Here is a 237,109-nt window from a genome sequence, read left to right as displayed (position 1 = left end):
TGTCTTGGTTCCATAACTGATGTAGTCTAATAGCATATGCAGCTTGGTTCAGCAGATTCAATTTTAAGCGCAGTGAAATCAGATGCTGCCGAGGTAGCCCATGACGGTGAAAGCGCAGTTAGTGATAGATGCAATTGCCATCGAGTTACTCACCGACAGTCCAATCTACATTTGCAAATGCTTGACACAGCGGTATTGACAAAACGAGTCGTGATGACCATGAAGATGGCGCATTTTACTGTATATCGCAGTTTTCTGAATTGTTCTTGCACCCCAAGACCAGTTTGGACCGGCGGACAATATCACGACTGCTAATTATCATCTAACGACTCAACTCTACCGCCGGGAGTGGGACCCGATATCCGATTTGGTAGCTGAGCCATAGGCTAATGACTACCTGGGAAATAAATAAATAAACCGTTAAAAAAACTATTCCCGTTCCTATCGAGATGCTGCTGCAATAATAGCGTTCAGAGATTAGATTACCGTGTGTGTTGGGTAGGTGGACATAGAGACTGCATCAGTGTGTGACTAGGAGACGGCGAGCAGAGCAGACCCGGGAGATAAAGAAATCGCGGGTTAAGACATTTGTGGTCCTTTTTATGTTATAGATGTCTATGGAGTTTATCCCGTTCGTATCGAAGGAGTCTGGGATATTTTTATAGATTTCATTTAGCTACATTATCCCACGATATCGACAGAATGAGGCTTGGTCTCCTAGTGGGAAAATAACAAAAAAAAATCCAAAATGTGGATACCAACAGAAGATGAAAAAATCGGAGTTGGTGAGTCCATACTGTATTTATATAGACATTTTTCATTTTTGATTGCTTGTTTTCAATTTCATTGACTTTTATAATTCAAAGCTGCTTATTTTCTAATGAAGAAGCGTTGTGATGATATCATGTTTGGTCATACAGGTCATTATAGGCTAGGCTACTGTAGGATATTCTCAGCTAACGATCACAATGTCTTTCAATTAATGTTTCATATATCTTTAAATCACGCGAGCCTAATTATAGTTTACAAACCATATAGTTTATCAGCTGTGCTTAATGGCTGAAGATAACTGGTCAAAAATAAGATAATGCAAAGCCTAGGTTATTGCGTGGGATGATAGCCTATACCCTCTTAGGGGCTAGATGGGCCAACTCTATTAGACTGTATCACCAGTGTCTATAACCATACAACCTATAAGGCTACAGCATCTTTATCTTTCATTCATAGACTGTATTTAATTGTTTTACTTCTGAAAATGCGTCAATCATAGTGTTCTATCCATGTGTTGAAGAGCGGCAGAACCTACATCGCTGAAAAGGCTATTCGACTGGAAACCACGAGGGGGCAATGAGATAGCGTTCTGCCAGCAGGTGTAGCTTACGTTTTAGAGTCTGACTATGCGTAGGCCATATACTTGTCGGTATTTATAACATAGCACCACGACTACCTCGCTACTACAATAGTTTCTACTTAGCATACTAAAACCAACGCATCCCTCGTCTTCATGCTCGGTCCATGTAGGCCGAATTATTTGGAAAGTGCTAGTAGTGGTGTAAAGTACTTAAGTAATACTACTTGAAAGTACTACTTCAGTGGGTTTTTTGGTAGTAACTGCACTTTACTATTTATATTTTTGACAACTTTTACTTCACTACATTCCTAAATAAAATAATTTCGTTTTTACTCCATACATTTTCCCTGACTCCCAAAAGTACTCGCTACATTTTAAATGCTTAGGACAGGAAAATGGTCCAAATCACACATTTATCAAGAGAACAACCCTGGTCATCCCTACTGTCTCTGATCTGGCGGACTCACTGAACACATGCTGCGTTTTTTAATTATGTCGTTGGAGTGTACCCCTGGCTATCTTTAAATAAAAAGAAAAAAAAAGAAAATGGGGCGGTCTGGTTTGCTTAATATAAGCAATTTGAAATTACTTGTACTGATACTTAGGTATATTTTAGCAATGACATTTACTTTTGAGACTTAAGTATGTTTAAAACCAAATACTTTTAGACTTTTACACAAGTAGAATTTTAATTGGTGACTTTTACTTGAGTAATTTTCTATCAAGATATCTGTACTTTTACTCAAGTATGATAATTGTGTACTTTTTCCACCACTGGTAACCCTAGAGGTAGGGGTTAATTGCATCAGTAGTATTGGAGAAGTCTGTTCCTGGCAATTTGAATGAGTCATGTTGAATCAGTTCGCTCAAAACGCACACACACACACACACACACACACACACACACACACACACACACACACACACACACACACACACACACACACACACACACACACACACACACACACACACACACACACACACACACACACACACACACACACACACACACACGGCTTTGCATGTTTGTATTACACTGTAGATTCGAAAAATACCCAGACTCCAGAACTATTGATTGGTGTTCAACAAAGAGGAAACAAAGGCTGAAAACTATTGATTTGACATTGGAGGAGGAGAAAAGCAACAGTTTGATGAGAGCACGCAGCGTACTGTATGTAGCCTACCCTTGATGCTTCAAGTTCAACCAGATGCTTTCGATGTCGATGTTCACGGAGCTGAAAATGACACCTAAACCAACTTCTGGCCGAGCCGCGTTTAGCGTTTCGCTGTCCGTGGTGCTGAAAGTGCTGAAATCTGGAAGGCAGAGCATTTAAACCAGAGCCCGTTTCACAAAAGCATTTTACAGGCTAAATTCGTTAGGATCCTATGGTTCTAACGAAGCTTTTGGGAAACCGCGTCCAGGTCATTTCCATATAAAATGACCCATGATCACCAACATGTGAAGTTCATAGAATAATTTCAAATTGGGTGTCAAATGAAAACAAGAGTCTATATTTTTGGGAAATGAAGGCATATATATATATTTTTCAACCATTTTCCATCTTAAAAAAAGTAGGCATATGTAATGGCTTTGATTCCTGGTCAAACAGATGGAAAAGGGATCTACCAGAACATTTAAAAAAAAAAGTTATTACAAACACAATAATGTTGAAGTAAAATACCCCTGCCAACTAATATCAACACATATAATTCATTTTGGATAAATTATTTGCCTTCTGTAAGTTAAAGAAACATTGCCTTGTGCCTTGTTATTCTGTTACCAAAGCATCACATATCTTTATAATATTTTCAGAATTCTCTCCCTCATAAGGAGGATAATGAAAGTTCACAGAAGCAAGTCGAAGTAAAGGGAGACTCACCATTTATTTAAAGTGTTACTTATATCAATTTTGTTTATGAATTATTAAGTGATTCAAATGTGAAATACTGTTACCAAATCGGTAACGGATTTACTGCAATTGAATTGACTACAATGGGAAATCATAGTAGTCACAAACCACAGTTGGGTCACCTGCTACTACCCTTTTTTCAAAGTCAAAGTGTCATGTCATAGCAGACATCACATTCTTTCTGCAGAAATATTTTCATCTTAATTCGGAACAGATATTTAACAAGAGTTTTTGGAAAACGTGGTCGCATAAACGGAGGAAAATTTTACCGTAATTCTGTTAACAAACTTTGCATCTGCATAGTTATTTTAATAAATGTGTTTTTGTGAAATGTTCTGTGTAAATTGTTAAACGTATTCCTTGTGCATAGACTTGCATGTTTTGTTAAACTTTTAAATCATTGTTTGTTGTTTGTCATATATTTTAGAGTGAAATATCTGAGTCTGAGTGTAATTCTGTTACCGTGGAATTGCCCAGCAGCATTTCTCAATTCCGGTTGCACAACTTTGCTATCACAGCATGGCAGTGCACAGACCTGATTCAGCTAATCAACTGATAGTTACGTGTTAATGGTGTGGTGGGTTTGAACAAAATGTGCAACTCTGTAGGTAGGCCCACTTGACTTCAATTGATAAGCACTGGTGCAGACGATTATGTAGGCTACAGCCCGGAGGCATACACACTGTTAAAAGACCAACTGTGTCCATTTTGTTTTACTGCTCTGAATTTTGCCAGAGTACTCAAAAGCCACATCATATTCTTCAGATTGTTGGGCTGATGCTTAGGGTTGATGTTTGAAGCTGTCCTTGTTAAAACAATGTCCCATGTTGAAAGCTACAAACTGAAATTGAGATATCAGATTTGATTGGAAGCATATCTAAAGAATCTACGGGCTATTTTAACAAACCTAATGCAATGGTAAATATTTACGCTGGCAGTAAGCTGTAGGTCTGGGGGTGTGTCAGATATATTTTTGCTATTTTCACTGCAGGAATTATGAGTGCAAGAGGTGGCAGTGGCGCGAAAGGGCTGGGTTTTGATGAATAAATTAGTTGTAGGTGTGTCGAGACATGCCTCCTCACTGGCCAATCAGAACATGCTCCATGGCTAAATATGTGGTTGCTTCAAGATGTTTATTTCCGTGTTGTTATGTATTGCATTGACAACAACTCCAGGAATGTTATTCCTTATAACTTAGTATTTTAAATAGCCTACAGAAAGAAAATTTCAAAATGTAACCCTGTCCCATCTTTGCTAAATATGTTTAACATGTTAGCAGTTCACATTGTTCTAAGTAATTGCATGGCTTCAATATGGAATTACAGTTGAAGTCGGAGGTTTACATACACTTAGGTTGGAATCATTAAAACTCGTTTTTCAACCACTCCACAAATTTCTTGTTAACAAACTATAGTTTTGTCAAGTCGGTTAGGACATCTACTTTGTGCATGACACAAGTCATTTTTCCAACAATTGTTTACAGACAGATTTTTTCAATTATAATTTACTGAATCACACTTCCAGTGGGTCAGAAGGTTTACATACACTAAGTTGACGGTGCCTTTTAACAACTTGGAAAATTCCAGAAAATGATATCATGGCTTTAGATGCTTCTGATTAGGCTAATTGACATACTTTGAGTCAATTGGACTTGTACCTGTTGATGTATTTCAAGACCTACCTTCAAACTCAGTGCCTCTTTGCTTGACATCATGGGAAAATCAAAAGAAATCAGCCAAGACCTCAGAAAAAAAATGTAAACCTCCACAAGTCTTGTTCATCCTTGGGAGCAATTTCCAAACGCCTGAAGGTACCGCGCTCCTCAGTACAAACAATAGTACGCAAGTATAAACACCATGGGACCACGCAGCCATCATACCACTCTGGAAGGAGACGCGTTCTGTCTCCTAGAGATGAACGTTCTTTGGTGCGAAAAGTGCAAATCAATCCCAGAACAACAGCAAAGGACCATGTAAAGATGCTAGAGGAAACAGGTACAAAGTATCAATACCCACAGTATAACCTGAAAGGCCGCTCAGCAAGGAAGAAGAGACTGCTCCAAAACCGCCATAAAAATGCCAGACTACGGTTTGGGGACAAAGATCGTACTTTTTGGAGAAATGTCCTCTGGTCTGATGAAACAAAAATAGAACTTGTTTGGCCATAATGACCATCGTTATGTTTGGAGGAAAAAGAGGGAAGCTTGCAAGCCGAAGAACACCATCCCAACCCTGAAGAACAGGGGCGGCAGCATCATGTTATGGGGGTGCTTTGCTGTAGGAGGGACAGGTGCACTTCACAAAATAGATGGCATCATGAGGTAGCGAAAGTATGTGGATATATTGAAGCAACATCTCAAGACATCAGTCAGGAAGTTAAAGCTTGGTCGCGAATGGTTCTTCCAAATGGACAATGACCCCAAGCATACTTCCAAATTGGTGGCAAAATGGCTTAAGGACAACAAAGTCAAGGTAATTGGAGTGGCCATCACAAAGCCCTGACCTCAATCCCATAAAATATTTGTGGGCAGAACTGAAAAAGCATGTGCGAGCAAGGAGGCCTACAAACCTGACTCAGTTACACCAGCTCTGTCAGGAGGAATGGGCTAAAATTCACCCAATTTAGTGTGGGAAGCTTGTAGAAGGCTACCCAAAACATTTGACGCAAGTTAAACAATTTAAAGGCAATGCTACCAATTGAGATTATGTCAACTTCTGACCCACTGGGAATGTGATGAAAGAAATAAAAGCTGAAATAAATCATTCTCTCTACTATTATTCTGACATTTCACATTCTTAAAATAAATTGTTGATCCTAACTGACCTAAAACAGGGAATTTTTACTAGGATTAAATGTCAGGAATAGTGAAAAACTGTAATGTTTAAATGTATTTGGCTAAGGTTTATGTAAACTTCTGACTGTATATACATAACATTTACACTGATGTAAATGGTTTTACACACATCCAATGCCTTGACAGAAGCTGGACAAAAATCTAGAAGATGTAAAAATAAATAAATCAGGAAATATATATATTTATTTTTTACACACACGTATTTACCCCTTCTTTTTTGGGGAGACACAAAATGATCTTCATACTTTCATTTGTTTTATTAAACGCAGGTACTGGTTACTACCAGAGAAGTCCTATGACAATTGTGTGGGTCATAAAGCAAAAAGGAGAACACCATTGTGTTTGGGAGAATCTACCCTTTCCACCGTGGTGTCCCATTAGTAGCCCAAATGGTTCAGCCGCTACAAAACAGAAGTTGGCACATCAAAGAGTCTCCTGACAATTGTAGAGATCGTAGAAACAGAGAACACCATTTCCATAGTGTAGTCATAATAGTTCCTAGGTCAAACTGTTCGGACGCTACAGGCATTTAGTGAGAAGTCTCATGGTCTGACAAACACCTCTCTAGCTCTGTCACCTTTCGACGCAGATGCAGAAGTGCGACACTGGCCGTTGGCAGTGGTGATTTTAGTGGTGCAAACTCCCCAAACATTTTTTTTAGATGCATGCCAGCAAAGCCACTACACAACACACAACACTAAATTCATGGCACTATAACAGCAACAAGCGGTGCGCACAAACGTTTAGGGCCCACATAAAGCTGTCCCAACAGCAGAGCTTTCTTTCCAGGACTAAGATTGAATTCTACTACACCGGTTCTGACACTTGTCAGATGTGGCAGGGCTTGCAAACTATTACGGACTACAAAGGAAAGCCCAGCCACGAGCTGCCCAGTGACACAAGCCTACCAGATGAGCTAAATGACTTATATGTGCACTTCGAGGCAAGCAACACTGAAGCATGCATGAGAGCACCAGCTGTTCTGGATGACTCTGTGATCACGCTCGCCACAGCTGATGTGAGGAAGACCTTTAAACAGGTCAACATTCACAAGGTCACAGGGCCAAACGGATTACCAGGACGTGTACTTTGAGCATACGCTGACCAACTGGCAAGTGTCTTCACTGATATTGGCACTCAACACTGCCCATTCCCACCTGGACAAAAGGAACACCAACATGAGAATGCTATTCATTAACTATAGCTCAGCGTTCAACACCATGGTGCCCTCAAAGCTCATCACTAAGCTAAGGACCCTGGGACTAAACACCTTCGTCTGCAACTGGATTCTGGACTTCCAGAACTACCCCCAGGTGGTAAGGGTAGGCAACAACACATCTGCCACGCTGATCCTCAACATGTGGGCCCCTCAGGGGTGCATGCTTAGTCCCCTCCTGTACACCCTGTTCACCCATGACTGTGTGGCCAAGCACGACTCCAACACCATCATTAAGTTTGCAGACAACACAACAGTGGTAGGCCTGATCACCAACAATGATGAGACTATATGGAGGAGATCAGAGACCTGGAAGTGTAGTCCCAGGACAACAACCTCTCCCTCAATGTGATCAAGACAAAGGAGATTATCATGGACTATAGGAAAAGGAGGACTGAGCACGGCCCCATTCTCATCGATGGGGCTGTAGTAGAGCAGGTTGAGAGCTTCAAATTCCTTGGTGTACATATCACCAACAAACTATCACGGTCTAAAAACACCAAAACAGTAGTGAAGAGGGCACAACAGCACAACAACAGGTCAACAATCCAGAGGTGGGGCAAAGGTGCAGGCAGGGTCAGGGTCAGGAGCAGGCAATGTGATCAGGCAGGCTGGCTCAGAGTCAGGACAGGCAAGGGTCAAAACCAGGAGGGCGAGAAAAAGAGAGACTGGAAAAAGCAGGAGCTGATAACAAAAATGCTGATTGACTTGACAAACAAGACAAACAGGTGACAGACAGAGAACCCCCTAAATACATAGGGGATAATGGGGAAGATGGGTGACACCTGGAGGAGGGTGGAGACAATCACAAGGACAGTTGAAACAGATCAGGGCGTGACAGTACCCCCCTCTAGGGTCGCCACCTGGGGTCCCACCTGGGCGCATACCTGGTTGACCGGGGTGTCGGTGTTGAAAATCCGCGATGAGGCTTGGGTCCAGGATCTCCCTAGGAGGGACCCAGCACCTCTTCTCCGGGCCATAACCCTCCCAGTCAACCAGGTACTAGAACCCCCTGCCCCGAGGTCAAACCTTCAAGAGACGCCTCACCATATAAGCCAGTTGGCTGTTGATGAGATGGGGGAGACGGGTGGGCTATAGCCATAAGTCTGCTGAACAGATAACCAAATGGCTACCGGACTATTTGCATTGACCCCCCTTTTTTCACGCTCCTTCTACTCACTGTTCATTATCTAATATCTATGCATTGTCACTTTACCCCTACAATGTACATATTAACTCAATTACCTCGACTAACCTGTACCCCCACACATTGACTTGGTATCGGTACCCCCTGTATATAGCTTTGTTATAGTTATTTTATTGTTGCTATTTTATTTTTTACTTTAGTTTATTCAGTAAATATTTTTCTTAACTCTTATTTTTCTTAAAACTGCATTGTTGGTAATGTTGGTAAGGTCATTCTACGCATGTGACAAATATAATTTGTTTAGATATGGTAGGGGTAAAGATAGCTGTTGATATGGTGGGGTGAAGATAGCTGTTGATATGGTAGGGGTAAATATAGTGGTTGATATGGTAGGGGTAAAGATAGCTGTTGATATGGTAGGGGTAAAGATAGCTGTTGATATGGTAGGGGTAAAGATAGCTGTTGATATGGTAGGGGTAAAGATAGCTGTTGATATGGTAGGGGTAAAGATAGCTGTTGATATGGTAGGGCTAAAGATAGCTGTTGCTATGGTAGGGCTAAAGATAGCTGTTGATATGGTAGGGGTAAAGATAGCTGTTGATATGGTAGGGGTAAAGATAGCTGTTGATATGGTAGGGGTAAAGATAGCTGTTGATATGTTAGGGGTAAAGATAGCTGTTGATATGTTAGGGGTAAAGATAGTGGTTGATATGGTAGGGGTAAAGATAGCTGAAGATATGTTAGGGGTAAAGGTAGCTGTTGATATGGTAGGGGTAAATGTAGCTGTTGATATGGTAGGGGTAAAGATAGTGGTTGATATGGTAGGGGTAAAGATAGCTGTTTATATGGTAGGGGAAAAGATAGTGGTTGATATGGTAGGGTTAAATATAGTGGTTGATATGGTAGGGTTAAATATAGTGGTTGATATGGTAGGGGTAAATATAGTGGTTGATATGGTAGGGGTAAATATAGTGGTTGATATGGTAGGGTTAAATATAGTGGTTGATATGGTAGGGGTAAAGATATCTGTTGATATGGTAGGGTTAAATATAGTGGTTGATATGGTAGGGTTAAATATAGTGGTTGATATGGTAGGGGTAAAGATAGCTGTTGATATGGTAGGGGTAAATGTAGCTGTTGATATGGTAGGGGTAAAGATAGTGGTTGATATGGTAGGGGTAAAGATAGCTGTTTATATGGTAGGGGAAAAGATAGTGGTTGATATGGTAGGGTTAAATATAGTGGTTGATATGGTAGGGTTAAATATAGTGGTTGATATGGTAGGGGTAAATATAGTGGTTGATATGGTAGGGTTAAATATAGTGGTTGATATGGTAGGGGTAAAGATATCTGTTGATATGGTAGGGTTAAATATAGTGGTTGATATGGTAGGGTTAAATATAGTGGTTGAAATGGTAGGGGTAAATATAGCTGTTGATATGGTAGGGGTAAAGATAGCTGTTGATATGTTAGGGGTAAAGATAGCTGTTGATATGTTAGGGGTAAAGATAGCTGTTGATATGGTAGGGGTAAAGATAGCTGTTGATATGGTAGGGGTAAAGATAGCTGTTGATATTGTAGGGGTAAAGATAGCTGTTGATATGTTAGGGGTAAATATAGTGGTTGATATGGTAGGGGTAAATATAGTGGTTGATATGGTAGGGTTAAATATAGTGGTTGATATGGTAGGGGTAAAGATATCTGTTGATATGGTAGGGTTAAATATAGTGGTTGATATGGTAGGGTTAAATATAGTGGTTGATATGGTAGGGGTAAAGATAGCTGTTGATATGGTAGGGGTAAAGATAGCTGTTGATATGTTAGGGGTAAAGATAGCTGTTGATATGTTAGGGGTAAAGATAGCTGTTGATATGGTAGGGGTAAAGATAGCTGTTGATATGGTAGGGGTAAAGATAGCTGTTGATATTGTAGGGGTAAAGATAGCTGTTGATATGTTAGGGGTAAAGATAGCTGTTGATATGGTAGGGGTAAAGATAGCTGTTGATATGTTAATGGTAAAGATAGCTGTTGATATGGTAGGGGTAAAGATAGCTGTTGATATGGTAGGGTTAAATATAGTGGTTGATATGGTAGGGTTAAATATAGTGGTTGATATGGTAGGGGTAAATGTAGCTGTTGATATGGTAGGGGTAAATATAGTGGTTGATATGGTAGGGGTAAATATAGTGGTTGATATGGTAGGGGTAAAGATAGCTGAAGATATGTTAGGGGTAAAGGTAGCTGTTGATATGGTAGGGGTAAATGTAGCTGTTGATATGGTAGGGGTAAAGATAGTGGTTGATATGGTAGGGGTAAAGATAGCTGTTTATATGGTAGGGGTAAAGATAGCTGTTGATATGGTAGGGTTAAATATAATGGTTGATATGGTAGGGTTAAACATAGTGGTTGATATGGTAGTTGGTAAATATAGTGGTTGATATGGTAGGGGTAAATATAGTGGTTGATATGTTAGGGGTAAAGATAGCTGTTGATATGTTAGGGGTAAAGATAGCTGTTCATATGGTAGGGGTAAAGATAGCTGTTGATATGGTAGGGGTAAAGATAGCTGTTGATATGTTAATGGTAAAGATAGCTGTTGATATGGTAGAGGTAAAGATAGCTGTTGATATGTTAGGGGTAAAGATAGCTGTTGATATGGTAGGGGTAAAGATAGCTGTTGATATGGTAGGGGTAAAGATAGCTGTTGATATGGTAGGGGTAAATATAGTGGTTGATATGGTAGGGGTAAAGATAGCTGTTGATATGGTAGGGGTAAAGATAGCTGTTGATATGGTAGGGTTAAATATAGTGGTTGATATGGTAGGGTTAAATATAGTGGTTGATATGGTAGGGGTAAATGTAGCTGTTGATATGGTAGGGGTAAATATAGTGGTTGATATGGTAGGGGTAAATATAGTGGTTGATATGGTAGGGTTAAATATAGTGGTTGATATGGTAGGGGTAAAGATATCTGTTGATATGGTAGGGTTAAATATAGTGGTTGATATGGTAGGGTTAAATATAGTGGTTGATATGGTAGGGGTAAAGATAGCTGTTGATATGGTAGGGGTAAAGATAGCTGTTGATATGGTAGGGGTAAAGATAGCTGTTGATATTGTAGGGGTAAAGATAGCTGTTGATATGTTAGGGGTAAAGATAGCTGTTGATATGGTAGGGGTAAAGATAGCTGTTGATATGTTAGGGGTAAAGATAGCTGTTGATATGTTAGGGGTAAAGATAGTGGTTGATATGGTAGGGGTAAAGATAGCTGAAGATATGTTAGGGGTAAAGGTAGCTGTTGATATGGTAGGGGTAAATGTAGCTGTTGATATGGTAGGGGGTAAAGATAGTGGTTGAAATGGTAGGGGTAAAGATAGCTGTTTATATGGTAGGGGAAAATATAGTGGTTGATATGGTAGGGTTAAATATAGTGGTTGATATGGTAGGGTTAAACATAGTGGTTGATATGGTAGGGGTAAATATAGTGGTTGATATGGTAGGGGTAAATATAGTGGTTGATATGGTAGGGGTAAAGATAGCTGTTGATATGTTAGGGGTAAAGATAGCTGTTGATATGGTAGGGTTAAATATAGTGGTTGATATGGTAGGGGTAAATATAGTGGTTGATATGGTAGGGGTCAAATATAGTGGTTGATATGGTAGGGGTAAAGATAGCTGTTGATATGGTAGGGGTAAAGATAGCTGTTGATATGGTAGGGGTAAATATAGTGGTTGATATGGTAGGGGTAAAGATAGTGGTTGATATGGTAGGGGTAAAGATAGCTGAAGATATGTTAGGGGTAAAGGTAGCTGTTGATATGGTAGGGGTAAAGGTAGCTGTTGATATGGTAGGGGTAAAGATAGTGGTTGATATGGTAGGGATAAAGATAGCTGTTTATATGGCAGGGGAAAGATAGTGGTTGATATGGTAGGGTTAAATATAGTGGTTGATATGGTAGGGTTAAATATATTGGTTGATATGGTAGGGGTAAATATAGTGGTTGATATGGTAGGGGTCAAATATAGTGGTTGATATGGTAGGGGTAAAGATAGCTGTTGATATGGTAGGGGTAAAGATAACTGTTGATATGGTAGGGGTAAATATAGTGGTTGATATGGTAGGGGTAAAGATAGCTGTTGATATGGTAGGGGTAAAGATAGCTGTTGATATGGTAGGGTTAAATATAGTGGTTGATATGGTAGGGGTAAATATAGTGGTTGATATGGTAGGGGTAAATATAGTGGTTGATATGGTAGGGTTAAATATAGTGGTTGATATGGTAGGGCTAAAGATAGCTGTTGATATGGTAGGGTTAAATATAGGGGTTGATATGGTAGGGATAAAGATAGTGGTTTATATGGTAGGGGTAAAGATAGCTGTTTATATGGCAGGGGAAAGATAGTGGTTGATATGGTAGGGTTAAATATAGTGGTTGATATGGTAGGGTTAAATATAGTGGTTGATATGGTAGGGGTAAATATAGTGGTTGATATGGTATGGGTAAAGATAGCTGAAGATATGTTAGGGGTAAAGGTAGCTGTTGATATGGTAGGGGTAAAGGTAGCTGTTGATATGGTAGGGGTAAAGATAGTGGTTGATATGGTAGGGGTAAAGATAGCTGTTTATATGGCAGGGGAAAGATAGTGGTTGATATGGTAGGGTTAAATATAGTGGTTGATATGGTAGGGTTAAATATAGTGGTTGATATGGTAGGGGTAAATATAGTGGTTGATATGGTAGGGGTAAAGATAGCTGTTGATATGGTAGGGGTAAAGATAGCTGTTGATATGGTAGGGTTAAATATAGTGGTTGATATGGTAGGGGTAAATATAGTGGTTGATATGGTAGGGTTAAATATAGTGGTTGATATGGTAGGGCTAAAGATAGCTGTTGATATGGTAGGGTTAAATATAGGGGTTGATATGGTAGGGTTAAATATATTGGTTGATATGGTAGGGGTAAAGATAGCTGTTGATATGGTAGGGTTAAATATAGTGGTTGATATGGTAGGGGTAAATATAGTGGTTGATATGGTAGGGTTAAATATAGTGGTTGATATGGTAGGGCTAAAGATAGCTGTTGATATGGTAGGGTTAAATATAGGGGTTGATATGGTAGGGTTAAATATATTGGTTGATATGGTAGGGGTAAAGATAGCTGTTGATATGGTAGGGGTAAAGATAGCTGTTGATATGGTAGGGGTAAAGATAGCTGTTGATATGTTATGGGTAAAGATAGCTGTTGATATGGTAGGGGTAAAGATAGCCGTTGATATGGTAGGGGTAAAGATAGCTGTTGATATGTTAGGGGTAAAGATAGCTGTTTATATGGTAGGGGGAAAGATAGTGGTTGATATGGTAGGGGTAAAGATAGCTGTTGATATGGTAGGGGTAAAGATAGCTGTTGATATTGTAGGGGTAAAGATAGCTGTTGATATGTTAGGGGTAAAGATAGCTGTTTATATGGTAGGGGGAAAGATAGTGGTTGATATGGTAGGGGTAAAGATAGCTGTTTATATGGTAGGGGGAAAGATAGTGGTTGATATGGTAGGGGTAAAGATAGCTGTTTATATGGTAGGGGTAAAGAACACTGTTTATATGGTAGGGGTAAAGAACACTGTTTATATGGTAGGGGTAAAGAACACTGTTGATATGGTAGGGGTAAAGAATACTGTTTATATGGTAGGGGTAAAGAACACTGTTGATATGGTAGGGGTAAAGAACACTGTTTATATGGTAGGGGTAAAGATAGCTGTACACATATTGTACTCTATGACCGCCACTTCTCACTCTGCCTCAGAATCATCTGCCCCTCGTGGCTCTGACTTTGGCTTGCCCTTGCACCTCCACATGTAATGGCTCAAGTGCAAAACAATACAACAATAAACTTTAAAGTCATGGAAATTGGGAGCAATGCCATCTTGAACAATGATTTGGATGGACAGCCATAAGCAAGTACATAATGCAGGACATACAGCTACTTTTCCATTGTGAGGGGGATTACAGAGATTAGAGTACCCTAAGCACCATTTCTTCATGGTTTTAACCCCCTGAGGACACAACCATTGATGCTCTCCACCGCTGCAGGTTGGCCGAGCAGCCTTGTGGTCATCTAAAAAGTAATGAAAGGTAACGAGGTCATCATCAAGTAGTCATGTGACCTCCACTGCAGATGGGTGCCATGCTCACTCAGATAGCTGTGGCTGCTGTTCTGGAATCAGATCTGACAGAAGTGCTAGGGCACTCCTGTGGCACAAGCTTAGTTTAGCAGAACCTGCAAACTGCGATGCAATGTGTGTCTGAGTGAGTGAGCGTTCATTCAGGTAACGCTGAACAACATGACTCATTGGCGCCAAACAGTAAAGGCCCTTGTGTAATTTTTTAACTGATCCATGTGGATCTGGGATATTGTTTCTCAAACTAGGAAAGAAGTAAAACTGGAAATTTCTAGTATGTGATACAAGGAGTCGATATGTACTGCAATTCTCACGATTCTATATTTGGATTTTATATTGCTCACCATATGTCTTCTGCAGAGAGACGAGAGAAGCATGAGAAAACAAAGTTTTGATCAGTCAGGGAAATAGAAGTGCTGAAAACATGTTGGTTCACTATTTAAAAAGAAGATGGTGAACAAGCTATAGGATGAAAAATACCAGAGTTTTGGCGCAGGTACAGCTGACAAACTCTAGCTAAGGTTACCTACAGTAGCAAACGTTTTTAAATAATAATCTGTATATATACACTATATAATAAAAGTATGTGGACACCGCCTTCAAAATGGTGGATTCAGCTATTTCAGCCACACCCATTGCTGACAGGTGTATAAAATTGAGCTAACAGCCATGCAATCTCATAAGACAAACAATGGCAGAAGAATGGCCTTACTGAAGAGCTCAGTGACTTTGGCACCGTCATAGGATGCCACCTTTCCAACAAGTCAGTTTGTCAAATTTCTGCCTTGCAAGAGCTGTCCCGGTCTGTCCTCGGCTGCAACACTCACTACCGAGTTCCAAGCATGCCTCTGGAAGCAAAGCAACATCGGCACAAGAACTGTTCATTGGTAGCTTCATGAAATGGGTCTCCATGGCTAAATAGCTGCATACAAGCCTAAGATTCCCATGCGTAATGTCAAGCATCGGCTGGAGTAGTGTAAAGCTCGTCGCCATTGGACTCTGGAGCAGTAGAAACACGTTCTCTGGAGTGATGAATCACCCTTCACCATCTGGCAGTCTGACAATCAAATCTGTGTTTGGCGGATGCCAGGAGAATCCTACCTGCCCCAATGCATAGTGCCAACTGTAAAGTTTGGTGGAGGACGAATAATGGTCTCTGACTGTTTTTCATGCTTCGGGCCAGGCCCCTTAGATTAAGTGAAGGGAAATCTTAACGCTACAGCATACAATGACATTCTGGATGAATTGGAATGCCGACTGTGGGCCTAATCACCCAACATCAGTGCCTGAACTCACTAATGCTCTTGTGGCTGAATTGATGCAAGTCCACGCAGCAATGTTCCAACATCTAGTGGAAGCCTTCCCAGAAGAGTGGAGGCTATTACAGTAGCAAAGGGGGGACCAACTCCATATTAATGACCATGCTCTTAGAATGAGATGTTCGATGAGCAGGTGTCCACATACTGTAGGTAATGTAGGGTAAATATATATATATATATATATATATAGTAAAAATAAAGAAAAACCCTTGAATGAGTAGGTGTGTCCAAACTTTTGACTGGTACTGGTACTGTATGTATACACACAGTACCAGTCAAAATGTTTGACACACCTAGTCATTCAAGGGTATTTCTTTATTTGTACTATTTTCTACATTGTAGAATAGTAGTGAAGACATCAAAACTATAAAATAACACAAAGTGTTAAACAAATCAAAATATATTTTATATTTGAGATTCTTCAAAGTAGCCACCCTTTACATTGATGGCAGTTTTGCACCCTTTTGGCATTCACTCAACCAGCTTCATGATGTTCCTACCTTGTCACCTGTAATGCATTTCAATTAACAGATTTGCCTTATCAAAAGATAATTTGTGGAATGTCTGTCCTTAATGCATTTCAGACAATCAGTTGTGTTGTGACAAGGTAGGGATGGTATACACAAGATAGCCCTGTTTGGTAAAAGACCAACTTCATATTATGGCAAGAACAGCTCAAATAAGCAAAGAGAAATGACAGTCCATCATTACTTTAAGACATGAAGGTCAGTCAATATGAAAATGTGAAGAACTTTTAAAGTTTCTTTAAGTGCAGTCACAAAACCCACCAAGTGCTATGATGAAACTGGCTCTCATGACAACCACCATTGGAAAGGAAGGCCCAGAGTTACCTTTGCTGCAGAGGATAAGTTCATTTGAGTTACCAGCCTCAGAAATTGCAGCCCAAATAAATGCTTCACAGAGTTCAAGTAGCAGACACATCTCAACATCAACTGTTCAGAGGAGACTGCGTTAATCAGTCCTTCATGGTCGAATTGATGCGTAGAAACCACTACTAAAGGACACCAATAAGAAGTAGAGACTTGCTTGGATCAAGAAACAAGTGCAATGGACATTAGACTGGTGGAAATCTGTCCTTTGGTCTGATGAGTCCAAATTTGAGATTTCTTGTTCCAACCGCCATGTCTTTGTGAGACGCAGAGTAGGTGAGCGGATGATCTCCGCATGTGTGGTTTCTACCATGAAGCATGGAGGAGGAGGAGGTGTGATGGTGTAGGGGTGCTTTGCTGGTGACACTGTCAGTGATTTATTTCGAATTAAAGGCGCACTTAAACATCATGGCTACCACAGCATTCTGCATCGATACGCAATCACATCTGGTTTGCACTTAGTGGGACTATTATTTGTTTTTCAACATGACAATGACCCAAAACACACCTCCAGGCGGTGTAAGGGTTATTTGACCAGCAAGGAGAGTGATGGAGTGCTGCATCAGATGACCTGGCCTCTACAATCACCTGACCTCAAACCAATTGAGATGGTTTGGGTTGAGTTGGACCGCAGAGTGTAGGAAAAGCAGGCAACAAGTGCCCATTATATGTGGGAACTCCTTCAAGACTGTTGGAAAAGCATTCCAGGTGAAGCTGGTTGAGAGATTGAGTGTGCAAAGCTGTCATCAATGCAAAGGGTGGCTACTTTGAAGAATCTAAAATCTAAAATATGTTTTGATTTGTTTCACACTTTTATGCATACTACATGATTCCATGTGTTATTTTGTAGCGTTGATGTCTTCACTATTATTCCACAATGTAGAAAATAATAAACATAAAGAAAAACCCTTGAATGAGTAGGTGTCACGTTCTGACCTTTATTTTGTCATTATTTAGTATGGTCAGGGCGTGAGTTGGGGTGGGCAGTCTATGTTTGTTTTTCTATGATTTGTGTATTTCTATGTTTCGGCCTAGTATGGTTCTCAATCAAATCAAATCAAATCAAATTTTATTTGTCACATACACATGGTTAGCAGATGTTAATGCGAGTGTAGCGAAATGCTTGTGCTTCTAGTTCCGACAATGCAGTAATAACCAACAAGTAATCTAGCTAACAATTCCAAAACTACTACCTTATAGACACAAGTGTAAGGGGATAAAGAATATGTACATAAAGATATGTAAATGAGTGATGGTACAGAGCGGCATAGGCAAGATACAGTAGATGGTATTGAGTACAGTATATACATATGAGATGAGTATGTAAACAAAGTGGCATAGTTAAAGTGGCTAGTGATACATGTATTACATAAAGATGCAGTAGATGATATAGAGTACAGTATATACGTATACATATGAGATGAATAATGTAGGGTATGTAAAACATTATATTAGGCAGCATTGTTTAAAGTGGCTAGTGATATATTTTACATCAGAGTCAGGTGTCATTAGTTGTCTCTGATTGAGAATCATACTTAAGTAGCCTGGGTTTCACTCTTTGTTTGTTGGTGTTTGTTTCCGTGTCTGTGTTTTTCACCACACGGTACTGTTTTGGGTTTCGTTCATTCCACGTTTATTGTTTTTGTATTCAGTTGTTCATGTGTACATTTTCGTATTAAAAGAACCATGGACACTTACCATGCCGCATATTGGTCCTCCGATCCTTTTCGCCTTACACTAGGAAATCCCTTACACTAGGTGTCCAAACTTTTGACTGGTACTCTATATACGGTATATAAACTCAGCAAAAAAAGAAACGTCCTCTCACTGTCAACTGTGTTTATTTTCAGCAAACTTAACATGTCTAAATATTTGTATGAACATAACAAGATTCAACAACTGAGACATAAACTGAACAAGTTCCACAGACATGTGACTAACATAAATTGAATAATGTGTCCCTGAACAAAATCAAAAGTAACTGTCAGTATCTGGTGTGGCCACCAGCTGCATTAGGTACTGCAGTGTATCTCCTCCTCATGGACTGCACCAGATTTGCCAGTTCTTGCTGTGAGATGTTACCCCACTCTTCCACCAAGGCACCTGCAAGTTCCCAGACATTTCTGGGCCCTAGCCCTCACCCTCCGATCCAACAGGTCCCAGACGTGCTCAATGGGATTGAGATCCGGGCTCTTTGCTGGCCATGGCAGAACACTGACATTCCTGTCTTGCAAGAAATCACATACAGAACGAGCAGTATGGCTGGTGGCATTGCCATGCTGGAGGGTCATGTCAGGCTGAGCCTACAGGAAGGGTACCACATGAGGGAGGAGGATGTCTTCCTTGTAACTTACAGTGTTGAGATTGCCTGCAATGACAACAAGCTCAGTCCAATGATGCTGTGACACACCACCCCAGACCACCTCCAAATTGATCCCGCTCCAGAGTACAGGCCTCGGTGTAACGCTCATTCCTTCGACGATAAACGCGAATCCGACCATCACCCCTGGTGAGACAAAACCGCGACTCGTCAGTGAAGAGCACTTTTTGCCAGTCCTGTTTGATCCAGCAATTGTGGGTTTTTGCCCATAGGCGACGTTGTTGCCGGTGATGTCTGGTGAGGACCTGACTTACAACAGGCCTACAAGCCCTCAGTCCAGCCTCTCTCAGCCTATTGCAGACAGTCTGAGCACTGATGGAGGGATTGTGCGTTCCTGGTGTAACTCGGGCAGTTGTTGTTGCCATCCTCTACCTGTCCCGCAGGTGTGATGTTCGGAGTAACCGATCCTGTTCAGGTGTTGTTACAAGTGGTCTGCCAAGGCGAGGACGATCAGCTGTCCGTCCTGTCTCCCTGTAGTGCTGTCTTAGGCGTATCACAGTGCGGACATTGCAATTTATTGCCCTGGCCACATCTGCAGTCCTCATGCCTCCTTGCAGGATGCCTAAGGCACGTTCAAGCAGATGAGCAGGGACCCAGGGCATCTTTCTTTTGGTGTTTTTCAGAGTCAGTAGAAAGGCCTCTTTAGTGTCCTAAGTTTTCATATTTGTGACCTTAATTGCCTACCGTCTGTAAGCTGTTGGTGTCTTAACGACTGTTTACATGAATTGTTTATGGTTCATAGGAAACAGTGTTTAAACCCTTTACAATGAAGATCTTTGGATTTTTACGAATTATCATTGAAAGACACGGTCCTGAAAAAGGGACATTTCTTTTTTTGCTGAGTGTGTGTGTGTGTGTGTGTGTGTGTGTGTGTGTGTGTGTGTGTGTGTGTGTGTGTGTGTGTGTGTGTGTGTGTGTGTGTGTGTGTGTGTGTGTGTGTGTGTGTGTGTGTGTGTATATATATATTTTTTTTGGGACATATCGATACCTGCAGTTAAATATCAATATAATATCATCCCAAAATAATATTCCCCCCCCCCATCACTATAGAGAAGCAGGACCTCCAAGGTCTGAATGCTTAGTCACAATGCGCTGTATGGTTAGAGGAACTAATTTGGGATCAATCTGGGATAACTGTGATCACCTGCCCTACCAGCGGTGTTTTGCTTTGGCTCTAAAGGACTCAGGAAGCCATTATGATAGCTTATATTCAATGGAGGACTCATTAACGTGATCTTTCAAGATGTGAATTTCAATATAATTTTAGGTGCTTTTGCTAATAAAGATGACACTACTTAACTTCCATCTGTTAGCAGGGTTGGTTTGGTTACTTTCTAAATGTAATCCGTTACAGTTAAGTTACCTGTCCAAAATTGTAATCAGAGAAAACAGTAATCTAACTCTTGCATTTTCAATAAAGCTGTCTTTACAATGAGTGATGTCTGTCTGTGGTGAAAGAATAGATCATTCTTGGAAGACTGTAACTTCAGTCTGGAGTTCATTATCTATCTAATCACCAGAGTCTACTTTGATTTTCATTTTGATGTATCATTTTGTATTTCACATTTTTTCCACGTTGTGGCATTTTGATGACCACAAAAATGGTTGGATAATAATGATGATTTTGTGCGCTGTGCATATTTAAGTGAAGCTATTTGCATGGTTGATTGAGCCTGGGGACTAAGAGAGTGACACATACTGTAAAGGCCTAGATTCACTGGGTTGAAGAGATAGTCAACTATACAAATGGCTTTGTAGATAGTCACTGTGATAGAAAAGTGAACAGTTTATGCACTGTTTTAAAAAACAAGGATCACCTCAAACTGAGCTTATGTTTTTTTCTCGTTCACTTTACAAACCTAACAAAGGATGACAGATAGGAAGGAGTCTGTAACACCACACTATGAGCTAACTCATTTACCAAGCATCACTGATGTAACCTTGATCTCTGTCTTCCGTGTAACCATGTCTCTCTCTCTCTGTGTTTGTGTGCATGCCCGAGTGTGTGTGTGTGTGTGTGTGTGTGTGTGTGTGTGTGTGTGTGTGTGTGTGTGTGTGTGTGTGTGTGTGTGCGCGCCCCTGTTTTTGTGTGTGTGGCTTATTCCGTGTCTGTTTTCACACAGCAGGGAGCACAAAACTGCAGCATCTGCCATCATCGTACATTGTCATGTGGGCCCACTTTACCCTTAAAAAAATAAAAAATCTCTGCAAAAATAAGCTGTACTGAATTCCAAAGTTGAGGAATTAGGAACAACTCCCAAACACAGTTATGCCATATTCAGACTTAATAGCTATTGTAAAGAGGCTCATGAACTAACACCGGTTGTGGCAAATCATCAACACTGGCACTTCATGCAACCTAATATTCCATAACTTGTTCATCAATATAAATGTTTAGGCTATAAGAAGCCCATTTAGATATCACTGTCTCACTTTATTACTACTTTTACTATAAGACTAACATTTCCTTTATTGTTTGTGTTTTTGTATGAGCAAGCACGGCCATTACTGTTCTGTTTGTCCTTCTTTTACTCACTCCATTTGATGATTATCATTGTGAAAATGCCTTGTAGGGCTGCACAATTAATCACATTTTAATCTACATTTAAATATTATGATGTGCAATATCCACATCGGTTCACTTTTTTTTATGCCATGAATGTAACATTCAAATGAAATAAGTGTCCCCTGGGAAACTGACCAACACTTTGGATCCTAACCTGTCACAACAACCTCTACTATACCTGTCTTTTTCATTAGTTGTCATGCCAAACGACACCAACCATAGAAATAAAATGAGTACTCCGATTCTATGATCCCCACAGTGTTTTGAACTAAATCGCAAGTACAATCGCAATAACAATATATGGTAAGTAAAAAAATATATATATTATTTGCCCATATCTTGCAGCCCTAATGCCTTGCTCTCGACAAGATTAATTAATCACACACCGTAGCGTATCTTATTCACACCATCAACATTTTCAGTAAGCATCTGAACTCTGGCTGAACTCAACTGTTTGAGTAATTGTGACACTGCACACTGAGTAAAGTAACTGTACTGTTGGGGTGTTGACGGCCTTGAACTTTGGTGCCACAGACCATGTGATCCATTAAGGTTATGGCCTTTGATCAAAGACCGTGTGTGTTACCAGTAAAGCAGCTTGAGGCAATTATTACAGTACATCATCATATATAGTAGGCCTGTAATAGAAAAGTGAAGTGAGTTCAATACTTTTAAATATAGCAGATTTGTTCGTTTGCTTGTTTTGGGGTCTGTGTCTCAAATGACACTCAATTCCCTATATAGTGAAATACATTTGAGGCACAATATGGGGAATAGTGGTGAAATTGGAGATTTGCTTTGGAGATAACTTTGCTCCATATTTCAGAGAATGAATCAGAGTGAGAGAGTAGTGTCAACATCGTCTGTGAAATAAAACCACACTCTACAATGAAACAGTACCATCTCGTTCTGACATGGGTGTCTCCGTTGAGGTTCTCATAATGGTTCCACTGTAATTTATTAAGTAGAGGACGCTAATAGTAGAGGACTTGAAGGTAGAGAATGTTTATCCCTGTTTGGTAATAGCCTGAAGCAGAGTTGAAAAAAAAAGGTGACAAGCCCTCTTCAAGTCTCTTTCTCTCTTGTCACTTTTAGATGGTTAATGTTCAGATTCTCTCTCTCACACCCTTTCTCCATCTCTGTCTCCATCTGATCTATGCCCTGTACTCATGATTGCATCACATCTATATTCCTGCCATTTCAAAATGCCCAGATCCCTGCAGCAGTTATATGTTGAAGAAACCCCTACAGTTTTGTATGTGATCTGTTGCCATAACTACCGTAGCAGAGGAACTAAGCACTCGTTTCCCACAAACAGAACAGACACCCTGGCCCCTCGCCCCCCCCCCCCTCCCATTGGGTCCCCTGACTGGGTCATTAGCATAATGACTCACACAGAACTCTCCTCCAAGGGCCACCATTTGTAGGCTCAATGGAGCCCTGTCATCGTCAAACATGTTTCTCTTATACTGAGGCTTTGTAGACATTGCAGCTATGTTCTGCTGTTAAGTTACTCTGCTACTCGACTGACATACCATTTAGATGTATTAAAAGGTATTGTATTGAGGATAAAAACCTGGACTAATATAAGACATTTTCTCCATTCGCCACACTATACTGCCCTATCAAGCAAAAGAGTAGTAACTGCTCAGAGTGAAACTGAATAAAAATTACTTCAACGTTTTTTATTTATTGTCCAGCCAAATGAACTGTAAGCTGATCAGAGATGTGGTTGTCTTACTATCAGGTATTTTTTTTAAATATTGACCGTGACCTTTGACCCTAGACGGCAGTTACTGCCTTCTTGCTTGGTACACCCACTGAATACGTTTCCATGAGGATTTTTTAAAACAAACTTGTGTTCTTATATTTATATGTGGCTGTCAGTGTCATAGTTTGATACTTGTATCAGCAAAGAACAGTAAATAATACCAAGGTAAACCGTAGACACTGCAGCACAGAGCTCAGTGAACCCAAGGTTTTCCTTGTGTAACGAGTGCGCTGGGAGTCGGGAAGCAAGTTCAGGGAGTGAATAATTTAATAAATGAACGAAACATAATACAAAACAAGAAACACAAACAATGCACAGACAGGAAACAGAAACAATGATGACTGGGTAAGAAACCAAAAGTAGTCAGGAGCGGACCAGTCACCTCTGCTATGGCACGGGAACCTGTCGATCCAGCTGAGGTGCGGGAGCATGGCGACCTAGAGCGCAGGAGAGAGCATACGTGACAGTAACCCTCCCCGGCGCAGCTGACTCCAGCCGCAGGACGCCAACCACAGGGTCAATCTCGGGGATCAGGAACGGATTGGTCGCCTCCGCTGAGGCGCAGAAACCTGATGAACCGGCTGAGGCATGAGAGCCTGATGTGCCGGTTCGTCAGGCATGGGAGCCTATCGATCCCACTGAGGTATGGAAACACGTCAAGCCAGCTGAGGCAGCGGAACCCGTCGAACCTACCTACTGGGAATCCAACAAACTGGCTGAGGCCTTCCAGGTAGCTCCGGTTCTGACACCCGGACCCGACAGCACCGCCAAAAAACAAAAACAAAAAAACACTCCCTGATGCTTCCCTTTGGTGAGGCGTCATTCTGTAACGATGTGTGCTGAGAGCCGGGAAGCAAGTTCAGGGAGTGAGTGTTTTAATAAATGAATGAAACATAATTCAAAACAAGAAACACGATCAACACACAGACAGGAAACTGCAACAGAAACAATGACGCCTGGGAAAGGGAGTGGCGTACAGTTGAAGTGGGAAGTTTACATACACCTTAGCCAAATACATTTAAACTCAGTTTTTCACAATTCCTGACATTTAATCCTAGTAAAAATCCCCCTTAGGTCAGTTAGGATCACCACTTTATTTTAAGAATGTGAAATGTCAGAATAATAGTAGAGAGAATGATTTATTTTAGCTTTTATTTCTTTCATCACATTCCCAGTGGGTCAGAAGTTTACATACACTCAATTAGTATTTGGAAGCATTGCCTTTAAATTGTTTAACTTGGGTCAAACGTTTTGGTTAGCCTTCCACAAGCTTCCCATAATAAGTTGGGTGAATTTTGGCCCATTCCCCCTGACAGAGCTGGTGTAACTGAGTCAGGTTTATAGGCCTCCTTGCTCGCACACGCTTTTTCAGTTAAGCCCACACATTTTCTATAGGATTGAGGTTAGGGCTTTGTGATGGCCACTCCAATACCTTGACTTTGTTGTTTTTAAGCCATTTTGCCACAACTTTGGAAGTATGCTTGGCGTCATTGTCCATTTTTAAAACCGATTTGCGACCTAGCTTTAACTTCCTGACTGATGACTTGAGATGTTGCTTCAATATATCCACATAATTTTCCTACCTCATGATGCCATTTTGTGAAGTGCACCAGTCCCTCCTGCAGCAAGCACCCCCACAACATGATGCTGCCACCCCCATGCTTCACATTTGGGATGGTGTTCTTCGGCTTGCAAGCCTCCCCTTTTTCCTCCAAACATAACAATGGTCATTATGGCCAAACAGTTCTATTTTTGTTTCATCAGACCAGAGGACATTTCTCCAAAAAGTACGATCTTTGTCCGCATGTGCAGTTGCAAACCGTTGTCTGGCTTTTTTTATGGTGGTTTTGGAGCAGTGGCTTCTTCCTTGCTGAGCGGCCTTTCAGGTTATCTCGAAATAGGACTTGTTTTACTGTAGATATAGATACTTTTGTACCTGTTTCCTCCAGCATCTTCACAAGGTCCTTTGCTGTTGTTCTGGGATTTATTTGCACTTTTCGCAGCAAAGTACATTAATCTCTAGGAGACAGAACGCGTCTCCTTCCTGAGCGGTGTGACGGCTGTGTGGTCCCATGGTGTTTATACTTGCGTACTATTGTTTGTACAGAAGAATGTGGTACCTTCAGGCATTTCGAAATTGCTCCCAAGGATGAAATAGACTTCTAAAACCATGACATAATTTTCTGGAATTTTTCAATCTCTTTAAAGGCACAGTCAACTTAGTGTATGTAAACTTCTGACCCACTGGAATTGTGATACAGTGAATTATAAGTGAAATAATCTGTCTGTAAACAATTGTTGGAAAAATGACTTGTGTCATGCACAAAGTAGATGTCCTAACCGACTTGTCAAAACTACAGTTTGTTAACAAAAAATTAGGGGAGTGGTTGAAAAATGAGTTTTAATGACTCCATCCTAAGTGTATGTAAACTTCTGACTTCAACTGTATATAGGGCAGGTAATCAAGGAGGTGATGGAGTCCAGGTGAGTGTCATAATGCGCTGATGCGCATAACGATGGTGACAGGTGTGCGCCATAACGAGCAGCCTGGTGACCTAGAGGCCGGAGAGGGAGCACATGTGATATCTTGTTTTCACTGTAACTTTTTGCAGTTACTGCAAACATGAACCCCCATTTTTTCCATAACATAACACAATGGAGGCAGAATATTTGTCCACATGATAAAGCATGTATTTAATGTATAAAAAATGTAAATATTCTGCCAGCAGTAGTCTGTATAATTTTAAGGGCATTGGTTGAATTTATGCTGCTGCAAGAACACATTGTCGGCACACAGTTCAATTCAGCATGGAAGATTTATGCAAATAAAAATATATGATGGAGGAGCTTTTACCCCTACTACTTAGCAGCAGAATATGTGCTTTGTGTGTGGGGTCTATATTTAGAGACAGTGTAATTAACTTAACATTGCATTAAAATCAGGACTGTTTAATAATGAATTGCCTATTAAAATGCCTACACTCCTAAGGGAGGGGAGCCTGTTTACAGTTCGGTGAGCTGTGTTGTTTAGATGTTTGCACAAAACAACTTGTTAAAAAAGCTGTGATCACCGCTCAGCGACAAACCAAAACACATGACATTGATGGGGAGGAATGCACCTATCTCATCCTCAGGCTGGGTACCTGTCTACCTGATGTTTCTGTATACGGGACAGGACAGGGTACTGTATCTCATCCTCAGGCTGGGTACCTGTCTACCTGATGTTTCTGTATACGGGAAAGGACAGGGTACTGTATCTCATCCTCAGGCTGGGTACCTGTCTACCTGATGTTTCTGTATACGGGAAAGGACAGGGTACTGTATCTCATCCTCAGGCTGGGTACCTGTCTACCTGATGTTTCTGTATACGGGACAGGACAGGGTACTGTATCTCATCCTCAGGCTGGGTACCTGTCTACCTGATGTTTCTGTATACGGGAAAGGACAGGGTACTGTATCTCATCCTCAGGCTGGGTACCTGTCTACCTGATGTTTCTGTATACGGGACAGGACAGGGTACTGTATCTCATCCTCAGGCTGGGTACCTGTCTACCTGATGTTTCTGTATACGGGAAAGGACAGGGTACTGTATCTCATCCTCAGGCTGGGTACCTGTCTACCTGATGTTTCTGTATACGGGAAAGGACAGGGTACTGTATCTCATCCTCAGGCTGGGTACCTGTCTACCTGATGTTTCTGTATACGGGAAAGGACAGGGTACTGTATCTCATCCTCAGGCTGGGTACCTGTCTACCTGATGTTTCTGTATACGGGAAAGGACAGGGTACTGTATCTCATCCTCAGGCTGGGTACCTGTCTACCTGATGTTTCTGTATACGGGAAAGGACAGGGTACTGTATCTCATCCTCAGGCTGGGTACCTGTCTACCTGATGTTTCTGTATACGGGAAAGGACAGGGTACTGTATCTCATCCTCAGGCTGGGTACCTGTCTACCTGATGTTTCTGTATACGGGAAAGGACAGGGTACTGTATCTCATCCTCAGGCTGGGTACCTGTCTACCTGATGTTTCTGTATACGGGAAAGGACAGGGTACTGTATCTCATCCTCAGGCTGGGTACCTGTCTACCTGATGTTTCTGTATACGGGAAAGGGATATAGTGATGAACAGAGCTTTGTGTAATTTGAGCTTTGAGAAATCTCCTTTCACTGAAAAATAAACAATTGATCACAAAAAAAACGATGTCACAACTTTACCTTGACAACATGTTGGCTACAGCAGAAACAGAGATAACTTCATGAATGTAACATTGTTGACCCTTTACTTTCTCCTCAGTGATCTGCAACTTCCGGAGCTCAGTATGTCAGGCCCTGGTTCTGGAGATAGGAGAGACTGTGCAGATCCTGGAGAAGACTGAAGGTAAGAGCTGCTGAGTAACCCTTTATAGAGAATACTAGTGAGTAACATTGTAAAGTTTAACCACTTTACCTTAATCTAAAGACAGCACTTCAAGTTCAAAGTGTGTGTATGTGTATTATGGGTAATAGTTATAGTCCTTGTTCAGCTGGTTTATATGTATCTTTAATCTGTCTTTAGGCTGGTACAGAGGGTTTTCCACCAAGAAGCCTTCCATCAAGGTAAACATATCAATCAATCAACATATCATATCAATCATATTCTCTTCATTATGCAGAGGGGTCCTTTTAGACCAGGCAGCTATCAGACATTATTTGTTTAAAGCTATTTATTTTCAGCAACTTGATTCCTAATGAAAACCTCCATACCAGCACAACAACGCTAAGAAAAGTAAGCATGTTTGGGTGCAGCAATTAATTAATGTGTTGTTTGGTGCAATCAAGCATATTTCGTCTCTCTTTCCTCTATGCAGCAAAGAATACAATACACATTTAGATTTCTGGAGGCGTTGTATTGGACGAGTCGTGGTTAACGTACAATAAGAGTTACACAATTTATTTTCTCTGTTCACCACCTTACAGAGCCACCCACATATATTATTAATTTACTATAGAGCAAGGGCTCGATTTTTGTCTGGTGTTATGCGGTGCCAGTGTCAAATGCAGGTTAGTTTGCAATTTTGTCATGTAAAAACTGGTGGACTGACATTTTCCAACCCTAACGCCAGGTTCGGCAATTTACCTGTCTGACAGTATATCAGCTCCTGAAAAACGGATATACTGTTCCTATATAGTGTATCCTTAAAACATGGTCCAAAGTGCTAATGTCAGGCAGCGCTGATGTGGATATTTAAGACCAACCAAAAACTGGATTTAGCAGTAACGCAGTTGGTTATGGCAATGAATTTGGACATCGGAAACACAGCCTATCCAACCGTGACGCACACTGCCCATATGCGTGGAGTGCTTTTGGTTCCTCTATGCTTCTTATTTAGAAACCCATTTCATTTGATTTGATTAAAAAGCAAGCATAGCCTCCTGTCTTCTCAATGAAGGTTTTTTTTGTCCGCCCAATGCAATCGCGAAGTAGTCAAGACTGTCGATAAAGGATGGGGTTGGCTCCTGAGAACGATTGGAAATACATCTTAATCCCCAAAGCTTTATTAAAATATCAAGTTTGAGAGGAGTAAAACAGTGAGCTGACATTCCCTTTTTATCTATGTATTGTAGGCAGGTCAACATTATTTTTGCCATGCAGGTCCCGGTTGGACGTGTGTAAAACCCGCTCCATGATGTAGGCTGTGTGTCTATGCCCATCATGAAACAAAAGATGAGAACCTCGGTGAATGCTGGTGAACCTGGTAATTAGAAGTTATCTGTAACCTGTCAAAATAGCTTGTTTTCTGTTTCATATGTTCAAAACCCAAGCCCTCCCTTAGACCTACTAGAACAACGGCTGGTTCATCAGCAACACTGTCTTTTAGATCCTGGCAACTCTATGATATCATGAGATTTTACATGCATTTCTTGTTGTTGTTGTTAATAAAAAACACAGCTTGTTTTTTGTTTAATTTTATTACAACCAAACTTATTAGAATTATTCACCTTCCTGATTTTATGGTGACAATGTTCGTGGCGCACTTGCAATGCAACTCTTGGGGTGTGTAAAATGGTTCCGATTATGTTCAGAAAACAGGCCTATTTGTGAGCAGTATAACGGGGAGTGGACATTCTCCCTTTGTTTATATTGGATCTTTGTCCAGCTACTGTGAAAAGTTTGGATGTGCGTAAAACCCTCCATAGTCTGCGTTGTTTTAATGTTATATGCCCAAGGGGAGAAATTATGGTGCCTGTGAGTGAGATATAGCCTATTTAAAACAAGTTGTTTTGTTTAGAATTTTATAAGAATTATTCATTACCTTTTTAGGCCTCATCAATAATTCATGTAATTTTGCTTATTGACAATGTTTGGCTGGTCCATGCTCAACAATAATGCAATTAACAATAGGTCTAGGTGCCTCGTAAGGATCCGGGAGAAGGTGAGTGGGAAAGCTGCTGTTACCGTCAATATTACTCGGCAACGTACAATCATTGGACAATAAATTAGACGATGTACGATCATGAATATCCTACCAACAGGACATCAAAAACTGTAACATCTTATGTTTCACGAAATCGTGGCTGAATGATGACATTAATAATAAGCCAGCAGGATATACGCTGCACCAGCTAGATAGATCAGCACACAGAACGTGCATATTTGTAAACAACAGCTGGTGCACATAATCTGAGGTCTGAAGTCTCTAGATTTTGCTCTTCTGAAGTGGAGTATCTTATGATAAACTGTAGACCTCTCTATTTGCCAAGAGAGATTTCATCTATAATTTTTCTGTCTGTTTACTTACCATCACAGATGGATGCTTGCACTAAGACCGCAAACAGGAAACCGCTCACCCAGAGGCGGAGCTCCTAGTGGCCGGGGACTGTAATGCAGGGAAACTAAAATCAGTTTGACCCATTTTCTATCAACATGTTAAATGCGCAAGCAGAGGAAAACCAAATCTAGATCACCTGTGCTCCACACACAGAGATGCGTACAAAGCTCTCCCCCGCCCTCCATTTGGTAAATCTGACTACAATTCTATACTCCTGATTCCTGCTTACAAGCTAAAATTAAAGCAGGAAGCACTAATGACTCGGTCAATAAAAAGTGGTCCGATGAAGCAGATGCTAAACTACAGGACTGCTTTGCAGACTGGCACATGTTCCGGGATTCTTCCGATTGCATTGAGGAGGACACCACATCAGTCACTGGTTTATCAATAAGTGCATCGAGGACGTCGTCCCCACAGTGACTGTACGTACATACCCCAAATAGAAGCCATGAATTACAGGCAACATTCGCACTGAGCTAAAGGGTAGAGCTGCTGCTTTCAAGGAGCGGGACTCTAACCCGGAAGCATAAGAAATCCTGCTATACCCTCAGATGAACCATCAAACAGGCAAAGCGCCAATACAGGTCTAAGGTTGAATTGTACTACACCGGCTCCGACGCTCGTCTTATGTGGCAGGGCTTGCAAAGTATTACAGACTACAAAGGGAAGCACAGACACGAGCTGCCCAGTGACACGAGCCTACCAGGCGAGCTAAATCACTTCTATGCTCGCTTCGAGGCAAGCAACATAAAGGCATGCATGAGAGCATCAGCTGTTCCGGATGACTGTTTGATCACGCTCTCTGTAGCCGACGTGAGTAAGACCTTTAAAACAGGTCAACATTCACAAGGCCATGGGGCCATATGGATTACCAGGATGTGTGCCGGGTGGTACCAGAATAACAACCTATCCCTCAACGTAACCAAGACTAAGGAGATGATTGTGGACTACAGGAAAAGAAGGACCGAGCACACCCCCATTCTCATCAACGGGGCTTTAGTGGAGCAGGTTGAGAGCTTCATGTTCTTTGGTGTCCACATCACCAACAACCTAGAAAGGTCCAAACACACCAAGACAGTCATAAAGAGGGCACGACATCACTACCTGGTATGGCAACTGCTCGGCCTCCAACCGCAAGGCACTACAGAGGGTAGTGCGTACGGCCCAGTACATCACTGGGACTAAGCAGCCTACCATCCAGGACCTCTACACCAGGTGGTGTCAGAGGAAGGCCTTAAAAATTGTCGAAAACCCCACCCCAGTCATGGACTGTTCTCGCCAAGTCTAGGACCAAAAGGCTTCTCAACAGATTTTACCCCCAAGCCATAAGACTCCTGAACAGGTAATCAAATGGCTACCCAGATTATTTGCATTGCCCCCCACAACCCCTCTCTACACCGCTGCTACACTCTGTTTACCATATAAGCATAGTCACTTTAACTATACATTCATGTACATACTACCTCAATTAGCCCAACTAACCGGTGCCCCCGCACATTGGCTCCTTGGACTATCTGCATTGTGTCCCACCACCCGACAACCCCTCTTTTACGCTACTGCTACTCTCTGTTTACCATATATGCACAGTCACTTTAACCATACCTACATGTACAGTTGAAGTCAGAAGTTTACATACACCTTAGTCAAATACATTTAAAATCAGTTTTTCACAATTTAATCCTAGTAAACATTCCCTGTCTTAGGTCAGTTAGGATCACCACTTCATTTTAAGAATGTGAAATGTCAGAATAATAGTAGAGAGAATGATTTATTTCAGCTTTTATTTCTTTCATCACATTCCCAGTGGGTCAGAAGTTTACATACCCTCAATTAGTATTTGATAGCTTTGCCTTTAAATTGTTTAACTTGGGTGAAACGTTTTGGGTAGCCTCTCACAAGCTTCCGACAATAAGTTGGGTGAATTTTGGCCCATTTTCCTGACAGAGCTGATGTAACTGAGTCAGGTTTGTAGGCCTCTTTGCTTGCACACGCTTTTTCAGTTCTGCCCACACATTTTCTATAGGATTGAGGTATAATGGCTTTGTGATGGCCACTCCAATACCTTGACTTTGTTGTCCTTAAGCCATTTTGCCACAATTTTGGAAGTATGCTTGGGGTCATTGTCTATTTGGAAGACCTATTCGCGACCAAGCTTTAACTTCCTGACTGATGTCTTGAGATGTTGCTTCAATATATTCACATAATTTTCCTATCTCATCATGCCATCTATTTTGTGAAGTGCTCCAGTCCCTCCGGCAGCAAAGCACCCCCACAACATGATGCTGCCATCCCTGTGCTTCATGGTTGGGATGGTGTTCTTTGGCTTGCAAACCTCCCTCTTTTTCCTTCAAGCACAACAATGGTCATTATGGCCAAACAGTTCAATTTTTGCTTCATCAGACCAGAGGACATTTCTCCAAAAAGTACGATCTTTGCCCCGATGTGCAGTTGCAAACCGTAGTCTGGCTTTTATATGGCAGTTTTGGAGCAGTGCCTTCTTCCTTGTTGAGCAGCCTTTCAGGTTATGTCGATATACTGTAAGACTCGTTTTACTGTGGATATAGATACTTTTGTACCTGTTTCCTCCAGAATCTTCACAGGGTCCTTTGCTGTTGTTCTGGGATTGATTTGCACTTTTTGCACCAAAGTACGTTCATCTCTAGGAGACAGAACGTGTTTCCTTCCTGAGCGATATGACGGTTGCGTGGTCCCATGGTGTTTCCTTCCTGAGCGATATGACGGCTGCGTGGTCCCATGGTGTTTCCTTCCTGAGCGGTATGACGGCTGCGTGGTCCCATGGTGTTTCCTTCCTGAGCGGTATGACGGCTGCGTGGTCCCATGGTGTTTGCTTCCAAGGAAGAACCAGACCATTTTTCCTGATGTCTTAGCTGATTTATTTTGATTTTCCCATGATGTCAAGCAAAGAGGAACTGAGTTTGAAGGTAGACCTTGAAATACATCCACATGTACACCTCCAATTGACTGAAATTATGTCAATTAGAAGCTTCTAAAGCCATGACATCATTTTCTGGAATTTTCCAAGCTGTTTAAAGGCACAGTCAACTTAGTGTATGTAGACTTCTGACCCACTGGAATTGTGATACAGTGAATTACAAGTGAAATAATCTGTCTGAAAACAATTGTTGGATAAATGACTTGTGTCATGCACAAAGTAAATGTTCTAACCGACTTGCCAAAACTGTAGTTTGTTAACAAGACTTTTGTGGAGTGTATGTAAACTTCCGACTTCAACTATACATACTACCTCAATTAGCCCGACTAACCGGTGCCGGTATATAGCCTCGCTACTGTTATAGCCTCGCTACTATATATAGCCTCGCTACTGTTATAGCCTCGCTACTGTTATAGCCTCGCTACTATATATAGCCTCGCTACTATATATAGCCTCGCTACTGTTATAGCCTCGCTACTGTTATAGCCTCGCTACTATATATAGCCTCGCTACTATATATAGCCTCGCTACTGTTATAGCCTCGCTACTGTTATAGCCTCGCTACTATATATAGCCTCGCTACTGTTATAGCCTCGCTACTATATATAGCCTCGCTACTGTTATAGCCTCGCTACTGTTATAGCCTCGCTACTATATATAGCCTCGCTACTATATATAGCCTCGCTACTGTTATAGCCTCGCTACTGTTATAGCCTCGCTACTATATATAGCCTCGCTACTGTTATAGCCTCGCTACTATATATAGCCTCGCTACTGTTATAGCCTCGCTACTGTTATAGCCTCGCTACTATATATAGCCTCGCTACTATATATAGCCTCGCTACTGTTATAGCCTCGCTACTATATATAGCCTCGCCACTGTTATAGCCTCGCTACTGTATATAGCCTCGCTACTGTTATAGCCTCGCTACTATATATAGCCTCGCTACTGTTATAGCCTCGCTACTATATATAGCCTCGCTACTGTTATAGCCTCGCTACTATATATAGCCTCGCTACTGTTATAGCCTCGCTACTATATATAGCCTCGCTACTGTTATAGCCTCGCTACTATATATAGCCTCGCTACTGTTATAGCCTCGCTACTATATATAGCCTCGCTACTGTTATAGCCTCGCTACTATATATAGCCTCGCTACTGTTATAGCCTCGCTACTATATATAGCCTCGCTACTGTTATAGCCTCGCTACTATATATAGCCTCGCTACTGTTATAGCCTCGCTACTATATATAGCCTCGCTACTGTTATAGCCTCGCTACTATATATAGCCTCGCTACTGTTATAGCCTCGCTACTATATATAGCCTCGCTACTGTTATAGCCTCGCTACTATATATAGCCTCGCTACTGTTATAGCCTCGCTACTATATATAGCCTCGCTACTGTTATAGCCTCGCTACTGTTATAGCCTCGCTACTATATATAGCCTCGCTACTATATATAGCCTCGCTACTGTTATAGCCTCGCTACTATATATAGCCTCGCTACTGTTATAGCCTCGCTACTGTATATAGCCTCGCTACTGTTATAGCCTCGCTACTATATATAGCCTCGCTACTGTTATAGCCTCGCTACTATATATAGCCTCGCTACTGTTATAGCCTCGCTACTATATATAGCCTCGCTACTGTTATAGCCTCGCTACTCTTATAGCCTCGCTACTATATATAGCCTCGCTACTATATATACCCTCGCCACTATATATAGCCTCGCTACTATATATAGCCTCGCTACTATATATAGCCTCGCTACTATATATACCCTCGCTACTGTTATAGCCTCGCTACTATATATAGCCTCGCTACTGTTATAGCCTCGCTACTATATATAGCCTCGCTACTGTTATAGCCTCGCTACTATATATAGCCTCGCTACTATATATAGCCTCGCTACTATATATAGCCTCGCTACTGTTATAGCCTCGCTACTATATATAGCCTCGCTACTATATATACCCTCGCCACTATATATAGCCTCGCTACTATATATAGCCTCGCTACTATATATAGCCTCGCTACTATATATACCCTCGCTACTGTTATAGCCTTGCTACTATATATAGCCTCGCTACTGTTATAGCCTCGCTACTATATATAGCCTCGCTACTATATATAGCCTCGCTACTATATATAGCCTCGCTACTGTTATAGCCTCGCTACTATATATAGCCTCGCTACTGTTATAGCCTCGCTACTATATATAGCCTCGCTACTCTTATAGCCTCGCTACTATATATAGCCTCGCTACTATATATACCCTCGCTACTGTTATAGCCTCGCTACTATATATAGCCTCGCTACTATATATACCCTCGCTACTGTTATAGCCTTGCTACTATATATAGCCTCGCTACTATATATAGCCTCGCTACTGTTATAGCCTCGCTACTATATATAGCCTCGCTACTGTTATAGCCTCGCTACTATATATAGCCTCGCTACTGTTATAGCCTCGCTACTGTTATAGCCTCGCTACTATATATAGCCTCGCTACTATATATAGCCTCGCTACTATATATAGCCTCGCTACTATATGTAGCCTCGCTACTATATGTAGCCTCGCTACTATATATCGCCTCGCTACTGTTATAGCCTCGCTACTATATATAGCCTCGCTACTGTTAAAGCCTCGCTACTATATGTAGCCTCGCTTCTGTTATTTTTCATTGTCTTTTTACTGTTGTTTTTTATTTCCTTAGTTATCTATTGTTCACCAAATACCTATTTTCTACTTAAAAATTGTACTGTTGGTTAGGGCTTGTAAGTAAGCATTTCACTGTTGTATTCGGCGCACGTGACAAATAATCTTTCATTTGATTTAGCCAAAGTGTCAGTGTGAATGCCATGCGATTCCTTAGAACAAATGGGTTACATTTACATTTTGTTATTTTGTTTCTGTATTCTGTAAGCCATTTAAGAAACTATAGACTAACATCTGAAATGGTGTTAATTCCAAGGCAATACATTAGAAAGTACCATAAAATACACAACTTGAAGCAACCACATATTCGCCATGGAGGACGTTCTGATTGGCCAGCGAGGAGCCATGCCTTGACACGCCCACAACCCAGCTCTTTTGCGTCAATGCCACCAAGTGCGCGGGTAATTGTGATAGTGAAAATAGCAAAAATATTTCTGACACACCCCGCTACCGCCTGCACTTAGATGTACTATTGCATTAGGATGTTAAAATACAGCCACAAGTGTTTCACCGTTCATACAAAGAGGCATCAAGTGTACTTTTCACCATTCATCTCTCTTCCAATGAGATGAGTATAGGGTTGTTAAATTCCTGGAATTTAAATTTCCTGGTTTTCCCCGAAATCCCAGTTGGATGGTTCCCTGAATCAGGATGGAATATGCATGAAACCTAGTCCTACAACCAAGATTTCTGGAAAACTAGGGAATTTATTGAAAATTCCAAGAATTTTGCCACCCTACATGAGTGTAAGAGGAGAATATGTTGGAGCATCTAAGATAAAAGCCTGCAGCAGTTTGTGTTTAGCTGGGAGATGAGAGTTAGAGGGGAGGAGGATGTGGTCTCCTGCCATCCCACCCATAGAGCCTGCTCAGCTGTTGCTCTGACATGCAGCTCCATGTAAACTGGCACACTTCTCCTCCAGATTGAGCTCGATTAACACAAGGCCTAGATAGGTACAGTAAAAAGACAATACTCTTACAGCTGCTAAAGTAATCCTATATTTTAATAGCAATGTTTTGATTACTAAGTGTCTCTTTGTCAGGCTGACCACATTACTTTCGAAATTAAAGAGCATTCAAACAGTGTGCAGGTATTCATCTTATTTTTTTCTATGGCATCATTACATTTTACATTAACATTTTAGTCATTTAGAACTGTAGTTCCCAACCGGGAGTACAAGGACCCCTGGGTGTACTTCGCCTATCCACAGGAGGTACAGTACTTAAGAAGACCCTTGAGACCATAGACCTACTGGTAAAATGCACAGGAGGGGGTACTTCAGGAATACGCCAGTCAGAGCAAAATTCAGTTTGTGCTACAGTAACCAAAAAATGCTGGGATCCACTGATTTAGCAGACGCTTACAGTTAGTGCATTCATCTTAAGATAGCTAGGTGAGACAACCACATATCATAGTTGTAGTAATACATGTTTTCCTCAAATAAGTTATCAGCAAAGTCAGTGCTAGTAGGAAAAGTCAAGTGCAAGTTTATTTGTTATTTTTTGGGGGTAGGGATAAGACTGAGTTTTCTTATTTAAGATACTCGTTGATGAGGTATGGTTTCAGACATTTTCAGAAGATGGGCAGGGACTTTGTTCCCCTAGCATCAGGGGAAGCTGTTTCTATCATTGGGGTGCCAGTACAGAGAAGAACTTTGACTGGGCTGAGTGGGAGCCGACCTCCCGTTGGGGTGGGACAGCCAAGAGACCCAAGGTGGTACTGTTCCTTCCTGCAGCTGTGGAGGTTTATTGGATGTGTGTACCTTGCCTACACTATGTTTGAACTAAATATGTATAGTACCTCCAAGCAATGCACCACCATGGCTTCTGCCATTGATCAATATTCTGCACTGCAGTAAATTATTATGAAATATTACTGACACATCCTCTTCCGATCCAATCGATTGTTTAGTAAACCATGTCTATTACCGTACCCGTTCCTCCGGCTTCATATTCCAAATCAAAATGTCTGACATCTGATACCAGTCACTCAGTCAGTATCTTAATAAGCTGGGAAAGCAGTGATGCCTTAGCCTGGCCCCGGTCCCCGATCTGTATGTGGTTTACTCGTCTACAATGTCATGACAGTGCTGGACAGTGGGATAAAGCACTGATCTACAGATCTGGGACCAGGCTACAGATACCTCTTTTGTCTCATCATTCTTTGAAACCGACCTGAAGTCAAAGGTCAGTAAGATCTAGAGTTATGTCAGATAACATATTGTTCCAGAAAGACACACAAAAACTTCTCACAATCCTGGCAGATCTCTCAAGGTCTTATGTGATGCTAATGCCCATCCTGCTTTCACTACTTTCATGAGCTATTTACAGTCCCCCACCAACACGCCTCCATTTTGTTATGTACTCTTCCTCCCACACTCCCTCGCTCATACTCTCCCTGAGCTGCCACAATCAGCTGTGCTTACTGTGGCCAATTCATCACATCTGTCAGATTATAGCAAAAAGAGGAACTGCACGGGTGGCAGTTTGCACTGTTCTGTCCTCCCCAGCTCAGCTACAATTGGGCTGGCACTTCTGCATATGCAGCTTGTATGTGTGTCTGTGTTTGTGTGTGTGCATGCGTGCTAGTGTGTGTGTGTGTCAGAGAGAGTTAGAGCAGTATTAAAATAGCCACAATCTAAGAGTAGCTTGTTGCTACAGTAGTCGTTCTCTGTCAACACAGCTCTAGTCCTCTAACAACTGCTCCATATTACAGTTGACCAAAGCATAACAAGTACAACACAGGGCACACATGCAACATGTGGGACATACTGTTTCCATGCATGTAGACGACTATGGTCTTCCGTTGCAGGACCTTGCTACTCTCTTTTTAACACTTTTGCCCTATCCATCCAGCAGGGTATATTCCCAGCCAGCTATGTCCACCTGAAGAAATCCACAGTCAGCAACAGAGGGTGAGTCTCTTCCTGTTAAGTCATAAGACCAATGTGATAGATGAGATAAGTGGAACAGGAGCATTGGTTCATGGAAGTCAAAGGAAGCGTTGTCTTTCCCACAACATAATGTCATGCTGCCATTGGGTCAGATTCAATGATGTGTGCATGTCTTGCCCATTTCTGTGGCCTCATTTCCCTCATCACTGATCTGTGAGGATCTATACTTAAACAGCATTAGTTCTGCTTTGCCAGCGAAGCATACCAACACACACACACACACACACCCTCCAACGGACACACACGACAGCAGTGGTCATCAGAGCTGTTCAAGGCACAAAAGCTGTTCATGGCAGTGGAAGCAGAAAGCAGGCAGAGCAAAGACAGGCAGGCAGGCAGGCAGCTATTTATCAGCTAGTGTTGATGGAGATTAGGCTAGGATCAGTATCTTTGCAGTGTGGACTGGGTGGCTACTTCACAGTGTGGGCACGGAGGATACTTCACAGTGTGGACAGGGAGGATACTTCCCAGTGTGGACTGGGAGGATACTTCACAGTGTGGACTGGGAGGATACTTCACAGTGTGGAATAGGAGGATACTTCACAGTGTGGACTGGGAGGATACTTCACAGTGTGGACTGGGATGATACTTCACAGTGTGGACTGGGAGGATACTTCACAGTGTGGACTGGGAGGATACTTCACAGTGTGGACTGGGATGATACTTCACATTGTGGACTGGGGGGATACTTCACAGTGTTGACAGGGAGGATACTTCACAGTGTGGACTGGGAGGAAACTTCACAGTGGGGACTGGGAGGATACTTCACAGTGTTACACCAACGCCCTCCAGTGCTGCTATAGCACATAGGACCTAGTCAGAGAGCTCTGGTTTGCTTTTAAAACAATGACAGTTTAACATTTAAATTCACATTTCTGTAATCTAGCAGACACTCTTATCCAGAGCAATTAGGGTTTAGTGCCTTGCTCAAGGGAACATCGACAGATTTTTTTATCTAGTTGACTAGGGGATTCGAACTAGCGACCTTTCGGTTACTTGCCCAATGCTCTTAACCGCTAGGCTACCTGACGCCCAATCATCAATTAACGGTGCAGAAGTTGGTATTGTGACACTTCCCGCTCAGAGTTGCACTTGAGATATGTGCATTGCCGTTCAGTGTGGTTAATGATGTGAAACACCTACAGATGTAGGAACTTAATTTGATCACTCTTTTGTTGCTGAGAACTTTCCTACACAGCATGAAATTGAAACTTGTAGTGTATTCAAGGTTTAAGAAGGCTTCTAAAGTTTGTAATTTCTACTTTAAAATGTCAGACTTGATTTGCCCTAAAGAAAAAGTTATCAACCCCTACAAATAATGCCCATGAATTAGAAACCAGATAATAATTCACATTTCATGTTGCTGCGAGATTATTTTCCTACCGTGGAAAACTGGCTCAAATTAACATCATGTACATCTGTATGGTTTCTCCTCAGTTCTCCCAATGCATCACATCTATGCTGGATATATAGAGTATCATTCTAACTTGTTATGTAATGAATGAACTGTCTTGTGGTTTTAACTAGACCCATTTTATATAGATCAAAATGTAAAAGGTCAGCAATGCATAGTTGTACATTATGGAATCTAAAACCACAGTGCATAGAACCACATCTCACAACATAACCTGGCTGTCTTCTCTCTGTCTTGCTGAAGGTCTTTCTCTTGTCTTACATTTAGTCTCATGGTTGGCACTCTGAACAATAAATTATATCTATTGTGTTTTTGCTCTAATGATCCATTGTAATCCTAATTTCACAAAGTGAAAAGCTCATTACTGTGTAATGTTTGATTATTTTGAATCATGAGTTATGTCATTACAGTGTCAGCTCAGGGCAGTGATCTAAATGTGTGTGTATGTGTGAGTGAGTGTGTGCATGTATGCTTGAGTGTGTGTATGTATCCATGTGTGTTTGTGCGTGCGTTCAATTATTTCTGTTTTTGTTTCTCTATTTGTTTCCCTCTGTCAAATCTGAATATTTCTGAGTGTCTGACTCTGTTTCTATAACTGTGTGTCTCACCCTAGGGTGTGTGAGACGGTGGTGCCTCTGGAAGATCCTATCATCACTGAGACCACCTCCACCCTGCAGGAATGGGGCGTGCTGTGGAAGCAACTCTACGTGGTGAGTACCGTTTCACCTTTCACTGGGAGACCTCTGTCTAGTGTCGAGGAAACACTGGGTCCGTTTAGATTCAATGTGCAGGGTTAGAAGATCATCAGAAAGGGAACAAGAAATAGGAGCTGCATCCATCCATGCATTACATACTCAGCTCAAGGGATTTGATGAGATGCAGTTTTACCTACAGTATGCAGGTTCCTCATCCACCTCATTCAATACCTGAAAAGCCCATGTCTATTTGCAAGATACTGTGGGATTGTAAGAAACCATTGGGGTTGAACACACTCTACTGCAAATGCAGCCCCTTCCCATGAATCCCCATAACATGTCCTAAAGGCTGTCACTCCACTCTATGTCTTCATATTACTGTAAAACCAAAAATAGTCATTGGCCATAAATAATGTCCTAGATAGCTAGCTGTCCTAGGCAATTTCACTGTATGTCACTCTGCTGTTACCACAGCTCTTTGTCTAGCCTCGTCCCAGATCTCTATGTGCAGTAGCCAACTCCTCTATCGTTGGCATGCCATTCATACCAATGATAGTCAGAAGAGATAGCTAAATCCCACACAGATCTGGCCCAGGCTAATGTTTACCTGTCATGGTCTATTATAACATCAACTTAAAACCCAATACAGTTCTGTACATTCAGCCAGCATCATCATCCTCCTCTCACTTTATAAATGTTCCATGAGACCTAAATAAACCCTTATCATGCTAAGTGTAGAGGGGGCAGGAGCCAGGAGGATGTAGCTACTGAATGTAGCTGCAGCTTGAGCTGAGAGGAGGGAGATGTTGTCGAGCTGGCAGCGTGTTTTTACGTAACCTCTCACTGAGGACTGCTCATGCTCAGAGGAGCCAAGGAGCCTGGGGCGGCACTGTGGTGATGTAACTTCCTGTCAAGCACGACTAATACAAACCATTGATTTAACACTGCACTCATTCTGCCCCCTGTTTGGTAGCCAGTGTAGCCAGTCACCACCACGGTTACCATCCATAAAAAGCAGGATGTATCATTGGCTAGATGTTGACAACTTTATTAGATTTTTCCCTGAATGTTTTGCCCTCGAGGCGTTTTGTTGCCAATTAGAATTCATAGTGGTACTTCAGGGAGCGATGGCTTGAGCATTAATGTGTATCTGTTGTAATGTATATAATTAGACCTTACAGAACAGCCGTCCGAGATGCCTCATCAACTCTGACTAAAATCTTTGTTTTCCTACAGCCATGAGCAGTTTGAGAACATGGAATGTTTACCCTCATTAAATGTACATGAACGTTGTGGATGCGCTTAATCTTTGCACTTATTTAAACAAACCTGGGAAGTAGTGTGCGCTGCTCAATTAAAAGTGATGTCCTTGGTCATGGAGAAAAGTTTGTTTCCATGAAGCTGTGACTGATGAAACCCTGTATCACCTGTAGGTCAACTGAGTAGGATTTAATTAATTAATAATGTTAGAACTCGGTATGTTAGAATATGGTAACTAGGTAGCATCCAATGGAACTCATATGGTAACTAGGTAGCCGCCAGTAGAACTCATATGGTAACCTGGTATTCTCCAATGGAACTTGTATGGTAACTAGGTAGCCTCCAATGGAACTCGTATGGTAACTAGGTAGCCTCCAATGGAACTTGTATGGTAACTATGTAGCCTCCAATGGAACTCGTATGGTAACTAGATAGCCTCCAATGGAACTCGTATGGTAAATAGGTAGCCTCCAATGGAACTTGTATGGTAACTATGTAGCCTCCAATGGAACTCGTATGGTAACTAGGTAGCCTCCAGTAGAACTCATATAGTAACTAGGTAGCCTCCAGTAGAACTCATATGGTAACTAGGTAGCCTCCAGTAGAACCACTAGGCAGCCTCCAGTGGAACTCATATGGTAACTAGGTAGCCTCCAATGGAACTCGTATGGTAACTAGGTCGCCTCCAATGGAACTTGTATGGTAACTATGTAGCCTCCAATGGAACTTGTATGGTAACTAGGTAGCCTCCAATGGAACTTGTATGGTAACTAGGTAGCCTCCAATGGAACTTGTATGGTAACTAGGTAGCCTCCAATGGAACTCGTATGGTAACTAGGTAGCCTCCAATGGAACTTGTATGGTAACTAGGTAGCCTCCAATGGAACTCATATGGTAACTAGGTAGCCTCCAATGGAACTCGTATGGTAACTAGGTAGCCTCCAATGGAACTCGTATGGTAACTAGGTAGCCTCCAATGGAACTTGTATGGTAACTAGGTAGCCTCCAATGGAACTGGTATGGTAACTAGGTAGCCTCCAATGGAACTCTTATGGTAACTAGGTAGCCTCCAATGGAACTCATATGTTAACTAGGTAGCCTCCAATGGAACTCATATGGTAACTAGGTAGCCTCCAGTGGAACTCATATGGTAACTGGGTAGCCGCCAGTGGAACTCATATGGTAACTAGGCAGCCGCCAGTGGAACTCATATGGTAACTAGGTAGCCGCCAGTGGAACTAATATGGTAACTAGGTAGCCGCCAGTGGAACTCATATGGTAACTAGGTAGCCGCCAGTGGAACTCATATGGTAACTAGGTAGCCTCGAATGGAACTCGTATGGTAACTAGGTAGCCTCTAATGGAACTTGTATGGTAACTAGGTGGCCTCGAATGGAACTGGTATGGTAACTAGGTAGCCTCCAATGGAACTCGTATGGTAACTAGGCAGCCGCCAGTGGAACTCATATGGTAACTAGGTAGCCGCCAGTGGAACTCATATGGTAACTAGGTAGCCTCCAGTGGAACTCATATGGTAACTATGTAGCCGCCAGTGGAACTCATATGGTAACTAGGTAGCCGTCAGTGGAACTCATATGGTAACTAGGTAGCCTCCAGTGGAACTCATATGGTAACTAGGTAGCCGCCAGTGGAACTCATATGGTAACTAGGCAGCCGCCAGTGGAACTCATATGGTAACTAGGCAGCCTCCAGTAGAACTCATATGGTAACCAGTTAGCCTCCAATGGAACTCATATGGTAACAAGGTAGCCTCCAGTGGAACTCATATGGTAACTAGGTAGCCTCCAATGGAACTCATATGGTAACTAGGCAGCCGCCAGTGGAACTCATATGGTAACTAGGCAGCCTCCAGTAGAACTCATATGGTAACTAGGTAGCCACCAGTGGAACTCATATGGTAACTAGGTACCCTCGAATGGAACTCGTATGGTAACTAGGTAGCCTCTAATGGAACTTGTATGGTAACTAGGTGGCCTCGAATGGAACTCGTATGGTAACTAGGTAGCCTCCAATGGAACTCGTATGGTAATTAGGTAGTCTCCAATGGAACTCGTATGGTAATTAGGTAGTCTACAATGGAACTCGTATGGCAACTAGTTAGCCTCCAATGGAACTATATGGTAACTAGGTAGCCTCCAATGGAACTCGTATGGTAACTAGGTAGCCTGCAATGGAAATCATATGGCAACGAGGCAGCCACCAGTGGAACTCATATGGTAAGTAGGCAGCCTCCAGTAGATCTCATATGGTAACTAGGTAGCCTCCAGTAGAACTCATATGGTAACTGTCTATCCTCCAGTAGAACTCATATGGTAACTGGGTAGCCTCCAGTAGAACTCATATGGTAACTGGGCAGCCTCCAGTAGATCTCATATGGTAACTAGGTAGCCTCCAGTAGAACTCATATGGTAACTGGATAGCCTCCAGTAGAACTCATATGGTAACTAGGTAGCCTCCAGTAGAACTCATATGGTAACTAGGCAGCCTCCAGTAGAACTCATATGGTAAATAGGTAGCCTCCAGTAGAACTCATATGGTAACTGGGTAGCCTCCAGTAGAACTCATATGGTAACTAGGTAGCCTCCAGTAGAACTCATATGGTAACTAGGTAGCCTCCAGTAGAACTCATATGGTAACTAGGTAGCCTCCAGTGGAACTCATATGGTAACTGGGTAGCGTCCAGTAGAACTCATATGGTAACTGGATAGCCACCAGTAGAACTCACATGGTAACTAGGTAGCCTCCAGTGGAACGCATATGGTAACTAGGTACCCTCGAATGGAACTCGTATGGTAACTAGGTAGCCTCTAATGGAACTTGTATGGTAACTAGGTGGCCTCGAATGGAACTCGTATGGTAACTAGGTAGCCTCCAATGGAACTCGTATGGTAATTAGGTAGTCTCCAATGGAACTCGTATGGTAATTAGGTAGTCTCCAATGGAACTCGTATGGAAACTAGTTAGCCTCCAATGGAACTCGTATGGTAACTAGGTAGCCTGCAATGGAACTCATATGGTAACTGGGTAGCCGCCAGTGGAACTCATATGGTAACTAGGCAGCCGCCAGTGGAACTCATATGGTAACTAGGTAGCCGCCAGTGGAACTCATATGGTAACTAGGTAGCCGCCAGTGGAACTCATATGGTAACTAGGTAGCCGCCAGTGGAACTCATATGGTAACTAGGTAGCCTCGAATGGAACTCGTATGGTAACTAGGTAGCCTCTAATGGAACTTGTATGGTAACTAGGTGGCCTCGAATGGAACTGGTATGGTAACTAGGTAGCCTCCAATGGAACTCGTATGGTAACTAGGCAGCCGCCAGTGGAACTCATATGGTAACTAGGTAGCCGCCAGTGGAACTCATATGGTAACTAGGTAGCCTCCAGTGGAACTCATATGGTAACTATGTAGCCGCCAGTGGAACTCATATGGTAACTAGGTAGCCGCCAGTGGAACTCATATGGTAACTAGGTAGCCTCCAGTGGAACTCATATGGTAACTAGGTAGCCGCCAGTGGAACTCATATGGTAACTAGGCAGCCGCCAGTGGAACTCATATGGTAACTAGGCAGCCTCCAGTAGAACTCATATGGTAACCAGTTAGCCTCCAATGGAACTCATATGGTAACAAGGTAGCCTCCAGTGGAACTCATATGGTAACTAGGTAGCCTCCAATGGAACTCATATGGTAACTAGGCAGCCGCCAGTGGAACTCATATGGTAACTAGGCAGCCTCCAGTAGAACTCATATGGTAACTAGGTAGCCACCAGTGGAACTCATATGGTAACTGGGTAGCGTCCAGTAGAACTCATATGGTAACTGGATAGCCACCAGTAGAACTCACATGGTAACTAGGTAGCCTCCAGTGGAACGCATATGGTAACTAGGTACCCTCGAATGGAACTCGTATGGTAACTAGGTAGCCTCTAATGGAACTTGTATGGTAACTAGGTAGCCTCCAATGGAACTCGTATGGTAATTAGGTAGTCTCCAATGGAACTCGTATGGCAACTAGTTAGCCTCCAATGGAACTATATGGTAACTAGGTATTCTCCAATGGAACTCGTATGGTAACTAAGTAGCCTGCAATGGAAATCATATGGCAACGAGGCAGCCACCAGTGGAACTCATATGGTAAGTAGGCAGCCTCCAGTAGATCTCATATGGTAACTAGGTAGCCTCCAGTAGAACTCATATGGTAACTGGGTATCCTCCAGTAGAACTCATATGGTAACTGGGTAGCCTCCAGTAGAACTCATATGGTAACTGGGCAGCCTCCAGTAGAACTCATATGGTAACTAGGTAGCCTCCAGTAGAACTCATATGGTAACTGGATAGCCTCCAGTAGAACTCATATGGTAACTAGGTAGCCTCCAGTAGAACTCATATGGTAACTAGGTAGCCTCCAGTAGAACTCATATGGTAAATAGGTAGCTTCCAGTAGAACTCATATGGTAACTGGGTAGCCTCCAGTAGAACTCATATGGTAACTAGGTAGCCTCCAGTAGAACTCATATGGTAACTAGGTAGCCTCCAGTAGAACTCATATGGTAACTAGGTAGCCTCCAGTAGAACTCATATGGTAACTAGGTAGCCTCCAGTAGAACTCATATGGTAAATAGGTAGCCTCCAGTAGAACTCATATGGTAACTGGGTAGCCTCCAGTAGAACTCATATGGTAACTAGGTAGCCTCCAGTAGAACTCATATGGTAACTAGGTAGCCTCCAGTAGAACTCATATGGTAACTAGGTAGCCTCCAGTAGAACTCATATGGTAACTAGGCAGCCTCCAGTAGATCTCATATGGTAACTAGGTAGCCTCCAGTAGAACTCATATGGTAACTAGGTAGCCTCCAGTAGAACGCATATGGTAACTAGGTAGCCTCCAGTAGAACTCATATGGTAAGTGGGTAGCCTCCAGTAGAACTCATATGGTAACTAGTTAGTCTCCAATGGAACTCATATGGTAACTAGGTAGCCTCCAGTGGAACTTGTATGGTAACTAGGTAGCCTCCAATGGAACTGGTATGGTAACTAGGTAGCCTCCAATGGAACTCGTATGGTAACTAGGTAGCCTCCAATGGAACTTGTATGGTAACTAGGTAGCCTCCAATGGAACTCATATGTTAACTAGGTAGCCTCCAATGGAACTCATATGGTAACTAGGTAGCCTCCAGTGGAACTCATATGGTAACTGAGTAGCCGCCAGTGGAACTCATATGGTAACTAGGCAGCCGCCAGTGGAACTCATATGGTAACTAGGTAGCCGCCAGTGGAACTCATATGGTAACTAGGTAGCCGCCAGTGGAACTCATATGGTAACTAGGTAGCCGCCAGTGGAACTCATATGGTAACTAGGTAGCCTCGAATGGAACTCGTATGGTAACTAGGTAGCCTCTAATGGAACTTGTATGGTAACTAGGTGGCCTCGAATGGAACTGGTATGGTAACTAGGTAGCCTCCAATGGAACTCGTATGGTAACTAGGTGGTCTCGAATGGAACTGGTATGGTAACTAGGTAGCCTCTAATGGAACTTGTATGGTAACTAGGTGGCCTCGAATGGAACTGGTATGGTAACTAGGTAGCCTCCAATGGAACTTGTATGGTAACTAGGCAGCCGCCAGTGGAACTCATATGGTAACTAGGTAGCCGCCAGTGGAACTCATATGGTAACTAGGTAGCCTCCAGTGGAACTCATATGGTAACTAGGTAGCCGCCAGTGGAACTCATATGGTAACTAGGTAGCCTCCAGTAGAACTCATATGGTAACTAGGTAGCCTCCAGTAGAACTCATATGGTAACTAGGCAGCCTCCAGTAGATCTCATATGGTAACTAGGTAGCCTCCAGTAGAACTCATATGGTAACTAGGTAGCCTCCAGTAGAACGCATATGGTAACTAGGTAGCCTCCAGTAGAACTCATATGGTAAGTGGGTAGCCTCCAGTAGAACTCATATGGTAACTAGTTAGTCTCCAATGGAACTCATATGGTAACTAGGTAGCCTCCAGTGGAACTTGTATGGTAACTAGGTAGCCTCCAATGGAACTGGTATGGTAACTAGGTAGCCTCCAATGGAACTCGTATGGTAACTAGGTAGCCTCCAATGGAACTTGTATGGTAACTAGGTAGCCTCCAATGGAACTCATATGTTAACTAGGTAGCCTCCAATGGAACTCATATGGTAACTAGGTAGCCTCCAGTGGAACTCATATGGTAACTGGGTAGCCGCCAGTGGAACTCATATGGTAACTAGGCAGCCGCCAGTGGAACTCATATGGTAACTAGGTAGCCGCCAGTGGAACTCATATGGTAACTAGGTAGCCGCCAGTGGAACTCATATGGTAACTAGGTAGCCGCCAGTGGAACTCATATGGTAACTAGGTAGCCTCGAATGGAACTCGTATGGTAACTAGGTAGCCTCTAATGGAACTTGTATGGTAACTAGGTGGCCTCGAATGGAACTGGTATGGTAACTAGGTAGCCTCCAATGGAACTCGTATGGTAACTAGGTAGCCTCGAATGGAACTCGTATGGTAACTAGGTAGCCTCTAATGGAACTTGTATGGTAACTAGGTGGCCTCGAATGGAACTGGTATGGTAACTAGGTAGCCTCCAATGGAACTCGTATGGTAACTAGGCAGCCGCCAGTGGAACTCATATGGTAACTAGGTAGCCGCCAGTGGAACTCATATGGTAACTAGGTAGCCTCCAGTGGAACTCATATGGTAACTAGGTAGCCGCCAGTGGAACTCATATGGTAACTAGGTAGCCGCCAGTGGAACTCATATGGTAACTAGGTAGCCGCCAGTGGAACTCATATGGTAACTAGGTAGCCGCCAGTGGAACTCATATGGTAACTAGGTAGCCTCCAGTGGAACTCATATGGTAACTAGGTAGCCGCCAGTGGAACTCATATGGTAACTAGGCAGCCGCCAGTGGAACTCATATGGTAACTAGGCAGCCTCCAGTAGAACTCATATGGTAACCAGTTAGCCTCCAATGGAACTCATATGGTAACAAGGTAGCCTCCAGTGGAACTCATATGGTAACTAGGTAGCCTCCAATGGAACTCATATGGTAACTAGGCAGCCGCCAGTGGAACTCATATGGTAACTAGGCAGCCTCCAGTAGAACTCATATGGTAACTAGGTAGCCGCCAGTGGAACTCATATGGTAACTGGGTAGCGTCCAGTAGAACTCATATGGTAACTGGATAGCCACCAGTAGAACTCACATGGTAACTAGGTAGCCTCCAGTGGAACTCATATGGTAACTAGGTACCCTCGAATGGAACTCGTATGGTAACTAGGTAGCCTCTAATGGAACTTGTATGGTAACTAGGTGGCCTCGAATGGAACTCGTATGGTAACTAGGTAGCCTCCAATGGATGTCGTATGGTAATTAGGTAGTCTCCAATGGAACTCGTATGGTAATTAGGTAGTCTCCAATGGAACTCGTATGGCAACTAGTTAGCCTCCAATGGAACTATATGGTAACTAGGTAGCCTCCAATGGAACTCGTATGGTAACTAGGTAGCCTGCAATGGAAATCATATGGCAACGAGGCAGCCACCAGTGGAACTCATATGGTAAGTAGGCAGCCTCCAGTAGATCTCATATGGTAACTAGGTAGCCTCCAGTAGAACTCATATGGTAACTGGGTATCCTCCAGTAGAACTCATATGGTAACTGGGTAGCCTCCAGTAGAACTCATATGGTAACTGGGCAGCCTCCAGTAGATCTCATATGGTAACTAGGTAGCCTCCAGTAGAACTCATATGGTAACTGGATAGCCTCCAGTAGAACTCATATGGTAACTAGGTAGCCTCCAGTAGAACTCATATGGTAACTAGGTAGCCTCCAGTAGAACTCATATGGTAACTAGGTAGCCTCCAGTAGAACTCATATGGTAAATAGGTAGCCTCCAGTAGAACTCATATGGTAACTGGGTAGCCTCCAGTAGAACTCATATGGTAACTAGGTAGCCTCCAGTAGAACTCATATGGTAACTAGGTAGCCTCCAGTAGAACTCATATGGTAACTAGGTAGCCTCCAGTAGAACTCATATGGTAACTGGATAGCCTCCAGTAGAACTCATATGGTAACTAGGTAGCCTCCAGTAGAACTCATATGGTAACTAGGTAGCCTCCAGTAGAACTCATATGGTAACTAGGTAGCCTCCAGTAGAACTCATATGGTAAATAGGTAGCCTCCAGTAGAACTCATATGGTAACTAGGTAGCCTCCAGTAGAACTCATATGGTAACTAGGTAGCCTCCAGTAGAACTCATATGGTAACTAGGTAGCCTCCAGTAGAACTCATATGGTAACTAGGTAGCCTCCAGTAGAACTCATATGGTAACTAGGCAGCCTCCAGTAGATCTCATATGGTAACTAGGTAGCCTCCAGTAGAACTCATATGGTAACTAGGTAGCCTCCAGTAGAACGCATATGGTAACTAGGTAGCCTCCAGTAGAACTCATATGGTAAGTGGGTAGCCTCCAGTAGAACTCATATGGTAACTAGTTAGTATCCAATGGAACTCATATGGTAACTAGGTAGCCTCCAGTGGAACTTGTATGGTAACTAGGTAGCCTCCAATGGAACTGGTATGGTAACTAGGTAGCCTCCAATGGAACTCGTATGGTAACTAGGTAGCCTCCAATGGAACTTGTATGGTAACTAGGTAGCCTCCAATGGAACTCGTATGGCAACTAGTTAGCCTCCAATGGAACTATATGGTAACTAGTTAGCCTCCAGTAGAACTCATATGGTAACTAGTTAGCCTCCAGTAGAACTCATATGGTAACTAGGTAGCCTCCAGTAGAACCACTAGGCAGCCTCCAGTGGAACTCATATGGTAACTAGGTAGCCTAGTAGGACTTGTATTTTTTTTAATCTTCTTAATGAATTATACAAGTATTTTAGCATATGGTATCATATGTAACCTCCAGTGGAAAATAAAGATCCTTGTTGGTTGTTAATAACAGAGAAACAGGCTTCACTGAACCAGTTTCCTTAATAGCTGCATAATTCCAGCATAATTATTTCATGACACAGCCATGTCACAGTGTGTTTTATCAACACCCATTACACTTTCATAACCCTGACCTTCTTCTGTCAGGAGGAACACCTGCACTCTGACAGTATCTAGTTGGTTAGCTGTGTGTTTCATAATGGAAGTATATTTAAAACCAGGGATCGAATCATGAGGCTGCCTGGAGCTGGAGGTACTGGGTTCTCCCATAGCAGACCAGGGAACTCTCATCAACATAGGGGTACTAACATGGAAACGTCATTGTTCAGACCAATATACAGTAGGCATACTATAGTGTGGGAGTCTCCAAGACTCAATGTGTATTGAACCATGTAATGTCATATGCAATGTTCTATGTTTTGATCATATTGTTGTGTATGTGATCCACACAGAAGCACAAGGTGGACCTGTTCCACAAACTGCGTCATGTGATGAATGAGCTCATCGACCTGCGCCGGCAGCTCATCCAGGGTCACCTGGCCCAAGACCAGACCAGAGAGATCAAACGCCACATCACTGTGCGCCTGGACTGGGGCAACGAGTGAGTTACTGTACTGTATCGCATGGGCAAGAGACCATATTGAGTGTGACCGCGTGTGTGTGTATAACACTGTATCATGTTACAGTATATAATGTAGATGTAATGTAATGACACAGTCATTTAGCAGACGTGTCTATCCAAAGAGACTTCTAGTACTTATCAGAGTACTTATGCAATACTCTACAGTTGGCCCCAAGGGGAATGAATTGATCCCAGGTCCTTGGTGTTGCCAGCACCATGCTCTATCCATCCTACGGGTGCTGTGTTGTGCTCCTATCTTTTTAAAGTTTGGAGCACCAGTGCTACCAAGGAAAATTGTAATTTAGAGCCCTGGACATGATGCTGTGCTGTTGATGAGAAGATTGTCAACATCAGATATAAATTCCTGCTGTGCCCATAGAAGAGGAAGCCATGTGAATTATATTGTGCTTACTGAATGAAGTAATGTGAGCTATCCTTACTGATTGATCCTACGTTATCAACTAGATTAGTAGCCACCCGTAGAGAGAGCTCTCTGGGCTCCATCCTCATCATCCAAGGAAGAGCTTAAAATGAAAAGGCCATATGTTGGGTTAACTTGAAATGTTCCCTTAATCTTAGTTAAATGGATTTGGGTGAACTTTAGATACTTAAAAAATCTGTATATTAAGCTAAACTGCATACAACATAAAAACACTGTTTAGTTGGGAAGTTGTATGAATGCTAACGTGCTGCCAATGAGCTAATTAGTTGTTCAGACAGTGCTTATTAATGAGGAAATGCTCAGTTGTGTTTTCTTGGATGGTTAATGTTATGATTTGTGGACTCCCCATCTCTCTCTCTCTCTCTCTCTCTCTCTCTCTCTCTCTCTCTCTCTCAATAGGCACCTTGGCTTGGACCTTGTTCCTAGAAAGGAGTTTGAAATGGTGGATCAGGATCATATCAGTGTATCTGAACTCTACAAATTGGTACTGTGAATATATGAAACTTTTTCTGTAATTGGTGCATTCTGTACATGGCCATATTTTGTGAGTGTTATGTGTGAATGCAAATGTATTACACAGCGTTAGCCCTGTCAACCCCCTGGCAATTATCATTTTCCCTGTCAACCGCCTGGCCATTATCGTTATCTCTGTCAACCCCCTGGCCATTATTGTTATCTCTGTCAACCCCCTGGCCATTATTGTTATCTCTGTCATCACCTTGGCCGTTATTGTTATCTCTGTCATCCCCTTGGCCGTTATTGCTATCTCTGTCAACCCCCTGGCCATTTGTGTTATCTCTGTCAACCGCCTGGCCATTATCATTAACTCTGTCAACCCCCTGGCCATTAAGAAAACAGTGACCCTCAAGATGCAGGTCATGAATCTTGTTCTAGAGGCAGCTCTGGACAAAGTCATAATTTTTTTTTAAACCTAACCCTAACCACGCTGTTAACCTTAATGCCTAACCCTAACCTTAAATTAAGGTTAGGTTAACCTTAAACACATTTTGTTTTCATGGATTTATACAATATAGCCAATTTTGTCTTTGCAGCTCAGTTCTGCCTACAGGACAAGACTCATCCCAATACAAGTCAACATGCCCTCAAGATGTGCATTTACTATGCATTATTATACATGCATAGTGTTCTTCCACAGATATTATACATGCATAGTGTACTTCCACAGATATTATACATGCATAGTCTACTTCCACAGATATTATACATGCATAGTGTACTTTCACAGATATTATACACTGCTCCAAAAAATAAAGGGAATACTAAAATAACACATCCTAGATCTGAATGAATGAAATATTCCTATTAAATACTTTTTTCTTTACATAGTTGAATGTGCTGACAACAAAATCACACAAAAATGATCAATGGAAATCAAATTTATCAACCCATGGAGGTCTGGATTTGGAGTCACACTCAAAATTAAAGTGGAAAACCACACTACAGGCGGATCCAACTTTGATGTAATGTCCTTAAAACAAGTCAAAATGAGGCTCAGTAGTGTGTGTGGCCTCCACGTGCCTGTATGACCTCCCTACAACGCTTGGGCATGCTCCTGATGAGGTGGCGGATGATCTCCTGAGGAATCTTCTCCCAGACCTTTACTAAAGCATCCGCCAACTCCTGGACAGTCTGTGGTGCAACGTGGCGTTGGTGGATGGAGTGAGACATGATGTCCCAGATGTGCTCAATTGGATTCAGGTCTGGGGAACGGGCGTGCCAGTCCATAGCATCCATGCCTTCCTCTTGCAGGAACTGCTGACACACTCCAGCCACATGAGGTCTAGCATTGTCTTGCATTAGGAGGAACCCAGGGCCAACCGCATCAGCATCTGGTCTCACAAGGGGTCTGAGGATCTCATCTCGGTACCTAATTGGCAGTCAGGCTACCTCTGGTGAGCACATGGAGGGCTGTGTGGCCCCCCCAAAAAATGCCACCCCTCACCATGACTGTCCCACCGCCAAACCGGTTATGCTGGAGGATGTTGCAGGCAGCAGAACATTCTCCACGGCGTCTCCAGACTGTCACATGTGCTCAGTGTGAACCTGTTTTCATCTGTACCTCTGGTGAGCACATGGAGGGCTGTGCGGCCCCCCAAAAAAATGCCACCCCTCACCATGACTGTCCCACCGCCAAACCGGTTATGCTGGAGGATGTTGCAGGCAGCAGAACATTCTCCACGGCGTCTCCAGACTGTCACATGTGCTCAGTGTGAACCTGTTTTCATCTGTGAAGAGCACAGGGCGCCAGTGGTGAATTTGCCAATCTTGGTGTTCTCTGGCAAATGCCAAATGTCCTACACGGTGTTGGGCTGTGAGCACAAACCCCACCTGTGGATGTCGGGCCCTCATACCACCCTCATGGAGTCTGTTTCTGACCATTTGAGCAGACACATGCACATTTGTGGCCTGCTGGACATCATTTTGCAGGGCTCTGGCAGTGCTCCTCCTGCTCCTCCTTGCACAAAGGCGGAGGTAGCGGTCCTGCTGCTGGGTTGTTGCCCTCCTACGGCCTCCTCCACATCTCCTGATGTACTGGCCTGTCTCCTGGTAGTGCCTCCATGCTCTGGACACTACGCTGACAGACACAGCAAACCTTCTTGCCACAGCTCGCATTGATGTGCCATCCTGGATGAGCTGCACTACCTGAGCCACTTGTGTGGGTTGTAGACTCCGTCTCATGCTACCACTAGAGTGAAAGCACCCCAAGCATTCAAAAATGACCAAAAAATCAGCCAGGAAGCATAGGAACTGAGAAGTGGTCACCTGCAGAACCACTCCTTTATTGGGGGTGGCTTGCTAATTGCCTATAATTTCCACCTGTTGTCTATTCCATTTGCACAACAGCATGTGAAATGTATTGTCAATAAGTGTTGCTTCCTAAGTGGACAGTTTGATTTCACAGAAGTGTGATTGACTTGGATTTACATTGTGTTGTATATGTGTTCCCTTAATTTTTTGAGCAGTGTACATGCATAGTGTACTTCCACAGATATTATACATGCATAGTGTACTTTCACAGATATTATACATGCATAGTGTACTTCCACAGATATTATACATGCATAGTGTACTTCCACATATATGACTCTTGTGTGTGATAGTATTCTAATAGAAGTGTGTGGGTGTTAATTATTTATTTGTATGGTAAACTGACACAGAGAGAGTGTTTATGCAAATGAATGTTGGATTCTGTTTGCGTGTTTGTGTGTGCATGTACTTGTGCGTATGAGTGTGTGTGTGCATATGCCTGTGTGCTATATGATTTTGTGTGTGTCTGCCTTCTTATGAACGTGTAAATGTGTGTGTGTGTGTCTTGTATGCATTTTCTGAGTGAGGGTGTTTTGGAGTGTGTGTGCATGTGTGTGTGTGCGTGTGTGTGTGTGTTAGGGAATTTGCTGATTATCAAGTCATCCATAGGAAGGTGATTCATGAGAGGCGCGACTCCGCTGTTGTGGATCTAACCATTTCATCCCCCCTATTCTTTAAGCGCACGCTGCTGTCATATTGAGTTTGTCCCTCTCCCAGCACGCACGTGCGAGAATGCACTGTGACAACCTAGAAGAGGTTTTGTAAAAACACACACGTTGGGTTATTGTAAATTAATTACACGTTACAGTCTGGGTTACGTAAACTAATCCCATCTCCAGTTAAGAAATAATAAATAAGTTATATCCTAAATGTTCTCTTGGGATTTTCAATAAGCTGTAGTAACGTAGGAGGGAGTTCTAAGCTGTACTAATGTAGAAGGGAGTTCAAAGCTATAGTAATGTAGGAGGGAGTTCTAAACTATAGTAATGTAGAAATGAGTTTAAACTATAGTAATGTAGGAGGGAGATCTAAACTGTAGTAACGTAGCGTAGGAGGGAGTTCTGAACTGTAGTAACGTAGGGTAGGAGGGAGTTCTAAACTGTAGTAACGTAGAGTAGGAGGGAGATCTAAACTGTAGTAATGTAGGAGGGAGATCTAAACTATAGTAATGTAGGAGGAAGTTCTAAACTGTACCAATGTAGGGTAGGAGGGAGTTCTTAACTGTAGTAACTTAGGGTAGGAGAGAGTTCTAAACTGTAGTAACGTAGGGTACGAGGGAGTTCTCAACTGTAGTAACGTAGGGTAGGAGGGAGTTCTAAACTGTAGTAATGTAGGAGGGAGATCTAAACTATAGTAATGTAGGAGGAAGTTCTAAACTGTACCAATGTAGGGTAGGAGGGAGTTCTAAACTGTAGTAATGTAGGAGTGAGTTCTAAGCTATAGTAATGTAGAAGGGAGTTCTAAACTATAGTAATGTAGGAGGGAGTTCTAAACTATAGTAATGTAGGAGGGAGTTCTAAACTATAGTAATGTAGGAGGGAGTTCTAAACTGTAGTAACATAGTGTAGGAGGGAGTTCTAAACTATAGTAATGTAGAACTGAGTTCTAAACTATAGTAATGTAGGAGGGAGATCTAAACTATAGTAATGTAGGAGGGAGTTCTAAACTGTAGTAACGTTGGGTAGGAGGGAGTTCTAAACTGTAGTAGCGTAGAGTAGGAGGGAGTTCTAAACTGTAGTAATGTAGGAGGGAGATCTAAACTATAGTAATGTAGGAGGGAGTTCTAATCTATAGTAATGTAGGAGTCAGTTCTAAACTGTAGTAACGTAGGGTAGGAGGGAGTTCTAAACTGTAGGAACGTAGAGTCGGAGGGAGTTCTAAAATGTAGTAACGTAGGGTATGAGGGAGTTCTAAACTGTAGTACTGTAGGAGTGAGTTCTAATCTATAGTAATGTAGGAGGGAGTTCTAAGCTATAGTAATGTAGGAGGGAGTTCTAAACTGTAGGAACGTAGAGTCGGAGGGAGTTCTAAAATGTAGTAACGTAGGGTATGAGGGAGTTCTAAACTGTAGTACTGTAGGAGTGAGTTCTAATCTATAGTAATGTAGGAGGGAGTTCTAAGCTATAGTAATGTAGGAGGGAGTTCTAAACTGTAGTAACGTAGAGTAGGAGGGAGTTCTAAACTGTAGTAACGTAGGGTATGAGGGAGTTCTAAACTGTAGTAATGTAGGAGGGAGATCTAAACTATAGTAATGTAGAAGAGTTCTAAACTGTAGTAACGTAGGGTAGGAGAGAGTTCTAAACTGTACCAACGTAGGGTAGGAGGGAGTTCTAAACTGTAGTAATGTAGGAGGGAGTTCTAATCTATAGTAATGTAGGAGTGAGTTCTAAACTATAGTAATGTAGGAGGGAGTTCTAAGCTATAGTAATGTAGGAGGGAGTTCTAAACTGTAGTAGCGTAGTGTAGGAGGGAGTTCTAAACTGTAGTAACGTAGGGTAGGAGGGAGTTCTAAACTGTAGTAACGTAGGGTAGGAGGGAGTTCTAAACTGTAGTAATGTAGGAGGGAGTTCTAATCTATAGTAATGTAGGAGTGAGTTCTAAACTATAGTAATGTAGGAGGGAGTTCTAAGCTATAGTAATGTAGGAGGGAGTTCTAAACTGTATTAATGTAGGGTAGGAGGGAGTTCTAAACTGTAGTAACGCAGGGTAGGAGGGAGTTCTAAACTGTAGTAACGTAGGGTAGGAGGGAGTTCTAAACTGTAGTAATGTAGGAGAGAGATCTAAACTATAGTAATGTAGGAGTGAGTTCTAATCTATAGTAATGTAGGAGTCAGTTCTAAACTATAGTAATGTAGGAGGGAGTTCTAAACTGTAGTAACTTAGGGTAGTAGGGAGTTCTAAACTGTAGTAACATAGGGTAGGAGGGAGTTCTAAACTGTAGTAACGTGGGGTAGGAGGGAGTTCTAAACTTTAGTAATGTAGGAGGGAGATCTAAACTATAGTAATGTAGGAGGGAGTTCTAATCTATAGTAATGTAGGAGTCAGTTCTAAACTATAGTAATGTAGGAGGGAGTTCTAAACTGTAGTAACATAGGGTAGGAGGGAGTTCTAAACTGTAGTAACGTAGGGTAGGAGGGAGTTCTAAACTGTAGTAACGTAGGGTCGGAGGGAGTTCTAAACTGTAGTAATGTAGGAGAGAGATCTAAACTATAGTAATGTAGGAGGGAGTTCTAATCTATAGTAATGTAGGAGTCAGTTCTAAACTGTAATAATGTAGGAGGGAGTTCTAAACTGTAGTAACGCAGGAGGGAGTTCTAAACTGTAGTACTGTAGGAGTGAGTTCTAATCTATAGTAATGTAGGAGGGAGTTCTAAGCTATAGTAATGTAGGAGGGAGTTCTAAACTGTAGTAACGTAGGGTAGGAGGGAGTTCTAAACTGTACCAACGTAGGGTAGGAGGGAGTTCTAAACTGTAGTAATGTAGGAGGGAGTTCTAATCTATAGTAATGTAGGAGTGAGTTCTAAACTATAGTAATGTAGGAGGGAGTTCTAAGCTATAGTAATGTAGGAGGGAGTTCTAAACTATAGTAACATAGGGTAGGAGGGAGTTCTAAACTGTAGTGACGTAGGGTAGGAGGGAGTTCTAAACTGTAGTAACGTAGGGTAGGAGGGAGTTCTAAACTGTAGTAATGTAGGAGAGAGATCTAAACTATAGTAATGTAGGAGGGAGTTCTAATCTATAGTAATGTAGGAGTCAGTTCTAAACTATAGTAACATAGGGTAGGAGGGAGTTCTAAACTGTCGTAACATATGGTAGGAGGGAGTTCTAAACTGTAGGAACGTAGGGTAGGAGTGAGTTCTAAAATGTAGTAACGTAGTGTAGGAGGGAGTTCTAAACTGTAGTAACGTAGGGTAGGAGTGAGTTCTAAAATGTAGTAACGTAGGGTAGGAGGGAGTTCTAAACTGTAGTAACGTAGGGTAGGAGGGAGTTCTAAACTGTAGTAATTTAGGGTAGGAGGGAGTTCTAAACTGTAGTAACGTAGGGTAGGAGGGAGTTCTAAACTGTAGTAATGTAGGGTAGGAGGGAGTTCTAAACTGTAGTAACGTAGGGTAGGAGGGAGTTCTAAACTGTAGTAACGTAGGGTAGGAGGGAGTTCTAAACTGTAGTAATGTAGGGTAGGAGGGAGTTCTAAACTGTAGTAACGTAGGGTAGGAGTGAGTTCTAAACTATAGTAATGTAGGAGGGACTTCTAAGCTAAGTTTACACCTCCAGTGAAAGAATACTCAGCCAGATCCAGAATTAGCTAAGTGTAGTCACTGCTCAGAGTAGATAGATAAATGTCCATGTCATGTTTTGGGGGAAGCCATCTTGGAAATGGTAGACCCAGTCTGACCAATAGTCCAACTTCCCAGCGGTCGCCTATTATACCTGTGCCGTTTGTTGCGGCTTTGCAGGAAGATTGTTAGTGCAGTAAGTGCTTGGCCCAGAAACAACAGCGTGGCGCATCCCTGCCAAAAAGCCTCCTCACTCTGTCGATGAAAGTGAGCTTGTTTTTGGCAGGATACACAGGCCTTGGCGCCTCTTCAGGCAGGAGTAAAGGAGATCTCTAAGGTTGCAGAGCACAGTGGTGTGTGTGTGTGATTATGTGTGTGTGTAGGTGATACAGGCTTTGTCCTCTTGTCTCCCACGGGCTAACGTTCTACCTCGTGGGCTTATTTTAGGGATACAGCTCACTGAAGCAGCCTCTTGGCAAAATTGGTGGGCGCCTTTTTATCAGATTTCATGCAACTATTGCACTGTACTATACAACAGGTGTGGGTTCTTTGTGAGGCCCGATTTGAGGTGTACAAGCCAAACGAGTTTATTGATCATGAGTAAGAAGGCAATACAATGGGATGACTAAACTGAAATCTCTCTCTTTCCCTCTGTGCACCCCACAGCATGCATCCAGCCGACACAGTGGCCAGCCAAGCACAAACCAGGTATGACCTCAATTAAATCTACGACGCTAGATAACGAGTTGAGATACAGTATAGGAGAACTTGACACGCCTCCATTTTTTATGATTACCAACACTTTGTCACTAATTTAATTGAAAATATAATTTTACTGATAAAACACATGGCACCATTTTGAATGATCAATTTCGCCATCAACACTACCATAAACACAAACACAAATCCATTCAATGTGAACGATCACCTAGCTTGCAAACCACATCCACTATAATGTCTACTACACAGTGACAAACTTCACAGGATAGATATACAGTGGGGCAAAAAGTATTTAGTCAGCCACCAATTGTGCAAGTTCTCCCACGTAAAAAGACGAGAGAGGCCTGTAATTGTCATCATAGGTACTTCAACTATGACAGACAATGAGAAAAAAACTTCCAGAAAATCACATTGTAGGATTTTTAATGAATTTATTTGCAAATTATGGTGGGAAATAAGTATTTGGTCACCTACAAACAAGCAAGATTTCTGGCTCTCACAGACCTGTATCTCTTCTTTAAGAGGCTCCTCTGTCCTCCACTCGTTACCTATATTAATGGCACCTGTTTGAACTTGTTATCAGTATAAAAGACACCTGTCCACAACCTCAAACAGTCACACTCCAAACTCCACTATTGGCCAAGACCAAAGAGCTGTCAAAGGACACCAGAAACCAGGCTGGGAAGACTGAATCTGCAATAGGTAAGCAGCTTGGTTTGAAGAAATCAACTGTGGGAGCAATTATTAGGAAATGGAAGACATACAAGACCACTGATATTCTCCCTCGATCTGGGGATCCACGCAAGATCTCACCCTGTGGGGTCAAAATGATCACAAGAACGGTGAGCAAAAATCCCAGAACCACACGGGGGGACCTAGTGAATGACCTGCAGAGAGCTGGGACCAAAGTAACAAAGCCTACCATCAGTAACACAGTACGCCGCCAGGGACTCAAATCCTGCAGTGCCAGACATGTCCCCCTGCTTAAGCCAGTACATGTCCAGGCCCGTCTGAAGTTTGCTAGAGAGCATTTGGATGATCCAGAAGAAGATTGGGAGAATGTCATATGGTCAGATTAAACCAAAATATAACTTTTTGGTAAAAACTCAACTCGTTGTGTTTGGAGGACAAAGAATGCTGAGTTGCATCCAAAGAACACCATACCTACTGTGAAGCATGGAGGTGGAAACATCATGCTTTGGGGCTGTTTTTCTGCAAAGGGACCAGGACGACTGATCCGTGTAAAGGAAAGAATGAATGGGGCCATGTATCGTGAGATTTTGTGTGAAAACCTCCTTCCATCAGCAAGGGCATTGAAGATGAAACGTGGCTGGGTCTTTCAGCATGACAATGTTCCCAAACACACCGCCCAGGCAACGAAGGAGTGACTTCGTAAGAAGCCATTCAAGGTCCTGGAGTGGCCTAGCCAGTCTCCATATCTCAACCCCTTAGAAAATCTTTGGAGGGAGTTGAAAGTCCGTGTTGCCCAGCAACAGCCCCAAAACATCCCTGCTCTAGAAGAGATCTGCATAGAGGAATGGGCCAAAATACCAGCAATAGTGTGTGAAAACCTTGTGAAGACTTACAGAAAACGTTTGACCTCTGTCATTGCCAACAAAGGGTATATAACAAAGTATTGAGATAAACTTTTGTTATTGACCAAATACTTATTTTCCACCATAATTTGCAAATAAATTCCTTTTTCTCATTTTGTCTGTCATAGTTGAAGTGTACCTATGATGAAAAGTGGGAAGTGGGAGAACTTGCACAATTGATGGCTGACTAAATACTTTTTTGCCCCACTGTACATAGCATGTGTGCAGCGCAGTCGGAGCTTTGCCCCACAGTAAGGACCTGTCTTGTTAGTGTTCGTCGTCCGTTCGTTCTCAGGGCGACAACATGCGCCAGCGTCATGGAGATGGTTGCCATGTTCCGGTGCAGCACCACCTCTTCATCAACTTGAAGAGCTTCACCTATAACACCATCAGCGAGGAGGCAGATGTCTTCTTCTCCCTCTACGACACCCGCGACAACAAACAGATCAGGTCGCTACACGCACAGTCAACACTCTATACACACACAGGACACACACGATAAGGACACATTCACACACAGGACATATTCACACAACCTCTACATGAACACGTGAAAGAACATGCTGGTCAGGTACTTGAGGGAGGACCACAGGACACACATGTGGACACCTTTTCCCTCTTTGATGCACATGACAATAAGCAGACTACTGGAGGGAGGGCTGCAGGACACACACACACATGTAAACATACAGGCAGGGGCATCATGCACCCATTATTTTAAAGAGGGCATGAATTACACAAGGGTGGGGGGTGATGGGAAATCAGAGAATTTTGAATTTTTCAAAAAAATAAAACAGATTTTTCTAGCACTCTAACGCCATAATCATTGTGGCTATTTCCATGTAAAAAAATATATAGCATACCTCTTTGCCTGTTCAATTGTCATTTTATTTTATCAATCAAATTGATTATTTAAGAACTTGTATGCCTAGGAGTTTGCTACAACTGCCACCCTTGTATATAGTCTCATAACCCAATAATTAAACAATTTTTGTATTTTCTAAAGTCTAGCAACCTTGCCAGCAGGCATGGCAGCTAAGATAGTTAGACAAGCTACTCGAACTTGATTGATAGTCTGAAATGGCTTGATTGCTAGTTATGAGATTGGGAGATTGGGAACCTATCTGAACTAGCTAAAGCCACGAGGCTAGTATTATAGAGAGACAACCAAACATTTTAATTTGATTTATTCATCAAGAAGGTGTCATTGGCTAAATCATGGGTTCCAAAAGTTTTTGGGCCCTCAACCCGACCCCATATCTGAAAATTCTTGCGACCCCTCTTCCATGTGAAAGAAATGATGTCATTAACAGCTGGTGTTTACTTGTTGATTTGGGGCTGTGGCAGCCATTTGAAAAACATTCTAACAGTGTTTCTGATTTTCTCAACTCATACTCACATACTTTTAATGTTGGGCAGTTAATTGCAAATTAGTCTGACATAATGTCTGTTATCGCACCACCACTAATGAGATGGGTGTGTTGAATGCGTGTCGCATCTGAGCTTCGCAAAGTCAGGAGGCGTGGTCGACAATGTGCACCTCATCTCTGCTGTCACATCCAGCCTGGATCAATATTGGGTATTAATGCAGACGAGAGCACTGAATTCAGCTTCACACAGATATGAGCTGGCAAAGAGTAGCCTACCATTGTATTTTTTATTTTATTATTATATATTTTTTTACTTTTATCCCTTTTTCTCCCCAATTTCGTGATAGCCAATTCGTAGTTAGTCTTATCCCATCGCTGCATCTCCCCTACAGACTTGGGAGAGGAGAAGGTCGAGCGTCATGGGTCCTCCGAAACACGACCCTGCCAAGCTGCGCTGCTTCTTGACACACTGCTCACTCAACCCAGAAGCCAGCCACAAGAATGTGTCGGAGGAAACACCAGCTTGCAGGCGCCCGACCTGCCACAAGGAGTCGCTAGAGTGCGATGGGATGAGGAAATCCCGGCTGGCCAGACACTCCCCTAACCCGGACAATGCTGGGCCAATTGTGCGCCGGCACATTGGTCTCCCGGTCACGGCCAGCTGTGACACAGGCTGGGATCGAACCCGGGTCTGTAGTGACGCCTCAAGCACTGCCATGGCCTGCTATGAATTTTATGGTTCTTTCAAGACAATTGGGAAAATATGAGGCCAAAGCATGACATCAGGTATCTTTAGGTCGGAAAGTCAGAACTCTAGAAAGAGGTACGAGGTCCCGAGTTGGAATTCCGAGTTGGGTGACTGTTCAAAAGGATTTTCTTTCCCAGGTCCCAGTGGTCTCAAGTGCACTGAAGTCAGAAGTCAGATGTTTTCTAGTTTCCCAGTTCTTTTTGAACATTATTTATTCCCTTTGGGTCAAGAATTGAAAATCCTCCGTAGTGACCCATGAATGCGTTGTCTGCAGCATTCGGTCAAATGACAGCTCGATCAGCTGTTCGATTTCACTTACCGGTATGTCAACTTACCGGTATGTCAACTGGATATCTTTAAGAAATGGCTTTCTTCTTGCCACTCTTCCATAAAGGCCAGATTTGTGCAATATACGACTGATTGTTGTCCTATGGACAGAGTCTCCCACCTCAGCTGTAGATCTCTGCAGTTCATCCAGAGTGATCATGGGCCACTTGGCTGCATCTCTGATCAGTCTTCTCCTTGTATGAGCTGAAAGTTTAGAGGGACGGCCAGGTCTTGGTAGATTTGCAGTGGTCTGATACTCCTTCCATTTCAATATTATCGCTTGCATAGTGCTCCTTGGGATGTTTAAAGCTTGGAAAATCTTTTTGTATCCAAATCCGGCTTTAAACTTCTTCACAACAGTATCTCGGACCTGCCTGGTATGTTCCTTGTTCTTCATGATGCTCTCTGCGCTTTTAACGGACCTCTGAGACTATCACAGTGCAGGTGCATTTATACGGAGACTTGATTACACACAGGTGGATTGTATTTATCATCATTAGTCATTTAGGTCAACATTGGATCATTCAGAGATCCTCACTGAACTTCTGGAGAGAGTTTGCTGCACTGAAAGTAAAGGGGCTGAATAATTTTGCACGCCCAATTTTTCAGTTTTTGATTTGTTAAAAAAGTTTGAAATATCCAATAAATGTCGTTCCACTTCATGATTGTGTCCCATTTGTTGTTGATTCTTCACAAAAAAATACAGTTTTATATCTTTATGTTTGAAGCCTGAAATGTGGCAAAAGGTCGCGAGGTTCAAGGGGGCCGAATACTTTCGTAAGGCACTGTATATGTTTTAAATATATACAGTAACAGTCAAAAGTTTGGACTTACCAACTCATTCAATGTTTTTTATTTATTGTACTATTTTCTACATAGTATAATAAATGTAAAGGCATCAGAACTATGAAATAACACATATGGAATCATGTAGTAACAAAATAAGTGTTATTTTAGATTCTTCAAAGTAGCCACCCTTTGCCTTGATGACAGCTTTGCACACTCTTGGCATTCTCTCAACCAGCTTCATGAGGTAGTCACCTGGAATGCATTTCAATTAACAGGCGTGCCTTGTTCAAAGTACATTTTTGGAATTTCTTTCCTTCTTAATGCCTTTCAGTTGTGTTGTGACAAGGTAGGGATGGTATACAGAAGATAGCCCTATTTGTACACACACCCCCCACTCACAACATGTCACCCTTAGCACAAGGTCACTTCGCTCATGTGTCCTATTTACACACGATACAGGACTGCTCAGGGTTCCTTTCACGTTGTAAATAGATTATTTATCTCAATGGGACTTCCTGGTTTTAATAAGGATTCAATTAAAAACAATGTGCCTTAATTCATGTTATATTCTGTATGTTGTATCTCTCTTCTTAGTGAGAAGTTTATGGTGAGACTAAACAAAAATGGAGGGCCAAAGAATCCAGAGAAAGTGGACCGTCTGTGTGCTCTCTTCACGGTAACTCTTCGCTCTCCGCACTCACATGATGCCACTGATAAACACTCATAGGATTTTAGTTTTGGATTAGCTATTCATGGATTATGTGATTCAACAGCAATAACAAATAATGTAGTTACCTAATGTGGAAACATCCATGCACTGTAAGTCGGCTACAGTGTTTTGTGTTAATGGTTGTTTTGTCCTTAGGATCTGAGCAGTAAGGACTTGAAGAGAGACCTGTACATTGTGACACATGTCATACGAACTGGTAAGCCTATGTGAAACGGAGTAACAGAAATATCACAATGTGATTTCCAGGAAAGCTATTACTCATATGGAGCTAATGCATTGTTGTTTGTGTTGTTGTTGTATCCAGGTCGTATGCTGTTGAATGACTCAAAGAAGGGTCTGCCCCACGTGCAGTACAGGAGACCGTACGGCTGTGCTGTCCTGGCCATGAGCGACGTGTTCCACACCATCACTGACCTCAAAGAGGAGAAGGACTTTGTACTCAAAGTTTACACGTGAGTCACAGTCTACATTTTATCCAGAGCGATTTACAATTAACCAACTTTTTTCTAAATACTAAAGCAATATTTAGCTGACACCACATACTACATGTAGCTGGAGTCCTGGTAAATATGGAGGCCATCTAAATGGATGTTAGTAGCCAGAATAACTGACTACTAACAATGTAATGTGTCATCAGCCTTTTACAAAGATATCCCCATTAAAAAGACTCCAGAGACAGCGCCATTGGTTGGAATTCCACTGTGTTTACTGAGGCATGATGTTCTACCAATGTTCTGTGAATGTTCCCAACCAAGGGCTTGACTGTGTTGATGCGCTTTGTTTTTGGACCAGAATGATAATGAAGTGTCCTCTGGAAAATCAATATCAGTTCAACCAGGGCCTAAGATTGTGCTCCTGGCGTGATGGGAATCTGGCTCACTCTGTTAGGCACCATGCAAGAGACACTCCTGTAACCCGCCAAGCAATGAAGGCATGAGTGAGCGACAGAGAGAGAGAGAGAGAGAGAGAGAGAGAGAGAGAGTGTGAGAGTGCAAGTCAGAGAGATAGACAGAGAGAGAGTGTGTGTGTATGAGAAAGGAGGGAGATGACACTTAGACAAATGCACTTAGACAAAGTTAGAGGACAAAGTTTGAGGAGTAGTAGAAGGGAAAATAACACTGAGCTAAGCATTCTGAGGCAGTGACTCAACAGATAGCTATAACGCATGTGCGTCCTCCTATCCTCCTTCTCTCCTCCTCCTCTCCTCCCCCTCCTCCTCAGCATTCAGCCTCCTCTGTCAGGACTCTGTCAGGACTCTGTCAGGGCTTCTGGATGTGGTCTAGATAGCTCGACGCTACTGTTTTCTCCTGTTTTCGATGCCCTTTTATCCACATTGCAGAAGGACATCTAAAGGAGCTTGCTCTACACTAAATTAATTATAGAAATGAATTTCAGTATAACGTTAACTATTGTTATGATGATGATGATTATCAGCCCTATGCACGTCTCCTCAGAGGAAAAAGCGAGCAGCGTTTTGAGTGTAGAGTAGAGCTGCCACTAAACTGTCTTCACCTATAAGGGGTTCCCGAGTTTCACAGCTGTTTAGGCACTGCATCTCAGTGCAAGAGGCGTCACTATACAGCCTGGATTCGAACCAGCGACTATCATATCCAGTCCTGATTGGGAGTACCATAGGGCGGCGCACAATTGGCCCAGTGTCGTCTGGGTTTGGCAGGGGTAGGCCATCACTGTAAATAAGAATTTGTTCTTAACTGACTTGCCTAGTTAAATAAAGGTTAAATAAAAAATACAAATAAATAAGGCTCCAGCCTGTGCTTTCCCCCCATTCCTCTCCCAGGGGCCCACTGGCCTACAGTAATGAAACAGCCTGGTGGAGAGGGCGTAGAGGAAAGGAGAGAAGAGAGAGCTGACTGTCAGCTCAGCTTAGAGGCCTGTGCTTTTGGGGTAATGTGCTGCTTGATAGCATGTCCCCCCACTGGTATCTTTTCGCTTCAGGGACACAACCGTCCAAATCTCCCCATCTCTCCCCCTCTAATGTGTGTGTCATTAATGCTTCTCTCTATTTTCTCTCTATTTTCCATCTTTCTTCTCTGTATCTTCTCTGTATCTTCTCTCTTTCTCTGTATCTTCTCGGTATCTTCTCTCTTTCTCTGTATCTTCTCGGTATCTTCTCTCTTTCTCTGTATCTTCTCTGTATCTTCTCTCTTTCTCTGTATCTTCTCTCTATCTTCTCTGTATCTTCTCTCTTTCTCTGTATCTTCTCTCTATCTTCTCTGTATCTTCTCTCCTTCTCTGTATCTTCTCTCTTTCTCTGTATCTTCTCTCTACCATCTCTCTATCTTCTCTGTCTTCTCTCTATCATCTCTCTGTCTTCCCTCTTTTTCTCCAGATGTAATAATGAGAACGAGTGGTTTCAGATCCACGAGAACATCATACGGAAGTCCAGCACAAAGTACTCAGCCCCTAGCACCAACTATGGTACATATGATGATCATTCATCCTCTGGGGCCAGGGTTTTGGTCCGTTCCATTTCAATGGCAATCAATTCAGGAAGTAATTGGAATTCCATTTAAAGAACTTGAGAAATCCTCATTGAAGAAAAATGGTTTTCCATTTTTTTTATTGAAATGGCAATTAGTCTCCTAAATTGACTGAATTGAAATGGACTTCTAGGACATTACACGTTAAAGGATGTGAATAACCAACTGACAAAGAAGGTAAAGTATATAGAACGTTTCGTTTCAGCTTTGAGACAGACGCTACCGGCCATATCTGTCTTAGAGGTCCTCCAAGGTTAAATCAGATATTCATTGTCATAATGGCGTATTGATCACCATGACTATGTCAATCAGCATTAAGGATAAGCTGAAGGAAAGGGCTCTCATTATTGACGTTTCACTGCACATGTACTGGATACATCCACAATGTGAGGATGCAGAGGAAACGTGTTCTGTGGTTCCACATGTCAGTTGAAACAGACCTCCATTTTATTTAGACTGATAGAATGTCTGTATTGCATGCATCTTCATGTTGCTCAGTATTGTCTTTCTAGTGCTTCACACTGGTATATTTCTGTGGCATAATATGAGTCACTGAATTCCGTCATCTTGTCTTGTTCCATACCCTTCTCTCTTTTTCTATTCCTAATGCCACCCCACCTTTTTTTCCTCTCCTTTCCTCGCTGTGACTTTATCTCTCCATCCATGCTCCTGTCTGTCTCTTCCTCCCCCGCACTCTGACTAATGTCCCTTAAATACCCCTCAATTCCTCCCTCCCCTCTTTCTCTCTCTTTCATTCTCTCTCTCCTCTCTCTTTCTCTATCCCTTATCCTTCTCCTCCCTCTCCCTTCTCTTCCTCTTTCCCATACCTCCCTCCCTCCCAACCTCCATCATTTCCCTCCCTCCCTCCCTCCCTCCCTCCCTCCCTCCCTCCCTCCCTCCCCCCTCCCTCCCTCCCTCCCTCCCTCCCTCCCTCCCTCCCTCCCTCCCTCCCTCCCTATTCCTTCACTCCCTCCATCCCTTCACTCCCTCCATACCTTCCCTCACTCCCTCCCTTCACTCCCTCCCTCCCTCCCTCCCTCCCTTCCTCCCTCTCCATCCACTCACTCCCTCCCTCCCTCCTTTCACTCCCTCCCTTCACTCCCTCCCTCCCTCCCTCTCCATCCCCTCCCTCCCTCCCTCCCTCCCTCCCTCCCTCCCTCCCTCCCTCCCTCCCTCCCTCCCTCCCTCCCTCCCTCCCTCCCTCCCCTCCTTCCTCCCTCCCTCCCTCCCTCCCTCCCTCTCTCCATCCCCTCCTTCACTCCCTCCCTCCCTCCCTCCCTCCCTCCCTCCCTTGACTCCCTCCCTCCCTCTCTCCATCCCCTCCTTCACTCCCTCCCTCCCTCTCTCCATCCCCTCCTTCACTCCCTCCCTCCCTCCCTCCCTTCACTCCCTCCATACCTTTCCTCACTCCCTCCCCTCCCTCCCCTCCCTCCCTCCCCTCCCTCCCCCTCCCTCCCCCCTCCCTCCCTCCCTGCCTTCACTCCCTCCCTCCCTTCACTCCCTCCCTCTCCATCCCCTCCTTCACTCCCTCCTTTCACTCCCTCCCTTCCCTCCCTCCCTCCCTCCCTCCCTCCCTCCCTCCCTCCCTCCCTCCCTCCCTCCATCCCCTCCTTCACTCCCTCCCTCCCTCCCTCCCTTGACTCCCTCCCTCCCTCCCTCCCTCCCTCCCCTCCCTCCCTCCCTCCCTCCCTGCCTTCACTCCCTCCCTCCCTTCACTCCCTCCCTCTCCATCCCCTCCTTCACTCCCTCCCTTCACTCCCTCCCTTCACTCCCTCCCTCCCTCCCTTCACTCCCTCCCTCTCCATCCCCTCCTTCACTGCCTCCCTCCATCCCTCTCTCCCTCCCTCTCCATCACTTCCCAGGCCTCATCATCTCTCTACAGCTTCTGCGGGGGGAGCTGGATCAGATCAGGAGGGAGAACCAGGCTGTGTTCAGCAGGGCTCTGGCCATCACACGCAAACTGGGCTTCCCTGATGTCATCATGCCAGGTGAGGGGTAGGGGATAGGGAGTAGTTGGTAGGGGATAGGGAGTAGAGGGTAGGGTGTAGGGGATAGGGAGTAGTTGGTAGGGTGTAGGGGATAGGGAGTAGAGGGTAGGGGATAGGGAGTAGAGGGTAGGGTGTAGGGGATAGGGAGTAGTTGGTAGGGGATAGGGAGTAGAGGGTATGGGATAGTGAGTACAGGGTATGGGATAGGGAGTAGAGGGTAGGGTGTAGGGGTAGAGGGTAGGGAATAGGGAGTAGAGGGTAGGGGATAGGGAGTAGAGGGTAGGGGATAGGGAGTAGAGGGTAGGGGGTAGGGAGTAGAGGGTAGGGTGTAGGGAGTAGAGGGTAGGATGTAGGGAGTAGAGCGTAGGGTGTAGGGGGTAGGGGATAGGGAGTAGAGGGTATGGTGTAGGGGCTCGGGGGTAGGGGGTAGAGGGTAGGGTGCAGGGGGTAGGGGATAGAGGGTAGGGTGTAGGGAGTAGAGAGTAGGGGATAGGGAGTAGAGGGTAGGGGGTAGAGGGTAGGGTGTAGGGGATATGGAGTAGGGTGTATGGGATAGGGAGTAGAGGGTCGGGTGTAGGAAGTAGAGGGTAGGGTGTAGGGAGTAGTTGGTAGGGTGTAGGGGATAGGGAGTAGATTGCAGAGGGTACAGGGTAGGGTGTAGGGGATAGGGAGTAGTTGGTAGGGGATAGGGAGTAGAGGATAGGGTGCCGGAGGTAGGGTGTAGGGAGTAGTTGGTATTAGATAGGGAGTAGAGGGTAGGGTGTAGGGGGTAGAGGGTAGGGTGCAGGGGGTAGGGGATAGGGAGTAGAGGGTAGGGTGTAGGGAGTAAAGGGTAGGGTGTAGGGGATAGGGTGCAGGGGATAGGGAGTAGAGGGTTGGGTGTAGAGGGTAGAGGGTAGGGTGTAGAGGGTAGGGTGTAGGGAGTAGAGGGTAGGGGATAGGGAGTAGAGAGTAGGGGGTAGAGAGTAGGGAGTAGAGGGTAGGGTGTAGGGGATAGGGAGTAGGGTGTATGGGATAGGGAGTAGAGGGTAGGGTGTAGGGAGTAAAGGGTAGAGTATAGGGAGTAGTTGGTAGGGTGTAGGGGATAGGGAGTAGAGGGTAGGGTGTAGGGAGTAGAGGGTAGGGTGTAGGGAGTATTTGGTAGGGGATAGGGAGTAGAGGGTATGGGATAGGGAGTAGAGGGTAGGGGATAGGGAGTAGAGGGTAGAGTGTAGGTGGTAGAGGGTAGGGTGTAGGGAGTAGAGTGTAGGGTGTAGGGGGTAGGGGATAGGGAATAGAGGGTAGGGTGTAGGGGCTCGGGGGTTGGGGGTAGAGGATAGGGTGCAGGGGGTAGGGGATAGAGGGTAGGGTGTAGGGAGTAGAGGGTAGGGTGTAGGGAGTAGTTGGTAGGGTGTAGGGGATAGGGAGTAGATTGCAGGGTTTAGAGGGTAGGGTGTAGGGAGTAGTTGTTATGAGATAGTGAGTAGGGTGTAGGGGGTAGGGTGCAGGGGGTAGTGGATAGGGAGTAGAGGGTAGGGTGTAGAGGGTAGAGGGTAGGGTGTAGAGGGTAGGGTGTAGGGAGTAGGGAGTAGAGTGTAGGGGATAGGGAGTAGAGAGTAGGGGGTAGAGAGTAGGGAGTAGAGGGTAGGGTGTAGGGGATAGGGAGTAGGGTTTATGGGATAGGGAGTAGAGGGTAGGGTGTAGGGAGTAGTTGGTAGGGTTTACGGGGTAGAGGGATGGGTGTAGGGGATATGGAGTAGAGGGTAGGGGGTAGGGTGTAGGGGATAGGGAGTAGTTGGTAGGAGATAGGGAGTAAAGGGTAGGGGGTAGGGAGTAGTTGGTAGGAGATAGGGAATAGAGGGTAGGGGGTAGGGAGTAGTTGGTAGGAGATAGGGAGTAGTTGGTAGGGTGTAGGAAGTAAAGGGTAGGGTGTAGGGGTAGAGGGTAGGGTGTAGGGAGTAGAGGGTAGGGTGTAGGGAGTAGAGGGAAGGATGTAGGGAGTAGAGCGTAGGGTGTAGGGGGTAGGGGATAGGGAGTAGTTGGTAGGAGATAGGGAGTAGTTGGTAGGGGCTAGGGAGTAGAGGGTAGGGTGTATGGAGTTGAGGGTAGGGTGTAGGGAGTAGAGGGAAGGATGTAGGGAGTAGAGCGTAGGGTGTAGGGGGTAGGGGATAGGGAGTACAGGGTAGGGGGTAGGGAGTAGTTGGTAGGGGATAGGGAGTAGAGGGTAGGAGATAGGGAGTAGTTGGTAGGGGATAGGGAGTAGAGGGTAGGGGATAGGGAGTAGAGGGTATGGTGTAGGGGCTCGGGGTAGGGGTAGAGGGTAGGGTGTAGGGAGTAGAGAGTAGGGGATAGGGAGTAGAGGGTAGGGGGTAGAGGGTAGGGTGTAGGGGATAGGGAGTAGGGTGTATGGGATAGGGAGTAGAGGGTCGGGTGTAGGAAGTAGAGGGTAGGGTGTAGGGATTAGTTGGTAGGGTGTAGGGGATAGGGAGTAGATTGCAGAGGGTACAGGGTAGAGTGTAGGGGATAGGGGATAGGGAGTAGATGGTAGGGGATAGGGAGTAGAGGGTAGGGTGCCGGAGGTAGGGTGTAGGGAGTAGTTGGTATTAGATAGGGAGTAGAGGGTAGGGTGTAGGGGTAGAGGGTAGGGTGCAGGGGTTAGGGGATAGGGAGTAGAGGGTAGGGTGTAGGGAGTAAAGGGTAGGGGATAGGGAGTAGAGAGTAGGGGGTAGGGAGTAGACGGTAGGGTGTAGGGGATAGGGAGTAGGGTGTATGGGATAGGGAGTAGAGGGTAGGGTGTAGGGAGTAAAGGGTAGGGTATAGGGAGTAGTTGGTAGGGTGTAGGGGATAGGGAGTAGAGGGTAGCCGATAGGGAGTAGAGGGTCGGGTGTAGGGGATAGGGAGTAGAGGGTAGGGTGTAGGGAGTAGAGTGTAGGGTGTAGGGAGTATTTGGTAGGGGATAGGGAGGTGAGGGTATGGGATAGGGAGTAGAGGGTAGGGGATAGGGAGTAGAGGGTAGAGTGTAGGTGGTAGAGGGTAGGGTGTAGGGAGTAGAGCGTAGGGTGTAGGGGGTAGGGGATAGGGAATAGAGGGTAGGGTGTAGGGAGAAGTTGGTAGGGTGTAGGGGATAGGGAGTAGATTGCAGGGGGTAGAGGGTAGGGTGTAGGGGATAGGGAGTAGTTGGTAGGGGATAGGGAGTAGAGGGTAGGGTGTAGGGGGTAGAGGGTAGTGTGCAGGGGGTAGGGGATAGGGAGTAGAGGGTAGGGTGTAGGGAGTAAAGGGTAGGGTGTAGGGGATAGGGTGCAGGGGATAGGGAGTAGAGGGCAGGGTGTAGAGGGTAGAGGGTAGGGTGTAGAGGGTAGGGTGTAGGGAGAAGTTGGTAGGGTGTAGGGGATAGGGAGTAGATTGAAGGGGGTAGAGGGTAGGGTGTAGGGGATAGGGAGTAGTTGGTAGGGGATAGGGAGTAGGGGGTAGGGTGTAGGGGGTAGAGGGTAGGGTGTAGGGAGTAGAGGGTAGGGTGTAGGGAGAAGTTGGTAGGGTGTAGGGGATAGGGAGTAGATTGCAGGGGATAGAGGGTAGGGTGTAGGGGATAGGGAGTAGTTGGTAAGGGATAGGGAGTAGAGGGTAGGGTGTAGGGGGTAGAGGGTAGGGTGCAGGGGGTAGGTGAATAGGGAGTAGAGGGTAGGGTGTTGGGAGTAAAGGGTAGGGTGTAGGGAATAGGGTGCAGGAGATAGGGAGTAGAGGGCAGGGTGTAGAGGGTAGAGGGTAGGGTGTAGAGGGTAGGGTGTAGGGAGTAGAGGGTAGGGGATAGGGAGTAGAGAGTAGGGGGTAGAGAGTAGTTAGTAGAGGGTAGGGTGTAGAGGATAGGGAGTAGGGTGTATGGGATAGGGAGTAGTTGGTAGGGGACAGGGAGTAGAGGGTAGGGTATAGGGAGTAAAGGGTAGGGGGTAGGGAGTAGTTGGTAGGGGATAGGGAGTAGAGGGTGGGGGGTAGGGAGTAGTTGGTAGGGATAGGGAGTAGAGGGTGGGGGGTTGGGAGTAGTTGGTAGGGGATAGGGAGTAGAGGGTAGGGGGTAGGGAGTAGTTGGTAGGAGATAGGGAGTAGTTGGTAGGGTGTAGGAAGTAAAGGGTAGGGTGTAGGGGTAGAGGGTAGGGTGTAGGGAGTAGAGGGTAGGGTGTAGGGAGTAGAGGGAAGGATGTAGGGAGTAGAGCGTAGGGTGTAGGGGGTAGGGGATAGGGAGTAGTTGGTAGGAGATAGGGAGTAGTTGGTAGGGGCTAGTGAGTAGAGGGTAGGGTGTAGGGAGTTGAGGGTAGGGTGTAGGGAGTTGAGGGAAGTATGTAGGGAGTAGAGCGTAGGGTGTAGGGGGTAGGGGATAGGGAGTTGAGGGTAGGGTGTAGGGGCTCGGGGGTAGAGGGTAGGGTGCAGGGAGTAGAGGGTAGGGTATATGGAGTAGTTGGTAGGGTTCAGGGGTAGAGGGTAGGGTGTAGGGGATAGGGAGTAGAGGGTAGGGTGTAGGGAGTAGAGGGTAGGGGATATGGAGTACAGGGTAGGGGGTAGGGAGTAGTTGGTAGGGGATAGGGAGTAGAGGGTAGGGTGTAGGGAGTAGAGGGTAGGGTGTAGGGAGTAGAGGGAAGGATGTAGGGAGTAGAGCGTAGGGTGTAGGGGGTAGGGGATAGGGAGTGAAGGGTAGGGGGTAGAGGGTAGGGTGTAGGGGATAGGGAGTAGGGTGTATGGGATAGGGAGTAGAGGGTCGGGTGTAGGAAGTAGAGGGTAGGGTGTAGGGAGTAGTTGGTAGGCTGTAGAGGATAGGGAGTAGATTGCAGAGGGTACAGGGTAGAGTGTAGGGGATAGGGAGTAGTTGGTAGGGGATAGGGAGTAGAGGGTAGGGTGCCGGAGGTAGGGTGTAGGGAGTAGTTGGTATTAGATAGGGAGTAGAGGGTAGGGTGTAGGGGTAGAGGGTAGGGTGCAGGGGGTAGGGGATAGGGAGTAGAGAGTAGGGTGTAGAGGGTAGGGTGTAGGGAGTATTTGGTAGGGGATATGGAGGTGAGGGTATGGGATAGGGAGTAGAGGGTAGGGGATAGGGAGTAGAGGGTAGAGTGTAGGTGGTAGAGGGTAGGGTGTAGGGAGTAGAGCGTAGGGTGTAGGGGGTAGGGGATAGGGAATAGAGGGTAGGGTGTAGGGGCTCGGGGGTTGGGGGTAGAGGGTAGGGTGCAGGGGGTAGGGGATAGGGAGTAGAGGGTAGAGTGTAGGGAGTAGAGAGTAGGGGATAGGGAGTAGAGGGTAGGGGGTAGAGGGTAGGGTGTAGGGGATAGGGAGTAGGGTGTATGGGATAGGGAGTAGAGGGTCGGGTGTAGGAAGTAGAGGGTAGGGTGTAGGGATTAGTTGGTAGGGTGTAGGGGATAGGGAGTAGATTGCAGAGGGTACACGGTAGAGTGTAGGGGATAGGGAGTAGATGGTAGGGGATAGGGAGTAGAGGGTAGGGTGCCGGAGGTAGGGTGTAGGGAGTAGTTGGTATTAGATAGGGAGTAGAGGGTAGGGTGTAGGGGTAGAGGGTAGGGGATAGGGAGTAGAGAGTAGGGGGTAGGGAGTAGACGGTAGGGTGTAGGGGATAGGGAGTAGGGTGTATGGGATAGGGAGTAGAGGGTAGGGTGTAGGGAGTAAAGGGTAGGGTATAGGGAGTAGTTGGTAGGGTGTAGGGGATAGGGAGTAGAGGGTAGCCGATAGGGAGTAGAGGGTCGGGTGTAGGGGTTAGGGAGTAGAGGGTAGGGTGTAGGGAGTAGAGTGTAGGGTGTAGGGAGTATTTGGTAGGGGATAGGGAGGTGAGGGTATGGGATAGGGAGTAGAGGGTAGGGGATAGGTAGGGAGTAGAGCGTAGGGTTTAGGGGGTAGGGGATAGGGAATAGAGGGTAGGGTGTAGGGAGAAGTTGGTAGGGTGTAGGGGATAGGGAGTAGATTGCAGGGGGTAGAGGGTAGGGTGTAGGGGATAGGGAGTAGTTGGTAGGGGATAGGGAGTAGAGGGTAGGGTGTAGGGGGTAGAGGGTAGGGTGCAGGGGGTAGGGAATAGGGAGTAGAGGGTAGGGTGTAGGGAGTAAAGGGTAGGGTGTAGGGGATAGGGTGCAGGGGATAGGGAGTAGAGGGCAGGGTGTAGAGGGTAGAGGGTAGGGTGTAGAGGGTAGGGTGTAGGGAGAAGTTGGTAGGGTGTAGGGGATAGGGAGTAGATTGCAGGGGGTAGAGGGTAGGGTGTAGGGGATAGGGAGTAGTTGGTAGGGGATAGGGAGTAGGGGGTAGGGTGTAGGGGTAGAGGGTAGGGTGTAGGGAGTAGAGGGTAGGGTGTAGGGAGAAGTTGGTAGGGTGTAGGGGATAGGGAGTAGATTGCAGGGGATAGAGGGTAGGGTGTAGGGGATAGGGAGTAGTTGGTAAGGAATAGGGAGTAGAGGGTAGGGTGTAGGGGGTAGAGGGTAGGGTGCAGGGGGTAGGGGATAGGGAGTAGAGGGTAGGGTGTTGGGAGTAAAGGGTAGGGTGTAGGGGATAGGGTGCAGGAGATAGGGAGTAGAGGGCAGGGTGTAGAGGGTAGAGGGTAGGGTGTAGAGGGTAGGGTGTAGGGAGTAGAGGGTAGGGGATAGGGAGTAGAGAGTAGGGGGTAGAGAGTAGTTAGTAGAGGGTAGGGTGTAGGGGATAGGGAGTAGGGTGTATGGGATAGGGAGTAGTTGGTAGGGGACAGGGAGTAGAGGGTAGGGTATAGGGAGTAAAGGGTAGGGGGTAGGGAGTAGTTGGTAGGGGATAGGGAGTAGAGGGTGGGGGGTAGGGAGTAGTTGGTAGGGATAGGGAGTAGAGGGTGGGGGGTTGGGAGTAGTTGCTAGGGGATAGGGAGTAGAGGGTAGGGGGTAGGGAGTAGTTGGTAGGAGATAGGGAGTAGTTGGTAGGGTGTAGGAAGTAAAGGGTAGGGTGTAGGGGTAGAGGGTAGGGTGTAGGGAGTAGAGGGTAGGATGTAGGGAGTAGATCGAAGGATGTAGGGAGTAGAGCGTAGGGTGTAGGGGGTAGGGGATAGGGAGTAGTTGGTAGGAGATAGGGAGTAGTTGGTAGGGGCTAGTGAGTAGAGGGTAGGGTGTAGGGAGTTGAGGGTAGGGTGTAGGGAGTTGAGGGAAGTATGTAGGGAGTAGAGCGTAGGGTGTAGGGGGTAGGGGATAGGGAGTTGAGGGTAGGGTGTAGGGGCTCGGGGGTAGAGGGTAGGGTGCAGGGAGTAGAGGGTAGGGTATATGGAGTAGTTGGTAGGGTTCAGGGGTAGAGGGTAGGGTGTAGGGGATAGGGAGTAGAGGGTAGGGTGTAGGGAGTAGAGGGTAGGGGATATGGAGTACAGGGTAGGGGGTAGGGAGTAGTTGGTAGGGGATAGGGAGTAGAGGGTAGGGTGTAGGGAGTAGAGGGTAGGGTGTAGGGAGTAGAGGGAAGGATGTAGGGAGTAGAGCGTAGGGTGTAGGGGGTAGGGGATAGGGAGTAGAGGGTAGGGGGTAGAGGGTAGGGTGTAGGGGATAGGGAGTAGGGTGTATGGGATAGGGAGTAGAGTGTCGGGTGTAGGAAGTAGAGGGTAGGGTGTAGGGAGTAGTTGGTAGGCTGTAGAGGATAGGGAGTAGATTGCAGAGGGTACAGGGTAGAGTGTAGGGGATAGGGAGTAGTTGGTAGGGGATAGGGAGTAGAGGGTAGGGTGCCGGAGGTAGGGTGTAGGGAGTAGTTGGTATTAGATAGGGAGTAGAGGGTAGGGTGTAGGGGTAGAGGGTAGGGTGCAGGGGGTAGGGGATAGGGAGTAGAGAGTAGGGTGTAGAGGGTAGGGTGTAGGGAGTAGAGGGTAGGGGATAGGGAGTAGAGAGTAGGGGTTAGAGAGTAGGGAGTAGAGGGTAGGGTGTAGGGAGTAAAGGGTAGGGTATAGGGAGTAGTTGGTAGGGTGTAGGGGATAGGGAGTAGAGGGTAGCGGATAGGGAGTAGAGGGTTGGGTGTTGGGGATAGGGAGTAGAGGGTAGGGTGTAGGGAGTAGAGGGTAGGGTGCAGGGGGTAGGGGATAGGGAGTAGAGAGTAGGGTGTAGAGGGTAGGGTGTAGGGAGTAGAGGGTAGGGGATAGGGAGTAGAGAGTAGGGGTTAGAGAGTAGGGAGTAGAGGGTAGGGTGTAGGGAGTAAAGGGTAGGGTATAGGGAGTAGTTGGTAGGGTGTAGGGGATAGGGAGTAGAGGGTAGCGGATAGGGAGTAGAGGGTTGGGTGTTGGGGATAGGGAGTAGAGGGTAGGGTGTAGGGAGTAGAGGGTAGGGTGTAGGGAGTATTTGGTAGGGGATATGGAGGTGAGGGTATGGGATAGGGAGTAGAGGGTAGGGGATAGGGAGTAGAGGGTAGAGTGTAGGTGGTAGAGGGTAGGGTGTAGGGAGTAGAGCGTAGGGTGTAGGGGGTAGGGGATAGGGAATAGAGGGTAGGGTGTAGGGGCTCGGGGGTTGGGGGTAGAGGGTAGGGTGCAGGGGGTAGGGGATAGAGGGTAGAGTGTAGGGAGTAGAGGGTAGGGTGTATTGAGTAGATGGTAGGGTGTAGGGGATAGGGAGTAGATTGCAGGGGGTAGAGGGTAGGGTGTAGGGGATAGGGAGTAGTTGGTAGGGGATAGGGAGTAGAGGGTAGGGTGTAGGGGGTAGAGGGTAGTGTGCAGGGGGTAGGGGATAGGGAGTAGAGGGTAGGGTGTTGGGAGTAAAGGGTAGGGTGTAGGGGGTAGAGGGTAGTGTGCAGGGGGTAGGGGATAGGGAGTAGAGGGTAGGGTGTTGGGAGTAAAGGGTAGAGTGTAGGGGATAGGTTGCAGGGGATAGGGAGTAGAGGGTAGGGTGTAGAGGGTAGAGGGTAGGGTGTAGAGGGTAGGGTGTAGGGAGTAGAGGGTAGGGGATAGGGAGTAGAGAGTAGGGGGTAGAGAGTAGGGAGTAGAGGGTAGGGTGTAGGGGATAGGGAGTAGGGTGTATGGGATAGGGAGTAGAGGGTAGGGTGTAGGTAGTAGAGGGTAGGGTATAGGGAGTAGTTTGTAGGGTTTAGGGGGTAGAGGGTAGGGTGTAGGGGATAGGGAGTAGAGGGTAGGGTGTAGGGAGTAGGGAGTAAAGGGTAGGGTGTAGGGGATAGGGAGTAGTTGGTAGGGTGTAGGGGATAGTGAGTAGAGGGTAGGGGATAGGGAGTAGAGGGTAGTGTGTAGGGGATAGGGAGTAGAGGGTAGGGTGTAGGGAGTAGAGGGTAGGGTGTAGGTAGTAAAGGGTAGGGTGTAAGGGTAGAGGGTAGGGTGTAAGGGTAGAGGGTAGGGTGTAGGGAGTAGAGGGTAGGGTGTAGGGAGTAGAGGGTAGGGTGTAGGGAGTAAAGGGTAGAGTGTAGGGGGTAGGGGATAGGGAGTAGTTGGTTGGGGATAGGGAGTAGAGGGTAGGGTGTAGGGAGGAGAGGGAAGGATGTAGGGAGTAGAGGGTAGGGTGTAGGGGGTAGGGAGTAGAGGGTAGGGTGTAGGGAGTAGAGGGTAGGGTGTAGGGGCTATGGGGTAGGGGGTAGAGGGTAGGGTGCAGGGGGTAGTGGATAGAGGGTAGGGTGTAGGGAGTTGAGGGAAGAATGTAGGGAGTAGAGGGTAGGGTGTAGGGGGTAGGGGATAGGGAGTAGAGGGTAGAGTGTAGGGAGTAGAGAGTAGGGGATAGGGAGTAGAGGGTAGGGGGTAGAGGGTAGGGTCTAGGGTTTAGGGGATAGGGAGTAGAGAGTAGGTGGTAGAGGGTAGGGGGTTGGGGATGGGGAGTAGAGTGTAGGGTGTAGGGGGTAGAGGGTAGGGTGTATAGTGTAGGGTGTAGATTGTAGGGTGTAGGGTGTAGGGTGTAGAGTGTAGGGTGTAGGGTGTAGAGTGTAGGGTGTCGAGTGTAGGGTGTAGGGGGTAGGGTGTAGAGTGTAGGGTGTAGTGTGTAGAGTGTAGGGTGTAGAGTGTAGGGTGTAGAGTGTAGGGTGTAGGGTGTAGAGTGTAGGGTGTAGGGGATAGGGAGTAGAGGGTAAGGGGTAGGGGATAGGGAGTAGAGGTTAGGGGGTAGAGGGTAGGGTCTAGGGTGTAGGGGATAGGGAGTAGAGTGTAGGGGATATGGAGTAGAGGGTAGGGGATATGGAGTAGAGGGTAGGGGGTAGGGAGTTGTTGGTAGGAGATAGGGAGTAGTTGGTAGAGGATAAGGAGTAGAGGTTAGCGTGTAGGGAGTAGGGGATAGGGAGTAGAGGGTAGGGTGTAAGGGGTAGAGGGTAGAGGGTAGGGTCTAGGGTTTAGGGGATAGGGTGTAGGGGGTAGGGGGTAGAGGGTAGGGTGTAGAGTGTAGGGTGTAGAGTGTAGGGTGTAGGGTGTAGAGTGTAGGGTGTAGGGTGTAGAGTGTAGGGTGTAGGGTGTAGAGTGTAGGGTGTAGGGTGTAGGGGGTAGTGTGTAGAGTGTAGAGTGTAGGGTGTAGAGTGTAGGGTGTAGGGTGTAGAGTGTAGGGTGTAGGGTGTAGGGGGTAGGGTGTAGGGGGTAGGGTGTAGGGTGTAGGGTGTAGAGTGTAGGGTGTAGTGTGTAGGGTGTAGGGGATAGGGAGTAGAGGGTAGCGTGTAGTGAGTAGAAGGTAGGGGATATGGAGTAGAGGGTAGGGGATATGGAGTAGAGGGTAGGGGGTAGGGAGTAGAGGGTATTGTGTAGGGAGTAGAGGGTAGGGGATATGGAGTAGAGGGTAGGGAGTGGTTGGTAATGGATAGGGAGTAGTTGGTAGGGGATAGGGAGTAGAGGTTAGGGTGTAAGAGTATAGGGTAGGGTGTAGGGGGTAGGGGATAGGGAGTAGAGGTTAGGGTGTAAGAGTATAGGGTAGGGTGTAGGGGGTAGGGGATAGGGAGTAGAGGTTAGGGGGTAGAGTGTAGGGTCTAGGGTGTAGGGTATAGGGAGTAGAGGGTAGGGTGTAGGGAGTAGGGGATAGGGAGTAGTTGGTAGGGAGTAGAGGGTAGGGTGTAGCGGATAGGGAGTAGAGGGTAGAGGGTAGGGGGTAGGGGATAGGGAGTAGAGGGTAGGGGTTAGAGGGTAGGGTTTAGGGGATAGGGAGTAGAGAGTAGGGGGTAGAGGGTAGGGGGTAGGGGATGAGGAGTAGAGGGTAGGGGGTAGAGGGTAGGGGGTAGGGGATAGGGAGTAGAGAGTAGGGGGTAGGGGATGGGGAGTAGAGGTTAGGGGGTAGAGGGTAGGGTCTTGGGTGTAGGGGATAGGGAGTCGAGGGTAGGGGATATGGAGTCGAAGGTAGTGGATATGGAGTAGAGGGTAGAGGGGTAGGGAGCTGTTAGTAGGGGATAGGGAGTAGTTGGTAGAGGATAGGGAGTAGAGGTTAGGGTGTAGGGAGTAGGGGATAGGGAGTAGAGGGTAGTGTGTAGGGAGTAGAGGGTAGGGTGTAGGAGATAGGGAGTAGAGGGTAGGGGATAGGGAGTAGAGGGTAGGAGGTAGAGGGTAGGGTCTAGGGTTTAGGGGATAGGGAGTAGAGAGTAGGGGGTAGAGGGTAGGGGGTAGGGGATGGGGAGTAGAGTGTAGGGTGTAGGGAGTAGAGGTAAGGGTGTAGGGAGTAGAGGTTAGGATGTAGGGGATAGGGAGTAGAGGGTAGGGGGTAGAGGGTAGGGGTAGGGGATAGAGAGTAGAGGGTAGGGGGTAGGGGATAGAGAGTAGAGGGTAGGGTGTAGGGGGTAGAGGGTAGGGGGTAGGGGATAGGGTGTAGAGGGTAGTGGGTAGAGGGTAGGGTCTAGTGTTTAGTGGATCGGGAGTAGAGAGTAGGGGGTAGAGTGTAGGGGGTAGGGGATGGGAGTAGAGGTTAGGGGGTAGAGGGTAGGGTCTGGGGTGTAGGGGATAGGGAATAGAGGTTAGGGTGTAGGGAGTAGAGGGTAGAGGATATGGAGTAGAGGGTAGGGGGTATGGAGTAGAGGGTAGGGGGTAGGGAGTTGTTGGTAGGAGATAGGGAGTAGTTGGTAGAGGATAAGGAGTAGAGGTTAGCGTGTAGGGAGTAGGGGATAGGGAGTAGAGGGTAGGGTGTAAGGGGTAGAGGGTAGGGGGTAGAGGGTAGGGTCTAGGGTTTAAGGGATAGTGAGTAGAGAGTAGGTGGTAGAGGGTAGGGGGTTGGGGATGGGGAGTAGAGTGTAGGGTGTAGGGGGTAGAGGGTAAGGTGTATAGTGTAGGGTGTAGGGTGTAGATTGTAGGGTGTAGGGTGTAGAGTGTAGGGTGTAGGGTGTAGAGTGTAGGGTGTCGAGTGTAGGGTGTAGGGTGTAGGGGGTAGGGTGTAGAGTGTAGGGTGTAGTGTGTAGAGTGTAGGGTGTAGAGTGTAGGGTGTAGAGTGTAGGGTGTAGGGTGTAGAGTGTAGGGTGTAGGGGATAGGGAGTAGAGGGTAAGGGGTAGGGGATAGGGAGTAGAGGGTAGGGTGTAGGGGGTAGAGGATAGGGAGTAGAGGGTAGGGTGTAGGGAGTAGAGGGTAGGGTGTAGAGTGTAGGGTGTAGGGTGTAGGGTGTAGGGGGTAGGGTGTAGGGTGTAGGGTGTAGGGTGTAGAGTGTAGGGTGTAGTGTGTAGGGTAGAGGGTGTAGGGTGTAGGGTGTAGGGTGTAGAGTGTAGGGTGTAGTGTGTAGGGTGTAGTGTGTAGAGTGTAGGGTGTAGGGTGTGGTGTGTAGAGTGTAGGGTGTATTGTGTAGAGTGTAGGGTGTAGAGTGTAGGGTGTAGGGTGTAGGGTGTAGGGGGTAGGGTGTAGGGTGTAGAGTGTAGGGTGTAGTGTGTAGAGTGTAGGGTGTAGAGTGTAGGGTGTAGGGTGTAGGGTGTAGGGTGTAGGGTGTAGGGTGTAGTGTGTAGGGTGTAGTGTGTAGAGTGTAGGGTGTGGTGTGTAGAGTGTAGGGTGTATTGTGTAGAGTGTAGGGTGTAGGGTGTAGGGTGTAGGGGGTAGGGTGTAGGGTGTAGGGTGTAGAGTGTAGGGTGTACTGTGTAGAGTGTAGGGTGTAGAGTGTAGGGTGTAGAGTGTAGGGTGTAGTGTGTAGGGTGTAGGGTGTAGAGTGTAGGGTGTAAGGGGTAGGGTGTAGGGGGTAGGGTGTAGGGGGTAGGGTGTAGGGTGTAGGGTGTAGAGTGTAGAGTGTAGGGTGTAGGGGGTAGGGTGTAGGGTGTAGGGTGTAGAGTGTAGGGTGTAGAGTGTAGGGGGTAGGGTGTAGAGTGTAAGGTGTAGGGTGTAGGGTGTAGGGGGTATGGTGTAGGGTGTAGGGTGTAGGGTGTAGAGTGTAGGGTGTAGGGGGTAGGGTGTAGGGGGTAGGGTGTAGGGTGTAGGGTGTAGAGTGTAGGGGGTAGGGTGTAGGGGGTAGGGTGTAGAGTGTAGGGGGTAGGGGGTAGGGTGTAGGGTGTAGGATGTAGGGTGTAGAGTGTAGGGGTTAGGGTGTAGGGGGTAGGGTGTAGGGTGTAGGGTGTAGGGTGTAGGGGGTAGGGGGTAGGGTGTAGAGTGTAGGGTGTAGGGGATAGGGAGTAGAGGGTAAGGGGTAGGGGATAGGGAGTAGAGGGTAGGGTGTAGGGGGTAGAGGGTAGGGGGTAGGGGATAGGGAGTAGAGGTTAGGGGGTAGAGGGTAGGGTCTAGGGTGTAGGGGATAGGGAGTAGAGGGTAGGGTGTAGGGAGTAGAGGGTAGGGTGTAGAGTGTAGGGTGTAGGGTGTAGGGTTTAGGGGGTAGGGTGTAGGGTGTAGGGTGTAGGGTGTAGGGTGTAGTGTGTAGGGTGTAGTGTGTAGAGTGTAGGGTGTAGGGTGTGGTGTGTAGAGTGTAGGGTGTATTGTGTAGAGTGTAGGGTGTAGAGTGTAGGGTGTAGAGTGTAGGGTGTAGGGTGTAGGGGGTAGGGTGTAGGGTGTAGGGTGTAGAGTGTAGGGTGTAGTGTGTAGAGTGTAGGGTGTAGAGTGTAGGGTGTAGGGTGTAGGGTGTAGGGGGTAGGGTGTAGAGTGTAGGGTGTAGGGTGTAGGGTGTAGAGTGTAGGGTGTAGTGTGTAGGGTGTAGTGTGTAGAGTGTAGGGTGTGGTGTGTAGAGTGTAGGGTGTATTGTGTAGAGTGTAGGGTGTAGGGTGTAGGGGGTAGGGTGTAGGGTGTAGGGTGTAGAGTGTAGGGTGTAGTGTGTAGAGTGTAGGGTGTAGAGTGTAGGGTGTAGAGTGTAGGGTGTAGTGTGTAGGGTGTAGGGTGTAGGGTGTAGAGTGTAGGGTGTAAGGGGTAGGGTGTAGGGGGTAGGGTGTAGGGTGTAGGGGGTAGGGTGTAGGGTGTAGAGTGTAGAGTGTAGGGTGTAGGGGGTAGGGTGTAGGGTGTAGAGTGTAGGGTGTAGAGTGTAGGGGGTAGGGTGTAGGGTGTAGGGTGTAGAGTGTAGGGGTTAGGGTGTAGGGGGTAGGGTGTAGGGTGTAGGGGGTAGGGGGTAGGGTGTAGGGTGTAGGGTGTAGAGTGTAGGGGTAGGGTGTAGGGGGTAGGGTGTTGGGTGTAGGGTGTATGGTGTAGAGTGTAGGGTGTAGGGGGTAGGGTGTAGGGTGTAGTGTGTAGGGTGTAGGGTGTAGAGTGTAGGGTGTAGAGTGTAGGGGGTAGGGGGTAGGGTGTAGGGTGTAGAGTGTAGGGTGTAGTGTTTAGGGTGTAGAGTGTAGGGTGTAGAGTGTAGGGTGTAGGGGGTAGGGGGTAGGGTGTAGGGGGTAGGGTGTAGGGTGTAGGGTGTAGACGGTAGGGTGTAGGGGGTAGGGTGTAGGGGGTAGGGTGTAGGGTGTAGGGGGTAGGGTGTATGGTGTAGGGTGTAGGGGGTAGGGTGTAGGGGTAGGGTGTAGGGTGTAGGGTGTAGGGGGTAGGGTGTAGGGGGTAGGGTGTAGGGTGTAGGGGGTAGGGTGTAGGGGGTAGGGGGTAGGGTGTAGGGTGTAGGGGTAGGGTCTAGGGGGTAGGGGGTAGGGTGTAGGGGGTAGGGTGTAGGGTGTAGGGGGTAGGGTGTAGGGGGTAGGGTGTAGGGGGTAGGGTGTAGGGTGTAGGGGGTAGGGTGTAGGGGGTAGGGTGTAGACGGTAGGGTGTAGGGTGTAGGGGGTAGGGTGTAGGGTGTAGACGGTAGGGAGAAAGGAGGAGTTCCAGAAAATTGCGCTTGTGTTTCATTCAAGGGAAGTTATTATTTAATGTGGGATAAGCAGATGTTCAGAAGGACACCAGTTTCATTGACACAGTTGGAAACCAGTCTCAGTCCAAAATGCTAAAAATCAGATGTTTCACTTGAAGTAAACCCTCAGCAGGAGCTCGGCCTATACTGAAGAGAATGTAGTCTTGGTGTTTCCTACTTTCGACAACATTTGAGTCAGAGGCTTGAAGAGATGCTCTGGGGCTTTTGTATACTTTTTGGCCAGTAGTTCTGACAGTAGCACCCACGAGCCAAAAGTGGTCTCCAAAAATTGCGTACTATGTCACATATATTTAAGATATGTTCTCTCTCTTTCGCTCTCTCTCAATTCAATTTGCTTTATTGGCATGACGTAACAATGTATATATTGCCAAAGCTTACTTTGGATATTTACAATATTAAGATAATAAGAATCAAAATTGTCAATAAGACAACAGCAACAACAATAACCAAGGATCAAAATAACATTGAACAATAACAATAAGCATACAGTAGAGGACATGTGCAGGTTGATTGGTCTGTCAGACACTGTCCCTCATCATATGGCTGGCAGCTCTCTCTCTCTCTGCTGTGTCCATTGAGCCGTTGGGCCTGCCCTGCAACCTCATTGGATAACGCTGGGCAGGCCTCTTGGTAACTGTCATTCAAATTCTGTCACTCATTGGCTATAACTCAAATTACTAGGGGGCTGGCCCACGTGGGGGGGACGTAGGGAAATGGCGTGGCACAGCTTTGGGAAATCAGTTGCTTTCAAACTAGGGATTTTGTGGCTAAATGAGGTAAGACAGTAATTATTCTCATAGATTATGCATGCAGGCACTTCCAGGAGATTAAAACAATGATTTCTTAGTCGCTAAAGTACCGGAGCATGTCTTTAAACTGTGACCATTTGTAAACAAACAACAGAGATCTTCAAAGATTCTGTCAAAGGAGTGAAGGGCCATAAAGTGTGTGTTTGTTTCATCATTTGGCATCACTCTTTTAGGGTTCCATTGAGATGAATACTACAGTGTACACACACACACCCCTCCACTTCCCTTCACTCCGATTTAAATACCTCCCAATACCCCTGTCAGTGACTCATCTGTCCCCAAGGAAATGAGAAAGATATAAATAACAGTAATCTGATCTTATAAATAACTGCAATATCTTCTTTCACTGTAGTCATTGATATCTTTTCCATTAAGCACTGACTCACATGGGGTGCTGAGACAGTTATTATGAGCTACTGTGTATATTAGAACAGGAGGGACATTTTCTATTGACAAGAACAATAATGTTTGGTGTCAGCGCCGCATCCTAATTCATAATGTCCACACTTATCTGAGCTACCCAGGATCCCTTAGTTTTTCGAGCCAGATGGCTTACTTCCGCAATCTTTGACTGCTGTAGTTTAAGACGTTGCCTATAGGCATACGTATCCACGTTCGGGGATATCCCAGACTTAGGATCACTTGAGGTAAATTATAGAAGACAAAAACCACAGAGTATAAAGTAAAGACAAACTAACAATTCCGTGCACATGAAACATTAATTTGGTTCTGTCCTAGGCTTCGAACTTGTAGAGATGTTATTGTCTCGTGGGCGTTCTAAGGCCTGTTCCTCTGAACTGTAGGGACACTGTAGAGAGAGAATTCTCTAGAACAGAACACTGTCATGGCTTGACTGTGTGTCCTTATCCTAGGTGACACTCGTAATGACCTGTACCTGACCCTGGAACGAGGGGACTTTGAGAGGGGGGGCAAGAGTGTCCAGAAAAATATTGAGGTCACTGTGTATGTACTTTACGCCGATGGGGACACACTCAAGGTAACAGAGAACATTTCTGTTGGTTTGTCGTAATTGATTTGGATTTCATGATTTCAACCATTTGACAGACCATTATACCATTAACCATCTATCCATCCATCCATCCATCCATCCATTCACCCACCCATCCACCCATCCACCCATCCATCCATCCATCCATCCATCCATCCATCCACCCATCCATCCATCCATCCATCCATCCATCCATCCACCCATCCATCCATCCATCCATCCATCCATCCATCCATCCATCCACCCATCCATCCATCCATCCACCCATCCATCCACCCATCCATCCATCCATCCATCCATCCATCCACCCATCCATCCATCCATCCATCCATCCATCCATCCATCCATCCATCCACCCATCCATCCATCCACCCATCCACCCATCCACCCATCCATCCATCCATCCATCCATCCATCCATCCATCCATCCATCCATCCATTCTAAAGAGTGCCTGTCCTTTCTCTATTCCCCACATCAGGACTGTATCAGTCTGGGTAGTGGGGAGCCCAACACCAGTGAACACCGCTCTTTTGTCCTGTACCACAACAACAGCCCTCGCTGGAGTGAGATGATTAAACTCCCCATCCCCATAGACCGGTTCAGAGGATCACATCTGCGCTTTGAGTTCAGACACTGTTCCAGTATGTCAACAACACTGGACAGGATTTAGAAATAAAGTTATTATTGTTATCATTATTATTAACTTGATAGCAATGCAGAATTGTGTCTGGTATTGTTTATGCTGTGTAGATGGCATAAACTATACAGTAATTCCTTTGTGTCTCTCCTCAGCTAAAGACAAAGGGGAGAAGAAGCTGTTTGGTTTTGCCTTCACTCCTCTGATGAGGGAGGATGGGACCACGCTGTCAGACGAGAGCCATGAGCTCTATGTCTATAAGGTGCGGTCATAGACAACACAGACATGCACACACAGGCTTACATATTCTACATTATTCTCTGTAATTTATATCTAACACATTTCTCTGTTGTGCCTCTGTTGCCCAGTGTGATGAGAATACAACGTTCAGTAACCAGGGCCTGTACCTGAGCATGCCCTGCTGTAAAGAGGACTTCAACAGCTGCCCCAACCTGCCCTCCACCCTGCCCTTCCAGAGGAACCCCAAGGAGACCTTCTGGGTCTCCACACAGCTCTGCTCCACCAAGCTCACTCAGAACGGTAAGGCCAGCTCACTACACTGTTTTATACATCTCATCTCATTCACAAGCCTAGCCTCGATCTTTACCCAGAGCTTCACACATGTTTTTGTGTCTGTTCTATTCTGCTCTTTTTCCAGTGGACCTCCTGGCTCTGCTGAACTGGAAAGCCCACCCTGACAAGGTGTTAGATATCTTGGGTCAACTACGCCACATCAACGGAGAGGAGATTGTCAAGGTAACACTCTTCTTCAATCAATACATCTAGGAAAGACTCCTCTTTGTTGTTTGGCCAAACACTAACAGATCTGTGACTAGCCTATGTTATTGGGTTTGGGGAACTATGATGGTGTAATGCACGTGTCAAAGTCATTCCACGGAGGGCAGAGTGTCTGCGGGTGTTTGCTCCTCCCTTGTACTTGATTGATGAATTAAGGTCACTAATTTGTAAGTAACTCCCCTCACCTGGTTGTCTAGGTCTTAATTGAGAGGAAAAAACAAAAACCTGTGGATGCTAGGGCCTCCATGGAATGAGTCTGACACCTCTGGTTTAATGATAGAGCTGGCTCTTCTCCCCTGCAGTTCCTACGAGATGTCCTGGATACACTATTTTGTCTCCTGGATGACAACACAGATAAATACGGACCACTGGTTTTCCAGTCATTGGTATGTCAAGATGGAGAGACCAACCTCATTTAATGCAATGGAATGTAGTGTGTGTGTGTTTATGTATGTGTGTGACTCACATGTGTGAGAGTGTGCACACATGCGTGAATGCATGCATGACTGCATGTGGGGTGGCTGCAGCATACTCAAATTTTCTCCAGTATGGCTAAACCCCATCTTATGTTTTCCCCCCTGTCTGTCTGTCTTTGTGCACTCAGGTGTTTATCATCAACCTGCTCAGGGACAGTCGTTTCTACCACTTCCGGCCTGTTATGGAGGCCTACATACAGAACCACTTTGCAGGAGCTCTGGCCTACAAGTAATGAACCACTTACGGTCAGGTCTAAAATTATTGGCACCCTTGATAAAGACAAACAAATAAGACTGTATAAAATAAATAAATAATATACTGAGCTATAGTGCATTCGGAAAGTATTCAGACCCCCTTGACTTTTTCCACATTTTGTTACATTACAGCCTTATTCTAAAATGGAGTAAATTGTTGTTTTTTTTCTCATCAGTCTACACACAATACCCAATAATGACAAAGCAAAAACAGGTTTTTAGATATTTTTGAACATTTTTTTTGATAATATCACATTTACTTAAGTATTTGGTCTGTTGACAGACCCTTTACTCAGAACTTTGTGAAGCACCTTTCGCAGTGATTACAGCTTCGAGTCGTCTTGGGTATGACGCTACAAGCTTGGCACACCTGTATTTGGGGAGTTTCTCCCATTTGTCTCTGCAGATCTTCTCAAGCTCTGTCAGGTTGGATGGGGAAATTCACTGCACAGCTATTTTCAGGTCTTTCCAGAGTTGTTCGATCGGGTTCAAGTCCGGGCTCTGGCTGGGCCACTCAAGGACATTCAGAGACTTGTCCCGAAGCCACTCCTGCATTGTCTTGGCTGTGCGCTGAATGTCATTGTCAGACCAGAGAATCTTGTTTCTTTAGGTGCCTTTTGGCAAACTCCAAGCGGGCTGTCATTTGCCTTTTACTAAGGAGTGGCTTCCATCTGGCCATTCTACCATAAAGGCCTAATTGGTGGTGCTGCAGAGATGGTTGTCCTTCTGGAAGCTTCTCCCATCTCCGCAGAGGAACTCTGGAGCCATGTCAGAGTGACCATCGGGTTCTTGGTCACATCACTGACCAAGGCCCTTACATTTACATTTAAGTCATTTAGCAGACGCTCTTATCCAGAGCGACTTACAAATTGGTGAATTCACCTTCTGACATCCAGTGGAACAGCCACTTTACAATAGTGCATCTAAGTCATTAAGGGGGGGGGAGAAGGATTCCTTATCCTATCCTAGGTATTCCTTGAAGAGGTGGGGTTTCAGGTGTCTCCGGAAGGTGGTGATTGACTCCGCTGTCCTGGCGTCGTGAGGGAGTTTGTTCCACCATTGGGGGGCCAGAGCAGCGAACAGTTTTGACTGGGCTGAGCGGGAACTGTACTTCCTCAATGGTAGGGAGGCGAGCAGGCCAGAGGTGGATGAACGCAGTGCCCTTGCTTGGGTGTAGGGCCTGATCAGAGCCTGGAGGTACTGCGGTGCCGTTCCCCTCACAGCTCCGTAGGCAAGCACCATGGTCTTGTAGCGGATGCGAGCTTCAACTGGAAGCCAGTGGAGAGAGCGGAGGAGCGGGGTGACGTGAGAGAACTTGGGAAGGTTGAACACCAGACGGGCAGCGGCGTTCTGGATGAGTTGTAGGGGTTTAATGGCACAGGCAGGGAGCCCAGCCAACAGCGAGTTGCAGTAATCCAGACGGGAGATGACAAGTGCCTGGATTAGGACCTGCGCCGCTTCCTGTGTGAGGCAGGGTCGTACTCTGCGGATGTTGTAGAGCATGAACCTACAGGAACGGGCCACCGCCATGATGTTGGTTGAGAACGACAGGGTGTTGTCCAGGATCACGCCAAGGTTCTTAGCGCTCTGGGAGGAGGACACAATGGAGTTGTCAACCGTGATGGCGAGATCATGGAACGGGCAGTCCTTCCCCGGGAGGAAGAGCAGCTCCGTCTTGCCGAGGTTCAGCTTGAGGTGGTGATCCGTCATCCACACTGATATGTCTGCCAGACATGCAGAGATGCGATTCGCCACCTGGTCATCAGAAGGGGAAAGGAGAAGATTAATTGTGTGTCGTCTGCATAGCAATGATAGGAGAGACCATGTGAGGTTATGACAGAGCCAAGTGACTTGGTGTATAGCGAGAATAGGAGAGGGCCTAGAACAGAGCCCTGGGGGACACCAGTGGTGAGAGCGCGTGGCGAGGAGACAGATTCTCGCCACGCCACCTGGTAGGAGCGACCTGTCAGGTAGGACGCAATCCAAGCGTGGGCCGCGCCGGAGATGCCCAACTCGGAGAGGGTGGAGAGGAGGATCTGATGGTTCACAGTATCGAAGGCAGCCGATAGGTCTAGAAGGATGAGAGCAGAGGAGAGAGAGTTAGCTTTAGCAGTGCGGAGCGCCTCCGTGATGCAGAGAAGAGCAGTCTCAGTTGAATGACTAGTCTTGAAACCTGACTGATTTGGATCAAGAAGGTCATTCTGAGAGAGATAGAGGGAGAGCTGGCCAAGGACGGCACGTTCAAGAGTTTTGGAGAGAAAAGAAAGAAGGGATACTGGTCTGTAGTTGTTGACATCGGAGGGATCGAGTGTAGGTTTCTTCAGAAGGGGTGCAACTCTCGCTCTCTTGAAGACGGAAGGGACGTAGCCAGCGGTCAGGGATGAGTTGATGAGCGAGGTGAGGTAAGGGAGAAGGTCCCCGGAAATGGTCTGGAGGAGAGAGGAGGGGATAGGGTCGAGCGGGCAGGTTGTTGGGCGGCCGGCCGTCACAAGAAGCGAGATTTCATCTGGAGAGAGAGGGGAGAAAGAGGTCAGAGCACAGGGTAGGGCAGTGTGAGCAGAACCAGCGGTGTCGTTTGACTTAGCAAACGAGGATCGGATGTCGTCGACCTTCTTTTCAAAATGGTTGACGAAGTCATCTGCAGAGAGGGAGGAGGGGGGAGGGGGAGGAGGATTCAGAAGGGAGGAGAAGGTGGCAAAGAGCTTCCTAGGGTTAGAGGCAGATGCTTGGAATTTAGAGTGGTAGAAAGTGGCTTTAGCAGCAGAGACAGAGGAGGAAAATGTAGAGAGGAGGGAGTGAAAGGATGCCAGGTCCGCAGGGAGGCGAGTTTTCCTCCATTTCCGCTCGGCTGCCCGGAGCTCTGTTCTGTGAGCTCGCAATGAGTCATCGAGCCACGGAGCGGGAGGGGAGGACCGAGCCGGCCTGGAGGATAGGGGACATAGAGAGTCAAAGGATGCAGAAAGGGAAGAGAGGAGGGTTGAGGAGGCAGAGTCAGGAGAAAGGTTGGAGAAGGTATGAGCAGAGGGAAGAGATGAAAGGATGGAAGAGGAAAGAGTAGCGGGGGAGAGAGAGCGAAGGTTGGGACGGCGCGATACCATCCGAGTAGGGGCAGTGTGGGAAGTGTTGGATGAGAGCGAGAGGGAAAAGGATACAAGGTAGTGGTCGGAGACTTGGAGGGGAGTTGCAGTGAGGTTAGTGGAAGAACAGCATCTAGTAAAGATGAGGTCGAGCGTATTGCCTGCCTTGTGAGTAGGGGGAAGGTGAGAGGGTGAGGTCAAAAGAGGAGAGGAGTGGAAAGAAGGAGGCAGAGAGGAATGAGTCAAAGGTAGACGTGGGGAGGTTAAAGTCGCCCAGGACTGTGAGAGGTGAGCCGTCCTCAGGAAAGGAGCTTATCAAGGCATCAAGCTCATTGATGAACTCTCCGAGGGAACCTGGAGGGCGATAAATGATAAGAATGTTAAGCTTGAAAGGGCTGGTAACTGTGACAGCATGGAATTCAAAGGAGGCGATAGATAGATGGGTAAGGGGAGAGAGAGAATGACCACTTGGGAGAGATGAGGATCCCGGTGCCACCACCCCGCTGACCAGAAGCTCTCGGGGTGTGCGAGAACACGTGGGCGGACGAAGAGAGAGCAGTAGGAGTAGCAGTGTTATCTGTGGTGATCCATGTTTCCGTCAGTGCCAGGAAGTCGAGGGACTGGAGGGAGGCATAGGCTGAGATGAACTCTGCCTTGTTGGCCGCAGATCGGCAGTTCCAGAGGCTACCGGAGACCAGGAACTCCACGTGGGTCGTGCGCGCTGGGACCACCAGATTAGGGTGGCCGCGGCCACGCGGTGTGGAGCGTTTGTATGGTCTGTGCAGAGAGGAGAGAACAGGGATAGATAGACACATAGTTAACAGGGTACAGAAGAGGCTACGCTAATGCAAAGGAGATTGGAATGACAAGTGGACTACACGTCTCGAATGTTCAGAAAGTTAAGCTTACGTAGCAAGAATCTTATTGACTAAAATGATTGAAATGAAACAGTACTGCTGGAGTAGGCTAGCTGGTAGTGGCTGCGATGTTGACACTACACTAATCAAGTCGTTCCGTCGAGTGTAATAGTTTCTACAGTGCTGCTATTCGGGGCTAGCTGGCTAGCTAGCAAGGTTGATTGCGTTCCGTTACTTAAAAGAACGACAATAGCTGGCTGGCTAACCTAGAAAATCGCTCTAGGCTACACAATTGTCTTAGATACAAAGACGGCTATGTAGCTAGCTAGCTACGATCAAACAAAACAAACCGTTGTACTGTAATAGTTACTACAGTGCTGCTATTCGGGGGCTAGCTGGCTAGCTACGTTAGAAGAACGACAATAGCTGGCCAGCTAACCTAGAAAATCGCTCTAGACTACACAATTGTCTTAGATACAAAGACGGCTATGTAGCTGGCTAGCTACGATCAAACAAATCAAACCGTTGTACTGTAATGAAGTGAAATGAAAATGTGATACTACCTGTGGAACGACGCGAATGTTGACCGGGTAGTTGGAGTTCAATTCGGTAGAGGTTGGCTAGCTGTTGGCTAGCTAGCTAGCAGCATTTCCTACGTTAAGGACGACAAATAGCTGGCTAGCTAACCTCGGTAAATTAAGATAATCACTCTAAGTCTACACACTCTAAACTGCACAATTATCTTGGATACGAAGACAACTATGTAGCTAGCTGACACTACGCTAATCGAGTCGTTCAGTTGAGTGTAATAGTTTCTACAGTGCTAGTGGACAGTGGATGTTAGCTAGCTGCTTAGCTGCTTAGCTAGCTGCTTAGCTAGCTGCTGGGCAGATACGTTAGGACGACGAAATACGATAATTATGCAATTGTCGTTGATACAAAGACGGCTATGTAGCTGGCTAAGAAGAGATTGCTAAGATTAGACAAATCAAACCGTTGTACTATAACGAAATGTAATGAAAAGTTATAAAAAGTTATACTACCTGCGGACCGAAGTGTAGATGCGGCCGCTCGCTCCAACCGGAAATTCCTATTCTCCCTCGATTGCTTAGTTTGGCCGGGCAGCCAGCTCTAGGAAGAGTCTTGCTGGTTCCAAACTTCTTCCAATTAAAAATGATGGAGGCCACTGTGTTCTTGGGGACCTTCAGTACCAGGTTTTTGGCTAAAATGTCCTGGTACAGGCTGATATCTCTTAGCATGTTCCTAGCATCTAGACAAAGGGCATTGCCAAAATCCTGAAGTATCCCTTTAATAAGTGCCCCAGGACCAGTGGAAACAAAAGAGCCCAATAACATCAAATATCCAACAGCATATTTTACAGTAGGTATGGGGTTGTTTTCTGCTCATGCATTCTCATTTCGATGACCTTACCACCCCCCCCCCCCCCCACCACACACAGGGCACAGACGTCCATTCAATGTCTATTCCACATTGGTTCAACGCAATGTCATTAAAATGACGTCGAAACAACATTGATTCAACCAGTGTGTTCCCAGTGTCATCCAACAAATATAAATGCCTGGAGTTTGCTAAAAGGTATTGGCACTTGGATTGGAAGCGGTGCGTGCTATAGTCAGATGATATGGAAATAGAGCTCATTGCCTGTGCACACAAACGGTGGGTTTGGCGTCAACATGAGAATGCATGAGCAGAAAATAACCCCATACCTACTTTAAAATATGGTGTTGGATCTTTGATGACCAAAAACCTGGTTACCTTTGCCAGGAGGCTAAAACCTGGTTACCTCTGCCAGGAGGCTAAAACCTGGCCGCAATTGGATCTTCCAGCAAGACAATAACCCCAAGCACACATCAAAATCCACAAAGAAATGGTTCATTGGCCGGAAAAATAACATTTACAATGGCCATTTCAGTCTCCGGACTTGAAACCCCTTGAAAACCTGCGGTTTAAATTGAAGAAGGCAGCCGGAGGAAATCAAGGATCTGGAAGGATTCTGTATGGAGGGAGGGTCTAAGATCCCTCCCAATGTGTTCTCCAACTCATAAAACTTTAGACAATATAATCTAAAGCCACAGTGGATCAGGGGAGGTTCCCAGATGGATGAAGACGAGAGATATCTTATGACAGGGAATCGTCAATATGTGTTGATATGTTTGCATTGCAGAATACTGACATGAATTATGACACCGAGGTTTGCTCTTTGATGCTGTAGTGGTCATGTAAAGGTATATTGTATTACAAGGCTTAAAGAAAGGACACAACCAAACTCAAACCACACTACACATAATATATAATAATATCTTTATCAAGGGTGACAATAATCTTGGACCTGACTATGACACCAGTGTACATTTTCTTTGTCTTATATGGCCATGGAATACCCCATGTTTAACACTCTTCACTCTGTGTTCTTGTAGAGAGCTGATTCGCTGTCTGAAGTGGTACATGGACCGCTCTGCTGAGGTTGTCAGACAGGATCACATCCAGGAGGCCATGAGGGTAAGGCTCACATCACATCTGTTGTCAGACAGGATCACATCCAGGAGGCCATGATGGTAAGGCTCACATTACAACTGAGGTTGCCAGACAGGATCACATCCAGGAGGCCATGATGGTAAGGCTCACATCAGATCTGTTGTCAGACAGGATCACATCCAGGAGGCCATGAGGGTAAGGCTCACATCACATCTGTTGTCAGACAGGATCACATCCAGGAGGCCATGATGGTAAGGCTCACATTACAACTGAGGTTGTCAGACAGGATCACATCCAGGAGGCCATGAGGGTAAGGCTCACATCACATCTGTTGTCAGACAGGATCACATCCAGGAGGCCATGATGGTAAGGCTCACATTACAACTGAGGTTGCCAGACAGGATCACATCCAGGAGGCCATGATGGTAAGGCTCACATCACATCTGTTGTCAGACAGGACCACATCCAGGAGGCCATGATGGTAAGGCTCACATCACATCTCATCTGAGGTTGTCAGACAGGACCACATCCAGGAGGCCATGATGGTAAGGCTCACATCACATCTCATCTGAGGTTGTCAGACAGGACCACATCCAGGAGGCCATGATGGTAAGGCTTACATCACATCTCATCTGAGGTTGTCAGACAGGACCACATCCAGGATGCCATGATGGTAAGGCTCACATCACATCTGTTGTCAGACAGGACCACATCCAGGAGGCCATGATGGTAAGGCTCACATCACATCTCATCTGAGGTTGTCAGACAGGACCACATCCAGGAGGCCATGATGGTAAGGCTCACATCACATCTCATCTGAGGTTGTCAGACAGGACCACATCCAGGAGGCCATGATGGTAAGGCTCACATCACATCTCATCTGAGGTTGTCAGACAGGACCACATCAAGGAGGCCTTGAAGACAAGGCTCACATCACATCTCATCTGAGGTTGTCAGACAGGACCACATCCAGGAGGCCATGATGGTAAGGCTCACATCACATCTGTTGTCAGACAGGACCACATCCAGGAGGCCATGATGGTAAGGCTCACATCACATCTCATCTGAGGTTGTCAGACAGGACCACATCCAGGAGGCCTTGAAGACAAGGCTCGCATCACATCTGATGTCAGACAGGACCACATCCAGGAGGCCATGATGGTAAGGCTCACATCACATCTCATCTGAGGTTGTCAGACAGGACCACATCCAGGATGCCATGATGGTAAGGCTCACATCACATCTCATCTGAGGTTGTCAGACAGGACCACATCAAGGAGGCCTTGATGGTAAGGCTCACATCACATCTCATCTGAGGTTGTCAGACAGGACCACATCCAGGAGGCCTTGAAGACAAGGCTCGCATCACATCTGATGTCAGACAGGACCACATCCAGGAGGTCATGAGGGTAAAGCTCACGTCACATCAGGACATGAGAGGATGTTTGGACAAACAGAGTGAACCCACACACTGTTAGACACTCCCAACATACATTTCTTTACCAAACATGGAACGTTTAGACCTCACGCCTATAGATGAAAGGAAATATGACATGAATGTCAAATAGTATAATCTAAAGCCACAGTGGATCATGGGAGGTTCCCAGATGGATGAAGACTATCTTATGACAGGGAATCATCAATATGTGTTGATATGTTTGCATTGCAGAATACTGACATGAATTATGATACCAAGGTTTCTCTTTGATGCTGTAATGGTCATGTAAAGGTATATTGTATTACAAGGCCTAAAGAAAGGAACACAACCCAACTCAAACCACCACACTACACATAATATAAAGATAATTGTGTTTTACAGCTAATTGTATCCTATTTCGTCCTCTGTCCACCCTGCAGGCTCTGGAGTACCTGTTGAAGTTTATCGTCCAGTCTCGGATCCTGTACTCGCGAGCGACCTGTGGTATGGAGGAGGAGCTGTTCAGGGCCAGCATCCAGGAGCTCTTCCAGTCCATCCGCTTTGTGTTGAGTCTGGACAGCCGCAGCTCAGAGACCCTCGTCTTCACACAGGTCAGAACATCAGCACTTCCGGTCTGTCTCTAGCTTGTCTTTATCCCAGAAGGGATAACTACTTAGATCAGTACATTTTGACTGGACTATTAGGAGCTTATCGGCTCCTTTGTTTTTTGTGTTCATTTAGCTTCGATTCAATTGACATTCATTTATCAATAATTTGTCATTGATTTCATGTATTGTTTAATTTCTTTGTTGCTTTCCTGTAAAGCACTTTAAATCTGTGAACAAAAAACAGTCCGCCTCTTTCTCCAATTGTATTTTTATGTATTTTGTAAGAAAAAAAAAACCCCGCTTCTCATGATAGCCAATTAAATCTTGTCTCATCACTGCAACTCCCCAACTGGCTCGGGAGAAGCAAAGGTCGAGTCATCAGTCATCCGAAACATGACCCACCTAACAGCGCTTCTTAACACCCACCCGCACCAATTTGTCGGAGGAAACACCGTTCAACTGACAACCGAAATCAGCCTGCAGGCGCCCGGCCCGCCAAATCAAGTCGCTAGAGCGCGAAGAGCCAAGTAAACCCCCCCCCCCCCGGCCAAACCCTCCCCTAACAAGGACGATGCTGGGCCAATTGTGCTCCGCCCTATGGGGATCTTGGACACGGCCAATTATGACACAGCCTGGGATCAAACCCAGGTCAAGCTTGTGGGAGGAGAGATAGGACTGGCTCATTGTAATTGCTGAAATGGAATAAATGGAACGGTATCACACAATTGTCACTGGCCTGCTCATAGCCTGTGGCAAAAATGAGGGGACGCGAACAACAGGTATAGGTCAATTAAAATGTTTTCTTTATTGTAAACAAAACTATTAACTTTAAACTAAGAAAAAGGAATGAGGTGTGGAAGTATCATAATGTAAGGTGTATGTAAAGTGCATGGATGCGTGAATCTGTGTGTGAATGAGTGAAAACTATGCAAAACTACAAAAAAAAACAGGTTCATACCTGGAGGAGCAGAGAGAGAGGTGATTAGTGACAGTTTAAATACTCTGATCCCAGGTGACTCCAATCACTAACGACCCTCCTCTGCCTGCAGGAGAGACCGACCCTGCAATGCAGAGGAGGAGCCGTGACACCCCCCTCCTTAAAATGAGGGTCCCACCCTCAACCCACATTCCTCCAACATATTCAAAACAATTCAACCCCCCCCCCAAAAAAAAATGTCCCAGCTCCTAGTAGTAGCCCCGTGTCCCGCCCAACTGACTGTCCACCCCTCAAAAACTCGGCAGCCCTTGTACCTGGGGAGCAATTTAAGAGGAAAGAGGCGCAGACAGCCTGTAGGGGTCAGCAGAGAGAAGATACAAACTAGTTTAAAGGAGCACGGGACAGAGCATCAGCAATGATATTATCCTTACCACTAATGTGTCTAATATCAAGGTTGAATGGTTGCAAGAACAAAGCACAACGCATCAGGCGCTGGTTGGGATTTTGCAGGGACCTCAGACAAATAAGTGGGTTTGCGATGGAGCGTCAGAAAACAAAACAGGGTCGTTTCTAATAAGAGCTACCAATTCATCACGTTTCTCAGAGTCTAAATGATCTACCAAAACCAAGGTTTTGCAAAGTCTGGGAGTTTTTCAACCAACCTTGTAAGACCTCATCTGAAACCCTAACGTCCTCCTCTTCTCCCCCTCCACCAAATTAAAGCCACAAGATGCAGTAACTGGAGCAGCAGTCAACGCTGACCTCACTGCTGGAGTGCCTTCTACTTTGCTTAGATCACGGGAGTGTTAACATTTTAACAGGTTCACATGGCATAATTTAGAGGACTTCCTATGACCAGGGGTTTCAATAAGATAGATTTGAACTGACACTTTACGCAACACAATGAAAGGACCATAATATTTTGCCTGAAATGGTGAACTTACAAGAGGCAGAAGAGCAAGTACACGATCACCGGGACTAAACTCATGCAGCTCAGCCTGTCCGTCATATTTCAGTTACATTTTCCGTTGAGAAGATTTGAGTTTCTTTTGCCAGTTCACCAGCCCTATACAACTTCAACCTAAAACCATTTACATAGTCAATAAGGTTCTGCAACACTGCTAAAGGCCCACGCACCTTATGACCAAACACTAAGTCATTTGGGCTAAACCCTGTGCTTTCCTGCACTACTTCATGAGCAGCTAGTAACAGCCAAGGTCACCCCTCCTCCCAATCTGCAGACAGTTCTGTACAGTATGCACGAAGCAAGGATTTTAAAGTTTGATGAAAACGTTCCAAAGCTCCCTGGCTCTGGGCATGGAACACAGTAGACTTGTTGTGTTTAACTTTAAGCTGTTTGAGAACCTGAGCAAATAAATGGGAGGTAAAGTTAGACCCCAGATCTGACTGGATGATTTTTGGAATCCCAAATGTTGAAATAAATTGAGTTAACGCTTTAACTAGTGATTTTGAAGTTATGGTACGCAAGGAAAAAGCTGCCGGATATCTGGTTGCTTGACACATAACAGTTAATAAGTAGCTATGACCTGACTTGGACCTTGGTAAAGGCCCAACACAATCGATAATAAGATGCTCAAAAGGTTGCCCTATGGCTGGTATTGGATACAAAGGTGCTGGCTTTACAACCTGGTTTGGCTTGCTTGTGCGCTGACACGTATCACAAGTTTAAAAAAACTGAGATACATCCCGCTTTAAACGTGGCCAGAAAAAAAATAACGAAGTATGAGATCATACGTTTCACGAACACCCATATGACCTGCCACATCACCATGTGAAGGTTGCAACACTTTATTTTGCAAAGTAGTAGGTACAACTATTTGAAAGACTGGTTCTCCTAGACCCTGATCATAGCGTGGAACCCATTTCCTGACTAACAGCCCATCCAGAAGAAAATAACACTGAGCACTATTCCTCACCACTGAATCAGGAACAACTTTATCAAACAGATCAGCCAAGTTAGTATCAGCCTTTTGCTCAGCCATCAATGAATCTCTAGAACTAGTCAACTGTTCTGTCTGGAGTTTGACTGGCAACTCAAGACTTTCTGGTTTACTCTCCATCTCCTTACGAGAGTCATAAAATCCATGTACACAAACAACAAGTGTGCGGTTAAAATTGGCAAAAAACACACACATTTCTTCACACAGGGTCGTGGGGTTAGACAGGGATGCAGCTTAAGCCCCACCCTCTTCAACATATATATCAACGAACTGGCGCGGGCACTAGAAAAGTCTGCAGCACCCGGCCTCACCCTACTAGAATCTGAAGTCAAATGTCTGCTGTTTGCTGATGATCTGGTGCTTCTGTCACCAACCAAGGAGGGCCTACAGCAGCACCTAGATCTTATGCACAGATTCTGTCAGACCTGGGCCCTGACAGTAAATCTCAGTAAGACCAAAATAATGGTGTTCCAAAAAAGGTCCAGTCACCAGGACCACAAATACAAATTCCATCTAGACACTGTTGCCCTAGAGCACACAAAAAACTATACATACCTTGGCCTAAACATCAGCGCCACAGGTAACTTCCACAAAGCTGTGAACGATCTGAGAGACAAGGCAAGAAGGGCATTCTATGCCATCAAAAGGAACATAAATTTCAACATACCAATTAGGATTTGGCTAAAAATACTTGAATCAGTCATAGAGCCCATTGCCCTTTATGGTTGTGAGGTCTGGGGTCCGCTCACCAACCAAGACTTCACAAAATGGGACAAACACCAAATTGAGACTCTGCACGCAGAATTCTGCAAAAATATCCTCAGTGTACAACGTAGAACACCAAATAATGCATGCAGAGCAGAATTAGGCCGATACCCACTAATTATCAAAATCCAGAAAAGAGCAGTTAAAAACTATAACCACCTAAAAGGAAGCGATTCCCAAACCTTCCACAACAAAGCCATCACCTACAGAGAGATGAACCTGGAGAAGAGTCCCCTAAGCAAGCTGGTCCTGGGGCTCTGTTCACAAACACACCCTACAGAGCCCCATGACAGCAGCACAATTAGACCCAACCAAATCATGAGAAAACAAAAAGATAATTACTTGACACACTGGAAAGAATTAACAAAAAAACAGAGCAAACTAGAATGCTATTTGGCCCTACACAGAGAGTACACAGCGGCAGAATACCTGACCACTGTGACTGACCCAAAATTAAGGAAAGCTTTGACTATGTACAGACTCAGCGAGCATAGCCTTGCTATTGAGAAAGGCCGACGTAGGCAGACATGGCTCTCAAGAGAAGACAGGCTATGTGCTCACTGCCCACAAAATGAGGTGGAAACTGAGCTGCACTTCCTAACCTCCTGCCCAATGTATGACCATATTAGAGAGACATATTTCCCTCAGATTACACAGATCCACAAAGAATTCGAAAACAAATCCAATTTTGAAAAACTCCCATATCTACTGGGTGAAATTCCACAGTGTGCCATCAGAGCAGCAAGATTTGTGACCTGTTGCCACGAGAAAAGGGCAACCAGTGAAGAACACGCACCATTGTAAATACAACACATATCTATGCTTATTTATTTTATCTTGTGTCCTTTACCATTTGCACATTGTAAAAACACTGTATATATATATATATATATAATATGACATTTGTAATGTCTTTATTGTTTTGAAACTTCTGTATGTGTGATGTCTACTGTTATTTTTTATTGTTTATTTCACTTTATATATTATATACCTTACTTGCTTTGGCAATGTTAACACGTTTCCCATGCCAATAAAGCCCCTTGAATTGAATTGAATTGAGTCCGCGCGGGGAACGGCACAAACTGGAAATACCTCAGGAGACACACAGTTTTGATCCGGAGATTCCCTTGCAGGTGACACTGAAGGTTGCTTCTTACAGATGTTTAGTTTGCCATCTGCCCACACCTTACTACCTGACTTTTTGGATTTAAGCAGAGGACAATCTTTCTTCCAATGTCCTTCAACTAAACAGTAGTGATTATAGAGGTATTAGCATTAACCGGTGCTTTAATCCTCCAGACCCAAACTTCTGCTGAGGCCTTTGGAAAGAAGCCCCAGACAAAGGTGACCTACTATTCCTAGGAGTAAAGTTATTTATGGTACATGTCACTGACTCAAAATGGCTTTTATGTGTTAGCCTGTACTCATCTGCAAGGATTGCTGCATCACTTGGAGACTTAACTTTATGTTCATTCATGTATGTAGCAACCTGGTCAGACACAGAAGTTTTGAACTGTTCTAACACAATCAAATTAGACAGACCCTCAAAAGTACTAACTTCAGAAGCTGTACACCAACGATTAAATGCAGAAGTCAAATCACGAACAAACTCAGAATAGGTTTGTGAATCAAACCTTTTCCTGTAACGAAAACGTTGACGATATATCTCTGGCACAAGCTCGTAGACCTTCAGAACTGCTGATTTAACTTTACTGTCAGCTACACTCAGTGCTGTCAAAGCCTCACGTGCTTTACCTGTAAGTACACATTGCAACAACATAGTCATGTCCAGATCTGACCAAGCTCTAGCTTCCGCAATACGCTCAAATAGAGCAAAGTATGTGTCTGGATCTGACTCAAATGTAGGCAACAAACGAAGATTCTGTGAAACAAACTGTGGTAGTTCTTCTGGTCTATTAGAGCGATTGAGAAATGCTATCTCTAACTGCATTTGCAACAGCTCCCTTTGCTGCTCAAAAGCTAATGAAGGGCTAGACTGAAAACCTGCACCCTCACTACTAGCAGACTGACCCCAAAAAACACCCATTTCTCCAAGACCCTGCTTTAATCTAGTTTTAACAGTCTCTTTAAAAAAAAAATATCAAAAATCTCAATCTGATAATGTTCAGCAATTTCAATTAACTGCTCCTTAGTACACAACTCTAGGCTACCTCTGAAGGAGCTTGAACAAAACTACTCAGAATGAAAGACATTTTCCTCAACCAATACAACTATTACAAATGCTCAACAACAAAAACACAACTCACCTGCTGTCAGTCTGGGTTCAAGGACAGGAGCCACACCCCACTATCCTCCAAAAACCACTAACTGGCTCGGGTCTTCGTGCAGTCACATGTGGTGGGGTTTTATGCACAAAACCAGTGGGGTGGAAAAGACAACCCTCCCTTCTTGTCTCTTCTCCTTGACCCTGTCAGGCGGCGTTGTTGAACAGTTTCCCAGACATCTTTGACGAGCTGCTGCAGATGTTCACAGTGCAGGAGGTGGCTGAGTACGTCCGGGGCACGCTGGGGAGCATGCCCAGTACAGTGGACATCGGCCAGTCTATGGACGTGGTCAAACTGCAGTCTATCGCCCGCACCGTCGAGAGCAGGCTCTTCTTCTTCCCTGGTAAGACTGAAGACTACAGGACAGCTTTACTAACACCGAATGAAACTGTGAACACTGTTAGATGCTCCTAAAGTGGGAATGTAATAGATTGTTTTACCTGTAACTGGTTCTTTGTCAGAACAAAGAATCTAAAAGGCAAAGGCTAAAGCTGGTTAAAATCTTTCTACAATTGATCCTTCACTCTCTCCCCTTCTTCCTCTCTCTCCGTACCCCTCCCATTCTCTCCCCTTCTTCCTCTCTCTCCGTACCCCTCCCATTCTCTCCCCTTCTTCCTCTCTCTCCGTACCCCTCCCATTCTCTCCCCTTCTTCCTCTCTCTCCGTACCCCTCCCATTCTCTCCCCTTCTTCCTCTCTCTCCCGTACCCCTCCCATTCTCTCCCCTTCTTCCTCTCTCTCCGTACCCCTCCCATTCTCTCCCCTTCTTCCTCTCTCTCCGTACCCCTCCCATTCTCTCCCCTTCTTCCTCTCTCTCCGTACCCCTCCCATTCTCTCCCCTTCTTCCTCTCTCTCCGTACCCCTCCCATTCTCTCCCCTTCTTCCTCTCTCTCTGTACCCCTCCCATTCTCTCCCCTTCTTCCTCTCTCTCCGTACCCCTCCCATTCTCTCCCCTTCTTCCTCTCTCTCCGTACCCCTCCCATTCTCTCCCCTTCTTCCTCTCTCTCCGTACCCCTCCCATTCTCTCCCCTTCTTCCTCTCTCTCCGTACCCCTCCCATTCTCTCCCCTTCTTCCTCTCTCTCCCGTACCCCTCCCATTCTCTCCCCTTCTTCCTCTCTCTCCGTACCCCTCCCATTCTCTCCCCTTCTTCCTCTCTCTCCGTACCCCTCCCATTCTCTCCCCTTCTTCCTCTCTCTCCGTACCCCTCCCATTCTCTCCCCTTCTTCCTCTCTCTCCGTACCCCTCCCATTCTCTCCCCTTCTTCCTCTCTCTCCGTACCCCTCCCATTCTCTCCCCTTCTTCCTCTCTCTCCGTACCCCTCCCATTCTCTTCCCCTCTTCCTCTCTCTCCCCCTCTCAGAGTCTCGTAGTATTTTGCTGCCGGTGGTCCTGCATCACATCCACCTGCACCTGCGCCAGCAGAGGGAGCTGCTGATCTGCTCAGGAATCCTCACGAGCATTTTCTCCATCATCAATACCAGCGCTATGGTACATCACATCACCACTGAATCTACTGCAGTAGAAGAGATTGGAGTTGAAGTTGTCCTAATCATCGTCATTAGGAGGATGAAATTATATCTGACCCTGTATCAGTAGTTAGGGGCTACTTCTCTGTAACAAAAGCTGGTGCCATAACTGGTTACTAGACCACCTACAGTAGTGTATCTATAGTATCCCAGCTAAACATTATTTTCACATTTCTTGTATCAAATGGAATTAAAGTTGGGATGACAGACTAGTTGGTAAAACTTTATACACTGCCAAGGCTGGTAAAGGCATTTATAATACCATGTCATTGTTCAGACATTATTGTCAAGACAATATTTTGTAGGCCACTTTACGTTGAGTGCTGAATTAATATTTTAATTGGTCTGTCGAGTGGCTTATACAAATTAATGAATTATTCATTAAATTCCTTCTCACTCAATCTCCCTCTCTCTTTCCTCCTCTTCTCTACTTCCCTCTATCTCTCTCTGCCCCTCCCACTCTATCCTTCCTGTTTCCTCACCTCTCCCCATCGTTTCTCTCTCCCCCTCTTCCTAGGAGTCTTCTGTTCAGGAAGAGGTAGAGATGATGGTGGAGAGCCTGTTGGATGTTCTGCTCCAGACTCTGTTGTCCATCATGTCCAAGTCTCAGTCTCTGGAGACAGCTAGGGGGCAGCGCTGTCCCCAGTGCACGGCTGAGATCACGGTCAGAGACTCTCCTCTCCTACACTACATGAAAAAGATAATGTTTTGTAATGCATGGAACCTCACTGATATGGAAATGTTTCTGCCTGTCCAGGGGGAGTATGTGTCCACTCTGCTGTCTCTACTTAGACAGATGACAGAGGTCCACTTCCACCACCTGCTCAACAACTTCCACAGCAAAGAGGAACTCAAGGTGAGAGCTAGAGCCTGTCTGATTTAGGAACCTGGGGCTGAGGTATAATATGTAGATGATAATGTACACAATACTCACTACCTCCATCGACTTCCAGGAGTTCCTGTTGAAGATCTTCTGTGTGTTCCGGAACCTGATGAAGCTTACCATCTTCCCCCGAGACTGGAGTGTCATGAGACTTCTGACCAGCCAGTAAGTCTGACTCGCGTTAGCTGTAACACTGCCTTCATATGGCCTCCTATAGGAGATAAGGGAAAATATGCAGCTATGAGATGAAAGTCCTTACGCTGATAGCACGTGACATTTGTGTAGACGTTGCATCGTCTTTTCTATCCTAACGTTTTGCTGTGACTTCTTCTGCAGTGTCATTGTGGTGACAACACAGTACCTGTCCCCAGCGTTACACAAGAACTTCTCTGAGGTGGATTTTGACTTCAAGGTGCGTGCCTCTGTAGAGAAACGAGACGTGTCATGTTGAACAACAGCAGTAAACAATAGAGCCTTATAAATATCCCGGAGAAGTCGACCCAGAACCTGCTGTTCTCTCCTTGTCGTTCTCTGTTCACAAAGGACTCTGTTTTTCTCTCCATGGTTTCCTCACAACATTATGCTGTCATTCTGTGTTGCACCTGTTTCCACTCTTATGTGTCTGAGTTGGTTCAACCTGGATTTATGACTGCAGAGAAACTATGGAAATGCATAACCGGATGGTGAAATGTATAAAGTGACAACATTGCTAAGATGTAGGCCTTACATGGATAGATAGATAAACAGATAGGTAGATCTTTGCCGTTAAAGGGAATTTGAACACGTGTCTGATTCTGACACATGTTCTCTCTCAGGTGTGGAACTCTTTCTTCAGCCTGACGGTCCTGTACATTAACCAGCCCAGTCTGCAGCTGGAGCCCCTCACACAGGCCAAGAGGAAGAAAGTCCTGGACAAGTAAGAACCTCTCCATCACGTGTGTGTGTATTTATCTGTGTGTGTGGTCAGTAGTTCTACGTTTTCTACATTACCCCCCCCCCCCCTCGTCCTTCTCTGTAGGTATGGAGACATGAGAGTGATGATGGCCTATGAGCTCTTCAGCATGTGGCAGAAGCTTGGTGAGATAAAATGACATTCAGATGCTTTGTTGTCATTCTAGCCTTCATGGGTAATGTCATGTGTGTTTCTATAACATCTGTGCTGTGCCCTCTCTGTGTGCTCCAGGTGAGAATAAGCCCCACTTTATCCCTGGAATGATGGGTCCATTCCTGGGAGTGACGCTCGTGCCTCAGAGCGAGGTCCGGAATATCATGATTCCCATCTTCCATGACATGATGGACTGGGAGCAGAGGCAGAACGGCAACTTCAAACTGGTCAGTGTTGTCTGTCCCCTGCTGTGTGCCACCACTCATCCTCTGTTGGCCTTGTTTAACTTCATGTTATAACCCAATATCATATCTATGTTATGGATCTATGATTTTAGTGCTACTGTAGAAGTGTGGTGGTTGGTTCCTTATGCACTAACCTATTTCTGTCTGTCTGTCTGTCTGTCTGTCTGTCTGTCTGTCTGTCTGTCTGTCTGTCTGTCTGTCTGTCTGTCTGTCTGTCTGTCTGTCTGTCTGTGTGTGTGTGTGTGTGTGTGTGTGTGTGTGTGTGTGTGTGTGTGTGTGTGTGTGTGTGTGTGTGTGTGTGTGTGTGTGTGTGTGTGTGTGTGTGTGTGTGTGTGTGTGTGTGTGTGTGTGTGTGTGTGTGTGTGTAGGTGGAAGCAGAGTTGATGGACAAGCTGGAGAGTATGGTGTCAGATGGGAAAGGGGATGGCAATCACAGAGAGCTTTTTGGTCTGCTGTAAGAACCAACAACCCCAGTCTTCTATTCATACACAATGTTACCTGAGTCAGTGTGCTCTAGTACAGATGTAGGATCTTCAGTTGAGTCAGTTAGCTACAGCAGGAAAATTATCTTGCAGCAACAGTGTATTATAATTAATGGCATTTTTGTAAGGGTTGATACTTTTTCGTTAGTGCAAATCAGGTCTGAGATTTCAAAGTGGAAATTACAACATTTAGAAGCCTTTTTAAACATTGAATACACAAAGTTTGCATTTACTTCTGTGCAGGAATATTCTCCGAAACAAAAGAGTGATCAAATTAAGATCCTACCTCTTTAATGTTCTTTTGTGTGCTCCTGACTAGCTGTGTCTTTTTCTGCTGTGTCTTTCAGGACCCAGTTGTTTGGGCCTTACCCCAGGTAAGTTATCTGTTTCCCCACAGCCCAAGCTTTTAGCTCTACCACTATCATGATTCTCAAATAAATAAGTATTTATGGTTTACTGTCCTTCATGTGCACGTGTAACATAGAGCTTGTTTGTCTGTAGCCTACTTGAGAAAATTGAGCAGGAGACGTGGAGAGAGACAGGCATCTCATTTGTCACCTCCGTCACGAGACTGATGGAGCGGCTGCTAGATTACAGGTAGATTGGATTACTCATTACAAGCAACATGTTAATATCATAACATTGACTATTGATACATGGATTTACTGTAGAGATTGGAGAGACATTAAAACCCTGCTCTACTTTTAGGGAGTGTATGAAAGGAGATGAAATGGAGAACAAGAAAATTGGTGTCTCTTCCAACCTCATGGTGAGACATCGTATGATTTATTATACCTTATGACTTATATACCAGTTATGCCAGAGATGTGTTGAGACAACTGCAAATGCACTTTGGTTTTTGGTTGCTGTAGTAATCTTGCTTCCTGATAACATTTGACTGTCCTCCCCAGAATTTCTACAAATCTGAGATGAACAAGGAGGAGATGTACATCCGCTACATCCACAAGCTGTGTGATCTGCACCTGCAGGCAGAGGACTACACAGGTAACACACTTGTCAACCTGCTCACACGGCATAGTATTGGAACCCTGTGACAGTCAGGATTACTACGTAAGGTCAGTGTGGTGAATTGTGATGACCTTTGTGTCCTCTCTACCAACAGAGGCAGCGTTCACCCTGCTTCTGTACTGGGAGCTGCTGCACTGGGAGGACCGCCCCCTCAGAGAGTTCCTCCACTACCCCACACAGAGCGAGTGGCAACGCAAGGAGGGCCTCAGTCGCAAGGTCCTCCACTATTTCAACAAGGGAAAGGCAAGTCGAGCTAAAACAAGTCGAGCTAAAACAAGTCGAGCTAAAACAAGTCGAGCTAAAACAAGTCGAGCTAAAACAAGTCGAGCTAAAACAAGTCGAGCTAAAACAAAGTCAAACAAAAACAAGTAAAAATAAGTAATTCAACAAAGGAAGTGCAAGACTTTGTCTAGCCACTTTAGGTAGTATTCAAATGTGAGATCCTTTAATTTGGCCCAAATTAAACCATCATTTTATTTGATAAAGTCCCAAATGGGTGTACATCTCAAGTCAAAATCTCAAGTCTAAGCACTTCTGCATGTGTCATGATTTCCCTTCAAATCCTCCTGAGAATGATATTCCATAGACATGATATTGTATACCTATAATGAGAGATTCCATATGAGTGAGAGCTCTGTCTCTGTCTCTTTCCAGTGTTGGGAATATGGAATATCACTCTGTCGGGAACTGGCTTTCCAGTATGAAACCTTATATGATTACCAGAGTCTGAGCTGGATAAGGGTGAGTCTGTCTGTCTGTCTGTCTGTCTGTCTGTCTGTCTGTCTGTCTGTCTGTCTGTCTGTCTGAGTGTCTCTCTCTCTCTGTGTCTGTCTCTGTGTCTGTCTCTGTGTCTGTCTCTGTCTCTCTCTCTCTCTCTCTCTGTGTGTGTCTGTGTCTGTGTCTGTCTCTCTCTCTCTCTCTCTCTCTCTCTGTGTCTGTCTCTGTCTCTCTCTCTCTGTCGGTCTCTGTCTCTCTCTCTCTCTGTCTGTCTGTCTGTCTGTCTGTCTGTCTGTCTGTCTGTCTGTCTGTCTGTCTGTCTCTCTCTCTGTCTGTCTGTCTCTCTCTCTCTCTCTCTCTCTCTCTCTCTCTGTGTCTCTCTCTCTCTCTCTGTCTCTCTCTCTCTCTCTCTCTGGCCTTCTCTTTCTTTCTCTCTTTCTCCCCTTGTCTCTCTGTGTTCTCCCTGTCTCTTAAAAAAAATATTTGCATCAGAGCCATTACTTTATCCCCCAGTCACTACTCATCATCACAAAGATGGAAAGTAAATAGAAAGGAATGGAATATAATATAAATAGTTTATTGTCCTCACATTGTGGAAAAACATTGCAATACACTGACAAAATATCAAAAACATTATGACCACCTTGTCATCAAGGGAACCTCGTTGATGTGTGTTGCTGAGAAAGATCAAGACTCTCTGAGAGTTGAATCAAGTATTTTTGTCTTTATAGAAAATGGAAGCTGCGTACTATGACAACATCATAGAACAGCAGAGGATTGAACCAGAGTTCTTCAGGATGGGCTTCTATGGCAGGAAGTTTCCTTTTTTCCTTAGGGTGAGATGAACACACACATACACACACACACACACACACACACGCGCGCGCACACGCGCACACGCATGCACACGCACGCACACTGTCTTGTTTAACTAACCTTGTGGGGACACACAATTCAGTCCCATTCAAAATCCTACTTTTCCTACCCCCTAACCCTAACTCTAACCCTAACCTTAACCCCAAAAACCTAACCTAACCTTAACCCTAAACCTAATCCTAGCTCCTAATCCTAAAACTAACACTAAACCTAATTCTAACCCTAACCCTAAACCCCCTAGAATAACATTTGACCTTGTGTGGCCTAACAAAATGTCCCCCGTTGGTAAAATTGTTTTAGGGACTTCTGATCCCCACAAGTATAGTTATAACATGACCACACACACACACACACACACACACACACACACACACACACACACACACACACACACACACACACACACACACACACACACACACACACACACACACACACACACACACACACACACACACACACACAGGATCTTTTACCTAATTGCTATTTTTTTGTACATATCAATTGGATGACATCTCTTCTCTCCAGAATAAGGAATTTGTGTGCCGGGGTTATGACTATGAACGACTTGAGGATTTCCAGCAAAGGATGCTGGGAGAATTCCCACAGGCCATTGCCATGCAGCACCCCAACCAACCAGATGACGCCCTCCTACAGAGCGATGCTCAGTGTATCCTTACCTAACCATGGTCAGTGTGTGTGTGTGTGTGTGTGTCATCTCAACTGTCAGCCTATTTGGCTATGTTTACCTTAACACGTGGCCTCAGACCTGCAGATCTATGCGGTGACCCCAGTGTCAGACATTACTGATGTGCCTCAGCTGGAGCGCGTCCCCGAGAGGATCAAGAGCTTCTACCGCATCAACAATGTCACTCGCTTTCACTACGACAGACCCTTCCACAAGGGACCCAAGGACAGGGAGAATGAGTTCAGAGTATGTGTGTGTGTCTTTTATGTCCAAGTTGTTGCTTTGTATTTCTAAATAGAATGAATGACAATGGAAGGTAATTATATTGTCTATATACTATACAGAAGGTGATTCAGTGTTTTATGTGTGTGTTTTCAGAGTCTGTGGATTGAGAGAACCACCCTGATTCTGTCTCGTCCCCTCCCTGGAATCTCCCGCTGGGCTGAGGTGGAGAGGAGAGAACTGGTGAGGAGCACTGTCATCCCATACTGTCGTCTCATAGGCTATTGTCATCTCATGCTGTCATCTCATGATGTCGTCTCATACTGTCGTCTCAAACTGTCATCTCATACTGTTGTCTCATACTGTCTTCTCATACTGTTGTCTCATACTGTTGTCTCATACTGTCATCTCAAACTGTTGTCTCAAACTGTCATCTCATACTGTTGTCTCATACTGTCTTCTCATACTGTTGTCTCAAACTGTTGTCTCAAACTGTTGTCTCAAACTGTTGTCTCATACTGTCATCTCATACTGTTGTCTCATACTGTCATCTCAAACTGTTGTCTCAAACTGTCATCTCATACTGTTGTCTCATACTGTCTTCTCATACTGTTGTCTCAAACTGTTGTCTCATACTGTCGTCTCAAACTGTCATCTCATACTGTTGTCTCATACTGTCATCTCATACTGTCGTCTCAAACTGTCATCTCATACTGTTGTCTCATACTGTCATCTCATACTGTCGTCTCAAACTGTCATCTCATACTGTTGTCTCATACTGTCGTCTCATACTGTTGTATCAAACTGTTGTCTCATACTGTCATCTCAAACTGCTGTCTCATACTGTCATCTCAAACTGTTGTCTCATACTGTCATCTCAAACTGTTGTCTCATACTGTCATCTCAAACTGTTGTCTCATACTGTCATCTCAAACTGTTGTCTCATACTGTCATCTCAAACTGTCATCTCATACTGTTGTTTCATACTGTCTTCTCATACTGTCGCCTCAAACTGTCATCTCATACTGTCTTCTCATACTGTCATCTCAAACTGTTGTCTCATACTGTCATCTCAAACTGTTGACTCATACTGTCATCTCAAACTGTTGACTCATACTGTCGTCTCAAACTGTTGTTTCATACTGTCATCTCAAACTGTTGACTCATACTGTCGTCTCAAACTGTTGTCTCATACTGTCATCTCAAACTGTTGTCTCATACTGTCATCTCAAACTGTTGACTCATACTGTCATCTCAAACTGTTGACTCATACTGTCGTCTCAAACTGTTGTTTCATACTGTCTTCTCATACTGTCATCTAATACTGTCATCTCAAACTGTCGTCTCATACTGTCGTCTCAAACTGTGACATCAGACTCCTTAGGGAGATGATGCAAGCGAGTGCATCATTTGTGTTTGTCTCTCTCTCGTAAGTGTCATTATGGATTCAAATCTATGTGTGTTTGTGCAGGTGGAGGTGAGCCCTCTGGAGAATGCCATCTACGTGGTGGAGAATAAGACCCAGGAGCTGCGGACCCTGATCAGCCAGTACCAGCACCGGCAGCACCATGGCAACATCAACCCCCTCAGCATGCTGCTCAACGGGGTCATAGATGCTGCAGTCAACGGGGGCATCGCCAGATACCAGGAGGTACTGACAGAGAGGGATGGAGGGATGGAGGGAACATTCAGTGTTATCTGCTAAGGATCCAGTTGGTATTCGATAGAACGTTGCGACCCTGCCCGCCTGTGGGGAAACCAGGCAGGTTTTGAAACGGCAGTAAAAGTGCATTTACTGCAGTTGACTGTAGTATTTTGGATGCAATAAGTGCATAATAACTGCAGTGTACTGCAGTTGAAGTGCAGTTATACTGAACTCTAACTGTAGTTACACTGCAAAATTACTGCAGTAAAAAAATGTGTTATTTTGTATGCAGTATTTATAGCATACTAAAGTTAGTGGAGTGAGAGGAGTTACAAACGGACTGTACTAAACACGTTAAATGTCTTGTGATGAAATGTTTTCCACACACGTAGATACGTGTAGTCTACTTGGACACAGTGTCCCTCCATTTCCCACACCGAATAGCTCGAAGCCACAGGGCTCTTCTTGCAGGCTCTACTTCCCTATGTGGGAGCATTCAAACCATTGGTTGAGATTTTTGACCTGGCTTCATGTACATTGAACAACACAACAGCTTTTCGGCATGTTTTGTTCTTTCTGTAAAACAAAAAATCTACGACCAAGTTGGCTCTTTTACAATACCAATAGGAAAGAATGTTTGTTTCCCCAATGTGTGGGCATATTATTACTATTATTATTATTATTATTATTATGTGAATATCGACTTGGAGTATACCTTGTAACTCATTCATATCCCATGTTCATCATCCACAGGCATTCTTTGATAAGGAGTACATCAACAGTCAACCAGAGGACACAGAGAGGATAGCTCAGCTAAATGACCTGATGCAGGAACAGGTCAGACACAACTCTTAACTCCTCACTGCCCACTGGTCAATGGTCCATACAGTGTACATGGGTATAGAGGACAGATAAACCATATGTTCTCTCTTTCCTACATGTTGTTTCATTGTCACAGGTTCACATCCTTGGAGTGGGGCTGGCTGTTCACGAGAAGTTGGTGCACCCAGAAATGCGTCCTCTGCACAAAAAGCTGATAGATCAGTTCCACATGATGAGGGCTGGTTTACACCAGGTAAGTGGCTCCACATGCTCTTCTGTTTGTGTGTGTGTGTGTGTGTGTGTGTGTGTGTGTGTGTGTGTGTGTGTGTGTGTGTGTGTGTGTGTGTGTGTGTGTGTGTGTGTGTGTGTGTGTGTGTGTGTGCAGTCAGTGTAAATATTCAGAGCAGTCTTTATATGTGGCCCAACAGGGGTCGCCAGCGACCTACACAGGGGTCAACTCTCCCAGAGGCATCCTGACCACTCACAGCCACATGAGCCCAGAGAGTGTTCGTCTGTTACACAGACACAGGTCTGGTTCACACAGGTTTCACTTGAATAAGAGATGTTACAGTAATCTCAATGTGACCACCTTTTAAAACATGATTTTCTCTCTCCCTCTATTTTAGCCCTATGAACCTGCAAGGTTCTATACGCCAGTCCTCCTCCTCCCTCTCTTCTCACACATCCAGCGAGGCGGGAGGAAACCTGGTCATCCTGCCAGATGGCCTGATGGGAGAGCCCCCTGAGGATACGGCACACATGCAGGTGGGTTTAACATGCACACATACACACACACAAGTTTGTACATTTTGACGATACGTGTGTGAACAGATGTTTTATTTTCCAGCCAAGCCCCTCCTCCTCCAGTCTGAGCTCCATTCGCTCCACCTCTTCCCAGATAATCAACTCCGCCCCTTCCAGCGCTAGAGGTGAGTGACTCCTGCACCAGAAAGTAAATGCTAATTCACAGTTATGACTATAACTGTCAGTCAGTGTATATCCAGTGTTTATCAGTGGGTCTCTGGTGTCCATACAGTCTCCAGCAGACCCATCCTATCCCCCTCCCTCCCTCCCCCAGGCTCTCCGTCCCTACCGGATAAAACCAAACACAACCGGGAGGTGATGATTCTGCTGCCCCCTCACCAGAGAACTAACAACACCATGTACTACAGCATGACTGACAACGGACAGGTACTGACGTTACAGGCCAAACCATTCAATTGCTGCCAAATGGACTGACGACATTGCTGCATTAGTTATTTAAGAAGACAGTTAGTTCACTGAAGCTTTGGAACAGCAAATTGGCCCGAAGCAGAAATATACTGGTACTGAAACGACAGAGGATACTGTTTGTTCTTATACTTTACCCTTATTTTTAGCCTGTGTTGTCTCTCTGTTTGCAGAGCAACAATCTGCAGCGTGCCTTACTCCAACAAGTGAGCCCCTGTAAGCCATGCATTGATCCTCACATGGGCTTGCCAGAGAAAGGCAAGTATACTGAATGTGCGTGGTAAAATTGGTTAATGATGCTTTTCTCTAGTGTTGAGCTAAGTAGGACACAACTACACATACAGTAGGAGGATTTCCTAGCTCTGTAGTGAACATGTGGTTTTCTGGTGTTCCCCCAGTGTTCCCTAGTGCCCCCAGCAGCTGGAGTCTAGATGGGGAGGGTAGGGAGACAGTGCCCTACATCCAGGGACCCACAGGGGGTGTTATCATGCCCCCTGTCCCGCCCAGGTCCTTCCCACCAGGTAAGAACAATCATGTCATAATATACACCTTATTTATGGGTAAGAGTCCCTTAGCTGTCATGTACACTGAATAGGAGGTTTTGTAAAGTACATGGGAAGTTTATTCTGATGTGAACGTTTTTACTTCCTCTCTCTAGGTCACTTCCTGATGCACTTTGATGCGTTCCACCACCAGAACAGTGACCCACCCCCAGCACTGCCCATTCGCTCTCTCAGAAAGGTTAAAGTTGGTCATGCATACTGCAGCAGTAAATAATGCTATCCTCTTAACTTGGTCAACAGATGTCAACTCATTTCTTATCTTCCTCTCTCTCTCTTTATCTAGTCTCCTCTCCACCCCATACCAGGCTCCCCTACCAGTCCTCAGTCAGCCCTGGGGGGCAGTAACTCCACCCTCTCGGGCAGTGCCAGCAGTGGCGTCTCTTCTCTGAGTGAGAGTAACTTTGGGGGCCAGTACCCTGATCCCCCCGTGCGAAATGACGCCATGGAGCCCGTCCCAAGCCACCTGTGGACCCCTGAAGAGTACCTGGACTCTCCTTACCTCCACATCCACTACAGCGGGCCAGAAGCAGAGTCCCTCGACCAGGTCCGACCCTTCCACTACCGCAACCCTGTCTCACACCTCCACCCTCACTCCCACCCCCAGTCTCATCCCCAAACAGCCGGCCTCGACGGTCACCCCCACCCTCACTCCCACCCCCAGTCTCACCCCCAACCGGCCGGCCTCGACAGTCACCCCCACCCTCACTCCCATGGGCCCACCCACCACCAGATACCACTCCACGGCCCCCACCGCATTCCTTACCGGCGCCCCCAACCCCCGGCTGTGCCCCCCAAGCCCTACCTGAGGGAGGGGTGCATCCCTGAGGAGGACCTGAGCTCTCTGTTGCCCCAGCCCATCCCCCTACCTCGGAGGATCTTCCACTCCCCCCATAGCCACAGAGAGGAGCAAGCCAAGGCTGCATGGGAGCAGTGCATCAGCGAGGAACACGAGGAGACACCATGAGGAGACCATCTTTGGCTTCATCTCAATAGTCTATTATATTATAGTACTAAAGTGCTGGGCCTCTTGGAGATTTCAGTCACCTCGGTGCATCTAAATAGTCTAAAGTGACTCCCTCCCCCTGTCTCCTTTCCTTCAGCTGCATTTATTTGAAAGATCATGGGCTGTGGAATCATGCAAATACATTGTAGTCATTGACCATATTGCTTTCATGCTTTCATCCATCCCATGTTTTCATATCAGTGCAGGTAAAGGGGAGGAAACAAGGAGAGGAATCCACTTTAGACTATTGAGATACACCCTCAATCTTCTCACTCTATTCAGACGGTCTGATTCTGAATGGAGGAAGCAGCCTCATAAGAATTAATAAGGGAAATATTATCTGTTGGACAATGTGACCGATAATAATGACTTTGTTTAAATTAATATTGATTGTACACTCTTCTACAACTAGTATGTGAGCATGTTTAGTTTATTTTCATTTGAGAACAATATACAGCCGTTTTGTGAAACATGACGATCTCGATCAACATGATCAAACGATACAAACTCCAAAAGGACCCCCCCCTTTTCCACAAAAAAAGGCAACTACAGAAAGTTATATTCTTAGTAAAGTGATGTTGTCTTTTCTGCTTTCAAAGCTACATATATCTAACCTATTATTTTGATAGCTTTGCTACAGTATGTATGGGGTTTTCAAGTACACTTTCCATGCTCTTTTTTTTTTTTTACAAAACACTGTTTAGTCCTTCACCATATGGCATTCTCCCATACTCTGTTCTGATACTTGGTTCTCATTGAAAGCAAGTCTGTTATTTGACCTGGGTCGCTCTTCTCAACCCAAACCTCAAAGGACATATAAACCTCAGTCTAGGAGTATTCATCCATACGATACGTATGGAAAACCAATGTGAATGTATTTAAACAAGATGTGCTATTTGTATTACACAAGTGGCAGGTCTTATTTTCTGTTAATGTGCTTTTATATTTAAGTTATGTATCCATTCCAGTCTTCTAATCTTTTGTGTACCAGATAGAAATATCTCATGAGAGGAGCATGAGTGTTCTCTGATCTGATCCATCCTTGGGAGGGGTACAAGGAAGGGGTGAAATGGTTAAGTGCTGGAACAACAGTGAGTTCCAATTTCAGTTGCACAGGTTGAGCTGGATCCAATAGGACTGGATTGATCCTTGAAAGTAGATGGTGATGGAGACTAAGATGCGGCAAAATGAGAAGTAACGAAGAATAATGAAGAATAATGACTTAACAGTACCTCAATCACCTATTGGACAAACTATACTCAGAAAACCAGTATCACACCCTCTCTCTGCCTCTATATGTTTCAGGCCAATGTCAACCAACAAGTACTAAATATGGACCGTGTGTAAATGGACTGATGGCAATGCCATTGCTTCTGTCTGATTTACAGTACAACTTACCTGTTTTAATCACCCACACACCCTCTGCGCACCTCCCTCCGCCCACCTGCCTTAAGTGCACTGAGTTGCAGTATCAATCTCTCGCTCAGACAACTCACTTGACTGGTCCTGAGAAACTCGTGAAATGACAGTTCTCCTTTCTCGTCACTTTCTCAATACTCTCCGAACAAAGCAGATAATATCAACGTGTGACATCTGTTTCGTCCTGCCTTGGTTGACGATGTGGTGCTACAGTAATACTTTCTGCCTGCATCTCCTCTTCACCCTGATCTGCAATATGGACATTTTTGTGTATCGAAGATTAGTATGAGAAGCTCAGACAGGACCATGAGTTTGATCTCCTTGGGGAATGAAGGTACAACAGACAGTTAGCTGAGATGTAACGTATAACTCACCACCAGTGGGTTGGATAGTGGAGGTCAGTGTTCCAACGACAGCTCTTTGTTTCGCACAGTCCTTTTCTGCAGGTAAATGCTTGGTTTTGTGTTCTTGTAAATCAGGTTCTCCACTGATCAGACAACATCTATTTTTGTATGCAGGTTCATCAGTGTTGACGTTTTTCACTGATGTACCATGAAAGGATGCAGGGTATGTTTAGCAGTGGAATTAGTATGGCACAGCAGAGCTATAGATTAAATAAGATGAATATCAGGTGTAGGGGCAAGCTGATGTTGATAGGTGTGATACTCAGATCAAATATAGGTACAATAAAACAATTCAATGTAAATTCTGTTACTGTACATACAGCGGTATTGTGAAATATTTTTGAGAATTATTGCAGACCCCCCTAAAATAATTGTATTGTTGTTTTGTGTAAATACATGTACTCCAGAAATGGATATAATTGATGAATATCTGTAATCAATGTTTAAAGAAGACCAATCCATTAGACTGTGGTGTGTCTGCATTGTTGACTTCAAATCTTCAAATATAAATACTTTATACACTTTTCAATGTGCTTTCTTGTACATATGGTGTTAGCATGATCAAACAGTGTTTGGTTGTAAAAGTGGTTTGCCTACTCCCATAACTGCTGTGGTATGGATTCATTAACAATGCCAAACATTAAAGACAATCTTTTATCAGCCTCGTCTCTGTCATTTCCATTGCTTGCTGCTCAGTGGAAAATAGCAAAAATTATTGGCAGTATGTTTGACAGGGAATGGAATTTGACAGAGGTAGATATATACACAAAGACAGGGTAAAGTGTCAAGGCATCCGGATAGATAACAATACGAGTAAAATAAAGAACAGAGTAGCAGTAGCAAATGATGAGTGTAAAAGTGTGGTAGTTTCTCCTATTATTTTCTGCAGATCCTCTCAAGCTCTGTCAGGTTGGATGGGGAGCGTTGCTGCACAGCTATTTTCAGGTCTTTTCAGAGATGTTTGATCGGGTTAAAATCCGGATTTTGGCTGGGCCACTCAAGGACATTCAGAGATTTGTCCCAAAGACACTTGTGCATTGTCTTGCCTGTGTGCGTATTGTCCTTGTCCTGTTGGAAGGTGAACCTTCAACCCAGTCTCAGGTCCTGAGCACTCTGCAGCAGGTTTTTGTCAAGGATCTCTCTTTACTTTGCTCCATTCATCTTTCCCTTGATTCTGACTAGTCTCCCAGTCCCTGCCGCTGAAAACATCCCCACAGCATGATGCTGCCACCACCATGCTTCACCGTAGGGATGGTGCCAGATTTCCTCTAGACTTGACGCTTGGGATTCAGGCCAAAGAGTTAAACCTTGGTTTCATTACACTAGAGAATCTTGTTTCTCATGGTCTGGGAGTCCTTTGGGTGACTTTTGGCTCCAAGTGGGCTGTCATGTGCCTTTTACTGAGGAGGGGCTTCCATCTGGTCACTCTACCATAAAGGCATGATTGGTGGAGTGCTGTAGAGATGGTTGTCCTTCTGGAAGGTTCTCCCACCTCCAGAGGAACTCTAGAGCTCTGTCAGAGTGACCATTGTGTTCTTGGTGACCTCCCTGACCAAGACCCTTCTCCCCTGATTGCTCAGTTTGGCCAGATCTAGGAAAAGTCTTGGGGGTTCCAAACTTCTTCCATTTAAGAATGATGGATGCCATTGTATTCTTGGGGACCTTCAATGCTGTAGAAATGTTTTGCTACCCCAGATCTGTAAATTGACGCAATTCTATCTCGGAGCTCTATGTACAATTCCTTCGACCTCATGTCTTGGTTTTTGCTCTGACATGCACTGTCAACTGTGGGACCTTATATAGACAGGTGTGTGTCTTTCCAAATCATGTCCAAGCAATTTAATTTACTACAGGTGGACTCCAATCAAGTTGTAGAAACATAAAAGATGATCAATGGAGACAGGATGCACCTGAGCTCAATTTCAAATCTCATAGCAAAGGATTTGAGTACTTATGTAAATAAGTTATTTCCATTTAAAAGAAAACGTCATTATGTTGTATCGTGTGTAGATTGCTGAGATTTTATTTATTTAATCAATTTTAGAATAAGGCTGTAAAGTAACAAAATGTGGAAAAATGGTCTGAACACTGAATGAACTGTATGTATTTAGGGAAGCAGCCTGGTACAGGGTGAGTAACCGGGTGGTAGCCGGCTAGTTAAGGCTATTTAACAGTCTGATGGCCTTGAGATAGAAGCTGCTTCTCCGTCTCTCGGTCCCAGCTTTGATGCACCTGTACTGACCTCGCCTTCTGGATAATAGTGGGGTGAACAGGCCGTGGCTCGAGTGGTTGATGTTCTTGATGATCTTTTTGGCCTTCCTGTGACATTGGGTGCTGTAGGTGTCCTGGAGGGCAGGCAGTGTGCCCCGAGTGATGCATTGGTTAGACCGCACCACTCTCTGGTGAGCCCTGCGTTTGTGGGCGGTGCAGTTGCCCTACTAGGTGGGGATACAGCCTGACAGGATGCTCTCATTTGCGTATCTGTAAAAATGCAGGGGCCGAGACAAATTTCTTCAGCCTCCTGAGGGTGAAGAGGCGCTGTTACTCCTTCTTCACCACACTTTCTGTGTGGGTGGAACATTTCAGATTGTCAGTGATGTGTACGCCGAGGAACTTGAAGCTTTCCACCTTCTCCACTGCGGTCTCGTAGATTTGGATGACGACGTGCTCCTTCTGCTGTTTCCTGAAGTCCCCTGTGTTGAGGATCAAATCAAAGTTTATTTGTCACGTGCGCCGAATACAATAGGTGTATACCTTACAGCGAAATGTTTACAGTGAAGTGGAGGTGTTGTTTCCTAACTTCACCACCTGGGGGCGGCCCATCAGGAAGTCCAGGACCCAGTTGCACAGGGTTCAGACCCAGGGCCCCAAGCTTAATGATGAGCTTGGAGGGTACAATTGCGTTAAAGGCTGAGCTATAGTCAATGAACAGCATTCTTACGTAGGTATTCCTCTTGTCCAGATGGGATAGGGCAGTGTGTAGTGCAATGGCGATTGCATTGTCTGTGGACGATAAGCAAATTGAAGTGGGTCTAGGGTGTCAGGTAAGGTAGAGGTGATATGATCCTTAACTAGTCTCCCAAAGCACTTGATGATGACAGAAGTGAGGGGCGATAGTCATTTAGTTCAGTTACCTTTGCTTTCTTGAGTACAGGAACAGTTTTAAGTTCCTCGGCATACACATCACAGACAAACTGAATTGGTCCACTCACACAGACAGCATCGTGAAGAAGGCGCAGCAGCGCCTCTTCAACCTCAGGAGGCTGAAGAAATTTGGCTTGTCATCAAAAGCACTCACAAACTTCTACAGATGCACAATCGAGAGCATCCTGGCGGGCTGTATCACCGCCTGGTACGGCAACTGCTCCGCCCTCAACCGTAAGGCTCTCCAGAGGGTAGTGAGGTCTGCACAACGCATCACCGGGGGCAAACTACCTGCGCTCCAGGACACCTACACCACCCGATGTTACAGGAAGGCCATAAAGATCATCAAGGACATCAACCACCCGAGCCACTGCCTGTTCACCCCGCTATCATCCAGAAGGCGAGGTCAGTACAGGTGCATCAAAGCTGGGACCGAGAGACTGAAAAACAGCTTCTATCTCAAGGCCATCAGACTGTTAAACAGCCACCACTAACATTGAGTGGCTGCTGCCAACACACTGACACTGACTCAACTCCAGCCACTTTAATAATGGGAATTGATGGGAAATGATGTAAATATATCACTAGCCACTTTAAACAATGCTACCTTATATAATGTTACTTACCCTACATTATTCATCTCATATGCATACGTATATACTGTACTCTATATCATCGACTGCATCCTTATGTAATACATGTATCACTAGCCACTTTAACTATGCCACTTTGTTTACATACTCATCTCATATGTATATACTGTACTCGATACCATCTACTGTATCTTGCCTATGCTGCTCTGTACCATCACTCATTCATATATCCTTATGTACATATTCTTTATCCCCTTACACTGTGTATAAGACAGTAGTTTAGGAATTGTTAGTTAGATTACTTGTTGGTTATTACTGCATTGTCGGAACTAGAAGCACAAGCATTTCGCTACACTCGCATTAACATCTGCTAACCATGTGTATGTGACAAATAAAATTTGATTTGATTTGTGGTGGACATCCTAAAGCATGTGGGGACAGCAGACTGGGATAGATATACTCGGGTACCATTTGTCAGATGGTAGCAGAGTGAACAGTCTATGGCAATTTTAGGGCCCTTCCTCTGACACCACCTGATATAGAGGTTCTGGAAAGCAGGGAGCTCAGCCGCAGGGATGTAGTGAGCTGTCTGCACCACCCTTTGTAGCGCTTTGCGGTCAATGGCGGTGGAATTGCCATGCCAAGCGGTGATGCATCCAGTCAAGTTGTTCTACTATAGATTAGGGGTGGGGAACTTCTCGAGGGCATGATTGGTGTCACACTTTTTTTCTCCATCCCTAGCAAACACAGCTGATTAATCAAATTGCATTCTAATCTTAACATCATGATTAGGTGATTATTGGAGTCAGGTGTGTTAGCTGGGGCAAAACTGTGACACCAATCAGACCCTCGAGGACTGGAATTGCCCGCCCCTGAGGGGGATGGTGCAGCTATATGACTTTTTAAGGATCTGAGGGCCCATGACAAATCTTTTCAGCCTCGTGAGGGGGAAGAGGTGCTGCCGTGCGGGTGTGTTTGGACCATGCTAAGTCCTTAGTGATGTGGACACCAAGGAACTTAAAGCTCTCGACCCGCTCCACAATAGCCCTGTCGATGTGGATGGGGGCGTGCTCTCCCCTCTTTCTCCTACAGTCCACGATCAGATCCTTGGTCTTACTGACTTTGAGGGAGAGGTTGTTGTCCTGGCACCACACTGCTAAGTCTCTGACCTCCTCACTGTGGTATGACTCAAAACAGGAATGTCTAAAGTTGTCCGAAGTGCGCCAGGCTGCATGCGAGGGAGAGGCAACTGCTCCGGCGACATAACTAGGGAGAATCTATGATATACCCCTCATGTCCTCTCTCTCAACGGAAATGGTACTGTACTGAATGAACAGTGTAAAAACATTATTATGGCGGCCCAGGGGGTGATTACCATATGGTGTGCTGCATGAGTTTTGCGATTTCAAATGGTCACACCCATATTGCACATGCCACACCCACAAAACGGGACCAAACCAATGTGTATATGTAATTCACTGGAGGAAACATACCTCAATGCAGGGAGGATGAGGTGAAGGCAGAGTATTTACTCTGCCCAAAATCTGTCCAAGTGAGAGAAGCCCTTTTTTTTGGAAGTCTATGAGAGTGTTGAATTATGTGAGGCTTATTTGATAAAATATCATTTTTTAAATATTTAGGCTGCAAAACGCTACAAAACATCACATTACAAAGGTTGAAGCAAACTAAACACACCCCAGGTAAAGAAGTCACATGATTACATGTTTTAAACAAGAACATTTCCACAACATAGAATGCAATTCTCTTTACATTTTAAATATACGTTCTATATAATTTATTCCATATATATAAAGGGAAGTTGCTTTAATGGTCATATTAGACAAGACAATGAAAACAAGGGTAAACTAAACATTTTATAAATACATTACTGTGGCTGCCGCTTATTGATGTCTTGTGAACTGTGCACAGTCAGTGGATGAGGTTGATCTCCACCTATAACATCTATCAATAGATTATGTAAAAGCACATGATGTCACGAACGTGGTCAGGGAAATGACCGGACCAAGGTGCAGCGTTGTGAGCCTACATTTCTTTTTATTATGAATGCCGCCAACAAAAATAAGAACCAACAAAACGACTGTGCAGCTTACTCGGGCTATACAGGCCACTAACAAAAGTCAACTACCCACAACTAAGGTGGCAAAACAGGCTGCCTAAGTATGATTCCCAATCAGAGACAACGAATGACAGCTGTCCCTGATTGAGAACCATACCTGGCCAAAACATAGAAACAGAAAACATAGAAATAAAGAAACTAGAATGCCCACCCTAGTCACACCTTGGCCTAACCAAAATAGAGAATAAAAGCCTCTCTATGGCCAGGGCGTGACACATGATGTAAATGGTTTTTAAATATTTGTTAAAGCAGCAATCACCAGTTGAAACAACAACAAAGCCTCTCCCTGCCCTTGTTTCAGTAAAAAGCTGAGGAATGGTGCTGGAGAATATGTAACCACTCTCAAATTCATAGACAGAGCTATGGATGAAAGGATTCACCATCCATGATATCAATATTATAGTTTTAGCCATGGTTTGAGGCTATACAGTGTTTGTTTACATTTACTTTGCTTATAAACATTTGAGTAAAACAAGCTTATATTTTGGGTTCTGATGGGATACAACAGTTCAACTAAGGCATTCACAAGTTATATTCTTCAAGAAACAATGGGTAAATATCATTAATTGTCCAAAAATGGATGTAGCAACTGCATACTGCCCCTTTATGGTACACATTTCACAATACATTCAATACATCATTTATACTAGATCTCCCATCAGAATATAGAGAAGGAGATGAATAACATTCATCTCATTCTCCTTCTCCATGAAGACTTCTCTGCCTGGCTGCCTTTTCCAACTCAGTTTGGCATCTTGACACCTCTTCTCTGTCATTTTCTCCAGGATCTGCTGTAAAATTGCCTCTAACAAAGCCAGATAAGTCATGGTCACAGAGGAGTCAGCTTCACTCTCACTACATACTGTATCTGTTCATCATACGGAGGGCACCATGGGTATGACATTTCACATCAACTTCCCATTGCCACGTGTCTGTAGAAGACACAACACATTTGTGGGTCACTTTGAATTAGGTTGTCCTTGCTTCCAGTTTTTGAATGAGTAGGCATTCTGGTCTGACCACTTGAAAGAGTCTCTGTGCACAACCTGGTCTCAGAACATTTCGTATAATATTTTGTATGTAAATCAGGACATGTTTGGTATGGTTACATAAGACAGATGGTTACTTAAAGCAAAAACAAAAGTAGGGTAGTTGGTCGGGTGTATAGCGCAAATGTCTAACAACCCAAAGGTTGCGAGTTTCAATCTCATCACGGACAACTTAAGCATTTTAGCTAATTAGCAATTTTTCAACTACTTATTACTTTTTAGCTACTTAGAATAAGGCTGTAAGGTAAAGTAGCTAACCCTTCACCTAACCCTAACCTTAACCCTTATACCTAACCCTTCACCTAACCCTAACCTTAACCCTTATACCTAACCCTTCACCTAACCCTAACCCTAACCTTAACCCTAATACCTAATAGCATGTTAGCTAACCCTTCACCTAACCCTAACCTTAACCCTTAACCCTTATACCTAACCCTTCACCTAACCCTAACCTTAACCCTAATACCTAATAGCATGTTAGCTAACCCTTCACCTAACCCTAACCTTAAGCCTTTTAGCTAACCCTTCACCTAATCCTAACCCTAACCTTAACCCTTTAACCTAACTCCTAAACTTAATCTTAACCTTAACCCTAACCCCTAGTATAGCTAACATTAGACACCTAGCTGGAATTTATAACATATCATACGTTTTGTAAATTCTTAACATATTGTACTTTTTGCAAATTCGTAACATGTCACGTGAAATCGGTGATGGACATCCACAAATGAATACATACCATACGAAACGTAACATATCATGGAGTGTCTCAGATTTAATTACAGAATAATAGGAAATGCTCTGAGACCAGATTCCTGTGCAGGCCGATCCACCTAAATTGTCTGAGTACTTATGTAATTCTGATATTTCCGTTTTCTATCTTTAATAAATCAGCAAACATTTCTAAACCTGGTTATGCTTTGTCAATATGGGGTATTGTTTATAGATTGCTGAGGAATCATTTTTATTTAATCCATTTTAGAATAAGGCTGTAAGGTAACGACATGTGGATAAAGTCAAGGGGTCTGAACACTTACCGAAGGCACAATATGTGGGTTAGGGTTTTAGTGGTTGGGGAATACAAGACATGTATTGATCAAAGTACATTAGGGACTAAAATGATTCAATCTGTATCATGGAAGATCTGTGCTATAGCGCAATTAAAATTTCAAGCCAATGTTCTCGGGTTCGTGGTGACTGCAGGTGACTGCATTCACAGTAAACGTTACATATGGCGGCTCAATCGGAAATTCCCTTCACATTTCTATCGTGCATGTCTGTAACGCTTCAGCAATGTAGATTGAATAGATTCTTGAAAGAAAACAGTACCGCCATGTATGACTTGTGCATTTCAGCATTTATTTTCATCACATCCATCACATATTACGGACATAACGCTGAAAAAGGATACTGACTATGAAAAGAGAGAAGCTATTTATAGACCATATAAAACCTTAACGAAAGTTAGTTTTACCGAAAATGTTTCAAGATGATCCAATGTAAGGTGCATGTTTTACAAAAACCTTTCCTAAAAAACGTTATGTTACATGTAGGTAGGCTTTATTTCAAAAGTTTAAGGAGGAAATTGCAAACATTTGGATCATCACAGAGTAGTTGGCCAAGTCTCAACCTTCTTTGAAACTTTGTGTAGCCCTGTCATTGTTCTTTTATTGTGTATTGCTTTTTTTAGTTCAGTTAGTAAATATTTTCTTAACTCTTACTTTCTTAACCAACATTGCAGTTTTAAGGGCTTGTAAGTAACACTTTTACGGTAAGGTCAACCTGTTGTATTTGGCATGTGAAAAATAACATTTGATTTGGAAGTCCAACATGTAGACTGGATCAGTCTGAACATAGTTTAATTTAGAAATGACTAACTACTTGTGCATGCTCAGGTCGACTTTAACAATGAAGCGCCCAACTTCTCTTCTTCAGTGGAACATTATTAAGCTTGTTCCCATGCAATGAGTACAGAAGGAAAATGACAGCCACTTTACATGTAGTAAGAACCAGCTAAGGCCTCTCTAATCAATGTCACAGCACGAGCACACTGGATTCAACCAGTTAAATGCCTCATGCTGGGCTGGTAAAAATATGTGCAACCCTAGGTGTCTCCAAAGGATAGATTGGGGAAAACTGACTTATAGACCAATGTATACGTAAGACTTTAATGGGTCGTTGGGGACAAGTTTCCATCATATGACATTCTTTAATTTAATCAGCAACTTAATAAGAGCTGCTATCCATAATCATTTTTGAAAACATTTTTATTGACTATTGACTAACAGAAACAGCAACCCGTTATCTGTAATTTAAGGCCTTTGTAAAGGTGTGGTATATGAATGTTATACATCCAATGTTGATCAAGAAAATGCAGTCTCTGTCTCAAGTTCAAGCTGACCAGTAGCCTATGCAAAAGGACGTCAGAACTCCCCTATTGGACATGCAAAAAATGTGCTCTGCATAAAGCAAGAAGTTAGTGGAAATGTCCTTAGCTACTCAACTCCATTCACCTTTTAAAGTTTGCTATGCTTTGTGTTTGCAGGAACAGTGGAGAATCTGTCAGGTCTCTGATAAATAGGCAAAGCTGTCATTGATGCTTTTGTGACGATGATCCCATTTTTGTGATGGTGGTGCTTTTGTGATAACAACTACACAGCGGTTATAGCCACCCATCAGCGGAGGCTGCTGCGGGGAGGACGGCTCATAATAGTGTCTGGAACGGAGCAAATGGAATGGTATCAAGCCATTACTACAAGCCCGTCCTCCCCAATTAAGGTGCTACCAACCTCCTGTGCCACCCATACTGCCAGTGTGCGTTGCGCCATCCAAAGAAAGTATGTGTTTGTGCGTGTTATAGCAGACATGAGAGGGTTCACGTCAGGCCTTTGGGTCCATAGCAGACCCTAGAACATGAAAGGGAAATGACAAATGCCTTTCCGCTCAAGACCACTACAATCTTCCTGGAAATTCTCACTTGGACCTGCATTGCTGTTTCAAATGCTTGAGACAGAGATCAAACTGAATTAGGCTATGTACTGAAGCAGAAGGTACAGTGAATTCATTGGTGCTATGTGCACTTGTTCCTGCAGGTGGCACAAGCGTCTGAGGGAAAGTATTGCTCCTGTGCATTCTCATTCATATCTATAGGCTAACGTACAGAGTATACTGTATGAAAACGATTTTCAATATTTGTTGATGATGTAGAGTGTTGGGATGTAAACGAAATCAAATATAGAATCGTGTCGGATAAACGTTAGATACTGTAAATAACACAATATAATCATGTTTTGTGTAATTATGTGCAGTGAGAGATCTTAGTAAGAGGATGAGAGAGAGGAAGATAAAGAGGGTTTGAGTGTGGAGAGAGAGAGAGTGTGAGAGAGAGAGAGAGAGAGAGAGAGAGAGAGAGGGAGAGAGAGGGGGGGGAGAAGAAGAAAGAGGGAAAGTGAGAGAGATGCGAGAGGTATAGAGACCCCTGCTGAGGGCATGGATATTTTAGGACCTTTTTTCAGGGAGCTGCATTAGGCAGTAAAGAGGAGGAGAGAAAGAGACACAGAGAGAGGGGGGGAGGGAGAGAGAGAGGAAGATAAAGAGGGTTTGAGTGAGGAGAGAGAGAGAGAGGAAGATAAAGAGGGTTTGAGTGAGGGGAGAGAGAGAGAGAGAGGAAGATAAAGAGGGTTTGAGTGAGGGGAGAGAGAGAGAGAGAGGAAGATAAAGAGGGTTTGAGTGAGGAGAGAGAGAGAGAGAGGAAGATAAAGAGGGTTTGAGTGAGGAGAGAGAGAGAGAGAGAGAGAGAGAGAGAGAGAGAGAGGAAGATAAAGAGGGTTTGAGTGAGGAGAGAGAGAGAGAGAGAGAGAGGGGGGAGAAGAGGGAAAGCGAGAGAGATGCCGGAGGTATAGAGACCCCTACTGAGGGCATGGATATTTTAGGACCTTTTTATCAGGGAGCTGCATTAGGCAGTAAAGAGGAGGAGAGAGAGAGAGAGAGAGAGAGAGAGAGTGAGAGAGAGAGAGATGGAGGGAGAGACAGAGAGAGAGGGAGAGATCCTTTTCTACAGTGGGCAACTCAGCCCACACTAACAAAAGCTCCATCATATCAGAGGTGTAAAGAGACAGAATTTGAAAACTTGACCCTTGCGTATTTAGCATAGAAATTCTGCTGTTGTGATGTCAGTCTGGTGAAAGGGTAATATTGTTGCATGTCTCTGAGACCACATGTAAGTGAATATCTATGGCAACAGCAAGGACATGTCGCTGTCAAGGCCTCCTGTCATTCCCACTGAGGTCTTCTAAGAGTGGAATGAAATAAGGCTGGCTTTCTCTCCAGGGGATGACGATGCTGTGGTGCATGTTGATGCTGTCACTGCATGTTCCCTTATCTTCCATGCTCTCTCTCTCTTACCCTCGTCTCTGAGCGTCAGTTGATGTGGGTGTGTGTAGGATCTGAGCATGTGTGTGTGCTTTTGTGTGTGTGGACACAGTGTCTGAGTGCGTGTGTGTGTTCAATATCAGAATATGTGTGTGTACGCACAGTGTGTAAGTTCAGCATCTGAGTGTGCGCACAGTGTGTGTGTATATAGTAACTCTGTGTGTGTGCCCTGTATTTGTGAATGCAGGCGGAGCCCTCTGCTCCAGTGGGGTTGTGGAGAAGCCTGCCTGCCTCACACTGAAGTTATTGTTCAGGGACAAAGAGCACTATGATGTGAAGAGCATCCCTCATAAAACCTGCCATTTGGAATGACGTGCCACCCACAGGCTCGTGACAGCTAGGGGAAAATAAAAAATAAGCTGGCAGGAGGAGAACTGGTGTTGCGTCACTTTTAATATGATGTGTATTTTCAAAGTGGCTTTACAAGTGCAGTCTTCAACGTGGTTTCAAATAGATGAATTATCTCTAAAAGAAAGAAAGACCGCTCTTTGGGTTGTTTCATGTATTCCGCAATATGTTTGAATCGCGCTGGTTGGCTTACATTTGATTTTGAGTGTGTGTGTTTTCGTTCCTTGATTGAGCATTTCATCTCGTGTCCACAGGCAAGTTGCAGATTTCCCCTTTAAAATGGACAAAGGTCAAATTTAAAGGGAGACTCAAACCTGCAGCCATTTCAAGAAAAAAAAGTTTAATAAACAAATCAATTTACATAAATAAAACAAGTTGCACATTTCAAACATAACAAACATAACACTCAACACTAGATTCCCATAGCAGAAAACACTTATCTTTTTCCTCCCAAGCATTTACAGATTTTCTTAAAAACTTCAAGAAGCAAACATAGACATTGTATAAAAGCATCATACAGTGTGCATCCATCTGCATCAGAGTATAACTTACAAACTTACTGAAGGATAAATACTTTTGGGCCTATTCCTAACTTGAGAGGCAAAAATGTACCATCACATCAGTGCATGGAAATCCAAGGTAGTGCATTTCCCAAGTTAGGACTGTCCCCTTTCTTAGTGATAAATAACAGTAGAATGAAGTGGAGGTGAAAGCAGTCCATCATTTTATGGGGAACTCACAAATCATCTATATATGTAATGTATAGTATACCTTATGATAGTTATCCTCTCTTCCATGTGGTGAATTATAAAGTCAGTCTCTGGCAGCAGATATGGCGTGAGTGAATGAACATCTGACATGGCACCCTATTCACCATATAGTGCACTATGTAGGGAATAGGGTGTAACTGGAGATGGAGCCATTATAGAAAGCTGTCCTTCATTTCAGCCTCCAGAAGAAGGCTGAGGCTAGCCTGGTGTACCATGTAGCATCAGTAAGGTGCGAACTTCTGTCTGTCGGGTTTCTTGATGCAGTTGGCTGAGGAGATTTTGGTAGTGTAGGCTGCCAGGGTGGTGTGGGAGGGGGCTGCGGTGACAGCGACCTGGGGCGTGGGGCTAGAGAGAGTCAGGAAGGGGACAGACTTGACCCCTAGCAGGCCGGAAAAGGGCAGAACGCCGTAGGGGTGGCCCATGACGGGGGTTGGGGAGAGGGCACTCATGGCTGCCAGGGTGGAGGCGGAGTGGGGGGAGGAGGCCGGGGAGACGGGCTGGGTGAAGGCCATGTTGAGGTCAGCCATGTTGGGGGAGGCCATGGACGCTGCCTGGGCCGTGGACTTAGCTGTCTCTAAACTATGGAGAGAGAAGAGTAGAGGACGAGTGGCTTTCAATACAATAGAATAGAATACAGTACAATGCAATACATTGCAATACAATACAGATCTATGAATTCTCTAAGGGATTATTACCAGAACAAGAGAACAACGGCATCATTACCGCATATCACCATGTTATTTAAAGGTCCAATGCAGCCGTTTTTATCTACATATCAAATTATTTCTGGGCAACAATGAAGTACTGTTATTTTTTTTCAATTAAAATGGTGAAAAAATAACCCCCAAAATACTGCATGCAACAATGCAACAATTTCAAAGATTTCACTGAGTTACAGTTCATATAAGGAAATCAGACAGTTTAAATAAACAAATTAAACCCTAATCTATGGATTTCACATGACTGGGAATACAGATACAGTATGCAACTGTTGGTCACAGATACCTTAAAGAAAAGGTAGGGGCGTGGATCAGAAAACCAGTCAGTATCTGGTGTGACCACCATTTGCCTCAGCAGTGCAAAATATCCTCTATATGCATAGAGTTGATCAGGCTGTTGATTGTGGCCTGTTAAATGTTCTCCCACTCCTCTTCAATGGTTGTGCAAAGTTGCTGGATATTGGTGGGAACTGGAACACGCTGTCATATACAACATTCCAGAGCATCCCACACATGCTCAATGGGTGATATGTCTGGTGAGTATGTGGGCCATGGAAGAACTGGGACATTTTCAGCTTCCAGGAATTGTGTACAGATCCTTGTGACATTGGGCAATGCATTATCATGCTGAAACATGAGGTGATGGCAGTGGATGAACGGCAAGACAGTGGGCCTCAGGATCACGTCACGGTATCTCTGTGCATTCAAATTCAATAAAATGCAATTGCGTTAATTGTCCGTAGCTTATGCCTGCTGATATCATAAACCCACCACCACCATCGGCCACTATGTTCACAACTTTGAGAAAAGCAAACCACTTGCCCATGACACCATACACGTGGTCTGTGGTTGTGAAGCTGGTTGGATACTGCCAAATTTTGGAGGTGGCTTATGGTAGAAAAATTAACACTAAATTCTCTGGCAACAACTCTGGTAGACATTCCTGCAGTCAGCATACCAATTGCATGCTCCCTCAAAACTTGAGACATCTGTGGAATTGTGTTGTGTGACAAAACTGCACCTTTTAGAGTGGCTTTTGATTCAAATCAAATGAAACTTTATTTGTCACATGTGCCGAATATAACCGTGAAATGCTTACTTAGAAGCCCTTAACCAACGGTGCAGTTCAAGAAGAGTTTACTAAAATATTTACCAATTAGAAAATATTTACCAATTAATATTTACCAATTGATCTAATTGGTAAAATATTTACCAATTAGACTAAAATAAAAAGTAACACACTAAGAATAACAATAACGGGACTCGGCACCGGTACCGAGTCAGTGGGGGGGTGGTCAATGTAATATGTCCGGAGGCGATTTTTCTTGAATTGATCAACAGTCTTATGGCTTGGGGGTAGAAACTGTTGAGGAGCCTTTTGGTCATAGACTTGGTCGTGCCCTCTTCATGACTGTCTTGGTATGTTTGGACCATGATAGTTTGTTGGTGATGTGGACACCAAGGAACTTGAAACTCTCGACCCGCTCCACTACAGCCCCATCGATGTTAATGGGGGTCTGTTCGGCCCACCTTTTCCTGTAGTCCACGATCAGCTCCTTTGTCTTGCTCACACTGAGGGAGAGGTTGTTGTCATGGCACCACACTGCCAATTCTCTGACCTCTTCCCTATAGGCTGTCTCATTGTTGTAGGTGATCAGGCCTACCACTGTTGTGTCATCCGCAAACTTAATGATGGTGTTGGAGTCGTGTTTGGACATGCAGTTGTGGACGAACAGGGAAAACAGGAGGGGACAAAGTACTCACCTTTGAAGGGCCCCAGTGTTAAGGATCAGCGTGTCAGACGTTTTGTTGCCTACACTTACCACCTGGGGGCAGCTCATCAGGAAGTCCAGGATCCAGTTGCAGAGGGAGGTGTTTAGCCCCAGGGTCCTTAGCTTAGTGATGAACTTCGTGGGCACTATGGTGTTGAATTCTGAGCTGTAGTCAATGAACAGCATTCTCACATAGGTTTTCCTTTTGTCCAGGTAAGAAAGGGCAGTGTGGAGTGCGATTGAGATTGCATCATTTGTGGATCTGTTGGGGCGGTATGCGAATTGGAGTGGGTCTAGGGTGACCGGGAGCATGCTGTTGATGTGAGCCATGACCAGCCTTTCAAAGCACTTCATGGCTACGTGAGTGCCACGTGACGGTAATCATTTAGGCAGGTTATCTTCACTTCCTTGGACACAGGGACTATGGTGGTCTGCTTGAAACATTTAGGTATTACAGACTAGGCCAGGGAGAGGTTGGAAATGTCAGTGCAGAAACTTGACAGTTGGTCCGTGCATGCTTTGAGTACATGTCCTGATAATCCGTCTGGCCCAGCGGCTTTGTGAATGTTGACCTGTTTTTGTTCACATCGGCTACAGAGAGCATTATCACACAGTCATCCAGAACAGCTGATGCTCTCGTGCATGCTTCAGTGTTGCTTGCCCCGAAGCGAGCATAAAAGGCATTTAGCTCATCTGGTAGGCTCGTGTCACTGGGCAGCTCGCGGCTGTGCTTCCCTTTGTAGTCTGTAATAGTTGTCAAGCCCTGCTACATCCGACGAGCGTCAGAGCCTGTGTAGTAGGATTCAATCTTAATCCTGTATTGCCGCTTTGCTTGTTTGATGGTTCATCTGAAGGCACCGTGCAGATGTTGCCTTTAATCCATTGCTTCTGATTTGGGTATGTATGTACAGTCACTGTGGGGACAACGTCGTCGATGCACTTATTGATGAAGCCTATAACTGAGGTGGTGCACTCCTCAATGCCATTGGATGAATCCCGGAACATATTCCAGACTGTGCTAGCAAAACAGTCATGTAGTGTATCATCCGCGTCATCTGACCCCTTCTGTATTGAGTGAGTCACTGGTACCTCCTGCTTTAGTTTTTGCTTGTAAGCGAGAATCAGGAGGATAGAATTATGGTCAGATTTGCAGACTTGTACGTGGAGTAAAGGTGGTCTAGGATTTCTTTTTCTCTGGTTGCACATGTGACATGTAGGTAACATTTTTGTCAAACAGATTTAAGTTTGCCTGCATTAAAGTCCCCGGCCACTAGGAGTGCCGCTTCTGGGTCAGCATTTTCTTCTTTGCTTGTGGCCTTATAGAGTTGGTAGAGAGCGGTCTTAGTGCCAGCTTCATTCTGTGTTGGTAAATAGACGGCTACGAATAATATAGATGAGAACTCTTGGTAGATAATGCGGTCTACAGCCTATCATAAGGTGCTATACCTCAGGCGAGCAATACCTCAAGACTTCTTTTTTAATATTAGACATCGTGCACCAGCTGTTATTGACAAATAGATACACACCCCCACCCCTTGTCTTATCAGAGGTAGCGTCTCTGCACTGATGGTGCATGGAAAATCCCGCTAGCTCTATATTGTCCTTATCATCATTCAGTCACGTCACGGTGAAACATAAGATGTTGCAGTTTTAATGTACCGTCGGTTGGATCATCTTAATCGTAGCTCATCAATTTTATTCCAATGATTGCACGTTAGCAAGAAGAACAGATGGCAGTGGGAGTTGACTTGCTCGCCTACGGATTCTCAGAAGGCTGCCCGGTCTGCGGCCCCTTTTCCTGTGTCTTTTCTTCACACAAAATGCAGGGATCTGGGCCTGTTCCAGTGAAAGCAGGATATCCTTCTCGTCAGACTCATTAAAGGAAACAGTTTCTTCCAGTCCGCAGTGAGTAATCGCTGTTCTGATGTCCAGAAGTTATTTTTGGTCATAAGAGACGGTAGCAGCAACATTATGTACACAATAAGTGAAAAAATATGTTACACAAAACGCAAAAAAACTAACAAAATAGCACAATTGGATGGGAGAATGTAAAACGTCAGCCATGTTATTCGGTGCCATCTTAATATTAAGATGCACAAGGTGCACCTGTGTAATGATCATGCTGTTTAATCAGCTTCTTGATATGCCACACCAGTCAGGTGGATGGATTATCGTAGCAAAGGAGAAATGCTCACTAACCGGGATGTAAACAAATTTGTGCACAAAATTTGAAAAATTAGCCTTATGGAGCTTATGGAACATTTCTGGGATCTTTTATTTCAGCTCATGAAACATGGGACCAACACTTTACATGTTGCGTTTATATTTTATGTTCTGTGTAGATTCTTAGCAAATAACAATTTCTCAAGCAATAATTTAGCTAGGACTGTCTGAGAGTGGTCTGAAGGGAGAGGGGGAAAACTGAAAACTAGCCGTTATTGGCAGAGGTTTGGAACTCTCTTTCTTATTGGTACCTTAACTAATTTAGCACCTGGTGATGTCACAAATAAGGCCAAAACTCTACCCAATCAAAATAGCTCTTACACTAAAAGGGCATTATCATAATTTTCACCCTATTAATCATTATAGCGTGGAAATATATATAAAACACCAAAAAAATCACATTTAACCTTTGCCCTTAACAGTTATGGAAACAGAATCACCTCTCCCTCCCCCGGCACTGATTGGTTAGACTGGATCGCATCAGCCAGTGGCCTTACCAGGAGGTGATGAGGTACTGGGCCAGGTTGATGCTGACTGGTGTGCCTGTAATGGTGACGTGACGGTCACTGGTCCCGTCTAGCTGGCTGCCAATCTTGATCTGAGCCCCCGACATCTGCCTGATCTCATTGATCTTAGCGCCCTGCCGGCCGATGATCGAGCCTATCAGCTGCAATAGATAGATAGATAGATAGATAGATAGATAGATAGATAGATAGATAGGTGGATGGAGGGGTGGATAGAGGGGTAGATGGATGGATGGATGGAGGGGTAGATGGATGGAGTGGAGGGGTGGATAGATGGAGAGCTATATGCAGTGGATATCTGTGCAGAGTCTCAGCACTTGATTGCATTCAGATTGTCTAAGAGTTATTTATTACATTGCAATTGTTTCGAGAGTTGTTTCAAAAGTCTCAATATTGCAATACATCAAACAAAGCTACTGTAGGCTATATGCCAGTGGTGTTGATGATGCTGAGTATGCTAACTATTAATAATGATAAACTGCAGACAATACTTGTGAAAGCTTGTGTTGAGAATGTGTGTACATGTTATTATTGGCCTTCTACAGTTTGTGTATGAAATGTACACCTCTCTAAACATTGTGATCACATTGTTTGTCTGCAATGGCCCCGTCATCTATCATGCATGTCAAACACACAGTTTTTCCAACCTCTTCCTTATTTGCAGTGCTCCATGCCCCAATAAAACAGACAGGAGAGAGAGAGGGGGGGGGGCACATTTTCCTCTCATTAATCTGAATGGCTAAAAGGTTATTGATTTCCATCGCCGTGGCGACTTCGCAAACAAATCACTTCCCGAACACGACCCAGAATAGAGGCATCTCTCGGCTAATAGAAAACCTAATGGGAAAATAATTCAAAACATAACACCCGGCTGGTTTGTCTCTTTTTATCTGACATTAGTTTATAAGATGCTGACATTAGTGTATAAGATACTGACATTATTTTATAAGATACTGACATTAGTTTATAAGATGCTGACATTAGTTTATAAGATACTGACATTAGTGTATAAGATACTGACATTAGTTTATAAGATGCTGACATTAGTTTATAAGATACTGACATTATTTTATAAGATACTGACATTAGTTTATAAGATACTGACATTAGTTTATAAGATACTGACATTAGTTTCAATGATACTGACATTAGTTTATAAGATGCTGACATTAGTTTATAAGATACTGACATTAGTGTATAAGATACTGACATTATTTTATAAGATACTGACATTAGTTTATAAGATACTGACATTAGTTTATAAGATGCTGACATTAGTTTATAAGATACTGACATTATTTTATAAGATACTGACATTAGTTTATAAGATACTGACATTAGTTTCAATGATACTGACATTAGTTTATAAGATGCTGACATTAGTTTATAAGATACTGACATTAGTGTATAAGATACTGACATTATTTTATAAGATACTGACATTAGTTTATAAGATACTGACATTAGTGTATAAGATACTGACATTATTTTATAAGATACTGACATTAGTTTCAATGATACTGACATTAGTTTATAAGATGCTGACATTATTTTATAAGATACTGACATTAGTTTATAAGATACTGACATTAGTGTATAAGATACTGACATTAGTTTATAAGATGCCGACATTAGTGTATAAGATACTGACATTATTTTATAAGATACTGACATTAGTGTATAAGATACTGACATTATTTTATAAGATACTGACATTAGTTTCAATGATACTGACATTAGTTTATAAGATGATGACATCAGTTTATATGATACTGACATTAGTTTATAAGATACTGACATTATTTTATAAGATACTGACATTAGTTTATAAGATACTGACATTAGTGTATAAGATACTGACATTATTTTATAAGATACTGACATTAGTGTATAAGATACTGACATTATTTTATAAGATACTGACATTAGTTTATAAGATACTGACATTAGTGTATAAGATACTGACATTAGTGTATAAGATACTGACATTATTTTATAAGATGCCGACATTAGTGTATAAGATACTGACATTAGTGTATAAGATACTGACATTATTTTATAAGATACTGACATTAGTTTATAAGATACTGACATTAGTGTATAAGATACTGACATTATTTTATAAGATACTGACATTAGTGTATAGGATGCTGACATTAGTTTATAAGATGATGACATTAGTTTATAAGATGCTGACATTAGTTTATAAGATGATAACGTTAGTGTATAAGATGATGACATTAGTTTATAAGATGCTGACATTAGTTTATAAGATGATAACGTTAGTGTATATGATGATGACATTAGTTTATAAGATGCTGACATTAGTTTATAAGATGCTGACGTTAGTGTATAAGATGCTGACATTAGTTTATAAGATGATGACATTAGTTTATAAGATGCTGACGTTAGTGTATAAGATGCTGACATTAGTTTATAAGATGCTGACATTAGTTTATAAGATGCTGACATTAGTTTATAAGATGATAACGTTAGTGTATATGATGCTGACATTGGTTTATAAGATGCTGACGTTAGTGTATAAGATGATGACGTTAGTGTATAAGATGCTGACATTAGTTTCAATTATACTGACATTAGTTTATAAGATGCTGACATTAGTTTATAAGATGATGACATTAGTTTCAATGATACTGACATTAGTTTCAATGATACTGACATTAGTTTATAAGATGCTGACATTAGTTTATAAGATGCTGGCATTAGTTTATAAGATGCTGACATTAGTTTATAAGATGCGGACATTAGTTTATAAGATGCTGACAATAGTTTATATGATACTGACATTAGTTTATAAGATGCGGACATTAGTTTATAAGATGCTGACAATAGTTTATATGATACTGACATTAGTTTATAAGATGCTGACATTAGTTTCAATGATACTGACATTAGTTTATAAGATGCTGACATTAGTTTATAAGATGCGGACATTAGTTTATAAGATGCTGACAATAGTTTACATGATGCTGACATCAGTTTATTCGGGGTCTTAGCTGATTTTTTTTTATTGGTTTCTGTTGTCTTGGAGCATTGCTCTGTTGGAGAACAATACATTCTCAGCAGGACCAAGGCCAGAGGATAATGCTGGGTTTAGGTTAAACATTTGTGCACCAAAAGAAAATAAATGATAAACAACAATACAGATAAAAAAAGTTTTAAAAAAGGTGTGCAGGTGTGGTTGGAAGCCCAGGGGCTTGTAAAACTATTTACAATATACAGTACTAGTCAAAAGTTTGGGCACATCTAATCATTCCAGGGTTTTTCTTTATTTGGACTATTTTCTACATTATAGAAAAATAGTGAAGACATTACAACTATGAAATATCACATATGAAATCATGTAGTAACCAAAAAAATCTAAATATATTTGAGATTCCTCAAAGTAGCCACCCTCTGCCTTGACGTCACCTGGAAGGCATTTAAATTAAAAGGTGTGCCTTGTTAAAAGTTAATTTGTGGAATTTCTTTCCTTCTTAATGCGTTTGAAACAATCATTTGTGCTGTGACAAGTTATGGGTGGTATACAGAAGATAGCCCTATCCTGAGTGGCGCAGCGGTATAAGGCACTGCATCTCAGTGCGAGAGGCATCACTACCGGCCGTGATTGGGAGTCCCATAGGGTGGCGCACAATTGGCCCAGCGTCATCTGGGTTTGGTCGGTGTAGGCAGTCATTGTAAATACGAATTTGTTCTTAACTGACTTGCCTAGTTAAATAAAAGTTCAATTTAAAACATAAATAAATAAGGAAAATTGGCTAAAAGACCAAATCCATATTATGGCAAGAACAGCTCAAATAAACAAAGAGAAACGACAGTCCATCATTACTTTTAAGACATGAAGGTCAGTCAATCTGGAAAATGTCAAGAACTTTGAACGTTTCTTCAAGTGCAGTTGCAAATTCCATCAAGTGCTATGATGAAACTGGCTCTCATGAGGACCGCCACAGGAAAGGAAGACCCAGACTTACCTCTGCTGCAGAGGATAAGTTCATTAGAGTTATAAGCCTCAGAAATTGCAGCCCAAATAAATGCTTCACAGAGTTCAAGAAACAGACACATCTCAACATCAACTGCGTGTATCAGGCCTTCATGGTCAAATTTCTGCAAAGAAACCATTACTAAAGGACACCAATAAGAAGAAGAGACTTGCTTGGGCCAAAGAACACGAGCAATGGACAATAGACCGGTGGAAATCTGTCCTCGAGTACAAATTTGAGATCCCATCTAGTTTGCGCTTAGTGGGACGATCATTTGTTTTTCAACAGGACAATGACCCAATACACCTCCAGGCTGGGTAAGGGCTATTTGACTAAGAAGGAGAGTGATGGAGTGCTGCATCAGATGACCTGGCCTCCACAATCACCCAAACTCAACCCAATTGAGATGGTTTGGGATGAATTGGGCCGCAGAGGGAATTAAAAACAGGCAACAAGTGCTCAGCATATGTGGGAACTCCTTCAAGACTTTTGGAAAAGCATTCCAGGTGAAGCTGGTTGAGAGAATGCCAAGAGTGTGCAAAGATGTCGTCAAGGCAAAGGGTGGCTACTTAGAAGAGGTTTGTGCGGGATTATTCTTGTATTCTTTTATTGATGTAGCTCGGTGAGGTTATGCCCTATTCCTTGTTTTCAGTGATTTAATAAGAGTGTTATTGTCGGAGCTTTGTTTGTTCCTCCGTGCGTTTGTACGGGTTCTCTGTTGTCGAGGGCGTTTTACTTTTTTTGATTGTGCCATACCTGTGTTGGTGGACTTGCCAATTAAAGTACGCTTCTCAGACTTCCATGCTCTCCTGCACCTACCTCCTAACGCAAGGAGATTGCATATGTAGGTAGGAGGCATATGTAATGGCCCAGACAATATTATAGCAAATGAGATATGGGTAAATTGAGCTATAGTAAAGAGTTAAGCAAGCCTCATAAACCAAACCACTAATCTTTCTGATGATACATAGTCTATTGGTAAATAGCCCACCCATTTTCACCTACCTCATCCCCATACTGTTTTTATTTATTTACTCTTCTGCTCTTTTGCACACCAGTATCTCTACCTGTACATGACCATCTGATCATTTATCACTCCAGTGTTAATCTGCAAAATTGTAATTATTTGCCTACCTCCTCATGCCTTTTGCACACATTGTATATAGACTCCCCTTTTTTTCTACTGTGTTATTGACTTGTTAATTGTTTACTCCATGTGTAACTCTGTGTTGTCTGTTCACACTGCTATGCTTTATCTTGGCCAGGTCGCAGTTGCAAATGAGAACTTGTTCTCAACTAGCCTACCTGGTTAAATAAAGGTGAAATAAAAAAATAAAAAATAAAATACCAACAGATTTAATCACTTTGCTGCAGACAAATTTAATATGATCTTTCCAGGATAACTTTTCATCAATTAGAACATCAATTAGGAATCTAGTGGATGTGACTTGTACCACTTCATTCCAACCAGTTTGTTTATCTGGAACCATTCTGAAACCTAGGCTTAAGGATCAGTGTATAGGCCCAGGGTCTAAGCCTGAGTGCAGGGTGTCAGTCCCCAGAGGTAGAGGTTATGCTGTCAGATAAACGGCGAGAGGCCTAGACAGTGATGGAGTACTTCCACTACGTGTGCTTTGGCAGCTTAACAACGGATGACTGATAGTGGCCACCGCGCCACACGCACACACACACTGCTCTCCTGCTCCTGTCCTTCTCCCTATAATTCATATTCCTTCCTGAGAAGTCACTGTCCTGCTCAGCAGCATTTCATTGTTCGCACAGCATCATGGTTGGTCTCCCTGGCTATTATTGGCACATCATATTATTCAGGGAGCAGCTAGCTAGGTGTTGGCACAGCCCAGCCAGGCTTAAGAGCAACCCTGGGAGACGATGAGCAGTACTAGCACAGACCTGGGATCAGAGATAATGACAAGTACTCCCCCCTACCGGGAGGGAGAATCAGTACCTCAGAACAATACATTAGTTCTGAGCAACTTGAATCAATTTGTCTTGATGCTTAATTGATTGTGAAAAATAAACTGCATTGGAAGTATAGGAAGACTTCTGTCTAGGCCATTGTAATCCCAAAACAATGTTGAGTAGAAGGCTTGTTTTGAATGTTTGGAGGGCAATTTTCAGAGGTAGTGTAGGAGCTCTAGGGGCTTCCGGATTTAGTGTAGATCCAGGTTAATAACATGCAGGTAATAGACCACTGTGTTCATTAGTGATTACCTTTGCTATACAGGACATACACAGTACAGTAACACTGCATGCCTCACCTCAGCTGCTACTGTAACTGGCCTATATTTTCTTAGAATTCCAGCTGAATTTGTAATTTGAAAGGACACAGGAAGAAGGATAGGGAGGTGGGGGAGTCACCATTTTTCTCCAGGCTAAATCTTCCCTGGGCAGAAGTACTGCTGACTAAATCTCTCTCTCTCTCTCTCTCTCTCTCTCTCATAGCCTCCTCTCCTTCTCTTTCTCTTTATTCAGCTGCACTAGTATGGAAGGGAACGACAGGGGAAAGCAAATACCTGGTGTGTGCACACCATATCGCTTTCACCGCTTCTATGTATTCAGATCAGTGCAGATGAAGATAAAAGAAAGCAGATGAGGAGAGGAAACCGTTTTAGAATATTGAGATGCACCCAGCCTAAATCTCCCACTGGACCTCTGAGAATGGATCCTAAATCCTCCACTGGTCTGCGGTCTTTGGTTTCTGCTATGCCTGAGAGAGCCAGAGACACAGAGAGACAGAGAGAGAGGGCTCATCCATGGCTATAAGTCCTCTCTGGAACAATGGCTGGAGCTTAAGACTCAGCTGTCCCTGTCATGCACCACACTACAGTACCAGCCATTCCACTGACTGATTGGAAGGTTTCATACTTAAGGGTTTGCTGGAGAGAAGTGGTGACATTGTTCAAGAGTTATGTCTGGTTGGTTGGCATGTCATCTTAAACAGGAGAGCTTATTGCACTCTGTCATGGTACCATTCAGTTCAAGATTGTAGAGTACATGAAGTCTGACCAATTCACACAGTTGGACAGCCTATGCCAGTCAGTGCTAGATCATCACAGAGGACAAATCTGGGTAGTGCCTTTCCCAATGTTTTTCAGCATCTCCGTCACTTGCTCTGTGATTGGAGAGGCATCACATGCTATGTTTGAATGAGAGAGAGAGGATCTCTAGCTGTTTTTTATTGTCTGTTTTGACAGCAGAGAGAGAGTGTGTAAGTAGGTCAGGGAACAAGAGAGGATTAACTGGGTACTCACGGGAGTCACTCTGAGACACTGCAGCTGGAACCCAGACAATAACACCAACGGATCCATATCTTCTCAAAATGCCCATGACCTTGGGTTACTCTGGGGTTAGAATGACTTGGATAATTTGTATGTTGCCAATATGTCTCCCCTTCCCACCTTTGATGTTACCCAAGACCACAGTCTCTCGCACGCCTTGAACCTTCAAGCATCGGAGTTGTTTACATGTGTGATATGATGTTCCTGCTTCTGCTGCTGTTTGGTGTGTTTGTTATTAAACTTGCAGTAGACTTCTGCTGCTGTTTGGTGTGTTGTTTGGTATTAAGCCTGCAGTAGACTTCCGCTGCTGTTTTTGTGTGTTGTTTGGTATTAAGCCTGCAGTAGACTTCTGCTGCTGTTTGGTGTGTTTGGTATTAAGCCTGCAGTAGACTTCCGCTGCTGTTTTTGTGTGTTGTTTGGTATTAAGCCTGCAGTAGACTTCTGCTGCTGTTTGGTGTGTTTGGTATTAAGCCTGCAGTAGACTTCTGCTGCTGTTTGGTGTGTTTGGTATTAAGCCTGCAGTAGACTTCTGCTGCTGTTTGGTGTGTTTGGTACTAAGCCTGCAGTAGACTTCTGCTGCTGTTTGGTGTGTTTGGTATTAAGCCTGCAGTAGACTTCTGCTGCTGTTTGGTGTGTGGTATTAAGCCTGCAGTAGACTTCTGCTGCTGTTTGGTGTGTGGTATTAAGCCTGCAGTAGACTTCCGCTGCTGTTTGGTGTGTTGTTTGGTATTAAGCCTGCAGTAGACTTCCGCTGCTGTTTGGTTTGTTGTTTGGTATTAAGCCTGCAGTAGACTTCTGCTGCTGTTTGGTTTGTTGTTTGGTATTAAGCCTGCAGTAGACTTCTGCTGCTGTTTGGTGTGTTTGGTATTAAGCCTGCAGTAGACTTCTGCTGCTGTTTGGTGTGTTGTTTGGTATTAAGCCTGCAGTAGACTTCTGCTGCTGTTTGGTGTGTTTGGCGTTAAGCCTGCAGTAGACTTCTGCTGCTGTTTGGTGTGTTGTTTGGTATTAAGCCTGCAGTAGACCCCTGTTGCTGTTTGGTGTGTTTGGTATTAAGCCTGCAGTAGACCCCTGCTGCTGTTTGGTGTGTTTGGTATTAAGCCTGCAGTAGACTTCTGCTGCTGTTTGGTGTGTTTGGTATTAAGCCTGCAGTAGACTTCTGCTGCTGTTTGGTGTGTTGTTTGGTATTAAGCCTACAGTAGACTTCTGCTGCTGTTTGGTGTGTTGTTTGGTATTAAGCCTGCAGTAGACTTCTGCTGCTGTTTGGTGTGTTGTTTGGTATTAAGCCTTCGGTAGATTGTTCTGGTTAAAAGCATTCAGGTTGGTAGTAAATTCCATTTCATTAAGTAAATTTAGGAGATGAACTGAAATTCTCATTCAATGATTGAAAAGTGGCAGTTATTTTCTATTAGTATTTTTCCAATTCAAATTCCAATCCTAGAATTGAATTGGTAATTCAATTCACCTCCGGAGTAGACTTAACCCGAAGGAGGTATGATAAAATAACTGAAATGTAAAATGTAATATTGTTTAATTTACTGCTTACATCATTTGGAATAAGGAGCTCCTGCGATGAGTTTGAGTCCATTCCTAATGAGAGAGAGAGAATACGTGACTTAACAAACCCTTTCATACAGTCATTCATATATTCATCTTTTACATTTGGCTCGCAGGTCAAGCAAACCAGCAAAAATGACATTGATACATGAGAAATATTTTTGGTGGTATAACGGCTAGATTTAGCTAAGCAGCTCATTTCCATTTGAATAGACTTCTGTTTAACACGCCATTGTGTCTTTTATTTCTCCAGGCTCTATGATACTGGGGTGGAACACATCATTTCTTATAATAGTTCCCCTTTTTATTGCCAGATATGGAGAGCCATTTATGAGAGAAAACTGTTGGGAGCTTCTTCACATCTTCACTCCCACAAGCACATAATCAGCTGGGCTAATGACATGGATCCCTTCCCTCTCGCTACTGGAGAAACAGATACCAGATCTGAACAGGAGATGTTCTAGCTCTGCTCATCCTTCCCTGACAAACTGTTGATGTGACTGATATTTGGCAGCTGATAGGAAAACATGACTAATAGAATGAAAGATGATTACTGTAAATATCAAGCCAAAATCTAGCTCTTCTGTAGTTAGTGTAACAGGTTGGCTTTCAGTAAGATCAGCATTCAAGAGAGGGTCTGGATGTATACTGTCCGATGCCTAAGTCTCCTACAGCTTTAACTATTGCTACTCACACCTACAACAACTTGCACCTGTTATCCTTGTGAATATCCATATAGTTAAATGTATTTGACTGACATGTGGGCTAAATAAAGGACAGTAAACTCATACCGGATAGAATGGTTGTAGCCTGCTGGCACATGGTACTCTGCTGCATGTTCTGCTGCATGTTCTGCTGCATGTTCTGCTGCATGTTCTGCTGCATGTTCTGCTGCATGGATAGCTGATGTAGCTTGGCCAACTAGGACACAAAGGGAGAAAGAACATATCAAATGACAGTGGGATTGTAAGGTTTTACTCGTAACAGTTCAATAGCAGTTTGGATACTTTGTGGTATAATAAATAAATGAAAGTATATTTATACTGCTAATGGTAACTACAGTATATATAACTCCACTTACCTCTGTATGAGGAATTCCATATTGGTTTTGTACAGTGTAGGCCTGGAAGAGATCACTCTACATTAGGCAAATGACAGTAATAAAACAATGTTATGCCAATAACCACTTAGCAGACAGTTTAATAAGTGCATCACTGATATATCATATTTATACAGTTTACTATATCAACAATCGCTTAAGTACACTACATATATAACAATGTGGACACCCCTTCAAATGAGTGTATTTGGCTATTTCAGCCATACCCGTTGCTGACAGGTGTATAAAATCGAGCACAGCCATGCAATTTCCATAGACAAACATTGGCCGTAGAATGGCCTTAAGGAAAATCTCAGTGACCTTCAACCATCATAGGATACCACCTTTCCAACAAATTTCTGCCCTGCTAGAGTTGCCCCAGTCAACTCTTAAGTACTGTTATTGTGAAGTGGAAACATCTAGGAGCAACAACGGCTCAGCCGTGAAGTGGTAGGCCACACAATCTTACAGAACGGGACCGCCGAGTGCTGAAGCACGTAGCATGTAAAAATGGTCAGGAATGCCAGGAGAACCCTACCTGTTGGAATCATAGTGCAAACTGTGTATGTTTTGGTGGAGGAAGAATAATGATCTGGGACTGTTTTTCATGGTTTGGGCCCCTTAGTTCCAGTGAAGGGAAATCTTAATGATATAGCATACAAGGACATTCTAGATGATTCTGTGCTTCCTACTTTGTGGCAAAAGTTTTGGGAAGGCCCTTTCCTGTTTCAGCATGACAATGTACCGTGAACAAAGCAAGGTCCATACAGAAATGGTTTGTCGAGATCAGTGTGGAAGAACTTGAATGGCCTACACAGAGCCCTGACCTCAAACCCATCGAACACCTTTGGGAGGAATTGGAATGCCGTCAAGCCAGGCCTAATCACCCAACCTTACTAATGCACTTGTGGCTGAATGGAAGCAAGTCCCCGCAGCAATGTTCCAATGTCTAGTGGAAAGCCTTCCGAGAAGGATGGAGGCTGTTATAGCAGCAAAGGAGGGACCAACTACATTTTAATGCCTATGATTTTGGAATGAGATGTTCGACGAGCAGTTGTCTACATACTTCTGGCCATGTAGTGTGTGGGGGCAAATACTTCTAAGATTTAGAATATTTTGAATAGAAACACAGAATGCCTTATGAAGGTCTTATAATAACTGCCATTTAGCAGACACTTTTATCAAAAGCAACTTACAGTCATGTGTGCATACATTTTACATATGGGTGGTCCCAGGAAATGATCCCACTACACTGGCATTACAAGCACCATGTGCTACCCACTGAGCTACAAAGGACCACAGTTGGTCATACTTTTTATGAACTTCATTATGAATTCCATAAAATGCATGAATGTAATAAGCACAGCGCAGGTAGCACATATAAGTTGGACATCATCACGGGGTTGCAATTTAACCAACCTCCATACTCTGTAACGTGCCCTCTGTAGTGTCTCCACTCTCTGTTACCTCAACTCTCCTTTCTTCTCCCTGTCCTCTCTCTCTCACCCCCCTTCCATGACTTTCCCTCCTTTCTCTCTTCTCCATCTCCTCGTTCTTCCCCTCCTCTCTCTTCCCCTCCTCTCTCATTCATCTCTTCCCCTCCTCTCTCTCTTCCCCTCCTCTCTCTTCCCTTCCTCTCTCTCCACTCCTCCCAGCCCTCAGTTCTATCCTCCTACTCTCTCATTAGTCAGGGTGGTGTCCATGTATCCCCATGGTCAGGCCAGACAGCACTTAGCTAAACTCAATTCTGACCGCCGGCAGCAGGCTGACTTGTATTACCACTCCATGGCCATAATCTGGAGGAGAGGTTGTATATGCACCCCTACTATGCACCAAAACCATACAATAAACTGGAAGAACAGGAAACATGGTCAGACCATGGCTAATACTGTCATATTTTGATCACTAGGAGAGACGCAGCAGAATCAATAATCAGAATTGACAAAAGGGACCAGATCTAACCACTGGAAATTTTTATTTTTTACAATTGGTTTGTTCAGTTATGTATTAGAAGAACCGCAGGGAGGCTCCCAGAGCAATTCTGAAATAAATGATTACAAAAGCTAGCTAAGGTGTGAATCACCACAGGCTGTTTCACCTCCCCGAGAACATCAAGAAGAGATGTGTTGCTATACATATAGTATCCATGTGTGTACTGTACAGGGCCAGTGGTCCAGTGTAGGTGCTGGTTTTGCTGGTGACCAGTCTATGCTGTGTTTTCGTGGTGCCTGCAATGTGTTTTGCTGGTGACCAGTCTTCGCAGTGCTTTGCTGTGTTTTGCTGGTGACTATCCTTCGCTGTGTTTTGCTGGTGACCAGTCTTCGCTGTGTTTTGCTGGTGACCAGTCTTCGCTGTGTTTTGCTGGTGACCAGTCTTCGCAGTGCTTCGCTGTGTTTTTGCTGGTGACCAGTCTTCGCAGTGCTTCGCTGTGTTTTTGCTGGTGACCATCCTTCGCTGTGTTTTGCTGGAGACCAGTCTTCGCTGTGTTTTTCTGTGTTTTTGCTGGTGACCATCCTTCGCTGTGTTTTGCTGGTGACCAGTCTTCGCTGTGTTTTGCTGGTGACCAGTCTTCGCTGTGTTTTGCTGGTGACCAGTCTTCGCAGTGCTTCGCTGTGTTTTTGCTGGTGACCAGTCTTCGCAGTGCTTCGCTGTGTTTTTGCTGGTGACCATCCTTCGCTGTGTTTTGCTGGAGACCAGTCTTCGCTGTGTTTTTCTGTGTTTTTGCTGGTGACCAGTCTTCGCTGTGTTTTGCTGGTGACCAGTCTTCGCTGTGTTTTGCTGGTGACCAGTCTTTGCTGTGTTTTGCTGGTGACCAGTCTTCGCTGTGTTTTTGCTGGTGACCAGTCTTCGCTGTGTTTTTGCTGGTGACCAGTCTTCGCTGTGTTTTGCTGGTGACCAGTCTTCACTGTGTTTTGCTGGTGACCAGTCTTCGCTGTGTTTTTGCTGGTGACCAGTCTTCGCTGTGTTTTTGCTGGTGACCAGTCTTCGCTGTGTTTTGCTGGTGACCAGTCTTCACTGTGTTTTGCTGGTGACCAGTCTTCGCTGTGTTTTGCTGGTGACCAGTCTTCACTGTGTTTTGCTGGTGACCAGTCTTCGTTGTGTTTTGCTGGTGACCAGTCTTCGCTGTGTTTTGCTGGTGACCAGTCTTCGCTGTGTTTTGCTGGTGATCAGTCTTCGCTGTGTTTTGCTGGTGACCAGTCTTCGCTGTGTTTTTGCTGGTGACCAGTCTTCACTGTGTTTTTGCTGGTGACCAGTCTTCGCTGTGTTTTGCTGGTGACCAGTCTTCGCTGTGTTTTTCTGTGTTTTTGCTGGTGACCATCCTTCGCTGTGTTTTGCTGGTGACCAGTCTTCGCTGTGTTTTGCTGGTGACCAGTCTTCGCTGTGTTTTGCTGGTGACCAGTCTTCGCTGTGTTTTGCTAGTGACCAGTCTTTGCTGTGTTTTGCTGGTGACCAGTCTTCGCTGTGTTTTTCTGTGTTTTTGCTGTTGACCATCCTTCGCTGTGTTTTGCTGGTGACCAGTCTTCGCTGTGTTTTGCTGGTGACCAGTCTTCGCTGTGTTTTGCTGGTGACCAGTCTTCGCTGTGTTTTTGCTGGTGACCAGTCTTCGCTGTGTTTTGCTGGTGATCAGTCTTCGCTGTGTTTTTGTTGGTGACCAGCCATTGCTGTGTTTTGGACACTGGTGACCAGCTTATTTATGAAAAACCAAGTCACATCATGCTGGCTTGCAAAGTGATGTTTAATTCCTATGGAATTGAGCCAGACTGGGGATATCCAACAATTGTAACTTTTTTCCCCTCACAAAAAAAAATAAATAATCATGTCTGCCAGGGATTTTTTAAAATTTAAATAAATAAAACCATCTAAACTGGAACAACCATTTCAGTTACGGTTTGAATAAGTCCAACTAACAGATTGGATTGGTTTAGAACAATGTATGTTATTTACCTTGTGTAGCATAAGATTACATAACAAATCAATGTACAGACAATTCAAAAAATCAACTGCAATAGAGCATGCTGGGAAATATGATAATGATGAGACATCTGTGGCATTGTGTTGTGTGACAAAATTACACATTTTATTGTGGCCTTTTATTGCCACAGCACAAGGTGCACCTGTGTAATGATCATGCTGTTTAATCAGCTTCTTGATATGTCACACCTGTCAGGTGGATGGATTATCTTGGCAAAGGATACATTTAGACTAATTTGTGCTTAACATTTGAGAGAAATATGAGTTTTGTGCGTGTGGAAAATTCCAGGGATTTTTATTTTTTCAGCTCATGAAACATGGGACCAACACTTTACATGTTGCGGTTATATTTTTGTTGACTTTAAAATCCAGTGTCCAAAACACAGCGAAGGCTGGTCATCAGTGTCCAAAACACAGCGAAGGCTGGTCACCAGCAAAACCAGCTAGACTATTCTGGTCAGACCAGCTTGACCTACTAGACCATGCTGGTCAGACCACCTTGACCAACTAGACCATGCTGGTCAGACCACCTTGACCATCTAGACCATGCTGGTCAGACCAGCTCTGACCAGCATCCAACCAGCACTGACTAGCATAGTTTAAAGAGTTATAAACTCTAGGTCCCTATAGCCTCTTTGTGACAGTTAGACTGATATGAAAAGATGAGAGGGTAATATGAAGTGGTTGGTAGAGGGGTAATGGAATGCTTTGTGGTATTTAGTCACAGCATTTATCATGTTTGTGATGCTATGTTGGAACAATGGCTGCAGATTAGGCTCAGCTGTTGTTTTAGAATATCAGGCCAATGATGTGCTACCCACTTTTTGACATCCCAGATTCACTTTCCAAACCCTATACCAACCTCATACACTGAGCTGTGAAGATTATTCTAGAATACCTGTCAACTGCTTCATGTACTTCCCACATCAAATGTACAGTACTTTGTTAAATCCATTTTAATCAAATGGTTATTTTGTTAAATGTTATTATAGCTCAAAGTTCCACTTTGGACCACTTTTGTATTCATAGTTTGAGATGTTAGTGTGACCTCAGTTTATCTAACACTCACCTGCTGCAGGTCAAGCCCCCCCTGGGAGACTGAGTACAGAGGGTGGGGGGTAAAGTCTGATGCCTCAAACACCTGAACATACACACAGGACACAGTGAGAACAGATATTCATTTGGCTTTTGAAGGAAGCTCATTCGTTACATACTGTAAAGCAGAGGAGGCTAGTGGATTGAGCTATAGGAGGATGGGCTCATTGTAATGGCTGGAATAAACGGAATGGAGTAAAACATGTGGTTCCCATCTGTTTGATGTGTTTGACTCCATTCCATTAATGCCATTACAATTAATCTGTCCTCTTATAGGTCCTCCCAGCAGCCTCCTCTGCTATAAACACAGCGTACTTAGGATAAGCAAAGCAGATATACTAATAGTAAAAACATGGAAGCTAAATTCATGTAATAAATCAAAGAGTACGAGCCTTTTAAAGTGTCATCCCAGAGCATTTTCAACATCATAAAACCATACAGATATATTGGTAAATTCCACAGACTACATTCATTTTCCAACTGAAATGTTTAACTGAAAACCTCTTCTGTTCCTCTGAAACGTAAAGTAAAATATATAACATTTTCCTTCCTTCTGGAGTGTATTGACTGGACTTAAGATATCTTATTATGAGCTCTATCTCAACTCAATACCATAACAGAGGCTCAGACAGCTCATATACTGTAACAGGGTTTGGATCCCCAGGACAAGCAGGCATAGCAACCAGGCTCCACCGTGGTCCCGCCCAACGCTAGAGGTCTTTAGACAGTAGCTAAAATGTTTTAAACAATGGCGGTCCTGACATCTCCCCCACCCCCAATCTCATCCCCCTACACTCACACAAATACATACAACCCCCAAGTAGCAAATAACCTCTTGTATTCACACTGGGTCAGGAACCATGAACCATAACTAGACATCTTACATAGAATGGTGCTCTAAAGTCCCTCAATAAGTACACTGGACTATATTTCACACGATACGTTTATACAGGGATGTGTTTGTGGCATTCTCACCTGGTTGCCAGAGATGAGAAGTGCTCCTGGGGAGAGGCTGGGCCGGTAAGGAATAGTAGCACCTTTCGGGGGAGACTGGGGAGTCAAACAGAGGACAAGGTCTGGTGTGTTGACGTATCTAAACACCTTTAAACACTAAAATAAACATGACAAATGCAAGTAAAAAATGTGTGTGATGGATTTGATCTTTTAAATGTAGCTAATGTTGTGTCACTTATGCTGTTTGGGAGGGAAAGAAATGGAGGAAATGGCGTTGAAGCAGGATGACAATGAATGGTGTATTAAACTACTAATGACATTTACATTACATTTGTCACCTCGTTTTTCTCATGGTGACATTAGTCGTTAATTGAACAGTTCAACCATTGAAACAGCAGCTCTTTAGGCTTGATTGGATTGTTCTTGGGTTTGTTCGTTGGGTTAGGTTTGCCTTCCACACACACACACACACACACACGCACACACGCACACGCACACGCACACACACACACACACACACACACACACACACACACACACACACACACACACACACACACACACACACACACACACACACACACTTAACTGACAAAAACCTACTCCCATTCAGAGAGAATTCAGAAACTCACAAATTACAAAAGGAAACAAAAAAAATGGGTAAAACAACACACAGGAAGTTGTATAATTTATCATAAGGATGCATGGTCTTCTGGAAATGTGGAGCATCTTTTCTGCGGGAGCATATTCTTTGTATAACTTTGCATAATTTACATCCTGAAGCTAAAAGCAAGACCCTGCTGGAAGAGAATCCTAATGAAAGTTGCATGCCTTTTGAAGAAAGCCCTAGAAAACTGGATCAAACTAGCTGTTAGGCAGGTCCATGCAAAAAGGACTTGTACATGGCACGTACGCATTGGAAGGAAATAATGCTCTGGGTAGTTTTTTCCCCTTTCCCCCCACTCCTGTTTCTCAAGAGAACAGTTGTTTAAAGGTGAACACACTTTGCTGCAGGTCAGTTTGTTTTTGGGTTAAGAGCTTGATGTTCTTTTCCAACAATGGAAAACTTGAGCCAGGGTGCTTTCCCCTGTGACTGCCTCATCAGGCTGCTCCATAATAAGGTTTCTCAGAGTCTAATAGGGTCCGCGAGCAAAGACCAGAGGATGCTGACTAATGTGTTCTGAGCCGAGGAGAAGTTCACTTTAGCTGGCTTTTCAGGACGGATGCTCCACATTTCCCTAAGGCTCAGATTAGTGGATCTGTTAGTGGCTATTATTACCTCTCATCTATATTCTTGGTATGGCAGTAATTCAATCAAATCAACACTATGGATAACACCCAAGCTGGACAAATATAACATTGCTCTTGTGCTACGAAAATGCAGAAACACTGTTATTGTTACTCCAGTAACAGTGTAGTGTAGGTTTGATTGAATTCCACCCATGGTTATGGATGTGTGTGTGTGAGGGGGATAGGAAAGGGAGAAGGAGAGAAACGGCGCCCCACCTCCAGGATTACAGTACAGATGAGCTTGACACACTGGATTACAGAGTCCTGACTCCCCGATATCGTCACCCCTCGCTCAGTAGAGTTTGGCAGCAAATCCCCTGCCACCTGTATCTGTGCTCCGGTGCTCTGCCAATGATAGGGGTTTCAGGAAAGGATCACACTGACTCAAAAAGGTTTGGCATTCTAATAATCACACTGACATTGGTCAATCTCTATGGTTTGTTGACCTTTAAAAAAAGTATGCTATTCTTGTCTATTGATGTTCTGTATTATGTCATTCTGTATTATGTTTCATGTTTTGTGTAGACCCCAGGAAAGAGTAGCTGCTGCTTTTTGCAACAGCTAATGGGGATCATAATAAAATACCCCAAAAAATAGAAGGGTCGTTCCACAAAATGAGTCCCGTTTGGGTAGTGTAACTTAGTAAAAAAACAACATTTATTTCACCACATTTTTACACTCTGTCATGACGAGCACATCTCAAGAGGCACATTTATTTTTTGACAAATAAATTAACAGGATTGACCGTAACAAGGTTTCATCTTAAATAAGCCATAAATCCTCTTGTGACAAGGGAATGGAAGCTTGTTGTGTGCAACAGGGAGGGGCAATTGAATTCAAGCTTCACAATTGATTGATTTCTTTAAAAATGTCTAGCCTGTCTATCTGTGAGTAAGTTATGTTTGACCCACTCAGTTTTCCACCACAAAACACGAGAAAATGTCCAAAGAGAGTAGAACCAGCTCATCTGCTTTTACACTATGATTTGACTAGTAACTGTCCAATGTTTCTTTAGAAAAATATATTTAAAAAGGAATAGTTACAACATATTAAAACGAGAGCTCAGTTCATGTAACAGACCTTACAATGTGGGACAGGCGAAAAAAATGTTTAACCTTAAAATGAATCACTAATCACGTGAAATAAAAAGCAATCTTCAGAAATGACTTTGTAAAAGCAACAAAATAACTAGGGCTTTACAATGATGGTGAAAACCTGGATAAATGTTGGAGTTAAGTGGATTAAAATCTTCAGAGAGTGCACAGAGATTTATTTATCATAATAAATGTATTCATAATAAAAATCATATTTATTGAATGTTCCATGTGGTCTATATTAAAGGGCACTTCATTTAATATAACAGGCTTTTAAAATCCAACATCAGTGCATAATTTCTACTTACAATATCAAAGGGGCCATTTTGTGGAATGACCCAGAGATGAAAAAAGGGGTTTTCCCCCTCATTTCACAGAGTAAGCTTAGTGACTTTGTGATAAGCTTAGCACTAAACCTTGGGTGGTCATGGATGGATGGATGTAAAGACCTGCATACAAATAGCAGTGCTCTGCATCAGCTTGCAGTAGAGTCAAGGCACAGTGCAACTGCATCTCTATTTGAACAAACAGAATACATAACGCATCCCGACCACAGGATATCGTGTATGGTTCCCGATAGTGGCTTAGTGCCCCTGAGATAAACACAAACCAGACATGAAACAGACTGGCATATAGTCGCCTGGAGCATTGATCAGGGATAACTATCTCCCCACTCTGGCTACAGTCACGTAAAATGGCTGACTTTTTTTAACTCTAAAAGGACTTGTTTCTTGCCTCAAGTCAACCATGTTTTTGATATTTTCCACCAACTCAATCATCATCCCTTTATCGTAGCTTTCTTTAAACAAGTGTCAGCTCATCCAGATACGAATCTGTGGACAGAGGTGATAGGGAGGTATGACGGGGATCCTCAATTTAGCTAGCCTGGGTGCCAGTTTGTTTTTGCTTTAGGGCTCTATTCAATCTGTATTGCTGAAACATTACAGATGATGTGATAGAAATGTAAAGGTAATTTCCGATTGAGCTGACATATGCAGCGTATACCGTGAATGCAGTCTCTGCTAACGTGGGAACATTGCCTTTACATTTCAATCATGCTGTAACGTTGAACTTCCTTGATATGGATTGAATAGAGACCATGGTTAACTTGTGGTAACTGAATGCAGGTAGATATTCTGAAGTCTCTCACCTCTCTGATCTCCCTGATCTTGGCCCCTCCCTTGCCAATAAGGGAGCCACACTGGCTGGCTGGGATGACTAGTCGTAGGGTCACTGGGGGTTTGCTGCTGATGGTGCCGTTGGCCACCAGTGTAGTGAGGTCCTGGAGAGAGGGTTGAAAAGGAGGGGGGAAAGATAGAGACAGGGACAGAGGAAGAGAGAGAGAGAGAAAGATGGATGATAAGTCATTGATGGCATAATACCTAAAAACCTCGGCTTCTATTGAACGGGGGTCTTGAGTGGCCCTGTAAAGGTAAAGCCTTGGCCTCAATCAGGTTGCTTAAAATGTTCCTTAATTTGACCAGGTAATAAACCAGGTAGCCTCTCCTTCACTCCGGTGTGGGTGGAGATTGAGCTGGTAATTAATGAAAAGTCAGGCTCCCTAAGCCTTTGAAATGTAAATGGCCCTCGCTATCTCTGTCCATCAGCGAACATCCCAATAACTCAGCCTGAATACAAGTCTCTCCCCCTCTCTCTCCGTATGCCCTGGCAGAATGCAACGCACACCACATCTATTTCAAACAGAATGCGTTAACTAGGCGGTGTGCAATAATAATTTCACGTACTTTACAGAGGTGCCCTCCAGGTGATTTGAGCAAAAAAACATTTATTTCTACAACAATTCTTGTAGGCCTACTTTTTAAATAGAAAACCCATGTATCTAATGCAGCTATGATCCTTGGTTTTCTCTCAGTGTCTATATTAAGTGAGGTGGAAAGATCTAGGCAACATGGCTGACGTGGAGTTGTCTCATTATATGAGGAGCACGTAGCTCGTCAGTGGGATCGCAGGGCTCTGGGCGTCATCTACCAGATTTGATCTAAAAATATGCGTCATATCTTAACAACTGTGAATGGCACGATCCTTGCTCACTCACCAAACTCGGTGAACAACTCTCAAAAGAAAATTGGCATAAATACGTCCGGAGGTTACAAGAATCTGCAGTCACACAAAGAGGCGCTGGGCATAATCCCCCGTGTTTGCTGTGGTTAAGATGATGAGACATCAATGGAGAATGACTAAACTGCTCCAAATAAAATCTTTCATCACATTACCAGTGGGTCAGAAGTTTACATACACTCAATTAGCATTTGGTAGCATTGCCTTTAAATTGTTTCACTTGGGTCAAACGTTTCGGTAGCCTTCCACAAGCTTCCCACAATAAGTTGGGTGAATTTTGGCCCATTCCTCCTGACAGAGCGGCGGCAGGGTAACCTAGTGGTTAGAGCTCTAAACTGTTGTTCTGCCCCTGAACAGGCAGTTAACCCACTGTTCCTAGGCCATCATTGAAAATAAGAATTTGTTCTTAACTGACTTAGTTAAATGAAGGTCAAATAAAACAGAGCTGGTGCACCTGAGTCAGGTTTGTAGGCCTCCTTGCTCGCACACGCTTATTCAGTTCTGCCCACACATTTTCCTCAGGAATGAGGTCAGGGCTTTGTGAAGGCCACTCCAATACCTTGACTTTGTTGTCCTTAGGCCATTTTGCCACAACTTTGGAAGTATGCCTGGGGTCATTGTTCATTTGGAAGACCCATTTGCGACCAAGCTTTAACTTCCTGACTGATGTCTTGAGATGTTGCTTCAATATATCCACATCATTTTCCTCCTTCATGATGTCATCTATTTTGTGAAGTGCACCAGTCCCTCCTGCAGCAAAGCACCCCCACAAGATGATGCTGCCACCCCTGTGCTTCTGAGGTTGCTTCTGAGGTTGGGATGGTGTTCTTTCTGAATCATGAATTCACTGGCAACGGAGCAGAGCGAGGCCTGCATCCAGCAACATCACCAGTCACATCAGCCGTTTTTTGCAGTTGTTTCAGTACAGCACTACACAGAGCAAGAGGGGGAAGGGCAAAATTCACTGAACTAGTTTCAATGTATAAAATCACTTGGGAATCTCTGGATTTTGGGTGAACTTCTCATTTAATAACAGTAGGGAGTAGCAGAAGAGAGACAATAATATCAATTCTTTACAATACCCATTGGTCCAAAAAAATGTCTTTTTTCTTTCTATCCTTTAATTAAAGATGTCAGACACATACCACTCAGGCATGGTGAGAGGCATGCCGTGTGCTGTAGGTCAGCCAACAGGTTGCCATGACAACTCGGTAGTTTCGGCTGAATGTAGGGTTGGGAATAGGTGAGAGCTTAAGATCTTTAATGAATGCTGCACGGCGCCCTCCCAGCCAGCGTGTGTTTACTGACTGCAATGAAACGAGGCTCCGTCGGCTCGACTACGCGGGGAGCGACTGTTCCAAAGCTAGGCAAGCCAAAATGTCCCTGAATCTATCATGTTAATTAGTTTGCTGATGGATAAATAGCTAAATGTTCAGCAGGTCTGCCATTATCTGTAGCTCATTAAGGGATTAAACACAAACCTCATCTGTTTAATTAATTAGCACGTTAACATATTGTCATTTGCTCTTTCATCAAAAGGCCTGGAGCACTGACGCATGTTCGCCCTCAAAACAATATGCTTTTCCATAAACGGCATGGAGCCACTCGACTGTTACTCTCCTCTTGTCAGTGCTGTTCCAATGCCAAGCTCAACTTAATAAGTCACTATGCTGCTGCATAAAAGGCCGGGTGATAAATGTATTCATCAATGTGCTAGCTACACTTCACACTGCAATATTCTAAATGAGAATCGAACAGGCTCATGCACCAAGAGCAACGGTCTAACTCCTATCCAATGTCAAATTCATCTGCAGTAGATGCCAACCTGGGAAGAAATGATTTTCAATTATTAATTTACAGGATGAATTGTATAAATAAAAACATATAATTGAATTGGAAACCAGGACATTATACATCAAATAATTTGTGCAGCTGTGCCCTGCCTAAGGAAATGCCTAAGGAAAACGCTGATTGTGTTGTCTTACCTCTTCCAGTTTGTATGTGATCATGGTGAAGGCCCTGAAGACACAGTCTGTAGAACCAGTGATGGTGATGATCCTCTCTGGACAGGAGCCCTCTGAGATGTTCACCCGTGCACTGCTCTGTAGGGGGATAGACCAAGAACCAGGGTCTAGCTTTATTTACGTTCTATTAGATGAGGAGAGCATGGTTATAGCATGTGGTGGATGACGCAAATAAGGTGCACAGGTAAGAGGGCAGAGAGGTGAGGAGGACACAATGAGGTTAGTATGGATAAGAGGGGGTATGGTTAAATAGACGGAGGCCAAACTTCAGACCAGTTAAAAACTTCTTAGAGCTAGGCCTCTTTTTTCTCAATTTCCACCTGAATGACGTGTCCAAAGTAAACTGCCTGTTGCTCAGGCCCTGAAGCCAGGATATGCATATAATTGATACCATTGGAAAGAAAACACATTGAAGTTTGTAGAAAGTTAAAATAATGTAGGAGAATATAACACAATAGATATGGTAGGAGAAAATCCAAAGAAAAAAGAATTTAAGCTTTCAAATGATATTTTTTTTTTTTACCTTTATTTAACCAGGCAAGTCAGTTAAGAACACATTCTTATTTTCAATGATGGCCTGGGAACAGTGGGTTAACTGCCTGTTCAGGGGCAGAACGACAGATGTGTACCTTGTCAGCTTGGGGGTTTGAACTTGCAACCCTCCGGTTACTAGTCCAACGCTCTAACCACTAGGCTACCCTGCCGCCCCAGACACTTATATATACCTAAATGTTAAATGTCCATAATATCTATTATTATTTATTGAATTGCGCACTCTCCAGTTTCACCGGAAGTTGTCCCGCTAGCGCCTAGGCTTAATACAACCTGCTCCACAGATAACTAACAATTTATGCGGGAGCTGGATCACCCGTATAAAGTTGACCTTGCTGTAACTAAAGGCTGTAGGCTGGTACTCTGATTTCTCCATCAACTGTCCCTTAATTTTTCTCCAGAGCCCTGGGGTCTGGGGATCAGAGACTGGACATATGAGTATTAGAGGTATGGTGGTACTTTAACAATGTTGATTACAGTCATCTTATGGAGTCATTCTGGCACTGTGAGGACAGACAGGGCCTGGGGAGGAAGCCAAAGAGCCTCATATTGGGGAAAGGCATGTCTATTTGTCTGACTGACTGACTGGGTGAATGGATGGAGGGCTAACTAGCATGGATGACTGGTTTACTGGCTGACTGGGTGGAGGGCTGACTAGCATGGATGACTTGTTTACTGGCTGACTCATCCAGTGGACCTACAGGGCTACATGATCACCCAGTCTAACTGCCTCTCTGTTTCACATTCTGCTTCATAGAGTACAACATAATAGTTTTACACCAGGAGTCAGAGGGACGAGAACCAACACAATGGCAATCAAAGTTAATCAAGGAGTTAATCAAGCACCATCGGATCAACTGCAGCTTTGATGTTTATGAGGGAGAAACAGAAGAGACATAAAAGAGAGAAAGAGAGGGAGGAGACAAACTGAGAAATGGGGAGAGAGGGTGGTTGAGAAAGCTTGACAGGCAGAGACAGAGAAAAGGGGGGAGAGGGAAAGACAGAGAGAAAAGAGAGAGCTTCATACAGATAGAGAGAGAGAGTGCAAAAAAGAGAGAGCTTCATACAGATAGAGAGAGAGAGTGCAAAAAAGAGAGAGCTTCATACAGATAGAGAGAGAGAGAGTGCAAAAAAGGGAGAGATGAAGCCACCAGTGGCGAATAGGCAGGTCAGACTATGTGGCTGTTCTGTATGCTATACCAGTCACTCTTCCCAAACATCCAGGGGGTTTGACTTTAATATTAATGCAACACAACCAATATTAGACACTCTCCGATTTGATTATGTTTTGCGTTGAACTATAACCTTTTCGTGATGGTACACTTCTGGTCTACACAATAACTGGAAAATAAAGATTGCATATTGAATGCATATTGAGACAGAAACAAGATGTGATACTGATAGCTTTGGAGCTAGTTGATATGCATGTATTTCATCAACCAATGACAGGCTCTACTTTGCATGTATTATGGTAATGTGGAGTACACAGATAATGAACAGTGGTGATAAGAAGCTGGTAACATACCTCTTCTCGTATTCTTTTCACCGTCTCTCCTTTCTGGGAAAGAGAAGACGAAGGACAACTTTGAAGTAAGGTGTGTGTGTGTGTGTGATTTGTTAAAGTGGTGTCCTCAACTTGCATATTGAAATCCATCTGTACTTCAAATCCATATTAAACAGATACTTTTCTTCACATTGACTACATTTCCCCTCCATTGAAAAGTAATCGGAGCTAACACGGCATAGAAAATAGAATCCTCTACCAATCTGAGATGGATAGCACCATGCTGACAAACAGTATTCTCATCCCATACACATCTGAAATGTTGATAATATCTATCCATTTTCATTTCAATCTCTTCCTTTATGTCCACATCTATAGCCCTCCACTCTTCTAGTATCAACTCTTAATGTCTGTCCTGTCCTTGTGTGAGATCTTTTCTGTGTGGCCTGCAGCCAGCCAGCCTGCCAGGCACGTCACCCAGGCTCAGGAGTAGAATTAAGTCACACCTCTGTCATACATCCTCTGTCAGCTTTATATTGCCTCTCCATCTGTCACTTTTATATTGGCCTCAGCCCATCATTCTCTCCTCCCTTCTCCAAGTGATTCTACCACCTACGCCTATGACATTGACAACCAGATGTGTTCTAATAAAAACACAACCATACTATTTTGTGTACTTAGCAACACTGTTATTTAATTCTAAATAGTATGCTAGTGTGTAGTTTGGGAAATTTTAGAGGTTATGGTTCTGGAGGCCAGCAGAGATAGAGTTGAGAAATGAGAGAGGGGGAAGGTAGCAATTAACACAATTGCTTTGGATGGAGAGCCTGGTTACAGGTCTGTTTCAGCACGGTATGTGCAAAACAGAGCATTTCTCGCCCCCATCTCCATGTATCCCCTTTTCTTCTTCGTCAGTCTCTGTCTGTTCTCTCTCCACTCTTTCTTATCACCTGTTTATCTCAATATTTCATATCCTGTCTGTTGGTTTCCCCATCCCCCCTACTGTCTCTCTCTCTCTCTCTCTCTCTCTCTCTCTCTCTCTCTCTCTCTCTCTCTCACTCACTCTTTCTCTCTACCTGTTCTATTACAGGGCAAGTGAGAGCCAGCGAGGGGGTAAAGAGCAACCTAAACCCACCCTAGAAAACACTAAAATGGAAAAGAGTAGCCTACACCCCTCCTAGTACACACAACTGATGGAGAGCAGCCTACACTACTCCTAGTAGACACTAAACTGGTAAAGAGCAGCCTACACTCCTCCTAGTAGACACTAAACTGGTAAAGAGCAGCCTACACCCCTCCTAGTAGACACTAAACTGATAAAGAGCAGCCTACAATCCTCCTAGTAGACACTAAACTGATAAAGAGCAGCCTACACCTCCTAGTAGACACTAAACTGGTAAAGATCGGCCTACACCCCGTCCTATAGCAGAAACTAAACTGGTAAAGATCGGCCTACACCCCTCCTAGTAGACACTAAACTGGTCAAGAGCGGCCTACACCCCTCCTAGTAGACACTAAACTGGTCAAGAGCGGCCTACACCCCTCCTAGTAGACACTAAACTGGTAAAGCTCGGCCTACACCCCTCCTAGCAGACACTAAACTGATAAAGATCGGCCTACACCCCTCCTAGTAGACACTAAACTGGTAAAGATCGGCCTACACCCCGTCCTATAGCAGACACTAAACGGGTAAAGATCGGCCTACACTCCTCCTAGTAGACACTAAACTGGTAAAGATCGGCCTACACTCCTCCAAGTAGACACTAAACTGATAAAGATCGGCCTACACCCCGTCCTATAGCAGACACTAAACTGATAAAGATCGGCCTACACCCCTCCTAGTAGACACTAAACTGGTAAAGATCGGCCTACACCCCGTCCTATAGCAGACACTAAACTGATAAAGATCGGCCTACACCCCTTCCAAGTAGACACTAAACTGGTAAAGAGTGGCCTACACCCCGTCCTATAGCAGACACTAAACTGGTAAAGTTCGGCCTACACTCCTCCTAGTAGACACTAAACTGGTAAAGATCGGCCTACACTCCTCCTAGTAGACACTAAACTGATAAAGAGTAGCCTACACCCCTCCTAGTAGACACTAAACTGGTAAAGATCGGCCTACACCCCTCCTAGTAGACACTAAACTGATAAAGAGTAGCCTACACCCCTCCTAGTAGACACTAAACTGGTAAAGATCGGCCTACACCCCTCCTAGTAGACACTAAACTGGTAAAGATCGGCCTACACCCCTCCTAGTAGACACTAAACTGATAAAGATCGGCCTACACCCCTTCGAAGTAGACACTAAACTGGTAAAGAGCAGCCTACACTCCTCCTAGTAGACACTAAACTGGTAAAGATCGGCCTACACTCCTCCTAGTAGACACTAAACTGATAAAGAGTAGCCTACACCCCTCCTAGTAGACACTAAACTGGTAAAGATCGGCCTACACCCCTCCTAGTAGACACTAAACTGATAAAGATCGGCCTACACCCCTTCCAAGTAGACACTAAACTGGTAATGATAAAGAGCAGCCTACACCCCGTCCTATAGCAGACACTAAACTGGTAAAGATCGGCCTACACCCCTCCTAGCAGACACTAAACTGATAAAGATCGGCCTACACCCCTCCTAGTAGACACTAAACTGGTCAAGAGCGGCCTACACCCCGTCCTATAGCAGACACTAAACTGATAAAGATCGGCCTACACCCCGTCCTATAGCAGACACTAAACTGATAAAGATCGGCCTACACCCCTTCCAAGTAGACACTAAACTGGTAAAGAGTGGCCTACACCCCGTCCTATAGCAGACACTAAACTGATAAAGATCGGCCTACACCCCTCCAAGTAGACACTAAACTGGTAAAGATCGGCCTACACCCTGTCCTATAGCAGACACTAAACTGAGAAAGATCGGACTACACCCCTCCAAGTAGACACTAAACTGGTAAAGATCGGCCTACACCCTGTCTTATAGCAGACACTAAACTGAGAATGATCGGCCTACACCCCTTCCAAGTAGACACTAAACTGAGAAAGATCGGCCTACACCCTGTCCTATAGCAGACACTAAACTGTTAAAGATCGGCCTACACCCCGTCCTATAGCAGACACTAAACGGGTAAAGATCGGCCTACACCCCTCCTAGTAGACACTAAACTGATAAAGATCGGCCTACACCCTGTCCTATAGCAGACACTAAACTGGTAAAGATCGGCCTACACCCCGTCCTATAGCAGACACTAAACGGGTAAAGATAGGCCAACACCCTGTCCTATAGCAGACACCCAACTGGTAAAGATCGGCCTACACCCCTCCAAGTAGACACTAAACTGGTAAAGATCGGCCTACACCCCGTCCTATAGCAGACACTAAACGGATAAAGATCGGCCTACACCCCTCCTAGTAGACACTAAACTGATAAAGAGTAGCCTACACCCCTCCTAGTAGACACTAAACTGGTAAAGATCGGCCTACACCCCTCCTAGTAGACACTAAACTGATAAAGAGTAGCCTACACTCCTCCTAGTAGACACTAAACTGATAAAGAGCAGCCTACACTCCTCCTAGTAGACACTAAACTGGTAAAGAGCAGCCTACACTCCTCCTAGTAGACACTAAACTGATAAAGAGCAGCCTACACCCCATCCTATAGCAGACACTAAACTGGTAAAGATCGGCCTACACTCCCCCTAGTAGACACTAAACTGATAAAGAGTAGCCTACACTCCTCCTAGTAGACACTAAACTGATAAAGAGCAGCCTACACTCCTCCTAGTAGACACTAAACTGGTAAAGAGCAGCCTACACTCCTCCTAGTAGACACTAAACTGATAAAGAGCAGCCTACACCCCGTCCTATAGCAGACACTAAACTGGTAAAGATCGGCCTACACCCCTCCTAGTAGACACTAAACTGGTCAAGAGCGGCCTACACCCCTCCCAGTAGACACTAAACTGGTCAAGAGCGGCCTACACCCCTCCTAGTAGACACTAAACTGGTAAAGATCGGCCTACACCCTCCTAGCAGACACTAAACTGATAAAGATCGGCCTACACCCCTCCTAGTAGACACTAAACTGGTAAAGATCGGCCTACACCCCGTCCTATAGCAGACACTAAACTGATAAAGATCTGCCTACACCCCGTCCTATAGCAGACACTAAACTGATAAAGATCGGCCTACACCCTGTCCTATAGCAGACACTAAACTGGTAAAGATCGGCCTACACCCCGTCCTATAGCAGACACTAAACGGGTAAAGATCGGCCTACACCCCTCCTAGTAGACACTAAACTGGTAAAGCTCGGCCTACACCCCTCCTAGCAGACACTAAACTGATAAAGATCGGCCTACACCCCTCCTAGTAGACACTAAACTGGTAAAGATCGGCCTACACCCCGTCCTATAGCAGACACTAAACTGAGAATGATCGGCCTACACTCCTCCTAGTAGACACTAAACTGGTAAAGATCGGCCTACACTCCTCCAAGTAGACACTAAACTGATAAAGATCGGCCTACACCCCGTCCTATAGCAGACACTAAACTGATAAAGATCGGCCTACACCCCTCCTAGTAGACACTAAACTGGTAAAGATCGGCCTACACCCCGTCCTATAGCAGACACTAAACTGATAAAGATCGGCCTACACCCCTTCCAAGTAGACACTAAACTGGTAAAGAGTGGCCTACACCCCGTCCTATAGCAGACACTAAACTGGTAAAGTTCGGCCTACACTCCTCCTAGTAGACACTAAACTGGTAAAGATCGGCCTACACCCCGTCCTATAGCAGACACTAAACGGGTAAAGATCGGCCTACACTCCTCCTAGTAGACACTAAACTGGTAAAGATCGGCCTACACTCCTCCAAGTAGACACTAAACTGATAAAGATCGGCCTACACCCCGTCCTATAGCAGACACTAAACTGATAAAGATCGGCCTACACCCCTCCTAGTAGACACTAAACTGGTAAAGATCGGCCTACACCCCGTCCTATAGCAGACACTAAACTGATAAAGATCGGCCTACACCCCTTCCAAGTAGACACTAAACTGGTAAAGAGTGGCCTACACCCCGTCCTATAGCAGACACTAAACTGGTAAAGTTCGGCCTACACTCCTCCTAGTAGACACTAAACTGGTAAAGATCGGCCTACACTCCTCCTAGTAGACACTAAACTGATAAAGAGTAGCCTACACCCCTCCTAGTAGACACTAAACTGGTAAAGATCGGCCTACACCCCTCCTAGTAGACACTAAACTGATAAAGAGTAGCCTACACCCCTCCTAGTAGACACTAAACTGGTAAAGATCGGCCTACACCCCTCCTAGTAGACACTAAACTGGTAAAGATCGGCCTACACCCCTCCTAGTAGACACTAAACTGATAAAGATCGGCCTACACCCCTTCGAAGTAGACACTAAACTGGTAAAGAGCAGCCTACACTCCTCCTAGTAGACACTAAACTGGTAAAGATCGGCCTACACTCCTCCTAGTAGACACTAAACTGATAAAGAGTAGCCTACACCCCTCCTAGTAGACACTAAACTGGTAAAGATCGGCCTACACCCCTCCTAGTAGACACTAAACTGATAAAGATCGGCCTACACCCCTTCCAAGTAGACACTAAACTGGTAATGATAAAGAGCAGCCTACACCCCGTCCTATAGCAGACACTAAACTGGTAAAGATCGGCCTACACCCCTCCTAGCAGACACTAAACTGATAAAGATCGGCCTACACCCCTCCTAGTAGACACTAAACTGGTCAAGAGCGGCCTACACCCCGTCCTATAGCAGACACTAAACTGATAAAGATCGGCCTACACCCCGTCCTATAGCAGACACTAAACTGATAAAGATCGGCCTACACCCCTTCCAAGTAGACACTAAACTGGTAAAGAGTGGCCTACACCCCGTCCTATAGCAGACACTAAACTGATAAAGATCGGCCTACACCCCTCCAAGTAGACACTAAACTGGTAAAGATCGGCCTACACCCTGTCCTATAGCAGACACTAAACTGAGAAAGATCGGACTACACCCCTCCAAGTAGACACTAAACTGGTAAAGATCGGCCTACACCCTGTCTTATAGCAGACACTAAACTGAGAATGATCGGCCTACACCCCTTCCAAGTAGACACTAAACTGAGAAAGATCGGCCTACACCCTGTCCTATAGCAGACACTAAACTGGTAAAGATCGGCCTACACCCCGTCCTATAGCAGACACTAAACGGGTAAAGATCGGCCTACACCCCTCCTAGTAGACACTAAACTGATAAAGATCGGCCTACACCCTGTCCTATAGCAGACACTAAACTGGTAAAGATCGGCCTACACCCCGTCCTATAGCAGACACTAAACGGGTAAAGATAGGCCAACACCCTGTCCTATAGCAGACACCCAACTGGTAAAGATCGGCCTACACCCCTCCAAGTAGACACTAAACTGGTAAAGATCGGCCTACACCCCGTCCTATAGCAGACACTAAACGGATAAAGATCGGCCTACACCCCTCCTAGTAGACACTAAACTGATAAAGAGTAGCCTACACCCCTCCTAGTAGACACTAAACTGGTAAAGATCGGCCTACACCCCTCCTAGTAGACACTAAACTGATAAAGATCGGCCTACACCCCTTCCAAGTAGACACTAAACTGGTAAAGACTGGCCTACACCCCGTCCTATAGCAGACACTAAACTGGTAAAGATCGGCCTACACTCCCCCTAGTAGACACTAAACTGATAAAGAGTAGCCTACACTCCTCCTAGTAGACACTAAACTGATAAAGAGCAGCCTACACTCCTCCTAGTAGACACTAAACTGGTAAAGAGCAGCCTACACTCCTCCTAGTAGACACTAAACTGATAAAGAGCAGCCTACACCCCGTCCTATAGCAGACACTAAACTGGTAAAGATCGGCCTACACCCCTCCTAGTAGACACTAAACTGGTCAAGAGCGGCCTACACCCCTCCCAGTAGACACTAAACTGGTCAAGAGCGGCCTACACCCCTCCTAGTAGACACTAAACTGGTAAAGATCGGCCTACACCCCTCCTAGCAGACACTAAACTGATAAAGATCGGCCTACACCCCTCCTAGTAGACACTAAACTGGTAAAGATCGGCCTACACCCCGTCCTATAGCAGACACTAAACTGATAAAGATCTGCCTACACCCCGTCCTATAGCAGACACTAAACTGATAAAGATCGGCCTACACCCTGTCCTATAGCAGACACTAAACTGGTAAAGATCGGCCTACACCCCGTCCTATAGCAGACACTAAACGGGTAAAGATCGGCCTACACCCCTCCTAGTAGACACTAAACTGATAAAGATCGGCCTACACCCTGTCCTATAGCAGACACTAAACTGGTAAAGATCGGCCTACACCCCGTCCTATAGCAGACACTAAACGGGTAAAGATCGGCCTACACCCTGTCCTACAGCAGACACCCAACTGGTAAAGATCGGCCTACACCCCTCCAAGTAGACACTAAACTGATAAAGATCGGCCTACACCCCTTCCAAGTAGACACTAAACTGGTAAAGACTGGCCTACACCCCGTCCTATAGCAGACACTAAACTGGTAAAGATCGGCCTACACTCCCCCTAGTAGACACTAAACTGATAAAGAGTAGCCTACACTCCTCCTAGTAGACACTAAACTGATAAAGAGCAGCCTACACTCCTCCTAGTAGACACTAAACTGGTAAAGATCGGCCTACACCCCTCCTAGTAGACACTAAACTGGTCAAGAGCGGCCTACACCCCTCCCCGTAGACACTAAACTGGTCAAGAGCGGCCTAAACCCCTCCTAGTAGACACTAAACGGGTAAAGATCGGCCTACACCCCTCCTAGCAGACACTAAACTGATAAAGATCGGCCTACACCCCTCCTAGTAGACACTAAACTGGTAAAGATCGGCCTACACCCCGTCCTATAGCAGACACTAAACTGATAAAGATCGGCCTACACCCCGTGCTATAGCAGACACTAAACTGATAAAGATCGGCCTACACCCTGTCCTATAGCAGACACTAAACTGGTAAAGATCGGCCTACACCCCGTCCTATAGCAGACACTAAACGGGTAAAGATCGGCCTACACCCCTCCTAGTAGACACTAAACTGATAAAGATCGGCCTACACCCTGTCCTATAGCAGACACTAAACTGGTAAAGATCGGCCTACACCCCGTCCTATAGCAGACACTAAACGGGTAAAGATCGGCCTACACCCTGTCCTATAGCAGACACCCAACTGGTAAAGATCGGCCTACACCCCTCCAAGTAGACACTAAACTGGTAAAGATCGGCCTACACCCCGTCCTATAGCAGACACTAAACGGATAAAGATCGGCCTACACCCCTCCTAGTAGACACTAAACTGATAAAGAGTAGCCTACACCCCTCCTAGTAGACACTAAACTGGTAAAGATCGGCCTACACCCCTCCTAGTAGACACTAAACTGATAAAGATCGGCCTACACCCCTTCCAAGTAGACACTAAACTGGTAAAGACTGGCCTACACCCCGTCCTATAGCAGACACTAAACTGGTAAAGATCGGCCTACACTCCTCCTAGTAGACACTAAACTGATAAAGAGTAGCCTACACTCCTCCTAGTAGACACTAAACTGATAAAGAGCAGCCTACACTCCTCCTAGTAGACACTAAACTGGTAAAGAGCAGCCTACACTCCTCCTAGTAGACACTAAACTGATAAAGAGCAGCCTACACCCCGTCCTATAGCAGACACTAAACTGGTAAAGATCGGCCTACACCCCTCCTAGTAGACACTAAACTGGTCAAGAGCGGCCTACACCCCTCCCAGTAGACACTAAACTGGTCAAGAGCGGCCTACACCCCTCCTAGTAGACACTAAACTGGTAAAGATCGGCCTACATCCCTCCTAGCAGACACTAAACTGATAAAGATCGGCCTACACCACTCCTAGTAGACACTAAACTGGTAAAGATCGGCCTACACCCCGTCCTATAGCAGACACTAAACTGATAAAGATCGGCCTACACCCCGTCCTATAGCAGACACTAAACTGATAAAGATCGGCCTACACCCTGTCCTATAGCAGACACTAAACTGGTAAAGATCGGCCTACACCCCGTCCTATAGCAGACACTAAACGGGTAAAGATCGGCCTACACCACTCCTAGTAGACACTAAACTGATAAAGATCGGCCTACACCCTGTCCTATAGCAGACACTAAACTGGTAAAGATCGGCCTACACCCCGTCCTATAGCAGACACTAAACGGGTAAAGATCGGCCTACACCCTGTCCTATAGCAGACACCCAACTGGTAAAGATCGGCCTACACCCCTCCAAGTAGACACTAAACTGGTAAAGATCGGCCTACACCCCGTCCTATAGCAGACACTAAACGGGTAAAGAGTAGCCTACACCCCTCCTAGTAGACACTAAACTGGTAAAGATCGGCCTACACCCCTCCTAGTAGACACTAAACTGATAAAGAGTAGCCTACACCCCTCCTAGTAGACACTAAACTGGTAAAGATCGGCCTACACCCCTCCTAGTAGACACTAAACTGATAAAGAGCAGCCTACACTCCTCCTAGTAGACACTAAACTGGTAAAGAGCAGCCTACACTCCTCCTAGTAGACACTAAACTGATAAAGAGCAGCCTACACCCCGTCCTATAGCAGAAACTAAACTGGTAAAGATCGGCCTACACCCCTCCTAGTAGACACTAAACTGGTAAAGATCGGCCTACACCCCTCCTAGCAGACACTAAACTGATAAAGATCGGCCTACACCCCTTCCAAGTAGACACTAAACTGGTAAAGAGTGGCCTACACCCCGTCCTATAGCATACACTAAACTGAGAAAGATCGGCCTACACCCCTCCAAGTAGACACTAAACTGGTAAAGATCGGCCTACACCCTGTCCTATAGCAGACACTAAACTGAGAAAGATCGCCTACACCCCTTCCAAGTAGACACTAAACTGAGAAAGATCGGCCTACACCCTGTCCTATAGCAGACACTAAACTGGTAAAGATCGGCCTACACCCCGTCCTATAGCAGACACTAAACTGAGAAAGATCGGCCTACACCCTGTCCTATAGCAGACACTAAACTGGTAAAGATCGGCCTACACCCCGTCCTATAGCAGACACTAAACGGGTAAAGATCGGCCTACACCCTCCTAGTAGACACTAAACTGATAAAGATCGGCCTACACCCTGTCCTATAGCAGACACTAAACTGGTAAAGATCGGCCTACACCCCGTCCTATAGCAGACACTAAACGGGTAAAGATCGGCCTACACCCTGTCCTATAGCAGACACCCAACTGGTAAAGATCGGCCTACACCCCTCCAAGTAGACACTAAACGGGTAAAGATCGGCCTACACTCCTCCTAGTAGACACTAAACTGATAAAGATCGGCCTACACCCCGTCCTATAGCAGACACTAAACGGTTAAAGATCGGCCTACACCCTGTCCTATAGCAGACACCCAACTGGTAAAGATCGGCCTACACCCCTCCAAGTAGACACTAAACTGGTAAAGATCGGCCTACACCCCGTCCTATAGCAGACACTAAACTGATAAAGATCGGCCTACACCCCTCCTAGTAGACACTAAACTGATAAAGAGTGGCCTACACCCCTCCTAGCAGATACTAAACTGGTAAAGATCGGCCTACACCCCGTCCTATAGCAGACACTAAACGGGTAAATATCAGCCTACACCCCGTCCTATAGCAGACACTAAACGGGTAAAGATCGGCCTACACCCTGTCCTATAGCAGACACCCAACTGGTAAAGATCGGCCTACACCCCTCCAAGTAGACACTAAACGGGTAAAGATCGGCCTACACCCCTCCTAGTAGACACTAAACTGATAAAGATCGGCCTACACCCCGTCCTATAGCAGACACTAAACGGTTAAAGATCGGCCTACACCCTGTCCTATAGCAGACACCCAACTGGTAAAGATCGGCCTACACCCCTCCAAGTAGACACTAAACTGGTAAAGATCGGCCTACACCCCGTCCTATAGCAGACACTAAACTGATAAAGATCGGCCTACACCCCTCCTAGTAGACACTAAACTGATAAAGAGTGGCCTACACCCCTCCTAGCAGATACTAAACTGGTAAAGATCGGCCTACACCCCGTCCTATAGCAGACACTAAACGGGTAAAGATTGGCCTACACCCCTCCTAGCAGACACTAAACTGGTAAAGATCGGCCTACACCCCGTCCTATAGCAGACACTAAACGGGTAAAGATCGGCCTACACCCCTCCTAGCAGATACTAAACTGGTAAAGATCGGCCTACACCCCGTCCTATAGCAGACACTAAACGGGTAAAGATCGGCCTACACCCCGTCCTATAGCAGACACTAAACGGGTAAAGATCGGCCTACACCCCGTCCTATAGCAGACACTAAACGGGTAAAGATCGGCCTACACCCCGTCCTATAGCAGACACTAAACTGGTAAAGATCGGCCTACACCCCTCCAAGTAGACACTAAACTGATAAAGATCGGCCTACACCCCTTCCAAGTAGACACTAAACTGGCAAAGACTGGCCTACACCCCGTCCTATAGCAGACACTAAACTGGTAAAGATCGGCCTACACTCCCCCTAGTAGACACTAAACTGATAAAGAGTAGCCTACACTCCTCCTAGTAGACACTAAACTGATAAAGAGCAGCCTACACTCCTCCTAGTAGACACTAAACTGGTAAAGATCGGCCTACACCCCTCCTAGTAGACACTAAACTGGTCAAGAGCGGCCTCCACCCCTCCCCGTAGACACTAAACTGGTCAAGAGCGGCCTAAACCACCCTCCTAGTAGACACTAAACGGGTAAAGATCGGCCTACACCCCTCCTAGCAGACACTAAACTGATAAAGATCGGCCTACACACCTCCTAGTAGACACTAAACTGGTAAAGATCGGCCTACACCCCGTCCTATAGCAGACACTAAACTGATAAAGATCGGCCTACACCCCGTGCTATAGCAGACACTAAACTGATAAAGATCGGCCTACACCTTGTCCTATAGCAGACACTAAACTGGTAAAGATCGGCCTACACCCCGTCCTATAGCAGACACTAAACGGGTAAAGATCGGCCTACACCCCTCCTAGTAGACACTAAACTGATAAAGATCGGCCTACACCCTGTCCTATAGCAGACACTAAACTGGTAAAGATCGGCCTACACCCCGTCCTATAGCAGACACTAAACGGGTAAAGATCGGCCTACACCCTGTCCTATAGCAGACACCCAACTGGTAAAGATCGGCCTACACCCCTCCAAGTAGACACTAAACTGGTAAAGATCGGCCTACACCCCGTCCTATAGCAGACACTAAACGGATAAAGATCGGCCTACACCCCTCCTAGTAGACACTAAACTGATAAAGAGTAGCCTACACCCCTCCTAGTAGACACTAAACTGGTAAAGATCGGCCTACACCCCTCCTAGTAGACACTAAACTGATAAAGATCGGCCTACACCCCTTCCAAGTAGACACTAAACTGGTAAAGACTGGCCTACACCCCGTCCTATAGCAGACACTAAACTGGTAAAGATCGGCCTACACTCCTCCTAGTAGACACTAAACTGATAAAGAGTAGCCTACACTCCTCCTAGTAGACACTAAACTGATAAAGAGCAGCCTACACTCCTCCTAGTAGACACTAAACTGGTAAAGAGCAGCCTACACCCCTCCTAGTAGACACTAAACTGGTAAAGATCGGCCTACACCCCTCCTAGTAGACACTAAACTGATAAAGATCGGCCTACACCCCTTCCAAGTAGACACTAAACTGGTAAAGACTGGCCTACACCCCGTCCTATAGCAGACACTAAACTGGTAAAGATCGGCCTACACTCCCCCTAGTAGACACTAAACTGATAAAGAGTAGCCTACACTCCTCCTAGTAGACACTAAACTGATAAAGAGCAGCCTACACTCCTCCTAGTAGACACTAAACTGGTAAAGATCGGCCTACACCCCTCCTAGTAGACACTAAACTGGTCAAGAGCGGCCTCCACCCCTCCCCGTAGACACTAAACTGGTCAAGAGCGGCCTAAACCACCCTCCTAGTAGACACTAAACGGGTAAAGATCGGCCTACACCCCTCCTAGCAGACACTAAACTGATAAAGATCGGCCTACACACCTCCTAGTAGACACTAAACTGGTAAAGATCGGCCTACACCCCGTCCTATAGCAGACACTAAACTGATAAAGATCGGCCTACACCCCGTGCTATAGCAGACACTAAACTGATAAAGATCGGCCTACACCTTGTCCTATAGCAGACACTAAACTGGTAAAGATCGGCCTACACCCCGTCCTATAGCAGACACTAAACGGGTAAAGATCGGCCTACACCCCTCCTAGTAGACACTAAACTGATAAAGATCGGCCTACACCCTGTCCTATAGCAGACACTAAACTGGTAAAGATCGGCCTACACCCCGTCCTATAGCAGACACTAAACGGGTAAAGATCGGCCTACACCCTGTCCTATAGCAGACACCCAACTGGTAAAGATCGGCCTACACCCCTCCAAGTAGACACTAAACTGGTAAAGATCGGCCTACACCCCGTCCTATAGCAGACACTAAACGGATAAAGATCGGCCTACACCCCTCCTAGTAGACACTAAACTGATAAAGAGTAGCCTACACCCCTCCTAGTAGACACTAAACTGGTAAAGATCGGCCTACACCCCTCCTAGTAGACACTAAACTGATAAAGATCGGCCTACACCCCTTCCAAGTAGACACTAAACTGGTAAAGACTGGCCTACACCCCGTCCTATAGCAGACACTAAACTGGTAAAGATCGGCCTACACTCCTCCTAGTAGACACTAAACTGATAAAGAGTAGCCTACACTCCTCCTAGTAGACACTAAACTGATAAAGAGCAGCCTACACTCCTCCTAGTAGACACTAAACTGGTAAAGAGCAGCCTACACCCCTCCTAGTAGACACTAAACTGGTAAAGATCGGCCTACACCCCTCCTAGTAGACACTAAACTGATAAAGATCGGCCTACACCCCTTCCAAGTAGACACTAAACTGGTAAAGACTGGCCTACACCCCGTCCTATAGCAGACACTAAACTGGTAAAGATCGGCCTACACTCCTCCTAGTAGACACTAAACTGATAAAGAGTAGCCTACACTCCTCCTAGTAGACACTAAACTGATAAAGAGCAGCCTACACTCCTCCTAGTAGACACTAAACTGGTAAAGAGCAGCCTACACTCCTCCTAGTAGACACTAAACTGATAAAGAGCAGCCTACACCCCGTCCTATAGCAGACACTAAACTGGTAAAGATCGGCCTACACCCCTCCTAGTAGACACTAAACTGGTCAAGAGCGGCCTACACCCCTCCCAGTAGACACTAAACTGGTCAAGAGCGGCCTACACCCCTCCTAGTAGACACTAAACTGGTAAAGATCGGCCTACACCCCTCCTAGCAGACACTAAACTGATAAAGATCGGCCTACACCACTCCTAGTAGACACTAAACTGGTAAAGATCGGCCTACACCCCGTCCTATAGCAGACACTAAACTGATAAAGATCGGCCTACACCCCGTCCTATAGCAGACACTAAACTGATAAAGATCGGCCTACACCCTGTCCTATAGCAGACACTAAACTGGTAAAGATCGGCCTACACCCCGTCCTATAGCAGACACTAAACGGGTAAAGATCGGCCTACACCCCTCCTAGTAGACACTAAACTGATAAAGATCGGCCTACACCCTGTCCTATAGCAGACACTAAACTGGTAAAGATCGGCCTACACCCCGTCCTATAGCAGACACTAAACGGGTAAAGATCGGCCTACACCCTGTCCTATAGCAGACACCCAACTGGTAAAGATCGGCCTACACCCCTCCAAGTAGACACTAAACTGGTAAAGATCGGCCTACACCCCGTCCTATAGCAGACACTAAACGGGTAAAGATCGGCCTACACCCCTCCTAGTAGACACTAAACTGATAAAGAGTAGCCTACACCCCTCCTAGTAGACACTAAACTGGTAAAGATCGGCCTACACCCCTCCTAGTAGACACTAAACTGATAAAGAGCAGCCTACACTCCTCCTAGTAGACACTAAACTGGTAAAGAGCAGCCTACACTCCTCCTAGTAGACACTAAACTGATAAAGAGCAGCCTACACCCCGTCCTATAGCAGAAACTAAACTGGTAAAGATCGGCCTACACCCCTCCTAGTAGACACTAAACTGGTAAAGATCGGCCTACACCCCTCCTAGCAGACACTAAACTGATAAAGATCGGCCTACACCCCTCCTAGTAGACACTAAACTGGTAAAGATCGGCCTACACCCCGTCCTATAGCAGACACTAAACTGATAAAGATCGGCCTACACCCCGTCCTATAGCAGACACTAAACTGATAAAGATCGGCCTACACCCCTTCCAAGTAGACACTAAACTGGTAAAGAGTGGCCTACACCCCGTCCTATAGCATACACTAAACTGAGAAAGATCGGCCTACACCCCTCCAAGTAGACACTAAACTGGTAAAGATCGGCCTACACCCTGTCCTATAGCAGACACTAAACTGAGAAAGATCGCCTACACCCCTTCCAAGTAGACACTAAACTGAGAAAGATCGGCCTACACCCTGTCCTATAGCAGACACTAAACTGGTAAAGATCGGCCTACACCCCGTCCTATAGCAGACACTAAACTGAGAAAGATCGGCCTACACCCTGTCCTATAGCAGACACTAAACTGGTAAAGATCGGCCTACACCCCGTCCTATAGCAGACACTAAACGGGTAAAGATCGGCCTACACCCCTCCTAGTAGACACTAAACTGATAAAGATCGGCCTACACCCTGTCCTATAGCAGACACTAAACTGGTAAAGATCGGCCTACACCCCGTCCTATAGCAGACACTAAACGGGTAAAGATCGGCCTACACCCTGTACTATAGCAGACACCCAACTGGTAAAGATCGGCCTACACCCCTCCAAGTAGACACTAAACGGGTAAAGATCGGCCTACACTCCTCCTAGTAGACACTAAACTGATAAAGATCGGCCTACACCCCGTCCTATAGCAGACACTAAACGGTTAAAGATCGGCCTACACCCTGTCCTATAGCAGACACCCAACTGGTAAAGATCGGCCTACACCCCTCCAAGTAGACACTAAACTGGTAAAGATCGGCCTACACCCCGTCCTATAGCAGACACTAAACTGATAAAGATCGGCCTACACCCCTCCTAGTAGACACTAAACTGATAAAGAGTGGCCTACACCCCTCCTAGCAGATACTAAACTGGTAAAGATCGGCCTACACCCCGTCCTATAGCAGACACTAAACGGGTAAATATCGGCCTACACCCCGTCCTATAGCAGACACTAAACGGGTAAAGATCGGCCTACACCCTGTCCTATAGCAGACACCCAACTGGTAAAGATCGGACTACACCCCTCCAAGTAGACACTAAACGGGTAAAGATCGGCCTACACCCCTCCTAGTAGACACTAAACTGATAAAGATCGGCCTACACCCCGTCCTATAGCAGACACTAAACGGTTAAAGATCGGCCTACACCCTGTCCTATAGCAGACACCCAACTGGTAAAGATCGGCCTACACCCCTCCAAGTAGACACTAAACTGGTAAAGATCGGCCTACACCCCGTCCTATAGCAGACACTAAACTGATAAAGATTGGCCTACACCCCTCCTAGTAGACACTAAACTGATAAAGAGTGGCCTACACCCCTCCTAGCAGATACTAAACTGGTAAAGATCGGCCTACACCCCGTCCTATAGCAGACACTAAACGGGTAAAGATTGGCCTACACCCCTCCTAGCAGACACTAAACTGGTAAAGATCGGCCTACACCCCGTCCTATAGCAGACACTAAACGGGTAAAGATCGGCCTACACCCCTCCTAGCAGATACTAAACTGGTAAAGATCGGCCTACACCCCGTCCTATAGCAGACACTAAACGGGTAAAGATCGGCCTACACCCCGTCCTATAGCAGACACTAAACGGGTAAAGATCGGCCTACACCCCGTCCTATAGCAGACACTAAACGGGTAAAGATCGGCCTACACCCCGTCCTATAGCAGACACTAAACGGGTAAAGATCGGCCTACACCCCGTCCTATAGCAGACACTAAACGGGTAAAGATCGGCCTACACCCCGTCCTATAGCAGACACTAAACGGGTAAAGATCGGCCTACACCCCGTCCTATAGCAGACACTAAACTGGTAAAGATCGGCCTACACCCCGTCCTATAGCAGACACTAAACGGGTAAAGATCGGCCTACACCCCTCCTAGTAGACACTAAACTGATAAAGATCGGCCTACACCCTGTCCTATAGCAGACACTAAACTGGTAAAGATCGGCCTACACCCCGTCCTATAGCAGACACTAAACGGGTAAAGATCGGCCTACACCCCTCCTAGTAGATACTAAACTGATAAAGATCGGCCTACACCCTGTCCTATAGCAGACACTAAACTGAGAAAGATCGGCCTACACCCTGTCCTATAGCAGACACTAAACTGGTAAAGATCGGCCTACACCCCGTCCTATAGCAGACACTAAACGGGTAAAGATCGGCCTACACCCCTCCTAGTAGACACTAAACTGATAAAGATCGGCCTACACCCTGTCCTATAGCAGACACTAAACTGGTAAAGATCGGCCTACACCCCGTCCTATAGCAGACACTAAACGGGTAAAGATCGGCCTACACCCCTCCTAGCAGACACTAAACTGGTAAAGATCGGCCTACACCCCGTCCTATAGCAGACACTAAACGGGTAAAGATCGGCCTACACCCCGTCCTATAGCAGACACTAAACGGGTAAAGATCGGCCTACACCCCGTCCTATAGCAGACACTAAACGGGTAAAGATCGGCCTACACCCCTCCTAGCAGACACTAAACTGGTAAAGATCGGCCTACACCCCGTCCTATAGCAGACACTAAACGGGTAAAGATCGGCCTACACCCCGTCCTATAGCAGACACTAAACGGGTAAAGATCGGCCTACACCCCGTCCTATAGCAGACACTAAACGGGTAAAGATCGGCCTACACCCCCGTCCTATAGCAGACACTAAACGGGTAAAGATCGGCCTACACCCCGTCCTATAGCAGACACTAAACGGGTAAAGATCGGCCTACACCCCGTCCTATAGCAGACACTAAACGGGTAAAGATCGGCCTACACCCCGTCCTATAGCAGACACTAAACGGGTAAAGATCGGCCTACACCCCGTCCTATAGCAGACACTAAACTGGTAAAGATCGGCCTACACCCCGTCCTATAGCAGACACTAAACGGGTAAAGATCGGCCTACACCCCTCCTAGTAGACACTAAACTGATAAAGATCGGCCTACACCCTGTCCTATAGCAGACACTAAACTGGTAAAGATCGGCCTACACCCCGTCCTATAGCAGACACTAAACGGGTAAAGATCGGCCTACACCCCGTCCTATAGCAGACACTAAACTGGTAAAGATCGGCCTACACCCCGTCCTATAGCAGACACTAAACGGGTAAAGATCGGCCAACACCCTGTCCTATAGCAGACACCCAACTGGTAAAGATCGGCCTACACCCCTCCAAGTAGACACTAAACTGGTAAAGATCGGCCTACACCCCGTCCTATAGCAGACACTAAACGGATAAAGATCGGCCTACACCCCTCCTAGTAGACACTAAACTGATAAAGAGTAGCCTACACCCCTCCTAGTAGACACTAAACTGGTAATGATCGTCCTACACCCCTCCTAGTAGACACTAAACTGATAAAGATCGGCCTACACCCCTTCCAAGTAGACACTAAACTGGTAAAGACTGGCCTACACCCCGTCCTATAGCAGACACTAAACTGGTAAAGATCGGCCTACACTCCCCCTAGTAGACACTAAACTGATAAAGAGTAGCCTACACTCCTCCTAGTAGACACTAAACTGATAAAGAGCAGCCTACACTCCTCCTAGTAGACACTAAACTGGTAAAGAGCAGCCTACACTCCTCCTAGTAGACACTAAACTGATAAAGAGCAGCCTACACCCCGTCCTATAGCAGACACTAAACTGGTAAAGATCGGCCTACACCCCTCCTAGTAGACACTAAACTGGTCAAGAGCGGCCTACACCCCTCCCAGTAGACACTAAACTGGTCAAGAGCGGCCTACACCCCTCCTAGTAGACACTAAACTGGTAAAGATCGGCCTACACCCCTCCTAGCAGACACTAAACTGATAAAGATCGGCCTACACCCCTCCTAGTAGACACTAAACTGGTAAAGATCGGCCTACACCCCGTCCTATAGCAGACACTAAACTGATAAAGATCTGCCTACACCCCGTCCTATAGCAGACACTAAACTGATAAAGATCGGCCTACACCCTGTCCTATAGCAGACACTAAACTGGTAAAGATCGGCCTACACCCCGTCCTATAGCAGACACTAAACGGGTAAAGATCGGCCTACACCCCTCCTAGTAGACACTAAACTGATAAAGATCGGCCTACACCCTGTCCTATAGCAGACACTAAACTGGTAAAGATCGGCCTACACCCCGTCCTATAGCAGACACTAAACGGGTAAAGATCGGCCTACACCCTGTCCTATAGCAGACACCCAACTGGTAAAGATCGGCCTACACCCCTCCAAGTAGACACTAAACTGATAAAGATCGGCCTACACCCCTTCCAAGTAGACACTAAACTGGTAAAGACTGGCCTACACCCCGTCCTATAGCAGACACTAAACTGGTAAAGATCGGCCTACACTCCCCCTAGTAGACACTAAACTGATAAAGAGTAGCCTACACTCCTCCTAGTAGACACTAAACTGATAAAGAGCAGCCTACACTCCTCCTAGTAGACACTAAACTGGTAAAGATCGGCCTACACCCCTCCTAGTAGACACTAAACTGGTCAAGAGCGGCCTACACCCCTCCCCGTAGACACTAAACTGGTCAAGAGCGGCCTAAACCCCTCCTAGTAGACACTAAACGGGTAAAGATCGGCCTACACCCCTCCTAGCAGACACTAAACTGATAAAGATCGGCCTACACCCCTCCTAGTAGACACTAAACTGGTAAAGATCGGCCTACACCCCGTCCTATAGCAGACACTAAACTGATAAAGATCGGCCTACACCCCGTGCTATAGCAGACACTAAACTGATAAAGATCGGCCTACACCCTGTCCTATAGCAGACACTAAACTGGTAAAGATCGGCCTACACCCCGTCCTATAGCAGACACTAAACGGGTAAAGATCGGCCTACACCCCTCCTAGTAGACACTAAACTGATAAAGATCGGCCTACACCCTGTCCTATAGCAGACACTAAACTGGTAAAGATCGGCCTACACCCCGTCCTATAGCAGACACTAAACGGGTAAAGATCGGCCTACACCCTGTCCTATAGCAGACACCCAACTGGTAAAGATCGGCCTACACCCCTCCAAGTAGACACTAAACTGGTAAAGATCGGCCTACACCCCGTCCTATAGCAGACACTAAACGGATAAAGATCGGCCTACACCCCTCCTAGTAGACACTAAACTGATAAAGAGTAGCCTACACCCCTCCTAGTAGACACTAAACTGGTAAAGATCGGCCTACACCCCTCCTAGTAGACACTAAACTGATAAAGATCGGCCTACACCCCTTCCAAGTAGACACTAAACTGGTAAAGACTGGCCTACACCCCATCCTATAGCAGACACTAAACTGGTAAAGATCGGCCTACACTCCTCCTAGTAGACACTAAACTGATAAAGAGCAGCCTACACTCCTCCTAGTAGACACTAAACTGGTAAAGAGCAGCCTACACTCCTCCTAGTAGACACTAAACTGATAAAGAGCAGCCTACACCCCGTCCTATAGCAGACACTAAACTGGTAAAGATCGGCCTACACCCCTCCTAGTAGACACTAAACTGGTCAAGAGCGGCCTACACCCCTCCCAGTAGACACTAAACTGGTCAAGAGCGGCCTACACCCCCCTAGTAGACACTAAACTGGTAAAGATCGGCCTACACCCCTCCTAGCAGACACTAAACTGATAAAGATCGGCCTACACCCCTCCTAGTAGACACTAAACTGGTAAAGATCGGCCTACACCCCGTCCTATAGCAGACACTAAACTGATAAAGATCGGCCTACACCCCGTCCTATAGCAGACACTAAACTGATAAAGATCGGCCTACACCCTGTCCTATAGCAGACACTAAACTGGTAAAGATCGGCCTACACCCCGTCCTATAGCAGACACTAAACGGGTAAAGATCGGCCTACACCCCTCCTAGTAGACACTAAACTGATAAAGATCGGCCTACACCCCTCCTAGTAGACACTAAACTGGTAAAGATCGGCCTACACCCCGTCCTATAGCAGACACTAAACTGATAAAGATCGGCCTACACCCCGTGCTATAGCAGACACTAAACTGATAAAGATCGGCCTACACCCTGTCCTATAGCAGACACTAAACTGGTAAAGATCGGCCTACACCCCGTCCTATAGCAGACACTAAACGGGTAAAGATCGGCCTACACCCCTCCTAGTAGACACTAAACTGATAAAGATCGGCCTACACCCTGTCCTATAGCAGACACTAAACTGGTAAAGATCGGCCTACACCCCGTCCTATAGCAGACACTAAACGGGTAAAGATCGGCCTACACCCTGTCCTATAGCAGACACCCAACTGGTAAAGATCGGCCTACACCCCTCCAAGTAGACACTAAACTGGTAAAGATCGGCCTACACCCCGTCCTATAGCAGACACTAAACGGATAAAGATCGGCCTACACCCCTCCTAGTAGACACTAAACTGATAAAGAGTAGCCTACACCCCTCCTAGTAGACACTAAACTGGTAAAGATCGGCCTACACCCCTCCTAGTAGACACTAAACTGATAAAGATCGGCCTACACCCCTTCCAAGTAGACACTAAACTGGTAAAGACTGGCCTACACCCCATCCTATAGCAGACACTAAACTGGTAAAGATCGGCCTACACTCCTCCTAGTAGACACTAAACTGATAAAGAGCAGCCTACACTCCTCCTAGTAGACACTAAACTGGTAAAGAGCAGCCTACACTCCTCCTAGTAGACACTAAACTGATAAAGAGCAGCCTACACCCCGTCCTATAGCAGACACTAAACTGGTAAAGATCGGCCTACACCCCTCCTAGTAGACACTAAACTGGTCAAGAGCGGCCTACACCCCTCCCAGTAGACACTAAACTGGTCAAGAGCGGCCTACACCCCTCCTAGTAGACACTAAACTGGTAAAGATCGGCCTACACCCCTCCTAGCAGACACTAAACTGATAAAGATCGGCCTACACCCCTCCTAGTAGACACTAAACTGGTAAAGATCGGCCTACACCCCGTCCTATAGCAGACACTAAACTGATAAAGATCGGCCTACACCCCGTCCTATAGCAGACACTAAACTGATAAAGATCGGCCTACACCCTGTCCTATAGCAGACACTAAACTGGTAAAGATCGGCCTACACCCCGTCCTATAGCAGACACTAAACGGGTAAAGATCGGCCTACACCCCTCCTAGTAGACACTAAACTGATAAAGATCGGCCTACACCCTGTCCTATAGCAGACACTAAACTGGTAAAGATCGGCCTACACCCCGTCCTATAGCAGACACTAAACGGGTAAAGATCGGCCTACACCCTGTCCTATAGCAGACACCCAACTGGTAAAGATCGGCCTACACCCCTCCAAGTAGACACTAAACTGATAAAGATCGGCCTACACCCCTTCCAAGTAGACACTAAACTGGTAAAGACTGGCCTACACCCCGTCCTATAGCAGACACTAAACTGGTAAAGATCGGCCTACACTCCCCCTAGTAGACACTAAACTGATAAAGAGTAGCCTACACTCCTCCTAGTAGACACTAAACTGATAAAGAGCAGCCTACACTCCTCCTAGTAGACACTAAACTGGTAAAGAGCAGCCTACACTCCTCCTAGTAGACACTAAACTGATAAAGAGCAGCCTACACCCCGTCCTATAGCAGACACTAAACTGGTAAAGATCGGCCTACACCCCTCCTAGTAGACACTAAACTGGTCAAGAGCGGCCTACACCCCTCCCAGTAGACACTAAACTGATAAAGAGTAGCCTACACCCCTCCTAGTAGACACTAAACTGGTAAAGATCGGCCTACACCCCTCCTAGTAGACACTAAACTGATAAAGATCGGCCTACACCCCTTCCAAGTAGACACTAAACTGGTAAAGACTGGCCTACACCCCATCCTATAGCAGACACTAAACTGGTAAAGATCGGCCTACACTCCTCCTAGTAGACACTAAACTGATAAAGAGCAGCCTACACTCCTCCTAGTAGACACTAAACTGGTAAAGAGCAGCCTACACTCCTCCTAGTAGACACTAAACTGATAAAGAGCAGCCTACACCCCGTCCTATAGCAGACACTAAACTGGTAAAGATCGGCCTACACCCCTCCTAGTAGACACTAAACTGGTCAAGAGCGGCCTACACCCCTCCCAGTAGACACTAAACTGGTCAAGAGCGGCCTACACCCCTCCTAGTAGACACTAAACTGGTAAAGATCGGCCTACACCCCTCCTAGCAGACACTAAACTGATAAAGATCGGCCTACACCCCTCCTAGTAGACACTAAACTGGTAAAGATCGGCCTACACCCCGTCCTATAGCAGACACTAAACTGATAAAGATCGGCCTACACCCCGTCCTATAGCAGACACTAAACTGATAAAGATCGGCCTACACCCTGTCCTATAGCAGACACTAAACTGGTAAAGATCGGCCTACACCCCGTCCTATAGCAGACACTAAACGGGTAAAGATCGGCCTACACCCCTCCTAGTAGACACTAAACTGATAAAGATCGGCCTACACCCTGTCCTATAGCAGACACTAAACTGGTAAAGATCGGCCTACACCCCGTCCTATAGCAGACACTAAACGGGTAAAGATCGGCCTACACCCTGTCCTATAGCAGACACCCAACTGGTAAAGATCGGCCTACACCCCTCCAAGTAGACACTAAACTGATAAAGATCGGCCTACACCCCTTCCAAGTAGACACTAAACTGGTAAAGACTGGCCTACACCCCGTCCTATAGCAGACACTAAACTGGTAAAGATCGGCCTACACTCCCCCTAGTAGACACTAAACTGATAAAGAGTAGCCTACACTCCTCCTAGTAGACACTAAACTGATAAAGAGCAGCCTACACTCCTCCTAGTAGACACTAAACTGGTAAAGAGCAGCCTACACTCCTCCTAGTAGACACTAAACTGATAAAGAGCAGCCTACACCCCGTCCTATAGCAGACACTAAACTGGTAAAGATCGGCCTACACCCCTCCTAGTAGACACTAAACTGGTCAAGAGCGGCCTACACCCCTCCCAGTAGACACTAAACTGGTCAAGAGCGGCCTACACCCCTCCTAGTAGACACTAAACTGGTAAAGATCGGCCTACACCCCTCCTAGCAGACACTAAACTGATAAAGATCGGCCTACACCCCTCCTAGTAGACACTAAACTGGTAAAGATCGGCCTACACCCCGTCCTATAGCAGACACTAAACTGATAAAGATCTGCCTACACCCCGTCCTATAGCAGACACTAAACTGATAAAGATCGGCCTACACCCTGTCCTATAGCAGACACTAAACTGGTAAAGATCGGCCTACACCCCGTCCTATAGCAGACACTAAACGGGTAAAGATCGGCCTACACCCCTCCTAGTAGACACTAAACTGATAAAGATCGGCCTACACCCTGTCCTATAGCAGACACTAAACTGGTAAAGATCGGCCTACACCCCGTCCTATAGCAGACACTAAACGGGTAAAGATCGGCCTACACCCTGTCCTATAGCAGACACCCAACTGGTAAAGATCGGCCTACACCCCTCCAAGTAGACACTAAACTGATAAAGATCGGCCTACACCCCTTCCAAGTAGACACTAAACTGGTAAAGACTGGCCTACACCCCGTCCTATAGCAGACACTAAACTGGTAAAGATCGGCCTACACTCCCCCTAGTAGACACTAAACTGATAAAGAGTAGCCTACACTCCTCCTAGTAGACACTAAACTGATAAAGAGCAGCCTACACTCCTCCTAGTAGACACTAAACTGGTAAAGATCGGCCTACACCCCTCCTAGTAGACACTAAACTGGTCAAGAGCGGCCTACACCCCTCCCCGTAGACACTAAACTGGTCAAGAGCGGCCTAAACCCCTCCTAGTAGACACTAAACGGGTAAAGATCGGCCTACACCCCTCCTAGCAGACACTAAACTGATAAAGATCGGCCTACACCCCTCCTAGTAGACACTAAACTGGTAAAGATCGGCCTACACCCCGTCCTATAGCAGACACTAAACTGATAAAGATCGGCCTACACCCCGTGCTATAGCAGACACTAAACTGATAAAGATCGGCCTACACCCTGTCCTATAGCAGACACTAAACTGGTAAAGATCGGCCTACACCCCGTCCTATAGCAGACACTAAACGGGTAAAGATCGGCCTACACCCCTCCTAGTAGACACTAAACTGATAAAGATCGGCCTACACCCTGTCCTATAGCAGACACTAAACTGGTAAAGATCGGCCTACACCCCGTCCTATAGCAGACACTAAACGGGTAAAGATCGGCCTACACCCTGTCCTATAGCAGACACCCAACTGGTAAAGATCGGCCTACACCCCTCCAAGTAGACACTAAACTGGTAAAGATCGGCCTACACCCCGTCCTATAGCAGACACTAAACGGATAAAGATCGGCCTACACCCCTCCTAGTAGACACTAAACTGATAAAGAGTAGCCTACACCCCTCCTAGTAGACACTAAACTGGTAAAGATCGGCCTACACCCCTCCTAGTAGACACTAAACTGATAAAGATCGGCCTACACCCCTTCCAAGTAGACACTAAACTGGTAAAGACTGGCCTACACCCCATCCTATAGCAGACACTAAACTGGTAAAGATCGGCCTACACTCCTCCTAGTAGACACTAAACTGATAAAGAGCAGCCTACACTCCTCCTAGTAGACACTAAACTGGTAAAGAGCAGCCTACACTCCTCCTAGTAGACACTAAACTGATAAAGAGCAGCCTACACCCCGTCCTATAGCAGACACTAAACTGGTAAAGATCGGCCTACACCCCTCCTAGTAGACACTAAACTGGTCAAGAGCGGCCTACACCCCTCCCAGTAGACACTAAACTGGTCAAGAGCGGCCTACACCCCTCCTAGTAGACACTAAACTGGTAAAGATCGGCCTACACCCCTCCTAGCAGACACTAAACTGATAAAGATCGGCCTACACCCCTCCTAGTAGACACTAAACTGGTAAAGATCGGCCTACACCCCGTCCTATAGCAGACACTAAACTGATAAAGATCGGCCTACACCCCGTCCTATAGCAGACACTAAACTGATAAAGATCGGCCTACACCCTGTCCTATAGCAGACACTAAACTGGTAAAGATCGGCCTACACCCCGTCCTATAGCAGACACTAAACGGGTAAAGATCGGCCTACACCCCTCCTAGTAGACACTAAACTGATAAAGATCGGCCTACACCCTGTCCTATAGCAGACACTAAACTGGTAAAGATCGGCCTACACCCCGTCCTATAGCAGACACTAAACGGGTAAAGATCGGCCTACACCCTGTCCTATAGCAGACACCCAACTGGTAAAGATCGGCCTACACCCTCCAAGTAGACACTAAACTGATAAAGATCGGCCTACACCCCTTCCAAGTAGACACTAAACTGGTAAAGACTGGCCTACACCCCGTCCTATAGCAGACACTAAACTGGTAAAGATCGGCCTACACTCCCCCTAGTAGACACTAAACTGATAAAGAGTAGCCTACACTCCTCCTAGTAGACACTAAACTGATAAAGAGCAGCCTACACTCCTCCTAGTAGACACTAAACTGGTAAAGATCGGCCTACACCCCTCCTAGTAGACACTAAACTGGTCAAGAGCGGCCTACACCCCTCCCCGTAGACACTAAACTGGTCAAGAGCGGCCTAAACCCCTCCTAGTAGACACTAAACGGGTAAAGATCGGCCTACACCCCTCCTAGCAGACACTAAACTGATAAAGATCGGCGTACACCCCTCCTAGTAGACACTAAAATGGTAAAGATCCGCCTACACCCCGTCCTATAGCAGACACTAAACTGATAAAGATCGGCCTACACCCCGTGCTATAGCTGTCATGTCTTGTTATGTCTGTTCCTGTCCTTTCTCTTCATTCTCTCTCTCTGCTGGTCTTTTTAGGTTACCTTCTCTGTCTCTCATCCCTCAGCTGTTCTACATTTTCCCTAACTAGCTCATTCTCTCTTTCCCCACCTGTTCTCTCTTTCCCCTCTGATTAGGTCTCTATTTCTTTCTCTGTTCCTGCTACTTTCAGTGTCTGATTCTCGTTTGTGTTTTTTGATGCCAGAAGCAAGCTGTCGTCTCGTTTGCTTCCACCTTGTCCTGTCCTGTCGGAGTCTGCATGGCAGGTGCATCCTGCATTATACTATGTTCTTTGTTCCATTGACTACGTTGGAAGAGGATTTATGCCATTCCTGTTTTTTATTAAAGAACTCTGTTTTCTGTTAAAACCGCGTTTGGGTCTTCACTCAAGTTCATAACAGAAGAATCAGACCAAGAATGGACCCAGCGGCTCCGGACCCTTTTCACTCCGCCGTCGAGATCCAGGGAGCGATGCTAGGCAGACACGAGGAGGAATTGTCTGCTGCTCAACATGCCGTTGAGACCCTGGCCGTCCAAGTCTCCGACCTCACAAGACAGGTTCACCAACTCCACCTCGATCCACCGCCCACTTCCAGGGTTTCCGAGTCTCCGGAGCCCAGGATCAACAACCCGCCGTGTTACTCTGGGGAGCCCACTGAGTGCCGCTCATTCCTCACTCAGTGTGATGTGGTGTTCTCTCTCAGCCCAACACCTACTCCAGGAGCGCAGCCCGCATCGCCTACGTCATTTCTCTCCTTACCGGACGGGCGCGTGAGTGGGGCACGGCAGTCTGGGAGGCGAGGGCTGAGTGTATTAACCAGTATCAGGACTTTAAGGAGGAGATGATACGGGTTTTTGACCGATCTGTTTTTGGCGAGGAGGCTTCCAGGGCCCTGTCTTCCCTATGTCAGGGGAATAGATCCATAACGGATTATTCTATTGAGTTTCGCACTCTCGCTGCCTCTAGTGACTGGAACGAGCCGGCTTTGCTCGCTCGTTTTCTGGAGGGTCTCCACGTCGAGGTTAAGGATGAGATCCTCTCCCGGGAGGTTCCTTCCAGTCTGGACTCCTTAATAGCTCTCGCTATTCGCATAGAGCGACGGATTGATCTTCGTCGCCGAGCTCGTGGAAGGGAGCTCACGTTCTCCGTTGCTCCCCTCTCCACATCACTGCCACCTGCCGCATCACTGCCACCCTCCTCCGCCGGCTCGGATGCTGAGCCTATGCAGCTGGGGGTATTCGCATCTCGGCCAAGGAGAGGGAACGGAGAATCACTAATCGCCTCTGTCTCTACTGCGGCTCCGCTGGTCATTTTGTCACCTCATGTCCAGTAAAAGCCAGAGCTCATCAGTAAGAGGAGGGCTACTGGTGAGCGCAACTACTCAGGCCTCTCCTTCTGGATCACGCACTACCTTTCCGGTCCATCTCCGCTGGCCCGGTTCATCTGCTTCCTGCAGTGCCTTGATAGACTCTGGGGCGGAGGGCTGTTTTATGGACGAGACCTGGGCTCGGGAACATGACATTCCTCTCAGACAGTTAGGGGAGCCCAGGGCCTTGTTCGCTTTAGATGGTAGTTCTCTCCCCAAGATTCAGCGTGAGACGCTGCCTTTAACCCTCACTGTCTCTGGTAATCATAGCGAAACCATTTCTTTTTTAATTTTTCGTTCACCTTTTACACCTGTTGTTTTGGGTCATCCCTGGCTAGTGCGCCATAACCCTTCTATTAATTGGTCTAGTAATACTATCCTATCCTGGAATGTTTCTTGTCATGTAACCTGTTTAATGTCTGCTATCCCTCCTGTTTCCTCTGTCTCTTCTTCACAGGAGGAGCCTGGCGATTTGACAGGGGTGCCGGAGGAGTATCACGATCTGCGCACGGTGTTCAGTCGTTCCAAGGCCACTTCTCTCCCTCCACACCGGTCGTATGACTGTAGTATTGATCTCCTTCCGGGAACTACTCCCCCCGGGGTAGATTATACTCTCTGTCGGCTCCCGAACGTAAGGCTCTCGAGGATTATTTGTCGGTTTCGCTCGACGCCGGTACCATAGTCTCCTCCTCCTCCCCCGCCGGAGCGGGGTTTTTTTTTGTTCAGAAGAAGGACGGGTCCCTGCGCCCATGCGTGGATTATCGAGGGCTGAATGACATAACAGTTAAGAATCGTTATCCGCTTCGTCTTATGTCTTCAGCCTTCGAGATCCTGCAGGGAGCCAGGTTTTTCACCAAATTGGACCTTCGTAACGCCTACCATCTCGTGCGCATCAGGGAGGGGGACGAGTGGAAGACGGCGTTTAACACTCCGTTAGGGCACTTTGAATACCGGGTTCTTCCTTTCGGCCTCGTTAACGCTCCAGCTGTCTTTCAGGCACTAGTTAACGACGTCCTGAGAGACATGCTGAACATTTTTGTTTTCGTTTACATGGACGATATCCTGATTTTTTCACCGTCTCTCTCGATTCATGTTCAGCACGTGCGACGCGTCCTCCAGCGCCTTTTGGAGAACTGTCTTTATGTGAAGGCTGAGAAGTGCACTTTTCATGCCACCTCTGTCCCTTTTCTCGGTTCCGTTATTTCCGCTGAGGGCATTAAGATGGATCCCGCTAAGGTCCAGGCTGTCATTGATTGGCCCGTTCCTAAGTCACGCGTCGAGCTGCAGCGCTTTCTGGGCTTCGCTAATTTCTACCGTCGTTTCATCCGTAATTTCGGTCAGGTGGCAGCTCCTCTCACAGCCCTTACTTCTGTTAAGACGTGCTTTAAGTGGTCAGTTTCCGCCCAGGGAGCTTTTGATCTTCTTAAGAATCGTTTTACATCCGCACCTATTCTTGTTACACCTGACATCTCTAGACAGTTTGTTGTTGAGGTTGACGCGTCAGAGGTGGGCGTGGGAGCCATTCTTTCTCAGCGCTCTCTCTCTGACGGCAAGGTCCATCCTTGCGCGTTTTTCTCTCATCGCTTATCGCCGTCAGAGCGTAACTATGATGTTGGTAATCGCGAACTGCTCGCCATCCGCTTAGCCCTAGGCGAATGGCGACAGTGGTTGGAGGGCGACCGTTCCTTTTGTCGTTTGGACTGACCATAGGAACCTTGAGTACATCCGTTCAGCCAAACGACTTAATGCGCGTCAGGCTCGTTGGGCTCTGTTTTTCGCTCGTTTCGAGTTTGTTATTTCTTATCGTCCGGGCTCAAAAAACACCAAACCTGATGCTTTATCTCGTCTCTTCAGTTCTTCTGAGGTCTCCACCGACCCCGATGGGATTCTCCCTGAGGGGCGTGTTGTCGGGTTGACTGTCTGGGGAATTGAGAGGCAGGTAAAGCAAGCACTCGCTCACACTCCGTCGCCGCGAGCTTGTCCTAGGAACCTTCTGTTCGTTCCCGTTCCTACTCGTCCGGCCGTTCTTCAGTGGGCCCACTCTGCCAAGTTAGCCGGCCACCCCGGCGTTCGGGGTACGCTCGCTTCCATTCGCCAGCGTTTCTGGTGGCCCACTCGGGAACGTGACGCGCGTCGATTTGTCGCCGCTTGTTCGGTCTGCGCGCAGACTAAATCTGGGAACTCTCCTCCTGCCGCCGTCTCAGACCGCTTCCCATTCCCTCTCGACCGTGGTCTCACATCGCTTTAGATTTTATCACCGGACTGCCTTCATCAGCAGGGAAGACAGTTATTCTTACGGTTGTCGATAGATTCTCTAAGGCGGCTCATTTCATTCCTCTCGATAAGCTCCCTTCTGCTAAGGAGACGGCTCAGATCATTATCGAGAATGTTTTCCGAATTCATGGCCTTCCGTCTGACGTCGTTTCCGACAGAGGTCCGCAGTTCACGTCTCAATTTTGGAGGGAGTTTTGCCGTTTGATTGGGGCTTCCGTCAGTCTCTCGTCCGGCTTTCATCCCCAGTCTAACGGTCAAGCCGAACGGGCCAATCAGACTGTTGGTCGCATTTTACGCAGTCTTTCTTTTCGTAACCCTGCGTCTTGGTCAGAACAGCTCCCCTGGGCAGAGTACGCCCACAACTCGCTTCCCTCGTCTGCTACCGGTCTATCCCCTTTTCAGTGTAGCCTCGGGTACCAGCCTCCGCTGTTCTCATCTCAGCTCGCCGAGTCCTGCGTCCCCTCCGCTCAGGTTTTTGTCCAGCGTTGCGAGCGCACCTGGAAGGGGGTCAGGTCGGCACTTTGCCGTAATAGGGCGCAGACTGTGAGGGCCGCTAATAAGCGTAGGACCAAGAGTCCTAGATATTGTTGCGGTCAGAGAGTATGGCTCTCCACTCAGAACCTTCCCCTTAAGACAGCTTCTCGCAAGTTGGCCCCGCGGTTCATTGGTCCGTTCCGTATTTCCCAGGTCATTAATCCTGTCGCAGTGCGACTTCTTCTCCAGCGCTATCTTCGTCGCGTTCACCCGGTCTTCCATGTCTCCTGTGTTAAGCCCGTTCTTCGCGCCCCCGCTCGTCCCTCCCCCCCCCCATCCTTGTCGAGGGCGCACCCATCTACAGGGTTCGTAAGATTTTGGACATGCGCCCTCGGGGCCGTGGTCATCAGTACCTAGTGGATTGGGAGGGGTACGGTCCTGAGGAGAGGAGTTGGGTTCCCTCTCGGGACGTGCTGGACCGTTCGCTGATCGATGATTTCCTCCGTTGCCGCCAGGTCTCCTCCTCGAGTGCGCCAGGAGGCGCTCGGTGAGTGGGGGGGGGTACTGTCATGACTTGTTATGTCTGTTCCTGTCCTTTCTCTTCATTCTCTCTCTCTGCTGGTCTTTTTAGGTTACCTTCTCTGTCTCTCATCCCTCAGCTGTTCTACATTTCCCCTAACTAGCTCATTCTCTCTTTCCCCACCTGTTCTCTCTTCCCCCTCTGATTAGGTCTCTATTTCTTTCTCTGTTCCTGCTACTTTCAGTGTCTGATTCTCGTTTGTGTTTTTTGATGCCAGAAGCAAGCTGTCGTCTCGTTTGCTTCCACCTTGTCCTGTCCTGTCGGAGTCTGCATGGCAGGTGCATCCTGCATTATACTACGTTCTTTGTTCCATTGACTACGTTGGAAGAGGATTTATGCCATTCCTGTTTTTTATTAAAGAACTCTGTTTTCTGTTAAAACCGCGTTTGGGTCTTCACTCAAGTTCATAACAATAGCAGACACTAAACTGATAAAGATCGGCCTACACCCTGTCCTATAGCAGACACTAAACTGGTAAAGATCGGCCTACACCCCGTCCTATAGCAGACACTAAACGGGTAAAGATCGGACTACACCCCTCCTAGTAGACACTAAACTGATAAAGATCGGCCTACACCCTGTCCTATAGCAGACACTAAACTGGTAAAGATCGGCCTACACCCCGTCCTATAGCAGACACTAAACGGGTAAAGATCGGCCTACACCCTGTCCTATAGCAGACACCCAACTGGTAAAGATCGGCCTACACCCCGTCCTATAGCAGACACTAAACTGGTAAAGATCGGCCTACACCCCTCCTAGTAGACACTAAACTGGTCAAGAGCGGCCTACACCCCTCCCAGTAGACACTAAACTGGTCAAGAGCGGCCTACACCCCTCCTAGTAGACACTAAACTGGTAAAGATCGGCCTACACCCCTCCTAGCAGACACTAAACTGATAAAGATCGGCCTACACCCCTCCTAGTAGACACTAAACTGGTAAAGATCGGCCTACACCCCGTCCTATAGCAGACACTAAACTGATAAAGATCTGCCTACACCCCGTCCTATAGCAGACACTAAACTGATAAAGATCGGCCTACACCCTGTCCTATAGCAGACACTAAACTGGTAAAGATCGGCCTACACCCCGTCCTATAGCAGACACTAAACGGGTAAAGATCGGCCTACACCCCTCCTAGTAGACACTAAACTGATAAAGATCGGCCTACACCCTGTCCTATAGCAGACACTAAACTGGTAAAGATCGGCCTACACCCCGTCCTATAGCAGACACTAAACGGGTAAAGATCGGCCTACACCCTGTCCTATAGCAGACACCCAACTGGTAAAGATCGGCCTACACCCCTCCAAGTAGACACTAAACTGATAAAGATCGGCCTACACCCCTTCCAAGTAGACACTAAACTGGTAAAGACTGGCCTACACCCCGTCCTATAGCAGACACTAAACTGGTAAAGATCGGCCTACACTCCCCCTAGTAGACACTAAACTGATAAAGAGTAGCCTACACTCCTCCTAGTAGACACTAAACTGATAAAGAGCAGCCTACACTCCTCCTAGTAGACACTAAACTGGTAAAGATCGGCCTACACCCCTCCTAGTAGACACTAAACTGGTCAAGAGCGGCCTACACCCCTCCCCGTAGACACTAAACTGGTCAAGAGCGGCCTAAACCCCTCCTAGTAGACACTAAACGGGTAAAGATCGGCCTACACCCCTCCTAGCAGACACTAAACTGATAAAGATCGGCCTACACCCCTCCTAGTAGACACTAAACTGGTAAAGATCGGCCTACACCCCGTCCTATAGCAGACACTAAACTGATAAAGATCGGCCTACACCCCGTGCTATAGCAGACACTAAACTGATAAAGATCGGCCTACACCCTGTCCTATAGCAGACACTAAACTGGTAAAGATCGGCCTACACCCCGTCCTATAGCAGACACTAAACGGGTAAAGATCGGCCTACACCCCTCCTAGTAGACACTAAACTGATAAAGATCGGCCTACACCCTGTCCTATAGCAGACACTAAACTGGTAAAGATCGGCCTACACCCCGTCCTATAGCAGACACTAAACGGGTAAAGATCGGCCTACACCCTGTCCTATAGCAGACACCCAACTGGTAAAGATCGGCCTACACCCCTCCAAGTAGACACTAAACTGGTAAAGATCGGCCTACACCCCGTCCTATAGCAGACACTAAACGGATAAAGATCGGCCTACACCCCTCCTAGTAGACACTAAACTGATAAAGAGTAGCCTACACCCCTCCTAGTAGACACTAAACTGGTAAAGATCGGCCTACACCCCTCCTAGTAGACACTAAACTGATAAAGATCGGCCTACACCCCTTCCAAGTAGACACTAAACTGGTAAAGACTGGCCTACACCCCATCCTATAGCAGACACTAAACTGGTAAAGATCGGCCTACACTCCTCCTAGTAGACACTAAACTGATAAAGAGCAGCCTACACTCCTCCTAGTAGACACTAAACTGGTAAAGAGCAGCCTACACTCCTCCTAGTAGACACTAAACTGATAAAGAGCAGCCTACACCCCGTCCTATAGCAGACACTAAACTGGTAAAGATCGGCCTACACCCCTCCTAGTAGACACTAAACTGGTCAAGAGCGGCCTACACCCCTCCCAGTAGACACTAAACTGGTCAAGAGCGGCCTACACCCCTCCTAGTAGACACTAAACTGGTAAAGATCGGCCTACACCCCTCCTAGCAGACACTAAACTGATAAAGATCGGCCTACACCCCTCCTAGTAGACACTAAACTGGTAAAGATCGGCCTACACCCCGTCCTATAGCAGACACTAAACTGATAAAGATCGGCCTACACCCCGTCCTATAGCAGACACTAAACTGATAAAGATCGGCCTACACCCTGTCCTATAGCAGACACTAAACTGGTAAAGATCGGCCTACACCCCGTCCTATAGCAGACACTAAACGGGTAAAGATCGGCCTACACCCCTCCTAGTAGACACTAAACTGATAAAGATCGGCCTACACCCTGTCCTATAGCAGACACTAAACTGGTAAAGATCGGCCTACACCCCGTCCTATAGCAGACACTAAACGGGTAAAGATCGGCCTACACCCTGTCCTATAGCAGACACCCAACTGGTAAAGATCGGCCTACACCCCTCCAAGTAGACACTAAACTGATAAAGATCGGCCTACACCCCTTCCAAGTAGACACTAAACTGGTAAAGACTGGCCTACACCCCGTCCTATAGCAGACACTAAACTGGTAAAGATCGGCCTACACTCCCCCTAGTAGACACTAAACTGATAAAGAGTAGCCTACACTCCTCCTAGTAGACACTAAACTGATAAAGAGCAGCCTACACTCCTCCTAGTAGACACTAAACTGGTAAAGATCGGCCTACACCCCTCCTAGTAGACACTAAACTGGTCAAGAGCGGCCTACACCCCTCCCCGTAGACACTAAACTGGTCAAGAGCGGCCTACACCCCTCCTAGTAGACACTAAACGGGTAAAGATCGGCCTACACCCCTCCTAGCAGACACTAAACTGATAAAGATCGGCCTACACCCCTCCTAGTAGACACTAAACTGGTAAAGATCGGCCTACACCCCGTCCTATAGCAGACACTAAACTGATAAAGATCGGCCTACACCCCGTGCTATAGCAGACACTAAACTGATAAAGATCGGCCTACACCCTGTCCTATAGCAGACACTAAACTGGTAAAGATCGGCCTACACCCCGTCCTATAGCAGACACTAAACGGGTAAAGATCGGCCTACACCCTGTCCTATAGCAGACACCCAACTGGTAAAGATCGGCCTACACCCCTCCAAGTAGACACTAAACTGATAAAGATCGGCCTACACCCCTTCCAAGTAGACACTAAACTGGTAAAGACTGGCCTACACCCCGTCCTATAGCAGACACTAAACTGGTAAAGATCGGCCTACACTCCCCCTAGTAGACACTAAACTGATAAAGAGTAGCCTACACTCCTCCTAGTAGACACTAAACTGATAAAGAGCAGCCTACACTCCTCCTAGTAGACACTAAACTGGTAAAGATCGGCCTACACCCCTCCTAGTAGACACTAAACTGGTCAAGAGCGGCCTACACCCCTCCCCGTAGACACTAAACTGGTCAAGAGCGGCCTAAACCCCTCCTAGTAGACACTAAACGGGTAAAGATCGGCCTACACCCCTCCTAGCAGACACTAAACTGATAAAGATCGGCGTACACCCCTCCTAGTAGACACTAAAATGGTAAAGATCCGCCTACACCCCGTCCTATAGCAGACACTAAACTGATAAAGATCGGCCTACACCCCGTGCTATAGCTGTCATGTCTTGTTATGTCTGTTCCTGTCCTTTCTCTTCATTCTCTCTCTCTGCTGGTCTTTTTAGGTTACCTTCTCTGTCTCTCATCCCTCAGCTGTTCTACATTTTCCCTAACTAGCTCATTCTCTCTTTCCCCACCTGTTCTCTCTTCCCCCTCTGATTAGGTCTCTATTTCTTTCTCTGTTCCTGCTACTTTCAGTGTCTGATTCTCGTTTGTGTTTTTTGATGCCAGAAGCAAGCTGTCGTCTCGTTTGCTTCCACCTTGTCCTGTCCTGTCGGAGTCTGCATGGCAGGTGCATCCTGCATTATACTATGTTCTTTGTTCCATTGACTACGTTGGAAGAGGATTTATGCCATTCCTGTTTTTTATTAAAGAACTCTGTTTTCTGTTAAAACCGCGTTTGGGTCTTCACTCAAGTTCATAACAGAAGAATCAGACCAAGAATGGACCCAGCGGCTCCGGACCCTTTTCACTCCGCCGTCGAGATCCAGGGAGCGATGCTAGGCAGACACGAGGAGGAATTGTCTGCTGCTCAACATGCCGTTGAGACCCTGGCCGTCCAAGTCTCCGACCTCACAAGACAGGTTCACCAACTCCACCTCGATCCACCGCCCACTTCCAGGGTTTCCGAGTCTCCGGAGCCCAGGATCAACAACCCGCCGTGTTACTCTGGGGAGCCCACTGAGTGCCGCTCATTCCTCACTCAGTGTGATGTGGTGTTCTCTCTCCAGCCCAACACCTACTCCAGGAGCGCAGCCCGCATCGCCTACGTCATTTCTCTCCTTACCGGACGGGCGCGTGAGTGGGGCACGGCAGTCTGGGAGGCGAGGGCTGAGTGTATTAACCAGTATCAGGACTTTAAGGAGGAGATGATACGGGTTTTGACCGATCTGTTTTTGGCGAGGAGGCTTCCAGGGCCCTGTCTTCCCTATGTCAGGGGAATAGATCCATAACGGATTATTCTATTGAGTTTCGCACTCTCGCTGCCTCTAGTGACTGGAACGAGCCGGCTTTGCTCGCTCGTTTTCTGGAGGGTCTCCACGTCGAGGTTAAGGATGAGATCCTCTCCCGGGAGGTTCCTTCCAGTCTGGACTCCTTAATAGCTCTCGCTATTCGCATAGAGCGACGGATTGATCTTCGTCGCCGAGCTCGTGGAAGGGAGCTCACGTTCTCCGTTGCTCCCCTCTCCACATCACTGCCACCTGCCGCATCACTGCCACCCTCCTCCGCCGGCTCGGATGCTGAGCCTATGCAGCTGGGGGGTATTCGCATCTCGGCCAAGGAGAGGGAACGGAGAATCACTAATCGCCTCTGTCTCTACTGCGGCTCCGCTGGTCATTTTGTCACCTCATGTCCAGTAAAAGCCAGAGCTCATCAGTAAGAGGAGGGCTACTGGTGAGCGCAACTACTCAGGCCTCTCCTTCTGGATCACGCACTACCTTTCCGGTCCATCTCCGCTGGCCCGGTTCATCTGCTTCCTGCAGTGCCTTGATAGACTCTGGGGCGGAGGGCTGTTTTATGGACGAGACCTGGGCTCGGGAACATGACATTCCTCTCAGACAGTTAGGGGGAGCCCAGGGCCTTGTTCGCTTTAGATGGTAGTTCTCTCCCCAAGATTCAGCGTGAGACGCTGCCTTTAACCCTCACTGTCTCTGGTAATCATAGCGAAACCATTTCTTTTTTAATTTTTCGTTCACCTTTTACACCTGTTGTTTTGGGTCATCCCTGGCTAGTGCGCCATAACCCTTCTATTAATTGGTCTAGTAATACTATCCTATCCTGGAATGTTTCTTGTCATGTAACCTGTTTAATGTCTGCTATCCCTCCTGTTTCCTCTGTCTCTTCTTCACAGGAGGAGCCTGGCGATTTGACAGGGGTGCCGGAGGAGTATCACGATCTGCGCACGGTGTTCAGTCGTTCCAAGGCCACTTCTCTCCCTCCACACCGGTCGTATGACTGTAGTATTGATCTCCTTCCGGGAACTACTCCCCCGGGGTAGATTATACTCTCTGTCGGCTCCCGAACGTAAGGCTCTCGAGGATTATTTGTCGGTTTCGCTCGACGCCGGTACCATAGTCTCCTCCTCCTCCCCCGCCGGAGCGGGGTTTTTTTTTGTTCAGAAGAAGGACGGGTCCCTGCGCCCATGCGTGGATTATCGAGGGCTGAATGACATAACAGTTAAGAATCGTTATCCGCTTCGTCTTATGTCTTCAGCCTTCGAGATCCTGCAGGGAGCCAGGTTTTTCACCAAATTGGACCTTCGTAACGCCTACCATCTCGTGCGCATCAGGGAGGGGGACGAGTGGAAGACGGCGTTTAACACTCCGTTAGGGCACTTTGAATACCGGGTTCTTCCTTTCGGCCTCGTTAACGCTCCAGCTGTCTTTCAGGCACTAGTTAACGACGTCCTGAGAGACATGCTGAACATTTTTGTTTTCGTTTACATGGACGATATCCTGATTTTTTCACCGTCTCTCTCGATTCATGTTCAGCACGTGCGACGCGTCCTCCAGCGCCTTTTGGAGAACTGTCTTTATGTGAAGGCTGAGAAGTGCACTTTTCATGCCACCTCTGTCCCTTTTCTCGGTTCCGTTATTTCCGCTGAGGGCATTAAGATGGATCCCGCTAAGGTCCAGGCTGTCATTGATTGGCCCGTTCCTAAGTCACGCGTCGAGCTGCAGCGCTTTCTGGGCTTCGCTAATTTCTACCGTCGTTTCATCCGTAATTTCGGTCAGGTGGCAGCTCCTCTCACAGCCCTTACTTCTGTTAAGACGTGCTTTAAGTGGTCAGTTTCCGCCCAGGGAGCTTTTGATCTTCTTAAGAATCGTTTTACATCCGCACCTATTCTTGTTACACCTGACATCTCTAGACAGTTTGTTGTTGAGGTTGACGCGTCAGAGGTGGGCGTGGGAGCCATTCTTTCTCAGCGCTCTCTCTGACGGCAAGGTCCATCCTTGCGCGTTTTTCTCTCATCGCTTATCGCCGTCAGAGCGTAACTATGATGTTGGTAATCGCGAACTGCTCGCCATCCGCTTAGCCCTAGGCGAATGGCGACAGTGGTTGGAGGGCGACCGTTCCTTTTGTCGTTTGGACTGACCATAGGAACCTTGAGTACATCCGTTCAGCCAAACGACTTAATGCGCGTCAGGCTCGTTGGGCTCTGTTTTTCGCTCGTTTCGAGTTTGTTATTTCTTATCGTCCGGGCTCAAAAACACCAAACCTGATGCTTTATCTCGTGCTCTTCAGTTCTTCTGAGGTCTCCACCGACCCCGATGGGATTCTCCCTGAGGGGCGTGTTGTCGGGTTGACTGTCTGGGGAATTGAGAGGCAGGTAAAGCAAGCACTCGCTCACACTCCGTCGCCGCGAGCTTGTCCTAGGAACCTTCTGTTCGTTCCCGTTCCTACTCGTCCGGCCGTTCTTCAGTGGGCCCACTCTGCCAAGTTAGCCGGCCACCCCGGCGTTCGGGGTACGCTCGCTTCCATTCGCCAGCGTTTCTGGTGGCCCACTCGGGAACGTGACGCGCGTCGATTTGTCGCCGCTTGTTCGGTCTGCGCGCAGACTAAATCTGGGAACTCTCCTCCTGCCGGCCGTCTCAGACCGCTTCCCATTCCCTCTCGACCGTGGTCTCACATCGCTTTAGATTTTATCACCGGACTGCCTTCATCAGCAGGGAAGACAGTTATTCTTACGGTTGTCGATAGATTCTCTAAGGCGGCTCATTTCATTCCTCTCGATAAGCTCCCTTCTGCTAAGGAGACGGCTCAGATCATTATCGAGAATGTTTTCCGAATTCATGGCCTTCCGTCTGACGTCGTTTCCGACAGAGGTCCGCAGTTCACGTCTCAATTTTGGAGGGAGTTTTGCCGTTTGATTGGGGCTTCCGTCAGTCTCTCGTCCGGCTTTCATCCCCAGTCTAACGGTCAAGCCGAACGGGCCAATCAGACTGTTGGTCGCATTTACGCAGTCTTTCTTTTCGTAACCCTGCGTCTTGGTCAGAACAGCTCCCCTGGGCAGAGTACGCCCACAACTCGCTTCCCTCGTCTGCTACCGGTCTATCCCCTTTTCAGTGTAGCCTCGGGTACCAGCCTCCGCTGTTCTCATCTCAGCTCGCCGAGTCCTGCGTCCCCTCCGCTCAGGTTTTTGTCCAGCGTTGCGAGCGCACCTGGAAGGGGGTCAGGTCGGCACTTTGCCGTAATAGGGCGCAGACTGTGAGGGCCGCTAATAAGCGTAGGACCAAGAGTCCTAGATATTGTTGCGGTCAGAGAGTATGGCTCTCCACTCAGAACCTTCCCCTTAAGACAGCTTCTCGCAAGTTGGCCCCGCGGTTCATTGGTCCGTTCCGTATTTCCCAGGTCATTAATCCTGTCGCAGTGCGACTTCTTCTCCCGCGCTATCTTCGTCGCGTTCACCCGGTCTTCCATGTCTCCTGTGTTAAGCCCGTTCTTCGCGCCCCGCTCGTCCCTCCCCCCCCCCCATCCTTGTCGAGGCGCACCCATCTACAGGGTTCGTAAGATTTTGGACATGCGCCCTCGGGGCCGTGGTCATCAGTACCTAGTGGATTGGGAGGGGTACGGTCCTGAGGAGAGGAGTTGGGTTCCCTCTCGGGACGTGCTGGACCGTTCGCTGATCGATGATTTCCTCCGTTGCCGCCAGGTCTCCTCCTCGAGTGCGCCAGGAGGCGCTCGGTGAGTGGGGGGGTACTGTCATGACTTGTTATGTCTGTTCCTGTCCTTTCTCTTCATTCTCTCTCTCTGCTGGTCTTTTTAGGTTACCTTCTCTGTCTCTCATCCCTCAGCTGTTCTACATTTCCCCTAACTAGCTCATTCTCTCTTTCCCCACCTGTTCTCTCTTCCCCTCTGATTAGGTCTCTATTTCTTTCTCTGTTCCTGCTACTTTCAGTGTCTGATTCTCGTTTGTGTTTTTTGATGCCAGAAGCAAGCTGTCGTCTCGTTTGCTTCCACCTTGTCCTGTCCTGTCGGAGTCTGCATGGCAGGTGCATCCTGCATTATACTACGTTCTTTGTTCCATTGACTACGTTGGAAGAGGATTTATGCCATTCCTGTTTTTTATTAAAGAACTCTGTTTTCTGTTAAAACCGCGTTTGGGTCTTCACTCAAGTTCATAACAATAGCAGACACTAAACTGATAAAGATCGGCCTACACCCTGTCCTATAGCAGACACTAAACTGGTAAAGATCGGCCTACACCCCGTCCTATAGCAGACACTAAACGGGTAAAGATCGGACTACACCCCTCCTAGTAGACACTAAACTGATAAAGATCGGCCTACACCCTGTCCTATAGCAGACACTAAACTGGTAAAGATCGGCCTACACCCCGTCCTATAGCAGACACTAAACGGGTAAAGATCGGCCTACACCCTGTCCTATAGCAGACACCCAACTGGTAAAGATCGGCCTACACCCCGTCCTATAGCAGACACTAAACTGGTAAAGATCGGCCTACACCCCTCCTAGTAGACACTAAACTGGTCAAGAGCGGCCTACACCCCTCCCAGTAGACACTAAACTGGTCAAGAGCGGCCTACACCCCTCCTAGTAGACACTAAACTGGTAAAGATCGGCCTACACCCCTCCTAGCAGACACTAAACTGATAAAGATCGGCCTACACCCCTCCTAGTAGACACTAAACTGGTAAAGATCGGCCTACACCCCGTCCTATAGCAGACACTAAACTGATAAAGATCTGCCTACACCCCGTCCTATAGCAGACACTAAACTGATAAAGATCGGCCTACACCCTGTCCTATAGCAGACACTAAACTGGTAAAGATCGGCCTACACCCCGTCCTATAGCAGACACTAAACGGGTAAAGATCGGCCTACACCCCTCCTAGTAGACACTAAACTGATAAAGATCGGCCTACACCCTGTCCTATAGCAGACACTAAACTGGTAAAGATCGGCCTACACCCCGTCCTATAGCAGACACTAAACGGGTAAAGATCGGCCTACACCCTGTCCTATAGCAGACACCCAACTGGTAAAGATCGGCCTACACCCCTCCAAGTAGACACTAAACTGATAAAGATCGGCCTACACCCCTTCCAAGTAGACACTAAACTGGTAAAGACTGGCCTACACCCCGTCCTATAGCAGACACTAAACTGGTAAAGATCGGCCTACACTCCCCCTAGTAGACACTAAACTGATAAAGAGTAGCCTACACTCCTCCTAGTAGACACTAAACTGATAAAGAGCAGCCTACACTCCTCCTAGTAGACACTAAACTGGTAAAGATCGGCCTACACCCCTCCTAGTAGACACTAAACTGGTCAAGAGCGGCCTACACCCCTCCCCGTAGACACTAAACTGGTCAAGAGCGGCCTAAACCCCTCCTAGTAGACACTAAACGGGTAAAGATCGGCCTACACCCCTCCTAGCAGACACTAAACTGATAAAGATCGGCCTACACCCCTCCTAGTAGACACTAAACTGGTAAAGATCGGCCTACACCCCGTCCTATAGCAGACACTAAACTGATAAAGATCGGCCTACACCCCGTGCTATAGCAGACACTAAACTGATAAAGATCGGCCTACACCCTGTCCTATAGCAGACACTAAACTGGTAAAGATCGGCCTACACCCCGTCCTATAGCAGACACTAAACGGGTAAAGATCGGCCTACACCCCTCCTAGTAGACACTAAACTGATAAAGATCGGCCTACACCCTGTCCTATAGCAGACACTAAACTGGTAAAGATCGGCCTACACCCCGTCCTATAGCAGACACTAAACGGGTAAAGATCGGCCTACACCCTGTCCTATAGCAGACACCCAACTGGTAAAGATCGGCCTACACCCCTCCAAGTAGACACTAAACTGGTAAAGATCGGCCTACACCCCGTCCTATAGCAGACACTAAACGGATAAAGATCGGCCTACACCCCTCCTAGTAGACACTAAACTGATAAAGAGTAGCCTACACCCCTCCTAGTAGACACTAAACTGGTAAAGATCGGCCTACACCCCTCCTAGTAGACACTAAACTGATAAAGATCGGCCTACACCCCTTCCAAGTAGACACTAAACTGGTAAAGACTGGCCTACACCCCATCCTATAGCAGACACTAAACTGGTAAAGATCGGCCTACACTCCTCCTAGTAGACACTAAACTGATAAAGAGCAGCCTACACTCCTCCTAGTAGACACTAAACTGGTAAAGAGCAGCCTACACTCCTCCTAGTAGACACTAAACTGATAAAGAGCAGCCTACACCCCGTCCTATAGCAGACACTAAACTGGTAAAGATCGGCCTACACCCCTCCTAGTAGACACTAAACTGGTCAAGAGCGGCCTACACCCCTCCCAGTAGACACTAAACTGGTCAAGAGCGGCCTACACCCCTCCTAGTAGACACTAAACTGGTAAAGATCGGCCTACACCCCTCCTAGCAGACACTAAACTGATAAAGATCGGCCTACACCCCTCCTAGTAGACACTAAACTGGTAAAGATCGGCCTACACCCCGTCCTATAGCAGACACTAAACTGATAAAGATCGGCCTACACCCCGTCCTATAGCAGACACTAAACTGATAAAGATCGGCCTACACCCTGTCCTATAGCAGACACTAAACTGGTAAAGATCGGCCTACACCCCGTCCTATAGCAGACACTAAACGGGTAAAGATCGGCCTACACCCCTCCTAGTAGACACTAAACTGATAAAGATCGGCCTACACCCTGTCCTATAGCAGACACTAAACTGGTAAAGATCGGCCTACACCCCGTCCTATAGCAGACACTAAACGGGTAAAGATCGGCCTACACCCTGTCCTATAGCAGACACCCAACTGGTAAAGATCGGCCTACACCCCTCCAAGTAGACACTAAACTGATAAAGATCGGCCTACACCCCTTCCAAGTAGACACTAAACTGGTAAAGACTGGCCTACACCCCGTCCTATAGCAGACACTAAACTGGTAAAGATCGGCCTACACTCCCCCTAGTAGACACTAAACTGATAAAGAGTAGCCTACACTCCTCCTAGTAGACACTAAACTGATAAAGAGCAGCCTACACTCCTCCTAGTAGACACTAAACTGGTAAAGATCGGCCTACACCCCTCCTAGTAGACACTAAACTGGTCAAGAGCGGCCTACACCCCTCCCCGTAGACACTAAACTGGTCAAGAGCGGCCTAAACCCCTCCTAGTAGACACTAAACGGGTAAAGATCGGCCTACACCCCTCCTAGCAGACACTAAACTGATAAAGATCGGCCTACACCCCTCCTAGTAGACACTAAACTGGTAAAGATCGGCCTACACCCCGTCCTATAGCAGACACTAAACTGATAAAGATCGGCCTACACCCCGTGCTATAGCAGACACTAAACTGATAAAGATCGGCCTACACCCTGTCCTATAGCAGACACTAAACTGGTAAAGATCGGCCTACACCCCGTCCTATAGCAGACACTAAACGGGTAAAGATCGGCCTACACCCCTCCTAGTAGACACTAAACTGATAAAGATCGGCCTACACCCTGTCCTATAGCAGACACTAAACTGGTAAAGATCGGCCTACACCCCGTCCTATAGCAGACACTAAACGGGTAAAGATCGGCCTACACCCTGTCCTATAGCAGACACCCAACTGGTAAAGATCGGCCTACACCCCTCCAAGTAGACACTAAACTGGTAAAGATCGGCCTACACCCCGTCCTATAGCAGACACTAAACGGATAAAGATCGGCCTACACCCCTCCTAGTAGACACTAAACTGATAAAGAGTAGCCTACACCCCTCCTAGTAGACACTAAACTGGTAAAGATCGGCCTACACCCCTCCTAGTAGACACTAAACTGGTAAAGAGCAGCCTACACTCCTCCTAGTAGACACTAAACTGATAAAGAGCAGCCTACACCCCGTCCTATAGCAGACACTAAACTGGTAAAGATCGGCCTACACCCCTCCTAGTAGACACTAAACTGGTCAAGAGCGGCCTACACCCCTCCCAGTAGACACTAAACTGGTCAAGAGCGGCCTACACCCCTCCTAGTAGACACTAAACTTGTAAAGATCGGCCTACACACCTCCTAGCAGACACTAAACTGATAAAGATCGGCCTACACCCCTCCTAGTAGACACTAAACTGGTAAAGATCGGCCTACACCCCGTCCTATAGCAGACACTAAACTGATAAAGATCGGCCTACACCCCGTCCTATAGCAGACACTAAACTGATAAAGATCGGCCTACACCCTGTCCTATAGCAGACACTAAACTGGTAAAGATCGGCCTACACCCCGTCCTATAGCAGACACTAAACGGGTAAAGATCGGCCTACACCCCTCCTAGTAGACACTAAACTGATAAAGATCGGCCTACACCCTGTCCTATAGCAGACACTAAACTGGTAAAGATCGGCCTACACCCCGTCCTATAGCAGACACTAAACGGGTAAAGATCGGCCTACACCCCTCCTAGCAGACACTAAACTGGTAAAGATCGGCCTACACCCCGTCCTATAGCAGACACTAAACAGGTAAAGATCGGCCTACACCCCTCCTAGCAGATACTAAACTGGTAAAGATCGGCCTACACCCCGTCCTATAGCAGACACTAAACGGGTAAAGATCGGCCTACACCCCGTCCTATAGCAGACACTAAACGGGTAAAGATCGGCCTACACCCCGTCCTTTAGCAGACACTAAACTGGTAAAGATCGGCCTACACCCCGTCCTATAGCAGACACTAAACGGGTAAAGATCGGCCTACACCCCGTCCTATAGCAGACACTAAACGGGTAAAGATCGGCCTACACCCCGTCCTATAGCAGACACTAAACTGGTAAAGATCGGCCTACACCCCGTCCTATAGCAGACACTAAACGGGTAAAGATCGGCCTACACCCCTCCTAGCAGACACTAAACTGGTAAAGATCGGCCTACACCCCGTCCTATAGCAGACACTAAATGGGTAAAGATCGGCCTACACCCCTCCTAGCAGATACTAAACTGGTAAAGATCGGCCTACACCCCGTCCTGTAGCAGACACTAAACTGATAAAGATCGGCCTACACCCCTTCCAAGTAGACACTAAACTGGTAAAGAGTGGCCTACACCCCGTCCTATAGCATACACTAAACTGAGAAAGATCGGCCTACACCCCTCCAAGTAGACACTAAACTGGTAAAGATCGGCCTACACCCTGTCCTATAGCAGACACTAAACTGAGAAAGATCGCCTACACCCCTTCCAAGTAGACACTAAACTGAGAAAGATCGGCCTACACCCTGTCCTATAGCAGACACTAAACTGGTAAAGATCGGCCTACACCCCGTCCTATAGCAGACACTAAACTGAGAAAGATCGGCCTACACCCCGTCCTATAGCAGACACTAAACGGGTAAAGATCGGCCTACACCCCTCCTAGTAGACACTAAACTGATAAAGATCGGCCTACACCCTGTCCTATAGCAGACACTAAACTGGTAAAGATCGGCCTACACCCCGTCCTATAGCAGACACTAAACGGGTAAAGATCGGCCTACACCCCTCCTAGTAGACACTAAACTGATAAAGATCGGCCTACACCCCGTCCTATAGCAGACACTAAACGGTTAAAGATCGGCCTACACCCTGTCCTATAGCAGACACCCAACTGGTAAAGATCGGCCTACACCCCTCCAAGTAGACACTAAACTGGTAAAGATCGGCCTACACCCCGTCCTATAGCAGACACTAAACTGATAAAGATCGGCCTACACCCCTCCTAGTAGACACTAAACTGATAAAGAGTGGCCTACACCCCTCCTAGCAGATACTAAACTGGTAAAGATCGGCCTACACCCCGTCCTATAGCAGACACTAAACGGGTAAATATCGGCCTACACCCCGTCCTATAGCAGACACTAAACTGAGAAAGATCGGCCTACACCCTGTCCTATAGCAGACACTAAACTGGTAAAGATCGGCCTACACCCCGTCCTATAGCAGACACTAAACGGGTAAAGATCGGCCTACACCCCTCCTAGTAGACACTAAACTGATAAAGATCGGCCTACACCCTGTCCTATAGCAGACACTAAACTGGTAAAGATCGGCCTACACCCCGTCCTATAGCAGACACTAAACGGGTAAAGATCGGCCTACACCCCTCCTAGTAGACACTAAACTGATAAAGATCGGCCTACACCCCGTCCTATAGCAGACACTAAACGGTTAAAGATCGGCCTACACCCTGTCCTATAGCAGACACCCAACTGGTAAAGATCGGCCTACACCCCTCCAAGTAGACACTAAACTGGTAAAGATCGGCCTACACCCCGTCCTATAGCAGACACTAAACTGATAAAGATCGGCCTACACCCCTCCTAGTAGACACTAAACTGATAAAGAGTGGCCTACACCCCTCCTAGCAGATACTAAACTGGTAAAGATCGGCCTACACCCCGTCCTATAGCAGACACTAAACGGGTAAATATCGGCCTACACCCCGTCCTATAGCAGACACTAAACGGGTAAAGATCGGCCTACACCCCTCCTAGTAGACACTAAACTGATAAAGATCGGCCTACACCCCGTCCTATAGCAGACACTAAACGGTTAAAGATCGGCCTACACCCTGTCCTATAGCAGACACCCAACTGGTAAAGATCGGCCTACACCCCTCCAAGTAGACACTAAACTGGTAAAGATCGGCCTACACCCCGTCCTATAGCAGACACTAAACTGATAAAGATCGGCCTACACCCCTCCTAGTAGACACTAAACTGATAAAGAGTGGCCTACACCCCTCCTAGCAGATACTAAACTGGTAAAGATCGGCCTACACCCCGTCCTATAGCAGACACTAAACGGGTAAATATCGGCCTACACCCCGTCCTATAGCAGACACTAAACTGAGAAAGATCGGCCTACACCCTGTCCTATAGCAGACACTAAACTGGTAAAGATCGGCCTACACCCCGTCCTATAGCAGACACTAAACGGGTAAAGATCGGCCTACACCCCTCCTAGTAGACACTAAACTGATAAAGATCGGCCTACACCCTGTCCTATAGCAGACACTAAACTGGTAAAGATCGGCCTACACCCCGTCCTATAGCAGACACTAAACGGGTAAAGATCGGCCTACACCCCTCCTAGTAGACACTAAACTGATAAAGATCGGCCTACACCCCGTCCTATAGCAGACACTAAACGGTTAAAGATCGGCCTACACCCTGTCCTATAGCAGACACCCAACTGGTAAAGATCGGCCTACAACCCTCCAAGTAGACACTAAACTGGTAAAGATCGGCCTACACCCCGTCCTATAGCAGACACTAAACTGATAAAGATCGGCCTACACCCCTCCTAGTAGACACTAAACTGATAAAGAGTGGCCTACACCCCTCCTAGCAGATACTAAACTGGTAAAGATCGGCCTACACCCCGTCCTATAGCAGACACTAAACGGGTAAATATCGGCCTACACCCCGTCCTATAGCAGACACTAAACGGGTAAAGATCGGCCTACACCCTGTCCTATAGCAGACACCCAACTGGTAAAGATCGGCCTACACCCCTCCAAGTAGACACTAAACGGGTAAAGATCGGCCTACACCCCTCCTAGTAGACACTAAACTGATAAAGATCGGCCTACACCCCGTCCTATAGCAGACACTAAACGGTTAAAGATCGGCCTACACCCTGTCCTATAGCAGACACCCAACTGGTAAAGATCGGCCTACACCCCTCCAAGTAGACACTAAACTGGTAAAGATCGGCCTACACCCCGTCCTATAGCAGACACTAAACTGATAAAGATCGGCCTACACCCCTCCTAGTAGACACTAAACTGATAAAGAGTGGCCTACACCCCTCCTAGCAGATACTAAACTGGTAAAGATCGGCCTACACCCCGTCCTATAGCAGACACTAAACGGGTAAAGATCGGCCTACACCCCTCCTAGCAGACACTAAACTGGTAAAGATCGGCCTACACCCCGTCCTATAGCAGACACTAAACAGGTAAAGATCGGCCTACACCCCTCCTAGCAGATACTAAACTGGTAAAGATCGGCCTACACCCCGTCCTATAGCAGACACTAAACGGGTAAAGATCGGCCTACACCCCGTCCTATAGCAGACACTAAACGGGTAAAGATCGGCCTACACCCCGTCCTATAGCAGACACTAAACTGGTAAAGATCGGCCTACACCCCGTCCTATAGCAGACACTAAACGGGTAAAGATCGGCCTACACCCCTGTCCTATAGCAGACACTAAACGGGTAAAGATCGGCCTACACCCCGTCCTATAGCAGACACTAAACTGGTAAAGATCGGCCTACACCCCGTCCTATAGCAGACACTAAACGGGTAAAGATCGGCCTACACCCCTCCTAGCAGACACTAAACTGGTAAAGATCGGCCTACACCCCGTCCTATAGCAGACACTAAACTGATAAACAGTGGCCTACACCCCTCCTAGCAGACACTAAACTGGTCAAGAGCGGCCTACACCCCGTCCTATAGCAGACACTAAACTGATAAAGATCGGCCTACACCCCGTCCTATAGCAGACACTAAACTGTTAAAGATCGGCCTACACCCCGTCCTATAGCAGACACTAAACGGGTAAAGATCGGCCTACACCCCTCCTAGCAGACACTAAACTGGTAAAGATCGGCCTACACCCCGTCCTACAGCAGACACTAAACGGGCTGACAGTAATATGCCATTCGGAGCTCCGTTTCAACCAGAGGTTTGCAGTCAATGCACTAATGTTTCTGTTTGATGGATTACTGTATTACATTAGAGGATAGAGAGGTCTGAAGTGGGTTGGTTTAAGGCAATTACATTTACAGTCAGAAAATTGTGTGTCAGGAGGCCTTATGTCTGTTGTGCTTTTACAGTAGAATGTAAAGACATAGAAAAATCATTCCACATAGATTGGTTTATGAACACTTACAAAATGGCATGGTGTGAAGCGTCTATTTTTAATAGAGGATAATTCCCATCACTTGTGTTAGTACAATATTAATCTAATTCTAGAAAATGTCTTAATTGATCTGAAAATAGGCATCCCTTGTGATAACAGCATGTCTTGGATCAGAAAGCCCCTCTGAATACTGTATCTCTTCAGATATGAGTTTTAAATAACATTTATATGATAGAAGAAAAAGATAAGCCTTCTTACCTTGCCTATGATGCTGCCAACTTCCTAAAAATACCAGGGGATAAAAAAATATAGATTCCTGAATTAAAGAAATACAAAATTCTGAGAAATATCTACCTCTGCTTTCCAGAGACTCCTATCACCAACAGCGTCTTTTTTTGTGCTAAATAGACATACAGTGAGCTCCAAAAGTCCTGGGACAGTGACACATTTTTTTGTTCTTTTGACTCTTTGGATTTGAAATGATACAATGACTATGAGGTAAAAGTGCAGACTGTCAGGTTTAATTTGAGGGTATTTTCATCCATATCTGGTGAACCGTTTATATATTACAGCAATTTTTGTATATAGTTCCCCTATTTTAGGGGACCAAAAGTATTGGGACAAATTCACTTATGTGTATTAAAGTAGTACAAGGTTTAGTATTTGGTCCCATATTCCTAGCATGCAATTTTTACACCAAGCTTGTGACTCTACAAACTTGTTGGATGCATTTGCCGTTTGATTAGGTTGGGTTTCAGATGATTTGGTGCCCTATAGAAATGGATGGTAAATAATTCATTTACTTTTATTGTAAAACATTTTTTTTAATGTAACCTTTATTTAACTAGTCAAGTCAGTTAAGAACAAATTCTTATTTACAATGAAGGCCTACCCAGGCCAAACCTGGACGACGCTGGGCCAATTGTGCCCTGCCCTATGGATCTCCCAATCACGGCTGGATGTGATACAGCCTGGATAAGAATAGACTGTTTCTAAACACTTCTACATTAATGTAGATGCTACCATGATTAAGGATAAAAACTATTTCATTCATTTTATAAAAGGGCTGTAACGTTACAAAATGTGGAAACAGTAAAGGGGTCTGAACACATTCCAAATGCATTATCAGTATACGGTCTTAACCAAATCTCGCATGTACAGTTGAAGTGGGAAGTTTACATACACATTAGCCAAATACATTTAAACTCAATTTTTCACAATTCCTGACATTTAATCTTAGTAAACATTCCCTGTCTTAGGTCAGGTAGGATCATCCATTTATTTTAAGAATGTGAAATGTCAGAATAATAGTAGAGAGAAGGATTTATTTCAGCTTTTATTTCTTGCATTTTATTTCTTCTGACCCAGTGGTTCAGCAATGCCTTTAAATTGTTCAACTTGGGTCAAATGTTTCGGGTAGCCTTCCACAAGCTTCCCACAATAAGTTAGGTGAATTTTGGCCCATTCCTCCTGACAGAGCTGGTGTAACTGAGTCAGGTTTTTAGGCATCCTTGCTCGCACACGCTTTTTCAGTTCTGCCCACAAATTTTCTATGGGATTGAGGTCAGGGCTTTGTGATGGCCACTCCAATACCCTGACTTTGTTGTCCTTTAGCCATTTTGCCACAACTTTGGAAGTATGCTTGGGGTCATTGTCCATTTCGAAGACCCATTTGCGACCAAGTTTTAACTTCCCGACTGATGTCTTGAGATGTAGCTTCAATATATCCACATTATTTTCCTGCTCCCAAGGATGAACCAGACTTGTGGAGGTCTACAATTATTTTTCCGAGGTCTTGGCTGATTCTTTTGATTTTCCCATGATCTCAAGCAAAGAGGCACTGAGTTTGAAGGTAGGCCTTGAAATATATCCACAGGTACACCTCCAATTGACTCAAATTATGTCAATTAGCCTATCAGAAGCTTTTAAAGCTATGACATAATTTTATGGAATTTTCCAAGCTGTTTAAAGGCACAGTCAACTTAGTGTATGTAAACTTCTGACCCACTGGAATTGTGATACAGTGAATTATAAGTGAAATCATCTGTCTGTAAACAATTGTTGGAAAACTTACTTGTGTCATGCACAAAGTAGATGTCCTAACTGACTTGAAAACTATAATTTGTTAACAAGAAATTTGTGGAGTGGTTGAAAACTAGTTTTAATGACTCCAACCTAAGTGTATGTAAACGTCTGACTTCAACTGTATATTATTTACATTCTACAAAGAAGAGCAGGAGCACGAGTCAGGAGGGAAATCATATTACAAAATTATATTCTTAAAATCCAACATTTGAATCCGAATACTTTAACTAATCCCTAAGCATTCATTCCTATATACCTACAGTTATTCCCATACAATTACTCTTATATATTCACAGTTATTCCCATACAATTACTCTTATATATTCACAGTTATTCCCATCCACTCAAACTGTACCTTGCCGTGCATGAGCAGTCGGAGTGTAAGGGTCACACCCAGGCCCCCGTCTCCGAAGTCCTGCTCACAGTTCATAGTGATGTGGGAGTTGCACACAGGGAGACGCATGAACAAGGCTCATCCAATGGTCACGCTGTCAGATGAAGACTGTTGCTCTCTCTTCTCTGTCACTCCCCAGTCCTTCAAAGCTCTGCTGAGACAAAGTAAAGGAAATGCCACTTGATATCTGTTTTGTAACAATACAACTAGATTTCAATACAAACACTCTTACTCATTTGTTGTGATGTTTTACCTCAACATCTTAATGATGTGATATCAACTAGCATGTCACTTTGCAATAGGAAGTCAATGGATAAATCTCCTGTTTGCATGACAAGACAGAGCCACCATCCCATCTCAATCTCACAATAAAGGATGCTTGAAACAGAATCTGAATTCAGAGTGTTAAATTCAAATCAGTCACTCTCAGTGAGTCCTGCTCCATGGCCATTGTGCTTTCTGTAGCTGTTCAAGGTCTAACCCACTGAACACCTGCATTGTGGGCTTCACAGAAAGTGAGTACAGTATGCAGACTGATGTCTATCTCTAAGGTTACCATTATGAACTAGTTGAACAGGGCATTGAGGACAGCATAAAGCTCAAACAAGTTCACAATATCCTGTTGAATGTAAGGTTTGCCCATCAATGTGCACATTAAAGCAATATATCTCAACCCACTGATAATGAAGCAGCAATGTCCCTTCCTTCTGAGGTAATTTTAAATTGGTGGTCATCCATAACTAACATTCTGACAACACTGCTCACGTCAAGTTGCAAAATACATTTACACATACATGTTATTCAATCATTGCACCCACACTGCTCGCGCGCTTGAACTTGGATCTATTTGCGACGCTTGACGCACTGCAAGTCCCGTCTCGCCCATCTCCTCATTGGTTTTTAGGAGCATATACCCAAGTGGGTGATTGAAAGATGCTAGGTAAAGCTCAGCCTTATCTCAGTTCACTTGTCATGATGGCAACACCCACCGGTAGCACGCGCTCCAGCAGGTGTATCTCACTGATCATCCCTAAAGCCAACACCTCATTTGGCCGCCTTTCGTTCCAGTTCTCTGCTGCCTGTGACTGGAACGAATTGCAAAAATCGCTGAAGTTGGAGACTTTAATCTCCCTCACCAACTTCAAACATCTGCTATCTGAGCAGCTAACTGATCGCTGCAGCTGTACATAGTCTATCGGTAAATAGCCCACCCATTTTTACCTTCCTCATCCCCATACTGTTTTTATTTATTTACTTTTCTGCTCTTTTGCACACCTATATCTCTACCTGTACATGACCATCTGATCATTTATCACTCCAGTGTTAATCTGCTAAATTGTAATTATTCGCCTACCTCCTCATGCCTTTTGCACACAATGTATATAGACTCTTTTTTTCTTCTTTTTTCTACTGTGTTATTGACTTGTTAATTGTTTACTCCATGTGTAACTCTGTGTTGTCTGTTCACACTGCTATGCTTTATCTTGTCCAGGTCGCAGTTGCAAATGAGAACTTGTTCTCAACTAGCCTACCTGGTTAAATAAAGGTGAAATAAATAAAAAATATTTAAAAAAGATGAACTGAAGTCCACACTCCAGTCCAGTTGTTGGTGCTAAGGCACCTTAAAGTTGGTTGCCAACCGCCATATAAAGTCCAAAGAAGAGGAAGCCTGATGTCTGCTAGAAACTAACTCTGTTTCCCCTTTTATCTGTGGATTAATCGAGTCAGCATGTAAGTCAGAATGATGAAGAAATAATGTGTGAGCAGGCTATTGACTCCCAGCAGTGCTGCTGTCAGCTGCAGGGTTCCAGGCCACTCTGGCTAGCGGGGAGATTGGGCCCTAATAGACAACGAGTGGGTGTTAGTGAGTACAGGATGAGACTGACTGGCCCATGATTAACTGGCAGCCGACTTCCCTATAATCAGAGAGGTTGGAGAATGACAGCACACAATGGCCTGGTTTCCTTGCGTACATGGGTTATGCGACGATTGTTCCTTTCAAACATTTTAATTTTAGGTTACAATAGCACTTTGGTTTTAAAAAGTGCATTTAATTAGATTACAGCTTGCAGTTGTTCCAGTTCTTCAGCTTATTAAAAAACTGTGCTGTGCTGTACTGTGATGTGCTCCAACAATGTGAAGAATAGGCTGTTGTACACAGAAATAGATAAGCTTCAGCACCAGTGAGAATGAAACGGGTAAGATGGATGGTGCAGAGATTTGAACATGTTCACCACATCAGTTTCCAATGAGACACCTTTCCACTGAATCCAGTATGACAGTGCACTACTGGGTACACTGCGTGCATGTCAGTTCTTGTGACATATTGTGAGTCACCTGGGTGCTCGGCAGTCTAGGCACACAGGGTGTATAATTAGTTTATGGAGATATTTACGTTTCCTCTTGATTTATGGTGGATTCTGACTGTTGTCAGCCCAGACAGAGTAAGTACAGGGTTTGTTATATAAATAGCTGGCTTCGGTAATCAAACTAAGCGCACAATCCCTAAGAGTAAATGAAGAGCTGCAAAATTACCACATAATATTTGGGTAATTTTGATAAATCATCTTCATCAGTTATTCTCCAGAGTAATTCACTCAAATGCCATTCCAGACACAGCCATTTCAGGAAGTAGTAAATGGAAATTGCCCATGTTTTTTCTATTGGTATTTTCAAGTGATGTATGAAATTGTATTCATTTCCTGAAATGAATTAGAATCGACCCAAACTCTGGCACAGTACAGCAGTCCACATGCACACACACATAGCCCCAGCCCTCTACACTTACACTAATAATGATACATCTACTTTGTATGATGTTTTTTGAGTAAGTCAGAGCAGTCCAGCTGACGCTGCAGTCGCCTGCATATGGATTCTGTTCTGCACTTGTCCCCTGTAGAGTGGCTCGCATATCCCTTCGTCCCTGTTTGTTCAAGGCCACTTGTTTTAATAGGAACGCTGCTGACCGTCAGCCAAGTTCATTCCACCTAGCCTTCAACACCAGGTATGCTGCTGCTGGTCTACTGATTAAGACATCACTGAGAAACACAATCGCTCCCTCCGGCTTCAAGCAGGTTCCTTGTTTCTTAACTTGCCTCTTCACATCGCTTCATACATTTTTCAAACTGTTTTAGGGCGGCATGTGGGGGTGAATTTTTGTAAGTGTCCATGTTGTTTTTGTGCAGGCAGGTTCGAGTATGTCATATGTGTGGAGATCATGGCTAATCAAAAGGAGTCTGCTGACAAAATGCTATTCCTCAGAGGCCCCTTCTAGACAGGTTTAATAGGCTGCTAGCTATCTGTTTATTTATGTACAGTATGCATGCAGAGGCTCTTTAAACCTAACATGCCATCCCTCTCTGACTATCATGTGGTAGCTTGGCTGCTACTTGCCTAAGCCTGTGGTGTCCGATTAATTACCACGGCACAGCCTTGCAATGCTGGCCTGTCAGCAACGGCCAGAGAGCAAAGCAGAGTGGCGGTGATAAGGTATGAACTGGGCTAGAAACAACTATATCTGCTTTTAAAGAGACACAATGGATTGACTTGACAACATTATCTAGGCTAATTTACTCCTTTATATTAAAGCCTCACACAATTATGTCAAAGATGTTACACAAAATAGTGGCCCAAGTGCTGACCACAGATGAACTGAAAAGCAAACATTCCCTCTCTTATCTTTGAAAGAGACAAAATGCAGAGTTTACTCCTGCGTGCAAAATCATGCTCCAAAACACATCTGATTATCATGACACACACATTTACGTAACGGCGCGCTAACTCCATTATGCTGTAGGGCACGGCTAAAAAGTTAGCACTTTATTGCATTAGGAGAATGGTTGGAGGGATCATTATGTGCTGCTCTCTGGGCTGATAACAAGGCACGTGCTATATGTCTGTGAGGCGAGGGGGCGGTGTGATGAGCCTCTGAACTAACCCATTCTCAGAATCCCAAGCACCAGTGTTCCAGAATGAACAAAGCCCCTCTGTTCTAAATTAAAACTCAGTTCTACTCAGAACTCAGGGCAGGGGAATTAGAGAGGTACCAGACTGCACTGCAGGGTGAGGACAAGGCAGAGGCAGGGTGGACATCAGCTACACAGACAGTCCTGTAGGTCTGTCTCTCTGTATGTTCGTTGAACCTCACACTGTAGTGTTGCTAATTGGACAGTCTGATGATTTGTTCAATTGTGATTCATTACTTGGGAGGAACTCAATATTCACAAAAAAAGTCAAAAGTAATAATATCATAAACACATTCCAAGAACCCCCAAATACATGTTACTTTCCTCTTGGTTATTACACTAACAAGTATAACTACTCATTTTTAGGCCCCTTTAACAAAAAGTTCAAAATGTCTTTGTTGCATTGTTTTTTCTTCTCTCCTTTCTTGGAGCGCACATCAAAGACGTGACAGAGAAAAGCAGCTGTCCTGCCATCCCTTGACAGTGATTGTTTTCTCTCTGTCTGTGTTTCCAGGAGTGTCCTGAGAGACTGCTGAAGATGAAAAGAATGGTGTTTGACCCACTTGTCTCACCGATTGGATACCAGTTCTGAGACTAGGATGGTACTAACACAGCGACACAACAGCAGGCCTGGGCATGGCTCTGGATCTGGGCCTAAGCCAAGGGGAACAGAGGGGGAACAGAGGGAGTGAGGAATGGGGACATACCTCATCACCTTGGAGAGAAAAGAAACAGGGTTCCCTCTGCATACTGTACATATAAAGGGTGAGGGGTATAGGGTATCCAGAGGGATAAGATAGGGTTTCCCTCTTAGGATCACCACTTGATATTAAGAATGTTAAATGTCAGAATAATAGTAGAGAGAAGGATTTATTTCAGCTTTTGTTTCTTTCATCACATTCCCAGTGGGTCAGAAAGTTACATACACTCAATTAGTATTTAGCAGCATTTCCTTTAAATTGTTTAACTTGGGTCAAGTGTTTCGGTTAGCCTTCCACAAGCTTGTTGGGTGAATTTTGGCCCATTCCTCCTGACAGAGCTGGTGTAACTAAGTCAGGTTTGTAGGCCTCCTTGCTCGCACACGCTTCTTCAGTTCTACCCACAAATGTTTTACGAGATTGAGGTCAGGGCTTTGTGATGACCGCTCCAATACCTTTTGTTGTCCTTAAGCCATTTTGCGACACCTTTGGAAGTATGCTTGCGATCATTGTCCATTGGGAAGACCTTAACTTCCTGACTGATGTCTTGAGATGTTGCTTCAATATATCCACATACTTTTCCGCCTCATGATGCCATATATTTTGTGAAGTGCACCAGTCCCTCCTGCAGCAAAGCATCCCCACAAAATGATGCTGCCACTCCTGTGCTTCACGGTTGGAGTGGTGTTCTTCGGCTTGCAAGCCTCCCCCTTTTTCCTCCAAACATAACAATGGTCATTATGGCCAAACAGTTCTATTTTTGTTTCATCAGACCAGAGGACATTTCTCCAAAATGTACGATCTTTGTCGCCATGTGCAGTTGCAAACCATAGTCTGGCTTTTGATGGTGGTTTTGGAGCAGTAGCTTCTTCCTTGCTGAGCGGCCTTTCAGGTTATGTCGATATAGGACTTGTTTTACTGTGGATACTTTTGAGATACTTTGTTTACTTTTGAGATATACAGATACTTTTGCACCCATTTCCTCCAGCATCTTCACAAGGTCCTTTGCTGTCGTTCTGGGATTGATTTGCACTTTTCACACCAAAGTACGTTCATCTCTAGGATACAGAATACGTCTCCTTCCTGAGCGGTATGACGGATGCGTGGTCCCATGGTGTTTATACTTGCGTACTATTGTTTGTACAGATGGACGTGGTACCTTCAGGCATTTGGAAATTGCTCCCAAGGATGAACCAGACTAGTGAAGGTCTACAATTTTTTTTCTGAGGTCTTGGCTGATTTCTTTACATTTTGATGTCAAGCAAAGAGGCACTGCGTTTGAAGGTAGGCCTTGAAATACATCCACAGGTACACCTACAACTGACCCTATCAGAAGCTTCTAAAGCCATGACATAAGTTTTTGGAATTTTCCAAGCTGTTTAAAGGCACAGTCAACTTAGTGTATGTAAACTTCTGACACATTGGAATTTAGATACAATGAAATAATTTGTCTGTAAACAATTGTTGTAAAAAAAAAGTAGATGTCCTAACCAACTTGCCAAAACTATAGTTTGTTAACAAGATATTTGTGGAGTGGTTGAAAAACGAGTTTTAATGACTCCAACCTAAGTGTATGTAAACTTCCAACTTCAACTGTACATGATAACACCCCCGCACCACCACCACACACACAAACACACAAAGGGAGAGGGTGTCCAAATTTAACAAGGGAGAGGATAGGCTTTGATCACAAGGTCCTCAGCTGTTGAGATGTTAGAAGGGAAAAAGTCATCTAGGGGCCACAGCAACTGCCATACTGCCTTTAGTACTGCAGATAAGCAACACTAGGGCTGGAAGGGATCAATTCTATTTCAATCCCATTTCAGTCATTTCAAGGGATTAATTGAAAATAACCCAATATCAATTAACCTTTAGAGTTAACTGAATTGACATAATTAATCCAGAACCTGAAGATGAATTACTGAATAAAAGCACAACTAGTGAGTTAATGTAAAAAAAAAGTTCAAATAAAATCAACATTGCCATTGTTAGAGCAAGAACATTAAATATATTCATAATTCAGGTCTTAAATGATGTAGTACTGCCAACGCTATTTCCGAGGGTCAGAGAGACCTCGGCATCACATTAACCAACAGAAAGGTATAAGCCTCCCTATTTTATAGAGAGAGCAGAGTACCCAACCCAACCAGCTTCTCTTCAGCAAACAACAGTGGTCAGACAGACACTTAGGTTCTAATGGCACCACTCGTCCACTCCAAACCCTAATGAGGTCTATAGGGAACACGCTTCCTCCATTTCCTCTGATATCATTCACACCCATCAAAATGCCCAGCCTGTCTTTGTGTTGCAGTAGGGTCCAAACATGAGGGAAAGGGTAAAGGCTGTAATTATGAAGGAGAGACAGGGTAATCAAAAGCCAAACGATAAAGGGGGAGAGTTCATTCAGACAGGGTTGACTTTTGGAACAGATAATCTGCCACACAAAGTGAGGATGGTGATGATTTGATGTTGTCTTTGGCTTTGGCTTTCATAGGTACAATTTGTCTTTGGCTTTCATAGGTACAATTGGGTACCATAGGTACACACTGAAAGTGATGGAATTGAACCTTAAAGGTACAACCCAACAGGTTGTCCAGATCCTGATCCACCATTTGGTAAACACAAGTCAAAATAACCTATTTCACACTACCAAACCTTATTTGATATGTTCTGTGTCAGCAGCATGTCTGTAGCTGCAGCTGTACACAGTATTCAGCGATGTCAGGGCCATGCCCAGACATATTCAGCATAATTGGAGGAATACGTACTTAAGCAACAGGCTGGAATGGGTCAAATCGAATGCGTATGTAAAACTGAGGCCAGTCTCTTTTAACCTTTTACTGCAGTGGGCTAAATCAGGGTCATACAGTGTCGAGGGATGGCAGGACAGCTGCTTTTATCTGTCACATCTTTGATAAGCACCAAGTAATCTTAAACAAATATACTTTGAAACAAAAGTATTCAGCTCACACACATGGTTATGGGCTTAAAAAAAGTAGAGACCTGTACCATGTCAGATATATAATTGAAATGTATCACATTTTGAGTTTGCATCCAAATATGACACTTCATATACATCACAGAAGATTGAAATATAACAAAATCGTTTGACATAGAATCACTGGATTTTTGGCATTAAAATAAATAAATAAATCATGTTTATTAATTATGAAAAATATAATTATATATAACTAGATTTTTTTACCAGGTAAGTTGATAAGAACACATTCTCATTTAAAGCAACAATCTGGGGAATAGTTACAGGGGAGATGAATGAGCCAATTGGAAGCTGGGGATGATTAGGTGGCCATGATGGTATGAAGGTCAGATTGGGTATTTAGCCAGTTCACCAGGGTTAACACACCTACTCTTACGATAAGTGCCATGGGATCTTTAGTGACCACAGAGAGTCAGGACAACCGTTTAACATCTCATCCAAAAGACGGCACTCTACATAGAGCAATGTCCCCAATCACTGCCCTGGGGCATCGGGATATTTTTTAAGACCAGAGGAAAGATTGCCTCCAACTGGCCCCCAACACCACTTCTAACAGCATCTGGTCCCCCACCTAGGGACCAACCAGGACCAACCCTGCTTAGCTTCAACAGCAAGCCAGCAGTGGGATGCAGGAGGGTATGCTGCTGGCAAATAACATTAATAACGTTCCACCCATGAGGCCACGACGTCATTTGACTGCAGGAAAGGGCTAGTAGTTATTTAAGTTTGCTCAGTATTACCAATATATTGTAAGCCCCATGAAAACTGTGAAGCTTTTTCAGCAAAGTGGAATATAAGTCTATACTCTAGAAATAAACACTCAGTCGAGTTCTAAACTTAAAGACATTAAAGACATTCAGTTCACCCTCAAGGATGAAAATGTTACTTGAGCATGGCTGCTTTTGACTTTCTCTCCACAGAGGGGGGAGAGAGAGAGAAAGAGAGCGAGCGAGAGAGAGAGAGACACGAGGCTGCAAAGAAAAAAGAGGCTTGAAATTAAAGACCAGTGTTTGATCTCTCAGCGTCTCTGTCTCCTTCTCTGTCACTTAGACCCCTGTTTTATCTCTCAAAGCCTCTGTCACTTCTAACGGGAGGGGTCAAGCCTCGGCACAGGGGGGACTTCCTACTTCCATCCTTCCCTCTGTATCAGATCCAGCATTAATCTGGAACTGTGTCTGCCTGCCTGCCCAGCCAAACCCAGCCCCCTAGAGAGGGTTACAAGACCCCTGACTGTCTCCTACTTTAGCCAGTTTACTGCCGCAGAGAGGAGTCCAGCAGCTCTGCCCTGGTACACTGCTGGCTGGCCACCTTATAGCCATATGATCCTTAGCTCACTGTGTGCTCTTACTGAAGCAGTATATTTAACATGTCATCTGAGTTCATTCTCAGGCAAGTGAAGTCAGTGAACATGTTCTCCTGTAGCAGAACCAACAGGGGATATGGGATTGATAAAAAGGTGCTATCTATCGGCTGTCCCTGTAGAAGAACCCTTTGAAGAATGCCCTTTGGTTCCAGGTCGAATCCTTTCACAGAGGGTTCTACAATAAACCCAAAAGAGTCCTACCTGGAACCAAAAAGGGTTCTCCTATAGGGACAGCCGAAGAACCCTTTTGGAACCCTTTTTTCTAAGAGCGCAGATAATCAACGAGGGGAAAGGATGCATTATGTCATGGCAACTGGTAGAGATATCAATCCATCTCCACTCTTTTGAAAGACATCATCTCCTTAGAAACACATCAGATTAGATGAAGCTGGAGAGGAGAGAGTGACACCCCTTTGACACTATCATTAGAAGGGTGTGTTTGAGCTTTATAAGTATTATTAATGAGTTGGGTTGACAACTGACACCATAAAGTCAGTATGACACTATGTCATTACATAAAATTACAGTTGTCTCTGGTTGTCAGTCTGGTGCAGTCCTGTCAACCCTCAATCCATGCTAGCTCATGCATGTGAAACGGATTCGTCATTTGCTGACAATTAACTGTCTGGTTGACATTCACAATATCAAACGTCTCCTGTGATCACGTGATGACGCCACTCGTAAGGTATTTGCTTTCAAGGCGTGTCCGATGTCAATATTAAGGAAACCATAGTTCCTCTCATTAAAGTACGAGAGAAGAGAACAAAGGAAGGCAAACATCCAGATAGCTATTGATCATTAGAGAGGCCATGTTTCTGTGTTGTCAGCCCTTAGCTCTGAGTGGCTGCTTGTTCCAGACACACAGCAACACAGTGTCAGAGGCTGCAATTATGCTGGCTTTGGTTGTAGTGGGGACAGCAGTGCCAGTGCAGATGATCTCTATACTGTAGTCATCTAGCATGCTTCAGTTCTGCTCTAATGCAAACTCATCTTTTGAGAATCAGAGATCACGTCGGATGGCTTAAAAAAGGGTCATCCTTAACTGTTTTTTTTATTTTAAATGCTGAAACAGACAGATTCTGTTTTGGGAAAATGGGTTCCTATCTACTAATCAGTAGTTCAACGCTAGCCTTCACTTCCAATGGCACATCTCCTATTAGAGGGCTTGTGTTTGCACCATACATCTTTCTGAATACACTTTGGCATCGTACTGAATACACTTTGGCAAGGTATTAACTCAAGCATTTATCCCACTGGACGAAGGCCATTCTCCATTTCTTCAAAATGACATTCCCCCTCTTCATCTGCTCTTTCATCCTTTCTTCCCTCCTCCCTTCCTCCCTTCCTCCCATCCTCCGATCCAGAACATGAGTCAGAGAATCTGACATCTCACTGGAGAGCAGTCAGGAGAGGAGAGAGAAGAGAGAGAGAGGGACAAAGAGAACGAGACAAAGAGAACGAGAGAAAGAGAACGAGAGAAAGAGAGTGAGACAGAGAGATATATAGAGCGAGCGAGACAGAGGGGAGGAGACACAGAGATGGGGAGAGACATACACAGAAAAAAAGAAGTCAAGAAAAGGAGAAGCTTGAACTATGAAGTATGACTAGATTAACTGATCGTAAGATGGACTTTCAGTGTGGACAGACTTTTCCAGCACAGTAGACCTAGAACATATGCTTCAGTACTTTGATTTCATTTGAGAGATAGCTTTCAGTGCTTTCAGTGCTTATGTTGTTCTGAAATCTAACACAACAATTTGCCCAGAGAGGCCCAAAAGAGTCAGCGAGAGACCGACTTACTTTGTAAAAGGACAAACAATACTAAAATACCTTCACATTAAATAGAATGGAATGGCATTTGGCGCCACATACTGTACATTCTAAACCTCTGCCCTCATTCAAAGTAACCTTGCATCATATTGACAATGGCATTACACCCCTCATTGGTAAAGCACACTTTGCCTCAGTTTACCAAAGAAGTCTGAGAATGGCATAATTACACCAAAAAACACCATTTGCGGTGGGATGAAACACAATAGGTTATTATTAGATAAGCTTCAAAACAAACGGAGCACAAATCCAAAAATAGTGCAGTCCATGTTAAATATTTCAGGCGCTCAGCAGCTGAGGATGGGGGAGGGATAAAAATCTCCACCCCAGCCGCCGATGCAAAAACACACACTGATGCAGATGGCCGGTTGAAAGAGAAACCTTCACTGCCTTGTAGACTGTCTCCACAGAGCAAAGCGGATTACTGCCACTAAGACTCATGCCCTTCGTATATACACACTACTCTATCCTCATCACTTACTTTTGAAGTGCTGTGGTGTGTATTGTAGCAGTTCAGCCCCCTCACTGTGGGCCTATGCACTGCTTGTAAGTCTGTCTACATAATAGTGTCTGCTGACTGATTTAAAACTGTAAAATACTGCCCTGTATAAACCATCCTCATGGTATTGGAATTTAATAATTAAGTTGGAATTTAATTCAACTTAAGAGGCAGTAGTAGTAGTAGTAGTAGTAGTAGTAGTAGTAGTAGCAGTAGTAGTAGTAGAAGTAGTAGCAGTAGCAGCAGCAGCAGTAGTAGCAGCAGCAGTAGTAGTAGCAGCAGCAGCAGCAGTAGTAGTAGTAGCAGTAGCAGTAGCAGCAGTAGCAGCAGTAGTAGTAGCAGTAGCAGCAGTAGCAGTAGTAGTAGTAGCAGCAGTAGCAGTAGCAGTAGCAGCAGCAGCAGCAGTAGTAGCAGCAGCAGTAGTAGCAGCAGCAGCAGTAGTAGTAGCAGTAGCAGCAGCAGCAGCAGCAGCAGCAACAGCAGCAGCAGCAGCAGCAGCAGCAGCAGCAGCAGCAGCAGCAGCGCAGCAGCAGCAGCAGCCAGTAGCAGCAGCAGCAGCAGCAGCAGTAGAAGTAGCAGCAGCAGTAACAGCAGTAGCAGCAGCAGCAGCAGCAGCAGCAGCAGCAGCAGCAGCAGTAGTAGAAGTAGCAGCAGCAGCAGTAGTGAAAGCAGCAGCAGCAGCAGTAGCAGCAGCAGCGTTGCCAGCAGCAGTAGTAGCAGCAGCAGCAGTAGCAGTAGTAGTAGTAGTAGCAGCAGCAGCAGCCGGCAGCAGCGTAGCCAGAAGCAGCAGTAGTAGCAGCAGCAGTTCAGTAGCAGAAATGATAGTGTAGCAGTAGTAGTAGCAGCAGCAGTAGCAGTTGTAGTAGTAGTAGTAGCAGCAGTGGTAGCAGCAGCAGCATCAGCAGCATCGAGTAGCAGTAGCATCAGTAGCAGTTATAGCAGCAGTAGTAGTAAGCAGTAGCAGTAGTAGTAGTAGTAGTAGTAGTAGTAGCGGTAGTAGTAGCAGCAGTGAGTAGTAGTAGTAAGTAGTATTAGTAGCAGCATCAGTAGTAGTAGCAGTAGCTTGCAGTAACAGAAATAGTAGTAGTAGTTGCGGCAAGTAGTAGCAGCGGTGGTGGTATTGTAGTAGTTAGTAGTAGCAGCAGTAGCGGTGGTAATGGTAGCAGTAGTAGTTAGTAGCGGTATTAGCAGCGGTAGTAGTTGTAGTAAGTAGTAGTAGCAGTAGCAGTTGTAGTAGTAGTAGTGGTAGCAGTAGTAGTGGTATTAGTAGTAGTAGTAGTAACAGTAGGCGCTGTAGCAGTAGTAGCAGCAGTAGTAGTAGTAATGCCGCTGCTAGCAATTGGCGGCTGTTGGTAATTGTGGTGTTAAATAGTAGTGGTGGCGGCGGTGGTAGTGGTGAAGCCGCCGCCGCCGCTGGCGTTGCGCTAAGCAGCAGCAGCAGCAGTAGCAGCAGGCGGTGGTGGTAGTGGTAGCGGCGGTAGTAGCAGCAGCAGTAGTAGCCAGTAGTTAGGTGGTGGTAGCGCGGCAGCCAAGCCGTGCCAGCAGCGCGTCAGTTAGCAGCAGCAACAGCAGTAGTAGTTTGCAGTAACTGGCGGTGGTAAGTGGCAGCGGCGGTTAGTGAGCGGCGGTAGTAAGTAGCGGTATGGCAGCCCGGCAACGTCAGCGCGGTGTAGCATCTGGTGTAATGCGGTGGTAATGGTGGTAGCATTAGCGGCGCGGTGGTGGCAGCGGTGGTATTAGCGGCGGTGGTAGTGGTAGCAGCAGCGGTGGCAGCGGTAGTGGTGTTAGGCAGCGGTTGGCGGTATTGGTGGTAGCGGCGGTGGCGGCGGGTTGACGGTAATGTAGCAATTAGCGGCGCAGCGCCGTGTTGCCAGCGGTGGTAGGTAACAGCGGCGGCAACGCAGCTGTAGCGGCGGCGGTGGTGGTGCAGTAGTGGTGGCGGCGCGTGCCGCAGCAGCAGTAGTAATAGCAGCGGTAACAGCAGGTGGCAGCAGCAGCCACCCGAGCACCAGCCGCCATGGCAGCAGCGCCGCCGCTGCCGCCGCCGGCAGCAGCAACCGCGCGGCAGTGCAGCCGCCGGTGATGGTGGCGGTGGTAACAGCGGCGGTGCTGTGCTGCCGCACGTGATGGCGGCGGCGGTGCTGGCGGTGCTGTGGCCGGCAGCGGCCGCCGCTGAAGGTGCAGTGGCGGCGCTGCTGCTGCTGGTGGCAGCAGCAGCGGTGCAGGTAGTGGCAGTGGCGGGTAGTAGTGGCAGTGGCGGCGGGTAGTGAGTAGTGGCGGCAGCGGTGGTGGTAGTGGCGGCAGCGGTGGTGGTTGCGGTAACGCGGCGGCGGCATCAGCGGCAGGTTTGTGGTTGTGGTAGTGGCGGCAATGGTAGCGGTGGTTGGCGGCGGTGGCAGCAGCAGCGGCATCCAGCGGTGGTAGCGGTGGTGGTGGTGGCGGCGGTGGCAGCGGGCAATGGTGGTAATGGCAGCGGTAGTAATAGGTGGTGGTGGTATTGGCGGCAACGGCGGTGGCAGCGGTGTTAGCGGCGGTGGTGGTGGTAGCAGCAGCGTGCGCCAGCGGTGGTGAGTATTAGCCTTGTGGTGGCGGCGGCGCGGTAGTGGTAGTGGCGGCGGTGGCAGCGCGGTGGTGGCGGTAGCGGGTGAAGCGGCGGTGGTGGCATCCGGCGGTGGCGGCGGCGGTGTAATGGCGGCGGTGGCGGCGGTGGTAATGGTGGTGTGGCAGCGGCGGTGGCGCGGCGGTGGCAACGGTAGTGGGCGGCGGCGGTGGTGGTAATGGCGGCAACGGCGGTGGCAGCGGTGGTAGTGTTGGCAGCGGCGGTAGGTATTGGCAGCGGCGGGGGTAGTGGTGGCGGTGGTGATAACGGCGGTGGCGGCGGCGCGGCAACGGCGGTGGTGGCGGCGGCGGTGTTATTAGCGGTGGTGGCGGCGGTATTGGTAGTGGCGGCGGTGCGGCATTGGCGGTGGCGGCGGTGGCAGTGGTGGCGGCGGCGGTGGCGGTGACGGCGGGTGGTGGTAATGGTAGGCAGCGGTGGTGGTAATGGCGGCAGCAATGGTAACAGTGATGGTGCAAACCAGCAGCGGTATCCGGCGGTGTTAATGGCGGCGGTGGTGGCAGCAGCAACGGCGGCGGTGGTGGGCAGCGGTGGTAATGGCGGCAGCGGCAACGGGCGGCGGTGGTGGTTAGCGGCGGTGGCAGCGGCAACGGTAGTAGTAGTAGCAGCAGCAGGTGTTGCGGCAGCAGTAGTAGTAAATAGCAGCAGTAGTAGTAGTAGCAGCAGCAGTGATTAGCGCAGCAGTAGTAGTAATAGCAGCAGTGGCGGCGGCGGTGCCAAACAGCTAAGCAGCGTTTGACGGTGGTGGCAGCGGCGGTGGTGTAGCAGCAGCAGTATGGCGGCGGCGGTGGCGGCAGCAGCAGTAATAGCAGCTGTTGCAGCCGCCGAACAGCAGTAGCCGCCAAGCACCAGCACCAGCAGCAGCAGCAGCGTAGTAGCCGCCGCAGCAGCCAGCAGCAGCAACAGCAGTAGTAGCAGCAGCCGCTTGTATGCAGCAGCAGCAGCAATTGCAGCCGTAGCAGTTGCCGCAGCAGTAGTAGTAGTAGCAGCAGTAGCAGCAGCAGTAGTAGTATTAGCAGCAGTAGTAGTAGTAGAAGCAGAAGTAGTAGTATTAGCGGCAGTAGTAATAGTAGCAGCAGGCAGCAGTAGACGACCATGACCGTAATCTCACCGAGAGTGTCTCATGATGAGTTGGATATGCAAAAAACACATTTCCAATTCACATGTGCGTATAATAAATATTTCTACATGTGGGAAATAGGACAAATATACGCACCCACGTAATTATTATTATTATTACAAGTAGTAGTAGTAAAACAATCTGTAATTTATTTTAACCAAAGAACTACTCTGTAAATACCGCAGAGCAGGTTAGATTGAATTGAGCCCTTAGTGCATCTACAGGAGTGATGGGGTTTGGCTGTGCAGGGTGAGGAGCCTAGCAGAGATACATTAAATACAGGAAAGTGTTGTCATGAGAAACTCCCATCGGCTATGTCAGCTATTCGGGTTCATACCTGGGATAGTGAAGGGAGCAAGACTATCACGTTGCATTTCGCAAAGAGTAACTCCTCATAGCCAAACAAGATGGTCTAGAAATTGAGTTGCATTTATTGTGCACTGCTCAAGCCTTATGACAAACGGTTCACATATCAATGCATTGCAAATCGGTAGTATTTCATAGTGGAGCTCTAAAAACAAGGCTCCCACATCTTGTCAAAATATGTGCTGAAGAAAGCAGTACTTGCAACACAAAATCTATTTCCATTGAAGATGCCAAGTATGTGGGAGGAATTGGAGTTGTCGTGTCTTTACTATCATTAACTGAAGACTGATAGTTTTTATCAAAGAGTCTCTGTAATTAGTTATTACACGATTAGACTGATTAATCATGTAACCGTAATTACTAGGAAGTCGGGGCACCAAGGAAAAATATTCAGATTACAAAGTTATCATTTCCTAAAATAACCTTTCAGATATTTTATCTGATCAATTAGTCTTCGAATTAATGAATTATTTACTTTACCTCACGTTAGTCTCATTCCAAACGTCATAAATTGTTGGTTATCTGCACGAACCCAGTCTTCACTATGAGTCATCCATACATCAATTGTCTTAAATCATTTATTTATTACTAACTAAGTCATTCACAGAAATGCATAAACAAACAAGGTAAATGTGGTTACATGAAATGAGAATGTGCCCCCGTGGGCTACACCAGAATGGCGGCATCGGGGTTGACTAAGAAGTCACTACAAAGTGATAATTATAACAATTTAAATGCTAATCCTTTGCACATGAACGCTCACTCATTCGGGAACAATTGCAATCAATATATATATTTATGCTCTGTGTGTCGTCTTGATCGCTGGTGAAAAGTTAATTTCTTTTGTAGAATTGTCCGTCTCTCTCCCTCTCTCTCTCTGTCGTGGTTAGAGGGGATAGTTCAGAGTGACATTCGTCATATTATGGATGTTTCGGCGGTTGTCGTTCTTCGCGTTCAATGATACCGAATTCCTAGCTGCAGACTAGTAATTAATATCAAAGACTTGTTCTTATTCTGTCGGTATCGATAGTCTAAGAGTTTAACCACGTGGTATTGTTAAAAGATTCAGCAATGGTCTACAACCTTTGTCCGCCTAATGGAGAAAAACATGGTCTGCAACCTTTAGCCATCTCGTAATTGAGGTAAGCTCGGTCTGCTGATCGAAAACCCGAGTGGGGGTTCATTCGGAAGGGCCGAAAAAGGGCTGTCCCAGGAGGCCTGACCCTAACTGGGCTCAGGGGCAGTCTTCTGATTTAGTTCAAATCAAAAGGGAATTGTATTTTTCTTCATTAAACAGTCCAAAATCATATTACACAATTATACAAACAGTATCAAACTCACTCATTCATCTTATACAACAATTAGATGTAAACCTCATATCTGAGGCTATTATATAAACAGCATTATGGTAATGTGGCCACACCGTCTCCCATGAGCTTCCCCAAGTTGTGACAAACGGACCAGTTCGTAGCTGGATTCTTCACCGATCTTTTATACTTTCTCCGGAACATGAAATTTGTTCGTACCTCAAGTTCTGTGAGGTGGAAGGATTTCCTTTGTCCTCTCTCTATACTGTGTGTCCATGAGGAGATCCTCAGGAATTTACGACGTCTCTCTGACCACAGCAACCTAGTTGAAGGAGGAAAGGGGGAGGCAGGGAGAGGGGGATGGGGCTTGCTATACCCAAAGAGGCCAACGTCATGACAGAGTCTACACCTAGTGTACAAAACATTAAGAACACCTTCCTAATACTGTGTTCCACACTAACAAACGCAGGTTAATGGACTTACTGTAAATACGAGTTAATTGCTACAAGGGTTTTTGCCTCAAATACACAGAGAAAAAAATGTGTGTAATATGAAAACCCCTGTGACAACAAATAATACAAGACTGAACATAACTGACTGTAACTATTAAAGTTCTGCTGTCATGTCAACAGGTTCGAACCTTTATATTTTAATACAAGTCAACAGTCTGGACATAATGAGGGATAGAACAATAAAAAACAATTGATTATAAACTGGGTGGTTCAAGCCCTGAATGCTGATTGGCTGACAGCTGTGGTATATCAGACCGTATACCAGGGGTATGACAAAATATTTATTTTTACTGCTCTAATTAGGTTGGCAACCAGTTTATAATAGCGATAAGGCACCACAGGGGTTTATGGTATATGACCAATATACCACAGCTAAGGGCTGTGTCCAGGCACGCCGCGTTGTGTCGTGCAAAAAGAACAGTCCTTAGCCGTGGTATATTGGCATATACCACACCCCTTCGTGTCTTATTGCTTAAATTGAATATTTGGATAAAACCTGTATGACTCAGTTTTGCTTGTATCCCTTTCACCTAATGAGCCTGCATCCTTAAAAACAAATCCCCTCAAGACCTCCACATTCCTTCTCCTCCTTTTCTGAAACTCTGGAAGAAAACAGTCTCTTTCAAACTAGGGATTTCGTGTCTTATTGAGATAAAACAGTAATTCTTCACAAAGATTATCCATGTATGAACTACACATTGACACATCCAGCCCAAAGCGGGAGGTTTAAAAAGTACTTTCTTAGTCACCAAAGCACCGGAGCATGTCTTTAAACAGTCACCATACAGATGGCCATGGTCTGCAGCTTACGGTAATTAAGCAGAGCTACTGTCTACTGTACTGCATAGCATTACAGAGACCTTGATGACTTCATTCCCATTTACTGGGACAGTACTTGTTCTCCCTGACAGTGCAGGCAGGGCCTGGTTGTAAATGAGGAAGGGTATTAGCAATTCCCAGCCTTTGGAGAAGCATGTGTCAGGCCTGTTATTTATGAGTCCTCTCAGCCCTCAGCCCTTCCTCTGCTGCTGCTGCAGAGATGCTGCTTGGGATTCATTATTGAAGAGGTCCTTATTAGATCTTTGATTTTTGGAGTGCATTAAGGAATTACATTCAGACTGAGAGCATCAGCCATGCCTGATGGTCTCTCTCCCTCCCTCTCTCTATCCCGTCTCTCTCTCTTTCAGAAACAGACAGACAGACATACAGGCACGGAAAACATTATCCTTCTCTCTGTCTTTCTCTCTCTCTCCCTCCCACTCACAAACACACACACGCATTCACATACACAGTCACACACACACAGTTCTGTCCTTTATTGATCCTCACGATCTGCCAGGGAGAGTCTGGCTCACGTATCTCTATGGGGGTATTCTATCCTATCCTCATATTCCCTCAATGAACAAACATCCCTGGCAGAGAATGATTTAAATCAGGAGCTAATACTGTGTTTTCTATGTTGGCACACTATATAAGCATGCATTAATACCAGGTCACTCTCAAAAATGAGGATCTAAACCTCAAGAGATCTCCTGGTACAATTAGATCATGTTAAAAACTCAGCTTGCAGAAAGATGAGATAAAATAGATAGAGAAAGGTAATCCAGATGACTGATATAGGATCATTGATATGCATGATTTCTCTCGTCATACAGGTTTCCAGCAGTGTAGGATTTACCAAGCTGAAAACAGACACAAAAACAGAATACAGGAAGCTCTGTTCATCTCCAATTGCACCAGGGAGTGTTGGTTTGTACCAAGCTTTCTCTAATCAGACGATCTACATGTGGATGTTATTTCATTGACCTTATTGTCCTGGAAAGTCCGTGGTGATTGACCCACTGAAAACTAATGGTGCCTTTTGTGCTATGATTGGCCTAACTTACTAGGTGTGGACGTCCTTGATACATCTGGTAAACACACACAGAATGTCATAGAAAAATAAATCATCAACATTTTAGAGGACTTTGAACAGTATTAAATATCCTGTTTGTGCGAAGGCTTCAGTATGAGATCCAGACCTCTAATGCCAACGTCAAGCTGATTGTTGATATTGGTAGCAGCATTGCCACATTTTAACCAAGGCCAGATTATAAATGGAAGTGAATGCTCAAATATCACTGAAACATTTTCAAATCTAACTATGGATTTTGTACACGCCTGACTGTGACTGTTCACTGTAATGCTTCTGCTGGATTACAATTCTCCTAAATGGAAAAAGGTTGAAGAAGGTTGAGAAATAGTGAGCCTACAGCACAATGAAACAAATGATGGTTGACACACACACACACACACACAATGTAACAATACTGTCCTGTGTATTTCAGAGAATCCACTACATCAGAATTGCTGATTAAAATAAATACTTGGTATAAAACAATTGCATGAGTCAAATGATAAGTGTTTTTGGTAGCTTGTTCTGTACACAATAAGCCTGTTTGTTACCCCTAGTTGTACCTAGTTAGGCTATACAAAAGACTCTTGCAATTCTCTCTCTGCTTAGGAGAATGCCAAGAGTGTGCAAAGCTGTCATCAAGGCAAAGGGTGGCGACTTTGAAGAATCTCAAATATAAAATATATTTTGATTTGTTTAACACTTTTTGGGTGACTACATGATTCCATGTAATTTCATAGTTTTGATGTCTTCACTATTATTCACTATTATTTGATTTCTTCACACTTCACTGTTATTCACATTTATTCTACAATGTACAAAATAGTCAAACTAAAGAAAACCCATAGAATGAGTAGGTGAGTCCAAACATTTGACAGGTACTGTATAAACGTAACATGCAAACATATCAATGATTTTTACTGAGTTACAGTTCATGTAAGGAAATCAGTCAATTTAAATTAATTAATTAGGCCCTAATCTATGGATTTTACATGACTGGGAATGGGCACAGCTATGAGTGGCCTGGAAAGGCTTAGGCCCACCCACTTGGAAACAAGGCCCACCCAATGGGGAGCCAGGCCCAGCCAATCAGAATTTCGTTTTTTATTACAGACAGAAATACTCCTCAGTTCCATCAGCTGTCCAGGTGGTTGGTCTCAGACAATCCCGCAGGTGAAGAAGCCAGATGTGGAAGTTCTGAGCTGGTGTGTTCACACGTGGTCTACTGTTGTGAGGCCGGTTGGACATACTGACAAATTCTCTAAAACAACGTTGGAGGCGGCTTATAGTAGATCAATTAACATTCAATTCTCTGGCACCAGCTCTGGTGGACATTCCTGCAGTCAGCAGGCCAATTGCAAGCTTCCTCAAAACTTGTGCCATTTTATTGTGTGACAAAACTGCACATTTTAGATTGGCCTTTTATTGTCCGTAGCACAAGATGCACTTGTGTAATGATCATGCTGTTTAATCAGCTTCTTGATATGCCACACATGTCAGGTGGATGGATTATCTTGGCAAAGGATAAATGCTCACTAACAGGGATGTAAACAAATTTGTCCACTAAATTTGAGAGAAATAATCTTTTTGTGCATATGGAACATTTCTGGGATCTTTCATTTCACCTCATGAAACATAGGATGAACACTATACATGTTGCGTTTATCTTTTTGTTCGGTATAGAAATACATATGTGCCAAAATCAAATTCTGATGGTGGAATCTGAAGTAGAGTTTTTCTTGGCGCACTTCACTATACATTTGGGTCAACTCATTATTCTTTCAGTCCAGCCAGACCTATCTTTGTGTAGCTAGAACTGGCCTAGGCAGCTGGTTCATCTTTCATTATCATAAAGACGTCTATTAACAAGGGGCCAATTGTCTGCTCAATCCCAATAAACTAGCCTACTGTTGTTCATTGAACGCATCTGTCGGGATTGCAGCATATGTCGTGGAGTTCAGGCCAAAAGCAGTGTCTTTACATAGCAACAACCATTTCAGGTTTCTTTGAATACTGTGTGTATGCAACACATTCTCTTATCGTAGAAACAATTTAAAAAAGGTGTAATTGTAATGTCTAAAAGCACATTTATGCTAGACTATAAAAATGTAATAATAAATACCATGATAGTCAGACAAAGAAAGGTGTTCTGTCATTTATTTAATATATTATGTGGTAAACATAGGCATAGGCTACACGAATGGCCCAATATACAACTCAAGGGAGTTTTCTATCACTAATTGAAATGGTTCAGCATTTGAGAATAGGAAGAAGACACAGCAATACATTACATGAGAGGTGTTTGAAGTTGAACAAATCACTGCACATTCACCAGAAAAATAACAAGTGACCGCTTGAATCAATGATACAAAAGTCGTATCTTACCTGATAACATGCAGGGTCGTCAAGATTTCCTCTAAAGTATCCCCGTGAATCTTTAAAAACCGAGTTTTGCATCCACATTAGATTCCACAGTGTGCTGATACGGATTCTCCTCCCTGTATCACGCTGAAAGAATAAAACAGGACTGAGTACAAGGCGCCTGTGCGTGGAGAGTGAGACGGCTCGATGGTGCGTGATGCATGCGGCTCAAAACGAATGACAGACTACCCTTCCGGACCGCTATGCTTACCAAGGTGAAGGTTTCAGTGAGTACCCTACAGTGCACTCTGGGTAAAAGACTCTGCCCAACTATCTAACCACTCCTGACTCCGCTGGTGATCTGTTCCCCGAGCCTGTGTGATGGCTATCCCATGGGATCCCTGCATAAATTCGGGGACATCTCACGCTTCCCGCTGTGCGTCGCTTGACCAATCAGGCTTTTCGATTGATGGGACCCCAATAGTCTCGCATGTTGAATAGGATGACTTGTAAAATGTACCTCGTCATAAATGACAATAACTGTCACCTTTGAATAGCTTCATATAGCTCATGGGAAGTAATGATTCATTCTGTATGGAAATTGGGACCAGTGCCCATCAGTTCACAATGCTTACTTGATGGCTTGCATTCTGTTGATGTAAAAAAGCTTTGGCGAAGTTAAAAATAGTAAAAGGGTTGTGGAGGTTTGTTGTGTGCGGTCCAGAATTATGGCTGTGCTATCATACTATTTGCCCTCATATACTGCCATCTAGTGAATGTCTTAGCTATTGTTTTGAAAAATGTCTACGCAAATTGCACTAACTTTTTATTCTGCTAGAACAATAACATTTCATTGCACATTCTTAATTTGCTATGGATCAAGTTAGAGAGTTACTATATGATATGGACTTAAATGATGTTGTTTAATGATGTTTAACTCTGTGGAATGTGATTTCGTATCAAATAAAATTGTATTGGTCGTGTATATATATTTTGCAGATGTTATCTATCGCAGGTCCAGCTAAATGCTTATGTTTCTTGCTCCAACAGTGAAACATACCTAGCAAGTAATGTTTGCAATACGAAGCAATACACACAAATCCCCCAAATAAAAGAACAAGCAACATCAGAGTCCAAAATAAATAAATACATAAATATATATTCAAGGGTTTTAATTTTTCAACCAATTTCTACATTGTAGTATAATAGTGAATAAATCAAAACTATGAAATAACACAAATGGAATCATGTAGTAACCAAAAAAGTGTTTCTTTTTGTTTCATAAAATATATTTCATATCTGTCACGACTTCCTCCGAAGTCGCCCCCCCCCACCCCCCCCCCCCTTGTTCGGGCTGCGTTCAGCGGTCGATGTCACCGGCCTTCTAGCCATCGCTGCTCCATTTTTCATTGTTCCATTTGTTTTGTCTTGTTCCCGCACACCTGGTGTACATTCCCTAATCAACTGCATATGTATATACTGTATATATATTCCTCTGTTCGCCCCATGTCTTTGTGTGACATTGTTTTGTTACGTGTTTTGTATTGACGCACCTAGCTGGTTTTGCCCCGGGTACTATATTTCAACCCGGAGTATGTTTAATTGTTACACCTGACTTCAACACCAGTAGCGCACAACTCTCTGCTCTCCTGCACCTGACTTCAACACCAGTAGAGCACAACTCTCTGCTCTCCTGCACTTGACTTCAACACCAGTAGCGCACACGCTGACAATATCTGAGATTCTTCAAAGTAGCCACCCTTTGCCTTGATGCCAGCATTGCACACTCTTGGCATTCTCTCAATCAGCTTCACCTGGAATGCTTTTCCAACAGTCTTGAAGGAGTTCCCACTTATGCTGAGCACTTGTTGGTTGGTTTTCCTTTTCCTGGTTTTC

General features: G+C 45.4%; 2 protein-coding genes across 8 annotated transcripts; one reads left to right on the top strand and one right to left on the bottom strand.

Annotated features, from left to right (window-relative positions):
- Positions 1-359: 359 nt before the first annotated feature.
- Positions 360-119,349, top strand: LOC135527904 (dedicator of cytokinesis protein 3-like). Of its 5 annotated transcripts, XM_064956554.1 has the most exons (54): positions 360-785; positions 27,880-27,963; positions 28,141-28,181; positions 38,928-38,983; positions 41,050-41,146; positions 51,842-51,990; positions 52,853-52,937; positions 60,223-60,264; positions 62,167-62,321; positions 65,700-65,781; positions 65,971-66,031; positions 66,140-66,287; positions 68,186-68,274; positions 70,199-70,324; positions 87,126-87,250; positions 87,742-87,904; positions 88,056-88,162; positions 88,269-88,440; positions 88,559-88,656; positions 89,001-89,084; positions 89,303-89,403; positions 95,802-95,883; positions 97,717-97,887; positions 103,983-104,175; positions 105,191-105,318; positions 105,874-106,020; positions 106,114-106,212; positions 106,310-106,404; positions 106,576-106,651; positions 107,055-107,155; positions 107,258-107,316; positions 107,423-107,571; positions 107,958-108,043; positions 108,419-108,445; positions 108,573-108,668; positions 108,780-108,840; positions 108,983-109,076; positions 109,195-109,343; positions 109,755-109,841; positions 110,549-110,653; positions 111,222-111,363; positions 111,461-111,627; positions 111,760-111,846; positions 113,075-113,254; positions 114,002-114,085; positions 114,207-114,323; positions 114,478-114,599; positions 114,697-114,835; positions 114,918-114,999; positions 115,149-115,261; positions 115,474-115,558; positions 115,699-115,821; positions 115,959-116,041; positions 116,147-119,349. In XM_064956554.1, the coding sequence occupies exons 1-54, from the start codon at positions 749-751 to the stop codon at positions 116,825-116,827; spliced, it is 6,312 nt and encodes a 2,103-aa protein (XP_064812626.1). In that variant the 5' UTR covers positions 360-748; the 3' UTR covers positions 116,828-119,349. The 5 variants fall into 5 exon arrangements, with proteins under 5 accessions (XP_064812626.1, XP_064812625.1, XP_064812624.1 ...); XM_064956553.1 differs by lacking the exons at positions 360-785; positions 27,880-27,963; positions 28,141-28,181; positions 38,928-38,983 and having other exon boundaries at positions 39,116-41,146; positions 115,474-115,573; XM_064956552.1 differs by lacking the exons at positions 360-785; positions 27,880-27,963; positions 28,141-28,181; positions 38,928-38,983 and having other exon boundaries at positions 39,116-41,146; positions 62,143-62,321; positions 114,499-114,599; positions 115,474-115,573.
- An 11,361-nt stretch (positions 119,350-130,710) lies between these two features.
- LOC135527903 (poly(rC)-binding protein 4-like) lies at positions 130,711-235,509 on the bottom strand. 3 transcript variants are annotated; one of them, XM_064956548.1, is made up of 14 exons: positions 235,238-235,509; positions 213,645-213,837; positions 211,463-211,486; positions 160,938-160,970; positions 158,822-158,938; positions 155,908-156,039; positions 153,880-154,008; positions 152,395-152,469; positions 151,394-151,465; positions 146,335-146,391; positions 146,045-146,174; positions 145,243-145,286; positions 136,373-136,542; positions 130,711-131,740 (listed from the first exon to the last, which is right to left on the bottom strand). In XM_064956548.1, the coding sequence occupies exons 2-14, from the start codon at positions 213,750-213,752 to the stop codon at positions 131,383-131,385; spliced, it is 1,449 nt and encodes a 482-aa protein (XP_064812620.1). In that variant the 5' UTR covers positions 213,753-213,837; positions 235,238-235,509; the 3' UTR covers positions 130,711-131,382. The 3 variants fall into 3 exon arrangements, with proteins under 3 accessions (XP_064812620.1, XP_064812619.1, XP_064812621.1); XM_064956547.1 differs by having other exon boundaries at positions 213,645-213,834; XM_064956549.1 differs by having other exon boundaries at positions 146,335-146,376; positions 213,645-213,834.
- Positions 235,510-237,109: the final 1,600 nt, after the last annotated feature.

Source organism: Oncorhynchus masou, chromosome 33 (genome assembly GCF_036934945.1).
Source record: "Oncorhynchus masou masou isolate Uvic2021 chromosome 33, UVic_Omas_1.1, whole genome shotgun sequence".
Taxonomy (NCBI): Eukaryota; Metazoa; Chordata; class Actinopteri; order Salmoniformes; family Salmonidae; genus Oncorhynchus; species Oncorhynchus masou.
Note: the sequence above shows the minus strand (reverse complement) of the source record. Positions and strands in the feature narration are given on the sequence as shown.

Bases quoted from the DNA above. Each gene is read 5' to 3' on its own strand.
- LOC135527904 (XM_064956554.1), top strand. From the start codon at position 749: ATGTGGATACCAACAGAAGATGAAAAAATCGGAGTTG. The intron at 62,322-65,699 runs GTCGCTACACGC...CTCTCTTCTTAG, and splicing joins CGCGACAACAAACAGATCAG to TGAGAAGTTTATGGTGAGAC. The intron at 66,032-66,139 runs GTAAGCCTATGT...TGTTGTATCCAG, and splicing joins GACACATGTCATACGAACTG to GTCGTATGCTGTTGAATGAC.
- LOC135527903 (XM_064956548.1), bottom strand. From the start codon at position 213,752: ATGCGTCTCCCTGTGTGCAACTCCCACATCACTATGAACTGTGAGCAG. The intron at 158,939-160,937 runs GTATGTTACCAG...ATCCCCCTACAG, and splicing joins TGAAAAGAATACGAGAAGAG to AGCAGTGCACGGGTGAACAT. The intron at 154,009-155,907 runs GTGAGAGACTTC...TATCATTGGCAG, and splicing joins AGATCAGGGAGATCAGAGAG to AGCACCGGAGCACAGATACA.